The sequence below is a fragment of the Onychostoma macrolepis genome, chromosome 15 (assembly GCF_012432095.1).
Source record: "Onychostoma macrolepis isolate SWU-2019 chromosome 15, ASM1243209v1, whole genome shotgun sequence".
Taxonomy (NCBI): Eukaryota; Metazoa; Chordata; class Actinopteri; order Cypriniformes; family Cyprinidae; genus Onychostoma; species Onychostoma macrolepis.
In genome coordinates this window covers 25,148,165-25,436,522 of record NC_081169.1, presented here as the reverse complement: position 1 = coordinate 25,436,522, position 288,358 = coordinate 25,148,165, and the positions used below count along the sequence as shown (strand labels likewise).

Here is a 288,358-nt window from a genome sequence, read left to right as displayed (position 1 = left end):
CACAAATGTCCAGAATGAGGACGACTTCGATACTGTTGTGGATGAAATTACTTTTTAAAGTCCCATTAAATCAAAATTGGAGGTTTGGGGCAATGTCTGATAATGTTAAGATGCTCCTGTAGGTCCACTCGTATAAATTGACAAAAATAAAATGGACAGTCTTTCACTTCAGAAAATTAAACCAAAAATACCGATGCAACCTATCTGGTTTACAACTGACAATCCAAATGAAATCCATAAAGAAAGAAACTGGTGTTCATCAAACCATTTTGGTTATGGGCCGATAGACAGACACACAGATAGGCAGATATTAATAAATAATAAAATATAAATGAACAAACAAAAAATATGTAGTAGTCAATATTAATTCTACATGCTTGTTTCCTCTATTTTTATATTTAAACTGCAATGTAATGCAATGTTCACTTATGTAATACTCGCTGATAAAGTTTATCTTTAAAAAAAGTTATTAACTAATAATTGAATAACTAAATTAAACAATTAAATTAACCAATAATTAAATGTCATCTTTAGAAAAATCTAAATGTATATACATTTTTTATATTGCACATTATGCTGTGAATGCCTAAACTCACCTGTAGCAGAAATGTATTGACTACAGAGCTTTATTTTTTATTATTTGTTATTTTGAAATAAAATAAAATAAAAACAGCCATTTATCAGTAAAACAAATACAAGAAACTGGTAACAACTTAACAATAACCAGTTTCATGTAATTATTTTACTAATAAATGGCTAATATTCATTAACATTATTAATGCATTAGCTAACTTGAACTAAGAAATATTAATAAACACTGTAAAAAAAATCTATTGCCCATAGTTTGTCGGTTAATAAAAATACAAGTCTTCATTGTTTGCTCATTTAAGTTTGTTCAAAGTGCATAAACTTAACAGAATGATTAAAAAAATCTTTTAATCACGATTAATCGCATTCAAAATAAAAGTTTGTTTACATACTATATGTGTGTGTACCCTGTGTATTTATTATGTGTTCATTTCAATATTTACTTCATTTCTTTTTTATTAGAATTAAGATTAACAAATGCTGTAGAAGTAATTTTCGTTGTTCATGTTTACTAGTGTATAATGTTAACAAATTAAATCTTACTGTAATGTGTCACCCATGAAACAAATGTTTGGCTTATCAAAAACAGACAGATTTATATCAGTGCATACCCTACAAGTGTGCAATCCATTTGGTGACCTTTGCAGTATCATAATAAGTCAACTTTGATGGCAATCTGAGCCGGCTGTACAGGAGATCACATAGCTTGCCTAGCAGGGTGGTTAATGTAAAGATCAAGGCAACCAAACCCAATGAGCAGCAAACACACACACACACACACACACACACACGATCACACCCAGATTCACCTGTTTCCCACTGTTGCACTTCAGCGGATCATGGTCAGAGATCTCTTTACCCTATTTAGTTCACTCTATTCCCTGCTACACCTTCTGCCACTGCACATTAACATTTCATCAGGTAATTATATCCAGCAAACAGCCCAAAACATCACGTGCCATTACACTGTTAATGACAACACGGAGAGCGAGCGACAGAACGAGAAAACCAGAGAAAGGAAGTAATTTGACAACAATAAGAGCAATAACAATGAAGATAGAGAAGAATATGAAATTCCTCCAGCTTATCGTCTTCCTCAGGATGTGTATTCTGTCTCTTTGCCTTTCATATCTTTTTCCAGCCGTCTCTTATATTCCAGTTTTTCCAATGTTTGGAAGCGTTGTATAATTGACAATGTTAGTTCCCAAATCATGAAAGATTAATGTATGAAGGATGCATAATTAAGCAGTTTAATTCCAGGCTTTCCGAAGCATTACTCATTCTTTTCACTTTCATTCTCTCTCTCTTTCCATCCCTTTCCTCTTTTCAGCCCCACACCCCCTTTTTGCAGGATTGAAGATAATCAGAAGAGACAGGGGCCTTTCATCTGAGCAATGGAATGATCTGAGAAGGGAGTTGTCTAGTGGGCTAAAACAAATCATCTCAAGTGTATTTGAGAAGGAGGATTGTATGTGTGAGCATTAAAGTGTATGAAGGTAATTTAAGAAAAAAGTAAACAAAATCTCAAAATCGAACAAGCACGATGCGTTTCGCAAGCAACTGTACAGTAGTAGCCTGCTGAATCTATAACAGCACAATAGCAAAAGTGAAATACATACGTTGGTGTATTCTTAAAAAAAGGTTCCAAATGGTGCTTTTTGTGGTGATGCGATAGAAGGACCAGTTTGGGTTCACCAAAGAATATGAAGAAATGGCGCTTTTTTTTCTTAATGTGAAGAACAATGGTCTTAAGAACCTTGTTTCACTATAAAGAAACTTTAGTGCAATGGAAAGTCTCCATGGATGTTAAAGGTTCTTTGTGGAACCATCAGTGCATCAATGAAGAACCTTTATTTTTGAGTGTAAGGTGAACTGTGAAATTTTTGAGGTTAAAATAGGCCTACTTCTAACCTAGTTTAATATCCAAAAAGACAACCATGAATGTAGGTTGATTCCTGCATGGACTATTTGTTTTTTTAGACCATTTTTCTGCTTGTTTGAGAACCGCCAACCCCTTGACAAAACAATATTGGCTCAAAAGATGAAGCGAGTTTGAGGTAAGATTGCTTTTCAGATTTGCTATGCTAGAAGAGGAACATTTTATTTTTAAAAATCAACATTAAAAAAGCATTCATAATCCATTTACTTCTGTTACATGACATGTTTCCATATGAAATAGGACAAACATTATTCATGTAGAATTAATTTGATTGTGAAAAGTGGGCTTTCTGTTCTAGCACAGACACAAACTTCAATGTAAATTTGCTAAAACAACGCATAAATAGCTTTTATTTTCAGTCTAAAAGATGTTTTTAGAGGCGAAGCAAGATTTTATATTTTGATTAAGATTAAGCAGACAAATATTCTTCTTCTTGGAATAACATGGACTAATGAATAATGCATAATAAGACCAAAAATGTTTAATAATAGAGTAAAAAGGTCACTTTGTATTTTACGTTGACTTTTAATGTATGTCCGATGAATAAAAACATCTACCACTTCACTCTCTAAATCAGTCTTTGACTGTACTCCTGCATGAGAAACTCTTTGCACATCTTTGTACCGGTTGTAGTTTGTTTGAGGTTCACTTGCTTACCCAAAATGCTAAGTTGTGGTAAAACATTTTTAACAGTCGCCTCAGCAAAGCAAACTCGACTACACTCAGCATTCTGTCTCCTTGAACTGCTTTTCAGATCCAAACGCAAGACACACTCGTCTCTCAATTGCTACAGTAGAGAATTCTAAAGCTATGATGCAAAATAAAACCCTCAAAACACAACGCCTATCAAAAAACCTATTAGCATGAATAATTCACACATAACTAAAGGACACTGCATTTCAAAATAGAGTTCATAAGCAAAAAATCATTTCCATCCTCAGGGTTACAGAATTTATACTCCAACATTAATTTGGCATAATTCATGGGCACTATTATTTGTAAACAGCCAGGATGAGGCACAGCCTTTCCAAAGAACGCCTAAATGCAGAATATCCTACAAAGGACAAATTACATTACATTTGTCTGTAGGGTGCAGGTCGGAACAAGTCTAATGTTAATTCAGGAGCCTGGAGCTCACTCGCCCTCCCCATCTAGTGTGTCACACATACACACACACACACACCTCTCACGGGGACTGAATTGCTAAGGAGCTTTATATAACACCAGTTACCATTTAGATCCATGTTTTCATAATCTGATTAAACATATCCGCCACAGATGATTTTGGAAAAGTGTTTCATGGCGACCAGAATATAGGAGCGTTCAGAAAGTGTAAAACACTCCTAAACCCTGAAAGCTACAGTACAGCTACGAGTCCACATTAGCCTGACTAGCGTTCCTGCGGCTAAATTTGATGCTAGTAACAGCAATGTACATTGAAAATGCATATCCTGAATCCGCTGTAAGTCACTTTGGATAAAAGTGTCTGTTAATTACTATATGCACATGAAAACATGAAAAGGCACTGCTATGTTTTACATGAGGAAGCAAAGTAGGAACAAAAGAATACCTAGAAAAATGTCTTTGAAGAGTTTAGATTAAGTCATTTTCACAAGCTCACTAGCAGGGTACAAAACAACAAAATTTGTTAAGCAATCACCCTCCTGTCGGTTTCCCACAGCAGCGGTTCTGCTCTGGTTACAGATATTGCAATTTATAATAAAGTAGATTATTGCATTGTATGAAGAAAAACTGAGTGGTGAGTGTCGCACCCTGGTCCACAATGGTAATTCCTATTTTCTATAAATTTCTTTGATTTAATTTTAATATCGTTCTAACATTGAAATTAAAGTGACAACTTGTATCCTGTTTGCTACATTAAATAAAAATAATAATAAAAATAAATAAAAATTCTCAATTCTAATGAGAATTCCATACAAATCTGGCTGCTGACAATATTATTGTCAACCAGCTGAAAGATAACCACACGTTTGCACAAAACACCCAATAAGCTGCACAATTTGAGAGCAAGTTACATGCTGAAGTTTAATACTTAGGTTAAAGGTTTACAAAAAGCAAGCACTACTAATAAAAATAATAGCAATAATAATAATAATAATGAATTGAACTGCTCAAAAGCTGCACTGAACAAAACAAGCATTGTACAAGAGATGCCTTTGAGCTGTGCAACAACGACGTGGGTGTTTTTGGTTCTTTTTACACAATTTTGCATTTGGCATCTGGCTTTGGCATCAATGCATTTTAATACTTCACCTGGCAAAAAAAACCAAGTACACTCTGAACTCCCAAATTGGAGAACTGGAATACCGTGGGATGCAGACACTATGTCTGTATTGGGAATGAATGTGTCTTGCAATTCCTCTACCCTGGGAGAAGAAACACAGACATAGTGTTGCCACTGTGGCATAAGAAAAAGGTTTTCATCCAACAATAATTAGAACCCAAAGGAGAGAAATGAGAAACTGAGGTACTGAGAGAATGAAAGCACAAGGAAGCTTCTCTGGAAAGTAAATAACTTAAATAATAACTCAAAATATCTTAAAGATTATGATGTTTTCCAGTCTACAAATCTTCAATCAGCCTAGAAGACAGATTCAATCAGATGTGTCTTCTAATACTATTAATAACAATAATCCACCCTATCAAAGTGGAGATGACGGTCATGCCGACATCAAAAGAATCAAATGCATCTTAAACATGATTATCAGTGCAAGATATAAGCTCGGGAACACTCATAAAACTGTCATTTGGCCTACTTCCTGTTAGATAGTTTAGCATAGTCAATCATACCACACAACAATATTCTATGTAGGGACCTACTTGATTCAAATTAGGCTTTCCTTAAGGCAACTTTGCTAACATGTAATTAAGGTCAGCATTATGCACACTGAGACTGTTCCTCCACTAATTATCACCGTTGGATGTCACAAGCTTTCCCACATGCGCCCACGTCCATGAAAATCGCATGCTATACTATTAATCCCATCAGCTAACATGCCTTGACATCCTACTGATTTAAACTATGTTTTTTTTACATCTAAGAAGAAATCAGCATGCAAATAGGAGGCACGCTACGTGAAGAAGGTATTAATCTCTAATGTGAAAATTGTCTATTGTAGTTTCACCTCTTCTTAACAAGACAGTAAACATGTTACAAATTCTCAAGCAGCCCATCTAGATTGAGAACTTCTGAACTAAGCCTCCATAGAGGATGTCCCGTATGGCCTCTCTGTCTCCTGCAGGTGTATGCAACCACTGCAGCATCCACAATCCAGACTCTTCTGAAAGTGGGTCAACATGAATGCTGCAGGATGCAGGTTGCATATACATTCCTATGCGTGAGAACATATGACGCTTTTGGCATAAATATTAATAATAATAAGATGCTAAAACAGATTTTTCTTCTTCTTGGTGTGAAGGGCTAAATAGAGATTGGGTCTCTGTAATTTTTCTGTCCTCTAGCAATTAACTCTGTGATGGGGGAGGATTCCGGATTCTTGTAGAAAATGAGAGAGATAAGAGACCCAAGCCCCAGTGTCAGCTTTAGCTCCTCGGCCCCGATGCTGGCCGCAGGCTCGAGAAGATAGCAGAAGCTCTCTAAGTTTCTCCGAGCCTAGCTAGAGAAAGCACATGGTGAAGATCCACTGATAATACAAGCTGCCAATCACACGGCAAGGCAGGATGAAGATGTGGGAATCTTAAGAAACGAAAACCACGAGGGGGACACCGTGTGAAGGTTAGAGACAAGACTAGACAGATAGAAATTCAGAGTCAGGTGAAGCTAAGACAGACAAGGAGAATAAAAAATTCAAAGCTGAGCAACAGCAGATGCGTCTTTGGCTAGACTGAGAGGTTGTTTAGGAATTTCAAATTTGAGCTTTGAGCAGCTAGTTCAGTATATATTTTTAACGTCTGAATGTATTTAGTAGTGGTGCTTTCCAAAGCACTTATATTCGCCCAAACCCCAAACTTGCTCAAAACCCCAAATCCCATCTATCTACCTACCTACGGACAAGAAACTTGGTAAAGAGACTTGGGAATGTATATTTTGAATTAGGCAAGTAAGCATCCACCAACAACACCCTTGGAGAACACCTTGCCTGCATATCAATGCCCTGGAGACCATACAGAAGCATAATAGCATTGTAGCAGCAAATTCTGCACATTAAACACTAATTCAATCCATGCCAATCCTCAAAATCACATTTCACAAGTTCACACTTACATATAATAAACTGAGTAAAGGTTATGCGCATTTGGCGTGCTGTCCAGGGAGAGGGAGTATGATTCCCGAGCCCGGGGTACTCCCCCTGCCTGGGGAGAGGGGTCCGAGCTCGGCGTTTAGCCCGGACTCAGAGTAATGATGAATTGGCTGTGTTAATTATCTGTGTGTGCTCCTCCCGAAATTTGTTTATAAAACATCACTTCATTTATATTAGCCATACTTCACTGATGGTTCTTGGACACGTTTGCCTCTGTCCTTGCAATTCAATAAAAGTGAGGATTCGCTGCCCATGGCACACGTTTCAAACAGGGGCGCATTGATCTGTCTAAATCCTTTCCCAGCTCACCCCTCCTTACCACAACACTCCGTGAAGGATGATACCTTCAAACCACACACACACACAAAAAAAGATCTTCAGAAAACGGTTTTGTTCTTCAATAAAACAAGCGCTCGATTGGAACCAATCCAGGCTGACCCCTGAGAGACCAAGGAGAATTGTGATCTTTCTTTTTTTCATACCGAAAGGCAACTTGAGATAAACAGTGCACTTTCACTGGTGCACCTAACCAACATGGTCTGTTTTTTTCTCTCTGGAGCCCTCCGTAGCCAATTTCGCTGCAACAGGAGATAAAGCTAACCGGCAGCCTGCTCTAATCTGGAGTCTATGTGTTTCAGCTTCGTGCATAGCTGACGTGAAGAGAGCCTGTGGTTTCAAGGACTTGATAGATAAACCTGACTGTGAGATGAAGATCAAGAGCCATGATACCCAAGATATGATAGCAGAGGGGACAGGGACGCCATCCCCACCAAACCCACCCGTCTCCCCTCACCCTCTGCCCCGAGGGCGCTAGCAGGCTGTCACAGGAGAAGGCGGCAGTAAGGGCGCATGAATAGGCAAACACCAAAGAAGGTGAGAGAGGGAAAAGAAGCATTTTCTTCTTTCTGATTGAAGCAGTCCCATAGAGCTCCCCAGTGCAGACTAACACACATGCCGCTTCCTTTTTTTCTTGGCGCACTTAAACATGCACAGCATAGCTTTGAATTATTTACCACCAGGTATCCTTTCCTACAGCTCGGAGCTACTGCCAGGGCTTTTATGATGCACTTTTTTCTGGAAAAGGGGGTAGGGAAGAGAAAGAAACATGTCACTCTTCTTCTTGTTAGCACTGAACTCAGTACTCGTCTCCCACCATGTACGCCACGACTTTAATCATGCGCGTAACACCGCATGCTGTTTGATGAAATCATCTCCCTTCAACCTTTGACATGTGACTCCTGCATTGTTTGGCTAAATCAGTGGCTGGGGTACTGAGGGCTGGTTTTATGCCGCAATCAAATGGAAATGGCTGGCGCTACAGTAATGAGGTTGTCCGAATACAAATATCCAAATGTATAATGTTCGTTCTCGGCTCAAGTAACAAACCCAGGCTGCAACTATTCTGCAAGCCATCCTGCAGAGAGAGGCATATTAAAAGCTATATATCTGGATATTGCAGGGATATTAGAAGGCGGGTTGGCAGGAGATTATCTGGTTTATCGGTTAGCCTGCTTTATATCTGAAGAACATCACGAAGACGGATTTTATTACAGAAGGTGCCTCGCTAGACCGCAAACTATTACACAAGATCATGCTGACCAATTTGCTTTCACACTTCACCGAGTGCACGAGGTCTGGCTGCAAGCCGTTCATTTTCATCAGTGGATGCTCTAACCGCCAAGTTCCACCGATTCCAAGTTGGTTGACGTGTACCATCAATAACAAGGCGGTGTCAATGAGGCAAGACTAGACAAAGACATCACTTGTGATTGGTCCATATTTCATGAGATTCATTACCCAGGACGCTGCACAAATGCGCTAATTGCTTGTTGCCTTGTTACAAATTCACTTTGATAACGGAAAGATTATGTCTCTATTAATGAAGTGTTGTTCAGTGCATTATTCAGACTATGTATCCCTGCGATGAAACTTGGCCCCCTCTCAAAACACCCTGCTTGGTAATTGCCGTGCAAATGGGCACATCAGAGCTTTCTGCTTTGCACAACGCCTGTCAGTAGCTAGTTGTGCACAATCGAGACTTGGGCTGCCCATCAAAATGTGGCGAGGCCATTTCAGACCAGGTGCTCCTGAGTGGAGTTACACCTCTCCAGAGCTAGGCTTTATAAGAATTGACAGGCTCCTCTGGCTTTTCACGGCACCTCTGAGACCCTGATTTCCCGTGTAAGTGTGCGCAGCCAGCAGGTTCAGTGATTTTGCACAAACCATGCACAGGAAGGCGGGGTGCCCCCTCCTCATTTCCCGTTCATCAGTAGGTATTTACTATGAGCCAACTTTAGTGAGAGCTTGACTTCTCAAGATTGCTACTGCTGCAAAATGAAATGCAGGACAAATGTGTGCATTAACAGGTCCTGTTTACACCTAGTACTGTACTAACATTCGTCTGTAATTTTTCTTCTAGCTAAGCAAAACACGTTTTTATCAGGCAGATCCACTGGCCACCTGAGAACAAACTCCCCAGAAACAAGACCTATGCACTGTACCATTCAAACTTATAAATATTTAAAAAAAAAAAAAAAAAAAAGTATGAATATTTATAAAAATCCTCCTCTTTGAGAATGTTTCACTTTGTAGAGTAACTATATACACACAGGCTATTTTGGGTGAATTCACAGATTCTGGCCAATTTTTGTTTGTTTGTTTGTTTGGCATTTATGCTTTTATTGTAACAAGACAGTATTAGACAGAAAGCAAAGTGGGAGAGGGGGGATGGGATCAGGAAAGATCCGCGAGCTGGGACTCGAACTCGGGATGCCCGAAGCGCAATGGCGCTATATGTCGGCGCATTGCTCACGAGGATATTGGCGTAACAGTTTTGGGCTAATTTTTTGCAATTCTGTGCCAAAAAGTGGCCTGAATTTACCTGAACTCATACTACATGTTACAAATAAATACTTGAAGTAGGTTTGCTGTTGATGGAACAGGATGCAAGTTATTTATTATTGTCAAGTTATTTAGAGGCCATGCATCAATGTTATGTTTCTCAAGGGAAAGGCTTCATACTGTAACTTGGTTTGTCAAAACTTTTAACAAGAAAATAAAGTCCAGATCTCATGAAAACCAGACTATGGTATAATAATAATAAACAATAATAATAAACTAAAAATAATAATGCATTACCTCTGGAGGCTTCCATATGTTTGGAAACAAACTTGAACTTGTTCGATGAAGCCATCATTGTCTTGTGTATTAATTAGCTCTAAATATTTCTGTGCAATATTTCTCACAGCTTCAGCATATTGAAAATCAATGGGCATGTGGATAGACTCCAGATGAATGCTGTCCATTCAGTCAGCTCTAATTCAAGAAACAGATTTTTTATTTATTAATTTATTTATTTTTAGTCTGCATAATTGTTTATTCTGCACAACATCAGAAGGAACATCAGTCTCAGGTGATTTAACCACAAGTGCACAGTGCTAAATAAAGGTGTAATTGGGGTCCAATATGATAGGAATTCAGTTAATTAGAGAACATGCATGGCCATCTATCTTGACTGACCACTTATAATCGGATCACCTGACCCTGAGGTTGCATCTTATTGCATCATTAACTGTGAATACAATTTAATTAGGCCTTATTTTACCTGCAGAATCAACGTTTTTTACAGGTGATACTAAAGAGGTGTTCACAATGACAGTGATTTGCATCGACAAAGCGATCTGCAATTTTTCTTTTCAGTGAGAGATTTCTTATGACACGTGACAGACCAATGGTGATGCAACAGAGCTCAACTTTATGCAAATGAGCGGCGATGTGATACAGTGACTACCAATGACACAGCAGTGTGAATGTGAATACTAAAAGAAGAAAAAAGTTAAATATTACAGAATTGTCTTGCAGGACATGTTTAAGCAGTTCTAACTGTGCAAAACATTTCTTTTTATTTATATTTTTTTCTGGTAATTGGGTTTCTTGGCACATTTCTTTGTATCTCGAGAAAGAAGAAAAAGCCTCAGAAAAATCTCAGGATTGTTTGTTCATTAAAAAAAAATCTTCAACTTTTAAAAAGACTTTTAAAGTTTCTTTTGTTGAAACCATCATTTCATGTTTTACTAGACAGAACATTATGACACAAACCATCACCGCAACCATCAGATTCTGAGATTACACTTTAATTGAAATGCGGGATGCGTCGTTCCTCTGGGGTCAACCTGCCAAGAGGTGTTTTTATTTATTTTGCCTGCAGTTGTACACAGCTGTAACATCTTGAGGAAGAACTTGCAGAGTTGTATGTTCTTATCGAAGCAAGGACTTCACCGTACCAGATGTTTAAACAAGATTTCATCCTCAGCTCTATGGATTAGGAACCCAAAAGGCTCCTGCTGTCACATTTTATCTTTGTAGCATAGTTATGAAGCTGAGATGGAAGCCAGGCTCATACAAGTTTGACGTGTAATCTCACATCGCTGCCATAGGTAAAAATATATATATATATATATATATATATATATATATATATATATAAATAGCAACAGGGGTATGCGAAAAGCTCAAAGGGAACATACTGCAGTATTTTTGATCTTACTTACACAGATAACCACTGTCACATGACTGTGGTAAAAGTGCTCATTATTTCACAGGTAAATACTGTTTTAGTGTAATTAATGAAATAGTCAAAGGCTTAGTCACCTAGAATCTTTGTTTTTCTTAATGTTTGCTAAATATTGTAATTGAATGTCACTGGCAAGAAAGTCTAGTTTGCATTAATCAGCTCTTTTGCAAACGCTAAGTCAATTCAGTATATTCATATACTTTGTAGCAGTTAAATTTAATTCTAAAAATCTTCACTAATTTAACATTTCTGACATGACCCAATTATTCATATCCTGATTTTCTTGCCACCTCAACTTAATTTTGAATTTCTATTGTTGCATTCTTAATTTAAAAGTCAAATAATGGAACGGCTTAAACAAATAAAACTAAAAAGAAAAAGAGGAAAAAGTTTAAGACAGAAAGGCCAAAACAGACTTCCAATAAAGATCAACTTTTTTACAATGCAAACAGTCTAACAGCTAAAGCACGGCACTATGTCAGCAGGCTAATTCAAGCAATCAACAACCATAACATTGCTGTCATGTGCAGTACAATTCACTTTATATTGCATGCGAATTTTGTTGCATTTGCTTTTTTCCCCATTTATTTGACATGAGAACAGACATAAAAAATTATTTTCTACCACATTCTGCAAATCAAAGAACCAACAAATCAAAGACTTCCCTATCTTGTTAAATGTATTATTCATTTAAATTCTGTTTTGAATGCCTTTTTAATGAGGCATCAGATGCAGTTTGTAATTTGTACAAAGTACATTTTTGCACAGAACAAATACAAAAGTGACAATGAAGAACATCTGGATCTGATGGCATCTAACTGCATTTCTAAATAATGAAGGGGGAATAAAATGCATGACTTGCTGACCCTTTGCATTGATACATTATACATCATCTGGGAGTCAAATTGTTTTCCACAGCTCAAAGCACATGACAAAGACAAATGCATTTTCAAAGAGGACAATGCAACCGGTGCAGACCAGTACATGACAGATGGATGAAATATTGAGGAAACTTGTCTCATGCCAATAACGAATAAACAATCTACATTTTGAGAGATTCTGCATGAGAAAACAACTGCATCTCATTCAACAAACATTAGCTTACTATGAACAGCCTACTATATATAGCCTCAGTCTCAACGTATTTAATGATTTAGTTTATAATGTCACAGAGGAAAGCTGACCTGTGAAAACATGCTAGATTTAATTTCACACTCTCATTTGCAGTGTGGCTCAATAATCATTTAAATGCAGATCACATGAAAGCATATCACGCTGAAATTGCTTTGAGTGAACTAACCTGTGCTGTCTTTAAAAATGCTTCTGAGCGGAAAAGCACTAAAACAGCAACTCAGCGCCGCTTGAATTAATGAGGCTAACGTGTGGGAATATTTTCAGAGCGCTATCTGAAGACGTGTGCGTCCCGCAGATTGGGTGGGGTGTTTCGGGGGACCTGAGAGTTGTAATTGCCTCTGTCTGTGAGCCTCCAAAACTGCTGCTGACATTAGACACTGCTCATTTCAAAGAGCGCGTCAGATGCAATGCCTCCTTCAAACGGAAACCACTCCATTTCATCCACTTCGTTTGAAAACTCGCCACACGCAGGTGTCAGGAGTATACAGCTCTCGCTTAAAAAGGTTTCTAACCACAGAGCTGAGGGAACATTGACAACTGAGAGTTATAAACATAACTGGAAGCCATGTTATTAATTACTCTGTGAATTCAGTTTTTTTTTTCTTCTTTGATTCATGCAAGCAAATACCAGAACAAATATGCAAATACCATATGAGGCAGTGTTATGACAAGCATGTGTAACACTTGACATGTCTTGCTATAATGATTCTGCAATCTCACAATGCAAACACTCCCATCATCCTCTGACAACAATGCTGTAAACACTGCCATATGCTTCTCCTGTATACAGTACATTTTATGATGCTCAAAAATACACAAGTGACAATGTGCTGTCAGCTGACTATCACAAAACAGACATCAATAGGGTGACCAGGACCCCAATTCAAAGCAAAAGCTGGGCTGAAAGAGACCACAGGATGATACAAGACATATGAAACTAGCACAGTTGTGTAAGAAATCAGTTACAATGGTCAAGTATATAGTTTAACATCACCATCCAATCATATCTGAGTGCAGAATGCTGCCATTGGCCAATCAGAATCAAATATTCCAGAGTTTACTAACAAAATATAATGCTAATATTAAGTACTCCACTGGGGGTGAGTACAGTATACAATCTGAGAATTTGTAAAATACATAAATGGTCATATTATTATAAACTGATAGCATTATTGTAATATTATTATATTGGTCATGTAAGTTGAAAATAAAAGTAGTAAAAAAAAAAGAAAAAAGAAAAATAATTATTAAAGTTATCTGTTCCAGTTACAGTAGTCAACATTTGAAGTGGATCAAAAAAGTTCAAAGTTGTCCTAAGACAAGAACGGGTATCGTTTTGGTTTTAGGGCAACTTTGAGGAAAGGCTTTGATCCACTTCAAATGTTGACTACTGTAGTTTGATAATTAATGTGGCTTGATTGTTAATTATCAATATCAGATAATTACATCCAAAACGTACAGTAAAGTTTAGCAGTGTTGTTATTGACAAAAAAAACCAAACATTTTTGAATAAAAAAATAACACCAAAACAATATAGCTAAAAAATAATTACAAATATTAGATAAACGTTGACTTAGAAACATAGAAACAGAAATAAAACAAGTTAAAGTACTCAAAGTTCTGAAACATTTCAAACTAAACAGATTACTAAATAGATTTAAAAAAAGGACAAAAATGCATTATATATAATAGCATATAAACAATATTAATCACTACTGATTTTTCTGTAAGATAGTAAGACGGGCATTTCATCTCAGTACTGACAAATAGATAATGGTGTTTAAATGTTATCTATATCGTTCTCAATTTCTCAAATTTATCTATGCATGTAATGAGTCCTAAAAGCAATGACAAAGAATTTACTAAAGCAAAACTGTGCAAACAAAACCATGATCCAAGCTGAATCATTATGAACCAGAAAGAGTGCCTGCTGATAATACTAATAAAATAATATACATTATAAATATACATTATAAACAAAGAAACACTAACCATAAAAACACAATTTCCTTCACGCACAGGTGACACACAACAGGTGAAAAGCCCCTGACACCTGTGAACAAGAAACTTATTCTGGGTTAAACTGCTCCAGGTGAGGAAGGGAGAAAGAGAGCGTGCGAGGGGGGTATGATCTGTGACATTTAAGGTACTGTGAAGGTGAGCTGCTGTGGGCGCCCACTATGAGTGACAGGTGATAAATGCAACGGTCAGCCCGCAGCTCTGCCTCACACTCTAATCGTATGGAAACCTTTCATGCCATGTCCCACCTGCCACCAAAACCCCTCGCCTCCGTCTGCCCTGAAACCACCCTCCCCCTGTGATCTCTCGAAAATTACACTTTCACCTTTAATTACCCCATTTAACCGACAGAAAACAGGAAGTAAAGAAATATATAAATAAAAAGTACCATTTCAAGTAGCGTAAAACAAATATAGCCTACTCTCATTCACCTTCTGAAGTGCGTTTAAACAGATCCTGGGGCCACTTTTTGTGTTGTTCCTTTCTCCATTGGTCATTTGTATGTGTCCAAAGCACAAAAGGAAGTGCCGACAAACAAGACATCCATCACCTTGACAGACAAAACAAATTACACACTGAAGAGAACCTTAATGTGTCACCCAGGCTAATAGTGTCAAGGCCGGCTGCCGGTGAACCTGCACTCTCCCCTGCGTCCGTTCATCCGCTCGGGCTGCTTTTAGACATGAGGCTAACCACAAGACACCGCTGTGAGCACAGCAAGCTAAAGCACTTCAAGAAACACTGTTGTTACATCAACACGCTTTTTGTTTTTGTGAGGTTTTTTCTGAAGCGTTATATATTCAGACATTTCACTGAGTTTATGGAGGCTGTTTCTTCACAGCTTCAAAGCGAGATAATACTAAAGTGATGTCTTTCATCATTTCGCTGAGCTCAAGCTCAGTTTGATGATGACAGTCAGTGAACTTTATGCAATATGTGACCTGCTCCATCATTTTGAGCCGTTTGACCCAAAAAGGCATTGAGTTGCATGCACTGAATGAACAAGCAAAGTCTATCTAATGGTATAACTATTGTGATTCTACTCCAAATCGACATATGATCAAGATATAAACATCAACATGTATAATTGAATTCATTAATTTCAGATATTTTACTGTTTTTATGTACAGTATTACTGAAAATGGTGGCTGTCATAAAAAAAACTTGTTTCTCAAAAAAAATGGTCTCTAATGATTCTAAACAACTTTCTGAGAGAATCAGGACTTTTATTAAAATATATGTTTAATATAACATACAAGATAAAATTAAGATATCAGTAGTAAAAATGCAAGGAATTTCTAATATAATGCATATACTGAATAACATATATTATGATTTTAGTGATTTTTAGTATCTAACAAACTACGGGCATTCAGTGACTTTCTTTCTGAGGCTCATTCACAATTTTTTTAACATGTGATTTTTTTGAAACTTATGAAGTGTCCAGTAAATGGCACTAAAAATGCATTCAGATAAAGGTGAATTTGCAAACATTTCATTACAATGGTTGCTGTAAGTATTGCAGCAGTCCAGAAATGAAATGTCCGGTGAGTGGCATTAAAAAGTTAGTGCTCGGCCACATTTGAAAATAACATAGCACCTAGCAGACATGAGATAAAACGGATTATCCTGAGCAATCATGCTATTTTAGTTTGTTTCAACAAGTATTTGAGCGGTTTTATCATGACGTGTGTTTCCCTGGACTTACTGTATCAGGGGGGCTACTGAGCAAGTTTACCACATCAGAAAAGCCATACATATGGAGTTGGCTACTGCGACCAGTCATCATTTCATCTGAAAACTGCAATGAACTGTATTTATATATATTCACATTTATACATTAAACAAACCTTTTTGTTCCAAGCGACTTACAAAAGTAGATACATTTTTGGAGTTTTGCTAAAATATAATCAAAGAGATATGTTTTTCCAATAACCCAGGCTTGTATATTCTGCTCTATGATAGCCCTGCTGAAAAAAAACAATAGAACCCTGCCCAAAACACAATAGAAAACGTAATGGTTCTAATGGGAATTGTATTGGTTTTAATGGAAACTATAATGGTGTCTATTGGTATGTGATGGATTCTATTGGTGGCATGTTAAATCCTATTGGAAAAATGCCCAAAACACACTACAAAAATGAATTTTGTAATGGTTTTACTGGAATAAGCTAATGGTTTATAATGGTATTTTAATGGAAACCATTAGAATTTATGTGATGGTTTCTATTGGGCTTCTATTGTTTTTTCTTCACACAAAGACTTGGTTAAGTTCAGCATTTGGCTAAACAACCAAGTCTGCAGAGTGGATGGATGGATACAGAGGGTTTTCGTAAAGCCAATAAAAGTATAATTACATGCCTTCGGCGTTGGTGACAATGCGTGGCGCTGGTGACAGCCACCAGGGCTGCAAAAAGGCAGGAAGGATTACCGTCACCCAGCCTCTAGTCACCTCAGCGGGGGTCACCTTGAATGCAGCCTTACAATTTTACCAGTCATTAAACACCAAATCCAGTCTCCACGCACACCTTCCTCATCATCGCTCAAAACTGACAAGGCCGTCACATTAGAACTGCAGCATCTCCCTCTAGACGAGCGGAGACACGAGTTGAGGCGTCTTTGCGGCTAAGCTAAACTGTGTTTGACATAATAACGTTGTGTACTCAGACTGTACTCCCTGCCAAACAGATTAGGGCTCTGAGACTCAAAACAAGTCCTTGGAATTAGCATTTATTCAAATCGACTTGATGAAATTGACATTTCAAGTTCAGCGTCTTCATTGTCCCCTTGTTTTTTTTTCCATTTAGCCGGCTTGTACTCTCCACCACCAGTGTCTGGTGACATAGTCAAAGGTATGTGTTGACGTCGCTTGCTTAATATTCTACGTGTTCAATATCCGAAGCGCCGAGCCTTACATATTCAGCAATTGGGAGATATTTTTCAGGCCAGACAAAGCGCCCATGATAAATTGGACAATAAACACTCTAATCTAATATGGCAGACGTGCGCAGGAGGCTAATGGGCTGGTGAATATGAGCTTGGTGTACACAGGGACGCCTCCTGAAGCGGGCCAGCAAAGAATTAGCACAGCTCGCAGTTAGCACCATTACGCCCAGGCTTTTATTCCACAGAATTGGTGCCTTTTGTCACGAGTTTAGTTTTTTAAGTGGGCACAGAACGAACAGGAAATTGGTAACAGGAACTGATCTGCAGGCGGTATTGAACAGTCAAATCAGCACTGAGATCTAATAGCTATATATAGACCACTGCTTTGGACTATTTTTACAGGCAGATAATGAAAAACAAGGACCACGGATGAAGACAAAAAGTTGTCAAGCACAAGAAAAGAGATTTTTCTGAAGGATTCAGCCTTTACTGTGCCACATCAATGCCATTTACATCCCTAACGCCTGACGGCTGTTCAGAAGGTATTTCAAGCTCAAAGTATTTCAAGCATATCCGTAAACTTCTGAGACTGTTTTTAAGTTTGTCGAGATGTGCACTGACTTTAACAGCACAGTCTCCTGGAATATGAGTATCATGTGGGTGTTATTTAATATTCAACATCCTGGTTATACAATTTCTTAGGGCATTTTTTTTTCTTTATTTTTTTTTTACATGAAATTCATTAGCCTGGTGCAGCAGCTCCCCGGAGCGCTCAAAAGCTTTCAACAAAATACATTTTGATTACACAATGCCTAAAATAATCTCTTTAGAACCAGAAGCGAGTTTTCACCATCTTGCTTTTAGCTGGAAAAAAAGTTTTATGCCCTTCAACTCCATCTTTCTTTATTTGAGAACAATGAATTATGAAACGTGCCAATGAGAAATGCCCAAACAGAATAATACTTCATATACGTATTTTCTTCATTTTAGCCAAGTTAATTCAAGGCTGCAGCTTTGCATGAATTCAGTCCTAACTTGCCAAACTGCTGTAAAAATAAATTATAAATCTCCTTAAAAACAGTGTAAGATAATATAACCTATTAAATATTAATGATAATAAGTAATCTTCATCTATCAATGTGACCACTGATAGCCTGAAGTTATTTTATCATTATAGTCTATTAGTGCGTAAATTAAGGTCTTAAGGGTTAATGAAGAGTGAATACGTTTTGTTAATAATGCAGAAATATCATACAGCAGATAGGACGATCCCTGGGTCATGACATTGAGATAAAACAGGATTTATCTCCGTATTTTCTGCAAAAATGGGATCTTAACACAATAGGGTATGAAATGAACACCCACCATGTGCCAAATGAGAGTCAGGATAGAAAATAAAAAAAATGCTGGTTGCAGTATCATGGAAAATTTGTAATTAAATATGAAATAGTTGCAATGATAGTCTCGCTGATGCAAACGATGTGGTTAGCTGAAATCAAAGACACAGAAACTGCCTGCTACATAAAACATCTTACTTTTGCCTCTACAAAAAATGTACAGTCATAAGTGAACAAAAAATGTGGTGCCTAAAGATATTTTACTATAGAACTAGTTCAATTTGGACCTTGTCACACAAGCAACCCAAGAGGTACCTTTTCAAAATTCAAGATCTTTGTTGCATGTTTCCCAACAGTTTACGGGGATATAGAACAGCGACACTAGATTCCCATCTTCCAAGACTGCAACTCAGGGACACTGTCATACGTTAAGCCACTTAAACTTTCCTTTCTTGAAGAATGTACAAATTTAGTGTCACTTCCACTTTTGAAAGCTCAGCAGAGAGTGCTCTACTCCCACAAACCACAGGGAATCGTCCTTTAGCTGTCCTGTCCGCGCTACATTCCCAGCTTGATGCGTACTGATCTCTCCCAGTCCAATTTCTCTATTTATTCTGGGCCAGGACTGTTCAGCATTCCACAATTGCTTCCCAAATGTTATTGGATGAGACAGAGACACGAAGCATTTGGTTGAAGAACAGGCCTCGCCAGCTGCGATAACAATGTATAATTTAATCCGAGACTGTGTACCGACCCTCTATAGACCTTCAGCCACTCCTCCTAGAGTCTTTGCATTATTCAAGCTAATGGTGACCCTGAAATAGAAAAACAGCTTCTTATCTCTTAAAAGTTTTATAGCGCTGAGCTCTCAGAGAGTGGGAGGCAGGCACACGATGCAAAGATGGAGCATGAGGAACCGAGTAAGTGACATGTTTGCTCTAATGCAAACTGAAGGATGTTTTTGGCCTAGAGACCGTCAGCCTCCAGCGGAAGAATCCCATTGGATGAAAAAGTGAGATAATTCCTTGAGGGACCTTCTCGCTGGTCTCGGTCCAAGCTGAGCTGGTGATGTTTAAGTCTAATGACATGATTTGGGGATGTGACATCATTTGAGGAACAAGGAGGAGGGTCATCGGACACTGTTTATCCTGTAGGGGGGATTTAAACAGGATCATGGAGCAGCGATGAAGTTCTGAAGCCAAGTCTTAGACACATCAAAATAATGACAACTTCAACTGCTCTTGATAATAATGACAAGAGGCACTCAAAAATAATTCAAAGCAAAAATAAAACAAATATATTTAAAGAGGTCACGGGAAGGGTTTAAATAACTCTAAAGACAGCTGACATGCACCGCATAATCTTTTTAGGAGCAAAAAGTGAAACTAAAGCACTTGTTACCAAAAACAGCATCTCAGCCCTGCAATACCGCATAGAGAGAAATCACACTTTATTAGATGGCCAGCTTGACCATCTGTGGGTACATTGCAAAGTCCATTGGGTTCATTGTTATACTGTTCATAACTAAATATGTGTACTTGCATATACTTTTCTAAGTTAAGTATATATAAACATTCAATGCCAGTCAAAATGTTTGACTGATCACTCCTCAGCAAGCCACACAATTTAAGATATCATTCATGTCCACTGCACACCTTGTGCATAGTGAGTTGCACACCAAATTTTAATAAATAGTTATTTTGACTTGACTTAGCAAGCACCACTAATTAAAATAAATGAGTATGCGTGTCCAAACTTTTGATTGCTATAAACCCTTTTGGACTAATGTTAGTGTGTCTTTGACTCAAGAAAAAGCAAGAGAGAGAAAGAGAAGGAGAATGGAAATGAATAGAAGACAGGGGTGAGAGTGTCTTAGGCCGTAAAATCTACGTCCTCCCATCCATCAGCCTCTGCTGTCATCTCTGCAGCATAAAATCCCCCATAAAACACTGTTACTGTTGGGAACGCTCCCCACTGCAATTAGACAGCAGCTTCATTAGAGAGAGTGTGACGGAAATGGCAGCGTTCAGAGGAAGGGGCAGCGAGGGGCAGATGTGCTCTGATCATAGAGTCCAATCTGGACAAATATTTCTTCCCTTCTGTCCATCAAGACCCAAAATAGAATATAACATGGTGTTTTCAATGATGAAATACGTCCAGAATGAATAATAGCTATATGTGCCAGTTAAACTTCAGTCAGCAGATCAGATCTCACACAAACACACACTATGAAAATCTCCTTCATGTTAAATTGAACACTTGGCATCAATACTTGGTCAATGCTGGTGAATAAACAACTAAAAGTAGTGCAACATTCATCAGAAGCATGACAATAGCACTTGTAGCTTCTTGAGTAGCAAGCTAGATTTTCAGCAATTTGCTGTGTAGGATGACAAAATGCTACATGGCTATTTTATTGTCACTCTTTGTTGCTCATATATTTACAGTCAATAAGCAAACAAATGTATGTATGTATGTTGCTGCTTGCCAAAGCACCAAAGCTTCAAAATAACTTTGCCTGACTGTGGTGCATGCTCTAGATATGTTGGAGCCTAGGTGTTTACACTAGTAGTTTAGGTTTGAATCTGGCTAACGTGTCCCGATTCCATCCCACTCTCTTCACAATAATTTAATGCATTCTCCACCGTATCTAATAAAAAAAGCAGCAAAAGCCCCAAATACAAAAAGACTGAATACTTGGCAAAACTGTGATAAGCTGAAAATTGCACCCAAATCTGTCACCCAAAGCTTCCAAAAAAGAACACTGTTCATTTTAGTGATAAATTTCCCTTCTTTTGAGGTGTGTCTGCGTTGTGCATGTACATGTGAGCATATTAGCACCCCATAGACCACCACACTTCAGCTCCCCGGAGAGACATTATTACCAGTTATGAAAGCAGCGGTCTGGTTGGGGGCGCTCTGTCGAGATGTTGCGACATTGACAGTGAGGGGAGAGAATAATTGAATGTGCCATTGTTGCGCAGCACTCTGCAAGCGCTCTGCGCGGCAGACTGTTCAGAGGAACTGAGAAATTATTATTCTCCCATGCACAGTTGGTATCACTTGTCTCGCAGGCACATAATGGTGAGCGTTGAGACATCAGTGAAGCACAGGCCCGCGAGAGAGCCTGAAATCCATTTCCACACAAGCAGCAAGTTGTGAGAATTGTTAATTGCTTCTCCGATTCTAGCCGCTCTGAAAATCTGGCCATCCAGGACCCCAAGACTCCCAAGTCGGAAAGGATCACGAATTGGGATCCATAAGCGAGACATTGCTTTTCCTCATTAGTCTCCAGGCAGCAGTTGTGACTTGCATGAAGGTGCTCCTTGGTCACAAGCAGACGGAGGCCTGAAGGGAGAATTACACTTCTGAGCTTTGGGTTTATGTTCATTTTCATGGACTAGTTTCACCACGAAGTCAGACAGCCAAGTGCATTAGAATTCAGGTACACTTCTGAGGGTGTGTCTCAATGTCTACTCACAGTGGGCAGCCTACAGGTCCTCATGCGGCCCAGCGTTTACCGTATGGAGGGACTGCATTTCAGGGGTTCGGTGACCTGAACAATAGGAAAGGGAAAAAATATCTGGTGGAGAAGGCAGCGGTGGATATTTCCAGACTGAGTTTGAAGGGAATGCTGGGTTATGGTGTGAAACAGATGGAGGGTGACACTGAGTGGGTTCGGTTTGCCCTCTAAATGCCATGCCCCTCAGGTGGCCCAGGAGAATAAACCTCTATTAGGACGGAGAGATTGACTGGCACATTCAAATTTTGTGAGGGCATAGCTGCACAAGAGTGTGTGTTTATGTCAGGGAGAGAACGAGAGATAGCGCATGAGGTCTGACTTGGCCCCTGAGAATTCCCCACTATCAGGAAGTCCATGGTGACAGTCACATTTAAATACATGGGGAGACAACATGCTTGAATATCATTTCAGATAACCTGGGAGTCCGCGGAAGCAGAACAGAAAAGCACAGATTTTAAGTGCAAGAGTGCTAACTGGGGCCAGGGCTACAAGGTTCTCTCCATTCAGCCCTTTCAAAAGAACTAACAAAAAGTACAAATATTTCATATGCTGTACTCACACACAAAATGTAATGCACTATGACATATTGTAATAAAAAATGCCATTGCTGCAAAAAAATATAGAAATTCTGCCTTGATTTGGAGAGCCTCATTTAGTCTTAAAAATAATTAACTTTGAATTGATCTTAACTCTATGCTGTTTGGTGTCACACTTGTTTTAGTGTTGTTTTTAACTCAATTAATGCCTAAGTATTGTTTTGATAAGTTCCGAGGGGTGGGGGTGGGGGGGTAGTTATTTTTTAAATGTATAGCCTATATCATTGGGGTTTCTGAGACCCCAGAATCATACAGGAGGAAATGTAAGGGGGGATGCAGGGATAAATTAAGCTGAATTTGCTTGTTTTTTTTTCGGAAATACGTGACAAAATCAGAAAGGCAAAGCATAAATGAAATGAAAAATGTAAATAAACCTGCCAAAGCACTGGGCTACAATTATGCTGATGTAAAATTCACTTTAAACCAAACATTTAACTAAAATAGGATATTGCATCATTTAAAAAAAAAAAAAAAAGACAGCAACCACTGTTACCGGGCAAATACTCTCACACACAGAGCAAACTAGCACTAGGGATTGTTCTAAGCGCTCGTAATAACAGTACAGCAACAAATACTCATCCAAGCTAGGCTGATCTTATCATATCCACAAGTAAAATTACACCTTTTCAAGTGTGTCATGAAGAGGTAATTGGGCATGCGGTGTCATCTTTACAAACAGGAAAGCTGGAGCTGAATTCACACAGCTGTTCTGACCGTGCCCTAATTGCTCCATGGGAAGCCAATGCCCTCTATCTCACCAGAGGCCAAAGATTATAGGGATATCACATTTATTTACGTTCCCCTGAAACACAGATTATACTATTCAGAAAGTATAGGCTAATACTGTGTCTTGTTTTCCATTTCAAACAGAAAAGAGATAAAACTAGGGGGAGGGAGTTCAGTATACAGATGGCAACATGCTTTTCACTCAACGGAAGCTGTTCAAGGACAACATCCCTAATATTTACAAAACACAGACAGAGATCAGCCTCTTAATGTATTATCACTAATTAAAATGAAATTAAATGGCACTGCTTTTAATAAATGTATTCCGTTTTGGATTTTAAGGTCTTAGTAAAATAACGCTAAAACATTATTTTAGCATACACCCTCATGTCATTCTAAACAAGTAGGGCTTTTCTTCTGCAAAACATGCAAAAGAGTTATCTGCCCATTTCCATATTATAAAATGTAATTGTGACAATGGCTGTCATTTGCGAAAAAGCAGCATGGACATTCCGATAAATAACTCCAGTCATGTTTCAAGTCAAATGGGTTTGGAATGATGACAGACTTTGCGATTTTTGGAGGAACCTTCTCTTTAAAAATTGTCTAATTATGAAAGTGTAAACAGAAATCTGTCTGACCAACCCCTGAGTCAGATTTCCAAGCTTTCAAACAGATCACTCAACAAGACATGAGTCAGCTTTGAAGTCCATCTGACACCTGCTAAATCAGAAGAGCCAGAAGAATACACCCACCAGCTCCATCTCTGTGTGAAACAATCTAGGGTGGTGGTGGTGGTGGTGGTGAGGGGGGGGCAAGGCAGGCGTGCGTAGGAATGCAGACTGGAGTCAAGCATGCCAATTCAACAGGGGAGATGAGGAACAACCACTGCAGAGCAGTTATGGGGGAGACTCGCAGGACCGGCGACTCTTTGAAGACGAGAGTCTGTAGCGCTTGCGACACCCATGGGCTTCGGATGAGCAACAGCGAGTCTTCACCAGGAGCAGCCGCTAAGATTACCGCTCTCCCTTTAATCCCACAAAAGGGATTAGATGCTGCCTGAGAAGGGAGAGCAGTTCTCCCATAGAATGGGGGTCTGCTTTGAATTATTAACACTTCTCTCCAGCCTGGTAAAACAGGACTTTATAACACAATCACAGCACTGGAAACAAGGGTTATGGTTTAGCACAGCCACACACACACGGTTCCCCCCACACATGGTCATAAGGACTCCAAATCCTCAAGGGGTTTTCCTTCCCTCACCGTCTACTTCGACAGCTTTTTCGAGCCCAATAACCTCCTACAGAAGAGCGCAGAGGAAGTGAAATTCTATCAGTGTGGTAGGAAAGCTTTTAGCTGAGTAGCGTCTGCACACACAACGGAACATAGTGCTGAGGTGACAAGAGGAAAAAAACTTTATTGTGATGCATGATAGCAATGTCATCCATCAAGTTTCAGAGCACCTCAACTACAACTAGCCCAACAACGTAAACTCATGATCTGACATTTAATAATAAATTTGAACAATAAAATAAAGTTCTACACAAGGGTCTCCGGAGTGGACCTACAATGCTCCGATCGCTGCTGGACACTTTCAGATCAAATCCCTAAATAGCCGGACAAACAGTAAAGACTTGAGCGTACAACAAGCGCTGACTTCCTGAGGTGAAAGAGTCTGTCCGAAACTTACCCCCCTTGTTCCATCTGCCCTTATTCCTGCCCTGAAGGGACGGATGGGGAACGTCCAGGAAGACCAGCAGAAACAAAGTGAGTCTCACAGGAGAGAGGAGGAACATCTCCAGAGGTCTCGCGGGTCGAAGGTGAAGGTCCTTCACCTGCCCGTATTTATGCCCGCTGGAGCACAAGGGGCGCACAGAACCTGACTTGTATGTCCGGTCATCGGTCACAGTCCAGAAGCAAGCGTGAAGCGTGCGTGTGCCTCCACCACGCTGCCAAGAGCTCCCGAGCTCTGCCCGCCTAAGAGCGCACGTGTGAGAGTGAGACCCGCTTCTCAGTCAAGCTCCATCATACGCGATCGAGAGCCTTCATCATCCGAGAGTGAGAGAATGAGCGTGAGAGAAGCACAGCGCAGCTCAGTCTTCCCTCGAAACATGCGCACGGATGCATGCACACACACGCTCCCTCTCGCTACTGCCACCGCTGTCCAAAGCCGTCCGCTGTTTTCCCTGCAGTAGTGGATCTGTCCCAGTCCACAGTGAGAAATCTCCCACACGATCCTTCTTGTTTTCCCGCTTTGCACGCCAAAAAGCTCCACAGCGTGTGTTTGTCTATGTGGAGGAGTTTCCAGAGAGGGAAAGGAGGTGGGGAGGAAATAATAGCGTAACATGCACCGTGGGTCACAAGGGATGCGCCAGGAGAGAGGGAGAGCGAGGGCAGGACGGCAGAGAGATGCAATGTGGTGACAGCACTAATCCTGGAGCTCTGATCATAACAGACGTTGAGGCAGCGGAAGCCAGAGAGGCTCTTTAAAGACTAATAACACTCACGGCTTCAACTCTGAGAGAGAGAGAGCGAGAGAGAGAGAGAGAGCGAGTGCAAGAGAGACTCTTGGAGATAAGAGCAGGGGGAGAAGGAGTGATGTTGGACACTGCAATAGTCAGCAGGTTTGCCTAAACATGCTGGTTCTCGGCTTGGGGAAAGTTAGTAGCATTAAACGTCCTCAGGGGGCTCATGCAAATGAACATTGCCTGAAACTCTCGAACACACGCACACACTTGCAAACGCCACGCTAAAGACTGTTATTTTTGCCAGGCTGCTGTCAGAGGGCGATTGCACACTGGGCTTGGGGTTTTAGGGTGTGAGAGACATGCATGAGATTTATCATCATTTGGATTCATACAGAGCGCATAAATAACGTCTGTAGCGGCAGCAGTGCCATTAGTGACGACTCGGTTGACAGTAACAGCAAACAATGACATATGAAAACATTTCCTGTTATCTACACAAATAAGTCTCAATTTATGATGAGCACTAGATGACCTTCCTCTTTCAACCACTGCAGTGGAACTAGAAATCATTTGATGTCAATCAAAATGTCTTGAATTACATTCCAAGTACAATGCTAGGCTCTTTGCTACATGAATAGAAAAATGCATATTCTGATGGTACCCTTTCATCACAGTCAAATTTTACATAAAGAATAAATATGGCACTCAATCTTACTGCTTATCTCACACTTTCTTCATCCTGAAGAACATTTCTCATCATATCTGTTCAAGTATGAAGAAACTCTATGGCTAAGTGATTCACTGAGAGCCAAAAGAAGTTTCTCTTCAGCTGCTTATTTTTAAATGTCAGTGACTAGCCATTACCCATCCAAGTGCTTGAGGGACACAATAGTATGGTTGTACAAATAGACATGAACATTCATTTACTGATTACCAGAATAGCAGATATAAAATCTGCACACTTGGGTTGTGAATCAGTTCTTATTCAAAACCATTTATGTTCCATTTAAAAAAAAGAAGAAGAAGTAGTATTGGAACCAAACAATTTAAGACATTTCACTCTGTTAAAAAATCTTGAATGTCTCCATTATTTTGCCAGTGCAGATGTAATGACAGAACTGATAAAAACCTGACAGTGTTTTCCACACTTCAATTCAGCAGTCACTGTGCCGCTATTGAATCTACAGTGCCACAGAAAAAAAAAATGTTTAAGCAGAGTTGTGAGCTTGCTGTCTCAATTGAATGTGATGAGAGAGAGAGAGAGAGAGAGAGAGAGAGAGCGAGTGCAAGAGAGACTCTTGGAGATAAGAGCAGGGGAGAAGGAGTGATGTTGGACACTGCAATAGTCAGCAGGTTTGCCTAAACATGCTGGTTCTCGGCTTGGGGAAAGTTAGTAGCATTAAACGTCCTCAGGGGGCTCATGCAAATGAACATTGCCTGAAACTCTCGAACACACGCACACACTTGCAAAACGCTTACGCTAAAGACTGTTATTTTTGCCAGGCTGCTGTCAGAGGGCGATTGCACACTGGGCTTGGGGTTTTAGGGTGTGAGAGACATGCATGAGATTTATCATCATTTGGATTCATACAGAGCGCATAAATAACGTCTGTAGCGGCAGCAGTGCCATTAGTGACGACTCGGTTGACAGTAACAGCAAACAATGACATATGAAAACATTTCCTGTTATCTACACAAATAAGTCTCAATTTATGATGAGCACTAGATGACCTTCCTCTTTCAACCACTGCAGTGGAACTAGAAATCATTTGATGTCAATCAAAATGTCTTGAATTACATTCCAAGTACAATGCTAGGCTCTTTGCTACATGAATAGAAAAATGCATATTCTGATGGTACCCTTTCATCACAGTCAAATTTTACATAAAGAATAAATATGGCACTCAATCTTACTGCTTATCTCACACTTTCTTCATCCTGAAGAACATTTCTCATCATATCTGTTCAAGTATGAAGAAACTCTATGGCTAAGTGATTCACTGAGAGCCAAAAGAAGTTTCTCTTCAGCTGCTTATTTTTAAATGTCAGTGACTAGCCATTACCCATCCAAGTGCTTGAGGGACACAATAGTAAGGTTGTACAAATAGACATGAACATTCATTTACTGATTACCAGAATAGCAGATATAAAATCTGCACACTTGGGTTGTGAATCAGTTCTTATTCAAAACCATTTATGTTCCATTTAAAAAAAAAGAAGAAGTAGTATTGGAACCAAACAATTTAAGACATTTCACTCTGTTAAAAAATCTTGAATGTCTCCATTATTTTGCCAGTGCAGATGTAATGACAGAACTGATAAAAACCTGACAGTGTTTTCCACACTTCAATTCAGCAGTCACTGTGCCGCTATTGAATCTACAGTGCCACAGAAAAAAAAAAAAATGTTTAAGCAGAGTTGTGAGCTTGCTGTCTCAATTGAATGTGATGAGAGAGAGAGAAAGCCTGAGCACCATAAAATAATATAAAAACAATAATCAAACAACATTGCCTCTTTCTGTTGTATCATTCTTGCTTGTTGCAAACAACATTCACATAGCGCAACCTGTGCAGTCCAATTCGTGAATGAATGACTGTGACCTGATTCTTTTTTTAATAAGTCAGTCAAAATGACAAATCACCATGGAACACTAGAGATATTAGAATACTGCAATCAAAATCCAAACGTGACTACAAATTTAGTTTTCATTTACTTTCCCTAATTGTGAACATATAATCACATAATTCAAACATCACACTGTATATATGCAATACTTTTTTTTTTTCATCTTGCATCCAATATAGCCCTCTTGGATACTGGCTGATTAATAACACAGATGCACTTGCCAACTTCATGCATTATACAGACAGTGAGAGACTAACCAGCTTTTCATGTAATAAATTGAAGGGTGCAGATGTGCTTGCATTATATAAAATCAATTTGAGAGTGACTGTATTCTGCATATCATAATGCTAGCGTCATCACTTGTCAAAAAAAAAAAATATCTCGGTTTCAAATAAAGTTTGTTTAAAGCCAATATTACATTGCAAGCAAACAATCCATAGAAAAACTTAAAAACCCTAAAACACCACAATGCAAACATTTCAGAATACAGGTGAAACATGTGATGTTGTTGTGAACATTTTCAAATGGCAAATATATAATTTAAATGGTAAATATTATTTACTGAATGTGTTTACAAAATAGTACTTGCAGTACTTATCTTTATATAGCAGTAGATTTGCTTGGTTGCTTAAAAGTATTAGTACTAAAAGAATCATTAAGTGAATCATTAAGGAAGCATAACTATTAAGTGGAATCGTAACCAGATACATTAAACTCCTCACTCTTATCTCTAATACACACCATAATGCCCTGATTTATCCATTATTTTTAATTGGACATGGCTAATTGATACACTGAAATTACACAGAACCTTGAACAGTAGCTGCACCTTTAAATGTGCAATTGCATCCAATCTTCAAACACACTATCACACCTCAATTCACACAAAAGCATACGTTTCTTTTTTGGATCGTCATCTCTCTTGCAAAATTCGAAGCAACATGGCAGCCTAATTACAGCCTCGCTGAGTGAAAAAGAGCATCTGTTCCTAATGCAAACATGCTGTAAAACTGAAATGGAGAAAGATAAATCTGATCCTGAGAGAGACACGAAAACCACCTTAAATCAAGACAAACTGGGGCTGTAGGCAAACTTTTGTGGCAACTCGGCACAAGTTCAGCCGCCTCCACAGCAACACCTGAGCCAGTGACTGCATGCAAAACCAAAATACTTTCAATTCAAATGGTCCACTGTGAACCAATCATCAATAAATGAATTCAAAACCCTGGTATAAGGTTTGGTACATGCTTGGCATGCGCTTTTGTGTTACTACTGCAAAGCTGAAGGCCACTGAACAGCTGTACAGACTCTTCAATAGGGCTTCTCAGCACCGTGAGCCTTAGCAACACGCTAAAAACTGGAAAGATTATGTAAGGTGCATTTGTTCACATCATTGTGCTTTACTTCTTACCTCAGGACTGCCTGAGTGAACTATAAATTACTTTTTGTCATTTTTTATAATCAAATCACAAGCTATTGTTTTCAAAAGAATAATGTGTATGGTGACAAAACTAATGACGTAAAAAGCCAAGGCCTTGTGATGTGAGGACAAAGTCAATGCCATAGCCAATGAAAAGAGGAATATTCTTTCTCAGCAAGCTCTGTAATTTAAATAACAGCGATTGTCTGATAAATGAAGGCTAATTTGCATAAGCTGCTAATTATTACCTTACCAAAGCCCAAGATGGAAAATTACAATCTTAGGATGGGAAAATAGAAACGTTATCAATAAAAACTCTTGGCGCTCCAATACTTAGGAGCTCCTATGATGCTAATATAATGGGCATAAGCTCTGGTGTAACATTAACTCAAAGAACGGCGTAAATCTTGAGGCAGAATGCCAGTTAGCGCCAGTGTCGTCTTTGTCAAGCCTCCCCGGGAGCCTATTTGCTTAAAGTGTTTGTAGATGGGTCTGTTACGCAAATACATTTTACCTCTTTATTTCTGCATTCGAGAACAAAAGAGAAGGAGATGAGCCATTTGGAGGATGACGGATAGACTGAGGAAAAGTGGAAAGCATAGTGTTAGAACGTCAGGGGAAACACAGAGACGGGGCCCTTGGATCCATGTAGGGGTGAGCCTGACGGCTTATCGCCCCCAGACAAGAACCCCCTGGATAAACGCGGTCCGAACAGGAGCGGGGTGCAGCGCTGTGATAAGCAAGGAAGTTCGGTAAGGCAAAACACGAAAGGAAGGACAGCAAGAGGAAAAGATATAGAGAGAAATGGAGTGAATAAGCCTTGGGAAGACAGTGCCAACAGTGGCAGCAGTGCCAGGAATGCCTCACCAGCACAGCATGGCTAAACCTCTTAAAAAATTTACACATAGAAATTCGGCCAATGTAGGTTATCAAAAGTGCTTGTGTGTAGCAGCAGCGTTCGTTACTGCAAAATGCTGAAACATTAAAGAAAGACACATGACAAACTATACGGAGAGTCTAGTTCCAGCGAAGCCTGACTCTTGATGGCTCACTATGAAATGCGCTTCAGGCGCTGGAAGTAGCATGGAGAACAGTCAAAATATATCACCCGATGGCAATCTGGCTCTTTTGTAACTAGTTTCTCAGCTTGGGCAACTGCTTCACAAGATACTGGATAATCTATTTTCTTCTCTGTCTCAATAATCCAAACCCTGCACCCATTTCTCGCACAGCATAGTTTGCAAATCTGGACCCAATTTGGTTGTTTGTCTTTGTATGTATGACTGTTATGCAGCACTGAAATAATAATAATAATAATAATAATAATAATAATAATACTAATAATTATCTAGCATTGCTACCATCTGGCTCACGATTAACATTCCAATTAGAATTCGCTGCAATCAGAGCGGTGCAACTTCCAACGCAGGAAATAACTGCTGTGACAACGGCTATTATTAGAGTATCCCGGCTTATGAATTTTAATTCTACAAATGAACTGTCCGCATACGTCACTATAAAACAGGCAAGCAGAGCATCGGAAACAAAGTGGCTTTCCAAAGCAGCCGAGGGCTTATTGAAAAGTTGCATACGGCCAAACTGAAATTCAAACTATGACTTGTCCCCAGATGGGAACAATAGTGCTCATGCCTCACTGATTCGTTCAGTCTTAATGGATTTTGTAAATCAATATACACAATGGCTTTCATATACTGTCATAATAAAACTTTGGCCAATGTTGCTTTTTGTTATGAGGTAGAGCAATTATATGATTACATCTTATGGGATAAAAATTCACATAGGATATACCTTTTGAAAGTGAATGATCTAACTGGACAAATTACAATTAGAGATGTCAATCAATGAAAAAAGAAAAAAAAAAGATTGAAAAGATATGATATATGCCAATTAATCAACCAAATGAAATCTTTTAAGAAAAGCCTGCAAATGAAGATAATTTACAATATTCAATTAAATTGGCAGTCAAAATCATTGAATAGCATTGCAATAAGCACTTTTTGAAGCCAATAAATTATTTGTTTTAATTGCATATCAATAAACAGAAAACTGTCGCTGGTCTAATGATCGATTTCAGTTAAAAACATGAAGGTGAAGATTACGTTTTTTTTTTTTTTTAATAGTCGGATAATTAACATATAGATCAAGGGGCTTGATTAATTGCATCATTTTTAAAAAATATATATAAATTACACTAATTTAATGCATTAAATTGACAGGCATAATTTTAATCCATCTCTTCAATGTCCGACAGGTAGCACTGGCAAAAGTGTGTGTGCGAGACGGCGAGCAGCGATATTCCCCACCACCTGACACCCTAATGCCATAAACACACAAATCTTTGTCAACAGAGCTCGCTGTGACACCTGGTATCATCACAAAAACAATATCCTCAGTGTGTGTCGTCTTACAGGGGGAAAAAGAAATGCTGAATACCTGGAAGAGGACTGTAACCTACTAAAAAAGCTAGCACTGCATGGCTTCACCAGCTAGACTACATGAATAAGACATCAAATCCATGATAAAATACAGAATATAACTCTAGATCCCTGAATGGCATAGCTGGAAAAGAAATCTACACGCTGTCACATTGTTTACAAAACTGCAATATAATATATGTACACTGTACACAGCATACATCGCCAGGAAAAAGTGAAAAACAAACAATCATTAAAATTCATCCTGTTTGTCTTTTCCTTGAACTTCCAAAAACAATATAGTGGCCCCAAAAAAATATTCAGTGTCATACTTTAGACTTCATTATTTACCAAAATATGAAACCACAAACACGTATTTAAAGCAAAGTTTGTTAGGTTTTAAATGATAAAACAGTAGATATAATGTTTGCAGCATTTAAACACTTTATGGTTGCCATAAAATTGTAGATTGATTGACCAAATTGTCCAAATACACTTTAGGGTCACTGTTATTTCACAGTACATGAAATAACATTCAACTAGGTCCAGCTGTGGAAATAAACAGGAAAATAAGGCCACAATATAAAAGTATAAAATGACTTTGTTGATCAACTGGCCTGCAAGAGAAAGGAACAGAAAATATGCTCGTGATTTTTTTGGACTCATGGATGTTGATTGATGTTTGTGATGTTTCTTTTATCCTGGTGAATATGCTTCTTTTAGGTTTAATTTGGGTAAGCGGTGTCACAAAAAATATATTCCAATTCAGTTGCTGTATGGTTTGGCCTTTCCTGGAGGACTAGCTGTTTTCAGTACCAAACATTCAAACTTCCTACTTTATGTAGCACTTCAACCACCTGACTAGTCACATGACCCAACCAGGTTATCCTCTAGGCCATAGGTCACTAACAGGCGGACCGCGGTCCGGGTCCGGACCTAGAAGCCGTCCCATCTGGACCCGGACCTACATATCTAGCTTCTATTTCAACTGGCGCAGCTTTTGTAGTCTTTACGGTAGCGGACTCCGGTCCGAATCCGTGAAGGCTTTTGACATAATGAAATAAATACCAAACGCTAATTTCTAGTACATCAAATTTATATCTAGCAGATCAAGGTCAGCTCTAGAGCCGTTTGGGTGCAGTCGTGCGTGCAGTGATGAGAGCAGAGAGCTGCCCGCTGCGCGCAGACAGATGAAACTTTCAGTGGGTGAAAAGCAATGGCATTTTCAAAAATTAGGAAAGTTGACGGGTCCTTAAAAATCTTAAATGTTACAAGAAAGTCTTAATTATGATTTCAGGAGGTGTTAAATGTGGGGACTGAAAGACAAGAATTGCGCTATTCTTTGAATAAATATGAGCGCTGCACATTTCAAAGTCATCTGCTTCGCTGCTTTGTGGAGTCTGTCTGTTGGGCTTTGTGTACTGCCATTCCCAAAGCGCCACCTGCTGGAAGAGAATGATTTTCCATTTTCAATCAGCCCATACAGTCTGCTGTTGTCAAAGGCCAATGTGAAAATCAATTCATGTTTTTAAGCAAACACGCAGAGTTGTAAAAGTGAACTGATGGATCAACAAGAAGATGTGTTATAAAATGTAAACAATTAAGGCAGTAAAATATATTTATATGTTATTTAATTAATATAATACTTGATTGTTTTTGTGAAAACCTGCATCTGAACTGTAAATCGTGCTTTTTACAGTCATTTAATTTTTTATTTATTTTTTTGTGCAGGTCTTAAAAAAAAGGTCTTTAAAAGTCTTGAATTTAAGCTTAAATATCCTGCAGATACCCTGGCCTGGCAAAAACCATCAATTGTTTTTTATATATAATTGTTCGGACCTCGGCTGGTGGGGAGGGTTCATTACTGGACCTCAAGCCGTTTTAGTTGAAGACCCCTGCTCTAGGCCTACACAAGGACCAAAATGAAATAAAATGTTTAGTTTGTTAACTATTGCTAACTAATGTTAACATAACCTAATTGTTGCTTACATTATTTTATAACAGCATATAAGCAGACAAATGTATAGAATATGTAGTCGCTATATAATCATTCTTTTTTTCAAGACTTAAGAAATCATTTTGCATATCTATATCATTTCAAGGAATGGAAATCACAATAAAATCCTTGGCAGTGAGTACCTAAAACATAATTATAATTAAAATAATATTTGTACAACTCAGCTTCTGTGAATGATTTCCCTCTCATTGTAGAATCAATGACTTGCAACAACATTTTAAGAGTAAAAAAATTGTCAATACTGTGAAATATGAGAACACAGCACTGGCAAGAAATGTTATTTTCATTTTTTTTCCATCTGCCACATAATCCGCCAACCACATAAAACATCACGTTCCTCGATCATCTTCCAAACATCCTCCTTTTAAAAAGACTCCAAAAGCCACTTAGATTCAGCGCAACATTCCCTTCGGATCCATATGTGTGATTATGAACAAGAAAACAAGCGATTCAATTAAATGCTGCGGCACTTGTTAAAGACGCAGTTACACCACAGCGATAAATCCCACTGCCGTCAGAAGTTTGGGCTGCGCAGAAGAGCCGGGCGCTGGGAGTGGCAGGCGGGCCATTGGCGGCGTTCGAGAGGCAATAAGAATCAGAATGAGTTAGTGATAGCTGTCGTAAAAAATGGCAGGACCGTCTATTTACAACCGGCAGTAAAACTGCCGCTTGTGCGATTTATGCCTACACTTGGCCCGCAACGACCAGCCCCTTTTTTGCCAAGGGCACGCCAATACCCTCCACACTACATTCGAATTACGCAGATAGATGTCATATCTGACCACGAATTTGGGGAACGCAACATGAGCATGGAAAATTTGGCAGAAAAGTGGGCGGTAATGGTCAACCATTTTCTTCGCTACATGTGGAGCACGTACATACGGGCGTTTGCCTATTTTCCATCATTAATGCACGTGAATGTGTGTGTGTTGCCCATCCCCTCCACCTTCACACCCTTCAAACACTCCTTCCTGTCAGGATCGCACCACCCACGGTGAAGAGTTATTAACACCTTGGTCACACCTTCAGATAATGGCAGCAAATATGCTTTGAGTTATAAGGTACGTATTTCAGTCTTTCTGGCCCCTGTGTGTCTTCCCTCTCTCTGAGTTATGCTATTGATTTAAGATCTCAGATCCTGAGTTAAAGCCAGGATGAAGCTTCTGTGGCCTGGATGAGAGAGGAGGGAAAACTCATGGCAAAGATTGAAACTTATGAAGGTAATGTTAACAATTTGAACAAGCTAACCTTACGTGTCTCGTCCAGAACTGTTTATGGTTTTTTTGTCCATGGCATTTGCATATATGGTTTGAGTGATCTGAAACACATTTTTCCATTCTTTTTACAATATTTATGAAGTAGACATCATATTCAGAAGTATTATGGGCAGTATGGCAGTATTTGATTCGAATTCAGCCTCTAACAAACACATGAAAGACACTATAGTTCACGCTGCATCAGGAATATAGAATCTTTCCGTTTTAATTTACATTCAAAACATTTTTAGACCTTTTGAATGGATGTTATCTTTTGAACTATTTGCATGAAAATTAATGAAGGTTTTTACTGATTTTTCGTGATTTTACATGTGCATCGCTGTTTCAAAATAAGGGTAAGAATTTGCTTATTGACTCTGATGAGTACTCGTCACAAATTAATAAATGACGGTTGTGTTGAAAAATATACTGAAAATCAGTCACCAAATATGAAAATTAGAGGGTTTAAGCTTTCAAATTATATATAGTTTGTCAAAATTTCTTAGGTTTAGATTAAGATATTACTGTTATAAACTTGTGTCAGTGACCGAACTGGTTAAGGGTTAAGCAAGTATATATATATATATATATATATATATATATATATATATATATATATATATATATATATATACATATATATATATATATATATATACACACACACATACACATTTTTACAATGATATTAAACAATAATAATAATGATAATAATCTGTTTCTTATTATATTAACTATATTATTAATTTACAATTATATTTAACACATCTAAACAATAATTAATCATTTATAAGTAATAATTTAAACTTACTTTTACAAACCTTCTCTTCAAGGGAAAAAAAAAAAGAAAAGAAATTTAATGGGGTCTTGAAAAGACAGATGAGTCAGTGAGAGAGAAACCAGGATACAGAGAGAGAAAAAGCAAGAGATTCTCAGATTTCAATACTTTGAGATGTGATCATAGTCTCTGAGGACAATTAGGTCATGCATTACTTTAACTGTTAACTGCTTAATGTCTGTTATAAATAAGGATATTACCATCTATATGAACACTTAAAATGCTTAATTGCAAATAAATGAATCCATCTCACATTGACTGGATATCTGGTGTATGTACAGTCATGACTAAAAATATCGGCACCCTTGCAATTCTCTCAGAAAATTGTTGCAGTTGCAAATGTTTTGGTACTCACATGTTTATTTTTTTGTTTTTTGTTTGCATTGGAACAACACAAAAAAACAGAGAAGAAAAGTCAAATCTGATACAATTCCACACAGAACCCAAAAAATGCACTGGACAAAATTATTGGCACCCTTAACTTAACATTTGGTAGCACACCCTTTGGAAGACGTGAACTGGTGGAGACGCAGTTTTCTGACACTGGCCACTACGTTGCTCCCCAAAATTCTTTGGTAATCATCAGATATCATGATACAGTTCACACAGTCAAGGCGTCCAGTGCCAGAACCAGCAAAGTAACCCCAAAACATCTTTGAACCTCCACCATGTTTGACTGCTGGGACTGTGTTCTTTTCTTTGAAGGCCTCATTTATTTTTCTGTAAACAGTGCCATGATGTCCTTTACCAAAAAGCTCTACTTTTGTCTCATCTGTCCACAGTACGTTCTCCCAGAAGGATTGTCCTTCGTTGTAATTTTTCATTAATTTTGCTCGTCCGTCCACGTCCAGGGAGGTTAGCTACAGTGCCATGGGCTGTAAACCTCTTGATGATATTGCGCACAGTGGACACAGGAACATTAAGATCTCTGGAGATGGACTTGTAGCCTTGAGATTCTCCATGTTTTTCCACAATTCTTTCTCTCAAATCCACAGACAACTCTTTACACTTCTTTCTTTTCTCCATGCTCAGTGTGACACACAACACAAAGGTTAAGTCAACTTTTCTCCATTTTAACTGGTTGCAAGTGTGATTACTATATTGCCCACACCTGTTACTTGCCACAGGTGTGTCTAAATACAAATTACAGGAGCATCGCATGCTTGAAAAGCAATTATTTCTTACAATTTTGACAAGGCGCCAATCATTTTGTCCAGTCCATTTTTGAGTCCAAATTTTATCAAGTTTGACTTTTCTTCTCTGTTTTTTTGTGTTGTTGCAGTGCAAACAAAAACAATAAGCACGTGCATACCAAAACATTTGCAATCGGAACAATTTTCTGAGAGAAGTGTTGCATTTTTTTGACAGAATTGCAAGGGTGCCAATATTTTTAGCCATGACTGTATATGACTGTATATAATTTTCCACCTGGATCTTCTTTCCTATGTGTTTATGAATCGGCACGCCTGAACCACACAATCTGACAGCAATCAGAAACACCTTAAATTTAACACACTGGACCGGAACAGCCACCCTGCATATTGAACTTTATCTGCAAGGCTCCCTGAGGTAAATACTGCCATGCCACATGCCGTGTTCACACAAATGACATTTAACCGTGTTTTTCTTCTCCGTTAAATTGCAGCTCATCCAAAAGGTACACATTCAACAAATCAAACCTCTGCCATTTGAGTAACCTTAGGGCCTTTTGACCTCTTTTTGTGAAGGGTCAAGTGTCGACTGAACCCTGTAGCCGCCTCATTGTTTTTAAAGGTCAGAACCTTGTTTTGACCAAAATGAGTTTGGTGTTTCTATTTTTTTCCTATGCATATATGACCATAAATGGAGTCTGAGTAAAAAAAAATATTAAAGGTTTAACTGTGAATTGGCATTAATAGTTGAATACAAATCTCACAGCAATGGTGTCACCTACTTTATATACTTAAAAAGAAGTTCTCTTTGTCAACTCTAATTCTTTTCTACTTGGGATCTTTTAATTTTCCAGCTCGCAAATTCCATTTTTTTTTAACTACTGTTTTGCTCAGCAGTGCTACTAAAAACCTTTAATTTTTTGATTGCTGTCAGATCAGTGGGTTTGTGTCTTTTTTTAGTTAAATCTGTTCACAACGTTGCTTTTGAAGCTTTTCCTGGAATGAATAAATAAATAAATAAACAGTCAGTTGAGGCTGAATAGAGAGCCATGGATTTGTCATCGGTGCTCAAAGGGAATCAGACAGGTGATGATAAAAAATGCAAACACAGATCTAAGCTCTTGCTCTGTTTTGCTGCGCTATTACTGTGTGCGAGAGAAAATCTGGCATCCGTATCACTGAAAAATCATCGTTTACATCTGGGATAAGGCAGAGGACAGACACATCAACGTTATCACAGCCAAACCCAGACCCAGAGGGTTCAAATCAATGCTGTTAATGAGATACAGAGAGAAAAACAGTTAAAGTACAAGATAAGAGAAAGTTAAAGGCCTTCCGTGTTTGTATTCAGTCACAACTTTATCCATAAACGAAAGACTTTACAAAGGGAGGATGCTGAAGACTTGAATATCGCTGGGAACCGCATTAAACCTAAAAAAAGACGGGCTTCTCCACCTCATTTGGCTTGGAGGAGTTCACCTGTGCACAGAGCGCTAATTAATGCCCATGTCTGTGCTGAAGGTCGTCTGGTCCTCAGACAAACACACTCCACGCTCCATCTCACTGACTCAATTAACAGGCCTGTCTAACGACTTCCTGCGGTCCCTCCTCAACACTCCCCGTCTGTACCTCTCGTGCATTTTCCTTCTCTTTTCCAGTTTCTACCCTTCTCTCTCTCTCTCTCTCTGAAAACTCCATTACAACACACGGCGGTCTGCTAAATGACCGAGCTCACTCATTTCTAAACGAGCATGTAGAAAGCATATTTGTGGAGCATATTGGTAATGAAGTTTTGCAGCCGCTGGTTGCTGCGAGAGGAACCGCATGGTTCCAGGGTAATGAAACCTGAATTTAAGACACCGTAAGCGAGCTTGATGCCACATTAAATTAAAAATGAAGAGATGAAATGAGGTGAGCATGTTGTTTTCCCATTTAGCCTCTTCATGTTTCTTTCGAGTGGCTAAACACAAAAACAGTAAGAGTCCTGGTTTAATGAATGATCTTGATTTAGAGAAATTCATATCTCATGAGTTCTTACGTCAGCTGATTAAGAGACTTTAAAACATCATTAAGGATAAGAGATCCCAGTAAACCTTTTGCGTAAATGAAAAAAATGCATAATTTTGAAAGTGCATTCTCAGGTAGAGCCCTGCACAGGCCTAAAATTTAGGCCCTAGCCCGGCCCTGACCCGAGACACTCAGGCCTTAGCTCGGCCCGTGTCCGACAGCTCATCAGAGTCCGACCTGAGCCCGTCTTTTTCCCCCTTCTCCCAAAACAGCTTATACTACTGTTTCAGCTATTAAAATAGATGGCAAAGTGATTGTATTTCATTTAGTTATTTTATTAAGTTTATTTAGAAAAATGTTTGGAGCATTTTTTTATTCGTTAAATGTAAGTTTTTGTTTTTTAAAGTAACGACCAAGCGGCCAGCGGCAGACAGCGAGTTGATCATAGCCTATGTTTGATCAATTTAGCTTTCTCAAATCACAACTTCTCTAAAATTAAATCTATGATTGTAAAACAGCTCGACAATGTTAGTTTAAACGCTTGACCTAGATAAATGTGCACTCACGCATATCCAGTTGTTTGTGCGGAGAGTGGAGTTGGGACCCGACGGGCTGGCAGACCTCTATTCTCAGGACCTTTTGTTAAAATATTTTTTGCTTGGTTTTAAAGGGATAGTCCACCCAAAATGTACAATTCCACCATTAAACCTGTATGACTAACTGTTTGAAACCTGTATGACTTTCTTTTGTGGAACATAGAGGCTATTTTAATGTAGGCACCAAACAGTTTCGTTCCCATTGACTTAATTTTTATGAATGAAAAGACAGTGGAAGTCAATGGGAACAGAAACTGATTGCCAACATTCTTCTTTTGTGTTCCACAGAAGATAGAAATGCATAAAGGTGTTGAACAAAATAAGGGTGAATAAATGATGACAGAATTTTCATTTTTTGGTGACATACCCCTTTGGATTTTGGACACTCTATCGCTATCTATGGCTGAAACATAAAATTACAAGTTACTTGCAGATATTTTTATTATTATTATTTATTTATTTATTTTAAGTTAAGACTTTCAAAGCATTGGTCTCAATAGTGAAACATTAGCTCTTTTTAGGCATTAAAAGGCAACAAACATTTTAGTAATTTTTTTTTAGACACGCACACCTACAGTAAACGGCTGGTAAAAACAATAGGCAGTAAAATTTGCTTTGTAAAATTAGGAAGAAAAATAAATCTTTATAAATTTCAAACTTAATAATACCAGATTTGTCAGATACCCCGTTCCTTATATATATATATATATATACACATATACAGTGAGGAAAATTCAGCCTTTGTTTGCAATTACAGAGGTCAAACGTTTCCTGTAGTTTTTCACCAGGTTTGCACACACTGCAGGAGGGATTTTGGCCCACCTCCACACAGATCTTCTCTAGATCAGTCAGGTTTCTGGCCTGTCGCTGAGAAACACGGAGTTTGAGCTCCTCCAAAGATTCTCTATTGGGTTTAGGTCTGAGACTGGCTAGGCCACGCCAGAACCTTGATATGCTTCTTACAGAGCCACTCCTTGGTTATCCTGGCTGTGTGCTTCGGGTCATTGTCATGTTGGAAGACCCAGCCTCGACCCATCTTCAATGCTCTAACTGAGGGAAGGAGGTTGTTCCCCAAAATCTCGCAATACATGGCCCCGGTCATCCTCTCCTTAATACAGTGCAGTCGCCCTGTCCCATGTGCAGAAAAACACCCCCAAAGCATGATGCTACCACCCCATTCTTCACAGTAGGGATGGTGTTCTTGATGGTACTCATCATTCTTCTTCCTCCAAACACGTTTAGTGGAATTATGACCAAAAGTTATATTTTGGTCTCATCTGACCACATGACTTTCTCCCATGACTCCTCTGGATCATCCAAATGGTCATTGGCAAACTTAAGTCGGGCCTGGACATGTGCTGGTTTAAGCAGGGGAACCTTCCGTGCCATGCATGATTTCAAACCATGACGCCTTAGTGTATTACCAACAGTAACCTTGGAAACGGTGGTCCCAGCTCTTTTCAGGTCATTGACCAGCTCCTCCCGTGTAGTTCTGGGCTGATTTCTCACCTTTCTTAGGATCATTGAGACCCCACGAGGTGAGATCTTGCATGGAGCCCCAGTCCGAGGGAGATTGACAGTCATGTTTAGCTTCTTCCATTTTCTAATGATTGCTCCAACAGTGGACCTTTTTCACCAAGCTGCTTGGCAATTTCCCGTAGCCCTTTCCAGCCTTGTGGAGGTGTACAATTTTGTCTCTAGTGTCTTTGGACAGCTCTTTGGTCTTAGCCATGTTAGTAGTTGGATTCTTACTGATTGTATGGGGTGGACAGGTGTCTTTATGCAGCTAACGACCTCAAACAGGTGCATCTAATTTAGGATAATAAATGGAGTGGAGGTGGACATTTTAAAGGCAGACTAACAGGTCTTTGAGGGTCAGAATTCTAGCTGATAGACAGGTGTTCAAATACTTATTTGCAGCTGTATCATACAAATAAATAGTTAAAAATCATACATTGTGATTTCTGGATTTTTTTTAGATTATGTCTCTCACAGTGGACATGCACCTACGGTAACAATTTCAGACCCCTCCATGATTTCTAAGTGGGAGAACTTGCAAAATAGCAGGGTGTTCAAATACTTATTTTCCTCACTGTATATATATATATATATATATATATATCTTAACTATCTTTTCCTTATTAGATGCATAAACCTGCAGAAAAAATTTAATAAATTAAAAAAAATCTTCAGGATTAAGCTCATTATTACTGTCAGAAATAATGAGCTTAATCCCAAAAAAAAACCTTAGATCGTTTAAACAGTTGCTAAAAAATACCAAAAATACCATGGAAGTCAATGGGAACTAAAATATCTTCTTTTGTATTCAACAAAAGAAAGAATCTCATACAGGTTGGGAACAACTTGAGGGTAAGTAAATGATAACAGAATTTTCATCTTTGTGTGAACTATTCCGTCAAGTTTAATTTTCAGCGCAGCCATTGACTTTATCCACAACACCAGACAGCGCCATGCACTGGTGCCATTCTTGGTCCAACGTGCAGAAGCATCTTTACTAACCCAGTAATGCCAACCGCAGCCAATGTGCCCATGCAGTCTAGACCGGAAGACCATCTTTAAATTTATTCTTTGATACATCTCCATAAAAGTGTATCTGCAGATGAGTGCCAGTTTGGCATTCAATGAAGCCCCCGCTCCCTCCATTAGTACTATCAACTTCCTCGATTACACGAGGCCTCAGACTCACTCGGGTACCGCATGGGCTTCTGCGCTCTCCCTGGCAGCGTCTGGCATCCAGACAGGCTCTATCAACCCTGGCACTCGGGCCTGACACCTCAATAACCCTCTTGATCACAGCAAATCGAATAAGCATAATAAGGTAGTCAATAGGTAATTTATGGTCCCATAACTGGCTGGAAATATGGCTTCTCAGGGATAAGCAGCAGAGAGGCGGCACTCAGACTGGAGTCAGATGCTTCTTAATGAAATATTTCTCCTCTTTCTCTCTGCCTCGCTCTCAGAAAATAGGATCGCTTTTCATGTTAGGCAGTGAAATGCCTCTGGATGCTTCTGCCGGCATGACTCAATAAGTCATTTTTTTCTTTTTTTAAACCTCAAGTATAAAGAGTCTAAATTTGGCCTACTGTATACAAACAAGTTTTCAGTTTACATTTTTTTTAAAATAAAGGTAATAAAAGTAGTAAACTTAATATTTTACAGAAAATGAACCGGGAACATCAGAAATTGTGCACACATCAGTACTACAATGGCGTGTTTGCATAACAGTAAAAAAAAAAAATCACATGTAATATAGGCTATTTGGGTACCTTACATTGCAAGACAGCAACAACGGCAGATTAGTGCATGACAAATTATATAAATTATAAAGGCTAATTAATTGATATCACAAGCAAGATTGATGTTGTTCAGATGATCATTTGACCAACAGCATGATAAAAATGTTTTCAAACAAAGTCAAGAACTGACTGTTGCGTCTGAGCAAAACACACACGATAACGGTGCTTCATTCATGAGTGAATCAGTGATTTCAATGAATCTGTTTAATAACTGATTCAGTAACTCGCTAATAAATGTCACTTATTTCATTCCTGTATGAGTTGGTGTTTTTAACTGAATCGACTGACTGAAAGATTTACAGCCTAGCTCGTCAATAGTCATTAAAAAAAAAAAAAAAAAAAAAGGGCCTATTTTATATTTAAGCAAATCTGTTCACTGAATGATTCAATAAAGTGCACATGATGCCGGGGGGAGAAAATGGCTAATTGGGCCCAATTTGGACATTTTCACTTAGGGGTGTACTCACTTTTGTGGCCAGCGGTTTAGACATTAATGGCTGTGTGTTGAGTTGTTTTGAGGGGACAGCAAATTTACACTGTTATACAAGCTGTACACTCACTACTTTACATTGTAGCAAAGTGTCATTTCTTCAGTGTTGTCACATGAAAAGATATAATAAAATATTTACAAAAAGTGAGGGGTGTACTCAGTTCTGTGAGATACTGTATATATATATATATATATATATACACATACACATACACACACACACACACATTACATTCTACGTTAGATTCTTACTAGAATACTTTTCAAAAGTGCAAATACGACAATACATCAAACTAATTCCAAGTCCATCTACTTTTATAACTGCCGAGCTAGCATTTAGTTCCAAGAAGTAACAGGAATATGATTTCAGAAAAAAGTGTTATGGATTTTATATAAAAAAAAGAGGCACCCCAGCAATGTTGGGAACACTTGCCACGGGCAGAGAGTAATGCGCTGAATTTATGTGGCACATAAATCCATCAGGGAAAAAATACTTGAGTCCGAGTCAATGGTACAAGACCGGAGAACACCTTTTGAAATCCACTGGATAACAACTTCCCCAAAGCTCTCGGTGCAGGCTAACAGGGGTGAAAGGCTTCCATCACAAGGGCAGGGAGAAATGCTAGAGGAACCGCTTTTGACATCCACCTGATTTAAGAGTTGTGTAGTTTTTCTGAATTAATAAACTGCTCTGCACCTGAAAATAGGGAATCTCCCCAGTTAATAAATATGGCAAAAGCTAAAATAAATTCACAGCAGAGCACAATTTATTTCAGACCTAACCAAGGTGTGATGACAGCTCGGGGGTTTTGGGGACGTTCAGAAAGCCTGTATTTACGGGTGAGGTGAAGAACCATGGTAAAACATGCCACGGACAGTATTTGTCACCGGTCTCTTGCGTTTGGCTGAAAATGAATCCGTTGGAGATAACAAATGGCCTGTCGTACACCTCCAGCAGCCAGGGTGAGGCGCTTTCTTGCACACATATGTATGATCTATGTTCATTTTCTGATGAGTTCTGCTGCATTGCTCACTCCTGTTAACATCGTACCACGGTCAATAATCAACTCCTGTCGGGCCGTATTCCTCCCCGCTTTCGCCGTGCATTAAGTCTCCGGCTTCAGAGGAAAGGAAAGTTCACATGTTTGATAAAATACACATCTAAACCAGTCGACCAGTGGCATATTGCGTTGCATCGATCGGCCGTGATTGATTCTCCGAAGGGAATCTGACATGGATCAATTTTGCATTAAGAATTTATGTTCTTGAGTCGTAGCGAGAAGTCTTGATACAGAGATCCATTTATTAACAGAGATAATTGAACTATAGCAGTAAGTAACAAGGAAACGTATCTTAGCAGCGAGGCACCGAGACGAGACTCTCGAAGTCTGAAAAGCAGATGAGATGATAGCAAACCTCGCTAGACTTTTTCCCCAGAGGTCACGGGGTCAGGTCTGTTTGGATAATGACTGCGAAAGGGTGGACATGGGTCAAACTCCACCGGGTTAAAGGATCATTTTGATAAAGTAGCTTCTAACGACGCTTGCATGCGCAAACCTGAGCACTAAGAGAGATGGAGATGGATCAATACCACGTAAACTTCAAGGGAGAAGAAAGATGTGAAATTGGATGTGTAATGTATGTGCTGAATGACATTTTAACGCATGTGGACATGTATTGGATTAAAATAAATTGATTTATGGCTTCCTATGCATGATATAAGATGCATCATGTAAAATAATAACACGATAATCGCTTTCAGAATGTGATTATCCACATCAGGGGTTTTCAATCGGACCCCCAAACATGAGCATTCTTGTGCGAGGGACCCCCAATTCTAAAATTTATAAAGCATCTCTTTAGTTTTTCTAAAATATCATTTGGAAAATATGTAGTTTTTATTAATTTACATTGACTATTATTTTACTCATTATAATACTGTACTGTTATACTGTATTTATTTATTTGTTTATTTTACTTATTTACTATATTACTTTATTTGAACATTTATTAAATTATTTTAAAATTCTTTTTGACTATTTTAATCTTATATTTTTAAAACCTTTTACAAAAGTTTTTACGTCATACGTGTTTTCTCTAAACATTTATTTACTTGTTTATTTTAATCTAGCATGTTCTAACAAGTAATCAATTTTATTTATTTATTTATTTGTTTTGTTAATATATTTCTTGTTGGTTTGTTTTAATCCTATTTTGTTTGTTTGTTTGTTTTTATAATACTGTTTTTATTTTATTTTTTTGTTCATTTATTTTATTTAATCATTTATTTACTTATTTTAATCTATTTATAGAATTTTATTAGAAGTATTACAATGAACAAATAAACGAATAACATTTGTGTTCATTTTAATAATTTTATTAATCATAATTTATTTTATTTTTAAAACTAAAAGTTTTTAGTCTTATACTTTTTCTAAACTCATTTATTTACTTATTGTAATCATAATATTTTATCTATCATTTCTTTTTTATCTATCTATCTATCTATCTATCTATCTATCTATCACTTTTTCTCTAAACATTTCTACGCCCCCCTTCTAGTCCCTTGTGGCCCCAGTTTGAAAACCCCTCATCCATGTCATATATTAGCACACAACACTAAGGAAAACAGAACTCCATTCAGTAAGTTGCGGGAAACTGTAACAAGCACTGTAGAAGACAGCCTGTTATTGCTGACAGTACAGTTCTTCCAGTTGATATCTATCATAAAATATGGTGAACATTCCAGCCTTTGACCTCCAGTCTAGCCCCATTGACCCTGCTGTATCCTCTGGCTGCTGACGGGCAGAAAGACGTGGTCATAAGCTTTAAAAGTGCGGTGGGCTCACGTCCCATGGGTGCACGTATCTATACGGACAGCGGGAAATTTACTGAGGGCTATTCGGATCGTTACGATGAAGAAATGCTAGTGGCATCCATACTGACCCATTTGGAGAGGAACAGCCGTGGGTTGAGTGGCGGTAAGGCGTCTATTTGGAAGACTGACAGCCCAATCAAATCGGCGTTAATCACGTACGAACACCTCGTTAATCAGAAAAAATGTCAGGACTAACGACCGGACAACCATGGGCAAGAAAATGTACTTCCATTAATAATTTGGAGCATCTCCAGCGAGCGAGTTTAAAAGTTAAACAGTCACGGTTCTGCGGACATGGCTCAGAAGTTTCGGGGATTTTCCACTTGGTGCAGCAAGTTCGCAGGCCGTGTTTGAAGAACAAGAAGAATCTTCGCCTCAAAGATTGACTGAAACAGGGCCGATCTTGTTTCATGTGATTTGTGTGGTCATGAATAAAAGAATGAGTTTGCTTAAGCCCCCTTGAAGTTATGGGCGGTTTTACTATTTCATGCCTGTAAATCAGCCTGGAATATTTGTGTTGTTACAAGGCCTTCACAACAAATCCAAACAAATGCTATGGTAATACAGTAGAAAAGCAGATATAATTTCAATTCTTTATTTCATGTCCTAGGCTGATATTTGCAAATCAAATAGGTGCATATGCATGCGCACACACACGCAAAACCCACACAAATGCATGCATTAGCATCAGCATCCATACATTAATGCCTTCGCACATCACACATGCACATACACACAAGCACATAGCCATTTCTCTTATTTTCCACCCACACATGCACAACCTTGACATTGGTGTGTTGTTGAACACATCAGCAAAGTGTCATTCCCACACAAGCTTCCGGACATGCCAATCAAAGCTTAAAAGGTCACTTTACCACAATGTACACAGGTGTTACTCACAATGCCATGAACGGCATGCAGCTTTGTCTTCTTGAGAGCGAGTGATTTGCCTAGCCGTAACCATACGAGGACATTTAACATTTCAGCCCAGCTAGGTGGACTGATTACCCAGCAATGTATACATGGCCAAGAGAGATTGCCTGTGCAGAATAGAATGCTTAAAAAGGCTTTTCATTGGTGGGAAAAACAGGAGATTGGAATAGCTTGTTCTGCTATTGCATTATGGAGAGGAAGCTGTATACAACAGAAGACACCAAGTGAAAATTGGAGTAGATAAAAAGGACAGTTTGACTAGGGGTTTTCTTTTTCTTGTTTTGCAAAGGAAAAAAAAAAAAACTCTATTTGTTACATACATGTATATATTAGTGCTGTCAAACAATTAATCGCGATTAATCCTACCTGGTCTCATGGCATAAACGTACCTGGGGGCACTTTTTAGCGAGACGCGAAATACGTACCATTAAGTACATATCACTGCAGTTTCCAAAAGAAATGAACACTAGAGGCAGTAAAACTCAGACACCTTTTATTCCTTTTCACACAAATTTACAGTTTCGATTAATAAAGTGTAATTTTCGCACAATTACTTGAAGAATATCATGTTATGACTTCAAAACAATATTAATATGGTGGGAGATTTGAAAACTGATGCTTTTGAACGTTAGCATCGCACACATCCAGCTTCATATCTATGAGTTTTCATAGACGGTAGGTTTGTTCGGTAGCTCACAGAGACTTACTTGGGAGGTGAGGAGCTCCGGTTCGAATCCTGTGTAACTATGGTTCAACAAAACAGTTCAAATCTGCATAAGGAAGTTCAAATAGCATGGCTGCATCAATAAATGCGTTTTTATATCAGTTTTGCATTTGTCAACACTATCGGGTAGGTTTAGGGTTGGGTTTGGTGTAGGGCATATTTCCAACATGACAGAGCATTCATTTTTAGCGACGGTCCCCGGATATTTGAATTCTGAACCGCCACAATACGTACCTGAAGCAATGTAATAAAAACACAGCAATACGTACCTATATCAACGTAATAAAAACGTGCCAGGGTTTATATATTGAACCCGTGTTTTAGCGCCGCTCAGTGGACATTTCTCTTTGAAACTGTGGCGAAACGTGCAGTAAGGTACATAAAAATTGTCTCACTAAAAAGTGCCCCCAGGTACGTTTATGTCATGAGACCAGGTTGGCTTAATCACATCAAAAATAAAAGTTTTTGTTTACATAATTTATGTATGTGTACTGTGTATATTTATGATGTATATATAAATACACACACATGCATGTATATATTTCAGAAAAAAAAATTATATATTAAATATATTTATTTATAATATAAATTATATGAATATAAATATAGACATTTGAATATTTTCAAAATATATACTGTATGTGTGTATTTATATATAATAAATATACACAGAACACACACATATTATGCAAACAAAAACTTTTATTTTGGATGCAATTAATCGTTTGACAGCACTAGTATATATTTAAGAAACATATGTAATATATTTATATTTATATATACTATAGACAGACAGACAGACAGATAGACAGATAGATAGATAGATAGATAGATAGATAGATAGATAGATAGATAGATAGATAGATAGATAGATAGATAGATAGATAGATAGATAGATAATATTTTGCCAAAATTAAATATATTTTTTTAATATCCAAGAAAACGTAAGTTGTGGTTGTTTGTGTAAAACCCACTGCCATGATGCTTAGGCTTTGCGGGTGGTTGCTAGTACATTGCCCTATTTTCTCCTCTGAACAAGAAGGAATTTTTGATGTAAAACAAAAATGTAAACTGAAAATAATATCAGAAACTATTTTTAAATGAAAAACAGCTGTTTACATTTTCTGAAGAAAATATGGTTGCTGTAAGGTTACATAGTGTTTTAAACATATTGCTAAGTGGTTGCTAGGGTGCTCATATGCATCCAAGCTCAAATTTACCACACAAAGTGTTTTGCTTAGATTAGATTCCAATTTTCAAGTTGAGTTTCCCACAGTGAGGTGAAGGACAGCACGAGTAAAAGACACTGCAGGCGAAACAGCTGAGCACAAATTAAGAGTCTTCATTTAAGAGCTCATCAGCGGGTTGATGTGAATGCGGTGTGAAGGCTGACCGCTGCTGCTGGGCAATGCTAATGTTAGAGCCGACTCGGCCTCTAACCGTTCTCCGACGGACACTGGTGTTGATGTGCGAGCAGCTCCGTCGTCCAATAGGCGCAAGCGGCTCTCTATCAGAACCTAATCCTCCACACACAGCTGCTCCTGTGAGATTAACGCGCCGCGAAAACGCCATCACTCCCGGTTTCGCCCAGCCAGAATCATGGCTGAAATGAATAAATTAAAGGACGAGATTAATGTTTGTTTGTTGTTTTCTTCTATCCCCCTCTTTGCTGTTGGCAGACGTGCAAAAGCATTGCTTTTTTGTGAAGTGCTTTAGGCTCTCGCTGGCCCAGTATTGGAAGGGCATATGAAAATGTGGATTTCCCAGCGTGTTTGGAAAGGGCATGCTTCGATTTCAAAAGCGAGGAAGGGGGGAAATTCATTCCTTCAGCGGCATAAACGTGCGATGACAGGTTCCTCGCTCGCTTGTACCTTACCTCACTACTACGAGGCGCTAAGCGCAAACAGAGGCTAATCAATTCCCTATCATGCCCCATAGATCACTGTCCAATGCTGAAGACGTGGCCAGACTCTTTATAGACTTCGATGTGCCAACAGATTATTGCTCTTGTTGTACCTAAGGCTTTATTTCATGCCACTAGCAGTGAAAGTGGGGGGAACAAATTGTACACACACAGACAAAAAGGATTACCGCGGCGAGACTCAAGATGCTCGTCAAAGAAGGAGCAACGAGATCATGCTGACAGCAAAGGAAATTGTACATCTGATATGTGGAAGTCTGTGAATGTTGTAACCTTTTTGGTTAATTTATCATCTTATACCTTTTTCATGCTTTTCTCATTTTCTGAGAAGTGGTTCCTTCTCTGATGAGCACATCGGCGGCAAACGTTGCATGAAAGCTAATAAATGTTTTATGTACAGTACTCACAGTATGGCCATAATGCTGTTAATCTTAGCAGAGTTCATAAAGGGAACAAAAGAGACTATTAGGTTGTTTCTAAGAGGGCTGTAACCTCTGTCGGTCTTGTGCAGGGTTCCTCAAATCTTTCCCTGGAGGGCCAATCTGCTGCAGAGTTTAGCTCCAACCCTGATCAAACTCACCTACCTGTGAAGACTCTGATTAGCATGCTCAGGTGTGTTTGATTAGGGTTAGAGCTAAACTCTGCAGGAGTGGGCCAGATTTGAGGATGCCTGGTCTCATGAACAACCATCACAAATAAAAAACCAAACCAAAAAAAAACAAAAAACAGTCATAGATCATCCAGGTAACCACACATTTAAGAACCAAGGGTTCCCAAGCTTTTGAAGGGGGTTATTTTAACAATTTTTTTTGTTTGTTTTTTTTTTGTCTTGTGGACTATATGTAAACATCCTTTATGTAAAATATCTTACTCAGGACAGTACTAAATAAAAAATAACATGCATTTTGTATGATCTCTCTTATTTTGTTAAAATTATTCCCATTTTCACAGATTCTGCAAGGGGTTCCCAAACTTTCGTATATGCCACTGTACGTAGGTAGATAGATAGATAGATAGATAGATAGATAGATGATAGATAGATAGATAGATAGATAGATAGATAGATAGATAGATAGATAGATAAAATTAAAGTCATATGTCTAAATAAGTTGTTTAAAATTTTAAGTTAATATCCCAAAAGTTGAGGTTCTTGTGAGATTTTGTAGGCGTTATACCAAAAATGTATGTATGTGTATTACTTGTAATTAAAATAACTATATTTACATAAATAACTATATTTATAACATGTTTGTGTGCGTGTGTGTGCATTTTTGTGACAAATGAGGACATACATTTGTATAATGGCATGGGTATGACATAGGTATTACAAGGAGAAGGTGACTTATGAGGACATTGCCCCATGTCCCCATTTTTCAAAACGCTTATAAATCATACAGAGTGAGAAAGTAAAAATGCACAAAGTTTCCTGTAAGGGGTAGGGTTAGGTGTAGGGTTGGTATAGGGCAATAGCATATGCAGTTTGTACAATATAAAAACCATTAAGCCTATGGGATGTACTTGGGATGCACTTTTCATGTGTGTGTGTGTGTGTGTGTGTGTGTGTGTGTGTGTGTGTGTGTGTGTGTTTAACCAGAAACCTATCCATAATATTACATTATCATTCTTAAATAAATATCTGCATAAACAATGACATTTTTGCATGAAATATGTTTGTTACTGTGCTGATTCGCAACTTGATATAAATCGGTTCTGAAGCAAAACCAGCAGAGTTCCACTGAGTGTATATGGAAAACATGTCAGTTTGTACAGTTTCAATGAGGGTAAGGTAGCCAGAGACCGAAAACGTCGCTGAGAAAGCCAATACATTAGCACATTAGCGTTTACTGCTCAAGCAGTGTGACTGATTAATTATGTTTTTTCGGGGATCATTAATATTTCCAGTGCCGCATGAACTTTGTGTCCCTGTGGTGAATTCTCATGATAAATGACAAGGCCATATATTTGGTGTTCACATATCACCCCAAAACACAACTATTAATCACATCACAAGTTCACAAGCAGGCAGGTTTGATAAATTACTGCGACATGCAGTCATGAAATAAAATGAAAACAAACGGGGCAAAGGTATTAAAAACGCTAACAACATGCCTGTGGAAAGAGGCCAAAGTATTGCCACTGTAAAGCATGCTTTAAAGACCACAGTAGCCTGTACTTCGCTTGTCCGCGTACCACTCCATCGTGCGGACAGTGTGCATGGCGTCATTTTTGTATCAAAGTTTGCTGATGTCCGCATGCAGTCTGATTTATATGAAATGCATTTCATATAGATAAACATTACAATTTATAAATAAGCATTACACATGTTAAAGTCTTTTGGTCATTTGCAAAGTATTTATGTTTTACAAACTACTGCAGGACCAACAGCTGCCCCAAAAAAGTTTAAGAGTGGACCTCAAGGAAAAATTTATGATATGACTCCTTTAACCCTGCAGATTTTACGCGCTATAACCACAGATCAAGAAAGTCATAGATTGGCCTCAATATGTCAAACACTGAAATGAAAAGAGCCTTGTTAATACCTAATGACAGCTTTGGCTTGATATATTAATTTGAAAATGTCTCTCTCAAACTGCATTCATAACATAGCTTTCAATCTAATTTAGTTTTTCATTTTATTAGACTTACGGAAATGGGAGCATTAAGTCCAGGCGTTGATAGCACACTCTGATCAATTAAAGATCACAGAGCATGTCCGGTGAGGTCTGGAATTTCAAATCAGACACTTGGATGAAATTTTCTGGACTTTATCAGTGGTGCTAAAGCATCAGTATTAGGTTTGAATTTATGTATTATTAAATTTTAAACCTAAAATTAGTACAGTATGGCGCTAACAACACCAAGTTTAAGGGACTGATTCACAAATGGAATAAATAAACTGATTATATCATGAAATATTTTTACAGTGCGCATTAGGGTTGCCAGGTCCACTGTTTTCCCACGGAAACTGGGCTACTTTCAAAGTGTTGCTGTGGGTTGATTTTTTTTCCCCTGATGGTTAAAAATTTTGACTAAAATGCTTGTATTGAAATATTTGGTCCCACTTTATATTTGTCACGGGTCGGTTGAGGGATGAGGCGAGGACTCAAGTGCAGGAGAAAGTGGGTCTTTTAATAATAAAAAAAGAACAAAAACCACCCCGAAGGGGAAAAACAGGCAGGCAGGCAGGCAGAGACCACAGTACATGTACACGAACTCACACACGACATGAACCATCCGACATTAAACAACGACACAGCACAGGACTGCAGACACCAGGAGACTATATGGGGAGCCAAACGAGGAGGACACAGGTGAAGGAACTGAAACAATAATGAGATAACAAGGAGGGCGGGGTCAGACAATGGACAGGAGAGCACATGGCACAAACAACAAACAATAAGCCATGTGCTGACACACACAGTGACATCTGGTGGCCAACCGGGCACACCAGCAGGGCCGTGACACAACCCCCTTTAAGGAGGCGGATTCAGGCGCTCCACACACTAAAACAGAAACCAAAAATGTCTGGGAGGGAGGAGGGCCGGAGGCGGATCAGGGGAGAGATGGTGGGCCAGGCCCATGTAGCGGCAGAGGGGACCTGGGCACTGAGGCAGCGCCCGGCGGGATGGGGACCCAGGGCAGAACCAGCGGCCACCACAGCAGTGTGTGTGGAGGTGCCACCCTGAAACAGGCAGTGGCTGGCTCCGCTGCCGGGGCCTTGTGAGCGGGCGCCGCCGCCTCGGGAGGATCGTGAGAGGCCACCGCCGCCGGGAGCTCTGTGGCGGGCACCGCCTCGAGAGGAACGTGAGAGGCCACCGCCGCCGGGAACCTCGTGAGCGGGCACCGCCGCCTCGGAAAGGCCTGAGATGAGCCCGCCCCTCGGAGAAAAGCTCAGCGGACACCACCGCCGGGAGCTCTGTGGCGGGAACCACCGCCTCGGGAACCTCGTGGCGGGCACCGCCGCTCGGGACGATCGTGAGCGGCTACCGCCGCCTCGGGAACCTTGTGTGCGGACACCGCCGCCGGGGATCCTGTGAGGATCGTGAGCAGCCACCGCCGCCTCGGGAACCTTGTGTGCGGACACCGCCGCCTCGGGAACCCTGTGTGCGGACACCGCCGCCTCGGGAACCCTGTGTGCGGACACCGCCGCCTCGGGAACCCTGTGTGCGGACACCGCCGCCTCGGGAACCCTGTGTGCGGACACCGCCGCCTCGGGAACCCTGTGCGGACACCGCCGCCTCGGGAACCCTGTGTGCGGACACCGCCGCCTCGGGAACCCTGTGTGCGGACACCGCCGCCTCGGGAACCTGTGTGCGGACACCGCCGCCTCGGGAACCCTGTGTGCGGACACCGCCGCCTCGGGAACCCTGTGTGCGGACACCGCCGCCTCGGGACGATCGTGAACGGCTACCGCCGCTTCGGGACGATCGTGAGCGGCTACCGCCGCCTCGGGAACCTTGTGTGCGGACACCGCCGCTTCGGGGATCCTGTGAGGATCGTGAGCAGCCACCGCCGCTTCGGGGATCCTGTGAGGATCGTGAGCAGCCACCGCCGCCTCGGGAACCTTGTGTGCGGACACCGCCGCCTCGGGAACCTTGTGTGCGGACACCGCCGCTTCGGGATCCTGTGAGATCGTGAGCAGCCACCGCCGCCTCGGGAACCTTGTGTGCGGACACCGCCGCTTGGGGCGATCGTGTGCGGACACCGCCTCGGGAACCTTGTGCGGACACCGCCGCTTGGGGCGATCGTGTGCGGACACCGCCGCTTCGGGACGATCGTGTGCGGACACCGCCGCTTCGGGACGATCGTGTGCGGACACCGCCGCTTCGGGACGATCGTGTGCGGACACCGCCGCTTCGGGACGATCGTGTGCGGACACCGCCGCTTCGAGATCCTGTGAGATCGTGGCGGACACCGCCGCTTGGGGCGATCGTGTGCGGACACCGCCGCTTGGGACGATCGTGCGGACACCGCCGCCGGGACGATCGTGTGCGGACACCGCCGCCGGGGCGATCGTGTGCGGACACCGCCGCTTCGACGATCGTGTACGGACACCGCCGCTTGGGGCGATCGTGTGCGGACACCGCCGCTTGAGACGATCGTGTGCGGACACCGCCGCTTGAGGATCCTGTGAGATCGTGGCGGACACCGCCGCTTCGGGGCGATCGTGGCGGACACCGCCGCTTGAGATCCTGTGAGGATCGTGTGCGGCCACCGCCGCTTGGGGCGATCGTGGCGGGCACCGCCGCCTCGGGAGGATCGTGAGAGGCCACCGCCGCTTCGAGATCCTGTGAGGATCGTGAGCAGCCACCGCCGCCTCGGGAGGCGTGTGCGGACACCGCCGCCTCGGGAGGAACGTGTGTGGGTGCCGCCGCCTCGAGAGCCTTGTGAGCGGGTACCGCAGCCTCGGGAGGAACGTGTGCGCACACCGCCGCCTCGGGAGCCTCGTGAGCGGAAACCGCTGCCGGGAGCCTTGTGAGCGGGTACCGCAGCCTCGGGGCCTTGAGCCGACCACGCTGCTCGCATTGACATCAGTGGGGTTCCTGCATGCCGTATCAGCCGGGGCGCTCTGGGAGGCGGGCTGGAGGTACTGGGTGCGGCAGACGAGGCCTCTGACGCCTTTGATTGCCGCTGGGGGCGCTGCAGCTTCGTCGGCCGCCACTGGGGGCGCTGCGGCTTCTGCAGCTTTGTCAGCCACCACTGGAGGCGCTGCAGCTTCGGTGAGCACTGCCTGAGGCCCTCCAGCCACCCTAGCTGGGGAACGTGCCAGGAACTCCACAAATTCCCCAAACGTCAGGTGGTCCAGCCCCCTCATCCTCCACCATTTGAGGGGCTCCTCAAGGGCACTATTGAAAAGGTCCTTGAGGGCCGCATCATTGTATGCATCACCCTCTGCTGCACCACAGAACCTCAGGGCAAAATTCCTCACGTCAGTGTCCTGCTGACGGAGGGAGCTCAGGGCCTGGAACTGGAGGATGCGTTGGTAGAGGGGGCTGCTGACGTTAGAGGCTGGTGAATGGTGTGAGCCCATTCTCCGCTGAGTCCTCATTTTGGCTGTGTCGTTCTGTCACGGGTCGGTTGAGGGATGAGGCGAGGACTCAAGTGCAGGAGAAAGTGGGTCTTTTAATAATAAAAAAAGAACAAAAACCACCCCGAAGGGGAAAAACAGGCAGGCAGGCAGAGACCACAGTACATGTACACGAACTCACACACGACATGAACCATCCGACATTAAACAACGACACAGCACAGGACTGCAGACACCAGGAGACTATATGGGGAGCCAAACGAGGAGGACACAGGTGAAGGAACTGAAACAATAATGAGATAACAAGGAGGGCGGGGTCAGACAATGGACAGGAGAGCACATGGCACAAACAACAAACAATAAGCCATGTGCTGACACACACAGTGACATCTGGTGGCCAACCGGGGCACACCAGCAGGGCCGTGACAATATTAGGTGGCCTTAATTACTATGTACTTACATTTAAATTAATAATTTGGTACAATGCACTTATTGTGTACATACATGTTCTTACATTGTACTTATATTGTTTATAATACCTTAATGTAATTACATCTATAATTAATTTCTGTAATTGCATTTATAATTACACTGTTGACCCATCCCTTATACCTTAACCCACCCTTAAACCTACCCATACCACCAAACCTGTCCCTAACCTTACCCTTATCCCACCTTAATAGCTGCAAAAGTGTTTTGAAATACAATAAGTACATTGTACTTGTAGTTAAGGCCACCTAATATAAAGTGTGACCAAATATTTTATATTCCATCATTGACAAAACTGTGCCTGATGTTAAGTTTCATGAAGCAGGGCCGTGGGTAGGAAGCCTTTGAGCTGTGTTGATGATCACTACGGTATGGGAATTGTGTATTATGAGTTTTATTTTTTTTGTAATTGGGCTACTTTTGGACTATTTTTGACTGGCCATTGGGATAGTTTTGTTACACAGACCTGGCAACCCTGGTACACATATGTAAAAAAAAAAAACACTTTGGGCTTTTGAGAAAGGGCTTTTGTTGCCAACAAACACCCTAGCACCACATGAGAAACATCTCAAAACACTTTAGCAAAGACCGGTGAATTTACCAGCCAGAAAATATAAATGCAGTCTTGAGGTACATATCGCATCACCAGGAGTCCGTCGATACCGAACGCTAATGGTACTTGACACTCAGCACATTAACCCTGCGCGAACCGAATAGAGACGGTACATTACAGCACGCGAGTGCAGAACGCTCTCTAAATTAACTCTGAATTATAAAGAGAAAGAGATAGCGGAGAGGAGAGAGAATGACAGGAGAGAAGGACAGAGAAGGGCTGCCAGCGCCGCTTTAGACGGCGTTAGGAAACGCGGACTGACAGGTGGACCCGGGAGAATTGATCGGCCTGGATCCAGCTGTCAGAGGAAGAGCTCATCTGGCACAAGCCAAGTCAAACCACATGTCAAACAGTCAGACTGAGAGGAGGAAAGATACATATGTGCAAGCCTGTACAGCTGTGTCTCTCTCGCTCAACCTCTCTCTCTGTCTCACCTCTGGTTACTCTCCTTCTGTTTCACTGATTTGTTCATTTAAGCCTGCGCAAGCCAAAAGTGACGTGGCAGTGTGCAATGCCTTACTTCGCGAAACCATGCATGGTGCTTCAATTCCACTGGACGAATCCAGATGTAATTGGCTGAGCAGATGCATTTTTTCCCCCCAAATTAGCATTTCATGTTTTAGGAGCTTCCAAATACATTTGGCACTGGCAAAACATCTACTATAATAATAATAATAATAATAATAATTAAATAACAGTAACTCATAAGCCATACTATGTAACTGAAAGGATCATTATTATTTTTTTTTTTAGTGATATAAAATAATTTAGTTGTTGCTTGCAAAAAAATTACTCCATCAGAATACACAGCTATTTTTGAATGGCTATAAATGGAGAAAGGCTTTTTAGACAATAATTCAATTAATATTTGGATTAAATTAATAATTGAATTGAAATGAACTGAATTTAATTTAAAACTAAATCCTAAACCTTTACATGAAATTATAATTATTATTATTATTATATAATATAAAATAATTTTATAAAAATAATAATAATATGTTGTTAAAATAATAACATTTATTGTGTCAGAATGGACAAAACTGGACAATTATGGACAAAACTGGACAATTAACTAAAACTAAAGCTATTAAAATAATTTTTCAGTAAATGAAATAAGCTGAAATAAAATAAAAATGACACTGTATATGATGAAAAATAAAAATAATATTATATACAAATACTATTATACACACACACACATAAATAAAAAAATATATAATATAGAGTTCATTTGCAAAAACAATTCTCACAGAATTTAACAATTCTCAGAAATCATGTTTTTTTCATTGTGCATTACAATTAATCTCAATCAAACCGCAGTTGGGTTATTTTGACTAGGTTAAAAAATAACTACAAAAACAGTTAACTAACAATAAAACACAATAAAAACATGATAACATAATAAAAAACATGATTTTTGAACATTTTAAAAACAGAGTTATCTGTTGATATTATAATGTTAATATTAATATATTTTAATTTGTAAATAAACCCTTCATATATATATATATATATATATATATATATATATATATATATATATATATATAGAGATATATATATAAACTTTTATATAAATAATACTAAGATAACACTACTACCCTTACATATGTAGGGTAAATGTAAATTTGGCAAGCTGCAACTTCACCACTATCTAATACACACTGTATTTTCTATACACACTGCCACTTGTCATTTAATGAAAAAACAAATGGTGTTCAGAACCTTAAGTTATACACAGAGAGGCATGAAGGAAGCGCACATGGGCTACAGAGCTTCACGGCAGATAAAATGCATAAACAAGGCTTTACTCTCCTCTCTCTCTTTAATGAAAATAAAAAGCTGATGAGATGTGATAAATGATTTGTGTTGTTGATCTGGTGGATAAACTGTCACGCCAGGCTCTCTCCGGGGCTACTCTATCAGTCATGAAGGCAGGTATGGATTCGGTGCTGAGAGACTGAGAGAAAAGAAAGTAAAAAATGACACCAGTGCTGGAAGGAAGTCATTCACTATGATCCTGTGGATGGTTCTTAAATGCATGCATAAAAAACGCATCTCATAATCATCTTGCCATTCTCATGCCCGAATGTCAGTTTATTGGCTTTAATGCAAATTCATTCAGCTATGATAATAATTACACATGTGGTGCATCATCTTGCTTTTGATAGAGATCATCCATTAACTTAAAGGGTTGGCATTCGTGCCCCTGAGGTTCAGGCGATGCCCTCTAGTGGCTGCTGCAATTAATCAAGCATGCCAGCTTTCTCAGAGCCACACAAACGACAACAACTATTTCTGTATTATCAATAACCTACAAGATAACACGGCTAGAAAACAGTCTGTGTGACCACAGGGCATCGGGGAAAAGTGGGTCAGTAGTATTTCACAAAATATAATTAAGTGCTTATAAAAGAGAGAAGAGAAGATGGATTTTCTTTGTCCCTGAAGAAGTCAGCTGGCACAAAAAAGCCGTTTGCCTCTTTTTCTATCGATCGTGGGAGGTATTGATTTGTTGCTAAGCCTGGTGAGTTTGTTTAAGGTGGATCTACGGGGCGTTAGGTGAACTATCTGCCAGTGAAAAGCAAACAGACTTGATTATGGAAGGCCAGGACACTTTATGGAATGCAGAGTCCAGATATTGTTTGAAATCCTCTGTGAGTGAGCTTGAGAAGATCTTATGGACAAATATTCCTCCAGTGACTGCATAACAAATGGTTATTTCATAACGAAGATTCCATAAGGATTAAGTAATTCAAATTCAATTACTGAATTTAAGATTGACGATCATGTCATTCAGTAGAGCAAGAATAGAAACAGGAAAACTCGTAAGCAATGACGTTATTTTATTTTATTTCCCTTGAGGTCTGCTTATAATGTTAGAAATGTTAGTTTTTCCATAAAATATTTTCTTTTCTTTTAAGTCTACTTATAATATTAGTTACAAAGTTATTTTAGATTTTTTTTTTTAAATATATATTTTTCATAATAATGTTAACATTGTTTGTTTTTCCATAAACTATTTTATTTTATTTTCCATAAACCTTCCTTATTTTATTTATCATGTTTTTGAAGCCAAAATCTGCAGCAATATACTATAATTGTAAATCACTTCTGAAAAAGTTGCAAAAGAATTCCTATTGATATGACCCTTTTAATGAACCTATTTAGACTGCAGTTTCATTAATGATGATTGTTGTTGATGAAGGTGCTTTCCTCTATTTTAGACCCTATTTTCTTTGACATCAATATCGTTAAGAACTTAAAGGTGAAAAGATAACACTTTAATATGTTACATATGCATAGGCAACTATAGGTAAGCCATCTGTAGACCGGTTTCCTGGAAAAGCGTGAACGTTGATGGCAAACGTTATGATTAGAGCATCCCGACCAGCCCAATATAGTCACACTGACTCCAACTGCATTTTGGGGGGCAGGACTCAACTGATCCAAACAATGTCTGATGAGGAAACCCTCTTTTCCAGTTTCATACAGTATAGTGACTCAGATAGTACACGCTTCCCCTTTAAGTGATGATAACACCTTAAGAAGGTGTCATGTAACTCCACAAAGAAGCATGTGAAATAAAATCCATTTGATCTCAGTGGATTTTGATGCAATAGTAGACATGAGCTGAGAGAGAAGGATGACTCTGCTTTTCTCATCCGCTGATATCTCTGCCTCTTTATTTTCCTGTAGCGCTGACCCACCAGGGGGCTGCACGGGAGATGAGAGAGACGAAATTAAAGCTGCACTCATGCCAGGGGGCAAAGAAATGTGTGCTCAATAGCTCACCTGGACAAGTCCACAGAGAGGCCGACAGTTAACATGTGACCGAGACTGGTTTGATGTTACTTTCTAGTTTCTACGTCACTCGCTGTCTGTCTCGTTCCTAGCTGCAATATTCACAAGCACAGGTGCTGAGTTTCATTACATGAAATAATCTCATTCAGCCCATCACTGACAAAGCAGAGCAACATTTTGAGGCAGACAGCAGTTATAAGTAACCTATTCTGACTTTTTCTGATGGCAAAGCTGAATTTTTAGCATCATTTCTCCAGTCTTCAGAGTCATATGGTTCTTCAGAAATCACTGTAATATGTTGATTTGTTGCTCAAGAAACATTTCATAATATTATCAATGTTGAACAGCTGTGCTGCTTCATATTTTTGTGGAAACTGCCATTCAAAAGTTTGGAGTAAGTGCAAAAAAAATAAAAAATAAACAAATAAATAAATTGGGAGGGTCGATTTAATGGTAATTTTCCGCAATTTTACGGACAATTCAGTTAACCCTAAAACACAACACAATGAAATGCAAAATTCAAAATACAGGTAAAAATAATAAATAAATACAGAAAATTCCTTATGTGTATATATATATATATATATATATTCAACAAGGATGCATTAAATTGATCAAAAAGTGACAGCAAAATATGTTTTAATGTTACAAAAGACTTCCATTTGAAATGCTGTCCTTTTGGATTTTTTTATTTATTAATCAGTAATAATTAATAATCAATAATTAATCCTAAAAAAGTATCACAGTTTCCAAAAAATATTAAGCTGCAAAAACAAAACAAAAAACCCTACTTTATTCAAAACTTTGACTGGTAGTAGTAGTAATATTGCAATACAATATAAAATATAATATATTATAAATAATAATTTTTAATTTTGATCTATGATTTTAGTGCCCATCTGAAGTTTTCAATGACAAACTTGGATCCATGAACTGCAGTGGAGCTCATTAGCTGGTAGAATTAGCCATTATTCATTATCACACCAATCAAATTGTTCACAAATAAAAGGTTTGTTTTAAGTTCCTCTGAGAGAGCAAACCCGACATCATGACATTTTAGGCTAATCCGACTATAGTAAAGTCGCTTAGCCAAGATTTACTCTGTAAACTGTGTGGATTGCATTTTTGAGGAAAGATTGATTCGTTTTCAAAGCTGGATTTGCTTGGAAAAGGATACTGGCCAAGCATTAAGCTAATAATTACAATTACAATCTTGCTGTTAAATGTGTTGGCTTAAGCAGGTCCTTAACTGAGAATCAAAGGTTGATTAAGATGCTAATGCTAGCATCGATAGTGTGCTGCTCCACAGGTTCTGTTAATAGGTTCATCTCGTCACCCTTCAGCTGAGATTATTATTATGTGTTTTTTTTTTTTTTTCTGTTTGTCTGATGAGAAAGAGATACACTGTGCATAAGACTGCAGTCCACATTTAAGAGGATACTGAAAACCCCTGAGCTATAAAAGAGCAATCGTTGAGCAATAAAATTTGGAAATGAATGAACATGTTTATTATTTCATTAATTTTACATCAGTTAGATTTTTTAATGTTTTTAATTTTAATTTGCTTTAAACATTATTAACATTTAAGATCATTTTAAAATATGTTAAAACTGTTAATTTATTCATGTGACAGTAAAGCTGAAGTTTTCAGTGTCACGTGATCCTTCAGAAATCATTCTAATATGCTGATTTACTGCTCAAGAAACATTTCATATTATCATCATCAATGTAAATTTTTTTTATGAAAACCCTGACATGTTTTTACAATAAATAGAAATTTCAGTATTTACTTGATATGAAAATGTTTTGTTACAATGTAATAGACTTAACTATCACTTTTGATCAATTTAATGCATCCTTGCTAAATTAAAGTATTAATTTCTTCAAAAAATATAAAAAATTGTACTTTAAACAGCAGTACATTGTATATACATAGAAATTAATGTACATACAAACACATATATATTGGCTTTCATTGGACTTAAAGGGATAGTTCACCCAAAAATGAATATTCTGTCATCATTTACTCACCCTCAAGTAGTTCCAAACCTGTATGAGTTTCTTTGTTCTGCCGAACACAAAGGAAGATATTTTGAAGAAAGTTTGTAACCAGGCTGTTTTGGGGCACCATTGACTTCCATAGTAGGAAAAAATACTATGGAAGTCAATGGTGCTTAAACTCTGTTTCCCATTCTTCAGAATATCTTCCTTTGTGTTCGGCTGATGCATCCTCTGAGTTTGGGCTAAAATAATGACAATGAAAGCCACAGGTGAACTATCCCTTTAAGGCAGCAGCTGAAGCTCTCATATAAGTTTTGTCACTTCCAGATATCATTTCTGTTTTCAATAGAACCGAAAAATTACATGCCGCAGGCAACTTGTTGTATTGTGCCTGGTGTGTTTCAGACAGTCCATCCTGATGTTACTGCTAAAAAAAAAAAAAAATCAAGTTTTTCCACCACTCTGAGAGAGACAGCAAGAAGAAATGTTATGTACCATGGAAGTGAACTATGGTTACACAAATATGCCCACTTTAATGAGATTTTGGAGAAAGATGGATATTTGCTATCAAACAGCAGCTGGATACGCGACCTCTTGGTCAATACAGCTTCTCCCTGAGAAGGACAGTTGGAGTCATAATTAGCTAACTAATGAACAATGAAAATTACACACTCTTTACTTATTTATTAATTTTTTTTTTAACTCTTGTGGTCACGCGAGAGTCGAGGCATATCTGGAATGTCAAGACACCTGAGGAAAAACTTCAGTGAAGTAACTTTCACAGCACCTCTGGGTAATTTCACCAGAATGTGGAGAGCATAATGTCAGCCTCAGAAAGTCAGCGCAGTGAAGGAAAGTAATGAAGCGTTGTGTGATTGTTATAGTTTTAGCACATCCCAAACCTCTTACAGGCCTTTATCACCACACTGCAGCTCCTCACTGAAACACAGCTTCACAGCATATGGAGGCCTGTTATTATGATGGTCTCCCCAAAGTGTCTGTGAGGATGTGTGTGACGCTAAGCGAACAAAAATAGTCTGTCATGTGCGGATGTGTCCATGTGGTTGAAATTCTGTCCTTAAACCCACAGCCAGATCACTTGTATCAGGCCGTTACAGAGGGACAGTGGAGAGAAGGCCAATACCCGCACCACAAACCATGTCCAATAAGAAACAGGCTGGCTTCAACAGATACACACATACACACACTCGTTCATTGTCAGCACATTTGCTCCACTGTGTACGGCCCTGTGAAATGTCCAAGCTGCAATACAAGCCAATTAAAAAAGGCAGAGAACATGTCTGGACTCCACACGCAGCAGTTCTCAGAGATGAGGGACAGAGCAATCTGCTGTCACAACTACAACAGCAGAACTCTCTGTGGCCACAGTTACATCGAGGGCACATTCAGCAGATCTTCTGCTGTGGAGCTCCGCTCAGATAACACATACAACTCTCAATGCGGACAAAACATATTAATGCTGTGGCTTTTAATCTGATGGATGGAACGACAGAAAAGTAGATGGATGGAAACAATGGATGGATGGAACAATGCAACGATCAATAGACAGAACAACAGTAAAATGGAAGGATGGATGGATGATGGAACAATAGAATGATAGACAGAATGACAGACAGAACAACAGAAAAATGGATGGATGGAAAAACAATGATTGACAGACAGAACAACAGATAGATAGATAGATAGATAGATGGATGGATGGATGGATGGATGGATGGATGGATGGATGGATGGATGGATGGATGGATGGATGGATGGATGGATGGATGGATGGATGGATGGATGGATGGATGGATGGATGGATGGATGGATGGATGGATGGATGGATGGATGGATGGATGGATGGATGGATGGATGAAAGAAAGAAAGAAAGAAAGAAAGAAAGAAAGAAAGAAAGAAAGAAAGAAAGAAAGAAAGAAAGAAAGAAAGAAAGAAAGAAAGAAAGAAAGAAAGAAGGATGGATGGATGGATGGATGGATGGATGGATGGATGGATGGATGGATGGATGGATGGATGGATGGATGGATGGATGGATGGATGGATGGATGGATGGATGGATGGATGGATGGATGGATGGATGGATGGATGGATGGATGGATAGATAGATAGATAGATAGATAGATAGATAGATAGATAGATAGATAGATAGATAGATAAGAAAAATGGATGGATGATGGAACAATAGAATGATAGACAATGACAGACAGAACAACAGAAAAATGGATGGATGAATGGAAAAACAGAATGATTGATAGATAGACAAAACAACAGAAAATGGATGGAACAATAGATGGATAGAACGATAGATAGACAGACAGACAGAGCGATAGATAGATAGATAGATATTTAGATAGTCTATGATATTCTGGTCCCCTGATACATCGCCTCCTAACAAACATACAATAGATCAAATGTCAGTTTGTGTGTGTGTGTGTGTGTGTGTGTGTGCCAGTCATGTCTCTAAGGGCCTTTGCTCACATTCAGACTCGCAGCAAATGTTTACCCAGGTGAAGCCAGAAAACCCTCCATCTGGCAGAGCTGGGCTGTTAGCCGGTAGCCTACTGCTAACTGATGGACTTCTGCAGCCACACTTTCCCTCCCACTTACTGCATCAACCAATATGACACTTCTGCTGAGTACCGTGGTGTTAAAAGATAACGTGCCAACTGACTTATGCAAGGACACTGGATATATATATATATATATAAAATATATATTTTCCACAAAAATTTTTAATTGCAATAATATGTCATGATATTTTATATTACTGTTTAAAAATAATAATAATTATTATTTATTTATTTAAATAAATACAATCTTGAGCATGAGCATATATATATAGCTTAATAATTCTATAGAGCCTAATATATTTTAATATTAAAAAACAATTGTTTGGCTGGTTTATCCCTATTAAAACCCAATCCTGTTGGAAACTGTAAATAAAGGAGAGAATTATTTAAAGACAACCTCTATAACTGATGAAACGGCATCACTTAAATCCCTTGAATTATCTATGCTGCAAACAACAAAGCTGTGTGCTTGAAAACATATGGTCTGTCATTAAAATATATGGGATGGCGCTAACAGTTTGCCAATGTTTATTGCTGCCCGGTGGTGGCAGAAGTTATGTACTGTAACTTTAAAGAGTGCTGATAAACCCAATATCTCGCAGCAGAGCCATTTCTGTTTCAAGTGGGAGAGATTACAAGGCCGAAAGTCCATTTTAGTAACTAATGTTCGATTCCGACAGGGGAGGTGAGGCTGGAAATAGGCGGTTTCTGATATCTCGTCCCCGCCTCGACTTCATTATTCTGCCAGATACTTCATCACCACCTTCCTCTCCCCAAAAAGAAAATGATGATACTTTATCAAAACCTCCACGCACGCTAATAGGCTAATTTGTCTGTTTACGGCCTTCTGCAAACAAACATGTGCAGAACATTTGTATCCATAACCAAATACGTGTCTGTGATTTTACCTATCGATACGGCTTTCCTGACTGCGGCGGTAATTAAGGTGAGGGCACGCACTCATTACAGGCCACTGATGAGGGTGCGCGATGGTCGTTTATGGGCTCAGGTTGGCAAGACAGGCTGCGCGCCATGGGGGGTTGGACTCCGGATCTAATGACCTATGGAGGTGATGTGTTTTTTTTTTTTTTATATTTTTGCAGTCAGCATGGAAGGACAGCTCTCGACAGATGTGCGGTCCATTAGAGAAGCTTCACTTCCTCTCTCAATCTCTCCTGTCCTCCGTCTCCCTCCTCTCAAATGAAGCCTGTCTTCCAAGCTGTCTGAGGGAATGTCAAGGTAAACAAAATTATGCCAACAGTAAACATGTAAACATTCCGCTCTGAGTGGCATGACGGTTTCCGAGATGAGCTTGTGCCGTCCCATAATGCTTGTACTTTTTGGAAAGATAAGTGGAACAGAGCGCCTGTTTCTCAAAAACTCCTGTAAAATGACTCTGTTTTTGGCAATTTTAGCAGTGACAGGCAGCAACTCTCTTTTTCTGTTCAACAGAGCATTCCAGGGATGATGTATTTATGTAGGCAATTCTAGAAGTTAGTATCACCTTGGTTCTCTTGACAAAAACGCAACAGGATTTTTTCTTTGGCTTTGGGATTATTGCAGAAAATAAGCTCTGTGACATGATTCTTACTTGTTTTGTTCATCATGATAATCTTCAAAAATGAATTTGGAAGAATAAATACAATCACCTGAAGTAAAAAAAAAAAAAAAAAACAGAATGTAGGCTATAAACAAACTACTCAGAATTACAGAACGATAGAACGATAGATAGAACGATGGAATGATGGATGGATAGATGGATGGACCACAGACAGATAGATAGATAGATTCATTACACTAGCAATGTACAAGGGGGTATTACTGATGTATTTGATTTCGTAGAATAAAACGCAACATTATCTTGCACTTGCATTGATTTTTTTTTTAGACATTTAACCAAAAACCCCTTCAGAAAACCCATTGATTTCGGGCGAAGGAACATTAAGTACTAAAATGAGAATTCGTTTCTGAGTTTTAGCCTGCAAAAAATACATCGTCCCTGCAGGATTCTATAGTCGTCAATCTGTGAGTGACAACATTCGCAACAGCTTGCAAGCCGTGTGAAAATCCAGAAATACTGTTGTGAGGTGTCCACAAACATTTCAGCACAATAACAATCACAAATGTAGCTCAAATGATGACAAATAAGAAAATAACTACCCTGATAGCACCACACATTCATCCGCTCTACACCTGGCATCTAATCATCCGGTCAACACATGGCTCTACACCAGCTTGATATCTCAATTGTTGGAAAACACCTCCACATTTCTGATAAACCTTCTGCTCACATATTTTTTCTTTTTCTTTTTTTCTCTAATGTGTAATTGTGACTATTTCTACTGACATTAACAAGCAGAGGAAATTAATCTATTCATCAAGTAAAACTTAATGCATGCAGTTTCCATCTCATAATAAGATTAATAAGCAGTAGCAATTGCTTTAACACCATATATACAGGAAGAACAACATACCTTGAAAATCCATTTAAAACGCAGCATTGATATGTGTATATATTTAAATATTACATATTAATTTACTTGCATATTTTAGCATGTAAAGGTGTGAAATACCACGCAGCATTATTTCGGTGTTTGTTCAGTTAATGTAATTCCAATGAATCTACATGGAGATAATATTTAGCAGCTACTTTACAAGTTTGGTAAAGTACAGGTATCCAGAAACAAAAAATAATACATGATAACTACCAAACAGACACTCAATGTACTGAGCACATAAAGCTTTGAAATAAAGGGACAGATTACTCAAAAAAAATACAATTCTGTCATCATCTACTCACCCTTGGAAGCCTATTTCTACCACAGAATTAAAAATAAATAAAGGTAATTGTGACTTTTTTTCACAATTCTGACTTTTTTCCTACAATTCTGACTTTTTTCCTGCAATTCTGAAAAAAAAGACCATCCATCCATGAATGCTGTAGCGGAAACAGGCTTCTGTACCATCATGTTGTTGCAGACTTTGTGTGAAACTGGTTTGGAACAAAAATTATGACAATTTTCATGTTGGGGTGCAACTAGAGTTGCCACCTTCAGCGAGCCAAAATAAGGGACACCCATTCACGACCCCCAACCCCACCCACCACCCAAAAAAAAAAAAAAAAAAGGACACAAATAATCAGCGAGGAACTCATAGCTCTGCAGCTGTTACCTGGATGAGATTAATTTGAATTGTATTTAATTTTTTTATTAATTTGCTTAAATCTACATTAAATCTAAATAGTTTTAGTTTTTTAAAAACTTTTTAAAATGTCAAATTGTATATGGCATATATGCTTATTTATTATGTATATATTTATGATTAATATAAATGATAAATTAATAAATAGGGTCTAACATTAATTATAATCTATTAATTCTTCTGTCTAATAATGTCTAAAAATATAATAATTATGTCTATCTAGTTCTAACAGACTATCCAAATTTTAATAACACAATAGGGTTATGTCTTTAGAAGCACAGATGTGTCTGTCACGTTAAAGGTATGGTTCACCCAAAAATGAAAATTCTGTAATTTACCCAGGTTGTTCAAACCCTGCAAGTTCTTTCTTCTGTAGAACACAAAAGAAGATACTTTGAAGAATGTGGGTAACTAAACAGCTGCTGGTCCTCAGTAACTTCAAAAAATACTATCAGAGTCATTGGGGACCAGAAACTGTTTGGTTACCCACATACTTCAAAGTATCTTCTTTTGTGTTCTAGAGAAGAAAGGAATTATTACAGGTTTGGAACAGCTTGTGGGTGTGTAAACGATGACACAATTTTCATTTTTGGGTGAACTATCCCTTTAAGTCAGACAGTCCACCGCAAATGCTTCTCTGCAAACTGCGTGTTCATCATTAGTTACAGGACAGACGCATTGATAACTTTCCCGTTCAGCTCTACATGTTGAGAGTCTTGTGTTCAAAGGGCGTACGGGACGATTCCGTATTTTAAGGGACGGGTGGCAACCCTAGGTGCAACTCATTTCTGAGACTCACATTTTTGCTCAGTAACATAAAAATGGAATAGAAAAAAATGAAACTATCTCATCTAAAAGGACAAATCATCTGTCAGATGTTGAAGTATGCACATAAAACGTACAGTTTCCAAGTAGAAAAAAAAAGTCTTTCATTTTTTTCCAGTTACTTTCTCTCTTTCTCTTTGAGGCCCGCTGCCCCCAACTAGACAGCTCTGTTATTCTTGATGTTGTTTTCCCTCCTTTTCTTTTCTTTTGCCCTCTCTCGCTCTTTCTTCGCTAGTCTCCCGCTCCTATCATCTGTAAAAGACAGAAAAAATCCCTCCCATGCACCCCTCATCTCTCTCGTGTGCAACACGAGCGAGGATCAATGCATGTCAGTTAGGAGAGACAGTAGTGTGACACTGACACCCTCCCCTCCACATGACCTGTATTGGTTAACCTCTTGTTCCCCACGCTCTGGGTTCACAAAAACAGCCGAGGGTGCCTGTGAGCATGTGTATGCTCCATGTCATTTCTGACATGTTTCAAACAGACATATATATATATATATATATATATATATATATATATATATATATATATATATGTATATATACACACACACACACACACCTTGAAGTCAATCATTTCAAATTGGGCTTGTTACACACACAAATACATTTATTTTTCTTATATCCTGCAGAGTTCTGAAGCTGTGCAATTACTTCCAAAATAAGAACAAGGAAAGCCTCATTACATCATATCTAGGCATGCAACCATTTCCAGTTTCTTCACAGATCAACAACACACTCCACACTGCCTGAGATGAAGTTGACTACACACTCTGAACCTGGAACTCAAAGCTGGGAAAGGTTTGATCTCACTTTAGCTGTGAGAGTTTGACAAGCAGTCAACTTTAGTAAACAGCAGAGTTGTTTGGCCCCTGCTTTTGCTTTGTTGCTTACTGAAGCTTCAGGATGTGTGACAAGACCTTCTCTGTCTGCTGTTTCCATAACATATTAAAGTCAGTCTTCTTTTTCTTTCTGCACGACCTGCCCCAATCAATAGCTTGCTAAAAATGCTATTTCCATCTGCGAGTCGCTCAGAGGGACCCTTCGCCAGGCGGGGGAGGCCACATATCATTTCAGCTCTTGTACAGCAACTGATGAAAAATCGGAGGCAACTGTCAGCTGGTGATATTGACTACGAGTGAAAATGTGATCATTTTGTATTAACGCGCCCCCTCAGCACCCTGTTCTGTCAGCCTGGCTCTGGGAAATTAATGCCTTCATATTGCACTTAAGAAAAATATAGAGCCGCTGCTCATTTGCCACCTCCCGACAAAGAGGTGCATGCCACTCACAGCCTCATAATGACTTTCAAAGGGGGCACATGATCCCTGGAATTAGATTAAAGTCATTATTTAACAAGAAGGTCTTTTTCTTTGAGCTCGAATCTCGCTCCCCGCCCTTTTTGGCCTATTTATTACTAGTGGAGACATTGTTGTAATGAAGCGCAGGGTTTGGCATTTCAAATATCAATTTCTGCCAATTACACTTGCGGTGCTGAATAGGAACAGATAGGAGCAGAGACAGGGAGGGCTCTGGAAAAGATCTGACTAGTATCATATATAAGACATTGCTTAGCTCTGACAAGAATGAGGAAAGGAAAGTCTTTGGCCTCACAAAAGACAGACAAAGTTCAGATTTGCTACCAAAACACAATCGAATATTTATCAACATGACAATGATGGTTTGATTCTGTCATCATTTACTTACCCTCATGACATTCAGAAACTTTAGGTATTTATTTCTTCTGAGGGACACAAAATTAGATATTTTGAAAAATGTCTTAGTGTTTTTTGTTCATGAAATGAAAGACCTTGGGGGTCAGTGTTGCACACAGTTTTCGAACAGAAAGTGAGTAAATAATGACAGAATGTAATTTTTTTTTTGAGTGAACTATCATAATGAAACATTCATTCTTATGACAAGGTAATACCTACAACATTCTTACAAGGTGTTTGCTTAACTGAGAAACTAAATTGCATAACAAAATGGTGAGGTTTGATTAATATATATATATATATATATATATATATATATATATATATATATATATATATATATATATATAAATAAATAGTTCAATAGCCACAAGTATGAAAACAGTGTTTTGTGTCACTGACGTCAAACCTGACGCGACACATCTTGGCATGGCAAATTTAAATATGTGCAAATGTTAATGAAATTTCAGAGCAACAGCGGAGGGGAAGAATTAACACAATTAGAAATTAACAACACAATCTCATGAGAAAATGCAAGTATTTTACAAAATAGTGATTTTATATGGATTAGTACGTTGTGATTTGTGCGAAAACCAAAGTATCATCCATATACCATTATCATATATACAAGAAAACAAAGATAATGATTAAGTATAAATATTTGTTATAAATAACTGTTTTTATGTATTTCTTATATTTTTAATGTGCCAAATTTACACATCCTCATTTACTCTTTTTACTCAAATGAATACAAAAAAAGTTGCTGACTTACAGTAAGTGCAACTACTGAATCCAGCATAGCTCACTTGACAGGCAGATTTACAAAGCTGCTGACCGATCCTGACCACCATCACTTGCCCACAGTGTGACAGCATGTGGCACGTCCCATAATTACCGCCCGCAGTCAAGAGTCACAGAGCAAACCTACGCATCCCCAACCCACAACCCCAATCTTGGCAAGATTGAACGCTGCCCCTTCAAAAAATAACCTGTGGCGGCCGGTTATGAGGTGAGAATTTTTCCTTCCTGTTCCAAATTTAATAAATCCTCAACAAGCTTTCCACAATACCTCCACACTCTCTTAACTTGCCTACGGCTAAAGTCCACTCTTAGGCAATAAAACACAATCCTGAGAGGATGGCAACGGGACCACAAGAACAGGTGACACAAACTGGAATACTGTGTTTGTTTTCCACTGGGTCTGGCCTGCATAAAGCTCATAAAACAGTTGGCTTAATATACAACTGGAATGAATAATAAATGGACAGCTGACAATATCTGCAATAATGGTTTCATAAATGATGCACTTATGAAAAATAAATGGCCCGGTTCATTTCCTTCTGTCATTGCTTTTCATGTTTTGAAAGTTCTCTGAATAATCTGGAGCAAAAGCAACTTTGGCCAATGTTTATGCTGTTTTGTAATATCCGCAATGGTTTAGGGCATCCATTTAAAAAACAAAAATGATCGCTGGCTAAAAGTCCAGGTGGAGGAGTGAATACAAAAAGGACAGGTGTTAATACACATTTGCAACTCAACTAACAGAACACATTCTCAGAACGTTTGGCTAATGCTCTGGCAAGTTTCTCTCAAAGTTATGAGGACATTCTAACAATAGTGTTAGATTCATTCAGAGTTATCTGGTCTTTAATAATGTTCTCAAAAATGTTTTTTATACATTGTTCATGTAATGTTTTTTTTTTCCCCTGAAATATTTTAGCTGGATATTTGTCTAATGTTTTTCAAATGTTACTACTTGTTTCAGAATATTCAGAGAACATTCAAAAGTAAAGTTCCTATAATGTTTGCAAAATGATAGTATCAAGTCAAAATAGCTTATCAACAAGCCCTTAGACATCGCCCAAGTTCCTTCTTCAACAAAAGTCTATGAGATTATTACAAATGCTACTGGATGCGTTATGCGTTACCAAAGTTTAATATTTATGGTCTTGGTTTTTGTTCAAATATAATCCTAAGCACTGAGCGATTGCATTTCGCCTTTGCAAGCATCACAACAGCGAATGTGTATAACAGCATGCAATGCTCTTCTGGCATGAAAGCTTCAGTATGTTTTTGCGTGAGTGTGCGAAGGAGAGTTTATGTGCGAAGCCCCGAGAGCAACAGAGTAAATCAAGCTAAAGGCTATTTCACCCAGACCTTTTCAAAGGGTCATGAAGGCAACACAGCCATCAAGGCTCGGCTCGCGCTCACACTCAGCTCGCGGTCGTGCAACACAGATGTCACAGCGCACCTCCATTCTCAATTTTCTCTACACAGTCGACAGGTGAGAACGGCTCTCCAATCTGCTATAAATCAGCCGCTGGAGGTGAATTAAACTCAGCAGAGTCAGTGGAAAAAAGTCCAGTGGCTTTCAGACGTCAAGCTGGTAAGGTGTCTGGTAATCAAAAGTGATATCCCACTATAACGTTTCCAAGAGCGACAGCGCTGTAATGAACTCTGTTCAGCTGATGTTTAAGGCCTGATAATGTAAATAATCAGATGAGTTTGTAGTTTTAACATAAACCATATTGAAATATTGTATCATGGATACAATAAAACAATAGTCATTTCTAAGTATGGACACAAATATCAAATTCATGCAGAATGCCTATTATTAGGGGTGTCAACGTTAATGCATTAACGCATGCGACTAATCAAAAAATGTTAACGCGTTAATATTTTTTTTCGCGCAGATTAATCGTTTGATAAGGTTTGACCCCAACTTCTTCCCGTCATCGCAGCGCGGAAGGTTATCTGTCATTGTGTGATGAGCGTACAGCGAAGCAGTGTTGCCAGGGTAACGGCACAAGTGGGCTATTTTGAAAATACAGTCGCAGGAAAAATTACAGAGCCATGGGTTGCGTTTTTTTGGGCTACTTTTTTAATGTACCACAGCCTCCCAAAGTGTATATAGACAAATAAAAATTAAAATAGATCCTTTTACTAATATGTATTATACTTGGAATGTATCCCTGGCAACTTAAGAACGGAGAGGCGGTTGTAACATCACAAATAACATGAGTTTCAGCAGAGCACATGTTAAGGCTTTTACACAGCAGAAATAAACTTGACAACAGCCACTATGGATTATATAAGATAATAAACACACGATTACGATAGGATATGGTCTGTATGTGATTTTCTTGAAATGAATGTGTGCATCTGAAATGCTAATTTGTGCAGCGATATAAAAGGCTATAAATAGCATATTTTAACAACAGTAAACGACCAAATTCCACATGTGATCGCAAAAGGAAGTTATTACAAACACACGATGGTGGTTTGAAGTGTGTTCTGAGTAAAAGTGTATTAATCTCATAAATTGTCTTATATAGCTTGATGCTAATGTTAGCTCTAATGCAGCTGCAGAACAGGTCCAATTCGTCTTTATAATGCATTTTGTCATAATACTTCACGTAAGGTCGCAAGAAATGTTTTGTTGTATTTATTTAGAAATACTTTTAATAATAGTTGGGAAAATGTATACTGGGATTGAAGCGATGTGGCTTGGTAAACGTTTTATTGCCAGTATAAAGGCTGATAATGGCTGAATAAAAACAAAAGAATAATAAGGATTATGTCTTATACCTGGCGGAAGTGTGAAAGGTTCTGTTTCCTTAAACTAGTTTGTCATGCATTTCTTTTTCAACACATTTACAAGTAAATCCTAGTATTTTAAATTTGCGATTAATCATGAATAATCACAGTCCTTGACTGTGATTAACGTGATTACATTTTTTAAGCGATTGACAGCACTAATTTATATATATATATATATATATATATATATATATATATATATATATATATACTCATGCATTGCCAATAGGAAATGCCAAAGGTCAAACCCATGACCTTTGTTTTGCTAGCAGAATGCTATTTCACTTGCTTATTGCTTACTTCAATTACTATTTTTAATGAACACAGTGTGTACTGCACAGTATTCATTAAAGAGCAAGCTAGTGTTCTCCTCAGCCAGCAAGACTGTGTGTCTGCGTGAATGTTCACTCATAACAAAGTATGCTGAGTAGTGTTTTGGTCCAACGTTAAAGAAAGGCTAATTAAACAATCATTGTACGGTCGTCCCTTTGAGCCCTGCGTCTGCTGTCCCGCTGACTTTGTCACACCAGTCATCTTGGTCTCCACCACAAAGCAACTCTCCAGGCTCCGGATTCAGAGAGGCTTTACCCATAAACCCCTGCTCCTTCCCTCTGCCCATCTCCACAAAAGAAGAAAAAGCAGCAGACATCAAAGCAGGAAGCCTTGAGAGTGTTCGACTAAGAGAGCCAGCTTCACAGTAATTTACCGTTTGGCTTCACAGACACAGCGCGCTATCGGCTCTGATGGGGGGCTGCGGATTGTGAAATGCAGCCTCAAAGACAAAGACGTGTTAAAAGTAGATGAAAAATGTGTCGACCGTAAACTTGAAATGGATGCTGTATAGGCAGTTACTGGGGACAACTTTGAATGAGTCCTTGTCTGTGACTTCAGGTTATCGCAGGTTTAACATTGATCACATTTTTGGATATCCATTACAGAGGAGCATGATGGGAAATATCCATGACTAATTGTTTATTATTCACTTTTTTATTCTTAAAGCTTGAATGCCAGTCTAAAATAACACTTACGTATACTTACTATTCAAGTAATTATGAAATTATGAAAATGACTGAAAATGATTACCCTTTTTGTCCTCATTTTAAATTTTGTGTATACAGTAGCTACTACAGGATTTTGATTGGTGTGAAGTTATGGAATTAAGAAATAATGAGTTGACACAATTATAATGCTTTGATTAATCTGTGACTTTGCAAAGATGTTAAAACATCTGATAAAACCAACAGCTCCCCAACAAATGTGAAGCATGTGATGGCACAAAACCAATGCACATTGCTTCAGATGAGATATTATGCATCCTAACCAACACTGAAGTTATAGACAAAGAAGGTTTATTGTCATTTCAGTCCTACATGGTAGGAGAGGAAATTAAATACAGTGGCACCTGAAGCCATAGTGCATATAACACAAAAACAGAAGTACAGACAGCATAAAATGCAAACATTGAATAACAGAGTAGTTTTGCTTTGTACAAAGAAAGTAGCAATGTCTTGAGGGTGAGGTTACGTCCTAACAGCATGTGAACATGACCATCGCTCAGATTCCTACAAAAAATTTCCATTTGTGTCAATTGATCTGTTAGTCTTGAATACACCAAAAACCGTGCTATGGATGAAAACACCATCCTGGAGGACCAGAGACTGAGTATCAGTCATTGTCAGCCAAGCTTTCCTGCCCCTTAGCAGGAAATGCTTAGCTCACATGCTTAGCTGAGCGCACGATATCCAGAAACATTTGTCAACCAGCACCCTGTGACAGATGTATGTTTTACATGCCATCTCACCAAGCACCAGACAACAAATTTGGATGGCCAGTCCGACGGAAAAATAAACCAAGCCCCAGCGAAAGGTCCGCTCTAGGCACACGGGAGTGCAATTTAATGGAAGTTCGGGAGCAAATGGCCTGCGCTTTGCCACACCCTGTTATGTGCCAGCGGCAGCAGTGGTAGAAAGAGCCACAGAGATGGAGGGAGAAATGAGGAAAAGAGAGAGAACGAGAAAGATTGAAGCAGAGGGAGAGGTGTGGTGAAGGAACAGCTCACTCGTTCGCTCAGCTCAGGATGGATGTTTCCCATCATGCAGCTCAATCACCCACCCAATGATTCATTTCACAGACACTTGGGTAATTATAGGAGTCAGCTCCTCACCCCCGGGAGAGAGAGAGGGGGTACTGACAAAGTACAGAGGAAGTGGAAGAAACAGGAGGAACGAGAGAAAGGCAAGAGCCTGGATGAATGATAGCGGGATACGAAGTGACTAACTGAAGGAGTGAGGGAGAGATAGAGGAGTGTGAAGGAGAGGATGAAAGGACGCCGAGCGGCACAGATGTTCGTATGATGATGATGACAACATGTTGAAAGACGTGACCAATTCGGACGAACAATGATTAGGGATTTTTTTTTTAATAACGCTTCCGGATTACCTTGTTGTGGTCATTAGGATGATACAAAGCCATTTTCCAATCTCATTCACTTCTGCATGCTGTGAGAGTGAGTGTTAAATCCACATAAAAATAATTGCGGAGAGTGAAGGGAGGAAATTGACAGATTACGAAGGACAGATGAGGAAACACGAGACAAAAGAAAAGGAAAGGGAGGAATGAAAGGAAAGATGGGAGCGAGGAGTGTGTGTGACAGACGGCCAGAGTGGTATGATGGTGGGGCGGCGCTGTGTACACAACTGAGTCTATTTCAAGTGTAAAAGCTCCCCCTGCTGGTCAGACATACAATTGTTCCTCAAAGTGCTATGAATGTGCAGCTGTTGTCATTTTTTTTTTTTTTTTGTAAATATTATATACAATCAAATAGGCAGCATCAATATAAAACTCCATGTTGTGATGTGAACTGTTACTTAACATGTCGGCAACAACCCTGGTGACTAAATGGATTGAACGTGCAATTATGGGCATAGAGAGGGTGAGAGAGAATCTGAATCAGAGTGGAAGTTAGGGAAGGTTTCACCACTCCCACATACCCTGCAATTATCTCATGATGTTTACCGATATGAGTAGAAGAGTGGGTTCCTTATCGACTACGGCACGGAGAATAATTACTATGTTTTTTAAAACGTGCCGCAGGCCCGGCCGTGGCTTTGTGTGCAAACGCGGCTGAAGCGTAAAAAGTGGTCATTGATTTTGCTGTCAAACAGGCAAAATATTCATGTTGCGGGTGGTGTGGCGGGCTTGTTAAAACGTATCAGATAGAGGCGGCCGACTAATTCAGTTCAGTGGACTGTTTAGTCATTGATTGTACTGCCACAGAGAAAACAAGAAAGCCATTAAAACAGAGACGCCCATTCATTGGCCCTACGGAGAGAATAGCAGATTCACAATCCAGAAGCTCCATTTATATTACATTTACCAGCCACCATACATGAAAAGGTCAGCAGGGCCATTTTTCGTGCACTGCGCCACTGAAGACGGACTGTATGTACAACCTGCATAGAAAACTATATTCAGCACAATATAAAAGTGAATTTTTACAAAAATGCATCTACAAACGACTATGCATTTATATTTATGCATTTGGCAGACAGACAGTTCTGTAAAAAGTGGGATAGATAGATAGATCGATAGATAGATAGATAGATTGACTGATAGATATTTTGGGCACCTTCATGTCTGTCTGTCTGTCTGTTTCTCTCCTTTGCCCTCATGTTAAATACATCTATATTTTTACAACGCTGGGCACTTTCTGCATAAGCATAAAGCTTTGTTAGATATTTCCAAGGCCGCAGCGAGCAGGTGCAGGGCTATTGTGGCGCTCACAATTTATCGCCCGCTCCTGTGCCCAGAGAACACATTCAATAATGTGCCGGAAAGATTAATCCATCAAAACATATACACACAAACTCATGAACGACCACGCACACTCTATATAAGTGCGAGGCAATTTATGCACACAGCTAGCACAACACAGTAGTTCAGGCTGTAAAAAGACCCATTTTAGTCGTTGCAATTCATTTAATTAGTGCTTAAGATTTTCAAAATGAAAGCTCACCATTGTACATCAATGGCCATGGTTGACGCATGGCAGTGCTGCTCAAGGTCTGTGTAAAAATCAGCGAGTTTTCTGTTCAGGGGCCACAGCTGGCCACTGAACTAGGAGAGCGGTAAATTGAACTTAACTTAATCTCTAACTTTCGAGACACATTGCTCCCATGAGCATAGCTGGATTGAGCACTGGAGCAGATGCACCCAATACAATTGCATTTTAATCTGATCAACCAAACGATACAACTGCCTCCATTCCCAAGTAGCCAATAGAATGCGTCTGTCTGAGGCTATTAGTTTTTATTTGCTCAGGTTATTTAGCAGGACTGCACTGCTAAACAGTGCACTGTGCCCTATGATTGGGTTGCCAAGTAATAAGCAATATATTTACATATATATGGCTATATGTAGGTATAAACAGGGTAAGTGACGATCAAATTTTCCAAAACCGGGAGGAAACAGTGCCCTGGTGACTGGTGATGTGCTCAGACTTTTCAAGCAGAATAACCCAGAGTCCGGACTAAACAGACCGCATTAATAACACGTCATAAATTCTGCTGTGCATTCCCTGGGCCTCCTAAAGCTACAGGCAGACACTGATCGGTTGTTCTCACTGACGCCTACGAGAGCCTCGGATCACCCCGGGGCTTACGGCTGGGCAGAATGGCAAACAAGCTGGTAGATTTATGAGACCTGTGTACGTACTGATAGATGAGATAAAAATGCAAGCTTCAGGGCAGCACCGTAGCAAAACACCAAAGTGTGACAACAACAAAAACGAAAAAACAACAAAAACAAAGGTGCCTTTTTCCTTGGGTGTTTTTGAAGCGAAAGCCCAGGTGTGTTGAAGCTCAGTAGGAAGTGGCTCATAGTGCGACGCCTCTCTTCATTTTTCACCTGTTTCTCACTCCATTTATAATTGGCTGGCTGCTAGACATGCAGAGAGGGTCTTTTATTCATCACAAGAAAAAAGTGGCAAGATGAACATGAAGTGCAAATACGAGAAATGAATTATGCACTAAAGAAATAATACTTGTTTCAGTAAATATACAAATTTAACTTTAGCTGCTGCTCTGTACTTGTCTTTGTATAAAAGTATAATCCAAATGCTTAAATGTAAATTTTGTCCCCAAGATATTCCATAAATTATTAAATGATTAAATGATGCACAAGGTTAGATGATGCACTAAGGGGCCATTCACACAGAACGCGTTTTCCTATTCCAATGCGCTACTTTTCAATTGTTTTTCTATGTAAACATGCAATAGACGGACATGTATGACTGTCGTGCTCATGTCTCACGTCTTTTGCAGAGCACCGTGTTTTTAAGACGTCACGTCAAGTTAAAAGAATTTCAACTTTTACACATAGTGCCGCTCATCAATGTCAGTTCCAAAACCGTGGACCAATCAGAAGACCCCAGAGGCAGGTGTTGCGAGGTCTAGGTGTTTTAGACGCAAAAACGCATTCTGTGTGAAGACCCCCTAAAAGTTCTTCCCTTCATAAAGGCACTATTAAAAGTCAGAGGACATGATTTTTATTAAATCACCTTCATAACTGCCTTACTCACGTTCAGCTGCATCTACAACAGTCCTGGAGCTCTTCGGTACACAAACCTAAATGCATGAGGCACACCAGCGGTTGAGGTCCAGTGGTTTTGGTCTAGCACAAGGCTAAAGGCAGACACGGGAGGGTGGGGTATTGACAGGCCAAGCAGCAGGCAGACAGACATGATGTACAGCCCGGCATAATCAGTTCCCAGGCTCATTAATCTACAGCCACCGCTACTCTTGATGAGAGAGTGATGCATGGGGAAAACAGTTCCTCTCCAATGTCACCCTGAACGAGTCACGGCTTCCTGAGAGGAGAGATAGAATGGGCTCCTGGATCGGTGCTGTATGAATCAGAAGCAGAATCAGTTAGTGGAGTGGTAAATTAGCTTTTCAAGGTATAATAGTTTATTCAGATTTTGTGAAACAACAATATAGGTACATCACATATAAATGTATTTACAATAAAATGGACTTTCTTACTTGTGCATGCTGAGTTGATCCATGCAATCTTTTATGGTACATTACAGTGTGAAAGAAATTCATTTTACTTGATTGTCACCACTTTCATCCGTCTTGCCGCATGACCTGACAAAAAGCTAATTTATGATCATGAATCAAAGTGAAAGGTCAGATATTTGACGATAATAACAGCTACATCTCCTCTAATCTTGAGGAAGAGAGTTATTAGCCTGTAGGGTGCTCCAGAAGGCTGAACAGGGGGCGGGAGACGTTTCGCACACCGTCCCTGTGGAGTTCAGGCATCTCCAGGGTAGGACGGGGCAGCATTCAGACGCACACTCCAAAGGCCAAAGGTCGTACGGGTGCTTTTCTTCTGTAATTGTAACATCTCCCAGAGGGCGAGTCACATCAACAACGGCCTGCTCCATCATACTTTTGTGTGTTTATTTTCAGGAAAGGACGTGAGCTCCAATCGAAGCTCCCCTATTAAATTTAACCAGCACGTTTTGGGTCAAGAGGGAAGCCACTCTTTCATCAGGAGTAAAATTCCATTTGAAACTCACTCCATTTTGGTTTCAAAAAGCAATTGCATCTTCAACGAATGAGCCATCAAATTACAAGAAAGTGGGAAAATTGCATGGCCACAGGGGTGCAAGGCAAGATCCTCGAGAGCACAATTACAAAAATAATATTCTCTTGCAATGCGATGCGGAATTGTCTCCGTTGAAGTGAAAGGTGCACATTAACTATCAGCCATCTTGTTTTTTCAAGGTCATCAAAAGAAGTATTTTCCAACCAACAGATATTCCCTTTAAGTGAGCATACACTCCATTCTCTTCATTTATATGGAAATGGAGATCATCAGCATTCCTATTAAAGACAAGCCGGAAGAGCTGGGTGTGAGACACGAGAGGGAAGGAGTCAATGGGGCTTGCAGTGTGATGCAAAAGTCTGCTTGGCTGCTCTGCACAGGGCTATGAAAAGCAACCGCAAGCTTCAATAATGTTTCATGAGCCCAGGAAGTGACAAGTATGACATCGTACAAGATTTGCTGTCGGCTGTCATGTGCCACCTCTTCGGTTCAGTGACAACAAGGTCAACCCTATGGTGAAATGAGGGCGGACATCTTCAACGACTGGCCCAAACAGCAGCTCGTAAAACGTGGCCGTAAAGTCATTTGTGGCTGCACTGGGTTATGTTTCGTGCAGTATGTCTGCTTTATGAAGTCTGGCGATGACAGACAAGACCCGTTACACTCTGGACCATATATCATACAGGATATGGTAGCTTGAGCACAGAGGCAATTTCACAAGGAGCCGAATTTCAGTAGAAAAAGTGAAGTGAGAGGTGAAAAAAAAAAATAGAAGTCCAATCACCCCATTACAGTAGGGAAAAAAAACAATGAACCAGAACAATGAATGTTTTGTATGCATTCATCATAGAAGGCAGATGTTTACACACAAAGACCAAGAAAACCAAAAGTAAAAAGTGCTTTACACTGCTTTTTTAGGGTGATGTTTCTTTCTCAGTGCTTTTTCTAGGTTTGTGCTGTGTGTTTCTAGTTAAAAAGGTGTCAACAGCGCCACTTAGTGTTAAAAAAGAGAAACACACTGATTGTTATATATTTTTGTGATACAACACATTAAATTGCATGGCTTCTTTACTACTACTTAAAATCATTAACATTAATATGTGATCACTTTCAAAAAGTGTCAAGCTTTCATAGTCATTTTGATCGATTTTAACTTCCACATTCCTCATTTACTACAGTATTACAGAAGTAACTATACGTGTTGTTAGTGCTATTTTTTGAGGAAACCATACCATGGTAAACGTTGTAAACGTGTAAGTGCTGACCTAACGTTACCTGCTCGAAATAACAGTAGGCATATTAGCTGTCACAACATGCCTGACGAAAAATAATTCTTGCATTTACATCATAAAAATGATCGCTATTATCAGCCTAATCATATTTCACTAAACCAACAACATTTTAAACAATTATATTTTCCTATAAACCAACAGTGCATCATTTACCACTTCCCGTTAATCGTCGTCGTCGTTTTCTGAGGTAACTCAATTTTATGGGCGGAGCTTCCTATCTACAAATAGTCATCCCTAATAATAATAATAATAAATAACAAACATTTTCATATAATCATTTTCTGTCAAAATAATAGTTTCTACAGTTATTGTAACTATATATAAATACGCATGTGGTTATTTACTTTCCGCCAATGTCATCAAAATATTTAAAAATTAAGCATTAAAAAACAACGATTCTGAATGCTTCTTTCACAGTTTGAAAGACATGTAATTATTACTTTATTATGGCTTTACAGTAGTGAGAATAACTGTAATAAAGATCCCTGTGCCCTCTCTTTACTACTAATATGCAAAAGCAGTAGGCCTATGTTATATAAGTAGGATGTCCAGATACTGAGATTAAAGAATTCATAGCTGGACCACATACTGCATACGCTAAGCTTCTCAAATGTGCATCCAGTTGATGTCCAATAATGCCACATGATAAGCATTATTTTCATTCAAGCACACTACTGATTGGAATGTTGGCATGAAAATATATGCCAGTTTTTTTTTTCCATGGATTGCCACTAGAGGGCCTCAGTTACTTAGACTTCCTTCACTTCATGTAGCCTACATTTCATTCCTGAAAATTACTCATCTATTCACTAAATTAAACACAATAGAAAACAATTATGGGTGCATAGGTGTCTTTAAACTTATATATATATATATATATATATATATATATATATATATATATAAATGTATAGCTTATATACATACATACATACATTCATACATTTGTTGCACCATTTCATAAACAGAACTATGCACAAAATACAGTGAACGATTCACAATTAAGCATTAGATATTTTTAAGATTCACACTTTTAACTTAAATGCATGTTTTAATAGGTGCAAGAGCATGGAAATGACTGAAAGGCAAAGACACTATGAGGTGAATATTGAATGACACTCCAATGCCAGAGGAACAATTTTTCTTCATTGTCTCTTCCAGTCGTGTCTTGACACCTGCCTACCGAGAGTATGAAAAACACAGCAGCTAATAGAATCAATCTGGATGACAACCCATACTCTCTGATGCAGGAGCTTAAAAACATCGTCTGCCCTTTGCCAAGATGTACTTGTTCTCCAGGCCTTTCCAACCATTTATTCTCAGTAATTACCAAAACACAAACACTATTAGTATGGTAGCAGGCAGCGGCTCGTCACAGCTGGGCAGTGAGAGCTGACTGCTGTGGAGAGCTGTGCGTTTGAGGAAACTTCCACAGAGTATTTAAACACACTCTGCAAACATGAATGGTTGTTACTTTTGATAGAACTGAAAGCATAAATTATATTTTTAAAAATCATGCATAATTTGCTCACCATTAATAATTCATTATTTACCCATGTTTTTCCAAACTCATGTGCTGTAAATTTTTATGATGAACACAAAACTTTTAAAAAAAAAGTTTTAATAAGGTAAAGTAAATCCATCGTTAAAGCAGTCTGTACAGCGTATATACAACCAGATAGAGAGACAGACAGACTGTCTCTAGTTGTATACAGGTGCATCTCAATAAATTAGAATGTTGTGGACAAGTTAATTTATTTGTTCATTTATTTATACTTATTTCAGTAGTTCAACTCAAATTGTGAAACTCGTGTATTAAATAAATTCAATGCACACAGACTGAAGTAGTTTAAGTCTTTGGTTCTTTTAATTGTGATGATTTTGGCTCACATTTAACAAAAACCCACCAATTCACTATCTCAACAAATTAGAATATGGTGACATGCCAATCAGCTAATCAACTCAAAACACCTGCAAAGGTTTCCTGAGCCTTCAAAATGGTCTCTCAGACTAAGTTCACACTGCAGGCTAAAGTGGCCCAAATCCGACTTTTTGCCCAAATGTGACCCATATCTGATTTTCTTATGACAGTCTGAACAGCACAAATCCGATTTTTTTCAAATCAGGCCCAGGCCACTTTCATATGTGATCCTAAATTGGATACATATCCGATGTTTTGCAATGCGACTTATGTCTGAACGGCCATGTCGCATTTCATGTGATTTTTACTTAATTGAAATGCAACAGACGTCACAATTCTGCGCTGGAGGAAATCGTGCTCTCCTTCTTCTTAATATTCTTCTTCTTATCACTTTGTTATTTAGGCTCCGATTGCACATTAACTTAAAAAATGCTAAACACACACTAACACGAGCAGCATCCATTTTTATTTCCGCAAACACAGTGCGCTGCGTCTGACGTCACGTCTTCTTCTGCGCATGCGGGTCACTTCAGGGCCGTATACGGTTCACACATGAGACTGATGGCAGTCGTATTTAAATGACAATGTGAACAACAGCGCAAAAAAATCGGATTTCAGCAAAAAATCCGATCTGAGCATTAAGACCTGCAGTGTGAACTAAGCCTCAGTTTGGTTCACTAGGCTACACAATCATGGGGAAGACTGCTGATCTGACAGTTGTCCAGAAGGCAATCATTGACACCCTTCACAAGGAGGGTAAGCCACAAACATTCATTGCCAAAGAAGCTGGCTGTTCACAGAGTGCTGTATCCAAGCATGTTAACAGAAAGTTGAGTGTGGAAGAAAAAGATGCACAACCAACCGAGAGACCCGCAGCCTTATGAGGATTGTCAAGCAAAATCGATTCAAGAATTTGGGTGAACTTCACAAGGAATGGACTGAGGCTGGGGTCAAGGCATCAAGAGCCACCACACACAGACGTGTCGAGGAATTTGGCTACAGTTGTCACTTCCTCTTGTTAAGCCACTCCTGAACCACAGACAATGTCAGAGGCGTCTTACCTGGGCTAAGGAGAAGAACTGGACTGTTGCCCAGTGGTCCAAAGTCCTCTTTTCAGATGAGAGCAAGTTTGGTATTTCATTTGGAAACCAAGGTCCTAGAGTCTGGAGGAAGGGTGGAGAAGCTCATAGCCCAAGTTGCTTGAAGTCCAGTGTTAAGTTTCCACAGTCTGTGATGATTTGGGGTGCAATGTCATCTGCTGGTGTTGGTCCATTGTGTTTTTTGAAAACCAAAGTCACTGCACCCGTTTACCAAGAAATTTTAGAGCTCTTCATGCTTCCTTCTGCTGACCAGCTTTTTAAAGATGCTGATTTCATTTTCCAGCAGGATTTGGCACCTGCCCACACTGCCAAAAGCACCAAAAGTTGGTTCAATGACCATGTTGTTGGTGTGCTTGACTGGCCAGCAAACTCACCAGACCTGAACCCCATAGAGAATCTATGGGGTATTGTCAAAAGGAAAATGAGAAACAAGAGCCCAAAAAATGCAGATGAGCTGAAGGCCACTGTCAAAGAAACCTGGGCTTCCATACCACCTCAGCAGTGCCACAAACTGATCACCTCCATGCCACGCCGAATTGAGGCAGTAATTATAGCAAAAGAGCCCCTACCAAGTATTGAGTACATATACAGTAAATGAACATTTCCAACAATTCACTAAAAATGTTTTTTTTATTGGTCTTATGAAGCATTCTAATTTGTTGAGATAGTGAATTGGTGGGTTTTTGTTAAATGTGAGCCAAAATCATCACAATTAAAAGAACCAAAGACTTAAACTACTTCAGTCTGTGTGCATTGAATTTATTTAATACACGAGTTTCACAATTTGAATTGAATTACTGAAATAAATGAACTTTTCCACAACATTCTAATTTATTGAGATACACCTGTAAATTGTACAGACTGCTTTAATGATGGTTATATATATATATATATATATATATATATATATATATATATATATATATTCCAAATGGCAAAATAATATATAAAATTAAACAAAGCCTGCATAGCCTTGGTTCTTAAAGTCATGCATTGTCTCTTTGAGCTTCAATGACTGTCTGCTTGTATAATGTTGGGTATTGTGTGGGATTGAGCTGAATTAAATGGCTCATATTCCTACTACAGATGGCCAGTTATCTGAAAATCTCCAATCTGGGTTGATATGACTCACAGCCCGTGGGGAACGAAAGGGATCTAAGCCCAGAGAAAAACAAATAGCCATTTGTGATGATAAACAGACATTCTTCAAGCCTCTATCCCTTCTATTGTGAGAGAAAGATTTTTAAGTTGAGACGTATTGACATTGCAAAGCCATCAGTATAACAGACACATGGAGGCATGTCTGCGTCTGGCATTAATATCTCTAGAGCACTATACTTTACAAATTGACCCGCGCAGAACGACAAACGTGGGTCCGGAGTTTTTCACTCTGGATTGTTTTGAATTGCTATTGCTCAGCAGTTCCTCGCTCTGAAATCCATCAGCCTTCCATTTATCTCGGAAAAGATGGCACAGGCCACCGTCTAATGGCTGACTGTGAGCCATTTCAGTGATGAATTCTCAAAATCATCCAAAGATGAATAAAAGTCTGCTTGGAGGTTTTGCTTTGTGGCAGTAACAGCAATTTTTGACACATACCTCATGCCAATATAGAACAAAATGTTGTATGGTGGAAAAACGTAATGCATAAGAGGTACTCCAATTACTGTTCTTGAATAGATTTTGCAAGTGTTTGTGTTTTTTGATCACAGCCAAGTGCAGTTTAGCAATGGTACTTATTATTATAACTGCGCACAAATGCAATCAAAAACCTATTTTATAAATGCATTCTAAAATCGGTGGTGTTTGCCATGTTACATTGGACCCCACTGACTCAGAAATTTCTCAGAATATCTTCTTTTGTGTTGCACAGAGAAAAAAAACAAAAAAAAAAAACAAGGTCATGCAGGACAACATGAGGGTGAATAATGATATCAGAATATTCATTTTTCGTGAACTATCCCTTTAAAATTTTTATGCAGCAACCATTGTAAAAAGCTCTTATACCTTTTTATTTTGGGAGCTCAAAATATGACAATAAAATGTTCCATATTTTTTAAAACATCAATGCAGCCTTAAATCAGTCATTCTGAGTGATAGTTTCATACACATCCTTATTCCACTTTCCATGGCTCCTAGCAGCAACACTTTATGTCACGCTGATCCCAGATCTGTCAAAAAGTGCTGGAAATTAGGACATCCACACCACAAGAAAAAAGTCTGCTTCAGCAACCCTCATGCAAGTCATTTTTTGTTCCTACTAAAGCAATGTGGCAGGTTGATTCTTAAGAACTATTTTTAACTGCACTAAAACTCTAAGCTAGGATTGGGGAATCAAGAATATACCTGTCAAAATACTTTTATTTTTCTTCAAATATAAAGGCATTTAGCCCATTTTAAAAGCGTCGTTATAGAATATTACAGGAATAGTTTACTGAGAACGTACTCGCCCTCAGGCCATCCAAGATGTAGATGAGTTTGTTCGTCATTAGAACAGATTTGGAGTAATTTTACATAACTATCTCATTAATGGATCCTCTGCAGTGAATGGGTGCCATCCAAATGAGAGTCTGAACAGCTGATTAAAGCATCACATTAATCCACACGACTGGATTAGTGAATGTCTAGTGAAGCAAAAAGCTGCATGATTTGTAAGAAACAAATCCTTCTTTAAGGAAATTAAAAATTGAAACCATTGCTTCTGGTCAAAATAATCCATAATAATGCTTATTAACACAGTAATAACAATACAATACAATTACAGTTATGCTTCAATATAATAAAATAATTGATGGACTGGAGTTGTGTGGATTATTTTTGGACTATTGTGATGTTTTCATCAGCTGTTTGGACTCTCATTCTGACGGCACCCATTCACTGCAGAGGATCCACTGTAATGCTAAATATCATTTTTGGGTGAACTATCCCTTTAAGTCACAATTTTGAGTTTGAGATTATGAGACAGCTTTGAACGAGTTGTCTTGTGCTAAAGGTTATTGTGTCAGGCTCAAATTAGCAGACAGCTCACCTTGACAGGCAGTTGTATCGCAGACGTGAGGGTCTGGAGTAAAACCACAGGGGCTGATAAACAGATGGAACAGTGTCATGTGCACAGAGGTGCTGTCACCTCTACAGCTCCTCTGCATTCAAGCGTATTACAGTTCACTAACTCCTTTAACATGTCTGCTTACAGTGAAGAAATAGCATAGACTACTTGGAAATCGATAAAACCGTATTCAGCAAATTTTAGCGGAAATGAGACCCAAATGCAACGTTTAACAAGAGGTGGTCTTATGATGGAATATAACTATTATCGAAGCTCAACAAGAAAAAAAAAACAACCTCTATCACACAAATCATCATTTACTCACCCTTATATTGTTCCAAACCCACATGGAGTTAATAATAAATGTTCATGCTGCCTTACTGCCTTTTTTTTAATTTTTATAATAAAAGTGGATGGTGATCATGCTGTCAGGCTCCGAACACCATCACAACATCATAAAAGCATTGTAAAAGTCTTCTGAAGCCAATGGACATTGTAATTTATTTTATTATTCCCTTAAAATCTTGTTTGTCAGCTAAAAATACTAAAATAACACTCCCTGCCTCGTCAAGGTGTCCCTGTCCTGAGAAACTGCAGGTTTCAGATATGGCATTAGTTACTGCTAACAAAGCTGGCGGACAGCAGTGCCCTGATTCTGTTGGAGGTCCCTCTCTCTGGACCACTAGCTCATCCAGGCAGTAAAAGAAGGCTGACAGGGATACAGATGGTCTTGTATACATATATAAACAACAACTGGTTTATCAAGGTGTCGTAAATGCCAGAAGCAGCTGGCTACCGTATACCTGAGCACAAAGTGGAACAAAAAGAAAAAGAGATAGGAGAAGATGGAGAGAAAGAACGAGCGAAATTGTGTCCATGTGTTTGGGTGTGGGCATATACTGTATGGGTGTGTAGAGTTTGTGTGTGTGTGTGTGTGTGTGTGTGTGTGTGTGTGTGTGTGTGTGTGTGCATGATTCACCCAGGGACCTGGGGAGAGAATACATCTGGTAGGACAGCTGTTAGCGGTGTACGAGAGTATACTGATGGTGGTGAGGAATGATAAATCACACACTTTGCGGCACTGCAGACAGTGCACCGGCGTACCTGCGTGTGTAGGTACTCAGACACTGTCAAGAAATGCTAAATAATCAATGATGCCATTCAAACAACACAGCTACAACTGTCTAAACGTGTCCGACTACACAGTGACAACTGTATTAAACAAGTTTTTCACAAAATTAACATTTAAACAGCCAATATTTCATTTCAACATTAAATTATTCAGAAACCCTATATCCACCTTATTATTCAACTTGGAAGTAAGCCGTTTTCTGTGAATGTGCGAGAATTCTGGTTCGTTAGCCACGGCAGGGAATTAACAAGACGAATAACAAAGTGCGGTAAACAATAAAACTGTTTGTAGCCTACTACAAACCAGTGTGTTCATAATTAAGATAATACATTAAAATAATATGGTAAGACACACTGCAATATCAAGCAGAAAAACAACCTATTTTTAAACCTAAAAATAGCTGGAAGCTGACACTGGCCAGTCCCATGAAATTTATAAATGGCCGCATCTGCTATTACAGAAAAAATAAGGTGGTTAATATTGCTTGATCAGAACTATCATTACTACTAATATGGTTAGAGATTTAAACAAACAAATAAACCAACACTATTTGTGCTACAGACATGAATGATATCTAAAATACTAATATTAAATAATACTTTTCTACATTAAAACTTGTAGTTGTCCCTCAGAAATGATCAAATGAGTGAGAAACGTACAATATATACACTTTTTTATGCCACAGAACCACCATTTTTGGGTTTCCCAAATAACTTTCCCGTAGGCAGTTTGCAAAAGAACAATTTTTCCTTAGTGTGAAGAAAATGTAAAAATAAGTATTTTCCACTATAAAGATTGTTTTGTGTAAATGAAAGGTTCCATGGATGTTAAAGTTTGTTCATGAAACCATCAATGCCAATAGAAAAACTTTATTTTTTAAAGTTTAGGGACCAAATGTAACATGGGGGTAGAAACTCTTGACTTGGCAACCTCATAGAAACCTCACATAACATCCTAGAAATGCATTAAAACCTACTCAGATCTTATAGGCAATTCCCACAAAATGAGTTTTTGCTTTGAAAAACGCTAGACCTGCAAAGGTACAAAACAAAGGTACAAAACACAAGGTCTTGAGATGCGTTTTTTATTTTTTTTGTTGTTGTTTGTTTGTTTAAAATTTTAGAGCTCATACTGTGCTTGAGCCACTGAAAAAGACATGAGATGCAAGCTCAGCAGTTAAAGATCTCCGTCTAGTGCATATAAACAGAAAAACAATGGAATAATTGCACAGTGGAATGGAATTTTGTGTGATTCTGTGTAAACAGCCCACAGAAACTTAAAAGCAACAATCTGGCAAATTTTGCACTGGCGCCACATACAAACACACACAAAAAAATAACCATTAAGCAAAGTAAATCTAGTTATTCTTAGATTTGTTACCCAAGCTGAGAGACTGCTTTTTAGTGAGGATTAAACACTTAGCATGTGATTAGCTATAAGGATTAGCGTGTGTTTTAAAGGTCTCAGTCCAATTTAAACTTCAAAGATGCCTTAATCACTGGGGAAAATTGGTGAATTATCATGTTTGAAAAATGCTTTTCAAAAACAGCATGCAAACTTTAGTCTCACTTTAATGAGTATTTATTTTGTGTTTAATTAAATGATGTTATTCATTTGCTAAAATATCCATATTGTTGTTGGACGTTCTTTGATGTGGTTAGCCCGTGTCTTCATAAAACATATGAACCACTGAACTCACAGGGATGCATCTTTACATTTCTATAAAATAAAAGACAAAACATATACAGTATATACTGTATATTCGACTATAATACAAAGTTCAGTTGCCATTTGAGAGCTTTAAAGGGACAGTTCACCCAAAAACGAAAATTCTGTCATCTTTTACTTACCCTCCAATTGTTGCGAACCTGCAAAAAAGATATTTAGAAGAATGTTGACGGTAGCAATTGACTTGCATATTTTTCCCCCTACTGTAGAAATCAATGGCTACCATCAGCTGTTTGGTTACCATCGTTCTTCTAAATATTTTCTTTTGTGTTCAACAGAAGAAACAGAGGAATAAACTCATACAGGTTTGGAGTTTTGGGTGAACTATCCCTATAATTGTGCTTAAAAAAAACCTTGCTACACATTCAATAACATCCAACCATCATCTACAATATAGGAATGCACCCACTCTCCATTACATCAAAGTACGGTTCAGCCTCCTGTGCCTCCAGACAGCGGATCAAAAATCAAAACCCCGCACGTTATCCACGCAGGCGATCACATGCGGAAAGCATCTCTACTGACCTAAGATCAAACGCGAGGGGCGTTACATTCTCTCCTCCAGTAAAGAGCTGCAACCTGACACAGAGCCTCAGTGGAGCCAGAGAGCCCAGGTAACGAAGATGGATGTCCTATAATGCAGTTAGTCTGCGGGTACTGCGGATAAAGGAATCCAGTCAAAGCTGAACATCCCAACATGGAGCAGCTACAAATAGGAGATCTGCCTCAAACTTATTGCCCATGTCCTCAGAACTTATAAACAAAACTGGAAATATGGTTTTCTGGGATAATGGAGCAATAATTAGGTTTAGGAAGTCATTTCCAAAAAGCCAAAAATGTGATTTACTCTCCCTCCACCTATTTTGATGTAATTGAGTTTTATAGGGAAAGGTAAACTTCAGTGGAACTCAAGCAAAGCACAGAATATATAAGTTGTTCCTTGTAGCTCTGAGCTGCTGTTCCCACTTTTAGAAACTCTTTCAAAACACACTTTGCTCACTTTGTCCAACAACAATGTTTAGCAGTGAACATACCGACCAATACCACTTCCAATATCCACCTCATCTCAAAACACTATTCATTATATGAAATAACAGGGGTGGAAATAATATTCTGAACAAAATAATGAACTCTTTCCTCATTTTTTAATTTATTTATTTTAATTTCACAGCTAGCATTTTACGCAACTTAAACAATTTATACAATTTTGGTACACTTTTTGTCACAGTTTGACAAAATAAAGCCCCATTTTATATTTATATTTACACAGTCAATGTAAAATAAATAAATAAATTAATTAATTAATTAAATAAATAAAAAAGAAGATAAAAAATTGTATCACAGTTTCCACAAAAATACTGAGCAGCACAGCTGTTTTCAACATTGATAATAATAAGAAATGTGTCTTTTGGAATGATTTCTGAAGGAAAGACTGGAGTATGAATTCAAAATATATTAAAATAGAAAACGGTTTCTTTAAATTGTAAAGATATTTCACATTTTTCATCAAATAAATGAACATAAGAGACTTTCAAAAACATTTCTACCGACCTCAAACTTTTATGTGTATATTATTTTTACTCAATACATTTTGAAATTGCATGTTTATTTCACTCTTTATTTAGATATTACTATTTATTTAGGCTATTATTATTTTCATATTTTGCGGGTATAAAATATGTGAAAAGTAGAAAGAAAATGATAACCTGGTTTATTTTTATACCACTTTTCACAATTCAAAACTGTTTCAAAGCAGACTGAATCTTTAGACTGAATCCAAATCTTTACAGACTGATTTACTATATTGTGAAATACTATATAATGTTAAAACAGTTCAAAGTGACAAAGAAAAAATGTAAAACAGAGGGAAAAATCAACACCTGGGACAAAAGTTGTCACAGCAGAAACACCCAGCATGAAAAACAAAATTCTAGGAAAAATATTGCTTTTGAATAATTATGCTTTTCCAAGCCACTGAACTGAAAATCTCCATTCACTGCCATCACAGTTACACAGGCAAGATATTCAAGCTCATAAGAGAAGCAGAAAAGAAAACTGATTACACGGCGGACGAGTTCTTCTTCTATGAGTCGCCTCACACTAAAAATAAACCCTCAGCCACGCATCACAAACTACCAGCACAACCTGATGTCAGCTTTGTCAAATAATTCTGCCCAGTGAAGCTTCACTACATCCCAGAGGATTTGTTATGCGTTATGTTTGACTCGTTCTTCTTTTCGGTCTCACTCACTCATTCGTTCAAGCCCGTCTCTATCGCCCTCCTGCATATTTTACTTTGGCATATGCCACAGTTGAGTTCCATTAATCAGTCCCCATCGTATGAGGGCTGAATGTTAAACCCTCGCGCCGTTCCAACTCTCCGCCCCAACACAAAAAAACAGGCCCGGCATTAACCTTGTAGACGGAGGCGGCTCACGCATTCACGCCACTTGGCAATGAAGGGAAAAGGAGAACTTCTCAAATTGTTTCCAGCCCGAGCTGCATGAGTGAATGGCTGTGTGTGTGTATGTGTGGCCGTTCCCAGCTCTGCTATAAATAAGCCTGGCTGCTGGAGAGGTGGAAGTCTGCAGAGGAACTGACAGTAGAGGGCAACATGGCCTTGTCTCCCTGGGAGACGCCAATTAAAACTGGACCCGAACCCAAAGTGTGCAACCACACGGCAACTACTTGAGAGAATGAGAAATGAGTTTTGGCATGAAGCAGATTCGAAGTAACGGTGCTGTAAAATGTCAGGCAGTCATCTGAGGAGTTTCACTTTGGGGGGGTGGAAATCATCTGAGATAGCAGAAATCCCACTGCTGATGATCAGTTACAAATGACGCTCAGGAACCGCTAATACAGGCTCACAAGGAAGACTAATGCACTGCAGAAGAATATAGAATAAATTGCTTCAAATACATGTAAATACTGTATAAAGTTGCAGGAATTAATTGGATTTACATGGATTTCTGATTTTGAATCTGATTGATTGGACTTCAGGTTAGCCTTTGGAGAAGTAAAATTTCTGCCCTTGTGAAAAAGAGGTCTTGAATGTGCACCTGTAGTGTACTTCAGATCTTAAAAGTGCATTTTTAAGGCTACTTAAGTGAACTTAAAAAGAGACAGTCATAACCAGTGAGTTTTGGGGAAAGTTACTTTCAAAAGTAATGCATTACAATATTGCATTACTCCCTAAAAAAGTAAATAATTGAGTTGCTTTACATTTGGGCTGGGTTTGCTTGTTTGTTTTTACAATAAAACGTTCTATTTTTTTTTTTTTTTTTTGCAAATGTAAACATTTTTGACATTATTAGAGTGAATTTTTTAAAAGTGTAATTAAGTTTGTTAAGACACAGTCATGGCCAGTGTTGGTGGGTAACACATTACAGTACAAGTAACACAAGTTACGTAATCAGATTACTTTTCCAATAACTAATAAAGTAGTTTACAAGAGTTGCTTTTTCAAACAAGTAACGCAAGTTACTTTGTTTTCCAATTTATTCACTGACACCACTCCTGTTCCCATGTTGAGAGAAACTGGGAGTGAGGTGCAGACGAAGAGGCACTTTCTTCAGCCTGCGGCTTATTAATTTCACTTTTGGTGTGAAAGGGCCTTTACAGTTGCCAAAGATATAACTTTGGGGGTTTTTGTTATTAAAAAACAAAAAAGCAAGCCCAGCCCAGGTGAAACAAAGTCACATAATGCAATACTTTCCATAAAAAGTAACTAAGTAACGCAATTAGTTACTTTTTAATGATGTAACGCAATATTGTAATGATTACTTTTAAAAGTAGCTTTACCCAACACTGTTATATACCTTATCCTGTAACTGTATCACAAGAAACAAACTGACATACAACAAAATCTTGATAGCAATAAAAATTTTTTAAAAACATGAATTAGACATGCACAAGCCAAAAATCAAGGTTTTGCTTTTTTTAACCTATCCTTAACGGAAAAAACACAACTAATGCCCTTCACATGACCTTTATCTTAGTAGAAAAATCATCCTTATAAACTCAAGCATCATCACCCCACAACACAAAACATCAGTCATCTTAATCAATCTGGCCAAACGTTCACAAAAGCAGTAGCACACTCCAGCGACGTTCACATTGACATTTGGGCTTGAAAAGTTGGGGAACAAGCACCTGTGAATAAAAAATAAAAAATAAAATTCATTCTTACCTTGTCCTTGAGCACCCGCTGAGTCTGTGCACAAGATCCACAGGACACAGATAATGAGGAGGAGCGAAGGCCAAGCTAGGACGGCAGTACACCTCGCTCGGTCCGGGTTGGCGGCCATGACACCATTGGTTACTGTCAAACAGGAAATATACAAAGACTTTTGATAAGTACATAATTGTATATATATAAAATACATGCAGCAGTAAATAAACAAATAATAATAATTATTATTATTATTGATTAAATTAATAAAAATAAAATTAATGAATAAAAAATAAATAAATACAAATTATTATTATTATTATATAAATTAATTGGTAACACTTTACAATAAGGTGTCATTTATTAACATTAGTTAATGTATTAACTAACATGAACAAACAATGAACAATGCATTTATTACACTATTTATTCATCTTTGTTAATGTTAGTTAATGAAAATACAGTTGTTCATTGTTAGTTCATGTTAGTTCACAGTGCATTAACTAATGTTAACAAACACAACTTGTGATTTTAATAATGCATTAGTAAATGCTGAAATTAACATGAACTAAGATTAATAAATGCTGTAGAAGTATTGTTCATTCTTAGTTCGTGTTTACTAATGTTGTTAACTAATGTTAACTAATAAACCTTTAAAAAATAAACCAATTAATTAAAAAAAAAAACATTTAATAACATTCAGATGTCAAGTTCATATTTCAAGCACTACTGTAAATAAAAGAGAGCACAGTTCCTTTCTGTGTTGTAGGAACATTGTGTCAATTTATGAATGTAACCGAGGCTCATAACAGGATAATTTCCCATTTTTCTCAATATCTCAAAGGATATCTGAAAGTCAAGATGTGTTCTGATACTACAAAACATTATTTATTTAGTAAGACACATCCAATATGCGATTACTTCAATATCCAAGGACTAATTCCGAAAGCCACGCACTATTTATCAGAGGCGACGTTCCCGCCATGCAAGACGTAGCCAAGCTTTCTTTTTTAATTCACTGAGAGTAAGACGACTGCTATGAAATATAACTCATAGTCTGGAACGTCCCACTCATTAAACACAAAGCTTTTATGAACCAACAATTCATCATCAAATTTTAATGATATGTTTGTAGAGGCGCATTCAGGCCTAAATTTATGGAGTTACCATTACACTTAATGAAGTATTATGTCTTTATGATACCAATGACTAAAACATGCCCAGCTGACATGGAGTGCGGTATAAGTGAAAAACTGGCAGAAGTTGCAGCTCACAATTATTACTGAGTACAATATGAAATGGAGGTTACCACACACAATGTATGCGACATTCCTCATTGTCATCTGTGGCAGTTCATGCTTTACAGAATGCTTTACATCATAAACATGCTACAAATGATCGGAGTTAATGGAATGCAAATGAACAATGTACTCTAGGATAGTATGCATGCAACATACATTACTCATGTTCTAAAAAAATTAAAAAATGTTCATGCTTAATGTTTCTAACATGCCACAATGATTGCAGTTAATGCAATGCAAATGAAAGACATACTGTAGAATAGTATGCATGCAACATACATTGTTTGTTATGTTCTAAAAAAGAAGCAAAAAAGTGCAGTTCTTTTCTTTTATTGATTCCTGTGCTCCAGCTGTCTGATGTGTCTGTCAGTGATCAGATATTCTCTCTTTCACGGATACCTGTCTGGGTCAGTCAAACCAGTGGCCAGTGATGTATAATGCCTGACTTGGTTCACTTCGCCATCACTCACCCTTACAGTTCTCAACATGCTTGCCTTGTAGCAAAGGGTAAATAAAATCAATAAGCCTCCATTTCACATCGCAGCCATTTATTTCTCCATCAATAGCTCCTCTACTGGAATTAAAAGCACAGGCATTTGCATATACACAACTCAATCACCTTGTGACTGAGTGTTACTGAGAATGGAGAAAGAACAGTGAGTATTTTACAGAAAGCAGGCACCACTGACACAGTGCACATTTCAGTATAACACCATTAACATTGTCTAATTACAAAAAAGCGAAAGAAATTGTTAAAAAAAAGAAAGAAAAAGAAAACAAATAAATAAAAGATGATTTTATTAAAAAATTTTAAAGTCATTCAATTTTATGACACATTTATATCTTTTCTGAAGCTGGAAAGCTCCTGCCCTTAAAATGAAATAAATAAATAAATAACACATTACATTTTCTGACACTTTCTGTCCTTTCTCAAGCATGAAAGCTCTGGTCTTAAAATTTAATAACACAGACAGATGAGTGTTGTTGTTGTTGTTGTTGTTGTTCTCGTTGTTGTTCTTGTTGTTGTTCTTGTACTTCTTCTTCTTCTTATTATTATTATTATTATTCAATGTTCTAATACATTTTTAAAAGTAAATAAACAAATATTAGTTATTAATTTGACACTTTTCTGTACTTTTTGAAGCTTGAAAGCGAAAGATCTACTCTTACAGACAGATGATGCTGATTATGATAATAATAATAACAATAACAATAATAATAGCATTAGTAGTAGTAGTAGTAGTAGTAGTAGTAGTAGTATACATTTAATATATTATTTTAATATATTTCTTAATATTTTAAAAGTATTTTTATTTTAAATCTTAGTTATTAAATTTTATGACACTTCTGTTATTTTTAAAGTCTGAAAGATTTGCTCTAATAACTAAGACAGACAAACAGATGATGATGATTTAATATTTTTTAATTAATATTAATATTTTTTATATATTAATTTAAAATGTTAATAATCTCTGATTACTATTTTTTCCCCCTTTTATTTAATTCACTGTAATTGCATGAAAAATAAAGACCAGCATATAGTCTCAAACAATTCTAATTCTGTGTTCCCAAAGTCATGCAGGTTTGAAGTGTAAAAATGTTCATTTTTGCCTGAACTATCCCTTTAAAACTCTAACCTTGTACAGTCCATATCACAAGAACCATTCGGTTCAAACCTGCTTTTTCATTGACAAAAGTAGGCGCCACAAAGGAGACTAATTCCCCTGATCAATATCTACTTCCACGTTGGGCTACGGTTCAGCGTAGATGGTAGTGGTCAATGACTCTTGCTCAGAGGTCCGGGGGCAGTGCTGGACACAGGCCCGGGAGAGACAGATTGGTGTAGAGCGGGACGGCTACAGCCAGGCGCCTGGATTCCTGTCATCCTCTCCCCCCTCCTTCTGTCTGCTAGATCAACACGCGCCACGGCTCTCAAACACAACAACCTGTTTGAGATTAGCCATCAAATGGGCTGCTCTGCATAACGACAGCCTTACGAGCATCCGCAATTACATTGCTTTTATCTTGTCATGTCAGGATGCGTTTAAGTAGGCTGCTGTCTGTGGCGTCCACACTTCCATGGCCGATCCAACTGTATTCAGGACCACGGACAGCAGAGCTGAGAGCAGAGCTGTCCGTGGTTCTGAAAACAGTTGGATCGGTTCACGCTGTGGAGGTGTGGACGCCGCAGACGTGCTGTCCATCGTGCTGTCAGAATGTAATTACGTGGGAGTCTCAAAGTGCCAAGAGAGAAAAAAATAACACAGTCGAGGTCTCGGAGGGCAAGTGTGCCACCCTGGATTTCGGCAAACATTTCAGGCCTCTGCCAAAGAAGATCTTCAGTGGCAATGCTGACAAAAACCAATTACATTATCCTCTGCTGTAAGCTTGACATGCTGTGATCATTTATTATAATTTTGAAGATTTTCCCTAGCTTAAATTAGGGTGTGATTGCATTCGACACTGATGGAAATTCAATTCAAACTCATGTCTCTTGGTGAGTCAAGGAATTAAAATATATAGAGTACAGTTGTCTTAAAGATTAAAACTTTCAACTTTAAAAGATGCCTCAGTATACATTCATTTGTCATCACTAATATCTGGGACATTGAGTAAGCCCACATTTAAAGAGAGATGCATTAAAAAATAAGCTAATATTATATAAATAAACCTACATAATAAAATAAAATACTTTCATCACTAATATCTGGGATACTGAACAAGCCTACATTTAAAAAGAAATACATTAAAAAAAAAGATATTGTATAAATAAACCAACATAATAAAATAAAATTAATTCATCACTAAGATATGGAATGTGAGTAAGCCTACATTTAAAGAGATATACATTTATATATATATATATATATATATATATATATATATAGATAGATAGATAGATAGATAGATAGATATAGATAGATATAGATATAAACCAACATAATAAAGTAAACTGCATTCATCAATAATATCTGGGACATTGAATAAGCCCACATTTAAAACGAAAAATAAAATAAAATACATTCATCACTAATACCTGGGTCATTTGATTAAAATAATATATATATATTTTGAAAAAAAATTAAATAAGTTAATATTATATAAATAAACCTACAAAATAACACAATATGCATTCATCACATTTGGGATACTGAAAAAACAAAATTTAACTTTTATATATTACAAAAACAAGCTATAATGTTACAGTATATAAAAATAATATAATATAAAATTAAATTAAATATAAAATTATATAATATATAAATAAAATACAAGCAACAAATAAAATATAAAATAAAATAAAATACAAATAATATAAGGTATTTAAAAAAATAAAATAAAAAAAAATAAAATATTATGTTATTTTAAGCAAATTTGTCAAGAGGTATCCTTCCATTAACACAGACTTCACTATGAACCACTGCTGGTGAACAGGTGTTTTGTGTCATAGTTGTATTGACCAATCAGAAGCCAGAACTATCTGGTTTAATAATTCAGCAATATCAATATGTGTGACAATATCACAATATAAGTGAGCATTAGCATGAATGTGATTCTGTTCTAAAAACAAAACAAAACCAATACATATATAATTCATGTTTTAGGAAAAAAAAAAAAAAAAAAAAATCTGGCAAATTACTATTTTTTTTCCTCCACCAATGAAAAATTGTTCCAAATGAAGCCAAAAAAGAAAAAAAGAAGCACATGTGTCTCCAAGCAACTAACTGTTGTATAATAACATTTATAATTCTTGGCCCAAAGTGAGGGTTTTAGAAATAGTATAACTGAGAGTGGATTTGCATGAAGTCCAACAATGAAAGTTGACATGCTACCAAAACTAATAATCTGAACCCAGACGTTTTGACAGAAAACTGACAGATTATATACTCCATAAATGATATCGAATAGCACATTATATCCACTCTAAAGTGCACTCAACAGTAATGTAAGACTAATGTGAGGGCACTGTGACTGACTTCCATCAACATGCCATGTGACAACTACATTAACACACATGCACACGCACAGATGAACTTCCTCTCGCCTAGCTTACCTCTATCAGCGGGAACCTTCAAACAAAGGCTTGAAAACGCATTGCCAATGTATCTCCTGCGCACGAGGGAAGCTGCTCTTGGAATTGTCTGCGCACGGTTGGAATTCCTGCCCTCTCTCACACACAACTGGCAAAGCACTCTGCCTTCCTCCCAGGCTCATCCCATCTGCAAAGAGCGAGAGAGAGATGGAGCTCACAGGAGAGAGAGAGGAAAGTCAGCCAGGGAGATGGAGAAAGAGAGAGAGAGAGAGAGAGAGAGAGAGCGAGAGAGGGAGGAAAGGATGAGGCAAAAGAGAGTAAAAGAGGAGGAGAGAGATTGTTTCGATAATGCAGATTGTCATAAGAGAGCTGCATTCCTGGTAATCCAATAGAAGTGAAGTAAAAGCTTCTGTCATTTCAACAGACTTAATGAAAGCAATCTGATTAGGTGGCCCTGCATCTGCACAGCTTCCTTCAGACTCATTGTTTCGGATTTGTACCGGCCTGTCTCACTCTCAAATTAACTTGCCTTTAAATGTATTTAATGTTTGACTTGAATACTTACATGATTCCAACTTTGAACGGCTCGGTGGAGGAGAGCCATCCGACTGAAACGGCTATTCTTTGAGTGAAATCAAGCTCAAATCAACTCAACATCAAGGTCATGGGTTTGATTCCCTGGAAACACAAAAAGTGATCAAATGTACACTTGAAATGTGTTGAAAGTGGCTTTGGATATGTACATACATACATGCGTGCATACATAATGGCTCAAAAGTTTGGGGTCAGTCAATTTTTCATGTTTGAAAGAAGCCTTTTTGTGCTGACCAAGACTTCATTTGTGAGTTCAAAAATACAGTAAAAACAGGAATATTGTGAAATATTATTACAGTCTCTTCGGTTGGAGCTGACTGAAAAAATTAAATTTTAAAATTTTTGCGTCATTGGCGTGAGATGACACTTGGTGACTTTTGTCGCATAAGCTATGTGAACACACACACACACACACACACAATCATGGACATGATTTGGACACGATAAAGGGATGAGTCCCCTTGGGATAAAATTCCTGTTTTCAATTTGAATAGATTTTTTAAATGTATTCCTGTGATGCAAAGCTGAATTTTCAGTCTTCAGTGTTCAGAGTCACATGATCCTTCAAACCATTCTTGCTGATTTGGTGCTCATTTTTAGCATCAATGTTTAAAAATTGTTGTGGTGCATAATATTTTTGTACAAATCATGGTACATTTTTTTCCAGGATACTTTGATGAATAGAAATGTATTTAAAATACAAATATTTTGAAATATTATAAATGTCTTTATACTGTAACTTTTGATCAATTTAAATGCATCCTTACTAAGTAAAAGTATAAATTTCTTCTAAAAAAAACCTTACTGACCTGCATATGAAGTTCATAAAACCATTGTCACAAAATCTGTTTAAAACCTCCACCTACTTTGTGGCTGATATTCGTCTGTCACAAAAAGCAGCTGACCTGAAATATACGATTTTAGCAGATTTACTACAGTAATATTTAGTCACTGCAGTTGTTATCCACGCTAAGAGTTTTGTTGTTTAGAACTTTACACTATATGTCTTATATACAAAATATTTCGAAATTGTGTAATTAACATTTAACACTGGCTAAAATCTACCAAATAAATACAATCCACCACATTGTATTTTTGCCTGTTTCAGTACTTTCTGTACCCTTCCTCAAATTGCAGTGTTAATCAAAAACAAAGCAATTATCCCCCATTTAACAACAGCAACAAAACTCCTTAATCAATCTCTCAAACAGACCATGAAGAAACTAAAAGTCATGGTTTACACGTCTCATATCATATAAGCATAAATGCAGAAGCTGATGCATTTGTCATCATTACCTTCCAAGCAAGACTGATGGTAGAGCGAATCAAGTAAATGTAAACCAATTAAAAACAGCAGCAATTGCATTAAACCATTGTATCCTAAAAAGAAAACCACTGGAATTACTCTAGAAATGAACCATTAACTACTTGAAAAATCTCTGTAAAATCTCTTTTATAACTGCATGAAAACTGCAGAGTAGTCCTATAAATCTTATTTACTCGTAACGTTAAACCTAATATGATCGACAGTTAAGTAATAATTTGCGGATTATGGCAAGTGCATGTTTTTGATATTATCAGCAGATTTAAACATCAAGTGGATTGTCCAGCCGTCAGAGGCTGATGAATGACCACTCATTAGAATTGCAAAGGCGGAGCAGGCCAGCGCTGTCAGCTGCCGCAGCGGAGCGTGATTCCAGACGGGGTTTGACAGGGCCACCAGACTCCATCGGGGTAATTAATTTGCCACATTCTAAAGGACGTAGGGTGTACTTCTCGAAATTAGGCCGGTAAAAGAAGTGCCAAAGGGTCATGATCAATTGATTATCATGACGACTGAGATGGAGGCGACATGGCTGTTTAATGATTAATGCTTCTGTTTGTGTGGTTTCAGAGAAACCCTTCCCATGCTAATCAAGTCCAGATAAGTTTCAACTTCAATCGAGTTTGACAAGCTACAAGCAATGCTGTTGGCATGTACTGTGGAAGCAGATAATCTAATATGCTGTCTTGTACTACAGTAAACGGAAGATTTCATGGTACTGATCGTTTTTTAAGCATTAAAGGAGTAGTTGACTCAAAGATGAACATTTGCTGAATATCTACTCACCCTCAGGCCTTCAAAGATGTTTCTTCAAAAGAAATGTTTTGGAGTAATGTAACATTACATGACTGGCTCATCAGTGGATGCTCTGTGGTGAATGGGTGCCGTCAAAGTCCAAACAGTTGATAATAATCCACAAGATATCCACATGAATCCAGTTAACATCTTGTGAAGTGAAGAGCTGTGCGTTTGTGATAAACGAATCCATCATAAAGGCATTTTAACTTTAAACCATTGCTTCTGGCCAAAATACCAGTCCATAATCTGAGAAAGCAAAATTATGAATACAGGACTCATATTTTAGTGGGAAGCAATGGTGTAAAATAGTTACAAACCTGTATCTTTTCATTTCACAACGGATTTGTGTGGATTACTTATGGATTATTGTGAAGTTTGCATCAGCTGTTTGGACTCTCATTCTGATGGCACCCATTCACCGCAGAGGATCCTTTGGTGAACAACTGATGTAATAATACATTTCTCCACATCTGATCCAGCGAACAAACAAACCTATCTACATCATGGATGGCCTGAGGGTAAGTAAACATTCAGCACATTTTTGGGTGAACGTTTCCTTAGCGTTAACGTTATTAGAGTTCAACAGCTTATCAAGCCACAAAAGTCGTATTGTAAAGGCAGAACTTAAACTGTAATTATCCAAATGAAATGCAACAGTACTGTGTGCTAATGAGTGTTCTCCTCGGGGAGCATCTCTGTTATTGGTGCTGAGTGGGTGGTACAGGCTAATTCCCAGAACAAGATGAGACATCAGTAGACAAAAACAAGGCTTGTACAGAAGCACAAAATCACTAAACAGGTCTAGGAGGTGACAACCATATTGTTCCTTTCTGGATTCATCTCTCAAGCTGACATGAGAGAGCTGCTCACTATTTTGGTCTGACGTATTTCTCAAAAGAAGTTTACTGATTTGGGGTGCTCCACTAAGAACATGGAAAACCTTACGGTGAGTTTCAGATTTTTAGGTTTTGATTGCAAGGCATTAAATGCAATAAGTGCCAAAAGTAATGGGTGGTTTTAGGCACAATGCAAAGCGGAGGGACTAAAAGGCCACTACCTGGTAAAAATCATGGTAACTGATGGAACTGAGTGGGTTATTGCTGTTATAAAACCACAGCAAAATGGTAAAATATAACAATGTTTAAGTAAGTATATTTAAGTTTATGATTGCCAACCAACATCTTAGCTTGACACATTAATATAGAATGTGACTTTGAAATCAGCTCAGCCAATCAGAAATTTAGAGATTTAAACTGTCCATTTTAGAAATTCTATTATGCAACCGGTGAATTTAGTTTATAGGAATATATACACTACTGTTCAAAAATGCGAGGTCAGTAAGATTTTTTTATGTTTTTGAAAGAATTGTCTTGTGCTCACCATGCTTGCATTTATTTGGCCAGAAATTTCATTTATACACAGTACTGTTGTGAAATGCTATTAGAATTTAAAATATTTTAATATATTTAAAATATTTTCATATTTTTCTTCAGAAATCATTTTAATATGCTGATCTGGTGCTCAATAAGCATTTATTAATATCTATGGTGAAAACAGTTGCAGTACAGTATGTGTAAACTGTTTTTTGAAAACTGTTTGTTTATTTAAAATAGCAATATAAATATCTTTACTGCGACTTTTGATCAATTCATTCTTTCTGAATAAAAGTATTAATTTCTTTCAAAAAATAAAATAAAAATTAAATCTGACCCCAAACTTTTGAACAACAGCAGTGCAATTGTAAAAAGGTGTTCAGTGTCAATAAAATTGTATTATTTATTATTATTGTATTATACAGTATTGGACCAGAATTGTTTTCTGGTTTTCTTTTTGAGGTTATTTCACCCTCTAATGATGGTTTGGTAACGGTTAATACTATCTTCTGTGTCCTGTCTCTGTGAGCAGCCAGACAACTGGCGGGAGATTGTGAACAAAAAGCTTCACTTTCCACTGGAGCTGATCCCCGCCATCCAAGAGGGCAACACAGCCTGGGTGGACAGTCTCCTCTCCATTGGAGATGGGATCATCCGTCAGCTGGACGAGTCTGAGGATCGGTTATGGAGGGAAGCATTGAATCTCTCCATCCGACTGGGCAGTGAAGACATCATGACCTCCCTTCTGCTGGGCGTCAAGTTTGACTTCCGTCAGATCCACGAGGCTCTGCTGGTGGCCGTCGACACCAACCAGCCCAGGTTCGTCAAACACCTCCTGGACCGCCTGGATCTGGAGAAAGGCAACAAGATGGACGTTCGTTCTTTCAGCATGGCCATCTTTGACCACTCCATTGATGATTCTCAGTTCGCGCCAGGAGTGACACCACTAACTTTGGCCTGCCAGAAGGACCTGTATGAGATTGTAACTATGCTGACCCAGAGAGGTCATGATATTCCTCTGCCTCACTCCATCTCGTGCACGTGCCTGGAGTGCCGTAACAGCCGGCAATATGACTTGCTCAAATTCTCGCTGTCCCGTATAAATACATACAGAGGCATCGCCAGCCGCGCGTATCTGTCCATCACCTCAGAGGACGCCATGCTCAGCGCTTTCCACCTCAGCAGAGAACTGCGCAAACTCTCTAAGAAAGAACCAGAGTTTAAGGTGAGCTCGGGAAAAAAATCATTCATTTATAGAAAACATTGCAAAAAAAAAAAATTATTTGTTAAGTTAAGTGTCAATTGTCTGTTTTTGATGAACCATTAAGAATTGTCAGTGCTGGATAGTAACTGATTACATGTAATCTAGATTACATAATAAGATTCCAAAAGTACTTGAAATTAGATTATATTATGGTTTATTATATTTTATCAGATTAGTTACTTTTTATGGATTACATGATTACATATTCACACAATGGTAGTAAATTATTCAAATTTTATTGATTCGCCCCTATTTCTCTTTCTTTCTTTCCCTTTTAAATTTTCCTTTCTGAATGAATTTACCACTTATATAGAGTTTGGGAAACCCTGCTGTAATGTAATGTTTAATGCATTTTATGATGTTAATAACAAAGAAAGGAGTATATTTTTTTTCTCTTTGTTCTTTTTGTTGTTATTAATATGGTACTCAGTAATCCCATTCAAGTGTGATAAATGAATTAGGTCAAAAGTAATCAAAGTAATCAAAAATGAGTCTACATTACTTAATATGTGTAATCCAGATTATGTAACTAACCATTTTCGTCATGTAATTTTTAACCATCAATGGACTACAATTTGTAAGTAATCTACCCAGAACTGACAATATGCTGCTAATAACTGACTCATTGAATGTTTTTACATGCATGTCCTTGCACAGATTGTCAAATTATGCTTCATAATTTGACAATCTGGTTTTTCCTCTATAATCACCACGTTTTCCAATGAGTTCGGCCATCAAATATTATTATTATTGTTTTGGTATTGTCAGTATATCTATAATAAGCCATTTTCATAGTTAGCAGCATTTAGTAAACACACTTATTAATTGATTTTTAACATCTCTTTCTCAAACCCTTTATTGCTGTTTAGCCTCAGTACCTGACGTTGGAACTGCTGTGTCAGGAGTTCGCAGTGGAGCTTCTGGGAATGTGCCGGAACCAGAGCGAGGTCTCCACCATCCTCAACAGCGCTGAGGATGACAGCGAGGATGAAGAATTGGATGAACAGACGTTTGAGGAAGGTATCCCAAACCTCGCTCGTCTTCGACTGGCGGTCAACTACAATCAAAAACAGGTAGGCCTACTTTATTTTGGTAAAAAAATAAATAAAATAAATAAACACATACATACATACAGATATATATGGTAATAGGTAATTTCAATAAAATAAAAATGTCAAATGATTAAAAAAAATAAAATAAATAAATAAAAGGCTATATCTGGTTAATATACCCAGTGGAGTTCAGGACAGTGTTATTTTAGTATCACTGATACTTTAATATTGATTTTAGTACCATTTATCATTTTTTTTATCATTTATTGTTTTTATTTTTATATTTTACATTTACACTTTCATTTTCATTTTAGTTAAAGTTTTAGCTATTTTGTTTAGGTTTATTCATTTTTATTTATTATTATTGTTATTTTAAATATGTCTACCTAGTTTTAATTAATTTTCCTTTCAGTTTTAGTACATAAAGTTCTGAAAATAAGCAACGTTACCTTGGAAACTATCTGAAATAAAATGTTGAAGTTATTTTATCTTTTATTTGATTTCCGTTATGTTTATTTTATTTAACTTTTTTAGTAGTTTTTAGTTAACTATAATAACCCTGGCTGAGGTAACACTGCCCACACAGACTGATGGATTTGAGGAGAAACACAGGGCATGTGAGCACCATCTTTCAAAAGCGCGCAGTCGTTTGACCCCTGCGTTCATGCCGTATGGGATGTCTGATTGATTGACAGTTGGCTGGGAGGTCTGACTGTTTGTTTTTCTCGTCTAGTTTGTGACTCATCCCATCTGCCAGCAAGTGCTCTCCTCCATTTGGTGCGGTAGCCTGTCTGGTTGGAGGGGAAGTCGAACTGCTTGGAAACTGCTGGTGTCTTTGGGGATTTTCATTGCCATGCCATTTCTCTGCCTCGTTTACTGGATCGCCCCCAAGTCCAAGGTAAACTTGAGCCAGTGGTGATAACAGTCAAATAACATCATAATGGCCCATGGGCCCATGCAAGCAACCTTATTCAATACAGCTTAAAAGCATTTCAAATATGTATTAATTAATGTGGACAAAACCTACTTTGTTCTGCCAGCTGGGTAAACTGCTGAAGGTTCCCGTGATTAAGTTCCTGTTACACTCTGCATCATACATGTGGTTCCTCATCACCCTCTTGACAGAGTCGATTTTCATGGAGATCTTCCGCAGTGATTTTGCCTCCCGAAAGCAGAACATTCTCCATAACTCTCTCCATATGATATGGGTTGCTGGTAGGTCACGCTGCCAAATAAAAATCCATAGGAAAACCACTTAATAGGCATTTAAATCTCTTAGCCTAGACAATAATTGTCTTTGATTTATTTAGAGAGAGTAAATGTAATGATTATTGTCTAAAATAGAGTGTTTATCTTTCTGCATTGGTAGGTTTCTTCTGGTTTGAGTGTAAGGAAGTTTGGATTGAGGGTTTGAAGAGTTACTTCCTGGATATATGGAACATTCTGGATATGATGGTTCTGAGCATGTATCTGGCATCCTTCACAATGCGCATCCTCATCATGCTAAAGGGATATTTCCTCTGTCAGGACCCCAGCACTCAAGAGTTGTGCGACTATTTCACCAACACAGGTGACATCTCACATATAGGCTTTATTTAACCAGCATTTTTTTTCATTCTTTTAACTAGCCATCCATATATCATGCTTACTGAAAGTAATATAGATAGATAGATAGATAGATAGATAGATAGATAGATAGATAGACAGACAGACAGACAGACAGACAGACAGACAGACAGACAGATAGATAGATAGAATAATAATAATAGTTATTTGTATGTTTAATTAAACATTGTTATTAACAAATACAGTTGAAATGAATTAAAATACAACAACAATATTATCAACAAATACAGTTAAAATAATAGTAATATCATAATAATAATAGATTTATTACAATAAAATTATATAGCAATAATATTAACATTTATATATGTTATTTTATATATATATTTTATTATATTATATTTTTATAACAATAACATTATAATAATTTTATTGTATTATTGATGAAAATACAATTCAAATATTATTTTTAGAAATTAAATAATAACATTAATGAGAACAGCTATTATTATTATTATTACTAACAAATACAGTCAGGATAATAATAATAATAATAATAATAAAGATTTTATAATAAAATTATATAATAATACTACTACTAGTAGTAGTAATAATAATAATAATAACATTTGTATATTAACATTATAATTATTTGTTGTATTATTGATGAAAATACTATTAAATATTATTTTTCTGAATTAAATAACAGTAGTAATTATTTGTATTTTATTATTAATAATTACAAATAGTTAAATTATTAATAATATATATATATATATATATATATATATGTTTGTGTGTGTGTTTATATATAAATTTGTTATATATATATATATATATATATATATATATATATATATATATATATACATATGTTTGTGTGTGTGTGTGTGTGTGTGTGTGTGTGTGTGTGTGTGTGTGTTTATATATGTTTATAAATATACATTTTATGGAATTTTATAATTTTTTTTATTATTATTAATACATTTAAAAATGCAATCAAATATGATATAATAATTGTCTGAAATGTAATTTTTTTCACATGTAGCAGCTGTAGTAATAATAATTATTATGATTTTTACTACTTCTACCAATACATGAAACTTTTTTTGTCATATCTCAAATTATTATTATATAATTGTATCATATGTTTCTGAATAGTACGAGAGGACTGGAAACAGGAGGATCCTCAGTTGATTGCAGAGACTCTGTTCGCCGTGACCAGCATGCTGAGTTTCACACGTCTCGCCTACATTCTGCCGGCCCATGAATCCCTGGGAACCCTGCAGATATCCATGGGAAGAATGATCGATGACATGATGAGGTCAGATCTCGCTGTTTGATCTCTGCGATTGGACGTCCAGTAGCTATGAGAGGAGAACACCATTAAAATCACTTTCATCAAATGTTTTTCTTGCTCTACAGGTTCATGTTCATCCTTATGATCATCGGAACAGCATTTTTGTGCGGAATAAACAACATATACGTCCCATATGTTGTTTCTCCACATCTTGGCAGGTGATTAATAGCTTGTTTACATGTAATTACATGTGTTTGGTTGGTTTGAAATCACCCAGGAGATGCATCTTAAATCTGTTTTTCTGTTGTATTTATTTTAGATTTAATGAAACATTTAACTTCCTCTTCTGGACCATGTTTGGAATGGCAAACCAGGAATACGTAGACATGCCTGATTACGCTCTGGCTGAGTTTGTGGGAAGGATCTTCTACGGGATATTCACACTGCTCATCGTCATAGTCCTACTCAACATGCTTATTGCCATGATCTCCAATTCATTCCAGAGGATCGAGGTGCGAAGCTTAAAAGATCATTAGAAAAGAGTTAAGATAATATTAGAGAACATTTGTGGATCAGTGCGATGGAAGAATCTTCCGGTACCCAAAAATGAAATAATGATATTTCAAATAAATGCTATTCTTTTGGACTTTCTATTCATCAAAACAAATGAACAAATGAAAAAATGCGTTACATTTTGCAATTATTAAGTAGCACAACTGTTTTCAACATTGATAATAAGAAATGTTTTTGAGCAGCAAATAAGCATATTGGAATGATTTCTGAAGAATCATGTGACGCTGAAGACTAGAGTAATGATGCTGAAAATTCAGCATTGCATCACAGGAATAAATTACAGTTTTAAATATACTGAAATAGAAAACTTGTAATAATATTTCACAATATTACTGTTTTTACTGTATTTATGATCAAATAAATGAAGAGTTTATTTGCAAAAACAGATAACTTGTTTTTTATGTAATCATGTTTTTATTGCCTTCGTTAGCTGTTTTTTAAAGTTATTTTTTAACCTAGTCAAAATAACCCAACTGCAGTTTGATTGAGATGAATTGGAATGCACAATGAAAAAAAAAAACATGATTTTTGAAAATTGTTAAAAATTGAATTATCTATTTTTGCAAATGAACTCTTCGAATGCAGCCTTGGTGAGCATAAGATATGTATTTTAAAACCAATATCTTACCATCCCAACCCCAAACTTTTGAACGGCAATGTTTATGTATGTTCATACCGTCTCTTCCTCTCAGGATGACGCAGATGTCGAGTGGAAGTTTGCTCGCTCTAAACTCTACCTCAGTTACTTCAGGGAGGGTCTCACTATGCCAGTTCCCTTTAATATCATCCCATCTCCAAAGGCTCTCTTCTATATCTTGAGGTAAGAAAACCTGCTAAATGTTAGGTACAGTACAGTATCAAACCTCCATAATCTCTTATGCAGACTATGTGAATTCACATGTCTTACCACAGACTTTAGATCATTTAGAACCAGATGTAACCTTTCTGTTCCTCCCGGTCTTTTGTAGAAGAATCTGCCAAAAGATTTGCTGTTGCTGTAACAAGAAAGCCCCAGAATATCCTCCCATTGCATCTTTGGTGAGCATCTGAGGGGTTTCTATCTCTAGATCCTCCATTATTCCTGATTAAATTTGGCTGATGAGGTGTTTTTCATATTTTATTTTTTAGTCTAGCAATACCCTGAATAACAGCGGAGGTCAAGGTGAGGGCAGAGTGCCATACCGCCTGCAGGTGACCAAGGCTCTAGTGCACCGCTACATCGAAGCTGCACGCAGAGAGTTCGAAGAGAGCAAGCGTAAAGGTAGGTCATATTTTCGGCATCAAGTAATGATCCAAAAAGCTTACAGTATTTCAGTTATTAAAAAAAACAAAACATAGTAGTGACACATTTAGCATTAAAACTTATGTCGAACTACGTACCTAAAAATGAGCTGTGACCTTGAGGTCAAAGACCTGTGTGGGTAACCACAAGGTTGTAGGTTCAAACCCCAGAAGAGGTGACCTTTTAGCAAGACACTTCATCACAAGGTTCTCCAGAGGGACTGACCCTGTAATTAAAGAATATAATAAGTGTAATGCAAAATAAAATGGATAAAAGTGTCAGATAAATGAATTCTTACTTATGACAATTTTGGGATTCCACCTACCTTTTTAAGTAATGTATGAAACAGTAAGGATTTTGTAAATGTTGACACTCCAAACAGCAGTGTACTACATTGTCACATGATTTCAATAGATGCAGCTCAGTAAGTGACAAAAAGTTGGGGCTAGTATGATTTATTTATTTATATATTTTAAGAGATTAACGCTTTTATTCAGCAAGGATGTAATAAATTGATTAAAATGACAGAAATCCTTTTTAACATTATAAATGTCTTTATGATTTCAAATAATCACTGCTATTTTGTTAACATTAGTGGATGCATTAAAAATGACAATAAATGAACAATATTTTTTACAGTGTTTTTTTAGCCTTTGTTAATGCTAGTTAATTCATTTTAATAATGCATTAGTAAATGTTGAACTTATAAATCATTGTTAGTTCATGTTAACTGATGTAGTTAATGTGAACAAAGTACACCTCATATTAAATGTTTCTTGAGCAGCAAATCAGCATATTAGAATGATCATGTGACACTGAAGACTTTAGTGAAGCTGAAAATTCAGCTTTTAATCACAGAAATAATACATTTTAAAATATACCACAAATTGAAAACAGCTCATTTAAAACAATTTTACTGTTTTTACTGTATTTTTATCAAATAAATGCAGCTTTGGGGAGCATAAGAGACTTCTTACAATACAATAACCCCAAACTTTTGAATGCCAATTTATCTTAGAAATATAAGTGGTAAGTTGTGTGTAAAAAATGCCTCGAAACATCCAGTCTAATCAAAATAATGAGTGAAGATAGCTTAAGTGAGAAAACTATTTATTTATTTTTTTCTGGAAAATGTAGTTTGTTATCCAGGAATTTCATATTTACAGAAAAAAAAAGAAAAAAAAAAAGATTCGATTCACACTGCAGCAATAGTATGAGTAGTATGATAGTATGCCGTTCTGAACCTTGCATTGTTTTCGCTACTAACTGCTGTTGTTGTGATACTCAGATGTCGGGAACAGAATCACCGAGCTTAATAAAGTTGTCGGCCGACTGCACACCGAGATGCAGGAGTTCCACCAGAAGCTGCAGTGGCGGCACAAGAGCGAGCCGGACCAGGCCAACATCCTGGGCAAATACATCTTGGGCGCAAAGAACAATTTCCGTGACTTTGATAAGAACGAGGCCATGGGGTGCGAAAACACAGGTCTGCCTATCGGTAGGCATCCCACAGAGGAGGAGGAGGAGGAGCACGAGAAGGAAGGAGAGATCAAAGCAGGAGGGATAATCTCAGAGGAGGGGGAGGAGCCTGAGTCCGAGGGCCCTGTGGAGCCCGTCCCAGGAGAAGAGACTACTTTTGAGACTGCTAGCACTCCTGATGTGTGAGAAACAAACACTGCAGTGTCGCAGCATACAGCCATTCCCTGAAAAATACCTAGGTCACAAGTATCTAGATACATTCATAGCACTTTGAAATACTGATAAATACATTTTTACATACTATAGTTGATTAATGTCATTTGTATCATTCCAATGCCTCGTTGGACTGATAAATCCATTTAATGAGGTTTAGATGCCAAACAGACACACACACACTCATATATTTGCTGAGTGATCTGTTTACTTATGGATATTTTCACATGAACGTGAAAGATCATAACCTTAAATGAAAATTACCACAATAAAATAAATAAATCATTACTTATTTTCACAAAATTAAACATAAAAAAAAGAACATACTATTTTACTTAGAGTACAACAGTGTGTTATATTATTATTATCAATGACAAAAAAAAAAAAAAAAAAAAAACACTTTCCACAACTGTTACAATTTATTATTATTTAAATTTTTTATGTTTTGGAAAATAGTTCCACCAAGACTGTATTTTTGATCAAATAAATGCCGTAAAAGAGTAATATTGTGAAATATTATTACTACTTAAAATAGAACTCGGGCAACATCTCATTATTATTGACAACAGTTTAATATTTTTGTGCAAACCATTTCTCAGGATTCTTTGAAGAATAGAATAGAATAGAATAGAATAGAATAGAATAGAATTTGAAATCTTTTTCAAAGGTCTTTACTTTCAATTTCGATAATTTACAGTCAGTTTAAAAATTGTAATATTGTAATGTATCCTTGCTAAATAATTACTATTAACATTACTAATTAATGTTTAAACACATTAAACATTTTTCCCCCTCCTGTCAAACTCTTATTTGGCTCTAATCCAATGTTAATGGTTATAAAAAAAAATTTAAGAATAAAATAAAAAGTGATCAGTTCATCATAACTACTGTGCAAAGCAACATGGTAATGCAAAATAATAATAATAAAGCTAACATTTAGTTTGAATTTCTGGGATGGATGAAAACCATTTTTGAAAGCCTAAGCACCTCTTTTCATTTACATTTAAGACTTGCAAGCCCTATTTTGTACCATATTCCTGGAAAGTGCCAAATATCTCACACTCCTCTGGTGCCTTTTAAAGTCATAAACATCATCTAAAGTTCAGCAATTACACATAAAAGCCAGCCGGGGAGAAAGACAGCTCCGAGGCAATTTCTCAGGATGATTGATGACTTTAAAACTTGTTTCTTTAGCTATTACATTGATTGAACGGTGTGCCGAGTCCAACATATTCCCTGAACAATTTAGAAAAACTATTTAATAAAAGATCTTTACATTAGGTATATTGTAAGTTAGTCTGAGTGAAATGCATAAATCATGACGAGGCACCAGAATGGGGGTCTCACAGAAAGCATCACATTATCTGAATGTAAACGCAGTAAGATTACCGTCCCCTGATGATTGGACACTTGACACAGTGTGGTGCACTCCCTCTCTCTGAGGGTTAGTCAGTTTTTCGTGTTGTTTTAATTAAGCGTGAGCTGCGGTGTGTGTTCCCGGGGCCCCGGTGTGGCCGTGGGCACATCACAGCCTGCTGCACACCTGCTGTTTGCATCAGTCTGCGCAGAAGCCTGGGGATTCCTTGCACTCTTTCATTAGACACAGGCAGAGTGGCCCCGCTGGGACACCGTACATCCAAGAGGGGGAAAAATGAGTTTGCCTTGAGACACCAAAGTGGTACAGCCAGAACTCTCAGAGGAAATTACACGTCAGAAACAAGAAACCAACAAGTTCAACAGGAATTACATTTTAAAATATTACTTTATTCAGAACCATTTCTTTTACTTGTCATTTTTTTGGAAACGCTGATGATTTTAGTGATAAACATGAGGAAGAAAAATCTTAAAATGTACATTTTTAAAAAGTACTTGTAGAAAAAGGATAATTTATATGCAAGTCTGTTGTTTTTCTCTGAAAAGTTTCATTAAAAGCATAGTTCACCAAAAAAATTCTGTTATTATTTGCTCACCTTCAAGTTGTTCCAAAAGTTTCTTTCTTCTGTTGAGCAAAAAAGATGATACTTTGAAGAATGTTTGTAACAGCAGTTGACGGTAGCCATTGACTTCCATAGTGTTTTTTCCATACTATGGAAGTCAATGGCTACCAGCAACTGTTTGGTTACCAGCATGCTTTAAAATGTCTTCAACTCGTACAGGTTTGGAACAGCTTGAGGGTGAATAAATGACAGGATTTTCACCCGAATAGAAATTGAATGTACATCGCTGTATAGTTAAATGTCAGATTGTGCTTCAATTTCAAGTTAGACTGCATTTTGTTATTATACTGCATCTCTTAATGGCACAAAAATGAGGATTTAACAAGTGCTTCGCATGGAGGAAAACCATACAGAATATTGAGACTTGTTTACAAATAATAAAAGTTATCTAGCAGTTTTCTTTAGGATTCCTCCTCTTGGGTTTGGCTGGAAGCAGATGTTTGGGATCGAGATGTTTGGTGGAGTGGTGTTGTCCTCCATTTAATTAGTCCAAATACAAAAGACAGAGCTCCAACTGCAGCCGAAACTGTGGCAATGAGCTACAGGAACAGACGAAACATCGACTTGTGAAAATTACTCCCTCATCATTACACAATCTCAGAGACAAATCATTATGATGTTAACACAGTAACCACTGGAGCTTCCCCATGAGGCGATCATGCAATTATACACTATTAATCAAATTGAACAACAAGGAGTTCATCCCGGCTGTTTTTTTTCCCTTTTCTTTTTTGTGGTTGACTGACTGACTTGCTTTATAATTACATTAAATTGTCCAAGCTACAGTACGCTTTTGGTCCAGACAGCCAAAAATCATTATTTCTACTTTAAAGACAAAAATGCACAGACCTTCATCGCAGTATCCTGATGTAGTTGTAAAGATTGCAGGTGTGCGCTGAACAGTGCCAGTGTGCAGGGCAGGTAGGCATCAGTGCTATTGGTCTCTCTACATCTACGGAAAAGATGGAGAAATACACATGCTGTAATAGGTTGCTAGAACAGTACAACTGAGCCATCTGAAGTGGATAATGGCAGTCTGAATGTTTCATGATTGATGTGTTGCCGTACCTCTGGTACAAGGTGCTGAGAAGCGTCTGTCGGTCTGATAAGTGAAGGTGGAGCAAATTGAGCTCAGAAAGCACACTGAAAGGCAGAGACTCTCCGCTTTGGACAAGCAGGCCAAGATTATACCAACCCTGAGGAGACAGAAAACAAATCTCAAATGAATTCAGTGAAATGAAAAACAAACACACACAAAAAAGTAATAAAAGCAAAAAACAAAATTGAATAAATGAAAATCCTATTAGAACAAATAAATATTGTACATTAGAACAAATGAATAAACAAATATTGCTGTTAAAACAAAATAGCACTTGTAGAAAAATCACAAATAAAACAAAGACAAATATTTGTTGGAGCAAATAAAAACAAACAAATCTTTTAAAACAAACAAATAAATAGCTTGTTAGAAGAGAAAGTTTGTTGGAACAAACAAAACAAAGCGCTTCTCTGAACAAATAAACAATCATGTTTGTTAAAAGAATCAAATATCACTTAGAATAAACAAACAAACAAAAGCTAACAAACTAAGACAAACAAAGCTTGTTAGAATAACTAAATAAACAAACATACCTTGTATGAACAAAAAAAAAAAAAATGACAGCTTAATGTTTAATCTTTTTCAAAATAATGACTTGAAATCACTCATTTATTAAATAATTATGATTCCTGATCATTCAAGGTTAGACTTCAGTCCATTTGCTGATTGATACAGGTACCTGTGGTTCGTTCTTGAGAGCTGCTTGCTTGTACAGCTCTGCGGCATCAGAAATCTCTTTTCTGCCCAAAGCCTGTTCACCACAGAACAGATCTCCCATTCTGATCAAAGCTGAGGGGGAAACAAACATCCATCACCACATGCAGACACTCCAGCTTAAGCTATAGGGACCTTGAGAAAGAGCACATGTACTGATACACCGACGCAGGACATCGAGTCAAACCTCAGGTGCCCTTCACGACGAGCATTTCAGTTCAATATAAAGATATATGACTGCCACTCTGTATCCAACACTAAATGACATTCATTTTATATTCTACTGCAGCAGTTGTCAACCTTTTCAGATCTAATATAAATGAACAGACCCTAATATGAAAATTAAAGAAATAAAAATTTAACTAGAAAAATAAAAATAAACTTAAAAAAAATGTAAATAAAAATAAATGTAAAACAAAATTAAAGAAATAAAAATTTAACTAGAAAAATAAATAAATTAAAAAAATGTAAATTAAAATAAACATAAAACAAAATTAAAGAAATATATATTTTCCTCATTAAAATAATATAAAATGTAAAAAATTAAATTAAATGGATAAATATTTTCTCCCCATCAAATTCATTAAATATAAAAAAATAAAAATAAAACAACAACAACGCTTTCCAAAAAGTTCTTTACGCTTTATATTTGTTAGAAATGTCTTCATCAAATAGATATAAAACAAAGAGATATACAATACATGTTCACATCATTTTAATTCATATTTTAGTCTTAGATTTGTTAAAGTACCATAAGGAGCCGGATCTTGAGCCTGTATTGACATGTTATAATATCTTAACATGCACTGAGTCACCAGCGCTGGATCCAAAGAGCCCTACAATATAAAATATAAAACATCTGTCAAAGCCAATGGAGTGAATGTTCCATGCTCATCTGAATCTAAAGAAACTGTTTAGAATGGACTCACTGAGTTGAGTTCACACAGGTACGCCACATTAAACTGAGCTGCTTCAAATCCACTCTCTGCCGCACTCAGATAATAAATCAAAGACATGATCCTGCAACAATGAGAGAGAGAGAGAGAGAGAGAGAGAAAATAAACAATAGAAAGTGGCCTTTGCAACATCCTTTTCAAATGTAAATGAAATCTAAAAGGATATTCATGCTGTAATTTAATATTATGAGTATTATAGATTAATATCTGCATCTATAACTCTGTGGCCACTCAAACTGAAAGGTTTACCAGTCTCCTCTGAAATAGGCATTCAGTCCGTTCCTCAAGACTGTTCCCAGATATCCATTCTGTTCAGATGCCCATTTAACCCAACTAAAGTCCAAAGAGAAAGAGACAAATTCCTTTCCTATAAATGCAATAGCAAAACGTGATCTAGAAATAACTTTGTGCCACACAAAAAAACTGAATCTCTTTAACAACTAGGGGATTATGGGTAGCAGAGGCATCATGCCCATTCACATGGGCACATTCAGATTTTTCAGCCAAATTTGATAAGTTGCACGATGCTCATGAATGGTTGATAAAGCTTAGTTTTATATCTACAATAAACATATATTATTATTATTACATAATATTATTTTGAGTTACATACAGAACAGCTTCTGCCGGGCGTCTGACAACTCGGCCGCGAATCCCATGAATCCAAATATCAGCCAATTCAATGCCACCGTTTAAGTGTCCTCTCTGGGCTGACTTTAAATAGTACTTATATGCCTCAAACTGATGAAGAAGCAAAGTCATAGTTAAAGAAACACTTTATTTGATTAATTAGAGCTGTAAAAGCACATCAGCATGTGAGTGTTTACCTGGTCGACAGGCTGTCCAGGATAGAGGCCCTGAGAGTAGAAAACTCCCAGATTCATAGCAGCATCAGGGTGACCTTTGGCATCAGCTTCTTCCCACAGATGTACAGCCTTCTCGTAATCCTTCTCATACTGCTCGTAGTACCAGCCCAGAGCAGTGATAGCGGGAACAGACCCCTGCAGGATGTAAAAATCACTTACAGGTCATGGATTGAGTGGTATACACTCAATATGTCAGTAAAAACAATGAAACACATGAGCATCTATTACATTCAGTTACATAAATTAAAAGCATTTGCACTTGCATTCAATACTCAAATCATATTTATTAGTTACCTCATAACTATTAAAGCCAAAATACTCCAAGATATAACAATTAAGTACAAAACAATTATTGTGCAGATGCCATTTGAGTTTTTAATTAATATATGAATATACACACAAAGTGAAAACTAAATTCGGTACTTTCAATCTTTGAAAATTCCCAAATTTCCAAAACGAGGAACCCCATTTCTAAAATTTAAAAGGCAACTATATATATTTTACATATAAAGACCAATTTCTTTACTGTGAAAAAATAAATAAATAAAATATAATAATTATTATTATTATTATTTTTTTTTTTTTTTATAAATGTGCAAAACATTATTTGGAAAATATTTAGTTCCTCTTATGTTACATGTTTTTCTCTCACTGTAGTACTGTACTGTCAGAAGTATTTATTGTATGTGTGTGTATAATATATATAAATAATAAAAACAGCTAACTAACAAAACAAAAACATGATAATGTTTTTTGAAAATTATTTGTTTTGCAAATAAACTAATATATATAGTGCCGTCAAACGATTAATTGCATCCAAAATAAAAGTTTGTTTACAAAATATGTGTATACTTATGTATATATACACCTGAATGTGTTTGTATTTATATATTTATATTTAGTATTTTATATTTAGTATTTATAAATATATTTATGTATGATATAAAAATATAAATATATAAATGTATATTATATACACATGTAAATATTTTCAAAATATATACCATGTGTGTGTTTTTACATATACATAAATATACACAGTACACATACATACAGTATATCACTCTTTGTTATATTGCAGCCATTTGCTAAAATCATTTAAGTTCATTTTTTCCCTCATTAATGTACACACAGCACCCCATACTGACAGAAAAACACAGAATTGTTGACATTTTTGCAGATTTATTAAAAAAGAAAAACTGAAATGTCACATGGTCTTAAGTATTCAGGCCCTTTGCTGTGACACTCATATATTTAACTCAGGTGCTGTCCATTTCTTCTGATCATCCTTGAGATGGTTCTACACCTTCATTTGAGTCCAGCTGTGTTTGATTATACTGACTGGACTTGATTAGGAAAGCCACACACCTGTCTATATAAGACCTTACAGCTCACAGTGCATGTCAGAGCAAATGAGAATCATGAGGTCAAAGGAACTGCCTGAAGAGATCAGAGACAGAATTGTGGCAAGGCACAGATCTGGCCAAGGTTACAAAACAATTTCTGCTGCACTTAAGGTTCCTAAGAGCACAGTGGCCTCCATAATCCTTAAATGGAAGACATTTGGGACGACCAGAACCCTTCCTAGAGCTGGCCGTCCGGCCAAACTGAGCTATCGGGGGAGAAGAGCCTTGGTGAGAGAGGTAAAGAAGAACCCAAAGATCACTGTGGCTGAGCTCCAGAGATGCAGTCGGGAGATGGGAGAAAGTTGTAGAAAGTCAACCATCACTGCAGCCCTCCACCAGTCGGGGCTTTATGGCAGAGTGGCCCGACGGAAGCCTCTCCTCAGTGCAAGACACATGAAAGCCCGCATGGAGTTTGCTAAAAAACTCCTGAAGGACTCCAAGATGGTGAGAAATAAGATTCTCTGGTCTGATGAGACCAAGATAGAACTTTTTGGCCTTAATTCTAAGCGGTATGTGTGGAGAAAACCAGGCAATGCTCATCACCTGTCCAATACAGTCCCAACAGTGAAGCATGGTGGTGGCAGCATCATGCTGTGGGGGTGTTTTTCAGCTGCAGGGACAGGACGACTGGTTGCAATCGAGGGAAAGATGAATGCGGCCAAATACAGGGATATCCTGGACGAAAACCTTCTCCAGAGTGCTCAGGACCTCAGACTGGGCTGAAGGTTTACCTTCCAACAAGACAATGACCCTAAGCACACAGCTAAAATAACGAAGGAGTGGCTTCACAACAACTCCGTGGCTGTTCTTGAATGGCCCAGCCAGAGCCCTGACTTAAACCCAATTGAGCATCTCTGGAGAGACCTAAAAATGGCTGTCCACCAACGTTTACCATCCAACCTGACAGAACTGGAGAGGATCTGCAAGGAGGAATGGCAGAGGATCCCCAAATCCAGGTGTGGAAAACTTGTTGCATCTTTCCCAAAAAGACTCATGGCTGTTTTAGATCAAAAGGGTGCTTCTACTAAATACTGAGCAAAGGGTCTGAATACTTTTTTAATAGTTTTTCTTTTTTAATAAATCTGCAAAAATGTCAACAATTCTGTGTTTTTCTGTCAATATGGGGTGCTGTGTACATTAATGAGAAAAAAAAGAACTTAAATGATTTTAGCAAATGGCTGCAATATAATAAAGAGTGAAAAATTTAAGGGGGTCTGAATACTTTCCGTACCCACTGTATATAAAACATTTATATAACATTTTATTTATTTGAACATTTTTTCCTTAATTTTCCACAAACCCCCTAGCACCCCCTTTTTATTCTCAACATAGTACTGCATTGCCGAATGTTTTATGTATATATTTTAGTATTATTTACTCATTTAAAAATGTTCCGTAATTTTTCACAAACTCCCTAGCACCCCCTTCCAGTCCTCTTGCCCCAGTTTAAAAACCTCTGGTTTTAAACAAACTTTTACACAGCACCTAAAAAAATATACCTGTTCTATTGCTTTCTTCAGGAATGTCACGGCTCTCTGAACATCTTTTGGTACTCCCTGACCCTGTTAATACAAGAAAATGTGATCTTTAGAACATTTGATCTCCTCGAACCTCTCTTCAGCAACATTAATTTTAAATGCTTTGCAAGTCTGCCCTCTGCTGGCCAAATCAAATATTCTTTGAGTCATCACACAATGAAGCATAAGAATCAATGATCGAGGATTGCATTGAAGAGCAAAGACATGGAGGATCCTGACCGTAAGGAGCACAATGGCGTAGTCGTACATGGACACGGGGTCATGGAGTTTGGTTGCACCTCTCTCATAGTGTTTCACTGCTGTCTGAATATCTGGAGACACTCCTTGCTGACCCCAGAATAACATGCGCCCCATTGCTTGCTAAAGAAAAATTAAATAAACTACCATTTAAAAGTCTGGGGTCAGAAATATGAATCAGCACAACTGTTTTCAACATTAATACATATACGTAATAATTCCTAAGCTACAAAATCAGAATATTAGAATGATTTCTGAAGGTGCTGATGCTGAAAATTCAGCTTTGCGTCACAGCAATAAATTACATTTGAAAAAAATATTCAAATATTAAAGCTATTTTTAAACTGTAATAATTAGTACAGAGGAATAACATTAAAATGGAACTCTGTGCATTTTATTTTTATGCTGGATTTCTTTGAGTTTTAGTACCTCAGCTTCAGCCACTCCACTTCGCGCCTGCAGCTTCAGCCAGTAAAACAGATCATCGTTTTCATTGGTTTGGGCCTCCAGGGTCTCTTCATCATTTAAACGTATTAACTCAACAAAAGTCTACAGAGAAGACGAAATGTTATTTAGAAAGCTATTAAAATTGCTTTGCACAACACATTAAATTTAAGGGTTACATGTAAGAGTTTTTATGTGAATCTAATTTCATAATGACCTTCAAAGAGTCTTAAATTTGATGCCAAAGAAAAATAAATAAAATGCAGCTGTGAAGGAAACGAAGCACATTTACTCAGTCTGACTGAACAAAAAGACATTTTCAATGCTTTGCTGTGCCTCACAGCCTCATTTTTCTTTTTAAACTCTGTATTAAAACTGAAATTTAATTTATTCCCCATAATACAAGATGAAGTTTACAGAGCCCCTAAGGGGACATGGTGATGGAAAAAAATATGAAAAGGGAGGAAAAATGCTTTTGCATTCCCTCACAAAAGTATTACGTTCCCCAAGAAACTTTGTTTTCTAGCAATACATTTGCATTCTTGCTCAAAGCTATTCCCCTTTGAAATGTTGTATTCCCACACAAAACTATTGCGTTTTCACGCAAAACATTTGCGTTCTCAAAACGATGGTGTTCTCTTGCAAAACTACTGCATTCACAAAAATAAGGTGTGTTCTTTCACAAAAGTATTACATTCCCTTGAGAAACTTTGCAATCCCTAGCAAAACATTTGCGTGACGTTTTCGCTCTAAACTATTGCGTTCCCCCCAAGAAACATTGCATTCTTGCAAAAAAAACTACTGCCTTTTAAAAACTATGGTGTTTTCACAAAACGACTGTTCTCATAGAAATAGAAATATTGCATTCTCGCACGAAAAAAAAAAGAAAAGTGAATTCTCCAGCTAAAACTATTGTTTTTGCGCAAAAATATTGTTTTCATGAAAACTACGCTGTTCTCTTCCAAAACATTTCCGTTCTCAAAACTATGGTTTCTCATTTCCTTCACAAACGTTTTGTGAGTGAACAGTTTCTTGTGGGAATGCAAACGTTTAGCAAGCCGATGCAAATGTTTCTTGGAACACCACGAGTTTATAATTCATAATATAGAATTATAACTAAAGAAATACAATAGAAATAAAGAAATGAAATATAATTTTTCCTCCCATCTTTTTTTTTTTTAAACCATCTTCCATGATTTGAGAAATTTGAGGGTTGTTTTCAAAAAAGTCACTTAAAAAGTCTCATACTTGATGTGGGGAGGGATTCTTCTGATCCATGCTGGTTTGTCTTGCGATGTTAATGTAATAAGCATAGGAAAGGTCACGGTCAGGGGTCACCTCCAGGTCACCAACATGGTGCATGTGCCCTAAACGTAAGAGCGCCAACCTCCAGTCCTTCTGAGCTGCCAAAAGGGACAACAGCCAAGCCTGCAGTGCCACACATCAGGTTTCATGTTAAACTACTAATCCTCATTCACTTTATTCAGTGTTCACAAAGTTCAGATTACAATTAGACATGTAAAACTGATGCTTGAGGAACCTGAGTGCCACTTTACCCCAAACACACACACCTTGTACGGCTGTCTCCTGACTCCGAATCCACCGCTGTACAGCACAGAGGACAGATGTAGTGCTCTATTGTCTCCCAAGCAGCCAGACTGCAGCAGGAAAGGCATCATCCTGGTTATAACATCCAGACTGTGAGCTGTACTGATCTTACGGAGGACTAGAGCGTACACAATCCTGCCCACAGCTGATGCATTCACTCTGCCTACAAAACAGGTAACAATAAAAGCATATATACTGCATATAATCTTACTGACCCCAAACTTTTGAAGAGTAGAGAGTTTATGGATAAGTGTTCACATTATACACATTTTAAATACAATCTTACCATATTTCTGTGATAGTAGTTTGGTCAACTGTGCAACGTGGCGTCTGTAAGGATTTGTTTCGAAGAACATGCACTGCTCTGTTGAGTTGACGGTACTGTGATTCAGTAGCAACTCTGTGTATGTGTTCAAACAGCTGTCTGCATGTGAATATTGATGTGATGAAGCAAACAACTGTAGACAATGATAAAAACATTCTTTTTGATCTCTAGTGCCAGCTAGTGGACACCCGTGGTACTGACCTGATGGTCTCTGTACTGAGAGAGAGTGATCTGTTGCAGACAGAAAAAGCTCCGATTTGAAATTCTCACAAGACTGGAACCATCCGGTTATATTCACTTTTGATATTACAGAAGGAAGGTGAATCTCAGCCTGTGAAGATGTAAATATCACTATGCTTAGTTCAGGGGAACAGAATTTTGAGTATACTCAGTTTATATAGAGCAATGCCAAAATCATTGGTTTGATTCCCAGGGAATGCATGAACTGTTATAATTGTATATTTTGAATGCAATGTAAGTCACTTTCAAAAATAATTCACCATATGCATAAATATAAATATATAATATAAAAACCTAAAAATGCTTTTATATCCTACCTGGTCTGCTGGGAGCCCCTGTATACGATAGTATGTAGCCGGTCCATAATATCCTTCAATGCCTTGTGTGAATTTACCTCCACCAATCACAAAATATCCATGTGTGTCATCCAACATGACATTCTTGCCAAATCTGCCCAAAACACCAGACATTTCTTAATGCATCAGTTATGAAATTTAAGTTTTACTGCTTTAAATGAAGATTCTTACACATGCTCAGCTGTGCTAACAAATTTCTGCTGCCCTTCCATACATGCAATAGAAATTATGGCCTACAGGAGAGGGAAATATGAGAATAATGAGAATATTAAAATCACATTTGCCAACAGTATTAGCAAGGCTGTGTGTAAATATAATATTTTTCAGACATTTTGTTAAGGCCCACTTTAAAACCAAAGAAATACTTACAGAAATGCATTAGGAAATCTGTTTACATTTCAACATGTTCTGGTATAAATGTTACATTGTATTTGAAAAGAAAAAAAAAGAAAAAAAAAAAGCCATGGCTGTATGCCTTTACAGATGCATAAAATAAGATTTTATTTTTTTGCAACAATAATTATTAATAAAAAAAATAAATAAAAATTGTAAATGCACCTTTATTTATTTACTAACTTGTACTTTTCTCACGCAAAACCACATTATAAATCCATTGGAGCCTATGGGATGTCCCGTACAGCAAGATATTTTCACAGTAAGCTATTTCTGAAACAACTAATTTGAGAACCAAACCAGTGGCCTTTGTGCACCGAACTATCATGCAATAATAAGAGATCATTACACATGTATGCATCCATAAACTAGTCTCTCACCACACGTCCCAGAATCTCCAGGCTGATACGACACCACTGATGAAGAGGAACCTTAAAAGATGAAAGGAACGCTGAGGAGTGCCCGGCATCTCCATGCACCTGGACGTGAATCTTACCTGAACGAATCAGACAAAAGTACATTTTGTAACTGATCAAAAACAGAAACGAGTGGTTCTGAGTGGTTCACAGCCTTACCAGTGTCAGTGAGGAACATTGTAGGGGTGGCGTAATTATTTTCAGCATCAATGTGGAACAGAAGTCCACATAAATGGTTACTGCAAGGTTTCTCCACCAAAACCCAAAGTGAAACAGCAAACCTAAAAAGTCCAAACCACCAATCGTAAAGTTATTCTGTGAATTAAATGATAATCTTAAGCCTGGTTGACAAATAAGTAGAAATGCAGAAGCTCTCACCAGGGATAAAAGATGGATTTGATTCGCAGCCCTTCCAAAACTTCATTTCTGAATGGCTGGAGAGTTTTGATGATGCCATAACGTTCACCAGTAGAAGCAAAAATTGAGGAAAGAAGAGATGCCACCTCTTAAAAGAAAAGAGTGTGAAAAAAAGGGTTTACATGCACTCTTTATGATTAAACTTGCTAATATAAACACTAAAAAAGGGAATCATTGTGCCATTTATGTACCATTTTCCTCCAAGCACTGTGGCATGTCATCTCTTCCGACTCTCCTGAGCAAATCTGTGTCCCATTTGGCACAAAGCTGGTGTTGTTTGAAGGGTCGACTCAGTGGTGAGTGGATATCGAGGGGAACCGTCACACTGGTTCCAGGAAACCTACCAGGTCCGGTGGATTCATCCGGTCCGATCCAAGCACGCAGTAAACAGCTGAGAACCCAGTCAGAACCGCGTATTATCCAATCAGGTCGGTACACGAGCCAGTCAGGAAAACTCAAGGTCACCACTCGGGTTCTGGGATGTCCTGGGTCGCAGGACCAGTATTTGTGGAAAACGACTGAGGTAGATCCAGTATCGAAAGAAACCAGAACCTGAACATGCACTACCGAGGACTGAAAACAGCTGTACTTAACGCGTAAAGGACAGTTGGAGACGGGCGCGTCAGGTGCGTCAAGGAAAGCCACATTACCTGTGCTGGATCGGCTCAGACAGTCAGTTAAAGACATCTGGTTATAAACAAATAAACAACAGACACATTTAATTATGGATGTAAACTATAGGTCTACCTCTAATTTGCATCTGAAATGCGCTCGCTGTACTTACAGAAATAATGACATGTAAACACAAGCAGTAAAATCTCTTTGGCGGGTCTCCCATCATTCCTTTGCGAAACCCAACAACCACCAGAAGATTTGGATTAAATAAAACAACTTGTATCTGATTAAAATGAAGCTTTTTGCTGCGTTCATGGTGCACAGTCGCGCATATTGTTGCGTTATTTGGCTGGTTGCACCATATCCGCATCAAGGACCGTTGCAGTGCAGGATTTCATGTGATCAAACGCCAAAGCAGGTACCTGAGCTCGCCAACAGGCCCGGAATAACATCCTGTTTGAGCTGCAGTTGGAAGAGTTTAAGCAAACAGAACGGAGACGTTCCACCCTCTAACGCAAACTTAGCATAGCTCATGAATAATTACTCTCAGGTTAAGTGCTGTATAAGATTCTGGACAACCGCATTTTGCATTGGAATATAGTACGACTTTCCTACATGTGTAATATATTAGTAAGCACCCAATGCAGTACTAAAATTATGCTATAACTGTGCCCTGTGCAGATATGCCAAGGGATGTCTTGAATTTCATAATTAGCTCCGTTTCAAGATATTTTAAATTAGCCACACCCAAAAGAAGTTGAATTGGAATAACAGGAAGAGGCATTCTGGGTAATGAATTGTTTCCACCCTGTCCATCTATTCATATAAGTACATAAACAATGTACATATTTCCATATGGGACATTGCAAACAGATTCATCGATCTGTCTGAGATAGACAGACAAAGGTAGATAGATAAACCAGAAAAATAGAGAGAGTAGATATAATGATAGAACAACATATCGACAAAGATAGCTAGAGAACGCTAGCTACCTAGATAGATACATAAACAGAAAGACAGACCAGTAGATAGAATGAGAGACAGACAGACAGAAGGATAGAACAATATATCGACAGAATGATATCTAGAACAATGGATCAATATATCAAAAGAACGATAGAACAATTTATCAACAGAACGATAGCTAGTTAGCTAGATAGAACAACCGAACAATAGAACAAACGAACGATAGATAGAACATTAGATTGATTACCAGAAATGGAACATTAGAACAATATAATCGACATAATAGCTATAACTATAGATAGAACAAAACATATATCAATATGTCGACAAACATAGCTAGAGAACGCTAGCTACCTAGATAGATATAGATAAATAAAGACAGACCAGTAGATAGAATGAGAGACAGAACGATAGAACAATTTATTGACAGAACGATAGCTAGCTAGTTTGCTAGATAGATAGAACAAACATTAGATATGACAGATAGAATGATAGATAGATAGATAGATAGAAACGCCCAAATATTTTTGGGGCCATTGTATATATTACTTGGGGGAAAAAACAATACAGAATAATGTAAATGTCACTCGTTTTAAAACATTTTTTATTGCTTTCATGCAGGAGTGCCATAAAATTTGAAGACTACAGTTTTGAACATTACAGAAGATGCAAAATTATCATTTTTACTTTGTTTCTCCACCTCTTTCTATACAGAATAGGCATAAATAGCTCAAACAGAGAAGTGAACAGGAATATCTAAAGGGGAATAGAGTCTAAAACAGCTCCTGTCTTTCCCCTGTCCTTGTTTGAGAACATGCATCAAAACCATGAAGTGCAGTTTACTGGACCGGACTGATGCGCGCACACACTGACATACTCACTGACAAAAGAGCTTCTTCGTGCAAAAGAGGCACAGATGAAACAAATACATCTGCACAAGTTGTATATCTGTTAAAGAATGATTGGTTGATATACATTTGGATGTGGTTTTGTACCATCTTTCACAAAAGAAATGACAGATATTTCGTGCAGCGCTGCTTTGGTTTGCCACCAGGTTCGTGGATACGTTGGACCTTCAAAGCCTGTGGGTATAAACTAATAAAATGCATAGTGACATCCCTCACCAAGCCTTTTGATTCTTAACCCCCTCTCTTTTCAGAAAGTGTGCTTGTAATTTTCAGTGCTCGGGGATAAAAAGACATTTATCTTAGTGAACATGTAAACCACAAGAAGAACAGAGACTGGTCTCTAATTCCTCAGAAAATGCACAGTGGTAAAATCAGTCTGCCCGAACATCTGATCATTTAAAGGCAAATCACGTCATTATAACAGTAATTGCGTGTGGTCTAGCTTTAAAATGATAGAAAAGAGCACCTTAAATCAAGGATTTGACTTCTTGTGGGTCAAAATAATAATAATAATAATAATAATAATATGACCTAAATCAGCAGGAACAAAATATATCCAAGCTCTCTTTCAAACATGTCAGAAGTAAATGTATACACCCACCCTTCCACCACAATTTGGAAAATCTGCATCTTTATAGCAAACCTATTTAAGATGAGATCTCAGATCAGTGATCTAAAACAAAACCGAAATATAACCTTTGGGAGGTGGTTACATTTTCTGGATGGTGGCTTTAGTTTGGCACTTTGAATACAAGATGGCAAGACCTGCTGAAGCTGTAATTACTTTGTAATTTGAACAAAGTGAAGTGTGCATTCACCTTAACATTAAATTTTTTGTTGTTTTTAAAAAGAGATTGTTTTTTTTCTCGGGAACTTGGATTTTGGATGATGTCATTAGAAACAGTCAGCAGGGGCATGGTTAAAAGTAAATGCTTAAAAAAACATCAATGTGCATATTCATACACAGCCTTGTTTTTCTAAATGATTTGGAATGATCAACATTGATCAAATATTCTAATCGCATACTAGAAATCCCTGAAGCCTTGGAGATACGTTCAGTGTCATGGTTTGTGTAAACGTTTTAGTGCGTATTCCAGCATATTCTAAATGTTCTTTACAAAACCCGACACATCAACATTCAGAAATAGTGCAACATAATTGAGGGGAGTTTCACACTGATAGTTCAGCCCTTTTACAGTTTCTCTGACCATCGACAAACACTTAAATCGAAGAGTACCACTCAACGTTCAGCTGACAATTCATTTGAACTTGAAAGACAAAGGAGTGTGCTGATAGAAACGAAAGAACCAGGCTATTTCGCGTTTTAAGCAAAGGGGAGCAAGAACCAAGCAAACATCTAGGAGCATTCAAAGTTCAATCAAACAAAGGCGAAGACATGCAAACTGATACGGATTATACAAGGAAACAAAAGTCCATCAGAAGGAAGATTCTTTTGAAAGTCTGGCACTGTCTCCTGCTGAATAATGCATTACATTCCCCCCAAAAATGGTCCATCCCTTCCCCACTGGTGTATCGTTCCCACCCACCCCCAAAACCATGCTTGTTCCTAAGTGTTCCTCTGAAAAAGCAAACATTTCTATAAAGACCTCGGAAAGGTGTTTGGTTGTGCCGTAACCTCTGACCAGAAGGGGAAAAAACTAATCAAAACATTTATATCAACAATACGACAAAAAGAAAATTAAGGGAAAAACGGTTGTCCAGTTGTCTTATTTCTTCTGTTTTTTGAAGATCTTGAAGGTATGTTTCTTGCGACTGGCAGCAGAGTCAGTGTCTTCACCTGTGGAGCCACTATCCTCCTCTAGGGGGCTCTTTTTTGAGGAGATCTGGGGTATGCGGTTTCCAGCCTTCCCCCCAGTCAGTCCAGTGGGGGACGGCGTATCGGGTTCAGTGGAGTTTGGGCTTAAGGAGCGCGAGGATTCCGACATGGACATCACTGCCTGGGAGCAGAGGATCTCGCTCATACTGGCGGATTTCTCTATGCCATACACCTTCTTCATTAATATGGGACTATCAGAACCTCCATCGGGAGATGCGCCCCCATCATGAACTCTGTTGCCTCCGTTGTGTGCATGCGAGTGGGCTCCCTCTTCAGAGCGTGAATGGGGGCCATGCAGGAGTGAAGTGGGCTTCACAGGGAAGCCTTTGGAACTGTAGGACAGGCGTAGCTGCTCGCCAGTCTGGGATATACACAAGGAGGAATCAGAGTCGGAGCGATTCAAGTCCCTGTAAATGAAAATGTTGAAATTAGCATCAAGAAATGAGTGAGATATCAGACAAGTCCTAAATAACCAAGACAACTTGTTGGTTATATGTAAGGTAACATTGCATTTACTGCTACCTGAATTCACCAGTGAGTTGTTAAACCCCTAAGCAGGCAACATTTTCAACCTCAAAAGTTGTCTAAACTGAAGCACAACATGCCAAGGCTCAACTACCCAGTGCTAGAAAAGTGCAAGATAACAGAGCAGGAGTGTCCAAGTCTGCTCCTGCTTTCAGGCAGATGTACTGGTGCATGTTCTAGCTAAACTCTACAGGAAGGTGGTCCTCCAGGACCTGCTCCTGGAAGGCCACTGTCTTGCAGAGTTTAGTACCCATCTCCAATAAGCACGTGTGAACAAGCTAATCAAGGTCTTCAGCACTATTAGAAACTTCCAGACAGGTTGGGGTATGCTTGAGCTAATTAAGACTCTTCAAGTCCAAGTCCAAATCCAGTCCCAATTTAATTAAAGTTGAAACCAAAGTCTCTAGGACTGGAGTTGAAGAGCCCTGAGCTAGACACTGCCGGATGTTGGCCACCCCTGCACAACATGGTCATTTCAGGCATGCAGGTGTGAGAACTGGTTCAAAGTTAAGGGACAAACGGTGCAAGAACAGATTAAGCAACAAGATAGAACGTCACAGGAAGTTACACAGCCAAGTTGCAAGCTGCAGTGTCATTAACTGTAGTGAGTATAGCCAATTATAGCAACAAACCCCACAAGTAGCGGTTCACCAGAAAGTGTGAAATGTGTGGTAAAAGAGTCCTGTTAAATGTTTTGGACGAAGTCCCAGGGTCATGCCAGGTGAGAAGCACTAAAGAAGCACAACAGAATGAAGTGATACCCATGGCTGCCGCAACGGCGGGGGCGCTCTGGGCTGGCATCATAGGGGAGGTCTGGGATGGTGTCCATGGGCTGGAAATATGAAGAGTGATAGTGGGATGCATGAGGGGCAGTAGCGACGGAAGAGTGGGGAATGTGGGATGAGGCAGCGGAGTAGATAGCAGGATGAGACACTGCTGAGGAAAGAGGAGGCAGTCCCAGTGCATCAAACTGCCCAAACGATTGGCTGCGTGCCTGGCGTAGCGCTGTCCTAGACCTGGGCGAGTACAAGCTACCCTCCCCTTCATGCCCACCAAGTGTGAGACAACTCTCTACCAACCTCTGCGAACCCATGGCCAGCTGTGGGTCAATGTGCCGTTGCCGGAGTGACATCATACTGGGAGCTGTAGGGGCACAAAACAATAAGGTCACTCAGAGAAACAACTCAGAGCATGCAGACACTAAAATAACATTGGGTGACGAGTGGCAGGCTGGAGAAGAAGAAACAAGAAACTGTGAGTAAGGTGGATGCTAAGAAGGAAAAATGTATAGGTGAGTACAAACTCAATAGACACAATAGGGAAGTTGTGGACAAGTTTGGACCCTAAACCAACCAATTCATGCATTTTTTTATAGTTCATTTCTTGTTTCTACCCATCAGGAATGGGTTAGATCTCGACAAAAATTATGAAACATTACAAAGGCTATCTTTATACTTATACTTCATAATTAACTTAATTGTTTATGATAAGACCAGGAATGTGTGTTAGGGAAGTAAAAGGGTCTATTTTGATTTCAAACTAATTAAGATAATAGTATCATGTAAGGATTGACTTACAAGTCTAAAGTTTTCTTAGTGATATGTGATTAATTAGAAAACAAAACAGGCTAAGAGAGATCATGCATTTCAGAGTAAACCATTTCACAGCTGTGGACAAGAACAAGATTGAGAGGTGTGCACTGGGAGAGTTTCATGCTGCCCATATCTGGACAGAAAATCACTTTTAAAGAGTGGTTCAGGAGGAAGTGAGAGGAGTGGTTGGGGTGAAGGGCATGGTAGTTTAGCCCACCAGAGTACTTCCAAAATGACTGGCAATCCGAATTCAAAGACCAGAGATCACTTGCACGGCGGCCCATTAGCCACGCTGCATCTGGAGGGGGTAAGGGGCAGGGTAGGGGTGCAACTATTAATAACTGTATTACTAACAGTGCTACAAGAACAGACTTCTACAATTCCATTTTTTGGCAATGCTTTACTCAATTAAATAAAAAAAACTTGAGTTCTTATCTGAAAATATCTATGAATACTTCCTATTTGTTAGAACAGCACTTAGGCCACGTGTCCACCAAAGCGTTTTTTTTCCGGGAGTGCAGCGCTGCATTTCTTTTAAAATGGCAGGAGCGTGCCGAGCGTCTTTTTCGCAGTGTTCATCACTGTCACTTTTTAGTTAGCTAGCCAATCACAGTGGAGGATGGGCACGACAAATTCCACACTGACCAACTGCCACATCGTACTTGTATAACAGCGACAGATGACAACAAAAGCACAACAACAGAACAAAATCACTTAAAACCAGGCCCAGAGCAAGTATTGTTAACATTTTTTTCTTCATAAAACTATCTGCAAAATAAGATACTAGTTTCACAGATATTCCATATCATAGCAACCAAAGTGTCTCAACTGAAAAAATGCTGCGCCGCAGAAGTTCTCTCAAGCGTTCACAGCTGGACGTTTTCAGCCGAGCACCTTGCAGTAAAAACCCTTTTGGTGGACACAGGGCCTTAAGATATATTGTGGAAGAGAGATCAGCAATACAAATTTCAAAAATAATAAATTTTGCCCAATGAACACCAATTTTATTTCACGTTTTGCACCTGGAAAAACAACTATTTTCTCAGAGCTTGTTTGATAACATTATTTCATACATTCAGATGGAGTATTACAATCCACAACAACAACTTCAGACTAGTACTGGACCACTTAACTCGCATATGGGCCCGCTTCTTCTGACCTACTTTGTAACCCTCTATCGACTTTAACATAATAAAGTGAATAAATAAAAAAAAAAAAAAAAAAGTACAAAGAGTGCATAGTTGCCATTTCAAAAACATATGACAGCAATGCGTAGCGAAGATCTTGAAGTACTTTCCTCTGTGAAAAACAGACCTGTAGATGGAGGGAAAACACTCCAGCAGAAAGCATAGATAAGAAATGTGCAAACACGCTCAGTGCATATAACCATTTCTGACAGAACTTGCACACAGACAACATAAATAGCTCAAAACTAAGGATTTTTGGATTTGGTCAAAACACCACGAGGTCTTTGCTGGCCTTTGGCTGACTGGGGCTTATCCCTATCGCTGTCCAGCAAGTCCTTACATTGAAGTGTTCCTGGTGACACTATGTCCTCGTCCATGTCATCCATGTCGTCGGACATGAAGTGCTGGGGTGTGCCGCGGCCGCCCATGAAGCTGGGGTCCAGGTTGAGGGCAGAGGCCAGAGAGGGCAGGCCTGGGTTATTGACCAGCGTGAAGCCCGTTAAGAACTCAATCTGCTGCCAGCGATGAAGTCTCTCTCTCAGAGCTGCTGTTACCTCACCCAGAGCTTGCCTGGAGACAAAGATTACAGGCGATAGGTGTTAAGGATTATTTTTTCCAATTATTTATTCAAAGATGCAAAGAGGTAAGGTGGAAAAAGGTGAGATTATTGTGCATGCTCCACATGGAATTTCTTTTTAAAGATATTTTCTTTACATGCTCATTTATAGTTACTTTAAGGCAGGGTTCCTCAAATCTTTCCCTGGAGGGCCAATCTGCTGCAGAGTTTAGCTCAAACCCTGATCAAACTCACCTACCTGTGATTTTCTAATGATCTTGAAGACTCTGATTAGGGTTAGAGCTAAACTCTGCAGGAGTGGGCCAGATTTGAGGATGCCTGCTTTAAGGTATTTTTTTTTTTTTAAGATTATTTTGTATTACCTTGTGTGTCCAAAACTGTCATTTTTCACAAAATAAATAAATAGCATTTATTTTAACATTGTTGCAACATTCTACAAAAATCAAGATTTAATATATTTGGTCAAAATCCCATGCTATAAAAGATGAAGCAGGCTGTTTAAGACAATATTGGCTGATTAGATGGCAACGCTGACCTAAAATGCAAAATATTTGCCCTCTCTCTTCACCGTTCCCACATCTCAGACCTCAAATACATAAAATATTACCTTTTTAGACAGTTTTTGAAGTGAAGAGAAAAATAAAATACTATACTATACAAAACAACTAGGGGCCAGTTGCATAAACTTAGCCACCATGTTAAGACTGTGTCTTAAGAACTAGTTTGACCAACTAGCAGTTGCCAGTCTTACTTTTCCAATACAAATAAGACAAATCTACCTTTTCATAAAAATGAGACACTGCTCACAAAGTTATGACCAGTCTTGAAGAAAAAAGAAAGGCATTTTTGCATTTATTTTTTAAATTACAACTCAGACATTGAGGAATGTTTGCGTGACTTACTTGGCTGCCAGTATTTTGTGATCCACATCATCCAGTGAAGAACTATGTGCCACATGGAACGTCCCGAATAAAGTATTTCTCTTCTTCTTAATTTTTTCAGCCTAAACCATGTGACATTTTTTAAAGAAAATTATTATTATTATATAATTTATATTATATTACATTATTATATCATTATAAATCCATCTAGCGATATCTCACAAATCTATTAAAAGGTTTTCTTTCATCAAATGCGTTTTTAAAATCCTAGTCAAACCTTACATTACATACAAATCTATTTTCTGATATTAAAATATATGCTTAACTGAATCATTTTAAATTGAAACATTTTAAACATGCAACATTTCTAAAAACATTTTGAAGTCTGTTACCACATTCTAGGGTTGTACTACTACAAAGTTTCACTGTCATCAGTATTCTAAATGTTTTTACCATTGCTCCATTTTAGCTAAAGGAATGACTGCGACAAATGCTGCTCACCCCCTCTTTGGCCACCTGCAGTTGTCTCTCTGCGTTCTGTTTCTTAATGTTGTAGTACTGCACCTCCACCTCATGAGTGAGCTGCAGCCATTTCTGCAGGGCTTCAGGAGGAGACCAGCTGCTGCGAGACTCCAGTTCCTTCTCTGCCCTCTTCAGGGCCATACGCACCTGCAGGTGGCGCCAGAGAAAAATCAGATTAGAGTGCAAACCTCACAAGGCTGCTTTCAGATGGGAGCACTTTTTAAATCAGACAATTAAGAAATCGTTCTTATTAGCTCATAAAATAAAAAATAAAAATTATGCAACAGGACCTTGCCGTAAAATACTGCCCACATAGCAGCGTTATTTTAGTATCTCTGCTATACAATTAAAGTTTTTATTCAAATTTTGAATTCTGTTTTCGTTAAAGTTAATAATTTTGTCATAGGTTTTAGTATTTTTAATTTATTTATTATTATTTTTTTAATGTCTATATAGTTTTTTTTTTTTTTTTTTTTTTTTTTTCGGTTTTAGTCATTTTAGTACTACAAAAATGAGAAATATTGTCTTGGCAGCTAACTGAAGTTTTATTATTTTTTATTTCAGTTGTTGTTTATTCTATTTCAATTAACATTTTTTAATGGCTTTAGTTTGGTTAGCAATAAACATGCCACACTGAACCCTACAAAACCTGTAAATGCTGCAAATTAACAGCCCAAACGCGTGGATACTGAAATTGCAACAAAGTATTTAACCTTTCAACTTCTTCTATTTACCCCATAATTTGCATATGTGATTACGACAATTAGCTAATTTACATGACTCATGAATGACTCATTTGGCAAGCTAATGAGAATAAACAGCATAAATTTCACTGCCTGAAACATTTTTGCTACGACAAGATGCAAATTAATTAGCCACAGATAAAATTTGCACCCCAACCTAACCTCACTAAGATAAACACAGTTAATCAACTCCTCCATTACAGCGGTAAATAAACAGAGCTCATCCAATAAGGGACTCGGGGAGTGGGCTGAGGGGTCGGAGAGCCGAAAGACCCCTTTCTTACAGAACAGCGCTAATGAGCTTCAAACCCACAGAGATTTGTGCCGCCCTGTGACCCAGAATACCCACTTAGCACCAGGGTTTTAATAGGCCAACATGGGGAACCGATGCAAACACACAATTCAGATCTATTAATGCCACTTGTGGATTTCATACATATAGACACAAACTGAAACCTTATACTGTCACAGACGGAACCACTTGCTGTCCTTAACATATCAGAGCTTGTTATAATTCTCTTCAGCTTCTGCAAAGATTCTTCTCCAGATCTGAAGCGTTAAACAGCCCCTTATGCAACAGCACTGCAGTAATTGCTCAGTAAAGTAGGCCACCGCATGGTGATGCACTGGACACTGCACTGGGAAGATACTCAAACTTCATCAGTACAGGAAATCATTTTGTTGATAACCTTTCAGATCATCTTGCAAGCATTTCCACTTAATTCCAGACCATTATTTTAATTATATAAGAAAGCCTACCCAATCAGAATCAAGATAAGCACGGTATTACAGAACCTTCAAATTTGAGGTCTAGACTAGGGTTGTAACGGTATGAGATTTTCACGGTATGATAATCGTCTCAGAAAATATCACGGTTTCACGGTATATATTAAATCAGTAACAATGACTCGTTACTGATGATAGAGTGAATGATAGAGTGATGACAATGAGTGAACAAATCCTTTATTGCAACAACCTTGAAACCATTTTAATGAAAGTCTCCCTTGTGAATATTTTTTAAATAAAAAAAAAATAAAGCTATAAGCCTCATGTACATCTATAATCACACTAACATTTTAATTAATGTTTTAAAATGTTATCAAATTAAAATTTAACAACTTTATTTTTGGCAAAGTGCTGCACAACAGAGGTATAACTAAGTTGAAACATGGACAAACATGATATTCCTTAAAAATAATGTTTAAATTAATTATAAAGAATATTATTACTGTTGTTGTTATAAATTTTAAGTACATTGTACAATGCTAATATATTTCTGTCATGACTTCAAGTTAAATTGAACTTTTATTTTGACGGGTTGTAGCGGACCTTTGAGTTTCAGAGTGTATTTGACAATGGTTCGTCTCAAATAAAACTAGGAAATGTTTATTTAGGTTTTCTCTCAGAGCAGCTCTGCTGATGTTCATGTTTATATAGACGCTGAAAACACCATTAGTGCCATGCATGCATACTTCAGTATGTAGTAGCTCAAACGGCGCCACTCTTACATTCATTCATGCATTTAGCAGACGCTTTTATCCAAAGCGACTTACAGTGCATTCAGGCTATACATTTTGTTTTATCAGTCTTATCTTTTGATTTATCCATCCATCAGATTGCACGTTAACGTTTTACTGTAAATCCCATGCTCACGACTGCACTGGGATTCCCTCTGCATCATGGAAATTATACAGCCTTTTATCTTGTTATAAATGCGACATACCTTTATTTGCACGGAGGCATGGTGTCCGCGAATATGAGCGAACATGTTGGATGCATTGCCTGCTTTTGCAGCCACATTTTTTGCCAATTGGATCCGTCCTCAAGGACAATCCCGCGTTCGTGTTTTTTTTTTATATATATCCGAAGTATTCCCATACTGCAGATTTAAACTTTTTTTCGGCGGGGGATGGAGATTAGATATAATCTGTCTCTGCCATTTCCTCTACACGTGCGTGTAAGCAGCCACATGAATGCAGAGTGAAGCAGCCGAAATAAATTGCATATGTGCGGGTGAGTTTTTTTTTTCCTAATTTTTTTTTTTTAAAACCGTAGATATGCAATAGTTTACGGTATGATAACCGTGCACGTTCAAACCGCGATAGACCGTCATACCGGTATATCGTTACAACCATAGTCTAGACCAGTTAGACCCAAGTCTAACCACACTTGAACATCTAGCATATTTATTAGGTGACTTTTACCTGCTCCAGCTCCTCCTCTGCGTATTTCTGTCGGCTCAGCTCGTTCTCAGTTCCCTCTCGGAGCTCCTTCAGTCTCTGCGCTTCTTGTTTGGCAGCGTTGATCTCATCCCTCATCTTCTGCTCCAGGTTTACCTTCTCCACCTCCACTGAACGATGCTCCTCCTGAGCGATCTGTAGCCTGTGTATAGAAAACCACACAAAATAAGTCACAGAACACTAGTGTTACATCCTACCAGTACAAAATAAAGTCATAAAAATGTGCATTTTTATATGCAAGATGCATTCCTGCAGATCAAACAGCAAAACATGTCATGGGTTTGACTCCCAGTGAACGCATGAACTAACAAATGCATTCCTTGAATGTCACTTTGGATAAAAGTGCTTGCCAAGTGCAAAAGTGTAGATGCAGTTACACAGTAATACACTTTATTCAGTAGAAAATCTTTTTCTTCTATACAAAAAAATTCAATTTGAAATTGTTCTTTTGAACTTTCCATTTATTAAAGGGAAAAAACAAACAAACAAAAAACTATCAGTCGCACAAACTCAATGGTTTTAAACAATGATAATTCATGTGCACCAAATCAGCATATTAGAATGATTTCTGAATGACACTGATGACTGGAGAAATCAGGTTCAGTCTTAAACTATGCAACTAAGAGCCATTTTATTCAAAACCAGTAGACTGTGAAAAAAACTCAGTGTTTCCCCTGCCATTATATTAGACTTGATTTTTAAAATGGAATCTACCTGAATAAATTATGTAAAATCTCCTAAATTAATCTATGTATAATGAATTGAATAGAATTAGTGAAATGTGCTCATTTATTTTAAGTTGATTCTCAAAAGTCTGTGATTTTGAGTGAGGCCTGTTTGCATTTGATTTTGAGTTATTTTGTACATTTAAAAGACTGTATACAGCCAATCAGCTCAAGTAGGAAAATACTTGAGCAATACTGGAAAATACTGCACTAGCACTAGCAAAACTACTGCTCATTGAACAAGGCTTAATGCCTTATAGGAGTAGTATCCATAACCATAAGCGCTACTCTTCTGCACAATGGTAACGATTGCGAAAACAGAGGAAAACACATCTCTTGGTTTTATTAGCAAAAAGTCCTCAATATTTTCTATACAACACTGAACCACAATTTCTTTAATGAAATATACACACCTTTTTTAATTAACACCTTATTTATTTTTTTAATTAAAACTACAAGACCCATGATTAATTTTTTTTACAATGATTCACGGCAACCCGTCAAAATAAAAGTTCGGTTTAACTTGAAGGCACTGCGGCAGAAATATATTACTATTGTTCAGTAGAATGTACGTAATAGGCTGCTACTACTAAAATTATTAAAACCTTATTTTTAAAGTCGGCATGAAATGGAAGTAGCGACTGTCTTTTTTCTCTACTGTGACATCTATCCGAGTGAAACAACATCTGAAATGAGAGGGCGGGACTTGATTTCATTTTGTTGCTAACAAAATGGAGGCAGATCTGACGCCAGTTTGCAGTTAGTTGTGGGGGGTTTTCTCTTCAACGGATTCACCGCCGACACCCTAGCATGAATAATTTTTTTTAATTTATTTACTAAGGATGACGGCAATGAGGACGATCAATGGTACAAAACAAATCTCAGAGAGAGAGAGACTGCCTGAATGACTGAGCGCGTCCTCCAAGTCATATTCATAAAAAAAAAAAAAAAAAAGGTTTGCGATGTAATGTTGTGGTAATATCCTTTCAACTTTTAAGAGTAGTGTACTCCCCCCACCCCATTGGCTCGCGTCAGCACTGGTCAAAGCATTTATTTCTATAAAGTGAAGCATCAGCTTCAGCTTTCCCCCTGTCGTTTATCCCAGCGTTTACCCCTTACGTCACTAGCTCTGCCCTTGCACCATCACTCGCGACCGGAAGAAAAGATGAGTCGTTTTGAGGGGGAGGGGAGGTTAACATTTTTGATTAAAGATTACAAAGGCACATGAATTAAAAAAATAAAATAAAATAATGAAGCGCACGGATAAATTATTTATAATAAACACTACAGTATTCCATTAAAAAAAAAAAAGTATTTTCAAATTTTTGGTAATAATGTTTTATGCCTAAAAAAAAAATGTAAATGCATAACAGAATTTCTGAGCAAAAAAAAAAAAATAAAATCATAAGGCTGTTGTAAGAATAAAATTAAATTGTTTTTATGCTTTAGACATATTAGACATGCAAAAACAGAATTTGGTAACAAAACATAAGCTTGGAAGAAATAAAACATTTCATAGGGTCCTAAACATGTAATTTTTGTAAAATTTTCATAAATTGATGTTAAATTGTTTAAGTTCCATGATTAATTAGATATGCTTTTTGATTAATAAAATTTAAAATTACCCATTAAAAAGGTAGTCCAGATAAAAAAATAAAAAATAATAAAAACCGAATCCCAATAGCTGATATTTATACTAACATGTACACTGGGGTTCAAAAGCATCTGAAACCACACTGAAAATCTGTTTGTATGTTTTCTTATTATTTATTTAGTTTGATTTTGAAAAACAAATAAATAGATAATTTAAATAATAATAATCATAATAATAATAATAATAATAATAATAATAATGAGTTCAGAAAAACATCCATGTGCATAAATAAAAAAAAAAAAAAAAAAAAAAAAAAACTCAGTTCAGAGAAAAATACCTGAAAACAGAATGTGCATAATTCTGTAAAAAGTAGTAACTGATAACATAAAACATTGTTATTTAGTTAATTGGCTTGGCTTATATACTGGTCTTTTACAAACTGCAAATACTCATTTTGGTAATAAGTTCTTGGAAAAATTGTTTTGACAAGCTTTTATAATAAATAAAAAAAAAAAAACAGGTCATGTCAGGTCATCATAAAAAAAATCCATTATAAACCGTCCATTATCAGGATAAAAGCTCTAAAGATTAAGAAGCCACAGTCATAACATAATCCTTGCTGTTTGCCTGGGTTTATTATGTCTGTGCGCACACATATATACACACATACATATATATATATATATATATATATATATATATACACACACACATACACATACATATATATACACACACATACACACATATATATATATATATACATACACATACATTATATATATATATATATGCATGCATATATATGCAGGCATAGTCACAAAGTTTACACATACAACTGCAGGACGTTCAGTCAGCCAAAAACTGCATTCACAGGAAACTTTGATTGCAAAACTAGGGTGCGGCTTTAAAAAGAAAAAAGATGATGATGTCAGAGCAGAAAAGACGAGCGAAATCAACACTGACAACTCTAGGCTTCCCTGAGCTACGACAGGATTAACGATTTTTCCTGGCGACAGCGAGAGGAACCGCGGGGCCCCTGATTTACTCGGTCGCGTCTATATAAAACCTCAGATCAATCTTCCCTTGTCTGGGGGCTTACCTTGAGGCATTTCCAATGGCAAAATTTCAGGGGACACTGGACTGCCTCATAAGACACAATATAAATTGCTCCTGAATTATAAGTAACATAATTCTTCACAGAGAATTAAACTTTTAAAATGAAGCTTAAATCAGATTGACTAGTTTGTATACGTCACCCGTTTGAACTCATGGTAGGTCTGTTTTGAAAACTTTATTTTTAAAAATCAATTCCTCTATGGAGAAAATGAATGGGATTTTGAAATGAACACAGTTGAACTATGGCTTATGCAGTGTCACTGATATCCAGAAGATGGCACACCGAAGGCTTCGGAGGCCTGATGGAAAGAGAAACAGGTGGACTGGGGGAGAAGTGGTCATTGAGTGAAGGACTAGTGTAAGGTGATCTGAGCCTCCAGCCAAGACCGAAAATCTTCAGCACTCAGTCCTGACCTCGGTCATTCACCATACTCTAAATCAAGTAATCGTGCCTCAGTGTTACAAGCCAACAACAGATATCTAGGCAAGACAAGTCTTCTCATTTACAATCTCAAATGCTTTATGATCATGTATTTAGGAAGCTTTAAAGTTTTAGTTCTAAAGTTGCTTGAGCTCAAACGATAATTGTGTGTTTTACTCACAAATTCAAAACAAAACACTCTTTTGTGCTGGTGAAAGTACAGTTATGAAAACAAAAGACGCTACACACAATAGACTATATGCATGCAATGATTAATTCAACTCTTCTTTTATTCCTCTCCCACAAACATGCATGCAAGCTTAGATAAACACGGTTCATTGTCAAGAACATTCTCTCACATCTGATTTTATGAGGGTCAAATAAGCATGTCAGAGTTATGGGAGAGTATAAGGATGGTTTCTAAGAATGAGAGTCATGTGAGCTTGCCTCAAATACACTAGAGAGAGAATTAAAATGAAATTCTCAATACCATTTAAAAAATTTTTTAAAAATGCCGTAATGTCAAGTAATAAACTTTAAAAGTAATTTGTCCCAGAGTGCCAGTTACAGTGAAGACAGCTGTAAAAGTACTTTTCTATTAAACTCTTTTCAAAGCTAAAATGAAAGCCAAAAAAAAAGAAATTTGTATTCATTTATAAAAAAATAAAATAAGAGAAATAAATTTATTAAACAAGGGTGCATTAAATTGATCAAAAATGACAGTGAAGACATAACATTACAAAAGATTTATATTTTAAATAAATGCAGTTCTTCCAAACTTTCTATTCAAAGAATCCTTTATAAAAAAAAAAAAAAAAAAAATCATGGTTATTATTATAACTGTAAATAATAAGAACCATTTGAGACTGAAAACCATAATGCTAAAAATCGGCTTTGCAATCCCAGGATTTATATTTATTAGGGGTGGCACGGTACATGTATTCGTCCCGAACCGTCACGGTACGGGCGTCTCGGTTCGGTTCATGAGGCCTTACGACGAATACAGGCAATTCACCCCCAATCCAGAAGGGGGCGCCCGCAGTAATGCAACGCTGTTTGATAACCGCCAGCAGAAGAACAGCGAATGCCATGAGTTGCGCACTTGAAAACAAAGCCCCCAGACCGTGACCATGTGTTGATTCTGAACGCGTCTCTGACATAGACTGACAAGGGAGTATACTTTAAAGGCTTGCGCACTCAACTGTTTGCGAAATGGAGCTTTGTGCTCGTGTATCCTACCTCTCTCATTCGGCACAAATCCAAATATTCCATAGTATTTCCATATTTGCGATGTAAAGTATCTGAATGCTAAGCTATTATTTATTATGTAAATTATAGGCTTTGTACTTCAGTCGCATTCCAACGGTGACACAGAGGCGCGTGCTGATGTTTGGCTCACTGTATTTTATTTTGATAAAGTACCAACTGAGCTGTCAAGTTAGCAATGCTGGAACTGGTGTGTGTGTGTGTGTGTATATGTGTGCTCTCCGGCGCAATCACTTCAACTGTTTCCTTATACCAGCAGAATCAACTTTAAACACTTATTGTCTTATTAATAATCACTGTATAAAGGTCTGCTTTTATTTGTGTACACACACACACACACAATGAAAACAAAACAGATTTTATATATATAACATGTAATAATATTTAGTATTTTCACATCTAGATGGGAAAAATTGTAATTTGCACTACTGTCTGTTCAAAATAAATGAAAAGAAACTGAGCATAGTAGATTTCTTTTTTTCCCCTGTTGTACCGAAATTGTATCGAACAGTGACCCCGAACCGAGGTACGTACCGAACCGTGACATCTGTGTACCATGCCACCCCTAATATTTATATATATTTTAAAAACAAATCAAACAGAAAACAGTTTAAATTGTAATAGCCTTGGTGATGTCTTCCAGAAACATTCAAAAATCTTAAATATTTCAAAGGTTTGACTGTTAGTGTATGCATGTATAATGTATTACATAATATATCAGTAGTAATAGTAAATAAAATACTATATTCTGTTTTCACATTTTCATATTTTTATTGATTTGAGAGCAGTATGTGTATAATTTTAAATTTGCGAATTCCTTTGACTGGTAATGTAATCACCTAAGCATCCTACCAATACCACCGCAACAACCCAGAATGACCTAGCAACCTCGTGGCGGCACACTAAAGCGACTGAAAATCAATGCCACCCACCCACAACATCCTTCCGCAAATGTAAAATTCTACTTCACAACATGCAATTCCAATCAAACTGAATTGTAAATTGCCATGCAGAAGGGGCAGTTTACATTACACCTCATTTCTGACTCAAAGAGTGACTGGACCGGGATCACGTGTGTGGTAATTTGGAAGAGGTTTGTCTGGTGTGAAATGCATCAACACACCTACACAGGAAACTGCTGCAAAGCCTGACTCAACACGCCTTGATAAGCCTTCACAATACTTCTCAAATGGAGAAAAAAAATGCCTACATACAAATGGTCACTGCAGCTTGTTTAAAGGGCAAACTGACATTTCGTTTCATCTCGAAATGTTCCTAAAACAAGCCTACATCAAATTAAATGTACATTTTGGGAAACGACAGCCCACAAGGACCTGTGTTCATGTATGACATAACTGGCCGAGGCATTCATTTTATTTTTATCCTTGAGATAAAAGCTGAGATGATTCGAAGTATCTGGGGTTAATCACCTCCCTCCGGGGCAACCGAAGCACTGTAGGCCTCTCACCCACCAATCACCGGAGACGTAACCCGGTGACTCGGCCGGCACTCGCTCCCGTGCCTTTCTCTCAAAAGGTGACAGACTACAAGTCTGCATGAGGACTTCTATAGGAAGCTAGCGAATGACTGTTGGAATTGAGCATGAGCGTTATCTGCATTCTCACATTCCTAAAGATTTTCAGCATGTGTGTAATAGTTTGCAAACACCGCCGTCTGACGTATTCAACACTTGCTGGTAAATGTTCTCAGTGAGCAATGAGAGATGTAACGGGGTCCTTTTCCGGTTTGAAAACATAAATTGTGCACAGCTGTAAAGTCTTTCAGAAAAAAAAAAAAAAAAAGAATAATGAATAATAAACTGCATAATGCCATGTTAAGATAAATTGAATATTTGTATGTATGTTGGGAAAACAAAATGGTAACGAGGTTAACATGTTTGGTTTAATTTGACATTACAAGTACCACAAGGTACTATTTTATCAAATATGCAGTTTTCAAAATCGTGAAGTCCCCATAGCATTAGGACAGAACTTCAAGTATTTTAAATTAAGACAGAATGACAGAAAGAAAGACAGATAGACAGACAGATAGATATCTTCCTCATTTTCAAGCCATTCCTCTTTCTCTTATACATATGTTCTCCACTGCAGTTTATTCCCAGGTGGCTCCACATCCTGTTCCCTCAGAAGGGAATCCAGGCTCACTAAACACTGTAAAAACAGTATTTTGAGATATCAAAGCATACAGGAATTCATTTAGATAGTTACGGTAAATCATACGCAATGCCATTCTCACTTTATGAACTCCTGTGCGTAAAAACATTATATGTCAGTGGTTTCTTCCACTATAATCAGTTAGTTAGTGCGTAATGTTTGTGCATAAACAATATCTGCAAAGTTACGATGCTGAAAGTTCAATGCAAATGAAGACATCGCCTTTTAAAATTATGGCAGTTTAATGCCTACAAAAACGGCTTGTAGGGACTACAACAAGCTACTTCCCTGTAGATAAACCCTGCCCCGGGAACATCCAACAAAGGGGGCGAGGCCATGTTGCGCTGCTTTAGAGAAGAGGAAGAGCTAGGCGTCAGAACTAGGGGTGCAAGAAAAAACCTAATCATATATGAATCGTGATTCGGTTTTCTAACGATTCTAATGGATTCACAAGTTTTAAAATCAATGTTCTAAAGCAGCGGTTCTTAAAGGGTTAGTTCACCCAAAAATGAAAATTTGCCTGTTTTACTCACCCTCAAAGCATCCTAGGTGTATATGACTTTCTTCTTTCTGAATTATATTAAAAATTGTCATTGCCCTCCAAAGCCTTACAATGGGATAAGCGGGCGCTTTTTGTCAACAATTCAGAAGACGTGAAAAAGTGCGCGCAGCCATAATAACATGCCTCACATGGCTCTGGGGGGAGGGGGGTTGAATAAAGGCCTCCTGTAGTGAATCCATGCATTTTGTAAGATAAATATCCATATTACAAACATAAACACTTTTTTCTCACTTCCGCTGACTGTCATACGCGGTAGGTGTTCCGGCGGATGACGTAGGACGTCGGCGTTGCGTGATTAGTGACGAATGTAGAGAGAGAACAAAACGCCGGAGACTGGTTTTCCTTTGCTAAAATAAGGAAACTTTGTTTCCTTTGCTCCTGCATATTCTCAGAGGTGCGCACACGACGCCAACGTCCTACATCATCCGCCAGAATGGCTTCCGCGTACTTCTTTCTCTCTCTCGCTCTCGCATTCAGATCGTCAGCTCCTTCAATAAACTGTGTTCCAATTATACACAATGTGTATAGACAGACAGATCTTTTTCACATATCTATGAGAAGCGTTAAACATGGACGCGCATGCGGTTGCCGTGCTGTATTAAAGCTTTAATCAGGATAAAACCGCATATTAAAAGCTAAAATAAGCAGTAGCATTTACAAATAACAGCGTATCTAAAAGTATGAGACAGCAACAAAAAAACAAACAAAAAACAAAAACATACCACTAAGAGCCATGCTCTTGCACAGGTTCCGCACGATCCTCTTCACTAATATCCTCCGTCTCTCAAACGGGCTCAAATTGATAAGCAATAATAACCGTAGTGCATGCTCTGAGATGAGGGGCGTGACGTTTCTGAACGCACACTAGGCGGTTTAGTGAATCACAATACACTGGGCAAGCTAACCAATCTGAGCCCATCGCGTATTTCTAAGGGAGGGGCTTCATAAAACCAGGAAATCATTGGAGTGAATTAAAAACAGCGCAGACTGTGCCTCCTTACACGTGTGTCAAGTGCTTTGAGTTTCTTACACTTGTCCAAGAATCTAAAAATAGAGAGAGCGGAACAGGTTCTCACTTCTGCTGTAGGTCGTGAAGGCTCTGCTCCGCCCGGTGGAGGCTCTCCAGGTCTTTTATCATCTTCTTCATGTGGTCTTTAGAGTGCCGGTTCTGGATGTAAGCGAACCAGCAGCCTCCCATTCCGATGACTATTGACACCACCAGCATGAAGTCCTTCAGATGGTTATGTCTGTTCACTGTGAGAGACAGAAACCATACATCAGACAAGTATAGTCCTTTAGTAAACACAGTGAATAAGACAGAAATGAACTCATTATTTGCAATATTTCTAATAAGACAAACAATAAATCAGTGAGCAACGTCTCTGGGTAAAACAGCCCTTTTATTAATAGATTGAACAGTTTTTGAATTGATACTTTTCAGTACTGAATGAAACAAAGGACACCTTCAACAGCTTTCGCATGAGAAGTGTGTCGATGATGCTTTAAAATGCTGCATATGTAGGCAGCTCAAAAGGTTTTGGAACAGATCTCATGACCCATTTAAGAGTGCAAAGCTGAGGTGTAGGTTGTAGTAGTAGAAGTCAATCTGCATTCTGCACAATGAGGCAAGAACATCGAAATTCAGTTTGCAAACCGATGCATGCAATACACAAGCTTTCTCTGCAAGCTGTCCAAATGCTTCCCACAAAGCTGTTTAATGCATGGCATTAAAAGCTTTTTTCTTGCAAATATTGTACTGGAACACAGAGTAAGCTGCAGTGCATTCATCACGTAAAGGTTAAAGCATTCACTTACATTTACTGTAGGGATACATGGGCTTCTGCGGTTACAGTGCTGCAATACTTACCACTGCTGTGCCATTGGGCAAGACAGTTAACCTAACAATAGCCCCGGGGACAGCACACAGCCCTGACCCTGGATGACTCAATTTCTTACTCTACCTTTACATAAGCATTATTAAATATAAATGTCTGCATTGAGAGATGGAAAAAAAACAAAACAAAAAAAAACACTTCTCAACTCCTCATCCTCTAGGGATCACGACCGGTTGTCTCGCATGAAAAATAGTTGGTCTGCATCAGCTTGATAGCTTTGATAACCAAAAACTAACACACTAAAACACTTTTTGCAGAGCTTTTGCCTTTGATTATAAAGGATATACACTACCAGCCAAAGGTTTACACCATTTTTGAAAGACTGCAATTATTTAATAAAAAATACAGTAAAATCTGTAATATCATCTGCAATAACAATTTCTATTGTAATGCATTTTAAAAGGTAATTTATTTCTGTAATGAATAAATTAAAATATAATGACTATGACAATATTAGCATATTAGAATGATTTCTGAAGGATCATGTGACACTGAAGACTGGTGCAATGGCATCTGAAAATTCTGCTCTGCATTACAGAAATAAATTTTAAAATATATTAAAATAATAGGAATAAATTATATTTTACAATTGGTGAACAGGCTATTAGTTTTGCTTTAAAATCTTTGCTGAGCATAAAAAAAAAAAAAACTTAATTCTTCCACACTTTTGAATGGTAGTGTAGAATAATAGGAAATGCAAAGGAAGGCTGAACTTAAACCTGCATGACCCACATGAGAACCACAGCTCAATGTGTCTGAAACATCTGCACTAACAGCTGCTCTATGGCTGTAACATTAAAAACAAATCTCTAAAGCAGAAGGCAGTGATGGGACGCTCTCTGGAGACAAATTATTCAAATGTTTTTGTTAAACGTTGAGGCGTAGGCTTTTAAAGCCTGTCAACTGTGTCAGCGATTTTAACAAAAACGGGGGATATGAGAGTCGTGTTTTTGATGATAGTACTGTCCTGAAGTACGGACAGCTGTAATCGGTGTCTAAAGCTCGGTAGGGTGGTGTTGAGCCGTCACATGCAGGCTGCACCATCTCCCTGGTTTTCTGGAGCCGGACCTCTTCAGAGTCAACTTGAACAATGAGATCTGCCAAATACAGACCATCAGTCTATGACTCCATGTTAAGATCACTGTGACAAATCACTGACGGTCTCAATGAGGGCTGACAGCAGATGTTTTTATAATAGGAAGCACAGTAGGGAATGTCAAACGCAAATGTCTAAAATTAAGGTTGCAATAAAAACAATTTTCCATTGTCGCTCTAATAGAAGGACAGAGGTATTAAAAGTAATAAAACTTATATGATGCAATGATCAATAGAAATTCATCTGCTGAAAATACACAGTAGTGTTCAAAGGTTTGGGGTTGGTAAGTTTATTTTTTATTTTTCTGAAATATATTTGTTTTGCTTAGTACAATTGTGAAATGTTAAAAAAAAAAAAGTTTTTCTATTTTAATACTTTTTTTTTTAACTGATGCCAAGCTGAATTTTCATCATTTCATTATTCAATAACTATCATTATTCAGTCTTCAGTGTCACATGATCCTTCAGAAATTTTAATATGCTAATTTGTCGCTCAAGAAACATTTATCAAAATTCTTATTGCTTGTTGCTGATAAATGCTCAATATTAAAATGTACACAGGTTTTTTCTAAATAACAAAAATCAGTCGTTTAAAAGGTGAATTTAAGCATCAGAATATAAATGCACAGTATGAAAAAAAATTATTTTGCAACCTGCTAAAGACAAAATTTAACAGTGTTAATATATTAGTGTTTTAAAGATTTACTTTGAGTGTCAGATTAATCCAAGTTTAAAATAATAAAAAAATTTAAAAATCTAAATTTTAATTTAAAACTATTATCAGCCAATAAAGTAACAATTTATCATGCATCCAAAGTTATTTTCTGAATTTAATAGCTTCACACTGTGAGTGCTGTTGTAAAGTATGTCTACATAGTACAACAGACTATAATTTTAAAAGCACAAGGTAGCTCTTTTATACAAAAAGAAGGAAATATATACACACCACATAAAAACAGAACACCTGCACACTGTTCACAACATCTCTGACAGGATGACCCAGCTTTTTTGGGCCAATTCTCTGTCAAGGAGCTATAAATTCAAAATAAATATTTATAAACAATGCCAATAACAGAAAGGAAGTCATGTCACCTAGCTAATAAAAACTAGTGCTTTGGCAAGATCTGGAACAGCATTCTGAACGAGACATTTAGCGTTGTGCTAAATCACGTTCATGAAATGTCAAACACTCTCATTCTAGCACTAAAACAACTTTGTTCCTGCTCATAACAAAAGGCATGTAAATCACATGGTTATGTCAGCCCTGGTGTATTCTGGGGTGTGGTTACTGTACAATCTGTGACATACAAACCAAGCTGATGTATGGTCAGCAAACAGAAAAGAGCGCATGCTGGCACAGACTGAACCCGTTTTCAGGTCAAGGTAGATTCTTTAGATAACATTCCCAGGAATGTAACAGACTGTGTAAGAATGTGCTCCTGGGAACAAGCATTTGTGCAAAAACAAAAGGCGTCAATTAAACAAAAGAAAGGGAATGCATCAAAAATGGTCTCTCTTTTACAAATACCTGTAAACCTGCCGAACCAGTACAGCAGCATTCTGGAGGGCTAGACACGACGGGCCGCATCTGTTTTAGTGCGCCAAAGACGTGTGCTCAGAATACAGAGTGATCGTCTACACCCTCCCTATACAGCTCCTCAAGCTTTCCCAATCGGCCTACAGCAGATGACTACGAGCCTCGCTAGACCTGTGGATGCTGGCTAATTGGTCTCAAGGAACATTCAAAAAAAAAAAAAAAAAAAGGAACACTGCGGAAAAATAAAATGAAAGAAATTGCATTGATCAATATGGCGAAATATGGCAATGGGTTCATCTGGTCTTTTTGTCTAGAAGTAGCTTAAAAATGCTATTGTTAGCCTGTTTTTGGTCTCTATAATACACTATTGTTCAAATATATTGTTTAGTTTTATTCAGCATTAAATTGACCAAAAGTTACAGTTGCTGTCCTTTTGAACTTTCTAATTACCAAAGAATCCTGACAAAATGTAACCGTTTCCATAAAAATATTAAGCACCGATTATAATAATATGTTTCTTGAGTAGCATATCAGCATATTAGAATAATTTCTGAAGGATCATGTGACACTGAAGACTGGAGTAATGATGCTGAAAACTCACGCACCATAGGAAAAAGCAATATTTTTTTATCAAATAAATGCAACCTTGGTGAGACTTCTTTCATTAAAAAAAAAAAAAAGTCAAACTTTTGAACAGTGTAGCTACTCACTCTCTGACTAATACTGTAAAAAAAAACAACAACTATTTGATCTTCCTGCATACGAAGGCTTTAAACAGTGATGCATCCTAAATGCCAAAGCCATGTTGGATGACAGAGTTTTCCAGATAAATGCCAGTCCAAACTAACAGTTGGCTGTTTCTCAGATACCAAACACCACGTTTGCTTTTCTACCGCCCCTCCCACATACAGAACAGCAATTGCTGGCAGTTCACTAAAAGACATCTGAAGCCCAAGTAGATAAGCAGGTTCCTCTGAGCTTATTTGCATGTTTTAGTGGGCTATAAATCATCTGAAGCTGGCTCACGTTTGAACATGTTTAAAGGTAAAGTCAGATTAGAGTGAAACAATCACAACTAAGCAGACACAAGGTACAGATTGCTAAAAACATTTCTAGAATATGACAGATACATGACAGATTTAGGTTAGTTGAAAGTTTGCGATTTATGGCTTTGGTTCAATTTATGATGCTCTACCAGAGGAAAATCTTACTCACTCATTGGAGCTCCAAACAGAACGGTATCCAGAGCCTTGAGCTGTAGTTTCTGAAAGTGACTCCGGTCCAGAATCTTCAGGACGGTCTGTGTCAAAGTAACGTTCTTTACCGCCAATCTAGAAAAGAGAAAAATAAATAAATGAATACAAAAGTGGAGCAGAAGTGTTCTGAATAAGAGGCCAGAAATGGCAAAAATGCGTTTCAGAACTAAATAAGAAACATTTGACCATAATAAATAGGTTTTAAATCGAGGAATGATGCTCACGGCGGTCAAGTTTTGAGTGTCAAGTAATTCCTGTCTTACCGAAAATAGAATAAATGCTCAGTTAGGATAAGTGTCAAGTGTTTCCCATCACACTTAGACAAAACTAATTTAACCAGCATGTCAGAAGTTAAGAGCAGTCTCAAACATATTCAACACATCCTGCTCTTTTCTTTAAAGCTGCTGTGTTTATTTTTTTCACTACTAGCATCACCATTTTTGGGGAAAAGAAACCAATTTACAAATGGCTTAGCATGAATTCCAGTTGTCTGGGCATATTAAACTGGGATAGAATGTGTTTTATAAATGTTATATTTACTTACACACTACCATTCAAAAGTTAAGGGTCAGTAATTTCTTTTAAGAAATTAATACTTTTATTAAAGCAAGGATACATTAAACTGTACAAAAAGTGACAGCAAAAGACAATGTACCAACATTTCTATTTCAAATGCTGTTCTGAATTTTCTATTCATCAATGAACACTGAAAAAAAAATGCATTGCAAAATAAAAATATTAAGCAGCACAACGGTTTTCAAAACTGATAATAATAATCAGCTTATTAAAATTATTTCTAAAGGATAACGTGTGACACTGAAGACTGGAGTAATGATGCTGAAAATTCAGCTTTATCATCACAGGAATAAATTACATTTTAAAAATATTAAAATAGAAAATGTTATCTTGAACTATAATCACATTATTACCGTTTATTTGATCAAAACGCAGCCTTGGTTTGCATAAAAGACTTTTTTAACAGTAGTGTGCATATGCGTATACACAATTATAAACAATGCACTATTAAAATAATTTGTATTATATATACACAATATTATAAAAATTATACTTTTACAATTACAGCTTTAACGACCACTCTACCCGTTAATTGGTCCTTTACTCACCGGGGCATGGATGTGCCATTGAAATTCATCTTCCGGAAGGCTTCTTCATATTGTGACAGCTCGACGTAGTCAATAAGCCACTCCACAACCTTATCCACTGTCCAGTTGTACACTGGGGAAGAGAAACACAAAGCTAAAATTAGGCCAAATTCATGAACATCATCACGTATCAGAATTCATTTAATCAAAACAAGCTGATAAATGCTGTGTAGAACGTGTGACCAAAAGTGGGTGGTTTTGACTTAAAACGAGTCTCCTAATGGAGTTTTTAATTTAGTAAGAATCGTGACCGTTTTTAAAAAACAAATCGTTACATCAGAGGTCTGCAGGGAATAGAGCGTGAAAGAGAAAAAGGGTCAATATCTGATTCTGAAGAAGTTTCTCTTTCATGCTGAATTTATCGCTTTTAATCAATTGATGAATGATCCTAATCATGCGGTGCGTGTTTTTTTTTTTTTTAGCCTTGACTGTACAATACGAGCCTGGTGAGATCTTGGGTAGAAGCCAAATCTTTCATGTCAGACTGAACATACATATATACACACACACACACACACACACACACACACATACACATATCTTAGAACAAACTTACTTGAACTGGGGTTTATGAAAAAACTACACGAGTCTAATAAAAGCTAATAATTAATAAAATTAACAAAAAATAAAAACGAATAATCCATAAAAAAATCAAATCTAATGTAAAAATAGGAAACATCAAAATAAAACGCTTACTAAAAAGATTAAATATTATTTGTTTTCATATTTGTAATTATAACGTTTACCCACGTCACATGACTTTTTGGGACACTGCTAGGGTTATCTGCTGTGTCACATTCTGACAAAAACACGCAAAGAAGTTTGCCAGAGGCCAAGATTCATTGCAGTTAATCAGCCATCAATAGCAATGACATACTAAGCGATCAAAACTGCCCATGATATTACAATGAAAAGGGAAAAGTCCAAAAATAAAGCATACAGAGCAGATTGATAGCTGGCATAAAAACCATCCAGCATAGAAATCACATTTTAATGGAGTAAAAATATTACACTGGCATAAATAACAGAGATATTCACTGTCACACCACATTTGAAAAAAAAAAAAAAAAGCAGACAGTGCCAGCTCTCAATGAAAGCACTGTAAGAGTATATCTCTCTCGCCTGACCCTGGCACAAAACTCTGCTGTGTGTGTGTGTGTGTGTGTGTGTGTGTGTGTGTGTGTGGGCTCGGCTGGGACAGATTGGCTTTCATAGCCTTGGCTCTTCAGCTGCACTTTGAGGAAGAGCTGCAATGCAGGATAAAACAGACCACAGAGAAATAAAAAGAGAGAGAGAGAAAACGAGGACCAGAGGAAACACAGAGAGAACGCCTGAACCCTAGACAGACATTGGGGAGGGTTTATAGTTACGATCCAAGAATTTAAATGTGCACAACCAGAACACATGCATGACGCATCACGCAATCCCATAATACAATGTGCTTAACTTGACTTTTCATTTCCAGATGAAGGAAGTGCAAGTAGCAAGTGTGAATTCATTCATTCATAGGGATGTGGCAAACTATATATTTTTTTAAACGGCTACATTAGCAACATATCAGCACTAAGTGCAACCCTTAAATAGGATAACTAACAGGGTTAACATATAAATAGGTTCAATTATAACCTGCAATACCTTTCAAAAGTTTAGGGTTGGTATGATTTTTAAATGTTTTTAAAATAAGTCTTGATTGCATTTATTTGATCAAAAACACAGTAAAACATTAAACATTAAAATAACAGTTCATATATTTTAAAATATCATTTATTTCTGTGATGGTAAAGCTGAATTTATAGCATCATTACGCCAGTCTTTAGTGCAGGGGTGCAAACTCGTCAGGGGTGAAAAAGGTGACACCTTTATATGATTAAAAGATGTTTGAGCGACAACTCAACAAGGACTGTTGTTAAGATACATGAACTTAATCAGGGCAAATAAACCACTGTAAATATTTATTTCAGCACTCGAATTATTGAAGCAGCTGACGGGCTAAACGCGAGGTGTTTCTGCGTCTTGAAATAGGCTGTTACAGTCATGTCAGATACATGTATGAGTTGAACGCACATGAACGCCACCACAAAGTCGTTATTATGAGTGGGAAACTTGAAATTTTCTTTAAGCCCCGAGTTTCCGATTTGGCGGCGTGTCCGTGAAAAAACGTGTCGGATGCAATGGACGCAGCCAAAGACTATATGCAGTGTCGGTAAAGTTGTTGAAATGAATAAAATGAAAACTATATAAGTTACATAGCCTACACACAATATTATTATATAATTATAATAGAATATATAATTATTCAGTTTACATCACCTTCATAAATGAAATAAAACGGAAAAAAGAAAAAAAACACACTGATGCACATTCTTCATTCGGTCATAAGTTGCTTGCCGTTAGCTTGTTCCTACACGTTTTACGTAGCCTCTGGAAATATGGATAGCTTGCCTGCAGCGTCTAAAAGTTATGCTTCAGGAGTGAGATTGGTTGGTTGAGGGAAAGGACATTAAGGTAAGCCAATCAGAGGCAGAGTAGGGCGGGTCCATTCCTTTGCCAACAGGGGAAAAAACGCTACAGGTGACGTGACACAGATGACGCGCAGATACGACCCCCCATTAATTTTTTTTTTTCTTTACAGATCTACACGATTCACGTGAATAACCTATTTCAAGGTGAAAACGGCAAATTTTGCCGAAAGGTGACAAGTTTGCACCCCTGTTAGTGTCACACGATCCTTCAGAAACCATTCTAAAATGCTGATTTGCTGCTCAAAAAACATTTCTTATTATCAATGTTGAAAACAGATGTGCTGCTTAATATTTCTGTGGAAACCAAGATACTTTTATCAAGAATAAATAACAGTATTTATTTCATATAATTATTTTCAATAACCTTTTATTGTACTAAATTATCACAGCATCAGTTATAATGGGATAATCAATGATGCAGTCACTATGTTACTAGCTTCCTATGTAGACAATAAAGATAATATAGATACATGATTAACTAGATGAATAACTAGTATTTTCTGTTACTTTGCATAGTTTTGTTCATGATTTGAGGATGAGGTCAAACAAACTATTTTGTTGTTATGGGCGTCTTCACTAAACAAAAACTTGATAGGTAAATTTATTGTGATGTCCTGACTTAACACTAACATATGGTTACTTACTAATTCAGCATTATTTAATGTATTTATTTATTTATTTTCTTTCTTTCAGACACAAACCTGCGACACATTCCGGTCCAGTAGATACACTGCAGCAAGCTTTTATTCCTTTTAGCATTTTACCAAGGCCTCATTCACAGCTGTACATTTATGAGCAGGACACACATGTTGAGTGTTCTGGAGCAGATCTGGAGTTTATCTGAATTTGGAGGAGGTGTTGAAAACCATTGAAAACTGGCTTCCTAAGTGTTCACACTCCTGCTGCTAAGAGGCCCATTTATGCTAGCACTTAACACATGCCCTACAAAAAGCACCATGCACCAGCATTATGATTGTACCATGTTACATTGAGATATACACATTATTATTATTATTGTTGTTGTTATTACTAAAAATAAAGACATATTTGTTGTAATATTTCACTGAAAAAAAAAAAAGTGTAACATTATTTATAAATAGTGTTCATATTTTACAGACATACTGTAAAATAAGATAAACATTATGGCAGTGATAGTTTTTCATATTCCTTTACCATTGTATTAATGTAAAAGTAATGCAAGTAATGTAAAAGAAAACCATTTTGTTATTAATGATACATATGCCATGTCAAAACCATGTGGTATCACAGAATGAATTTAAATAATTAAAAAAAATAATTCCTCAGCATTTCATTCAGCTGTACAGTTCGAGGCACATTGTGCAATCAACTGAAAAAACTAGACATAAAAAAAACAAAATCTGACTCAAAGTCAGCAAAAACCTAAGAATATGAGCCTGCATTAGCAAAGGTCAACCGATGTGCAGTTTCTCATGAAAAGGTACAACATACTCCCAATTACATGTGAGAAAAGCATGACGAGCAGTTTTTGCGCTAATGGCTCATTATGAAACGGTCACACTCACCTTCCGAACTCTTCCAGGCGTTCCACAGGTCTTCCACGCTTATGAGCTGGTCGTCACCGTGGAAACTATTGTGCTTTGCTTTGGGGTCATGGTAGTTGAGGTCCTCTCTTAAAAACTGTCGGATAACAGGGAACAAAATTAAATCTATTCCAATTAGAAGCTCAAGGATGCCAGTGCATTCACAAGGAAGTGAAACCTTTGAATATGATTGCAATATTCTCCACTAGCATTCTTTATGTTCCCTTCATAAAGAGTTTGAGAGCAGAGATTTATTTATTTTTATATTTCCTTTACAAAGACCTTGAGATGTGTCGAATAATTTGTTTGTGTACAACAGCACAAGCAGACACTTAATGCAGCCCTTAGAAGTACTACAGTGGTACCATGGTATACTGAAGATATCAGATATTTAAAAAAAAATACAAAAAATTAAAAACGAAAATTTCAAATGTAAAATCCCATAAATTAAACAAAATGTAAATACATACAATTATAAAAAAAGAACGAAATTATATAAAACAATATACAAATAAAACGCAAAAAAAAAATATATATAAATACATAAACAGATATCATTAAAAATAATATTCTAAAATATTAAAATAAAACATAAATATATATTTTTTCTCTAATGGATAACAGAAGCCTTTACAGCCATGTAGAAACTTAGATCTTAACCCAGCTATGACAAGCAATACTCCATTTTGTTGGTCGCTTGGTTTCCAAGCCAGATAGTCCTGCCCACATCGAAAACTCACTGGACCCGAAAATGACTTTGTTTGACCATCGTGAGCAAATGACCAGAACAATTCAATGACAATAAACTGTTTACTCTACAGAACATTTAACAGCCAACTCATGTCACTGGACAGGGTCTATCTTACATGTAGACAACATGATATTTTAAGACATTCCGGGTCTATTAACGCCGCTGACTGTTCTGAACATATAGAGAGCAAAGGCTCTGTTTGCTCAGACACAGCAGATGGCAAAAATGATTACACAACATAATGCAACAGAAGGTTAAAGCGCAGATCATGGGATATTTAAGACGGTAAAGAGCTTCAAACTGTGGTTAAACTGCAACCACTGTGGGAGATTTGTCATAAACGTGTAAATATTTAGATAAAGACCAACCACACCTGCTTTCTTGAAATCAAATTTGTTGTTTTAACACTATTCAAAATGGCTTTTGACTGACATTTCAAAACGTGTAGAGATGCTTGGCTTTTCCCCCACAGCGGAAAAAATTTAAATCCACAATTTCACTGGAAAAGATGTCACCAAGCCATTAAAAAAAGAAAATGAGTCATGGTTTTCAAACACAGGCCAAGACATTCTTCAACATGCCCACTCAAAGACAAGTGTCAAGCAAGATGAGCAAGACTGCTGTGTAGCTAGAAACCTACACTGAACATAGCGCAACCATTTCTAACGGTTCATTTTTGCAATTGTAAACTCAACTCTATGCCATCAAACCGTCATTTTGAGATTTTGGAAAAACGGCTGTCAGAAGAATACCAGGATGCTGTATCCATTCTGTGGGATTTGCCTTGATGCTGCTTCGAGAAGGCTGGATGCAGCAGGACAGCACGCCTACACAGCATATCGCTCGACTGAAAGGATGCCAGGAAGGGGCAGGCCCTGCGTATGCTTCCAAAACGACACCCAACAACAAACACGATGACCGGCTTTCCTCGGGCAAATGGCCACCGGTTCCAAAGCAGCATCAGAGATTTTGGATATCATTCATAAAAGAGAGATGGTACAAAAGGCAAATGTGAGAGTTTATTGCTTGGGAACATATTGCTGAAAGAATGAACAGGCCTAGCCTGTCGGGACTGGAGTCTTTCATTGCAGTTTTGAGTGGGTTAGTGTTGTTCAGTGTTAGCTAGTGGGCTAATTCACATTGGTAGCTGCTAGGCTAACTCAATGTGGGTGAAAGAGAAAAACAGATTACAGAATAATGAAACAATGCATGTTCAGTGAAAAACATTATATGGGATCAATTCTAACTTAATCCATTTTTTTTTTTTGGAACAGTATATAATATATATACAAATATGTTCACATTTGAAAAAAAGAAGAAATATTCGCTTTTCATTCAGAGGCCCAAACTGAGCAAAATATGTAAATTGGCTCAGAATGCAGATGCTAATTATGACCAAAAATTTTATTATGATAACCGTATAGCAGACTAGTTACATAAATTGCATATCAGTGTGTTTTAGTAAGATTGTATTTAAATGCTTAGATTTATGATCAAAGCTATGCAGTTTTTATTTTGGGAGGCAAAATATAAATGCAATGCAAATATGATGATGATTGAGAGATGAAAAAAAGAAATATTCATCAAAAGCCTGATGCATCATATTGGATATGTAAATTTGAACTTGATACTTAAGATTTGAACGATGAAAGGTTATCCATCTTATTTTTCAATGTGAAAAGAAGCTATTTCCTGTAAACGTGCAAGACTCGTGATTCATTAGCCACTAAAGGTAAATAGTTCAAAGAAAACCAAATGTAGGTAAACAGTGAAATGTGCACTATAAAGCAGCATGATTATGATAAAGAGTTCAAATAATATTATAAATACTGTTTTTGTAGAACTAAAAATAACAGCTAATACATTCAAGTTAAAAATGGCTATGCACATGTTAAAAATAAGCTGGATATTTGGCTAAAGACATCTAACAACAACCACTGCATCTTTATAAACTAATTGACAAGTTGGTTGTTGGATGACTAGTATCATAACTATCTTGAATTATCCTTACTCCTGACTAGTAGTAAAACCAATGCCTCAAATTCGTTCCTGGAGATGCAAGTAGTGATAACTGTTGAGAAAACGAGCAACAAATATCCCATTTCACAAGACTAGTCAACATGTCATATCCTTGAGTGGTAGAATGCTGACTTATGCATTACCTCATAACCAGTAGGGCAAAAGTCTTTAAGATGACAGTCAAAAACACGTGACAAATGACATGCAAAAGTGTAGATTTTGACTAGTTTATCCCTCATAATCAGTGGATTTATTTAGTGACAGCTCAAGCTGATCCTAGATGAGAACTCTGTGTAAGACAACTACACAAGGGTCTGAACTAGTGGTTATGACCTCTGCAGACCACCTGACTCAGAATAGCACAGCGAGATGGCTTCTGGTTTCCTGCAGAAATGTTTCCTGCATCTTGCAGCCCAAAGTGCTAAATAAGACCAACCATGACGTGCATTGCTGCACTACGTCACACAGACTGACAATTCATCGTGTACTAATGCTTTAACAAGCCAATATCACTGGAAAGTGATTAGCCAAATCTTATTTTTTACAGCCATCCTTACAGAAGGTTAAAAGGATGCAGTCAACTTGAGCACTATAATCTTGAACTGCTAATAAGGCTGCGACTGTTTGTTGCGTAAGAGAAAAATCCCATTCCTTTTCCCCATACATACAAGACGCCAAATTCCCAGTAAAGAATTACATAATCCATTATACAATAAAATAAAATGATTACCCTATAAACAATATTTATTATTAGCGTTTATCATTATTATTATTTAATATGAATATAAATAAAATGTCTATGTAAATATATAGTAGTACATTATAAAATATTATAAGAGTATAACGCAACAAATTTAATAAAATAACTTAAAGTACAGTCTTGCACCTTTTTTCATAGGTTTATACATATAATTGTTTTTATTTTATTTCATGTAGATGGATTATACATCTTTTTATGCTTTAAATCAAAGTTTGTAATTTTTTGAATAACTTCAGAGCTAGCTGTATTTGTTCATGAATTTTTGGAGAAAATAAATTTGAAAAATACTTCTAAAACCACGGCAGTCACTGCAGTACCCCATAGTGTAAATGAACAGACAGCTTGTAAAATGAAAAACATAAATTAAACCTAATATTACAAGGGGCAACAAGCATCAGGCTACCTATTAGCCTGCTGCAGATTATTCATTCACCATCATGCTGACTTGAACTTTAACGCTATGAGAAAAATTAAATCAGCTGCTTAACCACCCACAGTGTGAGGTTAGAAGAGAACAAAGGTCAATCAACTGCCTACTTAACCAAAAGTTAGCCATGTAAAGGCAGCTTTAAAAGTAATTCACTGACCCCATCGGTTTCTGAAACGTCCACATTGCCATTGGCATCGTCGTCCATTTGCTTGTGAATGCTGCAGATGGCCTCAAAACTGAGGATGGCAATCTCATCCTGACAGAGCAGCTTGTCAATGCGGCAAAACTCTGAAGAAAAGAGACAGACATAGTTAGTGAGATACTTAAACAAGCCACGGCTGCAAACTAGTGGAATTCCTGGATCTTTGTAAACTTTAAACAAAACATAATTTGCCTTTCCTCTGATACGACTTTCATTTCCCTATGTCGTCACTAAATCCATACAGGCTATTGGATAATGTTAACCACTGGCTATAGTCATTGTTTTAGTGGACAACTGATATGGATTTTTTTATTTTTTGTGATTTATTAAAAAATTTATTTTTATTTTTTTAATAATAGACACGCAAATGCTGTAATACATCTTTCTTACATCATTTACATTCTTCAACCGTTCTGTCAGATATCGGTATGAAAAAAAAAAAAAAAAAACTTTTTTTTAGTGTTGTCAAAACAGAAGTCTAGCTTCTAAAACTTATTGGCCAAACATAAAAAATTGATGGTGATACTTTAAAAAAAATGCAGAATATGGGTTGGTACATATGAGCCTTGGCGATTTACTGGTCAAACATTAATTGTTTTATTATTAGGTCTAGGTCCATTCTCTTATCAAACATCCACTTTTACAGTTCTCAATGGATAAAATAAAGCTTTGTCATACTTTTTCTAGGTTAGTATCCTGCTTCACACATTAATACATCAAATTATAGAAATTGAGTTGCAAAAGGCAAATCACGATTACTAAGTTCTAAGTACTCATTTAGCAGGTGCTTTTATCTCTTATGTTACGTTCCATGTCATAACGGTGAAAGGTCCTTCTGGGTTTCAAACCTGCAACCTTTTGGTAACCAGCTAAGATCTTGAACCATTACGCCATCCAACAGTACTAGAAGCTTTACTGGTTTTTAACTGAGAACTAGCACATTCGACAGGACCACAAACAATAAAAATAGCGCCTCTTTGGAAATAAAGGTGGATAAAAACCCAATATGGCTTGTTGCCTCAGCAATAGTTAATTTAACTGTCGGGGGCCACAAAACACTCTTTAATGAGAACATTGCATGCTAATGAAGACTGTCTGTGTTTAAAATGATAGCACCGGATCCAATTTCAGAATTCAGAGGTGCTTCTAAACAGTCTTCTCCAAATCCCACTGTGTCCATGGAGGTTTCCAAGTCCAACTATGAGGGGGGCTGAAAATAGACCGGCTGTGGTATTAATTAAAACTAGCAAACAACTATTTTTAGGCTGCAAATCTGTACAGCTGTTGTGTTACCACACTCAAGGTTCTGAGGGCCAGGAAAGCTCTGGTTTGTGCCGAGAGAACCTGCAGTATAGTTTGTGTGAATGCTCACAAGTGGGAACTTTATCAGATCAGAGATCCCCCTTTTTGGGGGATGACATTTATTTGAAATAGAAATTGTCTGTAACATTATAAATGCCTTTACTGTCACTTTTGACCAATTTAATGTGTTTTTACTGAATAAAGGCACACTTTTCAACAGTTTTCTCCCTTAGATATCAAAGCTGTTGGAAGATTAACATTAATTCATAGATTAACATTTTCTTGTAATTTTGTCATTATGGTTAGAGGGGGGGAGAAACCCCAAACTTCCTCTAACGCTTGAATGAATTCGATAAAGGCCAAAGTTGCCACACTTCCCATGTGCCTTTTAATCTAAGCACTGGGAAAGCCAGGAAGCCAGGAAACTCCATTATCTAAGACTAATTTCAGTACTCAGCTCTTTATACTGTCTATATAAGTGACTTGGCCTGGTATTTTAATGCTGTCAAACACACTTGTGCCTGATGCAAAGAATAAGTTATCTTAAACACAGAAATATCATAAGCATTGTTAAACACCTGTACATGATTCTAAAGCCACAGCTTCTGAAGTTTAATGCAATGAGCCCAACCTGCTCAGAAATAATGTAACACCAATTGCATATAATGTGTACACTGTACAGCATGATCATTTGCTTTGCAAACTTCCTACCCTTATAAAATATTTACATTAACCAGCTTCAGATGCAAAATAACAACAACCACCTATGGTATTACTTCCCACAATTGGAGAGAGAACAATGTTATGTTTAGATTGAGAATAGCATGCTACTTTATCTTTGCAGTGTGTAGAGTATGCAAATTCTCTGCATGCACAAGATACCCATGCAGGTTATCTGCTACATTTACAAAAACTTGCAGTATATACACTCGACTTGACCTTTCATTTCCAGTGTGATGAATGAAGTGGAAGTACTGCAATTTCCAATGTTTTTAAATCACTACAGTACAATAAAAGTACAACACTCATACAGACATATGCATTAAAGATGCAAAATAACTGTGTAACTACTAATAATGCTAAGCATAGCAGATTACCGTTTGAAATACTAGACCTGGATCGATTTGCAAATTTACTGGCAACTCTCTAAAGGTCAATTCAGTGCAGAATTTAGAGTGAAAAATGGTGGACACATACAGTACAGCTCGTTCAACCAGTAGCCGAATGGTGTATTATCATTTAATGACTGGGCTCTATTCCAGTTCAACAAAAGCTTAGAAACACACTCTGGACTTTAGGCAGTTTTCCCAAAGGGCTCTTAAGTCATTACACTGCAATCAAAATCAGATGGTTTGATTCACTAACATAACACGGAAAAGCAAGACCACCAGAAGGCCACTGTAAAAGACAACTTTTACACCATTGAGGCAGAACGTGATTGATGACAGGAAAATATAACTTCAGCGTCACCCAGTTCACATGTAACAATACTACCCATGTAAACTGCATTAAGAAAATTGTCCACTTAACATTTGTTGCGATGCATGTTAATTTTTGCCGCGAACAATGTGCGGTCACTTTAATTCAGTGCATGTAGAACAGCAAAAATAGACTCCGTGAGGAAACGATTGCTGCGTGAATGCTGCAGACGCACCACTGGAGAGCACTGCCGGACTGCAACTGCGTGCAGTGTGAACGCTCTGATCCATTAACATGGGCGAGGAAAAAATACGCACCATGGACGGAGTATGTGTGAACCTGGCATTGTGTCTGTATGCCTGGTCTATTCTGTTCTCACGCACCATTTAGGCGCTGCATTCTGATTGGTTTGGATAGCATACTGCGGGAGGTCCGGGGCGCAGAAAGAATCATGCTACAAAGCGATTTAGAAATCGTGCACACTCAAATCATGATTTTATGACGATTTCGATTAACAGCCCTATAGTGTACCATATATTTTAAGTATAATTTTTAAGTAAAATATAAATACATTTTTCTTAAATTGTTTTTTTAAGGCTGAGTGTAATATAGATATATTTTCACATTATTGCATTACTTTCAAGGCCTGGAAATCATTTTTTCCCCCATTTTAGAGAAGACTTTTAAAATAAACGTCATGCCAAAATCAGAACTCATCCAAATTACAACACAAGGTTTTTTGTTTTTTTTCCTTCCCCCCACTCTTGACTAAAACTGGTTTGTTTTGTAGAGCAGGCATCTGGGCAAGAAGCAACAGATCCTTTAACTAGCAACGTCTCTAAAAGTCAACTCAGATGAACTCTAAGGAGAAGACACCCTTTATATGGGCCTAAGGCACATTACAGAAGCAACTGTACACACTTTGATGCTCTAGGCACCTTTATTTGACACGCTGGCACAGAACAGCCCAAGTGAGGACAGCGCTTAATAGAGAATGCATTCCCTTCCTATTCTCAGCCGGGCCGCATTTAGACCCCCATACAATTTCTATATAAGACTACAGTACTGGGACAGGGGGCTGAAAAGCACAGAGCACTTTGAAGTGCATCTTGTTTGTTAAAAAGGCCGTCAACTCTCATCTATGACGACACAACTACTTTTTCGCCCATGTAAAATAATAATTCAAACAGTTCAAACTCACCTGAGACACCGCTGTCCGATGGTAAGGGGTCTGGGCTTACATGATTGGATTTGTCCGCTTGAGATTCCAACAAGAAGCTTATACATAAAACCCAGAAAGTCGCCAATCTGCTGAGCTCCATAGTGGGACAGCTGTTATGGGATACGAGCGAGAAAGATCATGTCAGCAAAGCAACAATCCAACCCTGCATGTCAAGTCATGTATTAAACTAATCCCAAAATGAAATAGGGAAGAACATTGGCAAACGGAACACACTTATGCTGCATCCGAATATGCCTGCTTCCGCACTTTCTAGTAAATGAAAAATAACGCGTGAAAAGAGCAGCACGTCCAAACTTCATTCATACTACAGAACATACTTTTTTATCTGCAAGTAAAGTTTCAAAGTAAGTTTCAAACTAAACATAGCACCTATTAGACAGTATGTGATTTTGGACACTGCTTTAATGTCTTTAATTATGACACTTATTCTGCAAATGCTCAGTAGAGTTCTCTTTTTGCCTGAAAAAAAAGGTAATAGATAAAAGTTCCTATTTTGAAGTATTAAAGTTTTGTTTATGCTCAGTATTTTTCTTCTACTATATAAGTTCATGGTGCGTCTGAGCTTTCCTATTTTATCTCTATAATACATAATACAAGTATTTAAAAGTATACTAATATATTTTAATATATTAATAACGTAGGCCTCACTTACACTTTTGCTTTAAATGCATTGTTTCTAAGGTAAAAAAAAAAAAAAAGTTTAAAAACAAAATTCAGTAAGCAGAGATATTTAAGATACAGTGGGTTAATAATTTAAATTTTTTGAACACTTTGCAGACATTCACTTCCTGTAATTAACCTAAAAATTATTATTATTACTATGTTTTAATTAATTATAAATTATTTTGACACTGAAATATTAGATAGAAAAAATTACCCTTCTGTAAATTCAAATTTCAGTAAGTTTACCGTCATTAAAAAAAAAAAAAAAAAAAATAGTACAATGTTTTTATTTGTGGTCAATTTGACCCCCAGTAAAATGTATTGTTGAAAAACACAATAAATTAAAAATAAGTAAATGCATAATTAAACAATATAGACCACAACAAAAAATTTACAAACTGTTTTATAGCCTTCAAGTTTATTTCCATAAATCCAATGCAAGGTGTTTATTTGTTTATTTCACGATGACGTGATGAATGCTATCAAGTTACTCCACTACTCACCTGTCAACTAGTTAACATTTTTCAGGTGGAAACTATTTAGTCCAGTCCTTCGCTTAATTAAACTCACCATTTAAAAGGTTTACAGTCTGAAAGGTTTAGCTTCACAGTACCATATGAAGGGCAGTATAGACTTTATAAAATGATAATTTTAATAATTAACCTACCGTATTATATATCCAGATATGGTTCAGGAGCAGATCGTAATTAGTAATAGTTGTTTCACCCACATTCGCTTAACAAAATCAGCCATAAATAGCTGATTCACAATCAACGACACTGTATTTAATCTTTATATTCATGCGGTTGAATGCGCAGTTGGCTTTATAGCGCGGCACGAGGCCACTGGTTCCCACATTCCCCTCTTCCTAAACACCCAAATCCATCTCTAAAACGATCCGTGATGTAAAACACCGCGAAACTAAATGTTAACCCGTTTAAAACGAGCTGCGTTACCTCGGATCCTCGTGTAGACCGTCTCAGTGTTTGAGGTTCGTCTTCAGCTGCTCCCTCCTCCCATCAGACTCCATGGAGGCTTTGTATTGAAGCACTCCAAAAATACACGACCACACGGTTCTGTCCGGTTTTCCGTGCCGCCGATGAGAGAATGCTGCAGGTGGACGGTGGTTCAGTCGTCCTCTGTCAGAGACAGACGCAAACAGAGGCCAAAAGAGCTGCGCTTCCTCCTCGATTCACGCCGGGCTCACAGTCTGCGGCGCGACGCATGCGCAGTCACACACTACGCCTGATCGCTATCTAACAGCCTTCGTTATAACAAGCACACACATGCTGCTTAGTTCATGGTGTCTACTTTACACTGACAACATTTATTTATTTATTTATTTTTGGTATATTTAATTGATTATATATTCTAGCATGTTTATTAATGATTATTTATTACGTTTACCACAGTGGAGGGTGTTTTACATATTTTTAATAGTTATTAATATTAGTGCTGTCAAACGATTAATCGCAATTAATCGCATCCAAAATAAACGTTTTTGTTTACATAATATATGTGTGTGTACTGTGTATATTTATTATGTAGCTACATAGTATATATATATATATATATATATATATATATATATATAATTATTTTTCTACATTTATGCACTTAACAGGCACTTTTATCCAAAGCGACTTACATTACATATCAATTATACATTTTATCAGTTCATGCATTACCTGGGAATCAAACCATGACCTTAATGTTGCTAGCAGCATGCTCTGATGTTTGAGCTGCAATCTAAAAGATAGAAAATCATTTACTAACCTTAATATGTAATCTACTTCCTTACTTCCTTAATTGGGTTTTTTTTTTTTTTTTACACAGATTTCTGCATAAATCTGCAGAATTCCCACAAATTTAGTGCAGAAATTATGAAAAAGGTCTCAGAATCTGACTGGGCCATAAAACACTCTTGCCCAACCACTTCACTCTGCCTAATCACCAGCAATAAATATCAATAATTATACAACTTTTAGTTGTGCATAGAAGGACGCAAGGAAGTGGCCCTTTGACTGGTGCAAAAAAAAAAAAGAGCATTCACTGTTTGGTTGGACACCCACATATGCTATGAGGGTGTTTCTTTTTCCACTCACCCCGTCATGTGAAGGGACTGCAGAGTGTGCTTGTGTCTGTGAAAAGATTGCACTGCCTCCCAGTGGCCTCAAGATGACACTGCAAAATGTCACTAATGGATGTTAACATTTCAGTTTCAGTTTGAAGCGTCCCACGCTCTTTTGGATCATGCACGGCGAGTTTAAACGAATAGTTCACCCAAAAATGAAAACCTGCTGAAAATGTACAACACTCAGGCCATCCAAGATGTAGATGAGTTTGTTTCTTCATGGGAATAAATCTATCATTAAGGCGTTTAAGCTTTAAACCATTGCATCTGGCCAAAACACCAGCCCATAATCCATAATCACGTTTCCTCTAGTAAAAAGTCCATCCACTCTTGTCCTCTCGCATCAAAATCCACCAAAATATCTGTTTAGAACTGTTTTTGCTTGTAAACTGTGCCTTGATCCATGCACACTTCTTTCCCGATTGATACAATATGACTTCTTCACTAGAGAAAGCAATATTATGGATATAGAAGACCTGTATTTTATCTGGAAGCAACAGTTTGAACTTAAAAAAAAACATCTTGCTGATGGATTTGTTTATTATAAACATGCAGCTTTTTGCTTCATGAGATGTTAACTGATAGACTGGAGTCGTACTTGTGGATTATTGTGATGTTTTTATCAGCTGTTCTGACTCTCATTATGACGGCACCCATTCACTGCAGAGGATATATACATATCAAATGTGTCTATATGTCAAATGTCTTTCTTTTTGACATGCACCCCATTAAGTTATGGTCACTTTGCCTTTTTGTGTCACTGACTTCCTCTCTAGGCTGTGCTCACTTCCTCCTTCAGTCCCCTGTGTCACTGTATTTAGGGACAGCTTTATTCATACCACTATTGACAATTTCCTGGACGCTCTATTGTATCATGCCCGGTGAGTTTATCTCTTATTTGCACTTGATCCTCTGTCCCAAACTCTCTGTCCTATTAGCTTTTATTCTAGGCCAGATTTAATTTGCATTTCTGATAATATGTAAACTGATAAGAATTCAGTGATGTCATTAGAGCAGTTAAATCCTTTTTTTATTATTTTTTTTATTTTGCTATAGTCAAATGGAGCTCTGTTGTGGTTTATGTATCTGACCAAATAACAATATAAGCTAATATATAATGGTATTTTACATTGTCTATGTATTAAATATGATAAAGAAAGAAATAAAACCTTTACTTTTCTACTAAATATATAGTGCAATTTACAGTATGTGAAGCCTGTATAGTGTTGGTAGCATTTGGATATACAAGAACACAGAAAATATTGTATTTATTAGATAATAAATGGGGGAAAAAAATTCAAGATCAGAGGGTTTGATGGAGAAAAGTATCAGCTGAAGTACTGTATGTGAGATGCATGTTGATTTGATGACTGTGGCAAGTCTGATTTGTAGTTTATTCTGACAGCCCACTTAGAAGGAAAGAGACTGTCTGTAAAGTGACCGTCAATGTGCCATTCAGTCAAAATCCAATTTTAGTCATTCTAAAACATATATTCTGATTCCTGGAAAACGCATTGTAGTCGTTTTAAGATTTTTACACAAATACTTTCCAGCACAATTGGATAAGTGAATGGACTGTCGGCGGTTCGTGACCCCTAAAACAGTAAGCTGTAGGGAAAAAAAGGAACTTTTTTTTTTGTCAGCAAAGTCATGTTAGACCTCTATACCTATAAATAATCTACTGATTTCACAGATAATTGTATAATTAGATTGCATGTATGTATTTTTTTTTCATACATATTTGGCCTTCAACAGATAAATCAACATTGCAAATGAGTCAACAGCCTCTTCGTTTGGTTATTTTCAAACTGAGGAGAATGCACATCATATATTTTCACATATATTGCAAGATTATTTCATTATTGCAGAGTTTCAGATGATGTTAGCAGGCACCCATGTGAGATGAATTACTTCCCTACAAGCTCAGTGCAACTGTTCTTCTCAGAAAGATATAAATAAAGGTCACTGACAGCACTAATGTTTTGTGGGCGTTAAGGGCGGTCATTTTTAGCATGTGAACGTGATAATCTGACATGAACATGACTTATATGTCTTCTAGCATGACTATGTTCATTTATATTGTTTAACCAGTGTCAGAATGACTGTTTTTTTCTTCTTCTAATATTAATGAATCAAGTTTGATATATTCAGCTTTTTGCATGTCGTTTTGATTTTCTGATTTATTTTTTTTTTCTGCTTAGGAAACATTACTTATTATTATCAATGTTGAAAACAGTTGTGCTGCTTCATATTTTTGTGGAAACTGTGAGACACTGCCATTCAAAAGATATAAGATAAAAGAAAAAAAGATGAGAAATGTATGCTTTTATTGAGCAACGACTGGTTTACTGTTTTTTTTCTAGGCTTGATTGTGTTCATGGGATGCAGTCTAACATGTGTTCATGCTTCGTTTTTTTTAAAAACACATTATTTTTCATATAATTTACCTTTATTCCACACCGCTCTGTCCCTTCTCTGACAAACGCCTGATTATTTCCTGTTTTTATGAAGCCCCTCCCTCAGAAATAGTGATGGGCTCTGATTGGTTAGCTGGCTTAGTGTGTTGTGATTCACTAAACCGCCGAGTGTGTGTCTAAATGTCCCGCCCCTCAGCTCAGCGGGATGTGCTCCGGTTGTATTGTAAACAATGGCGTCGTCTATATTGCTTATCAATTTGAGCCCGATTGAGACGCAGAGGATATTAGTGAAGAGGATCGCGCAGAACCTGTGCAAGCACGGCTCTTAATGGTATGTTTGTTTGTTTGTTGTCTCATACTTTTAGATATGCTGTTATGCTACTGCTTATGTTAGCTTTTAATATACGGTTTTATTCTGATTAAAGCTTTAATACAGCATGGCAACCGCACACGCCTCCATATATAACGCTTTTCATTGCTATGTGAAAATGTATAATTGGAACAGTTTGTTGGAGCTGATCTGACGATCTGATTGAGAGAGAGAGAGAGAGAGAGAGAGATGCAGAGCAGGGTGACGCGATGGAGGAACAGGATTAAGAACGGCTGTTTTAGAACATTAATTTTGAAACTTGTGAATCCATTAGAATCATCAGAAGACAGAATCGCAATTCATATATGAATAGATTTTCACGTGCACCCCTAGTTTTCTCTTCCTCTTCTCTAAAGCAGCGTAGCATGGCCTCGCCCCCTTCCTTACATGTTCCCGAGGGCGGGGTTTATCTGGGTCAGTGACGTATCAGACCCAGGAAGTAGTTTGTTGTAGTCCCTTACCAGCCGTTTTTGTAGGCATTAAACTTCCAGAATTTTAAAAGACATATCTTTGTTTGCATTGAACTTTCAGCGCTGCAACTTTGCAGATATTGTTTATGCTCAAACAGCAACATTACACACTAACTAATGTTAAAAAAGTGAAATTGCAATCAACCACCCCTTTAATATTCATCAAAAAATCCAGAAAAAAATGTATCACAGTTTCCACAAAAATCTTTTAAAAAATAAATATTAAGCAGCAAAAGCCGTTTTCAACATTGTTAATGATAAGAACCATTATTAATAATTGAGCCCCAATAATAATTGAGCAGCAAATTAGCATATTAGAATGATTTCTGAAGGATCATGTGACACTGAAGACTTGAGTAATGATGCTGAAAATTCAGCTTTGCTTCACAGGAATAAATTACATTTCAACAATGTATGTTAAAAAAAAAAAAAAAGTATTTTAAATTGTAATAATATTTCACAATTTTTACTATATTTTTTGATAAAATAAATGCAGTCTTGATGAGCAGAAGAGACTTCTTAAAAAAAACAAAAAAACTATTTCACATTTTTGATAGAATATAGTTTCTGCTAAATGGATTTAGTTTCTGCATATGCAAGTCATAGACAACATTTGGTCTTTGTTTATCTTTCAGTTATTGGAAGCTGAAGGGAGAACAACAATGCAGAACATCAAGTGTGTCGTGGTTGGAGACGGTGCGGTTGGGAAGACCTGCCTCCTGATTTCCTTCACCACCAACGCCTTTCCTAAAGAATACATTCCCACTGTGTTTGACAACTACAGTGCACAGCTGGCTGTAGGCACTAAAGTCATCAGTCTGAATCTGTGGGACACCGCGGGACAGGAGGAGTACGACCGTCTACGGACCCTCTCCTACCCCCAGACCAACGTCTTCATCATCTGCTTCTGCATTGCCAGCCCCTCGTCCTACGAGAACGTCAAGCTAAAGTGGTACCCCGAGGTGTCAGAACACTGCCCTAATGTGCCCATCCTGCTGGTGGGGACTAAAAAGGATCTGAGAGATGATGCAGAGGTGCTGGAGAAGCTTAAGGAGAAGAACCAGTTGGTGGTGTCCCAGCAGCAGGGGACGGCGCTGGCCCGACAAATCCAGGCCAGCAAGTACATGGAGTGTTCAGCGCTCAACCAGGACGGGGTGAAGGAAGTGTTTACAGAAGCTGTTCTCGCTTTCCTGAACCCCAAATCAAAAGCCCGCAAGAAATCATGCGTGCTACTTTAAATCGGATGGGACCTGAACATATGTATTTTTATGGGGTATTTGTTTTACCACATGTACATATGAACAAAAATCACACTTAATAAAAAGTACAAATGTCTTTACGTTATACAACAAAATATCATACCAAGTGGTATTTATTTCAAGGAGAAATAAAAGAATAAATGATATTAGGTTTCAAATAATAAAACAATAGAAATATACTGTAAATGCTCAAAATAATTGATTGATTTGGTTGGGCAAACTTAAACAAATTAGATCAAACAAACAACCTTTTAAGTGTAAAGAACTTTCTCTTTTGTGAGCGCACAAAACGGACACATTTTAAGTCATCTGAATTTTTTCACTGTTCTGAATTGAATGAACTCGTTTCTTTTCATTTAGAGGAACTTGAATTTAACTGAAACTGGGCTGGGGATTTCTATTTCCCAGCACGCTTTGCCATGGCACTCAAAGGAAGAGTACAAGCTAAAATTAAGTGTTAGATTTTGGAATGGGAGATTTAGTAGTGTTTAATGTTTTGTTCTGCTAATTTAGAAGAGTTTCTGTTTATGATATGTTGAGCATAAGAAGGTATTCTGTATGTTAAATGTTCTGTATTGCATTACTTATTAAGCTATTGCTATGCTAATCAAAGTCTTGTGTTACTTAGCATGTTAGCATTTAGCTAGTTATCGTTTAAATTTCCACTACTAATATATTTAAATTGAGATTACATGATCATTTTAGTTGAAGTGTAATCAAAATGTATGAGTTACAGTACACTGGAAAAAAATAAGAAGTTAAATTTACTTCATTTTTATTTTGCAAGTTTTTGCACGAATATTTTTTAAGTAAAATTTAAATACGGAATTAAGTAAAATCTACTTAACTAAGTTATCTAAAATAAAGTAAGAAAATAAGTACATTCAACGTGGCCAGGTAGAGTTTGATGCGTAATTCCAAGTAATTCCAAGTAAAATATACTTAAGTTCAAACTTTAAATTCTACAAGCTTAAATTGAGTACTAATATTGAATTTACTCTTTTATTTAAATTCTTGCCTGAACTAAATTATTTAATGTAGAAACTACATTTGTTTTTCTGTAGTATTTACTTCACCACAAAATCATTTTTATCAGTATAGTGTACTCAATTATTTCAAGATAAGAACAATTAATATATATATATAAATAACAATCTGAGAGCTCTTCTTAAACTTTAAATGTCTTAAATTAAAAATGTTGATGTAATTATATCACATTTTTTGAGTTCCGTTAACTTATTTGGGTTTAAAGTGTATGCAAAATAAAGACAAAAAGTACAGTATTTTGGGTGTCAAACCTTTTGGAACATGTTTATAATTGATGTGATCAACACTGTAAAAAAATATTTTCAAAGTTGTAACCAAAAGAAATATTGTTGGAGTATATTTTACGATAAAATAGAGTTTTTTTTACTTGAAAATTTCTACTTGAAAAAGTTACTTGCAGGTTCTTTGTAATAATTTGTGAAATTTCTACACTAAATTTCTGGTTCTAGTAATTTTGTTTTCATTATTAAATATATATACTGTATACATTCAAAATTTGAAATTTTGAAAGAAAGAAAGAAAAAACAAAATCATATATTTTGTATATGGTAATAACTGTAGAATGAACAAATTTAAAGACAAGAAAACAAATGCTATTTTAAAGATAAAAATAAAGATAAATATAAGTTACAAAAATCTTACATGCTTTAAGTTTCAAATCACTTGAAGGGTCTAATTTTTGAATGTTCCCCACTTCTTCTTACTTAATAAGTGTATTTAATTGTGTTTTTCTTATATGTAAATATAACCAAGAAATGTAAGTAAAGCTATATCACTGATCCAAACTATATTAAGCAGATTGTGTCAGTAGAAAGTTTAATTTACGATTATCTAAATATTCTGCAAATATGAAGCATAAGGAGAATGTGACTTTGTGTGCAAAGCAAGCTTGGTTTCATTATAATGTTCATTTTCATATTTAATCGTGAGACTTACTTGGAACCTCATTTCAGCATTTAGAATTTAATATCATTTACTGTTAAACCCACTTGTGTGTGAATAAGTTCACACAAACCACTGTCACAGTATAAAAGCTTTTCTATAAAATGCTGACTTTGTACTTTCCTGGACACATTAATAAAAAGGAGGAACAGTTTATGCAAATCTGTGCTTTACACACTTACCTCACGATTACAAAACATGAAACTCATTAGTTTCAGGTTCATTTTTTTTTGGGAGATGAGTTTGTGGCTGCTTATGAAGCAGTTTTCATTTACTTTCTTTTGTGTAGATTTTCAAGTCTCTTGTTAGTGAGAGCAGAAGAAACGAGAAACATTCACTTCCCTCTAAATCCTCAGCTATTTCTGGCACAGTTTGCAGCAGTCTTGCTTTTGTTGTATGTCTGGAGAGAAAAGAGAACGGAACAACAGAATCAGTCGCTTTTTAGCTGTAAAATAAAATAAAATAAAATAGGGGCTACAAATAGGATTGCAAATAGAAGAAAAAACTGTCAAGCTCTAGAAAAAAATATTACTGTGAGTGAGACATTAGACCAGATCTGATCCTTCATCGCAGAGTTACATGGTGTTGCATTTGCCTGAGTGTGATTTGAAAGTAAAATGAAGTAGACTCACATGAGACTGCTACGGTTTTATTCTCAGGCAAACACTGCTGTTCATTCACTTAAATCCTGACCACAAGCCAGTGAATTTGACAGTGAAATCAGTGTTATGGCCTCTGGCAAACACAAAACAACACGCTCGTCTTTGTTTGGACCTTGTGCTGGCTTTCATTATGTTTTAACATTTTCTTTCCCATTAATATAATTATACAAATAGGAATTTCAATTTCCAAATACATCCAGTTTGCAAATCCATTTACAAATACATCAATTTATTTGATCATGCAAAATACATATTCTTCCTTTTCACACAATCACATGAAAATGAGATCATCTTCAGTCTGATGTGGTAACATATGACAGTTTGTACAGTGGAAGTATGTGCTAATACTGCCACCCTGTGGTCAAAGACTGAAGGCACCTCATTTAAACCTGCTATAAATGATAAAGAGCTGCTGGTTTTATTCAGGCCTGGCCCTCACTTTGATTTGCAATCAAAATAATGGTGAAATTAGTAAACCGCTGTGAGAAATGAAATATTTTAATAATCTATTATGTATTTGTTTGTTTATTTTATTGATTTTAATTTTTTTTTTTACAGCAAAAACATAAGTCATTTCATAATAAAATTTTGCAACACTTATTTTCCTGTTTATTTCTGTGCAGCTGCTTTGAAACAATCTATTTTATATAAATAGCTATATAGATAAATAAATACATTTAGTTAATTGATAAAGAAAATCTATTTTTGACAGCATCCTCATTATATATATATATATATATATATATATGGCCTAATATATATTAATATATAGTCATATGTATTAAATGTATTAATTGATTATGAACTATTTAACATTTAGGATTTTTTTTTTTTTTTTACTAATAAATAATGTTAAATAATAATAAATACATGTGTACTCAATGGCAGCAAAAAGTGGATATATATTGTTTAACATATATAATACTATGTCAAATACAGTGAGGCACAGAGGCTGGATTACACATGTGCTCTGTTTGGAGGATTAAAGGGTTTAGTGTCTGTGTTTTATTGACTTTCATACAGCAGCTGTCATCTGGAGTTGAAAGACTAGACCTTCAATGAATCGAATATCTATTCACCTGTCACTTTACGCCCGATAGCAGAGCTTCAATGAAGTGAACTGCGAGATGTCTGCCAAGAATGTGCAATATTTTGCCTTTTTTGCCATCTGCTTGATGTTTGTACCAGGTAATGCTTTCTTCTTTCTTACATATCAATCTGCCACTTTGCTGTTGTTAGTTTCTGTTCACATTTGTTTAATCTTTTCCAGATTTTTAGCTAGTAATAGGACTTAAACCATTTTTAAATTCTAAGTAAATTCATATTACACAGTCTAATGTTTAGTCAAAAGTATAACTTACAGTATGAAGTGAAATTGCATTATTTGCAACTTATCCAATGTATAGATTTCTAGCTGCTGCTGATTTTTATATATACATTTCTGTGTATTGACATCACATTGTCAGCCCAACATGATAATCCTTTCTGTAAATCTCGTTTAAAGCTTTACTGACATGACAAAGCAGTTCCAAACATCTGGCAAAGTCCAGATCTGCGTCTATATCAACTATTTAAATAATCATTTTCCTCTCACATATGAGGTACCATCTAACCCTATAGTGAGACACCATGCTCTGGCTACTGGGGCATGTTGTCACAAACTGTCAGTGTGTTTCATGAACTGTATCTTTTTTGTGGCCAATAACAATGGGGATATTTAATAGTGGTATATTGACCAACTGCTTAATGGTTGATATACTCAATCTCTTGTGTTGTATAGCTTCAGATGAATAATCTCGCAGGAAATCTCATCCCTTCCATTTCTCCTGATTAAGCCATCTGTCATGTGGACATGTGTTATCAGTCAACCAGGTGCTGTCATGTGGCTCTGATCTACTGCTGTCCAGTAACACAGAGCTTCATCAAAAAAAAAAAAAAAAAAATGTACTTAAACTGAAAGGTTATAATTTGGTTTACCTTAGGATGAATCTTGCCTTGCCTTTGCTTTGCAGTATTCCTCCATTTGTAAGTTATCATCTGTTAAATGAAAAAAATGCAGTCAATCACCACATCACATTTTTAAATGATCTTTAAAGAACTATCTTATGCTCATCAAGGCTGCATTTATTTTATAAAAATACAGTAAAATCATTAATATTGTGAAAAAATATTACAATTTAGAATAACAGTTTTATATTTGAATACACATTAAAAATGATTTATTCCTGTGATGGTAAAGCTGAATTGTCAGCATTATTACTCCAGTATTCAGTATCACATGATCCTTCAGAAAACATCATACTCTGATGATTTGCTGCTCAAGAAACTTTTATTATAATTATTATCAGTGTTGAAAACAATTGTGCTGTTGCTTATTTATTTATTTGACTGATTGATTGACTGACTGATGAAAAGAAATGTCCAAAGAACAGAATTTATTTGAAATAGAATAGAATACTAGGAATACACTGTATTTACTGTTTCAATAAATTTACATCCTTGCTGAATAAAAGTATTTAGCTTCACCATCAGAGAAATAAATGATGTTTTAAAATATTCAAACAGAAACAGTTCTTTCTTTCTTTCTTTTTTCAGTTTGCTGGGGGGCCAACGGGATCTACGCCCAGAAACTGCTCAATGATTTATTTAGAAACTACACAAGTGCGCTGAGGCCAGTGGAGGACACAGAAGACATCCTGAACGTCACACTACAGATCACCCTCTCCCAAATCATTGGCATGGTAATCTGCCAGATAATGCACAAAACCACAGCCTACCGGAAAATGAGCTCAAATGAGGACACTGTAGAGACAATGTTGTCGTTCTGTTGGATAACAAACACAGATAAATGTGCAAGCATAATGAATTCTGTGCCAAAAGTTATTCAGTAAGGAAAGGAATTATAATTTCAAAAATAATGACTAAAGTAATGCACTTGGCAAAAAAAAAAAAAAAAAGTTATGTCCTGTAAATATTGCAATAATTAAATAAATAAATAATAAAATAAAAATTAGTAGCTCTTTTGTTGAGTTGAAGAAGCTAACTAGTTTATTAAATCAAGTGACGAAGTGAAGATTTTGAATGTTGTTGTCTGCCATTCAAATGAGATCCCTCTGTAAACTGTCCAAACAAAAGCTTAAGAGAAATGTATTTGCTCATATATTGAACCACATAAAACATTTATCCCGGTTTCACAGACAAGACTGAAGCCTAGTCCTAGACTAAAATGCAAGTCTAAGCTGATTCAACTGAAATGAACTTGCACTGACTGATCTTAAAATATATCAGTGCCTTTGTTTTGTCTCAAAAAGCACACCCAGTAATTTTTTTTTTCTAAGCACATTTATAAAAATTACTTAAATGTCCTAACTGAACTATGGCCTAATCCTGGCTTAGTATAAGCCCTGTCTGTGAAACCGGGCCTTAATTTTCTTTAAGGCAAGTAATATAAATTGCTGAAACTGTGTACACTTCTGTTACAGGATGAGCGTAACCAGATTCTGACGTCGTATCTGTGGATACGGCAGGTGTGGATTGACAAGTATCTCACCTGGAATAAGGATAACTATGACGGGCTTGATACCATCCGTGTACCTGGTAGTTATGTATGGAGGCCCGATATAGTCCTATATAACAGGTAGGGCAGATTAGTATTTATTGGTATTGGCATAGTCTTTTTTTTTTATTTGCTCTTCCTTTTTTTCCCCACATGGAGGCACAAGGTCAATGCTTAATAAAGGCATTTATGATTGAGTGTTCAGAGAAACATATGTTCCTGATTTTATGGCTCAAAATAATATTAGGCAATTCATTTATTTTAAATTGTAAAAAAAAAAAAAAAACATCAAATGGAGCAAACATTAATATTTAATGTGCTCCTGCACTGAATTTAGAGATACTGAGCACCTCTTACTGTTATGTATTAGTCAATATTGTATCAGTTTTGGCCTCAAACAGACTTGTCTATGTTAGTCTTTTATCATGACACTTATTTCAAATAAATCCACCCCAACAACATGTAAGAATTAAACTGTGAATAGTTTTTGTCATGTCAGTTATGTATATCACTGAAAATCCATCAAAGGAATAGTTCACTCAAAAATGAAAATACTGTCAGTATTTACTCATCAACAAACCCAAATTTCAGTCATTTTTCACTGAATTGTTAACTGTTATGATCAGATCAGGAAGGCATTGAGTTAAATTCAATTAGACAAATTAATGAATTAATCATTCAGACCAGTTCAGTGACTTGAATCAAAAGATTCGTTGAGCAAATATGTTAATCTTGTGGCTTCAGATTCTTTATTGACAACTATTCTTTGACACTTTCTTAGGGGAACCTAACATTGGCTATAAAAATCCACACACTCCTGTTAAAATTGCAGCTTTGAGATGTAATAATGAATCCAAGTAAAATCATGTTAGATGTTCTTTGGGGGAAAAAAACTGCAGGCCTTCATTAAAAATCTGAAGATGAAGGCATGCATAATGACCTCAAACACAAACTGAAGTTAATGGAATGGCTTCAGAACAAATTCCAGACTTAAATTCAATCAAAAAATCTGTGAAATGATTTGAAGAGGGCTGTATACATAAGATCGCCCTAAAATATGATCAGTCTGAAGCTGCTTTCCAGGGAAGAGTGAACAAAATGACAAATCAAGACGGACTAAGTTGATAGACTCTTATTCAAAAAGACTGACTGTTGACACAAAATGTGTTTTAGTTGAGATATGTACACTTGCTCAAGCAGGTCAAATTAAAGCTTTTAATTTGTTTGTTAATTGAGTATGGATCTTTTTACTTGGATTACTTAAATTATCTTAAAAATCTGAAATTTTTACAGGGGTGTAGACTTTTTATACCCACCGTAAAATGACCCAAATTGCTCTATTATTTGTGACCCTGGACCACAAAACCAGTCTTAAGTCGCTGGGGTATATTTGTAGCAATAGCCAAAAATACATTGTATGGGTCAAAATTATACATTTTTCTTTTATGCCAAAAATCATTAGGATATTAAGTAAAGATCATGTTCCATGAAGAAATTTTTGATTAGTAATATGCATTCCTAAGAACTTCATTTGGACAACTTTAAAGGCGATTTTCTCAATATTTAGATTTTTTTGCACCCTCAGATTCCAGATCTTCAAATAGTTGTATCTCAGTCAAATATCATCCGATCCTAACAAACCATACATCAATGGAAAGCTTATTTATTCAGCTTTCAGGTGATGTATAAATCTCAATTTCTAAAATTGACACTTAAGACTGGTTTTGTCATCCAGGGTCACATTTACTGTAGAATATTCTTACTCTTGTAGCGCTGATGATCACTTCACCAGCACTATGGACACCAACGTCGTGATCCGTCATGATGGTCAGATCATGTGGGATGCTCCAGCCATCACCAAAAGCTCCTGTAAAGTTGACGTCTCGTTCTTCCCCTTTGACGCCCAGCAGTGCCGTCTGACATACGGGTCATGGACCTACAACGGCAACCAGCTTGACATATTGAACGCCATGGAGAGTGCAGATCTCGCAGACTTGGTGGACAACGTGGAATGGGAGGTGCTGGGAATGCCAGCCAAGAAAAACATCATTCTGTACGGCTGCTGTGCAGACCCTTATCCGGATGTGACGTATACTCTGAAACTGAAGAGAAGGGCCTCGTTTTATGTGTTCAACTTGCTCATTCCGTGTGTGATGATCTCTTTCTTGGCTCCGCTGGGTTTCTATCTACCTGCAGACTCTGGGGAGAAGGTGTCACTGGGAGTCACCGTGATGCTGGCGCTCACCGTGTTTCAGCTGCTGGTGGCTGAGATCATGCCTCCTTCAGAGAATGTACCTCTTATAGGTGAATCATAACTGCTAAGTTTTGCTACAAAGTTTTAATATAAAGGCATAAACAGTGAGCATATGCTATGTAAAATTCAGCCTGGGCATTTTAGGTCTTTTTCTAAATATTTAGCTTTGTGTCACTTATGTGGTTCTTAGTAGTAAATATTTCTTAGTAAGTAGTTTATACATATTTAAGTATTTATGGCCCCTATACATAGGCTATGTGTTTCTTAATTTCTGTTAGTAGGTCCTTCTATTGCTAACTATTTTTAGCTTGACTGTGTTTACACTTTGGGGTAGCTTTCACACGAGCTAGGCAAGTTTCGGTAACTCTTCCAACATCAGTACTAGCACTGAGAGAAACTTTTTTTCAGAACCAGTTTCATTTTGTAAACAGCGGAAACGAACGAACTTCGGTTCCGTTAAATGTTTTCACACACTCATTAGTCAGAATACCGTGCTAAACTATTCTGACTGACCGTTTTTACCGGCAATACTTACTTAATGACGCCGCGACACCGCTATTTAGCTACTCTACAAAGTAAAATAAACAAATACCGAGTGATCCGAATCTGTACGACTCTTATGAGCAGGTCCTTTTAGTGAATCAAGTTCACAGAGTTCAACCAGTGTAGTCCGATTCTCGAATGAATGACTCTGACTCGGTTCTTTTTAGCGAATCCAAAGAATACAGCTCAAGAACTCTAGTCCGATTCCCGAGCGAATGACTCTGAATCGGTTCTCTTTGGTGAATCAAAAATGTGACCCTGGACCACAAAACCAGTCATTAGGGTCAATTTTTCGAAATCGACATTTAAACATCGTCCGAGAGCTGAATAAACAAGCTTTCCATTGATGTATGTTTTGTTCGGATAGGACAATAATTGGCCGAGATACAATTCGAATATCTTCTGAGGGTGCAAAAAAAATCTAAATATCGAAACAATTGCCTTTAAAGTTGTCCAAATGAAGTCCTTAGCAATGCATATTACTAATAAAAAATATGTTTTAATATATTTATGGTAGGAAGTTTACAAAACTTCTATCTTCATGGAACATGATCTTTACTTAATATTCTAATGATTTTGGCATAAAATAAAAATTGATCATTTTGACCCATACAATGTATTTTTGGATATTGCTTCAAATATACCCGTGGCTCCTTATGACTGGTTTTGTGGTCCAGGGTCACAAATAATAGTGCGACCAAAGGTGCACATTATGTGTTTTGCCAGTAAATATTAAATGGATGAAATACAATACACTCCTTTTTGGTTAATATCAGTGATGGGAATAACGGCGCTATAAATAAACGGCGTTACTAACGGCGTTATTTTTTCAGTAACTAGTAATCAAACGAATTACTGTTACAACGCCGTTACCGTTACTGACAATAAAATGCGGCGTTACTATAATTTATTATAATATTATTCTCATTTAATTTTTCCGTTTATCTGAATGGACGCACAGTGTAGCTGTATTTGACTTACCGTAAACTCTAGTAGGCGCACGGCTCGCCGTCGCTTTTTTCACACGCGCAAAGAAAGATACAGAGCGAGATTTCATAACATGCAGAATTGACGCGCTACATGTAAACGATATTCTTTGTTGTATTTTCCTGTCAAAATAACGGAGTTCCTTTTGGAATTCTTCAGCTTTTATGTAATCATTTTATTCTAATTACTAAAGTTCTATCATCATATAATGCAAAATTATCATAATATCATATTATAATGCTTAACTGACTGATGCTAAGTGTCAGATATTAAAAAAAAAAAAAAAACTGTACCGTTTTACAAACATAAGCTTTATATATATAATTGCTTGATAATATTTACAATAATATATTGAATTTGATAGGTGTCTCTCACATTGTCCTACAGAAATATTAAAATAGATTAGTGTACAATGTTTTATAATAATAATTTATTCTATTTAGTGTCCATTTCATTCATTTAATATCAGGGGCACCCAAGTTATTTGACATATTTGAACTTTTTTATTTTTATTTTTTAAAGTAACGCAATAGTTACTTTCCCTGGTAATTAGTTACTTTTATAATGATGTAACTCAGTTACTAACTCAGTTACTATTTGTGAGAAGTAACTAGTAACTATAACTAATTACTTTTTTAAAGTAACGTGCCCAACACTGGTTAATATATAATGGCAAGTAATGGCTTCTAAAAAGACTGCAAAAACGTCAATAAACATTCTGTGTAAACGTACCTTTGCCACAAATCATTTTAAATTAATTTATTTTTTAAATAATCTCATCATTTGGCAATAGAATTGATTTTTCTTGTTGAATATGTATTAATGCATTCAACATTAATTGATAATCTGTCATTCTGAACTTGTCATATATCATTATTTACTGGCAATATCATTGACACTAAACATTTCTAAACTTTCTCTTACGTTCTACAGGAAAGTATTACATAGCCACGATGACCATGATCACTGCATCCACTGCCCTCACCATCTTTATTATGAACATACATCACTGTGGCCCCGAGGCCAAACCTGTCCCAAACTGGGCCAAGAAATTCATCCTGCAGTATCTGGCCAGGATTTGCTTTGTCTACGAAGTTGGAGAGAACTGCATGACCGCACAGCCAGAGAGACCAGACCCTCAACCACCCAAACCACCTGACTCCAACTGCAACATGAACGGCCAAGCTGGGAAAGATGATTTTGTGTTCAAATTTGAGAGAGGTCAGGATGCCATGTCTTCAAAGCTTCCAGAAGACACAGAAGACATGTCTCAGATCATGAGCCCGGCGTGCTCACTGGGAAAACACCCCACCTGTCGCTATGGCATGTGGAAGGAGGGAGCGTTCATGAGCATGGATTGTGGCGATGGGGCGGAAGAGGCAGGAAAAGCCACAGGAAGAGGAGAAGATGGATGCAGAGATCATGATGGCGGGCTCAAAGTGCAGTGCAAGTGTGAGCAGCAGCATCTCATGAGGAATATCGAGTATGTTGCAAACTGTTACCGAGATCAGAGAGCGACTGCAAGAAGAACGGGAGAATGGAAAAAGGTCGCCAAGGTTCTGGACCGATTCTTCATGTGGCTGTTTTTTATTATGGTTTTCTTCATGAGCCTGCTCATAATGGGGAAAGCCATATGACATTAAATAAAGATATAACCGAAAGGACATAACTGATTAAAGGACGGCAACCAGTTGGTCATTATGGCAAACAAACCCAGACAGAGTGATCAGGAGAGGTTTATTTTGCAATAACAATCAGTTAAATATACATTATCCCACTTACTGTAAAATAAATGGACAAAATATATGTATCATTTTATTATGTGAGAAAAGAAGAGACTATGAAGTGACACGAGACATTAGAGGCCAATATGCAAAATACTTGAGCACATAAAACAGTGATTGACCAATTAGAATCAAGTATTCCAAAGAGCTGTTTAATATACATAACTTCTGATATAGCTATTTAGCCTGCATGCTTAGTGATTGAACAATTGGAATCTTTTTTTTTCTGTGTTTACAGACATAAATAATTGTGAGTAAATGTATATTATAGACTAAGCAAACACTGTCTTCTGCTCTGGACAACATGCCTGAAACAGAAGCATTAAAAGACTGATGACAGATGTTGTGGTGCTTTGTTGTTTTTTTTTTTGTTTTTTTTCTCCATGTCTCCCGGAGCTTAATCTTCATTTTATCCTTTGCACTCTCAGCTGAAGTCAGTCATTACAGAGCAAGCAATGGATCTCTTATCATGTCTGTGAATATCAATAGGCCCTCCATTTTAAGAGATAATAAAGTCAAGTTTTTGCAAAGTAGAGAACATTTTACCCACTATCACATTTAACTTGATACATTTCCATAAGACCAATTTTCATTATTTATATCTCTTAAAAACCCCATCCTGGTACAAATAATACATTTGTATCAAACTGCAGCCAATTTATTATTGTTTGTATTATTCTACAGAAATAAATTCATATGCATGCTTGTCATGCATAACAATTCCCCATTTGTCAATAAAATGGATGTATCTTGCACATCTTGCTATAACTTTTAAGTTTTCTTTATTGGCATGATAAATTTTATATATGTACTGCCAACACTGTAAAAAGTGAAAGTTGACTTAACTTAAAAAAAATTGAGGAAACCCGTTGCCTTAAAATTATTAAGTACATAATAAAAAAAAAAAAAGTTAAGTGAACTTGACAATTCAATTAACTTTTTTTTAAATTATCATTTACTTAAAAATTTTAAGGCAACGGGTTTCCTCAATTTTTTTAAGTTAAGTCAACTTGTCACTTTTTACAGTGAAAGCACTTGCATGCAAATACAAATAGAACAAGAATATATTGTAATTTTAACATACATAGTATGAATATAAATACTCATGCAATGTTCTTTTTCTGTGCAGATTTGTGGCATACATGTTTAAAATGCAGATAATTTCAAGTTACGTAATCCTTTCTATGTCGACTTTAAATATTCTGTGTAAAGGTATATATTCATTGCAATATTTTTTTATTGATTTACATCAATTTAAAAACCCATATTCAATATAAAATGATGAATGATGTTGAAACTGCTATGTTCCACACCCTCCACTATCACTACTTCATCATGAAACATTTGTAATTATACACCATGTGATGTTTTATTAACAAATTTCGGGAGGAGCACGCGCAGATAATTAACACAGCCAATTCATCATCAGCAATCACGCCATCTATCCAATCAGCTCGAGAGAGAACCTCTATAAATAATCAAAGCAGTCTTACCTCCATCAGTTCTAGTCTTTCAGCATCCCTCCACCACCCCGACTCCTCACCTTCAGCCTGTTCCTACCCCAGCACGGGGGGGGGACGCTCTGGGTCCGGGCTAAATGCAGAGCTCGGACCCCTCTCCCCGTACGGGGGGAGTACCCTGGGCTCGGGGGTAAGTACCGAGCTCGGAGCCCTCTCCCTGGACAGCATGCCAAATACGCATAACCTTTACTCAGTTTATTATATGCAAGTGTGAACTCGTGAAACAGTACATGCGGAGATTTTGCACTTTCAGACATGTGCTAAGTAATACACAAAAACTGTGCACAGATACATTCTTATTATTTTAATCTTCATGGTCTCTTTTCTCCATGTTTCATCTCATGTTTTATACAAGGCCAAAAAAAAAAAAAAAAAAAGGACGGGAGCATCACCTTCAATCCACCAGAGGTTATTGCAGTTCCAGGATTATGTGCTCTCATTTCATATACCTTCATCAATCCAGATGAAACAAAACTTTTTACTAACTTTCAGTGGCGTGCATGTAATGAAATTGGGTGTAAACAAACAAAAAAAAAAAAAAAAAACATTTTTTAACAAAAATAAAGAAAATGATAATGGACGGATTAAGATGCTTGATCCTGATCTGGGTACAAACAACTGCAGCTTTATCATAAAAGATATAAAACCAGAAGCTCAAGGAGAACATGCATTCAGACTGGATCCATCTGGTTTACAATCAACCTGATTTAAACCCAAAGTTAAATTCAGTATTCAAGATAATGACTGTTTATGTTTAGCAATGTATAAAAAGGTCCTGCTTTTTTATGTGCTACTGAAATGAGCTCATGTTTGGGTTTAATACTGCTGTTTCTTAGCTCATGTTCGCAATGCAAAAATACAGTCATATCCTTCTTTTTGGTGAAGTAATGGACACTTTAGTGAAAGTGGTCTATTAATGACATATGTAGAATTTCAAGAAAGGCCGAGACAAAATTAATTATTATAAATCCAGATCTCAAAAATGAATAAATGAATGTTATTTAAATTCTCTGTTGTTTCAATCCTTATGTTCAGATGGTTTCATAATAGGAAAAAAAATGAACTTGGTTGCAAGGGATAGTTTTCTGAATACAAACACTTTACCATAATTGTGTCATGCAAGGTACATTTCTATGAGAAATGCAGTGTGCATTTACGGTTCTGTAAATGACTCATATAACAATTTAGAAATACAAATATCTACCTCTAATGTAGGATAGATACGTGTACAGTATTTCTAAATTTTAGAAATACCTTTTCCTTTTAAATTTAGAAATACTGTACACATATCTATCCTACAGTAGAGGTAGATATTTGTATTTCTAAATTGTTGCAATCTGACATGTTTGGCTCCTTTCCCTGGTCCTGAAACTTAACATGAAATAACATGGTAGATTAAGACAAGAGGGGAAAGCATCACTGATCTAAAGGACAACATCACTCTAAAACTAAAAATTTAGTTTTTTTTTTTTTTTTTTTAAGTGCAAAGAACAAAATTAAATGAACAAAATGAACAAAAAATAAATGAATAAATTAAATGAACAAAATGTGTAAATAAAGCTCTGTAAAAACTGTACTTGCATTCATACAACTCTATGTTCTAAGTGTGTCCCATTAGTTACTCAGAAGTTCTGTGCACATGTGGTCCTCACACCCACTTGAACCAAATAAAGGAAACACGTCATGTAAGTAGACAAAGAGACGAATGCAAAGACTACAAAGTGTGGCCATTGGGACCAGCCCAAATGCAATGTGTGATCTGTTCACAAACCACTTTATACTCGATTTACGCCTGTATTAGAGCTAGTCACTTAAGACCAGAAAATGAAATGCATATTAATACTAGATGGAAAGGCTTAAAAAGCGAATCAGTTCCTTTGCCTCTTTAAAAAAAATAATAAAAAAATAAATCTTAGACATTTTTTCTTCTCTTTGTGCTCTCTGTATTTATGGCCAAAGATGCTTTCTTTCTTTTGTCCTGCTATCCCGTTCCCCTGTTATCCTGTTTATTATACTGATTTTTAAAATACACAAAAGTCCCAGCTGCATGCTGGTGCAAACTCAATTTTGAAGGCATTTTAAAGAGGAAGTACATGATAAGAGGAAGTATGCATTTTGTACATTGTTACTTGTATGCTTCTTCTTCTAACACTTCTGAGAACATTGTGAAGGGGTTGAAAAGTAAGAAGCTCTCTCTTTAGTGCCATATCCATATGTTCTAGAGTAGGCAATGTCTAGTTTGTTTAAAAATGCTAAATGCTGAAGTAATGTTGTTTTTTTTCTGTGCAGATTTGTGGAACACATTTAAAATGCAGATCATCTTATGTTGTACAATCCTCTTTAGTTTGATATTAAATATGTTGTGTACAGGTATAAATCTTATATTGCGATTTTATAATATTTTACATTTAACTTCAAATATTTATTTTAAATATGTAAAAAAAATAAATAAATAAAAAGGATCTGCTTGTTTTATTCAAGGTCAAGAAAACGAAGACTGGAACATCACCTTTGACCCACCAGAAGTTACTGCAGTTTCAGGAGTATGTGCTCTCATTTCATGCACCTTCACTTACCCAAATACAGCAGAACCTATTAATTATGTTAAGTGGTTTGCGTGTAAAAACGGTCAATGTAAGGATGAAATCTTCAAGGCAAAAGCGAGTACAAATACTGAAAACAAATTGGGAGAGAATGAGAGTAAAAAAGGACAGATTGAGATGCTTGAACCTGATCTGACCAAAAACAACTGCAGCATCATCATGAAAGACATAAAGGCAGAAGATCAAATGGAATATTCATTCAGAGTGGAGGGGTCACATTCACAGAGAAACACATATAAACCCACACTCAAAATCATCATTCAAGGTAATTACTTGGGTTTAGCACAGTTTAAAATACCCTGCTTTTTTCTCTAGTTTGATGTTCTCTTTCAGTTTCTCTATTGTTTCAAAAATATGTTCATCTCACACTGATTTCATAGTAAAAATTAAAAAAAATTTACATAAAGATACTTTAACAGATGGGTGTGTTGTTAGCCACACTAGCTATTCTTTTAATCTCAATACAATATGCATATAATTTGTATCTGAATCTGTACTCAAAAAAAAAAAAAGAAAAAAGTAATTTAGACTGTGGTAAATGTTGGAAATGTCTAACATTTGTTGTGTACCTCTATTTGCAGACAAGCCTAAAATGAACATTCCTCTTCTCAGTGAAGGAGAGGAGGCCAATCTGACATGTTCAGCTCCTTTTCCTTGTCCTGAAGCTCCTCCTGAAATAACATGGTGGATCAGGACAAGAGGGGGACACATCACTGATCTAAAGGACAACATCACTCTGACCACCTCCAAAAGCCTTTACCTCTCGACTTTGACCTTAACTCTGACCTCTGACCTGCACAATGCCACTGCACGATGACGTGAGCTACGGAAGCAAAAACATCAGTACAAGAAGGACCCTTGAAGTCATGTGTGAGTTTACAAATCTACATTTTAACTACTACAACTGCCCCTAGAATATTACATAAAACAAAAATTCAGAAATACAACAAAATGTTCAGTTCAGAAGAGCACAGCTATTACTGTTGAGAACAAGCTTCTTTCATCTACTATTTGGATGTTCTGTGATGATTAAAAGTAGAATTCAAAAATTCAAAAAGTGAATGTGCTGTCAAAACTAATACAGTTTCTCATTTTCAGATGTAAAGACTCTTGAAATTCTGGGTAATGGCAAAGTGCAGGAAGGTGACACTCTCAGCCTGAGCTGCACTGTTGAGAGTCACCCACCGTCATCTGACCCTGTATGGAGTTTCAGCGGAACCACAGATACATTCATGAACCAAACGTCTGCTGAATCTTTAACGATAACCAATGTGACACAGGAGCATGCTGGGGTTTACATCTGTATGAGGACATATAGGAACAAGACACTGAATACATACTTCACTATCAGTGTCATTCGTAAGTAGAACCAGATTCCATTGATAACCTAACAATGTCACAGTCTTACAACATTATAAATTACAAAATGAAAATGTGCAAATGTGTTGGCAACAGCTGAAATATTGAATCGCGACAAACAGATCCTGAAAACGTTTAGGAAATTCAAAATCTCAATATATTTCTTTAGTAATTATAATATCAAACATTCATCACAGGCTAGGTGTTGCAAAAGTATTGACAATGAATTGATGATACAACTGTTTTTAGACATTCTGTAAAGTATCTAAAGATCAAAAAGTAGAACTAAAAATATCCATCACTTACATACTGAATCCTTAAGCAATCAAATCAGTTTTACAGTTGATGCTTTGATGAACAGCCTCACAGAATTATAAAACCAGGTTCATCACATTCTAGGTGAGAAAAATAAAACCTTCAGTTCTGGAGGTGAAAACATGCTGAAGCCACTGAATATCACCATAGAAACTACAGGTAATACTGAGTTGTTTTGAACTGTAAACATGTACCAAAAAACATATGTGTTTATTTCAGTAGATTTAGGGTGAGGGTTAAATTTAGGATTAGGACTATAGGATTGGGGATTGAACAATATTCTGAAAGTAGTATTTTCTTCTGATTTTACATTCAAGACAAAGCAGCTTTTCAACTGCATGTGGACATCAAAATGATAACAGCATGCCTGACGGGAATATCCATTTCAGCAGTCATCTTCTCTGTGGTTTTGTGCTGCCAAGAGTCTTGGAAAAGGTATCACCACATCCATAACTGAAAAGCTCAAATGTGCAACACATTCAACAAAATGCATACCTATCATATACTGTTCAAATGAAGGTGTTCTGCATGCTTTGTTTGATTGGGTTTCTGGTTGATGAGAAAGCATGTGAATACTGCTGTCCACAAACACAGATGATCGTTATTCTAATCTCTGGCGTTCAGTATAATTTACTTTGCTTTGATCCTGTCTTTTTGCCTACATATCTTTTTCAGCAAGGACAAGACACATGAAGAGGTGGCCACAAACACATACACTAAAGTTGTACTGGAGGTTTTTCCAGGAGAATATGTAAGAACATACTGTATGAAAGAGTGAATTTAATCATTTTAATTTAAGGAACTCCTTATAAGGTTTTTTTAATTGTTTAATTTTATTCTTTTATTTTTTTTAATTATGTTGGATTTTGATTATCCTGAAATTCTAAAATATTCTATTTTACCCGTATTGACCCGAATATAAGACGATGTTTTTTTCTTGGAAATACATCTGAAAAAACGCGTTCGTCTTATATTCGGGGTCTAGACTTTGACATGTCAGTAATACACCCACAAGAATAGGTGGCGCCAAAAACGCATAAAACGAGTGTGCCATGAAATATGTAATATGTTGTGACTGTCACGTTAGTCTGATGGGAACAAACTTCCTCTGTAAGTGATTTTAAAACATAAGACAGTACCCAGATTTGAAGACTACAATAAGATTTCACTTCTACTGTTAATAAAATTGAAAATTGAGATGGATAGCTTAAATGTTATATAATTCAGATGGGCTACCTGTTATTTCAATGGTATATCAAAAAGTGTATATTTTCAATGTCATTGTTGGTACATTTTACCAGTATTTACCATACTTTCAAAACAAAAATTAAAATAGGAAAAATATGCAATATGAAAATAATTTAAGAAAAAATGTTTTACAGAGAGAGAGAGAAAAAAAACAAAACAAGATTTGGTTTTCAAAAAGCCTTTTTCCAAAAGGTACATCTGGAAAAAGGGGGGTCGTCTTATAATCAGGGTCGTCTTATATTCGGGACAATACGGTATTTTAAGTCACTTCTTCACAGATCTAGAAACTTAATTCCATACTATTGATAATTCTATTCTATTGTTCAGATTTTTTTTAATACAAATAAACAGTGTGAATTACTTCAAAGTGTTCAAATTTCATTCTTTCTGTGTTTTAGAGGATGTTAGTAGGACTAAAGTGAATTTTATACCACTCAGGTGTACAGTATATGATACATACAGATGAGAAGCTGTGTTGAACACAGAATTGTATTTATTTATTTATAAATACAAGTAATACTTTAGGTACATTAGGTATAAGATTAAGAATGAATGTGTGCATATTGTGAATTAATTAAATAAACGTGGTTACTTGACTTTTCTGGAAGCCTTTAGTAAAATAAAGCTATTTTTCAGAGTTCAAATGTATTACTCACCATTTTTCTTTGTTCTTCATTCACTTAAATCCCTTAAAATTGTTTAATGAAAAGAACCATTATATTTCGTTTGATGCCCATGACCAGCACGTTTAGGTAAATGGGCGGAGCTTCATTTCGGTCCTTGATGCATTTAGGATGGATGCCGTTTTCACTACAAAGGGCCTGTCCCAATCATAGATAAGTATATACATATCTGTGGTCCCAACACCCACACTAGTGGTCATGGCAACTCGAGAGCATGTACATGTAACAGGAAGTAAGTGCTCAAGACTGCCCCAGGTCTGAAAAATGGCAAAGCTCAGTGCCGTCAACACACACTAAATCCACACGTGCCCTGAAATCACAAGATTTTGAGGAAAACTTTACAGCGTAAATTAACTTAATTACATATTGCATATAATTTGTGTAAAACATAAAGTCTTTAACAATTTTTGGGACAGATATGAGTGTGTGTATTTTATAAAACATTTGCAGCTGCTTTTTATCACTTAAATAAAAGCACCACATTTAAACTGTGTCATAGGGACTAGAGCAGATATTTAGAAGTTTCTTTGTTTTTTTTTTTAAGTGCAAAGAATTAAATGAACAAAATGTGTAAATAACGCTCTGTAAAAGCTTTACTTGCTTTTATACCACTCTATGTTGTGAGTGTGTCCCATTAGTTACTCAGAAGTTCTGTGCACATGTGGTCCTCACACCCACTTGAACCAAATAAAGGAAATACGTCATGTAAGTAGACAAAGAGACGAATGCAAAGACTACAAAGTGTGGCCATTGGGACCAGCCCAAATGCAATGTGTGATCTGTTCACAAACCACTTTATACTCGATTTACGCCTGTATTAGAGCTAGTCACTTAAGACCAGAATTACCAGAAATGCATATTAATACTAGATGGAAAGGCTTAAAAAGCGAATCAGTTCCTTTGCCTCTTTAAAAAAAATAATAAAAAAATAAATCTTAGACATTTTTTCTTCTCTTTGTGCTCTCTGTATTTATGGCCAAAGATGCTTTCTTTCTTTTGTCCTGCTATCCCGTTCCCCTGTTATCCTGTTTATTATACTGATTTTTAAAATACACAAAAGTCCCAGCTGCATGCTGGTGCAAACTCAATTTTGAAGGCATTTTAAAGAGGAAGTACATGATAAGAGGAAGTATGCATTTTGTACATTGTTACTTGTATGCTTCTTCTTCTAACACTTCTGAGAACATTGTGAAGGGGTTGAAAAGTAAGAAGCTCTCTTTAGTGCCATATCCATATGTTCTAGAGTAGGCAATGTCTAGTTTGTTTAAAAATGCTAAATGCTGAAGTAATGTTGTTTTTTCTGTGCAGATTTGTGGAACACATTTAAAATGCAGATCATCTTATGTTGTACAATCCTCTTTAGTTTGATATTAAATATGTTGTGTACAGGTATAAATCTTATATTGCGATTTTATAATATTTTACATTTAACTTCAAATATTTATTTTAAATATGTAAAAAATAAATAAATAAAAGGATCTGCTTGTTTTATTCAAGGTCAAGAAAACGAAGACTGGAACATCACCTTTGACCCACCAGAAGTTACTGCAGTTTCAGGAGTATGTGCTCTCATTTCATGCACCTTCACTTACCCAAATACAGCAGAACCTATTAATTATGTTAAGTGGTTTGCGTGTAAAAACGGTCAATGTAAGAATGAAGTCTTCAAGGCAAAAGTGAGTACAAATACTGAAAACAAATTGGGAGAGAATGAGAGTAAAAAGGACAGATTGAGATGCTTGAACCTGATCTGACCAAAAACAACTGCAGCATCATCATGAAAGACATAAAGGCAGAAGATCAAATGGAATATTCATTCAGAGTGGAGGGGTCACATTCACAGAGAAACACATATAAACCCACACTCAAAATCATCATTCAAGGTAATTACTTGGGTTTAGCACAGTTTAAAATACCCTGCTTTTTTCTCTAGTTTGATGTTCTCTTTCAGTTTCTCTATTGTTTCAAAAATATGTTCATCTCACACTGATTTCATAGTAAAAATAAAAAAAAATTTACATAAAGATACTTTAACAGATGGGTGTGTTGTTAGCCACACTAGCTATTCTTTTAATCTCAATACAATATGCATATAATTTGTATCTGAATCTGTACTCAAAAAAAAAAAAAAGAAAAAAGTAATTTAGACTGTGGTAAATGTTGGAAATGTCTAACATTTGTTGTGTACCTCTATTTGCAGACGAGCCTAAAATGAACATTCCTCTTCTCAGTGAAGGAGAGGAGGCCAATCTGACATGTTCAGCTCCTTTTCCTTGTCCTGAAGCTCCTCCTGAAATAACATGGTGGATCTGGACAAGAGGGGGACACATCACTGATCTAAAGGACAACATCACTCTGACCACCTCCAAAAGCCTTTACCTCTCGACTTTGACCTTAACTCTGACCTCTGACCTGCACAATGCCACTGCACGATGTGACGTGAGCTACGGAAGCAAAAACATCAGTACAAGAAGGACCCTTGAAGTCATGTGTGAGTTTACAAATCTACATTTTAACTACTACAACTGCCCCTAGAATATTACATAAAACAAAAATTCAGAAATACAACAAAATGTTCAGTTCAGAAGAGCACAGCTATTACTGTTGAGAACAAGCTTCTTTCATCTACTATTTGGATGTTCTGTGATGATTAAAAAGTAGAATTCAAAAAATTCAAAAAAGTGAATGTGCTGTCAAAACTAATACAGTTTCTCATTTTCAGATGTAAAGACTCTTGAAATTCTGGGTAATGGCAAAGTGCAGGAAGGTGACACTCTCAGCCTGAGCTGCACTGTTGAGAGTCACCCACCGTCATCTGACCCTGTATGGAGTTTCAGCGGAACCACAGATACATTCATGAACCAAACGTCTGCTGAATCTTTAACGATAACCAATGTGACACAGGAGCATGCTGGGGTTTACATCTGTATGAGGACATATAGGAACAAGACACTGAATACATACTTCACTATCAGTGTCATTCGTAAGTAGAACCAGATTCCATTGATAACCTAACAATGTCACAGTCTTACAACATTATAAATTACAAAATGAAAATGTATCAACAACTGTTGAAATACTGAATTGCAACACATAGATCCTTCAAACATCAGAAGTTCATTGCATGTTTGCAGGAGACATCACTAAAGTCAAAATATGTCTTTACTAATTATAATATCAAATTCATCACATGCCAGGTGATACAAATGAATCGAAAGTGAACGAGTCCGTCGGTTCTGGAAGTGAAAACATGCCACAGAATGACACCAGAAATATTACAGGTAGTACTGAACATTTACATACTACAGAAACTGCATGTTTATTTCAGGGTGATTATGATTTCGTCAATTAGGACATTTTTCTTGTTTGACATTGTTGCGGAACAACGCTGCTCTCAACCAATCAGATTTAGAGTGATGGTTAAATTTAGGATTAGGGCTGGGATTGAGGACTGAACAATATTCTTATTAAACTATAATTTTTCTCAGATTTTAGAGGCAATTTATGGTTAGATATTGGATTAAATGTTGTTCCAGGACAAACAGAAGATTCCAGGAACATGTCTTGGCCAAATCTAATACTCCCAGCTCTGAACAATAGGTATTTTCTTTATATACGTTTATAGATATTACTAACAATTCTGTTTAAATTCAAGGTGTAAAAGAATTCTTTAAGAATTTGGACATCTCAAAGATACTCACATTCGTGGCGGGAATGGCATGTTCAGCGTTCATCTTCTCAGTGGTTTTGTGTTGTTGGGTGTCTTGCCTCAGGTAGGCCTATCATTTACTTCCTTCTCCTAAAAGGTGCCAAAAAGTTCATCAAACCACATTTGTCCTAATAATTTATAGCGTTTATTTGTCTGCTTCATCAGCTGAAAATCTTTTTCTCAACAGAGGCAAAAAACACAAAGTGCCAACTGCAAATCCGGACACCGAAGTCAATTTGGAGGCAAGACAAAACCAATATCCATGATTGAATATGAACATAGGAACCAATACGGTGTATATAGTATAATATTCACATTTTGTAAAACTATCACTTTTAGTTTCAACAGACTCTCATATGAAAACATCATAGACCATTGTGTCATAATGTCACTCTGGAGGATTGCATTACTTTACCCATCTTTTATTAAACAAAAATTGTGTCTTGTTTACTCCACCTAATGTCGTTCGAAATATCCTTGATTTTTTGTTTCTCAAAAGCAAGAGCCATTAAAAAATAGTTGATATAACTCTATATTATATGACATGTTGCATCAATGATGGGGCTCACAATTATGTGTATAATAGTAATTTAATAATATTAACTTAAAGTAAAACTTATGTGAATGACGCAAAACACAGAATATCCAAATATTGCACAGATTTTGACAGAACCTTCTAATGACTCCCCTGCCATAAATGAATGTCAAAAGAATAAAGATATGTTTTGTATGTATCAGATGGTGCAGACAGATGTAGCTCAGACTGGAAGCAATGAGGAAACACCTCTTCATGTACAGCTTAATGGTGGGAACCCACACATGGCTGGACTGACAGACAGGGCAGAGGAGGAGGGGGCAGTCGGGATGGATGCAAAAGAGGTCGATTATGCCAGCATCGACTACTCCCTTTTAAAGGACAGAATGCCTGAGGAGGGAGAGAAAGAACCTACAGACACAGACTACGCTGAGATCAAGAGGGACAAGAGAGGAGATGGGAAGGAAAGGGAAGTCCTTCAGGATGGAGATGATCAGATTGAAACACAAGACCAGATGGAGGGAGAGGAGGAAATTTATTCTAACTCACTGGAGTTGAAAAGTTAAGGAACTACACCCAACAATATTACAATTTGTAAGATCATTTTTAAAGCCTATGTTAAGTTCAGATGCTTAAGAAGTGTAGAATATATTATTTTTGAGCTTTTATGTGTCTAGCATTAATAGTTGAAATTTCATTAGATTATTCTCGAACATGTGTTTATTTTTTTTAAACTGTTTGAAAACATTATTTTTTTTGTTTGTATTAAGGTCCTTGCACACCGAGTCCGAAATTTTCATATGCGTTTTGTCATTTTATTTTATTTTTTCGTAGGCTATTCGTCATCCTTTCCTATCAAAACGCTTGCTATGGATGCCAAAACACAGAAAATTTAACCTGATCTGATTTTTTTTAGTTTTTTTATGACGGATGAAATTTTCGGAGGCAATGTGTAAACGTAATTGACACGTGAGGTCGTATTTATTTTTTTACGTGTGAAAATTTCAGACTCGGTGTGCAATGACCTTTTTATTGTATTTAAGGAAGTTTCCAAACTTTCTGAAACTGTTGCAAATTAATTTGAGTAAATTAAATAAAGTTTCTGATAGTTACCTTCAGCTTCATTGCTTTTATTGGTACAAAAGTGTCAAATTCATAAATAATTCAGCATTTAATTTGTTTATTGTTATTTGTCAGCATACAGTATAGGGCTTTGGTGATTTGGCAATCAAGGATAGTTTCTGATTCTTCTTTCAAATGACACTTGACCTAAAGTGACATCTGCAGTTTTTGCAACTGACATCTTGCAAAGCAATGCTGTGTTGCAATAATTTCACAGAGTCACACATAGGTCATAACGCTTCATCTACAAAACAAATATAACTAACTGTGAAGACGCAAGCAACACGAACAGCATGAATAAAGTCAGCAAGACCTGAAACAGTAAATGTTTAATTCACATATGCTGCGATGCATGTTGGCAACCCGCAAACTTTTAACATATTGACAGCATTGTACTATATGACATTGTATGTTCAGACTTACTCCATTTAAGGGAATACTGTTGGTCTAACACTGAAAAGTAATTCAAATACTTGAGATCTGTCTAAAAGGTGATTCCTCAAGAACTGTAAATCCCGTGCTCGTTGCTCCTCTGGGATGACGTGTGTATGAGCAGGATTAGGTCTTGGATAACAGGATTAGAATGTTCCACACACTACAGGGAATTTTTAAATAGCCTGTGAGAGTGTCAGTGTCTCAGTTGTCTTGTGTGGTTTGATATTTTCAACCATTTTTCTGTGGTCCACCACACTTGCTGTCATCCTGAATGATCTGAAAGAAGGTACGTGGTAGGATGGATGTAGTGAAAACCACATCAAAGTTCTTATTTTATCTTCTCGTTGTTACGTTACTCCTACTTACAGTAACAAATTAAGGTTCGTTGTTACTATTTATGGAAAGAAATGTGTAAGTAACTTATTCTCACCTTCAGTTTGCTAGTAGTATTGTGCTTGACATGCTGGTTTTGAAATTCAAAATATATTTCTTGCTCTAAACATGTATTTGACTGCCCAGTATATAACGTTTAAATGCAACTATCATGACCCTGGATAAATACTGCTCTACTTGTATAGTTAGATTTTATATGTATGTCTGTCTGTTGTAAAATGTGAAAATACATGAAATAAAATAGTAAAATATTTTATAATATATATAATTCATATTTAATTATTTGCATAATAAAAATTGGGATGTTTTATGATTTGAAATATAATTAAAATTAATTAATTAATTAATTTGATACTTTATTCATTATTTCAAAAAAAAAGTTAAAATATAAGTAAAATATTATTTGTGAAAAAAGTCTTTTATGTCTCTAATATTTATTTGATCAAATATATATAGTAAAACAGTGTAATATTATTACAATTAAAATTAACTATTTTCTATTTGAAAAATATTCTATTCTATTTATTTCTGTGATGCAGTGCTGAGTTTTCAGCAGTGTCCATCACATGATCCTTCAGAAATTATTCTAATATGGCTGATTTGCTACTTAAGAAACGTTTCTTATTATTATCAATGTTGAAAATGGTGATACATGTTTTGTCTTCAGGATTTTTGATTAATATAAAGTTCAAAAGAACAGCATTTATCTACAAATGGAAATTTTTGTAACATTATAAATGTCTTTACTGTCACTTTTGATCAATTTAATGCATCTTTGCTGAATGAAAGTATAAATTCTTACAGGTACCAATACTGCTTTCAAACACTTTAAAATATGTGTATTTGTATTTGTAGATTAGTTATCATCTACCAAACATGGCTGATGTGTTGAAGAGTCTTAACCTGCTGGAAACTCTAAAGGAATCCATAGAGAAGAACAACATTTCAGATATAAAAGATGCATTGGAGGACATGCTGATAAGCAGAATCAACATTGCAATCATTGGGGACAGAAATACAGAAAAAGCCACTTTCATCAACTCCCTTCGAGGTCTGAGCCAAGAAGATGAAGGAGCAGCCCGCTCTCCATCATCTGCTGCCCCAGAGGAACTAGCCGTATTCCCCAACCCCAAGCATCCTGACTTTCGCCTCTGGGATCTGCCATCCATTTCTAGCGATACATCTTTTGAGGCTGAAGATTATGTAGAGCGATTCAAAGTTACGAGATACAACTCTATCATTATTGCATTCACAGAGAAACCTAATGTTAACAGTGTGGCGTTGTGGAGGGAAGTTAGGTCGCTGCAGAAAGAGACAGTTTACTTCGTCTTACTATCATCCATGAAGGATACAGAGAAAACACTGGAGGCGAAGAAGACGGTAAGCTTAGAGGTGCTCAAGACAGAAGGTGTTCCTCTGCCAAAGGTGTTTCTGGTACAACCTTCAGCTTTGGAGAAACTGGACTTTCTAAAGTTTTTAGAGGTCATGCGAGGTGACCTTCCAGAGATCAGAGCACATGCTCTTCTTCTAGCACTTCCTACATTCTCCAACTCCCTGGTCACTCAGAAGAAAGATGCTTTCAAGGCACTGGTGTGGGCTGCCGCCTCATTATCAGGAGGCGTTTCTGCCATTCCCGTACCTTTGGTGGCCTCCATGGTGGATGCTACTGTGGGTGTACGGATTATAACCAAGGCTCAGATCTCGCTTTGCTTGGACGACGAGTCTCTTGAGCGTCTGGCGAGGCAGAGGGGTCTCAACCCAGCCAGGCTGAAGGCCCTGCGGACCTGCGCTCTCTCTGTGGAGGTCAGCAAGAGTGAAGTTAAAAGACGACTCGCGGAAGCCGAGAAAGAAACCAGCACTGCAACCACCAGACTTGTGGAACTCGCCATGCCGAGACACGCCAGATCCGTCAGCCGATCTTTCACCGTTATGCTGCAGGCGCTCAACACTGCTATTGACGATATGGGTGCTGATGCTGAGAAAGTGGTTGCTATGGTAACAGGAGAGGGACAGTAGATTGAGCAGTACTTAACATATAAACTTAAATCATGATCTTTACAATCCATTTGGACTGATACCTAAATGGACTATATAGCATTTAAACTATCAGCAATATATTCATTTAAAAATAATAACACTCTTCATTTTCATTATTCAGTTGATTAATATCCCTTTAAAATTAGATTTCAGTGCAGTTCATTTTTAATGGTATATCATAAATGCTCATCAGGGATGCAAATTCATGTGCCCCCCCTTTTTTTTTTTTTTTCTTTTTCAGCTTCAAATGTGGATTTACAGTCGATTTTAGCAAGACTTTCTTTTAGGCCACATTATTGTTTTTATGGAACCCATTCAGTATGACCATACAATAATAATAATAATAATAATAACAATAATGATTATTATTATTATTATTACATAATTTTATTTCATTATTAAAATTGATTAAACCAGTAAAAAAAAAAAAATATATATATATATATATATATATATATATATATATATATATATATATATATATATATAATAATACTATCGTACCGTGCAATAAAAATTATCATCAGATTTACACAAATAACATATTTTGGATTCAAAATGTCTATTATTGCCAAAAGGTGACACGTTTGCAACTTTGTATGTGCATTAAAAGTCTGTATAGAGTTGATTTATCATAAGAATGTTGTTTAGATGTACTTAAGGGCAATGGTACACTTTTGCTATTTTTTAAAAAAACAATTAAAGATCAGTTCTGTTTCCTTTTCTTGTTCTCTTTCAATGTCTTACATGGTCATGACCACATTCATTTAGCCTTTCATTTCCTTGACACACTGCACATCTTTTTACAAAGTAGTCAAAAGTTCAATTCAGTGTGCAACACCACATGCTTACAGTAAGCATACAGGAAATACAAAGACAAAGGTCGCAATACATTTGTATGTGCTTCTTCCCTTCAGTTTAACCACAAACTAACCACTGACTACAAAAAGGCAAGAATTAAGATCACATTAGTTCTAGCAAGAATGTTATTTTTCAGAGCTTTATCATCACAATACTGATTTGAATCTAATCTGCCATAATCTTTCTGCACTCTATTTCTGTGTTCTGCACTTGTGGTGACTACTGATAAAAATAGAAATAAGCGTGACCCCTCATGGTTGTACCTAGTAATTGTTTCACTTTGGAAGCTTTTTTTTTTTTAACTTCGACAACTTGGTTGAATAAAGTAAGTTCAATAATTCCAAAACCCCCATCATTAATATTATTTCTTAGGACCTCATTTTTGATTTTCTTGATTTTTAAATATAATATTATATAATAATTTATCCAGTGAGACAAATTATGATTTAGGATAATCCATGAACTAATAAGATGCAACTCTCCCGCCAGCCAAGAATCAAATTTCTTTGTTATCATACCCCTAAATGAATTTAAATTAATTTCTATACGGACTGCTTTTGAATTTAAGGATATTTTACCCACAAATAACTAAATGCACCTAAGCTGAATCCCACAATTTACAAATGAAATGATCACTAATAGTATCGAAGGTTTTTGGAAGTCTAAAAACAAAATAAGAGAAGGATCCAAAACCAAATCATGACAGTCAATTAAATCCAGAACTAATATTACACTGGATGTGTGACAAACCTCATAAACCCAGACTGGCACTCAGTCAAATCATCAAGGCCATATTTTTCTAGAAAATGATATAGAAGGTAACAAAATATTCTTCATAACGTTTTATATAACTCTCAAGTCAACCCATCACTCCCTGGAAATGTATTATTTAATATATTAACACATTCTTTAAGTTCTTCAAATGACTTTTTTTCTTTTTTTTAAATTTTTTTAAACACATCAGATTGAAATTATTACTAATGGTTCTTATTGAAGAATTTATTATTATTATTATTATTATTTTATTTTATTTTATTTATTTTTTTTCAAAGTTCCTCATTCTTTGCCAGATATCCTAATTGCATAGATATGGATCTTTCAGTTGCATGTTATTTTTACAGTATGTGTACAGTGTACTTGCCTAAGAAACTATCAGATGTTGTTTGTGTTCTTTGGGGAAGTCATTGTTTTTGCACTCTCTCCCAACACAAGCAAATCATAAATGATAACGGGCCTCACTGGACAGGACACTGGCTTGCCTAATCTGTGAACTACATCCTCCACCTCACTCATTTGTTTCCACAAGTTCAGACACCACTCCTTAGCAGGTTTCCGTCACTTTGATCTTAAAGTTTTTAGTTTCTGTTTCTGGAACTCCATATAGTTGTAGACACCACCTTTGATTGTAGTGCTCTTCTTCAACTATTCTGCTTTGCGAATGAGCTTTAGCGCTCGCCTGTTCTGCAACTTCGGCTGTTTATTCAGCTTTGCACTTCTATAAGTCCACAATGTCTGCATGAAAATGTGGGATGATTCCATCTCTTCGCTGGTGTTTGAATATGTTTTGATCATCAATTTTTTTTTTTTTTCAATGTCTGTCTTGTTGTGTGCTATGATGATGATCTCTTGAAGCTTTTTAATGCGAGATCACCTTTGGAGTTCTTTGATGCTGGACTATTAGTGTGTGACCATATATAAAGCCACATTATCAACAAACAGTGTTAATTATCTTAAAAATACAGCGTTCTTTCTATTTCCTTAAAAGTAGAAATCTTAGAAATAATACGTAGGCCTACATTCAATGTGGTTTGGTCATTCAGTAAATTGTTAGATTACAGTATCCTCTTATTCATGGTAATAAACACATTGGGGGTTGCTAGAGGCTATTTACACAAAGTGAAAATAGCAGTATTCTTTAGTGATATGTTATTTACACAGTGCAAATAGCTTTAGATTCTATTTATTCTATGTTAAAATAAAATAAAAAAATGGCGAAAAACATTATTAGAGAAAAACATTACTTATTGCAAAAATAGTGGTAATTATCTGCACTTCTGCATTGTAATACATTATAAAATAGTATGCAATAACTTATTGAGTGTAATTTTTTTATTTTATTTCTAATTATTAAATGGATGCCACCTTATTGGGACAAAAGCCCTCCCTACACCTACCCTAACCCTACCCGATACTATAACTTTTTGATTATTTCCTTCATTTTTATTAAAAAATAAATGCTTTTCTGATGTGATTTGAAATTTAAAAAGGGAGAAAAAAAGTTCGCCAAAAGGCAGATTCGAACCCTGGTCGATCGTGTCAAAAGAAGTGCAACACAAACTGTACCATCTGCACCACTAAATCTGACAATTAACGACCGTCTTTTGCAAATTTGACTATCCCAATCATACATTTGTGGGTGGAGTTCATGTAAATGTAAAATTTTTTTTTTTTTAATATTCCCAACAATTAAACAGTTGCCCACAGAAAAAAACAGGGGGTGCTGCAGCACCCTCACTTCCCGCGCCCCTGGATCAGCAAAGGTCCTCGAGCCTCTGTTCGAGTCAGAATAATGTAGAGGTCCTGAACTTTGTATTTGGCGGCAGGCTTCGCTCTGAAGGGTTCAGATTCTGAGCTATCCACAGGCAAACCTCACTGAGGTTTGAACCCCCCTGAAGCCTAAGCAATTGCCAGATATTTTATATGCAATAGTTGTATATTCCAAGTAGAGTAATACAACTGGCAACTATGGCAACTGGCGACTATGGCAAGTGTGAGTACGGATGAACTTATACATCTTATTAATTGTAGTGAGAGGAGTTACAATCAGCTGAGCATCAGCTGATGCTGCAGTCACGCCGTGGTCTGCCTGAACTACGCTTGAGCTCCATTTGTCGCTCAAACTAGATTTAAAAACCTGAAAAACACGAGGGTGAGCAAATGATTCATTTTCATTTTTTGATTATAGTTTTGATAATTATGGAAGCTTATTTCTGCTATGGAATAGTATAAATTAAAAAGATAATTGCAAAAAAAAAGGTAACTGTAATTGCTTCTTGATTTCTGAGTTTACGATATATTTCACAAATCTGTCTTTTATTCTTACAATTCTGAGTTGCAAGATATAAACTCAGAATTCTGAGAAGAAAAGTCTGAATTATGCCACATACACTTGCAGTAGTGGTAAAAAAAAAAAAAAAAAAGTCAAACTCTGTTACAGAATAACAGGAATTAAACAATTGTGACTTTTTAAGTCACAGTTCTGACTTTATCTCACAGTTAGAACATTTATTTATCAGAAATTGTGCTTTTCTTTTCAGAACTGTGAGTTTTATATCTCACAATTCTGACTTCTTTTCTCAGAACCTGAAATTGCAAGATTTCAATATATTTCTTTGCTGGAAAAAATTTAAAGGTTCTGGATCACCTGTTCTCACTCTATATTCTTTTCAGAGAATCATTGTGAGGTGCACATTGAACAATCAGAGCTGAAGAATCCACTCAAAGAGTCACTGTTCGCTGTTCTACATCTGGGATTTTTATCCTGAGTGGCTCGTCCATACATCAGAACAAAAGCAAGAATGGACATCCTCCTTGTCAAATGATTTATAGAGACTGAAGTGGGAAAAGAAGGCAGAAAGGTCACCAAATTGAAGCTCAAAGCGACATGGAAGGACGACAACAGGACTCTGTCTTGTCGCCCAGGGAAGAGTGAGGATAGCTGGCAGATCAAGAACATCACACTGTCTGTGGAACGTGAGTGTGTACATCATGTGTTTATGAACAAACACTGTATATTTAGTGTACACAGTCACTGACTGAGCATTATTCACTCCAGCTGTCCACTTCATCTCTTTTTCTTATCTAGATGCACCTAAAGAGACCAAAGCAACAGTGAGGTCTGAGGATGTAAAGGAGGGAGATTCTGTCACTCTCTCCTGCACCAGCAGAGGTCGCCCTGATGTCAGCTTCACATGGTTCAAAAAAAAAAAAAAGAATTAAAAATAGAAAACTCTCAACAAATGTCTGACTTGAAACTAATTAAAGTGAAACCAGAAGACAGTGGAGAATATTACTGTGAAGCTAAAAACAAGCTTGGAAAAGAGGAATCAAATATCATTATAATCGATGTGAAATGTAAGTTTTGTATTTTATGTAAACAGATGAAGAAAAAACAACCAGAATAAATCATCTGCTCAAATAATTTTTAATGTTACTCTAATAATTCATTCTTGTAATCATGCATTTCCTGTGCCTTCAGATGGTCCAAAAGAGGTCACAGTGGAACAGTGGCGTGCACAAGGGGGGGGGGCAGGGGGGCTCGAGCCCTGCCCCTTTGAGGTCCGACGGTAAAGTGCCCTTGCGGTCCGGTGCCCCTAGTCTGCGATTTCTGCCGAGGGTAGGGGTGTTCGATATGACGAGTTTTGATTGTGGACTATAAAAATGTCTCCACGATCTGCTTTTTTGAAGAAATATCGTAGTATCGTACTTCAGCGCGCATTCTACCAGCTGCAGTTCTGGCGCCGCCGTCTCTATATACTGTACAAGGCCACATACATTCACATCAGTGTTAACTCAGCGGTAGATTTACTCTCACGGGACACCGCACTTAATCGCAGTCTCCAAAAGTACATTATCTGCATCTGCTTCAAAGACTTACTGGTTAAACAATTCATTTGTGTGCTGTTCTGAGGAGCGCCTTTTCTGAGCACATACACCCAAAGCGCGTGCTCTAAAAAGCCCGTCAAACAGCGCTTGATTACTGAACTAAGTTATGTTTTGTGCTAATACTGTCAAAACACACGATGTTTATGTATAGACTCAGTTGGTTGTGTCTAAAATGAAAGTAAACAGCTGAGAGAAATGGATGCGTGTCTGTAGATGCGTGCAGGTCTTAAAGGGACAGTACTAAACATGCTGCCGACTGTCATTAAAGGGATAGTTCACCCTAAAATTGTAATTCTGTCATTATTTACTCACTCACATGTTGTCCCAAACCTGTATTAATTTCTTTCTTGTGCTGAACACAAAAGAAGATATTTTGAAGAATGTGGATAACCAAACAGTTGCTGGTTCACATTGACTTTAACAGTAGAAAAAAATACTATGGAAGTCACTGTAGACCAGCAACTGTTTGGCTTTTCACCTTCTTCAAAATAGCATTTATTTTCAGCAGAAGAAACTCATTCAGGTTTAAAACAACTTTTGAGTGATTAAATGAAGGTATAAAAATAAAACACTAGCCTATTTTAATTTTGGGGTGAATTATTCCTTTAATGTTAATAAAACACCAAACACAAAGAGAAAAATCACTCACTACTCTTGTCTGAAAAACTTTAATACAGTTGCTTTAATAGGAATCAATCTATACAGGGTTTTATTTTTATATTTGTTCATTCAATTTCTTGAATGCTCCTGCTAAATACACCTATTGTAGACTACCTGAAAATAAAACACTGTTTATTTTATTTGTATATTATGTGTATTTGTAATGTGTATCTTTGCGCTCATTTTTTAATAACAAAAATACAATAATGACAACAATTTTTATAGTTTTTATCGCCTAAATATCCGCCATACTTTTTTATATTTTGTTACCTTGAAAGGCTTTGTCTTTATAGTAGGGAAATTAGTTTGGCTGTACTGCTCAAACAACTTGCAAAATAGAAAATCCAACATGACAAAGAATTGTGATAATATTGTGAATCGTAATATTTCTAAAAAAAAATCATGATATTTTTGCCATATCGTGTCTGATAACTGGATATTCTGGAGTTTTGGAAGAGACCATTTTCCTTTCTAGATTTTTTCTTGAAACTTTCCCAAACAACATTGTGGTGATGTAGGTGCTGTTTGATATATATATATATTTTTTTTTTTTTTGATGCTTTCTGACCTTGAGACTCAACTATTTTCTGCAATTCTCCAGCTGTGGTCCTTGGAGAGTCTTTGGCCACTCAAACTCTCCTTCTCACCGTGCATTAAGACAATATAGACATGTCCTCTTCCGGTCAGATTCATAACATTTTCTGTTGATTGTAAAATTTTAATTATTGCCCTGATGGTGAAAATAGGAATTTTAATGCTTTTCTAACAGACACTTTCTAATTTGTGAAGTTCAGTAGGCCTAATCTTTTGCTGCACACCAGAAATATATACTTTGATTTTTCTCATTGTGATGGATGATTAAGGGAATTTGGCCTTGTGTTCCCTCATATTTATATTCCTGTGAAACAGGAAGTCATGGCTGGATAATTTCATGCTCCTAGTCACCATGGTGTAATAAAAAAAGAATGCTAATATGAATGGGAATATACTTCAGAGATATTTTAATCATAAGAATTTGTACCATTGTGACCACTGTGTATTAGAGAAAAACATTTATTTCATAATGTGATTTCCCCACTTTTTAACTTAAACTATAGGTAATATATTTTTTTGGAATGAAAGATCAAATGGATAAACAATGCAGACTTATTTTCACAGTCTTCTTTGATCGTATTTACCAAGGGTATGAATAATTCTGAGCACAACTGTAAATGATAGCCTGTAAACATGTTACCTAGCAAAATTTGTCTGGCCCATCTCTGGGCCACAACCTTGCTTAGCTTCTGGCCCAGTTCTGGCTGGGTCCCCGGCCCGAAACTGGCACACACACTGAAAACCGACTCAAACAATTTCCTCTGGCCCAGATGCGGCCCACGCCCTGTAAAATGACTCTTATTTATTGACGTGGCCCAGATCTGGCCCGCATACTGTAGAGTGAATTCTATTACTTTATGTGGCCCAGGTCTGGCCCAGACACTTTAAGCCAGATCTGGCTGAGATTCGGCTTGGTCCCCGGGCCGAATGTGGCCCAGAAACTGCTAAATGTAATTCAGCAGTGAAACACAAATACAACCATTTAAAAACATTAAAAAGGCTTTAATTATAAAATTAACAAATACTTTAATATAAATATATATGAACAAATGCTCTACAGTATAAACATTCACACTTTTTAAACCACAAAGTAACAACTAAATTAAATTTACTGTATATTTTATATATGAAGAGTTCATTTGCAGAAACAGATAACTTCGTTTTAACAATTTTAAAAATCATGTTTTTCATTGTGCATTCCAATTAATCTCAGTCAAACTGCATTCAGGTTATTTTGATTAGGCAAAGAATAACTAATAAATACTAGCTAACTAACACAAAACAAAAACACGATAACAAAAAACGTGATTTTTAAAAATATTTAAAAACTGAGTTATCCGTTTTTGCAAATAAACTCTTCATATATAAAACATTATGTGTCATAATTCAGTTCAGTTCTTATCAAATGGTGTCAGTGCAGTCAAGTCAATAATATTGCTGAATATTAGGTGTCTTCAACCAAGCAAGACAAAAGGCAACAGTGACAAGGAACCCAAACAAGACCCGGCGCAGTCAGGAAACAGTCTCGTCCGGCCAAACGAATGAATGTGGTGCGATTATTCCAGGCTGCATCACAAGTCAGATTGTGGATTGATATCATTCAGAATATTTCATCCAACTTCTTCTGCATGAAGTAATATCACGCTAGCAGGTGAAGCTGGTAAAAAGGGTCTGTGCAGAGGGCTTGTCTGATTCTCGTAGTCTTTGCTGAGGATCTGTGCTGGGGCCATCAATGAGGTCTTCACAGAGGATCTGTCATCCAGCTGACACGGTCTCCGCTGACAGTCAGGGATGTGTTGTGGTCGTTCCTGGGTGCAGGTCCACCGTCTGGTCTGGATGCGGCTGGATCAGCTGATTACTGTAACCTAGGGATAAGGGTGAGACAGTATATAAGCAACTAATATAAGCAATGATGTCATTCTTCTTACAAATTAACAAGTACATTAGATATTATAGGAAGTGTTGCTGCTTACCCTAATTGGTGCAGCATAAAGATCCTTTAAGAGATTTGAATTATAGAAATGTTATTGTGTGTCATGTGTATGGAAGGTTAAAGAGATGGGTCTTTTAAACTCACAGAGTGTGTCTGCCTCCTGAAGTCCACCCTTTTGATCAGCTGGAGCCACCTCTTCAGTCCCCTTGACCTCTATTTCAGCAGCATTGGCTTGAAAGTTTTTTCCAAATATGTATAAATATATATTGTAAGGTAATTATTTAATCTTAAGCATTACAGTTTTTTACAATCATTAGAACCAGACCCAGAATTCGCACCTTATAAGTTTGATGAATGTTCATGCAGCAGCTCAGAATTTCTGTAAAAAAAATAAAGAAAATAAAATGTCAGATTACATAAAAATTTAATCTGAACACTATATATAAATTAGTTTGCTCATAATAATCCCCACCACAGTAAACTAAGTATGATTTTAATCACATCACACGGCATATCTATGCTTCAAAAGTTTTCATTCACTCTAAAAACTGAACCTGCTTAAGTGCAGCAGACAGATTAGGCCTCTATTGAAGAACAAAAGATGATGCACTTACATTTTACAGCTCTCTCTTACGTGTCTATAGTGTTTTTCTCTGTCAGAGCTTCCTACACGGCAGTGTTACCACAAAATAAATATTATTATTAAATTCAGATTGCACATATTGAATTATCTTAGCAGGTGTAATGCTACAACAGCGTGCTCAGTTTGATTCACAAACAAATGACTCATTTGAATGGTTAAGTGAATCGAATCAGAGAGTCACTCGTATAGATGTTTATGGCGCCACCAGCGCAGTCCGACTCCTATGATTCAATAGCAATCACTCGTTGAAAAAGACGAATCGAATGAATTCTAGCAAACAAAATAGAATTTAACTCATTAAAATTTAATTACCTAACATTATCGTGCATTGGATATAGCTCATCGGTTTTTCATATTAAAAAATTACATATTGTTTTCCTAAAGAGACCGCGCCTGACAGTTAGGCCTAACGTTACTCATCAACACTCAATCCCGGACCGAACGGTTTTTCTGACGCTATTATCATCGCAAACCTAACAGAAACCATCTAAAACCTATACTCTTCGTGGCATTTAAACATCAAACAACACTAGATTGATAATTAAATAAATTAAATAACTTAACTTACCAGTTTGCAGCTGAAGATAATTCCTCTTGAGAACTGTGCCCGCCGAAATCTCCTCAGGATTAACCGCCAAATCTTTCTCTCAGGCAGCTTTCATTCTAGCAGCGGCCGCCGGAGACAAAACCAACTCGGGCCGATGGTAAATACACACAACTACACCGAGTGCGGACTTGCCGCACGTACAACAGCTTTCAGCCGAGATCGGCCCAGAGAGAAAAAGCAGTCTGTCAGCCAGAAGTGTTTTGTAGAGTCGGCGCGGCTCTGGCCCATTACCTTCTTACCGACGTCGTGACTGAGCCGACAGTGCCGCATTTCAGCCAGAATCGGCCCGAGTGTGCTTGCTATCTGTGACTTGCCTTAGCCGATTAATTCTAAAAGTTAATATTTTATATACTGTTATAGGCTAATAATAATAATAATAATAAACAGCTAGTGAATGCAAAGCACAAGTTAACACGTTTACAAAGTAATAAGCAGCGTTTCTAGAATATAACGTTTACGTTTCATTCACTATTACAATCAAATAATACATCAAGTCACATGTTTCCAAAGTATTTCTACAAGCAAATAACGGCGAAAACAAGGTGGAAATAACGTAAAGTTTTTAAATTAATCAAATGAGATATCAGCTAGTCTCTGAAGAAAATGTACCATGTTTTTACTATAGTAAATAGTTTAATGATAGCGTTTGTAATTAAACCACAGTAGCCAGAAATTTAGGCTAGTTGTCTCAATGAAATGTACTTGAACATCACAAACCATAAAATGTCATTATACTATAATATTCATTTTCATAACAAGTAAACACAGGTCACAAGTTAACACGGGCACATTTCCTTGATCTATCCAGCTACATAATGTCACGCCAAAAGTAAAATCCTATTTGAATCCAAAAATCCGCAATTGAATCAGTACTGTTCTGTAGCTCAGTGCCTTTGTTACTGGCGTCTCCCAACGTGACCGCTTTTAGCGCGCGTGTTCGAAACCCCTGCCAAACAGACATTTTTTTTCTTTTTTTCTGTAATTCAGCCGCTACGGGCGATCATACCATTAATTTGTAATCATTACAAGAATACCAAAAATCGTGTAATGAGCAAGTGTGCGTTTATTAGACAGTTTAATATCACGTCAGTTTGAGCTTTCAGAATCGGCGAATCTGCTGCGGTCGTCCCATCACATCTGGAGCGGAGACCTGAACCAGGAAGTTGGTCACCAGATAACACGGAAACCAGTTAAACCGTAACACTGGTCAAATATTGCAGCACAAATGTTGTTAACATCTTTAATATGTGAATGCTGGCAAATGACCATGGCATAAACGGGATAATCAACGGCTAGCTGTGCATTAAACGATTTGAATGCACTCCGCTGCGCGTCGGGTGGTTCTTCGCCTCCAAGTCGTGCATTCAAATCGTTTAATGCACCGTTGATTGTCCTTTACATATTTTCTAATTAATTTCATAATTCCCCCAAAACAATTTGAATTATGTCATCATCATCTAAGACTTTCGTTCATCTTCGAAAGAAAAGCGGAGATATTTTAATGAAATCTGAGAGATTTATGTTCCTCCGATGAAAAGATTCATCAAAGATGTTCACGTTTCAAAAAGTTCATCGCAAAAAAACATCGCCAAAGTAATCCATATGCGAGCTCATTATCATACGAACCAATCAGAGTCGTTCAATGGCTCTGGAACCAATCAGGTTTAGTCTGTGTTGTTTGAATTTAAACACAAATAAACTTGTTTTTTTTTTGTTTGTTTTTTTCTCATTTCAGATATGATGTTGAAATCCTTGTGGGAATTTCAGAAATGTATATTAGAAAATAAAGGCGTCAAGCTTGAACAAGTTTATAAACACCTAGCTTATTACAATCAATGTATCATGTAATGAACAACAGCCTAATCAACCAAAGTAGCATAACCCATATTAAACAACATATTTTAAATACTGCAATGGTTAATAATATTTGACAAAGGTTTGTACATTGTAAATGTAAAAAATGTTTTTCAAAATATTGTACTTTTCCAAATATTAAAATTATAAATACATAAATATTTAAAATATAACCATGTGTAGGCCTACTGCAATATAAAGTACTTCAAAAATCTACTAAACGTGTAATCAGTTTGTTATGTACTTACACAAAGTACACATAAAATATATTTTAAGTAAGAGTAACATAAGTGTGTTTTTTGTAAATACACTAAAACGTCACTAAAAGTATGCTTGAGTGGAACTTCAGGGCAGCATTATTGATCTCAAAGAGGGAGACAAACTGACATTTAAGTGTTCGTTGAAGGAAAGTAACCCACCAGCCAAGCAGTTTTCATGGTACAATAACAACCAGGTGCTACAACAAACCAGTGAGACATTAACCATCATTAATGTGACAGCAGATGATAGAGGATCTTACCATTGCAAGGCCAGTAATGATATTGAAACAGCAGAGTCAAATACAAAATGCTTATGTTCTTGATGAAATATATTTTAAATATAAATATAAAATCAATCTCTAACATAAGTGTTACCTTGAAGTTGTGATGCATCTCTTGTTTTAGTATTGCTCATTTTGGAAATTTCTGCAAAATGATGTAAATATTAATGATCAAAAAGCATGTTAGAGGCTAAGTCCCTTCACATAAATTAATTATAATTACATATTTCTACCAAAATCTGCAAGGATATTTTATTATATTATACTGGGTGTGACAGTACTCTTCTAAATTTACACTTTTCTTGTTTCTCACAGATTCACCAAGAAACATCAAAATAGATGTTTATACAACTTCTGTAAAAGTGGGCACTCCACTGACTGATGCTGACCCTCTGCCACACATGTACACATGGAAGCACACAGCTGAGACGTGATGAGATTCTGGGAGATCAGCTTGCTTTATATCAGCTTTAAAGTATTTAGACGGAGAAATAGTTTGTCAAAATAGTGTCATTCTCCCCTGGCCAGACAAAATCAGCAGTTTAAATCTAGGCTAAAGCAGAGTCAGATTGTACAAAGGACTCATCTGGTTCCTGTGGTCTTGTCCCGATGGCCGTCTAGGAGACAGGGTCTTCACTGGGGATCCGTTCAGGGCTGTAGAGGTCATCTCTAGGTGCTGATCCACCATCTGATATGGATACGGACTGGATCCGGGTGGCTGCAGTGACCATCTGATCTGGATACAGTCTGGATCTGGGTGGCTACAGTGACCTCGGAATAAGAAAGAAACAGACTAATATTAGCGTAGATGCCATTCTTCCTACGATGTAACAAGTACATCAGGTGTTTTGGGAAGTGTTCCCGGTTCCGGTTGACCTAATTAATGCAGTCTAACAATCCTTTAATGGATTTGAATTATAGAAATGCGATAGTGTATTATGTGTAAGCCAGGATAAAGAGATGGGTCTTTAATCTAGATTTAAACCGACAGAGTGTGTCTGCCTCCCGAACAGTGTTAGGTAGATTGTTCCATAGTTTGGGCACTAAATAGGAAAATGATCTCCTGCCCGCAGTTGATTTTGATATTCTAGGTATTATCAAATGGCCAGAGTTTTGAGATCACAGCGGACGTGAAGGACTATAATGCAATAAGAGCTCACTCAAATACTAAGGTGCCAAACCATTCAGGACCTTATAGGTAATTAGCAAGATCTTAAAATGTATACGATGTTTAATAGGGAGCCAGTACAGTGTTGATAAAACCGGGCTAATGTGGTCATACTTCCTGGTTCTAGTAATTGGCGAACAATATATAGAGGGCTTCAGAAGAGGGGTAGTCCAATACCATGAGCAATAGTCTAGGCGAGGTACAAACAGAGTCCGAATGGCAAGACAAGGGTTAATCCAAGATACACAGGAAGGCATCAGGAAACAGGAAACAAGGCAACATGAAAAGACTAGACTAACTAGAACTGCAGACTAGACTCAGTAAAGCAGCTATCACTCAGTGAGAGATAAACGCAGAACAATACTAGAGACTAAACAGAAACACAGAAAGGCTCAATAAGGCAGCCAGTGGCGGCGCTAGGGCGGGGCTTGACGGGGCTATAGCCCCATCAGAAACTTGCTTAGCCCCGGTTAAACAGGTTGTTTTTGAAAATCTGTGCATGAAATAAAGCTGCTCTGAATTTTCATTGATGACTGCAGTGTTAATAATAATAATTATAGGCATATAATTCATTGTGTAAATTAATAGACCTGTTTTATTAAAAAAAAAAAAAAAAAATTTTTAAAACATTTTCAATGAGGAGTAAGCAAATAGCCTATTTTGTTATCCTCGCAGCGCAACATGCTGTGATGCGCTATGAAATTATCGCGGGGCAATAATTTAATGTTATTTAATAATAAAAGTAATCTAATAATAATAGGCCTAATAAGAGGAGGAATGTAACAGGCCTACATTAATTGGAAATGCTAAATCCTCTTAATATTGCCAATTTTGATGCTTTTGACAATATATCTGGCTATCTACACATGCATGATACGATGCAAATCAGCACGGGGAGGTTATCACCCGCAATGTGTGCCCCTGTGGAAATAGTTTTATGAACTGTCGGCACTATCTATTGTAAATGGTTAGAATTTACCATGCTTTCCTAACAGTTGGAATTGAGTGACTGACACTTGATGGTCAGAAACAAAATACTAAATATGTGTAAAAATAAAATAAAAATAAAGATAACTTAAATAAATAAATAAATAAAAGAAAACAATGAAAAAATAAAAAAAATCCCAACTTTCTTTCTTTTCTATATTCATTCATAAATTATGTTACTTTGTAAGTGTCATATTTGGCAGTTGGCATTAGAAGTTAATACTAATAACAGTGGCATATGAGAAGTTTAATACCACAGGAAAAAAAGTTAAATATGCCTCTTTCGAAGCTGCTGTATATAAAAAACTGATAGCTAAAGTTAGGCGTTCATTACTTTCTCTCAATTTAATTAGTTTTTTTAGCACCCCCTCTGAACTGTTAAGCCCCCCCCCTTAGCACCCCCAACAAAAAAATCCTGGAGCCGCCACTGAAGGCAGCTAACACTAGGAGAGTGCTAAGCGCTACACTGTAAAAAATAAAAAGTTGAGCCAACTTAAAATTAAGGCAACAAACTTCAGCAGATTTTTGAGTTTTCTCAACTTGTTGTTTTAAGTTCATACAACAAAAATTTGAGAATCTCCCACAAAAACAAGTTGAGCAAACTCAAAAATCTGCTGAAGCTGGTAAAAAATGTTTTTTTTAAGTTCGCTCAACTTTTTTTTTTTTTTTACAGTGTAGAACAATACTCAGCGATCTGAGCAGGAATTGAGTGCATGCTATATGGTGTGTGTAATAGCTTTCAGGTGAGCGTGTGATTGGTACAGCTCTGTGCAATCAGTGCAATGGAACATGGGAAATGTAGTCCAGGGTGATGTGTAACAGACTGTGTGGTGTGAAAGTCAGTGTAATTGGAGGACGACCTCTGGTGGCTAGCGGATGGAAGTCAATGAACCAGATTCATGACACATGGAATCTTTCAAATGCAGAAAAGGTTCTTTATAATCAAAAAAGTTTCTTTAGATTTTTAAAATGTTCTTCAGAACTGTTCACTGAAAGGTTCTTTGGGGAACCAAAAATGGTTCTTCTAATGGTTCTATCTACAACCTGGTCTCATAAAAATACGTACCTAGAAATTATGTGCAGAACGTGTCCCCAGGAAGTGGCACATCTGGTCACCCAACTATATACACCAACACATTTTAACCATTAATAGTGTGGTAAAATAAAATTCAGGAGACCCCCTTTAGGACCCCCATAATGTAAGATCGTCACTTGCCGCTTGTGCAAAAGGCGATAGAGAGAGTGTAAGAGCGCTGTCGTGCTAGCCAGCATGGGGACTTTTATTATGAAACGCGCGTATCGCGGATAGCCGGAAGAGACGCTGTTCATTACTCGGAGTTCGGCAGACTGCCTCCACCACTGCACGCGATCGGGTTTTCTGCCTAAACTAGTGTTGGAGACGTGCATCGTCATTAACATCAGCCACAGTTGAATGTATTTTGTGTTGTGTGCGTCCTATAAGAGTGAGTACATATAAACCTGCAACGTTAACTGATTGATGCTTGGCTTTATTAGTGATGACGCAGTTATTAGCAGTTCAATGCTGTGTGATAATTCTATTATCTACATGCTATTCTTGTAACACATCTGTTGATTTACACTGTTCGGAGTTATAATGTTTATAATGCTATAAGTCATTTGGATAGTTAATAATAGCAGAAGCACTGGTATACTAAGTGTTTATACATTATTATGTTACTGTAAGAGGGGAGCAGCCTATAGTTGTGTATGCATAATAATACTTGTAATGGTGGTTTTATTAGAATATTGCTCTTTGTTTCTGGCAGGAGAAACCACACCTTCCACCACAATCATACATCTCGTGCTTCTACTGATATGTACCCAGCCCTCTCAAGAAGACAAGATCTGTGAAAGACAGTACTTAAGTTCTCCCTCTAACTGGCTCACACCTCCTATCATTCTCAGCGACCCGTGTATGCTTATTAGCAGCGGTCCCAGAGCCCATACTGAAACGAGAGTATTCATTCCTCTGGATGTTTCCAAGGAGGCCTCCTTGTCTCTATCACATACACCACCCACTGCAGTCTTCAAGTCTATCTGTCCACATCCTGTTAGTAGAAACTGACTGATGTGGATGTAAAGGCTAACTCCCCTCTCTGATTTGATTATAGCGCATCTGTGAAAATAAACCAGTTCAAACTGCTACTTCCCTCTGTGGTGTTCTGACCGACACACCTGGTTCACTGCGATTCGAGCTAGCCCTAACAGTATAAGGTAGCCTTCGCTACACCGCTGCACATCTACAAGCAAACGCAGCGGTGTTTCATTAAGAATAAATTATGAATTATCTGTAGCACCTGATACCTGTAGCACCTTCCCTCCTGTAAATTGCATTTTTTATTTTTTTTTTAATTATTGTGCTTTTAATTTTGCAGGATCATCATCAAGACAAGATTTGATCAACAAAGTGAAGCAGATCCTTTCTACCTTTTCCAATTAATCCCATCCGAGACTACTTCTACCGTACAGTATGTTACTACAGAACTGTCAGCACAAACAGGTACCTGTTTTTTTTTATTCACTCTGGTTCTATTTTCAAATGCAATATAGTTTCCAACCAAAACATATTTAGTCATATTTTCAGATGATATAAAATCACAAAGGACCTATCACCACACTAAATGATCGCAAAAGCACAGCTAAGATCTTAAGGATCCATTACTGCTACGGACCTGGGCCCGTATTCTTAAAGATTCTAAGAATCCTCTCAGAGAGCTCCTAATTTAGCTTAAAAATTTCTAACTAGGAGTCTTGGCTTAAAAGTGATTCAGGACCAATCTGAGAGCAACTCTGAATGAGGAAAAGACAAAAACTTTTATCTCAGTGAGGAGGCGGGGCTGACCCTGTTGCTAGGTATGACACAGTTTTTTGAAGACTGTGATTGGTTGGTTGTCCAAGAAGGAAATAAAAGAGTGCTTTTACGAGTAGGGTTTATTATACAGTAAGCCTTTACTTTGAAATTACAGGCGTAATTTTTCCTGTTTTGTTGAATTCTCTCTCTCTCTCTCTCTCTCTCTCTCTCACACACACACACACACACACACACACACACACACATTATATATGTATATATATTCTTTATTTTTTATTTACCATGCTCTCATAATTAACGTATTTTATAGGAAATGAACAGTGACACAATAAGGTTCAGAAAGTGCTGTAATTGTTTGATCTCTTTGCTTATAGAAGGTTAGTGACAGACCCAGATCATCACTGCTGCATAGTTGCATTTTTCCAGTTGCCAAATATGTTAATGTAGTGATTACTTCCATTTCTGGCATTACTATGACATTTCTGCGTGATGTCGGAGATGTTAGCATGTCTCTAATAAGATCAGTCTAATGCACAATCTAATGTGTAGTGTTTTATTAACTCACTGCCATGCACTGTGTGTGTTACAAGTACCGGCTGGTATCGTGTAAACGGCTTATATGCTCTCGCTCTGAAACAGGAGAAATAAGTGAGAAGAGGCAAAGTCTGCGTCCGTTTCTCATCTCGCTCAGCAGAAAGAGAGCCAAGAGGATTTATTACACAATCACAATTAAAATCCTACTTGGTTATAAACACACAATGTTTTCTCATGAAATAGACAGTTTCAAAAATAAAATACAATTTGTCTTTTTTTTATCTTTCAGCAATTACTGAGATATAAACTGTGTATGATCAAATAAATCACAATGACAATCACCACTGTTATCTTGTAAGTTGTCTCTTTTCAACTTAATATAAAACATAGTTTATGTTTTCGCTTGCATATAGTTCTTAAATGCATTTTCCGTTTTCAACTAGCATCATTTTCTACTCTTACACAATGCATGAGCTGACAGACTTCTAACATGTTTTTATACCACTTTTAGAATATAAAACGTTTGGTTTTAACACTAGCTTTTCACATATTACACAATATCATACATTTCAAAACTATTTAACTTTACAAAAATGTTCAAAAAACTAGAAATAAAACTGTTCCACGTGACCTTGGTAGTAATAGATGACGTCACCGGGCGCGAACATACAACTGTTGTTATATATACATATATCCACATTTTCATAAAACAGCCTTCTCACACGAACCTTGAAACATTCAGCGACATATAAACAGTTATTCAGTTATTTAACTTAATTTACTAGTCTACCAACCTGAAACAGGAGAAATAAGTGAGAAGAGGCAAAGTCTGCGTCCGTTTCTCATCTCGCTCAGCAGAAAGAGAAAGACCGCAAAACGGGACAAACTGACGTAGCGCCCCGAAAGCACAATACGCGCCACACTGCCCCCTGCTGACGAACTCCACAATTACTCCTGCCCGCTATATAAAATATATTAGTGCAAATGAATGGTAGACACAGGTTAATTACCCCTGAACAAAATTAAGAACAAACATTTCTTTATAAAATTACAAAAACTACCACAAATGTGATAACAATTTAATAGGGCATCACACGCTCCCTGACAAAAAAAATGGCTCCTGACATTTCCAAAAATCTTTGTCAAAACCGTTAAACCCTTTTAACTCTTAACTTTGATCCTCAAATCTCTATTCAATGAACAAGCATAGTAGGTGGACTGTATGTGGCTGGAATTTGGTAAGAATATGGTAAGTATGGTGTCTGAGGGTAATGGAGTGGATACGGATATGGCATACAATAAGGCGGTATGTATGGAAAGAGTGAGAGTGCAGGTGTAGTGTGATGAGACGCTTCTATGACAGGTACATAAGGTGCTGGGTAAACAGTCATTGAGTTAACTGTGGCGTGTGCCTGAACTGACGGTTCACCTAATGACTCATATGTGAGGAAATGGCGTGGCCTTCTCTCACGAGCGGACCTTCTAATGTCTGACTGAGTGTTTTCTACAGGAGGGGTCAAAGGTTGAGCTTCTGAGTCAGAGTCTTGGTGTTCATTGTTTTCTTCTTCTTCTACATGTTCAGTGCATAAAGGTAAGTTTTCATCACTGTTATGTCTTGTCTCAGTAGGGTTTGGTAAGTGTTCAGGTACCGTATGACACTCTCTTCTTACAGGTGTTGGTTCTGACCCCTGAATCACTGGATACTGGGTGAGTTGCTCCTGGTAGATAACAGGTCTTTCCTCTGTCCTTACAATTGGCCTCCTTAACCAGTATCTCGAGCCAGAATCATCATCTGAATCATTTTCACTATCCTCACTCGTGTCTGCTTGTCTTTGAGTGTCTGTCATTCTCTCTTGGTTTTGTCTGTTATGTGTTTTCTTCTCAGGGATAGGTCTGATGTCAGATGGAGTAACATCGACAGGCAAGTCGTTCACCAGCAACAGGAGATTACGGTGCAGTGTCCTGCTTTTCTGTTTGTTTCCAGTGTCAGGGCAGACAACGTACACTGGGTTCTCACCAAGTTGACGTTCGACTATGTATATAGTCTTCTCCCAGTACGCCCTTAGTTTTCCTGGTCCTCCACGTTCACCAAGGTTCCGGACCAGAACTCTGTCCCCTGGTTGCAGTACCACCCTCTTGTCTTCTTGTCATACATCACTTTTCCCTTGCACTGGACTTTTACTATTCTCGCTAGCAATGCGGTAGGCTTCTGTCATCTTTTCGGCCCATTTCTCTGCAAATCCTCTAGGTGAGTATGGTTCCCTTTCTCCAACCAACCCAAACAGCAAGTCAACTGGGAGATGTGGGTGACGGCCGTAGAGGCGGAAAAACGGTGCGTAGCCGGTGGATTCATGTCTGGTGCAATTGTATGCGTGTATAACATGCGGAAGGTGGTCCTTCCACCGCAATTTCTCACTATCAGTCAATGTTCTTAACATCTGGAGGATGGTGCGGTTCAACCGCTCAGCTGGGTTGCCTTGTGGGTGGTAGGGCGACGTCCGTGAGTGGCCAACCCCTGCCAACCGCTGTAATGATTGGAATAGCTTGTTCTCGAATTCACGACCCTGGTCATGATGAAGTTTGGATGGATATCCCAACCGGGGTATGAAATCATTGAAGATGCGCTCAGCAGCTGTTTTCCCGCTCTTGTTCTTCGTGGGATATGCCTGAGCAAATCTAGTGAAATGGTCAATCACTACTAGGATATACTCATATCCTCCACAACTGGTTTCCAGATGCAAGTAATCAATACACACAAGCTCTAAAGGGAAATTAGATGTGATGCTGCCCATAGGAGCTCGAGTGTGTGTTGTGGGTTTCTTAGATCTGATACAGGGACATTTTCGGGTGACATAGTCTTCAATTTCTTTCGCCATAAAGGGCCAGTAAAACCTTTCCCGAGCAAGATGGAGTACTCTTTCTGTGCCTACATGACCCATCTCATTGTGTAGGTACTTCAGAGCTATTGACCTGTGTTTCAGAGGGAGGACTAACTGTTTGTGCTGGTTTGTCCTTCTGTAAAGGAGGCCGTCTTCAAGGTGCAACTTACTCCACTCATGCAGCAGCTTTCGGGTGGCTCCACTAACAGTTTGGCGTATGTCGTCCGTCAGTTTTTTGTTTGACTCCTTTAACTCAATAATCTTGCCTATTGCTTGATCCTCTCTCTGGGCTTTAACAAGATCATCATGGCTGATAGTCGGCAGGTGACAATGAGGTTGCGGAGGAGGATCCGGGGAACGCATGTTAAGTGCTGCAACCCAGGCCACATCCTTCCGTTCTGCTGCCTGACTCCCATCCCATGTAGCACGTACTGCCTCGTTCGAGAGCTCCTCTGTACAAACCACCTCATATTTCCCCATGTCCAACGGGAGCCGAGACAGTGTGTCTGCATCTCCATTTGATTTTCCAGGCCTATATCTGATGTCGAACCGGAAGTCTGAGAGTTCTCCCACCCACCGATGACCAACAGCGTTGAGTTTTGCTGTACTCATGATATAGGTCAGGGGGTTGTTGTCCGTGTACACAGTGAAATGGGGAGCGTAGTACAGGTAGTCCCGGAACTTTTCACACACAGCCCATTTCAGTGCGAGGAACTCCAGTTTTCCACTGTGCAGGTGATAATTACGTTCAGCCGGTGTCAACGTTCTCGAGCCATAGCCAATGACTCTCAGTTTTCCATTCTGGCGCTGATAGAGGACAGCCCCCAGGCCCTGGTCTGAGGCGTCTGTATGCAGCGTGAATGGTAGGTTGAAGTCAGGGTAGGCTAAAACAGGTGGAGTTACAAGGAGATCTACCAGTTGTTCTAAAGCTTCCTGATGTTGAGGAGTCCAGTCAACAGGCTCTCGGGAAGGCAGCTGTGGGCGTTTGGTTGTTTTACCCCGTTTTGGAATCTGTGCTTTCCCTGGCTTGATTTGGAGCAACTCATAGATTGGCTTGGCGATCCTGGAAAAATCCTGGATGTAGGAGCGATAATATCCTAAGAAACCTGTCAGTTTCCTTACATCACCAACTGTCTGTGGTGTCTTGCTTGTCAAGGTTTTGACTGCCTCAAAGTCCCTTGGGTCTATCTTGACACCATCAGCTGACACAAGGCGCCCGACGTACCTGACTTCTTGTCTGAACAATTCACATTTTTCAGGCCTCAGTTTTACTCCGTGCTGTTGGAGAGCCTGGAGCACTTTACGGAGAGCCTCCACATGCTCATCGAATGTTCTGGCATAACAGAGCACGTCATCCAGATATGGGATGCAGCATTCATCCCTGAGTGTGCCTAGCACCTCCTCCATGCTCCGCTGGAATGCTGCTGGTGCGTTCGAGAGTCCAAATGGGATACGGACCCATTCGTAGAGCCCCCACGGGGTGATGAAGGCAGTCAGGTGACGTGAACCCTCGGCGATGAAACCCTGATGGTAAGCTTTTCCTTGGTCGAGAATACTAAACCAGGTATAGCCCCCCAGTGTATCGGTCAGGTCTTGTATTCTGGGCAGCGGATGTCGATCAGGTACAGTCTTTTTGTTCAGGAGGCGATAATCAATACAAAGACGTAGGCTGCCATCTTTCTTCCTAACACAGACAACTGGGGCGGCATATGGGGATTTGGACCTAACTATCCAGCCTTTCATCAGCAACTCCTGCACATATTCCTTTACCTCTTTAAACAGTGGCTTCGGTACTGCGGAGTATGCCCTCTGCACAGGAATTTCATCTGTGAGGGTGATCGACATTTGTAGGCTTGGTAAACATCCAATATCATTTCTGTCACGTGCGAAAGCTCCGGCTTCTTCACACAGCATTTTGTTGACTTTTTCCCTTTGTGTCTCATCAAGGTGACTGAGGTCGATAGAAGGTTGCCATGACGATGGACGGGCGTCCACAGGTGTTGATACAGCACTGTTAACAGTCACTGTGGGCTTGGGTGTTTCAGGTGAGTCTGTGGTGATCACTTTTTCAACACAGTGGATGCTACCAAGTGCTGTCTTTCTCGGCAGAGTTACTGTATGTTTAGTGTTGTTACCCACAGGTACAGTTACATAGGGTTTTCTTGGATTTTGTACCTTCAACAGGCCTTCACCCACATCCAGATCTGTCAACTGCACATTGTTGTCATCAGGCTCAAATAGAAAGACTGTGTCAGATGTACTCATGTGAGGAGGAAGTTGGCACTTGACCCAGGCTACCTGACCTGCTGGGATAACAATGTCCTGTCTGCCTGTCCGTAGGTGCCCGTACTGCACAGAGGGTTTGCTAGCTTGGATGAAGTTCACCATTAGCTCTGCTTTCTCTGCTGGTATACACAAGGCATTACAGAGTAAGACGACTAGAGTTGAAACCAGCTTTTCAGGTTGTTCTTGTATCATCTCTTCCAGCACGTTGAAACCTAACAGTGGTCTTTCCAGAGCAAGACTGCTGACAAGAAAAGGCACAGTGATTGACAGATTAGGGTCTTCATTCCCCATCAAATTGACTGTAAGGGCAACCCAACCATCAAACGGAGAACGTCACCGTTCACCGCATACACTCTTAACTCGTCTTCTTCACCAATTATTTCACTGAGTGGTCTAACAGGAGTGTCAGGTAAGTATCTACTCTTCCAGTCTCTATCGATCATGCTTACTTGAGCACCAGTGTCTAACAGGGCACTGACTGCTAGTCCGTTTAGGTTACAATGGGTGAGAGCTCTCCTTCCAATGAGTTTGGCTAGGCGTTCCCTTTGCTGTGAGGTGAGTCTTGAGTGAACGGATTGGTTGTCTTGTTTGGTTGTTTCTGTTTCTTTTCCGTGATTTTATCTTTTGTGTGAGTGTTTGAGTCTTTTGTCAGTCTTTCATTTTCAGGTTGATCAGTATGACAAGTGTCAGGTTGGGACGGTCGCTGAAACCCGGTCACTGTTTGTCCCTCGGCAGAGACCGGTTCCAGTTTCCCTGACGTGTTGGTCTCTTTAGACAACCCACTGCCCGGTGGCCTTCTTCACCACAGTGAAAACAATGAGGACAGTCAGGACGATTTTGTTCCACACACTTGTCACAGCCATACTGTTTCTCTCTCCTGCGGTCTCCTCTACCTTTCCCATTGTAGCTGAACTGTCCCGTCGCCGGTGTCTGCATTGATTGTCTCATGAGCTCAACCACACCTGTAAGCTGTTCAAGTTTTTCTGTTAACTGCTGGATCACATCTGTTTCCGGCACCTTATCCCTTACACTAGAACCCTGGGCAGCGCTGACTTCAGACTGAGCACTATGCACATTTGTTAGCCTTTGGCGGGTGGCTGGACCTAGCCTTCGCTGCCTTTCACTTTCATCGCACATTATTTTCTTCATCTGTTTCAGGATTGCCTCATCCGATACTCCGGTGTCCCCAAGCAATGACTTCAGCTCTCTGTGGACATCATCATGTTTATGACCTAGGCCCTGATACACGGTATGAAGAAACACATCCTGCACTGTGCTTGCACTGTACTTAACACCTGTGTCAGCATGTCTTGAAGCTAGCATGATCTTCTGTTTAAGTCCAATGACTCTGTATAGGAACTGTTGGGGTGTCTCACTGTCTTTTTGTTTGGTGCACATGAGTTCCTGGAACAGCTCGGTGTTGCTTTGCTCACCCAGGTGGGAATGAAGAAAGGCTTTCAGTTCTTCTACAGTCAGATCATCCTTATTCATCAACATGTCTTTAAAAGTTCCTGGCTTGATGACTTTGAGGACAGCTCTTACAACCTCTGCATCACTGAACTGCTCCTTTAAACCGTCTCCCATCTGTCGACAGACACTGTTGTAGCTGAGATCTGACCCCTGGTCCCCAATCTGACCCCCTTGAATCTTCAATTCTCTGCGATGGAGGTACGACAACTCTCTTAAAGAGAGCAACTTGCCATGTGTTAGTGGTGTTGAGTTTTCACTTAAACCTCTGGTGTCTGTTACATTACTACTCTGTGAGGTGAGTCCTATCTTTACAGATGACCGGGGTACAGACTGTGGAGTGTGTATATTTGCACTGCATAATCTGCCTACTTAGCTCCTCATAACTAGTAAGTATTTTCTGCAGCTCTGTGTCATGTGTGTCACTAGCCGTGGAGGGTGTCACGTGGGTTGCACTAGCAATCCCAAAATCAGTAGCATCACTTTCATCAGTTGGGTCAACATTATCATTAGCATGACTTACATCCCCACTGCCCAATACATCAACTGCTACTGCAACTTGTAAAGTACGATCCTGAATAACTGTGTCGATTACCTCCCTTAAGTTTAATAGATGTGCCAGCCCAGAATCCTCTAACACTAGTAAAGGCCCACTGGACATGAAACTGCAAATGTACTCAAAACAAACCTCCTCATCTGTAGAATTGACGCGAGACTCATCCGTTCCTGGCACTGCACCCACTGACTTGGCAATCTGGAACAGTTCATCTACGGAAAGAGTGAGCAGAGTCTTTTTGATGTCCCACACCAACCTTTTCCTCTCACTATCCGCCATAACTGCTTCCCAATTCCACGCACTTGGGCACCAAAGTCCAGGATTACAATTCACGCTGTTCTTGACGAGTGGTGATTTCAGCACTGCACAGTCATCATTCGTTGTTCATTACCGGTAACCTCTTCATTAGTAGACTGGATTGATGTTATTTGGAGATTTCTTTCACTGGCTGCAGCTCGCTGGTTGCATCAGGTCACTTTTGGTCCGAGGTTGCAGTATCACTGGATCAGCTTCCGCCACCAGGTGGGAGTGATCCCGGACGAGCCCCAATAAACTGTTACAAGTACCGGCTGGTATCGTGTAAACGGCTTATATGCTCTCGCTCTGAAACAGGAGAAATAAGTGAGAAGAGGCAAAGTCTGCGTCCGTTTCTCATCTCGCTCAGCAGAAAGAGAGCCAAGAGGATTTATTACACAATCACAATTAAAATCCTACTTGGTTATAAACACACAATGTTTTCTCATGAAATAGACAGTTTCAAAAATAAAATACAATTTGTCTTTTTATCTTTCAGCAATTACTGAGATATAAACTGTGTATGATCAAATAAATCACAATGACAATCACCACTGTTATCTTGTAAGTTGTCTCTTTTCAACTTAATATAAAACATAGTTTATGTTTTCGCTTGCATATAGTTCTTAAATGCATTTTCCGTTTTCAACTAGCATCATTTTCTACTCTTACACAATGCATGAGCTGACAGACTTCTAACATGTTTTTATACCACTTTTAGAATATAAAACGTTTGGTTTTAACACTAGCTTTTCACATATTACACAATATCATACATTTCAAAACTATTTAACTTTACAAAATGTTCAAAAACTAGAAATAAAACTCTGTTCCACGTGACCTTGGTAGTAATAGATGACGTCACCGGGCGCGAACATACAACTGTTGTTATATATACATATATCCACATTTTCATAAAACAGCCTTCTCACACGAACCTTGAAACATTCAGCGACATATAAACATACTATATTTCAGTTATTTAACTTAATTTACTAGTCTACCAACCTGAAACAGGAGAAATAAGTGAGAAGAGGCAAAGTCTGCGTCCGTTTCTCATCTCGCTCAGCAGAAAGAGAAAGACCGCAAAACAGGACAAACTGACGTAGCGCCCCGAAAGCACAATACGCGCCACACTGCCCCCTGCTGACGAACTCCACAATTACTCCTGCCCGCTATATAAAATATATTAGTGCAAATGAATGGTAGACACAGGTTAATTACCCCTGAACAAAATTAAGAACAAACATTTCTTTATAAAATTACAAAAACTACCACAAATGTGATAACAATTTAATAGGGCATCACATGTGCAACACATTTCTTTTCCCTCTTCATGTTTCTTCCATTTTCTCCACTGCTAAAGAAACTCTTAAGATACTTAAAAGTCCTCGTCTGTACTCCTAACAATTTTGGACCTTAAGACCTTAATTTTGGACCTTTTAAGACCACTTTTAAGGGTTAAGATGCTTTCTGAGACGTGACGAGGATCTTTTCTTTCATTTTAAGAGGAAACACCCACATTTCTAAGAATTTTCTTAGAATATTTTTACTAGGAGCAACTCTTAGCATTAAGATTTTTCATGAATACAGGCCCAGATCGCTTCGAATTTCTTACATTTAGCAGTAAATACCCCAATATAAATAAATACCCCAGTGCACTCGTGATCATCATCATCTTATTCCGGCTCCTGTATGTTTTTTCTGTATTTTGTAACTTTAATAATATAAAACATAATTTGTTAGAATATACATATAGTATTCCCTGTGATTGCTTCACATGTACTGTAGATGATTTCATTCCTAAAATCGGAATGCTAATTAAATCTTGACTTTCATAATAAATTAAATATTACTTATAATCAACTTTGATCACATGCTGCTTTCATGATGCTGTTCTGTGTGTTTTTATGAAGTTTGTCAGATACAGTATACACTGTGTGCACATCACATCACATCCTCTTGTACCACTGTTTGAAGAATTTATCTTACAGAATCTGGCAGTAAGTTTTAGGAGCTGACTTTCATAGGTTTCACATTATATTATCGACTCTGAAAATATGTAAATGTGACTAGAAACCGGAAATGTAAAGCACCGTTCTAATCGGGGGAGACTTCCGCGTTCAGAAAAAGGTCTATTTGCTTAGTTCTTTGAAAAGTACTGCTGGCAGCATCTTTTTTCACTGCTGTTGATTTTAAATATATGATTATATTTGTTTATAAAAAGTATACTAGAAATACTTTGGTAATAAATATATGCTTAATTACACTTTTAAGGAATATGCTAAACACAAGCACACTATTACTATATTTCTAAAAAGTACAGTAGAAATACTATGTTAATAAATATATTCTTAGTTACACTTTTAAGGAATATACTAAACACAAGCATACTTTTAGTGACGTTTTAGTGTATTTACAAAAAACACACTTATGTTACTCTTACTTAAAATATATTTTGTGTACACTTTGTAAGTACATAACAAATTGATTACACGTTTAGTAGATTTTTAATGTACTTTATATTGCAGTAGGCCTACACATGGTTATATTTTAAATATTTATGTATTTATAATTTTAATATTTGGAAAAGTACAATATTTTGAAAAACATTTACATTTAATGTACAAACCTTTGTCAAATAGTATTAACCATTGCAGTATTTAAAATATGTTGTTTAATATGGGTTATGCTACTTTGGTTGATTAGGCTGTTGTTCATTACATGATACATTGATTGTAATAAGCTAGGTGTTTATAAACTTGTTCAAGCTTGACGCCTTTATTTTCTAATATACATTTCTGAAATTCCCACAAGGATTTCAACATCATATCTGAAATGAGAAAAAAACAAACAAAAAAAACAAGTTTATTTGTGTTTAAATTCAAACAACACAGCCCAGATAGCAAAATTTGTCTGGCCCATCTCTGGGCCACAACCTTGCTTAGCTTCTGGCCCAGTTCTGGCTGGGTCCCCGGCCCGAAACTGGCACACACACTGAAAACCGACTCAAACAATTTCCTCTGGCCCAGATGCGGCCCACGCCCTGTAAAATGACTCTTATTTATTGACGTGGCCCAGATCTGGCCCGCATACTGTAGAGTGACTTCTATTACTTTATGTGGCCCAGGTCTGGCCCAGACACTTTAAGCCAGATCTGGCTGAGATTCGGCTTGGTCCCCGGGCCGAATGTGGCCCAGAAACTGCTAAATGTAATTCAGCAGTGAAACACAAATACAACCATTTAAAAACATTAAAAAGGCTTTAATTATAAAATTAACAAATACTTTAATATAAATATATATGAACAAATGCTCTACAGTATAAACATTCACACTTTTTAAACCACAAAGTAACAACTAAATTAAATTTACTGTATATTTTATATATGAAGAGTTCATTTGCAGAAACAGATAACTTCGTTTTTAACAATTTTTAAAAATCATGTTTTTTCATTGTGCATTCCAATTAATCTCAGTCAAACTGCATTCAGGTTATTTTGATTAGGCAAAGAATAACTAATAAATACTAGCTAACTAACACAAAACAAAAACACGATAACAAAAAACGTGATTTTTAAAAATATTTAAAAACTGAGTTATCCGTTTTTGCAAATAAACTCTTCATATATAAAACATTATGTGTCATAATTCAGTTCAGTTCTTATCAAATGGCGTCAGTGCAGTCAAGTCAGTAATATTGCTGAATATTAGGTGTCTTCAACCAAGCAAGACAAAAGGCAACAGTGACAAGGAACCCAAACAAGACCCGGCTCAGTCAGGAAACGGTCTCGTCCGGCCAAACGAGTGAATGTGGTGCGATTATTCCAGGCTGCATCACAAGTCAGATTGTGGATTGATATCATTCAGAATATTTCATCCAACTTCTTCTGCATGAAGTAATATCACGCTAGCAGGTGAAGCTGGTAAAAAGGGTCTGTGCAGAGGGCTTGTCTGATTCTCGTAGTCTTTGCTGAGGATCTGTGCTGGGGCCATCAATGAGGTCTTCACAGAGGATCTGTCATCCAGCTGACACGGTCTCCGCTGACAGTCAGGGATGTGTTGTGGTCGTTCCTGGGTGCAGGTCCACCGTCTGGTCTGGATGCGGCTGGATCAGCTGATTACTGTAACCTAGGGATAAGGGTGAGACAGTATATAAGCAACTAATATAAGCAATGATGTCATTCTTCTTACAAATTAACAAGTACATTAGATATTATAGGAAGTGTTGCTGCTTACCCTAATTGGTGCAGCATAAAGATCCTTTAAGAGATTTGAATTATAGAAATGTTATTGTGTGTCATGTGTATGGAAGGTTAAAGAGATAGGTCTTTTAAACTCACAGAGTGTGTCTGCCTCCTGAAGTCCACCCTTTTGATCAGCTGGAGCCACCTCTTCAGTCCCCTTGACCTCTATTTCAGCAGCATTGGCTTGAAAGTTTTTTCCAAATTGCAGCCTTGAAATATGTATAAATATAGGTAATTATTTAATCTTAAGCATTACAGTTTTTTACAATCATTAGAACCAGACCCAGAATTCGCACCTTATAAGTTTGATGAATGTTCATGCAGCAGCTCAGAATTTCTGCCCCCCCAGATCAGAGCCAGTCGATTTTGTCAGAAAAAAAAAACAGGACAAAACCGGATATGCACACTGTTAATTCACCTTTGCACTTCTGTAAGTCCAAAAATTCTGCACAAAAAGGTGGAATGATTTCATCTCTTCACTGGTGTTTGAATATGGTTTGATCATTTCTTCAACGTCTGTCTTGTTGAATGCTGTTATGAAGCTTTTTAATGAGAGATCACTTTTGAATTTCTTTGATGCTGGACTATTTATTGGTGTCTGACCGTATATAAAGCCACATTATCAACAAACAGTGTTTAATTATTTTAAAAAATTCTTTCTATTTCCTTAAAAAGTAGAAATCATCTTAGAAATAATATTTAGGCCAAAGCTGAACACAGAACTGTAAGATGTGGTTTGGTCATGCAGTAAATTGTTAGATTACAGTATATCCTCTTATTCATGGTCATAAACACATCCTGAAAGACTCTCCTGTTTACTTTTTTTCCTGCTGCAGCATTAGTCTGCTGATAGCAGCATTTAGACACCTCCATTAGAGGGGGTTTCATTTTCTGAATAGTTTTGACAGAACTAACCACTGCCACAGGAAGTGAGCTTCACGCTTAGATGACATAAATAAGATCTCTTTATCTCTACCAAGAATGTGTGATTTTTGATTTATGTCTTTAAGTTTTTATGTCTGTAAGTTTAACTATGCAAATATAACAAGATAGAAATACACATGGGTGAAGTTCTCCTTTTGTTTCTTGGTTTGAATGTTTATAAGACACCCATTGAGAACAATGGATTCAATTTTAAGGTAAAACATTTTTACCTCTTTATTTTTATTGTGGTACAAAAACTGTTGGTTGTTGTCAGATTACTAACATAATGAGTTAAAATATAAAGCTCCTGCATGACAAGCATTGTGTTTCTTCAAATAAAACTTGTTCGACATGACTGTGTGATTATAGCATGGAAATGTTGTTTGCGAAACATTTATGGTGTTATCAGCAAGTTCTAATGAAATATTTACTGTTTAAGGAATAAAGTAGTAGTCAATTATTACAGTAATAAATAATTTGATGGGGCAGTAGGCCTGATTCGTTTACTACTGTAATTGCAAATTGAATTAAATAAGGTAACAAATTAAATTACAACTAATTAAAAAAAAAAAAAACAATTATAAGTAATTAACAAATTGCATTTTTTCCAAAATTACATTTTTGGCATGCAAGGATGAACCAAAAAAAAAAAAAAAAAAAAAGAAAAGAAAAGGAAGAAGAAACAGACTGATTCATTAACAGCTGTGACTACAAAAATAGGCCTATTTCATGCCTGAATAAAAAAACAGAACAAATTAATGATGGATCATGTGTGACCATCCCCTGCGCTTACAAAAAACAAAGGAGGAAACATATACACTATTGTGGTTTAAATATCCGGAATTTGATAAAGAATCACAAAAGTTTACCAGGACTATTGTATCCAGTAACACAGGAAAACATCCCCAGTCTCCAGGTTACTGGAATACATCATTGCTGCAACATAGATAAACATTCTCACAGACCCCTAAAGGGGGACACACCCCTCAGCAGCAGAACACAATTCTACAACATCACAAGAAAACCAAAAAGACTGGATAAAATGTGATTTAAGAACTGCAAAATACAGACAGTGGGAAGATTGAGATTTATTGGTTCAGATACAAGGTACATAATTAAAGCTATCAGTCTCACGGTTACATGTATGATTTATTGAATATTATTTATTTGATGTTTTCTTAAAGGCTGTTTTCGTATAAAAATCTGTCATAATTTGCTCACCCTTGTGTCTTTCTTTCTGAAACTGAATGTGACCAAGGGCTCGAGACATTTAAAACAGCAAGTAATAATATTTCATATGACTTGACACTATATTTCAGTCTTCATGAAGATGCCACTGGTTCTCGTGTGTCTCATCAAAGCAGATTATAAATGATTAATGCACACAAACCTATTGTGTAATTATTGTGCATGAGTCCTTGATTGTAGTCGTGGTTTAAAGTAATATATATGAAAATATAAAGGTTCTGCATCATCTGTTCTCACTCCATATTCTTCTCCTGATTCCAGACAATCCTTGTAAGGTGCACATTGGAACCATCAGAGTTGAAAAATACACTCCAAGAATCAGAAGAATTGACTGTTTGCTGTTCCACATCTGGTTTCTATGATTGTTATCCTGCAGAAAAATCTGTATATCTATCTCCTGCCAGGTGCGACTCTGGAGCACGGGAGCCAAAATTACTTTCATGTTTTTACAACTGATTTAAAGATTTCTTTGTTTTTGTTCTGGTAGTACAGTATTTAAAGGAAAGTTGCAAATCAGTCATTGCGATTCTGTAGCCAGATCAGCCCGTAGTGTGAAGTGTATTTCATATGCTCCATACTATGTATCTTCCTGAAGTCAGGTAAACATTTTACTCTTAGATTCATGTTGTTATGAATTTTCTTATTTATTTATTTTTTTTTAATTATGCAATTGGCATGACACGTTTTTACCTGACTAATAATAAATTGTCATATTTGATTTATTCTGATCTCTTCTGAAATCATTTTTCAAGTAGATTAATGTGTAGTGGTACTTCCGCAAATCTGCGTTCAGGACAAATCATACCAAAGCACCAATGGATGAATCATGGGGAACACCATGAGTGACTTTGGATTTCTGACTGTCACTGGCTTAACACGGTGTAGCTCTCGTGGTTATAGGAAAAAATACACTTTTTGTTATGAGTATGCAGGCGCAGCTCACTTAAAGGTATTATAACCACTGGGGGTGCTTTGCTGCTGCAGGAATTGGAAATCTTGACTATATTAAGGACATCATGGATTCTTTGAAGTATCAGGCCATTTTGGCAAAGAACGTGATGCCTTCGGTGCAGAGACTGAAGCTTGATGATCAATGGACTTTCCTGCAGGACAATCCCAAAGTATACATCCAAATCTACTTAAGCTTGATTCAGGGATCAGTTATAAAATGTTCTTCAGTGGCCTGTTGGTGGATATGAAGAAAGCAGTGGCAAAGCGAAAACCAAAGATTATCAGTGATCTGAAGGAACAGGCCAAGATTGCAGTAGAAAGGTGACAAAAGGATTTTGACCAAGGCTCAGATCTCACTTTGCCTGGACGACGAAGTCTCTTGAGCATCTGGTGAGGCAGCGGGGTCTTGACCCAGCCAGGCTGAAGGCCCTGCGGACCTGCGCTCTCTCTGTGGAGGTCTGTAAGAGTGAAATTAAAAGACAACTCGCAGAAGCTGAGAAAGACACCAGCACTGCAACCTCCAGACTTGTGGAACTAGCACAATCTGTTTCCCTTTCTTATCATCTTTCAATGTCTTACAGGTGCTGGTCATATAATTAGAATATCATCAAAAAGTTGATTTATTTCACTAATTCCATTCAAAAAGTGAAACTTGTATATTATATTCATTCATTACACACAGACTGATATATTTCAAATGTTTATTTCTTTTAATTTTGATGATTAGAGCTTACAGCTCATGAAAGTCAAAAATCAGTATCTCAAAATATTAGAATATTTACATTTGAGTTTGAATAAATGACCATCCCTACAGTATAAATTATGGGTATCTCTTGTTCTTTGAAACCACAATAATGGGGAAGACTGCTGACTTGGCAATGATCCAGAAGACGAACATTGACACCCTCCACAAAGAGGGTAAGTCACAGAAGGTCATTACTGAAAGGTGTGGCTGTTTACAGAGTGCTGTATCAAAGCATATTAAATGCAAAGTTGACTGGAAGGAAGAATTTGGGTAGGAAAAGGTGCACAAGCAACAGGGATGACTGCAAGCTTGAGAATACTGTCAAGCAAAGCCGATTCAAACACTTGTGAGAGCTTCACAAGGAGAGAACTGAAGCTGGAGTCAGTGCATCAAGAGTCACCACACTCAGACGTCTTCAGGAAAAGGGCTACCAAGCCACTTCTGAACCAGAGACAACGTCAGAAGCATCTTAACTGGGCTGATGAGAAAAAGAACTGGACTGTTGCTCAGTGGTCCAAAGTCCTCTTTTCAGATGAAAGTAAATTTTACATTTCATTTGGAAATCAAGGTCCCGGAGTCTGAAGGAAGAGTGGAGAGGCACAGAATCCATGTTGCTTGAAGTCCAGTGTGAAGTTTCCACAGTCAGTGATGATTTGGGCTGCCATGTCATCTGCTGGTGTTGGTCCACTGTGTTTTCTGAAGTCCACAGTCAACGCAGCCATCTACCAGGAAATTTTAGAGCACTTCATGCTTCCTTCTGTTGACAAGCTTTATGGAGATGCTGATTTCATTTTCCAGCAGGACTTGGCACCTGCCCACACTGCCAAAGGTACCAAAAGCTGGTTCAATGACCATAGTGTTACTGTGCTTGATTGGCCAGCAAACTCGCCTGACCTGAACCCCATAGAGAATCTGTGGGGTATTGTCAAGAGGAAGATGAGAGACACCAGACCCAACAATGCAGATGAGCTGAAGGCCACTATCAGAGCAACCTGGGCTCTCATAACACCTGAGCAGTGCCACAGACTGATCGACTCCATGCCACGCCGCATTGCTGCAGTAATTCAGGCAAAAGGAGCCCCAACTAATTATTGAGTGCTGTACATGCTCATACTTTTCATTTTCATACTTTTCAGTTGGCCAAGATTTCTAAAAATCCTTTCTTTGTATTGGTCTTAAGTAATATTCTAATATTTTGAGATACTGATTTTTGACTTTCATGAGCTGTAAGCTCTAATCATCAAAATTAAAAGAAATAAACATTTGAAATATATCAGTCTGTGTGTAATGAATGCATATAATATACAAGTTTCACTTTTTGAATGGAATTAGTGAAATAAATCAACTTTTTGATGATATTCTAATTATATGACCAGCACCTGTACATGGTCATGACCACATGGATTTCATTTAGCCTTTCATTTTCCATACTGCACAGCTTTTTACAAAGCAGTGAAAAGTTAAATTCAGTGTGCAACACCAAACCCATGGGATTTACAGTAAGCATACAGGAAATACAAAGACATAGACCACAGTACATTTGTAAGTGTTTTTTTCGCTTTGGTTTCAGCCACAATCCAACCACTGACATGTACAAAAGGCAAGAATTAGTTTGCTTTAGTTCTAGCAAGAATAAATAATTTTCAGAGCCTTGTCATCACAATACAGATATGAATCTAATCTTCTTAAATTACAGTTTATTAAAGTCTAAAAACAAAAAACAAATCAAATCATCAAGGCCAAATTTAAGTAATTTTGCTTGAACAGATGCCAAAATAAGCAGTTAAAAAAAGTTTTATATAACTCTGAAGTCATCCCATCACTCCCTAGAGATTTATTATTTAATTTATCATGAGCTGAGTTCATTGTGCTATAAAAACATCCTATAAGTTTCAGAACTCAAAACTTTCTTATTAGCCTAAAATCAGCTTATATTCTACAAAACGACAGGTTGTAGACTGTGCCACTTTATGACGTAATGTGGCTAAACATCGCCTCTGCAGAAGAAGATCAATGCCTGCTTCTACATCACTGCCTGTTTAGCCCTGCCCACCGATTCGCACATTTCACATTTTGTAGGTCTCTCATATTTGACACACCCATTTCAGGTCTTGCTTTCTCTGCTGATGAGCTGATGAGTTGACTCAGGTGTGATAGATGAGGGAGACACAGAAAATGTGCAGTGTTGGGGGTGCTCACAGGACTGGTTTGAAAACCACTGCTGTAGAGGGAGAACACAAGGACGCAAGATCACTTAAGAATGCATATTGAAAAAAGGCAAAGTAGGTCTATGCAGAAACCAAGTGATAAAGATGGCTCCAAAGACAAGACGCTATAAAGTGCCAAGTTGAAAAAATAACCTCATGAAAAAATAACCATGGTGTTACATAAGTATTAAAATGTATTATTATTAGGGGCCAATCACCGAAATAGGGTTGTCAAAGAATACCAAAATTTGGTATCAGCATACGATATCAGCATTTCCTGCTAGCATTTGAGAGCTGTTGAGCAGATTCTGGCCATTGTGTCCACTCGCTCAACAGATATGTCTGTGATTGGCTACAATGATCATCGCTTCACGCTCTTCCCCGTCACTTATACAGATGCACATGAGAGTGTTTGAAAGCTGTGTCTGTTAGTGGATTTGTCTATGAGCAGATATATTAAGGATCCACTGATAGACAGATGTGATAGTCACATTTTTTTAATTTCAGTACCGACTGGTACTTTTGACAACCCTACACAGGAGATATGTTATCTTCTTCTTATTATTATTTTTCTTCTTCTTCTTCCGCTCTGGAAATCAATGGCAGCCCATAGAACCGCTTGCAGGAAAGTTATGAAATTTGGTACACTGATAGAGGACAGACTCAACATTAACCACAGCAAATTTGGTGCCTGGCTCAGATCATCTTCAGACCATGCTGGCAAAAACATTTTTCACTTCTTTTGCCAGTAGCTCAAAATTAAATTGTGCACATTCCGAACCATTTTGCCAGCACGGGTCACATTGACATATTGCTATACGAAACTTGGTGTGTGTCTTCGGCACCATGCCCTGAAGGTACTCAAAAAGTTTAAAGCTGTACAGTGCCAAGAAAAACACAGGGTGCGTCTCAATTAGCTCCCTAGTTCAGTATTCAGGGCACTGATCAGGGAGTCAGCCATTTTAACGGCTGTCTCAATCACAAAATCTTTACAGTGCACTGGAACGTTCATATTTAACATATCCAACCCCCATTTCTCTCTCTCCGTCTCTCTCTCTCTCTCTATGCGTGTATATATAATGGAGATCAAAATTAGAGAACAACCTACAGTTTCCTAGATTTCAAGGTTAGTGCTTAATCCTATTTGAAGTTATCCTAAATAGTTTTTTTTTTTTATTATTATTATTTCTTAAATTAATTGTATTCTGCAGCACAGTATAAAAAAACCTAAATGAGATATTGAAAATAACTCTAATCAAAATTAGAGAACACTAACAGATGCCTGCAAATTATTGGTGTTAATCTGGCACCTGGTGCTAATTTACCTTATTTATATGACAAACCCTATTTGACTGACAGCATTCCTCTAATTGAGAGATTGCAAGATTGTTGGCTGCTCTAAAGGTGACTGAAATCTTCAACTGCAGGTTGTCTAAATTACCCTGTTGAAAAACAAAACATCATATGCTGGTTAGATGTGTTTTGAAGCACCTGCTAGTTTGAGCTGGTTTAACCCTTTCAGCCACTGCAAGAAAAGTCGGTCATTCCAAATCTGTGATTTCTTGAATTTTCCAGCTTTACAATGACACTAATTCATTCAAGTCCCGTAAAAAGGCTGGCCGTCCACATAAGACAAATACACTAGAAGACAGGATAATGCGAAGACTTTTGGTCACCATCAAACTGAGGAAAAACTGAACCTTGAGTGCATAAAGAAGTCAGTGAAAGGCAGAACATCCTTCAGCAACACGTGGTATCTTCCCTGCAATTTGGATTTTCTCCAAAGTGTTGTTTGCATTCTTTGAGGAAATCCTTGTTTTTGCACTCTCTCCCAACACAAGCAAATCAAATGATAACGGGCCTCACTGGACAGGACACTGGTTTGCCTAATCTGTGAGCTACAGTCTCCATCACACTCATTTGTTTCCACAAGTTCAGACATCACTCCTTAGCAGGTTTCCGTCACTTTGACCTTAAAGTTTTTAGTTTCTGTTTCTGGAACTCCGTTCAGTTGTAGAAACGACCTTTGATTGAAGCACTCTTCTTCAACTATTCTGCTTTGCGAATGAGCTTTAGCGCTCGCCTGTTCTGAAACTTCGGCTGTTAATTCAGCTTTGCACTTCTGTAAGTCCACAATATCTGCACAAAAAGGTGGGATGATTTCATCTCTTCGCTGGTGTTTGAATATGTTTTGATCATTTTTTTTTTCAATGTCTCTCTTGTTGTGTGCTATGATGATGATCTCTTGAAGCTTTTTAATGCGAGATCACCTTTGGATTTCTTTGATGCTGGACTATTAGTGTGTGACCATATACACTATATTGCCAAAAGTATTGGGTCACCCCCTTCTAATGAACAGGTTTGACTAAATCAATCATTTCTTTTTGAACCTTGCCTTATACACAGAGGCATTGTCATGTTAGAATAGAAAACGGTCCTGTCCAAACTGTGGCTTTAAAATTAGAAGCACACAATTCTCTAGAATATCATTATATGCGTAAACAAAGATTTGTACTCATGGAAATTACTAAAGTGGTCAAACCTGTTCATTAGAAGGGGGTGACCCAATACTTTTGGCAATATAGTGTATAAAGCCACATTATCAACAAACAAGTGTTTAATTATTTTAAAAATACAGCGTTCTTTAAATTTCCTTAAAAGTAGAAATCATCTCAGAAATAATATGTAGGCCTACTTTCAATGTGGTTTGGTCATTCAGTAAATTGTTAGATTACAGTATATCCTCTTATTCACGGTCATAAACACATCCTGAAAGACTCTCCTCTTTACTTTTTCCTGCTGCAGCATTAGTCTGCTGATAGCAGCATTTAGACACCTCCATTAGAGGGGGTTTCATTTTCTGAATAGTTTTGAGTTTTGACAGAACTAACCACTGCCACAGGAAGTGAGCTTCACGCTTCGATAGCAGAATTAACATATCTCTTTATCTCTACCAGGAATGTGTGCTTTTTGCCTATTTCTTTTATGTCTGTAAGTTTAACTATGCAAATATGACGAGTTAGAAATACACATTGGTGAAGTTCTCCTTTTGTTTCTCGGTTTGAACGTTTTTAAGACACCCATTGAGAACAACGGATTCGATTTGAAGGTAAGAGATTTTTTACTTTCTTTCTTTTTTTACTGTGGTAAAAACACATTTGGTAGTTGTCAGATTACTAACATAATCAGTTAAAATGTAAAGTCCATGCCTGACAAGCACTGTGCTTCTTCAAACAAAACATTTTTGGCATGGGAATGTCGTTATAGTGTGAAAATGTTGTTTGAGAAATATTAACGTGTCATCAGCAAGTTCTAATTTGTAAGACTGTAACCGTTTAAGGAAAATATAGGTGTCAGTTATTACAGCAATAAATGATTTAGCTTGATGGGGCAGTAGGTCTGATTTGTTCACAACTGTAATTGCAGTTTGAATAAAATTCTGTAACAAATTAAATGTAAAAAATATTAATTTTATTTTTTATTTAAAACACTCTCTCTCTCTCACACACACACACACACACACACACACAGAGATAAAAAACAATTAGAAGTAATTACCAAATTGCATGTTGCCAAAATGACACTTTTGGCATGCAATGATGAACAAAAAAAAAAAAAAAGGAAGGAGAAACAGATTGACTCATTAACAGCTGTGACTACAAAAATACTCATATTCACCCACACACATCAACAAGCAGCAGAAGTGCAGTCAGAGTTTATTCTGAAGAAACTGGAGCTCAGCAGAATAATATAACTGTCTTTATTTTGTTAGCAGCAGACAGAATGATGGTTCCTGAAGGGATTTCTCTACTTCTGTTTGGTGTGTATTGTCTGGATTATATACTGAATGCTGATTTCTGTAAATGATTGTGCTAATTTATCGATATACATAAAAGTATCACTGATGTTGTTTTTCCTGCAGTTCTTCTTGCCGGCTCCAGCACTGGCTCAAATGAAGAGCTAATAAAAGTGCCTGAAAAAACAGTAACAGCATATGAAGGGTCATCTGTGACCATCCCCTGTTCTTACAAAAAATTAAAGGAAAAACAATATACACTGCTGTGGTTTAAAGATCCAATTTATAGCAAAGAAAAGGTGTTTGACGGGACTATTGTATACAGTAGCACAAAAGAACGTCCCCAGTCTCCGGATTACTCCAACAGAGTGATATACATCACTAATGCAACATCACAAGGAAACAAACAAGAGTATTGGATAAAATGTGATTTAAGAATCACCAATCTGCAAAAGACAGACAGTGGAAACTACAGCTTTAGATTTGTTTCAGACACAAGGTTCATGAGTAAAGCTCTGTCTCTCAAAGTTGAAGGTGAGCAAGAATTTATTGAATGGGATTCATTTGATGCTGTGATAAAGGCTTCTTATAAAAAGTCTGTCATCATCAGGAAAGGTCCACGAGCCACGACTCGAACTCATGATGCCCAAAGCGCAACGGGGCTGTATGTTGGCACACTGCCCACGAGGCCACTAGCGGTGACCATGCTGCTGTTTTTTAAACTGAATGTGACCAGGGGCTCCAAAAATTACACTTAGCAAATAATAAAATACTTCCTATGACCCGACACTATATTTCACGTCTTTATGAAGATGCCACTGGTTCTCGTGTGTCTCATAATCAATCACAATTCTCCAAATATGAATAAACATGTATTTTAATCACACAAATAAAACAGAGTAGATCATCGTTGAGAATATTCAGAAAAATATTCTGCAAAAGTCCTTGATTTTTGTCCTTTTGGAACTTTTTGTATGTTTTATGTTAACATGAGGGTGGGGTGATTAATTTTCATTTTTTGATTATAGTTTTGATAATTATTGAACCTTATTTCTGCTATGGAATAGTAAAATTAAAAAGGTAATTGCAACTTTTTATCTCACAATTCTGACTTTTTTCTTGATTTCTTGAGTTTATATTTCACAAGAGAGTTGCAAGATATAAACTCAGAATTACAAGATATAAACTGAGAAGAATCTGAGAAGAAAAGACTGAACTATGTGATATAAACTTGCAATAGTGGGGAAAAAAGTCCAATTTTGTCACAGACTAACAGGAATTAAACAATTGTGACTTTTGTCTCACAGTTACAACATTTATAGTTTAAAAGTTTATTTATCAGAAATTGTGCTTTTCTTTTCAGAACTGTGAGTTTATATCTCACAATTCTGACTTTCACAGAACTTGGCATTGTAATATTTCAATATATTTCTTTGTTGGAGAAAATGTAAAGGTTCTGGATCACCTGTTCTCACTTTATATTCTTTTCAGAGAATCATTGTAAGGTGCACATTGAACAATCAGAGCTGAAGAATCCACTCAAAGAGTCAGAAGAGTTCACTGTTCGCTGTTCTACATCTGATTCCTGCAATTATCCTGAGTGGCTCGTCCATACATCAGAACAAAAGCAAGAATGGACATCCTCCTTGTCAAATGATCCGATTATAGAGACTGAAGAGGCAAAAGAAGGCAGAAAGGTCACCCAATTACAGCTCAAAGCGACATGGAAGGACGACAACAGGACTCTGTCTTGTCGCCCAGGGAAGAGTGAGGATAGCTGGCAGATCAAGAACATCACACTGTCTGTGGAACGTGAGTGTGTACATCATGTGTTTATGAACAAACACTGTATATTTAGTGTACACAGTCACTGACTGAGCATTATTCACTCCAGCTGTCCACTTCATCTCTTTTTCTTATCTAGATGCACCTAAAGAGACCAAAGCAACAGTGAGCTCTGAGGATGTAAAGGAGGGAGATTCTGTCACTCTCTCCTGCACCAGCAGAGGTCGCCCTGATGTCAGCTTCACATGGTTCAAAAAAACAATAAAAATAGAAAACTCTCAACAAATGTCTGACTTGAAACTAATTAAAGTGAAACCAGAAGACAGTGGAGAATATTACTGTGAAGCTAAAAACAAGCATGGAGCAGAGAAATCAAATATCATTACAATCGATGTGAAATGTAAGTTTTGTATTTTATGTAAACAGATGAAGAAAAACCAACCAGAATAAATCATCTGCGTAAATAATTTTTAAATGTTACTCTAATAATTCTTTCTTGTAATCATGCATTTCCTGTGCCTTCAGATGGTCCAAAAGAGGTCACAGTGGAACCTCAGGGCAGCATTATTGATCTCAATGAGGGAGACAAACTGACACTTAAGTGTTCGGTGAAGACAAGTAACCCACCAGCCAAGCAGTTTTCATGGTACAATAACAACCAGGTGCAACAACAAACTAGTGAGACATTAACCATCATTAAAGTGACAGCAGATGATAGAGGATCTTACCATTGCAAGGCCAGTAATGATATTAAAACAGCACAGTCAAATAACATTACAGTATCTGTAAAGTGTAAGTATTGCTATTTTCATTTTACTAATAACATACTTATGTTCTTGATGAAATATCTGTTAAATATAAAATCAATCTCTAAACTAACATAAGTGTTACCTTGAAGTTGTGATGCATCTCTTGTTTTAGTATTGCTCATTTTGGAATTTTCTGCAAAATGATGTAAATATTAATGATCAAAAAGCATGTTAGAGGCTAAGTCCCTTCACATAAATTAATTACAATTACATATTTCTACCTACCAAAATCTGCAAGAGTATTTTATTATATTATACTGGGTGTGACAGTACTCTTCTAAATTTACACTTTTCTTGTTTCTCACAGATTCACCAAGAAACATCAAAATAGAGGGCACAACCTCTGTAAAAGTGGGCACTCCACTGACTTTGACATGCTCGGCTGATGCTGACCCTCTGCCACACATGTACACATGGAAGCACACACCTGGACTGTCTTCTTTCCCGTTATCAATGAAAACTGGACAGTTAAACATTAAGAACATGACCGTTCAACATGCAGGGCAGTACTCATGTGATGTTAACAACACTATTGGTACAAGATCACACACCATTAAAGTTGATGTGCTTTGTAAGTCTGTTGTGCTCTAAAATACATATCTTAACTAATCAAAGTCAATTATTTCACAAATTTCCAAATCATTTGATCAATTTTTCTTTTGAACTCTGCAGATCCTCCATCTAATCTCAGTTTGATCATGAAGAGGGAAGTGAGAGAGTTTGAAGTGATCTCCATTATCTGCACGGTTCAAAGCTTCCCTGAGTCAAACCTCACAATGACAGGACCTCTAGGTGATCTGAGACATATTCAGAACAATCGAGGGAACAGCACAGCATCTGCAAACATGCTGACTGTCTACTTGAATGTCACAGATTCAGATGCAGGAATGTACTCGTGCAATGCAAAAAATAAAGAGGGAAAAGAAGATATTAAACCAGAGCTAAATGTGTTGTGTAAGTAATAATCACATTTTTTATTTATTTTAAAAGATGTTTCAAGGACTTTTGACGGACATGAGAAGCTTTGATTTTATTTGAAAGTGACCAAACTGATTAATAGGACTTTGAGCATTGATTCGTTGAAATAATTTGGATTTCATCATCATATATCATTTGTATATAGATGTACCCAAAAATGTGACTGTAAGTATTAAAGGAGAACAAAAATTTGGGTGTGAACTGACCCTTACATGTGAGGCTCGTGCCAATCCTGCTCCATCCTCTTATGAGTGGAAGAAACGCACCAATGGAGAGTTAAATAATGTTAAACAGAAACCTGAACAGAGACTACGCTTTCATTCTCTGGAAATCTCTGACTCTGGTCAGTACGTCTGTATTGCTCATAATGCCATTGGAAAAACAGAATCTCCTTCTGTAAATATCAAGGTGAAATGTGAGTACTCTTTTCTACTAGTTATTTGACACACTTCAGCTTTTAGAGGCAAAAATACTTCTTCATTTTTTAGAATTTGACTTTTCTGACAGATATAAGATTGTCAAATGTTTCTGATTAGTTTAGGTAGTCTAAGGAATGACTTTGTCATGAGATTGGTTAATATTACACCGTCCAAATGTGTTGTCGGCCATGACTTTCAATTACAGTATAGCAATAAATCATATAATCATATAATCAGTGCGTTCCATCTACCTATTGTTATGAATATTCACGTCCGTTTGCCTGTTTTGTATAGATGCTCCAAATATAAATATTGTCCATAACAAGACTCAGGGAAATAATGAGATTCCAGTCTATCTGACCTGCAGTGCAGATGCGTATCCTCCTGCCACTGACTACAAATGGTATAGAGAGGACGACAACACAACCGTACTGTTACATCACCAGAACTTCACTGTTCAGCCTCAGAACCCAGGAAAGTATTACTGTACAGCAGCCAATGAAATCGGAAAATCACGATCCGAACACATCAAGTTATTCATCAACAGTGAGTATGAAATAACACAAAAAAATAACTCATTTATCAAATTATCTGCATTTAGTTATTCTAGAATTCTTCTGCAAGACTGTAGACGTGGCCCTCGTTCTACAGATTTTATTTACCTAATATTTACCTAAAATTTAATGATATCTTTTAGGGTGTGGGATAATTTTCTGCATATCATTCCGTGAAACCTTAATGAAACCTTTATGAAACCATAAAAATACCATTATGTTTGAAGATATTTAGGAAAAATGCTAAGTTCACATACTTGTTTCTCTGAAAAACAATGCTACAGCCATTTATTCTACTTTAAAATATGTAATTCCGCCACCCTGCCAATTAAACACTCCGGGTTGCCAGTTGGTGGAAAACACAGCATATTGTGGACACGGAAGCCAGCAAACGAACTGGATCAGAGATTCTACCCGACCTAATATGCCTCGTCATCCATCTAAAAATCTGTACTGTATGACGAGAGACATGTTAAAACACTGATAAATCAACTCATCAAATTACAGTGTAACAAGGGTAAAATGCACATTGTAAATGCATGATTTAAGCCCAATTCTTCAGCATTTTGTAGTTCTTTAAGTGGCTAACTGGGTTAATTCATAAATTTGGGTTACATTAAGTCAGGCAGGGTTGAGTTTTAAAAACAATGTCATGACCTCTTCCCAAACCACTTTTGATTTAGATAACTCTCTTACGGTGTTCTACCAGATCATCTTACCCATCATTCTCCTGCTGATTCTCATTGTTATAGCCATCTTTCTGATACGCAGGTGAATTCCTCTTTCTTTTTATAGATGTTATTTAAGTAAAAAATATAACTAAATTAGCTTATATCATTTATTAGTTTTTCTGCATATTAGTAGTCCTATTAGTTGTTGAGTTTGAGGTTGTCAGTTATTCCAATTGTTGTGCTTGTTATTTTACAGGACTATCATCAAGGCAAGATCAGATCAGCAGAGTGGAGCAGATTATCCATTGTGCTTTTTTCCAGTATTCCTGTCACGCTCTTCCACACTGACAAACTTACTATTATTGGTTATTTTACTTCTGTTTGTTTCACAACTGGGCTGCTTACAGTATAATATCGAAATCACCTTAATATGCATTTTTTTTTTAAATTAAATATATATGTTTGCTTAATAAGAGATCAATTCTGTTTTGTTTGGATTATTTAAACACAGAGATCACGTAATAATACCCAGGAGGATCTGTCAGTGGAGAGCATTCCTGATCCAGGTTATGGAAGGGTTAATCAATCACATCCTACACCCAATTCCCAAGATCCTACGCGAGCACAGGACCTTAATCTGAGGTAATAGCAGCAGAACTGATGGAGACATCCCCTTTTTGCAATGAAATTAATTCATTTTTTATTCACTTAAGGCCAAAATCTGATATCCACACGGTGTATTCTGCTATTAAACTGCCACAAATTAAACAGGTGAGAGAATGTTGTTCTTTTATTGAAACACCAGTATCACAATCAACTGACGTTTTATGCTTAGCAAGTTTTTTTTTTTTTTTTTGTTACAGACAAGACAGTCCCCAAAACAACAAAAAACTGGATATATGGACAATGGTGCAGCTACATCTACCCTAAACTATGTCACTATTGATTTCAAGGGGCAAAATGAGCCAGAAAAAAGGTAACGCAGATTAGGAATATTAAAGTCAGAAGTTAAACATAAATTATAACTTTTATTATGAAATCAGAAAAAAACATAAAAAATACAAAAAAACATAATTTCAGTGCTCAATTAAATATATGACAGATGCACTAATGATGCTTTTAAATGTATGATTGTGATTTTAGAGTACCTGAAGGATCAGCAGTCTACGCTATGTTGTCAAAAAATAAGCAGACAACGGTAAGACTTCAGAATATATCAGAATATTAAAAGTTACAACGTGTAGTTTGTGGCCCTCTAGCGGTTGAAAAATAAAACTGCATCCGCCTTGCGGAAGAATATTGTTTTGGTTCTGCTTCTCCTCTGCACGGATGAATGTGGTTCACAGTGCCGGTCCGGATATGAACTATGATCCGCACAGTAGGCTAAGTGTTATGAAACTCATGCGCGCTCCATGTGTGGTTATTAAATATTGTTATGGTCAGAGGCGTCATGCCCATTCAAAGTGAGGGAGCACGTGCCCCCTCAGATTTCTGAACCAAGAAAAAATAGCCGAATAATATTTTCTACATTTGATACAATCACACCAGCGTGATTAAATCGTTCAGTGCTCATATCATCAGCTGCTAAATTCAAATTTGCATTCCCTGGCTGGCGCTGAGCCAGAGACAGAGGCGTTTTTATAGCGCTGCTCATTATAACCAATCACACAGGATTCTGTTGAGCTTATGCATGCAAGGACCAGTCAGAGGCGTTCAGATGAGTCATCGCTAAAATGCCTGCGTTTTCTTCACTCGCTCGCTGACTGAATACCTCTTTCTGGCGAATTCTCTCGTCAGAAACAACAAAGTGCAAATGTGTGTAGGGATCTGTAAGATATTAATTTCATAGTGTAAACAGCAGTGATTTTAATAGGAGTTTCTGAGAGTGCTTGAACTAGACTCAGTGAAATTATACTTTGATAATGTAAATGTCCTCTGCTCTCTTTCTGTACAATGAAAGTGTTATTAGTAGCCTAACTTGCAATGTTTTTATTCACATTCAGTGTTAAATTCACATGAAATATAAAGTCAGTCGTATTAAAAATATGTCATGGCATGACACCCATAAACAGACAGGTTTTTATGCATAGTTAATAGATTACATTATTAGGTTACTTTGACCATCGCCCATATAGTGCACTAGATCAACATGATCTATAAAGGTGAGAATCAAGATGATATAGTTAATGCCTTTGGGAATGTTTAGAATAAAAAATAAAAAATAAATAAAACATAAGTGCTGTTGGCTGCTGTGTGTCACATGATGACACATGATGATAAAAATAGATTACATAATTATATTCTATTCAGAATAGTATTCTGTTACCATATGCCTACAAAACAAACACTCAAAAGGTGTTCACAATAAGGATAAATCAGAAATTGTATGGAGCACTTTTTATTCAACTGTATATTGAGAACATTTTATTATTTCTTCCTCCTCCTAGAATTCCCAGTCGGAAAATCCAGATTATGAGAATGTTTCTTCTGCATGTGTGCCAAAACTTCCATTCACAAATATGGACTGGGATTCTGATACCAGTGAAGAAGATGAAGTGAATTACTCCACTGTGTCTTCTGCTGCCAAGCCTGCTGTTAAAGAACCCAAACATAACCAGAAGAGCCGCCTTAGCAGTTCAAGCTCTGATGATGAGGACAGAACTGAATATTCAGCCATTAAAACGTAAACACAAGGAGTTTCCAATTTAAGTATTGTATCCTTAATCTGTATTATAGTTATAGTATTAGTCTATAATATTATTTGAAAGTGAAAATATTATATAAATTATGATTCTATAAGTGTGCCTTCTACGCCTTCACTTTTTATTTTTGCAGTGCATTAATATAATATTGATAAATATAATTAATAATGTTTTAAAAATGCTATTTTATTATGTATCAATGTACCGTTTCACTACATTGTGTGAAATGCAACAATATAGCTTTGTAATTTCATTAAACATTTGTATTTGCCACTGCTGAACTGCCAAGCTGAGAACATTTGACTGATTCCATAAAACTGTGAATTAAAAAAAAAAAGAAAAAAAAGTCTCCTGGGCTCAGTGACTTAAAGAAGGAATTACACCACATGTATGTTATAATATGAGAAGCAAATAATTGTTCACAAATAAAATATTTGAAATATGAAACTTTAATTGGACACAATAATATAATTGAATCATATTTAATAGTCATCTACAAAAGCAATAGAGAAATTTTTAACTATCAGCATAATTTACATATGTGACCCTGGACCACAAAACCAAAGGGTTAATTTTTTGAAATTGAGATTTATACATCATCTGAAAGTTGAATAAATAAGCTTTAGGACAACATTTGGCCAATATACAACTGTTTGAAAATCTGGATCTGAGGGTGCAAAAAAAATCAAAATATTGAGAAAATCGCCTTTAAATTCGTCCAAATGAAGTCCATAGCAATGCATATTACTAATCAAAAAGTTTTTATATGTACAGTAGGAAATTTACAAAATATTTTCATGGAACATGATCTTTATTTAATATCCTAATGATTTTTAGCATAAAATAAAAAATTCTAATTTTGACCCATACAATGTATTTTGGCTATTGCTAATATAGCTGTGCAACTTAAGACTGGCTTTGTGGCCCAGGGTTATTCAGAGTGATGCTTCAGAGCAGTTGTTTGCTCAACCAACCTGCCGAAAGGATTTGATATTCCAAAGATAAATGCATATATTATAAAAGTATGTAAAGTATTATATTGGAAGGCATAATATCTTGATGCTACATAATAAGCATGGCAAATATTTTATTATTAATGAAGTCTGACATTGTTGATCTTCTTAAAAATGCTATAGTGAAACCCATTTTGGTTTTGGCATGTAGCTTTTTCATCAGACATTTCCATAGATGTTGCCTTCATCCATGTTGATGTAATCAGCTTCATAATCATAATCCTTATGGAATATTCCAAGAAAGTACAAAGGCAGACATCAGTAATTTTAGTAAGAATTTGTCAAAGAATCTATTTCCAGAGTGTAACACAGTAATATCAGAAATAAACAATATACTCACTGAGTGGGATTTTGGATCACTGAGGTGCATGGGGGAAAATACACATTCTTGTTGTTATTTCATTTAAATATATTTTGTTACTTTTGAAAAATGTAAAAGACTGAACATCCACTTATTAGAGACTTATATGTGGTTCAAAGTTGCTGTACCTCTTTGGTGATGGCATTCGAGGTTTGGAGAAAGCCTTTTTTCCTGACTCTGTACTTGCATCTTTTGACCTGAGAACAGATGTTATGTGTAAGAAAAAGAAGCTCATGCTATAAGTTTTAATAATGCCTTTAACCTTTTGTTTCATTTCGACTTTATTTCCTGTGATTTGACCTCAAGTTTAATGTGTTTTATTGCTGACAGCTCCAACATCTTTTAAATAACTTTTTAATGAAGTTACAGATAATTAAATATCATAAAATCAAGCATCAAAGACAGCACGTGCATAAAAATAATATTGCAATTAGATAAGCATTGCTTTCTTTATACCATCCAATGAACTTCTACACAGCCAAATATGGTAAGTGGTTTGACAACTAGTATTAGACATCATCTACTCAGAATATCTTCTTTGTTGAAGTGTAAAGCTATAAATGGATAAATTCACGGAAATAGATAGAAAGAGACAAGTCTTTGAATATGTACTTATTTCATTTACAACAAATTTATCAAAATCAGCTGTATTTTAATCCATGTACAATTAAGTTCAATTTGGGAACACCTGGCTTAAAGAAACATAAAGCTAAAGTTACCTTTGTCGCTTCTTGTGTATGATGACTACAGCAAGGATACAAGCCAGAAGGAACACAAGTGAGGGTGTCAGGATGTAAAGACCAATGGTTTTGAGTCCAGTGAGCACTGGGTCTGCTTCATGATGGAAAGTGGGTAAAAAATAATCATTATTTTTAGCACACAACTGATTTTAAAACTGATATGATAACTAATCTAAAAGGTAAGGTAATGGTGTAAGAATGATCTACAGAAAAAAAAAACTGTAAAAAAAATTTTCTGGATTGGATTCACAAGATTTGGAGCGCAAATAAGTCAGTATAAAACCATATAAATGATGATATATGGGTGGGACAAAATGCTAATAAATTACTCACTTTGCACATTTAAGACAACAGATGTCGTGATGTCTCTTCCAGGAAATTTAGCAGTACATATCAATTTCTTCCCATGGTCTTCTTTTGCACCCAGAAAGATTATGTTGGAATAGGTGATCTGATCTAAACCAGAAAGTGTTTTGTTCCACTCTGTGACCTGCATGTTCTCATAGTTCCATGTGATGTTTGGATTCTCATTCTGGCAGGAATGGTAGATGCTACAAGTGAAGTTCTTTGTGACGCCCTCTGTGACATCTGCCAGTTCAGGCTCAATCGATATGTTATGATGAACACCTGAAATTGAACTGAAATCTTGTAATGGGTCCAACTGTAGCATTTTAACTGAACTAACAGCTAATATCACACAAAGCAGTTCATGTTTGTGTTTACTCACATTTGGCATTTTTATCTTTTGTACCTGTTACTGTTATGTCACCATAATGTGTTACTGAACACTCAATAGTCGAATGTTCTGTCTTCACGACACCTGTGCATGTTAGAGTGTTTTTCCACAGGCCGTCTTTAATATGCTCATTGTGTATTTGATCAGATCCTTCTATACCGTTCAGAGTGATGTTTGGTTCGCTGTATGGACACGTGTGGAAAGTTGAACATTCTACTGTGATGGCGTCACCTGTCCTTTCACCTCCAAAAATTTTGATGCTGGGCAGCTGTGGACTTGCTACAAATAGCAGAAATGTCACAATTAGGCAACACACTCTCACAACTAGATCATGATTTAAAGAAAGAAAAAAGTATTTACATACCTTGGACAAGGATTGTAGAGGTGACATCATAAAATCTGTAGGTGCGATACCCAACGTTTTCAGGGTCAATCCATGCATATAATTTTTCTCCATGGTGGGACGGTTCCAGGTTTTTGATCAGCAGACTGCAATCCCAACTTGAGTTTCCATATAAATCAGTTTTCCCTCTGAACTTGCCAATGACATCATCTGGATACCTTGGATCATACACTAAAGGATAACCTTTAGAGACGTACTGATACCACACAACTCTACGTGGGTCTTTGGGTGGGTATGATGTGTAGCTGAAAGAACATGGTATGACCAGACAGGAACCTTTGAGGCCGTGAATGTCTTTTGGCATTCTCACTTCCCATCCAAAAGCATCATACAGCAGAACACCTGTGAGACAACAGTTGGAGTCATTACATGTTTATTTAGACTGGAAATTTTAGCCTTTCATTTGTCCCATATTGTTTTCTGTTAGTATTGCACACTATAATATATGGTGACGCATTGCTGCCACACACATATTATTTTTTCCACTCAATTATGTCGTAATAACGAGAAAAGATGTCGTTTTAATGAGATAATTATATCGTTTTTACGACATATCTCATTTTTTACGAGAAAAGATGTAATTTTAACAAGATAATCATGTCGTTTTAACGACATAACATCTCGTTTTTACGAGAAAAGATGTTGTTAAAACGAAAAAAGCTGTCATTAAAATGACATATATTGCTATTACGACATAATTGAGTGGAAAAAATTATGTGTGTGTGGCAGCAATGCGTCACCGTAATGATACACTATTGAATTTGAAAGAATATTGAAAGAACTGGGGCAAGGGGCAGTCGTGGCCTAATGGTTAGAGAGTCAGACTTGTAACCCAAAGGTTGCGAGTTCAAGTTTTGGGTCCAGCAGGAATTGTAGATGGGGGGAGTGAATGTACAGCGCTCTCTTCCACCTTCAATACCACAACTGAGGTGCCCTTGGTACCCCATAAATGGCTGCTCACTGCTCCGTGTGTGTTCACTGCTGTGTGTGTACACTTAGGATGGGTTAAATGCAGAGCACAAATTCCGAGTATGGGTAACCATACTTGGTCACACGTCATGTGATGTCACGTCACTTTCATATTGTCCAAGAAAAAAAAAAGCAACATATATTTAAATAGAGTCTAGATTTAAATGACATTCAATGATGTGACAGAGTTTGTTTTTAGTCACAGTACTTTTCAATTATACAGCATTTGTTTGTCTGTCTAGTCTTTATTGGCAGGTGATCTGGATGTTGTAGTTTTTACTGAGCCTCCATCTTGATCTGTAGTCCTTTACCACCCCCAACTTGAGGCGACATAACATTTCTACCCTTGACAACTCACCCTCGAAATGCCATAGAGACACACAATTTACACTGTAAAGGCTAATGCTTCTGCACAATGGCTTATGGGTTTCACTTTTTTTTTTCTCTCAAAATGTTGATTAAACTGAGAATATTAGTGTCTGTTTCATAGCTTCATATTATTTTATCTCAGAATAAAACATATGACCGATATCTTGTGAGTGTAAGGCAGATGGTAGGCTTTTATTTGACTGCTGTGAATAAAGTTATGTAGCCTATTATTTCGATACGATTTTGATATTTCATAATTGAGTAGCCTAATGTGAAAATTTCTGTTAAACTACATTAATAAATATATACAAACATGCCTAAAAGAGGACAACAGACAATGTACCTTGGAAAAGTAAATGAAGCAGAAACGGTGCTTTCATGTTCCTGGGTTAATACATAAACAAAAACCAAAGTTAAATGTCAATAATGGATGAACTTCCAGCCTAACAATTTATCACTTATATTGTAGTTTTCACAATAATGCCTTCAATAATAATAATTTAATAATACATTTTTTTTCTCCCTTCAGTCTTCTTCTAAAGCACTTGAACGTAACAATTTTCTTTTTCATTCCTACCTTCTCAGTAGTCAGGAATGATAAGAACCTTCTTCCAAGAAGAGCAAAATATTTTATTTTTCAGAAAAGTGTTCTCCACACCCACCAGGATGAAAAATATTTCATTGATCTTGTCAGAGCTCATCACATCAAGGCGCTTGTGATGTGACAACGCAGTCAAAAATAGTATTTCCTGACACAAACATCACAATCTGAGACTCTGACAAGAGAAGGTTAAGAAGTGGTACATTTAAAAACAATGTACAAAACGCCAGACTGAACTTAACGTGTAACACAGCTAGTTATTAAATCTGAACTTGTTAGGATTATGCATTTTCTTTTCACAATTATTTTTACAAAGATGTTTATTTCTCACAACATTTGGTTTAATCACTGTCTTAATTCAGTAGCAATATACTTTCAAATGTAAATGACAAACAAATTTGCATTAATATATACAACAGCACAATTTACTGTTTGCTAGTACTGCATATTCTACAGATTTGCTGGTTTCTGGGGTAAAATGTACTTACAGTTTGAATTAATTTCTTTAGTTGACTTTTGACCTCTGGTGATTCATGAAGACATTAACTGGATATTTAAGTGAATGAGAGGATGTGCAAATTAAGTTTTATGTTAATTGCATTTTATGTTAATATCTATGATCATAGTCAATTAAAAATGTATTGGAAATTTTGGGAAGAAAACTATTTTGACGATCCATTGGGAAGTGTGGTGAATGTGACTGAAACATGTTGTGTTTCTTCTCTGGCAAATTCATTAAATATCCTAAAGCCTGTGCAAGCATGCAGTGCTGGTTGCTTTAGAGTCTCTGACTGCAACGGGAAGTTAGCAGCTATTAAAAGATACTGACACCTAACACATAGCCTTTGGTCTAGTAATGCCTAGAACAAATGCAGATTAGTTATGCGTGATGTAAAGCACGTGTTGCTTATAGAGATTATTATATAAATAATAAAATGCTAGAATGGATGTCATTTTCGGATGAATTTTTAATGCCATTTTTATTTCTACTAATGTGCTCTATGCTGCAAGCGTAGATAAATGGCAGAGTAGAGCAGAGATAACAACATTAATAAAATCAATACATGCTACAGACTGAAAAACATTCCCTGACAATATTTCTGATAGTATACAATCTTCTGTATTTATTTTGAGCATTAAAGAAAAACACGATGATCCTCGTTTTGTTCATCAGATATTTCCATACACATTGAGATCATCCACGTGGCCATAATCAGCCTCATAATCATAAACCCTTAATGTAATATTTCAAGAGAAAATAGAAACACAGAGGTCAGTGAATAACTTAGCATTTGAAACCACAGAATCTGAATAGGCCTATGTTTTCCACATTTTAATAAAGTAATGGTAGAAATAAATAATAAACCCATTGAGTAGGATTTTGGTTTGCTGAGGTGCATGGTGGAAAAAACAAAACAAAACATAGTTATCTGTTGTTTAATCTGTGAATATAGAGCAGTTATCAGTGAGTGGTGAATACGTAACCCCTCCGGGTTCTACTCCTCTCACTTGCTCCGAGTGGAAATTGTACAGGCGTTTCTGGCATGGAAGTTGGGCGTGCTAACAAAGCTGCTAAAGACTGCAGCCTTGAGCGTCAGTCACTAGTGCACCTCTTGAGATCAGGGGAGTAAGGTTTAACCGCACAGCTGACCTCCGGTACTCTAGAATGTGTGATGCTGTGAATTTTATGAAAGATTTGTCAAATAATTTCACCCAAACACTGCAGTTATGTAAAAATAATGGCCTGACACAACCACAGCGGCTCAACCAATGAGTGTGGAGAGTAACATTAAAAGGTAAAAAATGAATTTAATGTAATTTAATTAGAAAATGTATGGAAACAATGAATGAAAACATAACGACATAAACAATATTCTTTTAAAGAATAAAATACTTAAGAATAAAATGACTTGCATTCTGCTCTCAGATTTGCATTCGTGGGTGATTGGGGTCTACAAAAAAAAAAAAAAGAATAAAATGATCAAATCGGATGAATTTATTATTTAATTATAAAGCATAGGGAACAAACACAAAAAGGTAAATATTCATGTAAGGTCCACGAATTTGGTCCAAGGACGGTATCCAATCATGGATGAAGATTTCCTGCATGTTCGGTCTTTTCAGCGCGCAAAGTTATTAATTTTAGGTTAACTTCAAATCTGACTCCATTTTATTAACTAATCTGACTCCATTTTATTATGACCTCGAATTTAGATTTAAATGCCAATTGATTATTTGTTCATTTCTAATTATTATTATTATTATTATGACATTTGATTATTCGAGTTAACTCTTTACCATTATTGTACTCGTTCATTCAGGTGCTCATGTGGCTCAAAGATATCGCTTCAGCTGTTAGCGTATCTTACGGTCACATTCTCATCAGTCTTGGTTATTAGACAGAGGTAATTGGCTAATACTTTAGATGGCCGCTCCTATGCTTGCTCATTCTAAAAGTACCTTTAATTAGCCCCCATAGATTTGTACACACTTGAATAAAGCAACATTATTTGTAGTCAGAGGTCACGACCACTACTACAGATATAAGCCGACCAACATTACTTTCCCTGATAGTAGCTTTAGTATGGTGATGCCATGGTTTCCCCATTAGCTAGAATAATATTACAATAAACAGAGGTTAGGCCCACCCTATCTAGGTTGGTCGAACAACATTCAGTTCCAGTGGCGTGCACAAGGGGGGGTGTTGAGTGTATCAATAAAAGCAAATGCACTCAGTGTTACCTTCTTTATTCACCACCATGTACTACACTCGTTCCTTTTTCTTCTCCACCTTAACTCATACTAGAGCTCCCTCTAGAGGCTTACTCAGAACACCACATATCCCTCTCTCTTAAGAACAAACATGCTATAGGGACAAAGTCTCAGTGCAATTAGTTAACAGTTAAGATACAGGTTACTGTTGATTTTTTTTCCTCTTTGCAAACATTCAATCCCAACATTATGATTCGCAAACAAACCCTTATTGAACACATATTGGTACAGTAATACAATTTCCCAACACTTGGTATAAGCATCACCTACTCAACCACAATATTAACAGAACAACAAGAACATTCTTTTCCATATACTGTATAGACACATATTGTGTGCGAATAATGCATTAAACACATTTTACATTACATAATCCTGAGTCCATGCAGGTGCACGCCTGCTCCGAACAGGTCGTGTAACTACTGCAGGTTGTTCACCCCCTACAGGATCAGTATTCCCAGAGTCAAACGATGGCAGTTCACTGAACTCGTCTGCTCTGCACGGAGCAAGTGCAGATGCCAGGTGGGATGCATTCCAGCATCGTCCATCTGACAGCTTATATGTGTATAGTCCTTTCTTACCCACAACCTTCAGGGGTTTTCCAAATTTAGACTGGGTCTTTGGCACAATTCGGGTTTCTTTACACGGACATACGATCCACACTGAAATGAAACATGCTTTGCGCTGCGTTTTCTGTCACTGTACCGTTTAGTTTTTCCTGTTTCTCTTTCACGTGTGAGGCAAGCTGATGAGGTGTAAGTGCTCTGCCTGCAGGTGGCAAGCAAAGACCAAACGTTAAGTTTGGTCAACATGGCTCTCCCATGCAAAAGTTCAGTTGGTGTGCACTGTGTTGTGGCATGAGGCGTTGCACGGTATGCCTGCAGAAAGTCTTTGGTGAACTCCTTCCACCCTCTTCCTTCCAGTGAAGCAGTTTGTAAACTATCCTTTAAGCTGCGATTGAAACGTTCGACTTCCCCATTTGCTCTTGGGTAATACACAGATGATGTCCTGTGTATGATTCCTCTGTTTTGCAAGAACAGTCTGAAGTCGTGTGAAGTGAACTGTACTCCATTATCAGAAATCAGCTCTTTCGGGTTCCCTTCCTGCTAAACACTGTAGAAAGGAACCGTCACGGCATGAGTGGTAGGATGTGAGACAAATGCTATCTCGGGCCACTTACTGTAATAGTCCACCAGAGTGATCACAAAACGACAATCAGCAGGTGCTGCATCAAAAGGTCCCATGATGTCTATGGCCACTTTCTCCCAGGCGTCAGTAGGGTAAGGCACAGGTTGGAGCGGTGTGGTATGTGTGACAGCAGATTTGTCATGTAACTGACAAGTGACACAAGCTTTAACAGCTGTTTCTACTTGTTTGTCCATACCAGGCCACCAGTAGAGCTCTCTCAGCCTCCTTTTGGTCCTCACAATGCCCTGGTGTGTATCATGTGCGAGTGCGATGAACTTGGGCTGGAGACATTCTGGAACCAGGAGGCGTGTGGTTCCACGCACCATGCAACCGTCCTGGAGTGAAAGTTCATGCCGCACTTGAAAATACGGCTTTAACGCATGATCCAGTGCCTTTGCACACTTTGGCCATTTTGAGACGAGCAGTCTGCGTAGCTCAGCTTGGATAGGACAAGAATCACATGCCACTTTGAACTCAGAGCTGGTTATTGCCGTGAGGGTAGATGTGAGAGCTACGACTTCCAAATCGTGTTCCAGACTAGGCTCAGTACTAGGGAGTGGTAAACGAGATAGACAGTCTGCAGTCACGTTCTCATGCCCCGGCTTGTACTGAATATCATAGGTAAAAGCCATCAGCCTAGCTGACCATCTTGCTATGCGCATACCTGCTCTGCCTTGACCCTTAGATGACAAAAGGGTGGTCAGCGGGCTGTGATCTGTCCGCAGTGTGAAGTGTCGTCCCCACAAGTAGGTCCTCCATCGCTCTGTGGCCCAAACACATGCTAGTGCCTCTTTTTCTACTGTGGAGTACTTCCGTTCTGCTGCGGTAAGAGTGCGTGAGGCAAAAGCCACTGTTCTCTCCATGTTGTCTGCGTGTATCTGGGTAAGAACACCTCCTATTCCGTAGTCTGAGGCATCTGTGGTGACTATAGTAGGCAGTTCTGGATTGAAAAGCGCAAGGGCAGCACTATTCACAATTAGCCCTTTAACTGCCTCAAAGCTCTCCTGAGCCTCAGGTGACCAAACGAATGGAGTAGAGCCTCGTAAGCACACGCAATGGCTCCACCACTGTAGCGTAATTTGGTATGAATTTAGAATACCATGATGTGAGACCCAGAAACGAATGAAGACTAACCTCATCAACAGGAGGTGGTGCATCGGACACTGCAGAAATATGGGAAGCATCAGGCTGTAATCCCTTTTCTGACAGTGTGTGACCCAGAAATGACAGTTCTGCTTTTCTGAAGTGGCACTTTGTCATGTTCAGTTTGAGGCCTGCTTTATCGATTCGCTGCAGCACAGCTTGCAGATTTTCGTCATGTTCCTTGAACGTTGCTCCTGCGACCATGATATCATCCAAGTAACAATGAGCTCCAGACTGACCTTTAAGGATTTCAGACATCATCCTCTGGAAGCAGCTTGGAGCTGAGGCCAGTCCATATGGAACCCTTTTGAAACGAAATAATCCATCATGCGTGATAAACCGGTAATGTCTCGGCTGTCCTCATGCAACGTTACTTGGTGATACGCACTTTGGAGGTCTAATGTGGAAAACACTGTTGCTCCACACAAGTTCGCAAACATCTCCTCCATATGGGGAAGAGGAAAGCTGTCCACTACCACTGCCTTGTTAGGCTCACGCAAGTCGACGCAGAGCCTAATCCCCCCATCTTTTTTTCTAGTGACAACTATTGGGGAGACCCACTCAGATGCATCCACAGGCTCGATTACATCCTGTTGCACAAGCTTCTGTAATTCCTTGGACACCTCGTTGCGAATTGAGAAAGGTAACCTCCTCAGTTTCTGCTGCACTGGCTGAACACCTGGCCGAACATGAACACGATGTACAAATCCTCTTGCACATCCCAGGCTGTTTTCCGACTTTGCATCTATAGATGAGACAGGATGCGTGCACTGGTCTGTACTGACCTGACCATCACAAATCTGTAAACACAGTCCAGTAAAGAGGTCTCTGCCCAGCACAGCTGATCCCTTTTGTACAATGTATAAGTCTGTGGTAGTGCAATGGCCTCCATACGAGATGCTGGCTGGCAGGCATCCTTTCACTTCAATTGCATCGCCCCCAAAACTAACTAGACTGAGTTTCGGTGGTGAAAGGGGTGCTTGACTGAAAGATCCAGTGTAAATGGACATTGGCAATATGGACACTGCTGAACCCGTGTCCACCATTAACTGAATGTCCTGTGTTTGTCCTGTGCTTGCACATATCTGTACTGTACACATTATTTTTCCACAGTCACGAACAGAATGTTCAATATTTAACACAGTCACTTCAGGTACCGTAATTTCACTCACCCGTTTGTTTCCACGACAAATCTTTGCAAAATGTCCTGTTTTGTTACAATTCCTGCACACTGCATCCTTAGCAGGGCATCCGGGAAAATTAGCTGCGTGCTGCTCAGATCCGCAGCGGTAACAAGTGCGTGCACGGGTAAATTTTGGAGGTCCACGCGAGGCATTGACTTTACTTTTGCTCCGTCGGAACCGGTTATGTTGTTGAACTGCTTGTACTGAGTTGTCGGATGACGGGACCATAGCTTTAGCCTCCGCTGTAGCAGTTTCAATTTGCCGGGCGACAGTCACGGCTTTCTTAAGGTCGAGTGGCACTTCCAGCAGCAGCCGTTCTCTGATGCGAGATGAATTAGTCTTTTCGACCAGCTGATCGCGTATCATCTCGTCCTCCATCGTGCCAAATTCACAGGTGGCAGCCAGTTCACGTAATGCAGCGACATACTGATCTGTGGTCTCGCCCGCGCGTTGGCTCCGTTGGCGGAAGCGGTAACGTTCAGCAACCACATTAACTTTAGGGACAAAAAAATCCCGTATTGCACTCAAAGCAGAAGCATACGTATCGTCTCCCTGATCACTCACGTTCAGGGTGTAGAACAATCTTTGACCCTCGGCTCCGAGGCAGTGTATCAGAAGAGCACGCTTCCTAGCATTAGGCAGCTCCTCGCCCACGGCCAGCAAGAAATTGTCGAAAGTTTTGATCCACCCTGTGAATGGAATCGGTGGTTCACCCGGTGTTTGCAGGAACGGGGCAGGTTGGCTGAGACTCAAAGCCATCCTCGTCGCCAATATGTTGAGTGTATCAATAAAAGCAAATGCACTCAGTGTTACCTTCTTTATTCACCACCATGTACTACACTCGTTCCTTTTTCTTCTCCACCTTAACTCATACTAGAGCTCCCTCTAGAGGCTTACTCAGAACACCGCAGGGGGGCAGGGGGGCTCGAGCCCCTTTGAGGTCCGACGGTAAAGTGTTTTGATTGTGGACTATAAAAATGTCTCCACGATCTGCTTTTTTGAAGAAATATCGTAGTATCATACTTCAGCGCGCATTCTACCAGCTGCAGTTCTGGCGCCGCCGTCTCTATATACTGTACAAGGCCACATACATTCACATCAGTGTTAACTCAGCGGTAGATTTACTCTCACGGGACACCGCACTTAATCGCAGTCTCCAAAAGTACATTATCTGCATCTGCTTCAAAGACTTACTGGTTAAACAATTCATTTGTGTGCTGTTCTGAGGAGCGCCTTTTCTGAGCACATACACCCAAAGCGCGTGCTCTAAAAAGCCCGTCAAACAGCGCTTGATTACTGAACTAAGTTATGTTTTGTGCTAATACTGTCAAAACACACGATGTTTATGTATAGACTCAGTTGGTTGTGTCTAAAATGAAAGTAAACAGCTGAGAGAAATGGATGCGTGTCTGTAGATGCGTGCAGGTCTTAAAGGGACAGTACTAAACATGCTGCCGACTGTCATTAAAGGGATAGTTCACCCTAAAATTGTAATTCTGTCATTATTTACTCACTCACATGTTGTCCCAAACCTGTATTAATTTCTTTCTTGTGCTGAACACAAAATAAGGTATTTTGAAGAATGTGGATAACCAAACAGTTGCTGGTTCACATTGACTTTAACAGTAGAAAAAAATACTATGGAAGTCACTGTAGACCAGCAACTGTTTGGCTTTTCACCTTCTTCAAAATAGCATTTATTTTCAGCAGAAGAAACTCATTCAGGTTTAAAACAACTTTTGAGTGATTAAATGAAGGTATAAAAATAAAACACTAGCCTATTTTAATTTTGGGGTGAATTATTCCTTTAATGTTAATAAAACACCAAACACAAAGAGAAAAATCACTCACTACTCTTGTCTGAAAAACTTTAATACAGTTGCTTTAATAGGAATCAATCTATACAGGGTTTTATTTTTATATTTGTTCATTCAATTTCTTGAATGCTCCTGCTAAATACACCTATTGTAGACTACCTGAAAATAAAACACTGTTTATTTTATTTGTGTGTATTTGTAATGTGTATCTTTGCGCTCATTTTTTAATAACAAAAATACAATAATGACAACAATTTTTATAGTTTTTATCGCCTAAATATCCGCCATACTTTTTTATATTTTGTTACCTTGAAAGGCTTTGTCTTTATAGTAGGGAAATTAGTTTGGCTGTACTGCTCAAACAACTTGCAAAATAGAAAATCCAACATGACAAAGAATTGTGATAATATTGTGAATCGTAATATTTCTAAAAAAAAATCATGATATTTTTGCCATATCGGTGGATCCCTTTAGCGTCATGTTTTAACTTGCAGGGATTCCCATAGACTTCTGACCGGAACCGGCGGCGTTGACATTTGAGTGCAGGAAAGCAGACCGCAGTGTGTACGGGACTCGAGACTATGATAAATAGGAATAAAAAAGAAAAGGCTGCAATAAATTAGTTATGGCACGGCGAGTCGATTGGCGTCCCCCAGGTCATATTTAACTGATTTTTTTATTTTAAAAACCACTCGTTGCCTGATATCAAAGTGCGTCTGTGAAACAGCGTTCAGCGGTGACTTTAACAACGCTCCAGCGAGCAACAGCAGTAGTGTATTCCTCGGTAATGCTGGTAAATTCCTTGTTGATGATGATAAACGTATTTAATGTGGTGTGATTATGTTTGGTTAATCAGTGATTAATAAGCGCAATGCGATGCAATCAACCTATTATTTATTTATCTATTTATTTGTTTGTTTGTTTGTTTGATTATTTATTATTTCTATTTATTTATTAATAAGTCAATCAATCAGTGATGCTGACGTCATTGTAAGGCGCGATCCCAAGGTCCACTGCGATTTCCCGCTCGGTAAGTAGAACAGTTAATTAATACAGATGGGAACAATCCTTAAATTTAGGGTACAAAAACTGTATAATCAGGTCAAGAAGTTGTGTTTAGAACCTTAAGAATTGCAAGGTAGCAGTTTCGTGATGCAGTAAATGACAGCAGATATTATAAAAATATAACGTGCTGCACCAAATGTGTAGTCGGCTAACGTTAGCTAATTAGATTCAAGCTTGTTTATTTTATTTTTTTCACATATAATCATGCAGGATAATATAGGAGATTGTATGATTTGTAATTATGATGTGTGTTCAGTTACCCATATTACAGTAAGTTAGCTCGATCACAACACTTTAGCCATTTATAAATGTTCAGATGAAGAACAGTGTTGCCAGATTGGTGTGTTTTCCAGTAATTGATCAAAATCCACACAAAATTATATAGTAAACACACAAATCTTACCAATACTAAACTATACAAATTAATTCATAACTACAACAATAACATTTGCTCATCAAATGGCATAATAAAGCAAATTAAGTGTTCTCTCATTTTCCATGTCTGTCATTTGCCTTAAAGAAATAAAAGAGTACAACAGAAATATCAAAATGCCACCTGTCCAAGCCCATTTTATCCACGTAGTACAACTCAAAACTGCCCAATCTGCCAACACTGACGAAGAAAATACTGGTAAAAATGTAAGGAGTTCAATATTTTTTTTTTCCTCTCTTATCAGGTCCTTCAAATTTGCCAGCTTCCAACATTCTCCTTTATTTTAACCTCCCTCCACACACACACACACACACACACAAACCAAAGGCACTTTTAAGAGCCACGTCTGTCTTGTTAACCTGTACTTGTCTCTCTGTAGCTCGCTCTATCTCTCTCTCTATTTACATTGTTCTATCTGTCCATCTTTCTGTTTCTCTCAATAGGTCCTACAAAAACTCTATTTTAACACATTGTCTGTCTGTTTTTTTTTTTTTTTTGTGTATATTTCTTCTTTATATTTCTTGTCAAGTTATGATGAGGCCCAAATTCCGGCCCGGCCCATCTTGCCAGACTCCTAATCAGGCAAGCAGGAAAAGTTGTTATGTCTGCTTTGGAAGTCTGTCCACTAAACAAAAAATAAATGACAAAGTGGTGTCACTGGATAGCCAGTGGGGGCAATCTGTCAAGAAAAGCAGAAATGTTGGGCGCATAATTAGTTCTGCCCGTATTGCAGTTAGTAAAATGCAAATTTTTCATAAGTGTTATTTGAAGTGTAACTGAAAGCCCATGTTTGTCACATAGTAAATATCATAGACTGTTAGCAGTATGATGTGGCCTTTATAAACTTAGTCTTATGTCATACAAGGAAGACTCTTTGTCTTTAAATTGTGCTAAAGTGAAACAATAAGTTGTGTTCTCTGTCAAATAATGAGTCAGTCATGTTGGCAATGGTAGAAACTGAAAGAGTACCTCTGGCCTTATCTGAAATTGAACTTTGATCGTATTAAAAAAAAAAAAAAAGATTAAATTTAAAGTCCATTAAATGACCTTAAAATAAAATTGCTTTATACAGTACTAATGTATCTAATAATTCAGTGGGTTTAACTAATGTGTAGTAACGGCTTTTGTTCATTTCAGGTGCAGAAACTTGAGGCAGTGGGTTACAAGCCCATTTTATTTATTGGAAAACAAAATAAAAAGGCTTCAAATAAGTGGGATGCAGACATAATTACCCATCTGCACCCCACTCCTCTCACAATAAATTTTTTGGAGAAGATGCGAAGGGCTTATGAATTTATCTTGACTAAGGGTAAGAGCAAGATTTGTGTTCAGAAATTATTATTTAAAATACATGTATTTGTCTTTGTTAATATAATACAGATTTGAAATGAATGTAAACTTGTATTAAAGCAACCTCCACAGCACAGCAGCTGGACAGTGACATCCCCACAGCAGAGCAGCACAACAGCCCCGTCAGGAGCAGCGCAGTGGTTCCATTCTCACAAAGGAGGCCGAGACTGTATTTATACTCAACCTTGTTTCTCTGTCTTCCCCACACTCTCCAACTTCTCTCTCTCCTCCATCTTCTACTACTTTTACAGCTGTTCTTCCTCCACAGTCTTCTCCACCTCCACCTCCACTGCCATGCTCTAAGTCTTTGCAACAGAGGAAGAAAAGGACAAAAACCTCAATCTGTTCACCAGCACCTTCTGCCACCTCTGTCTCTCCTCCATCTCTTATCCCCACAGATCTCTCCCTTCCACAGTCTTGTCCTCCACCTGCTGCCTCTTCCATCTTCCAGTCCTTGAGTCAGGAGGGGCCAAATGTGAAGAAGAAAAGAAAAGGTACGTTTTGTTTTGCCGTGGTATACCTTAATACACACTATTAATATAATTTGCTCTCAGACAAAGTTGACTTTAGGCAAATTAAATTTATTCGGGTTATCAGGTCATTGGTAGCCATAGCCAATACACAGTGATTTGTGCTTTAGTTATTTAGCTGTGTTTAAGTGGACAGTGTCCAAGGGCTGAGGTTAATGTCAATCACTGACTTAAAGGTGCAGTAGGAGATCTTGGAAAATGCTAACTTTAGCCTGATAGCACTGAAAGCGAGCGTACCACCCTCCCTGCAAATTGCTGTCCAAAGCCATGCCCCCTGAACACATGAACGTACACAGATCAGACGATCAGAGACAACATTACTACAATACATCACATGTCATTAACCGGTGAGAAAACTTCATAGTAAAAGTACTACAATACCAGGAAGGAAGGTCAGGGTCTTGGGTCTACGCCTTCCACAGATTATATAAATACATATTAAATACATTTAGACCACTTAACTTAATGATTGCTATCGGGATGTGAAGAGACTTTCAACCAGCATAACAATAAATATTTCTGAAGACAATCACCTATTGCACCTTTAAGCTAGGAGGGCTTTTGGAGACCCAGCCCAGTACATTTAGCTTGATCCACAAAAAGCAGGGACAAAGTCACTTGGACACAAGTGGACAGGACCACAGATCACCTCACAAGTGAAATGACAACTATTAACTTGAGATTCAACTACAAAGCATGACACTCATTGCTTAAACTTTCCTTGTTTTTGATCATTAAGTTTGCCGAAAATGTAGTAGACAGAAGATCTTCCTGTTTGATAAAATAACAAAATGTGTAGTCGGCTAACGTTAGCTAATTAAATTCAAGCTTGTTTATTTTTTTCACATATAATTATGCAGGATAATATAGGAGATTGTATGATTTGTAATTATGATGTGTGTTCAGTTACCCATATTACAGTAAGTTAGCTTGATCACAACACTTTAGCCATTTATAAATGTTCAGATGAAGAACAGTGTTGGTGTGTTTTCCAGTAATTGATCAAAATCCACACAAAATTATATAGTAAACACACAACCCAGGTGAAAAAGACGTATTATTAAATGTATTAAAAATATACTTGAAATTCAAGTAGTATGTTTATAATACATTTGTATTCCCAACATGCTTATTTGAAGTGCATTACAAATATATTGAATTGCATTTTAATATATTTCTAAAAAGTATACTAGAAGTACTTTATATATGCTTAGTTATACTTCTAAAAAATATGCTAAACACAAGCATATTTTTTATGTATTTTAAAAAAGTATACTAGAAATACGCTGGTAATAAATATATGCTTAATTACACTTTTAAGGAATATGCTAAACACAAGCACACTATAACTATATTTCTAAAAAGTATAGTAGAAATACTATGTTAATAAATATATTCTTAGTTACACTTTTAAGGAATATACTAAACACAAGCATACTTTTAGTGATGTTTTAGTGTATTTACAGAAAACATAGGCTACGTTACCCTTACTTAAAGTATATTTTATGTGTACTTTGTGTAAGAACATAAAATGCTTACACTTTTAGTAGGTTTTTAATGTACTTTATATTGCAGTAGGCCTACACATGGTTATATTTTATCTCGCGTTATTTCCTTATCACTTCTCGCCTGGGTTTTGTTGTGAAACGTAGTTTGCGGATCAGACAGAGTTGTCGGTGATTCTTCCTATTGTGAAATCGTGCAATGTGAAAGCCCCTGTCGCCGATCCATCGGGCAGTGTGAACACAACAGCGACTGAATGCTACCCCAGATAGTCACGCAGTGTGAAAACAACAGCGACCCGACGAGTTTGAAAATCGTGCAGTGTGAACTCGGCATAAGAATTCACAACATTTTTTTACAATAGTGCTCTCATTATAACGTTATGTATATGACAGTTATTAATGTTCTGCATTTCTGTTTTGAGCTGCGCGCGCTGAATGACCGGTAGAATTAATCATTTGATAGAAGGTTTTTAATCAATGGGATTTAACTCATTTATCTCATATAAAATATGCTTCATTATTTATACTTGTGGACGCGTTTTTGACGCAACAACGTGCAAAAACACGGGAACTAAACTCTAAAAATTCACAGCGATTTATTATAATAGTGTTCTCATTATAATGTTATGTGTATATGACAGTTCCAGTCATAGTTATTACTATTCTGCGTAGTTGTTTGTCCTGCTCGCCTTGCGCACTGAAGAGATAATCACTGTTCAATAAAGCACTTTACTGCAGCGACTCAATCAAATGCATCTCATACGAGATAAATAATATATACACGATATATATATATATATATATATATATATATATATATTAGTGGTGGGTCGTTATCGGCGTTAACGTGCTGCGTTAACGTGAGACTCTTATCGGGCGATAAAAAAAATATCGCCGTTAATCTATTCTCAAAGTTGGGTTGGGAGCTGGGTCTATACTACGCAAGCTATGATGACTTTCACCTCGATATTTTAGCACGGATGTATACCTTGCCGAATTGCACTGTAGGGGGCGAGAACGAGTCTTCGAACCTGTGTGTATGCGTGCTAACATGGATGCAGCTATGAAACCGCGGGGTTTGCTTCAGGGAAAATTTATTTTTAAGAAGCTTCCCAATGGAAATCGGCACGTCATTTCTATCTCTGTGTTACATGGTCGCGCTCTCTGTATCGCGCGCACAGCGGAGTTCCGCCCCGGTGCGCACGCACAACCTGATATTGCCAAGTGCAACGTGTTCCTGGGTCAACATCTTTGTTGACCCTGGAACAACATTGTGATTAACCAATCAGATTTCAAGAACCAGTTTATAATTTTTGTGAAGTTTAGGATTATAATCAGTGTTTGCTTGTACATCAGTGTAATTCATCTATCAGTTCCTCAGATTTTAGGGATTACTCATGGGTAAGGTTAGGTTTAGGTGTAGGAATATGGTTAAGATTATATTTTTGGATTCAAATGTTGTTCCAGGGTCAACAAAATATGTTGACCCAGGAACACGTTGCACTTGGCAATATCAGGTTTGGCGGTGCGGCACACACACAAACGTAAGCGCACACACAAGTGAGCACACTCGCACTCCTATTTGTAAATATTAAGCCGCAAAACGTCTATTTAAATATGACTTCTGTGTGTCTCTGTGTTAATGTATGGCACAGACGCGCGGGTTTGTTCACTACTCATACAGAAGACCGCGTGACGCTTGCGGCGATATTAACGTCTGTCGTCTCACTAAATGAGGACATAAATACATGAACAACATCTCCAGAACTGCTCTGAGAGTCACTTCATGAGCATTCGAGCGTTTCATTTGAGAAAAACTATCCTCACGGCAACCCGTCAAAATAAAAGTTCGGTTTCACTTGAAGACATTGGGCAGAATGTAATAGGCTACTACTACTAAAACTATTAAAACCTTATTTTTAAGGAATAATCATACATTGTCTTCAATGTTATTATCAATATTAAATTCTTGATGACTGCTAGTTGTTTACTACTAGTAGTGAACTTATTCTGATCTACTTGGCAGAATTCAAATGAGCCATTTTAATCTAGATTAATCTAGATTAATTCCAAGATTACAGTGAGATTAATCTAGATTAAAAAAATTAATCTATGCCCACCACTAATATATATTTTATATATATATATATATATATATATATATATACTTGTATCCTACCTGATCGAAAAAAATCCAGTCTTTCACTCTGCGTCAGTTTGAGTCTTGTTAAAGTTTTAAATCCTTGCCTCCAAGATGCTCCTCTGTCGGTCACGGATTATGGAAAGTGAAACTTAAATCTATAGGGGTGGTTGGATTTATTCACACACGTTAAAATATTTATTTAAAGCTTTTTTTTTTGTTTTTTTGTTTTTTTCAGATTCTTATTTACAGCATTATCATAATAGGCTATATATTAACTTATTGGGAGAAAACCGGTAGTTCTATGTGAAATCAGACATTGAGCACCCCATATAGCCAAAATGGTATGATCATAACACCCCGCGAATATTCGACTGTAAGATTGGGAGTCGAATCAGGCTCCTCGAATCGAAGCATCGAATCGTCGACTATTCGGGGTCACCCCTAGTACACTTTAATGTATTAAAGTGTTGTTTTTAAATATTCCATACTATTTTAACAGAGTGTTTTCTGCAAGAGCTCCAGCACTCACTGAGCGATATCTCAGATGATGAGGCATCACCTCTTGGAACCTCAAGAGATCCTCTCCCAGCTTCCTCGAGCTGGAGCACACGACAAAGTCTCTTCTCAGAGAGGTGGAGGGCAGAGAGACCCCGTCTGGTGAACACCGCTACGGCACAAGAAAATGTGGCAACACGCATCTGCCAACAGTGTGGGAGCAATCCAGCTGCTGTCCGGTGTTGTGACTGTCGACCACGACCCTTCTACTGTGCTGAATGTGATGTCAGCATGCACACCAGACTTGTTCTCCATAACCGAGATGCCATGACTCCTAGGTTCTACCAGCCACTGCCTCCAACAACTTTTGTCATAGATAAGGCTCTTTCCCATTGTGCTAAGTTCTGGTTTGTGAGTGTACAACACACATTTCATTCTGAGAATCGTTAGGCCTCATAAGCTTTACTATTTAAATAATGCCTTTTTGTCTCGTATTGTTTGATATTGAATTGAAGCTTTTTGAGCATCTCTTCTATACTTTTTCAACAATGTACTTCATTACCATTGAACCATTACACTGTTATATTACTCAGTCAATACAAATGATCTTAATTCACATGTTTGATCTTTTTCAGTACGGCTTGTACCTGTGGAGATTCCTGACAAAATTTGTGGTTGTTCATCAGAGTCATTGAGGGTCAGCCCAGGGAAGACTGTTGCTGTGATCACAATGAATGGTAAGGGTGTGAAGATAAAAATCTATACATGCTCTACTCCCATAAGTTTGGCACAGGTCTGTATGTAAAATCTACATATGACTTCTGAGTAATGTTTAAAACGTATACAAAGTAATGTAAGAATTGTTTAAAGAATCCAAACCCTGATTAATCACATAAGGTTTACGTTAAAGTGGATGTTTTTTTTATTTTTCCAGGACGATATGATCTAAGCATGCATGAGTTGAGTTGTGAGGCATGCCAAGCCACTTGGGCTGCTGGAGTGGTCGACCTAAATCAAAGTGACTACTGGCCCGCGACCCTTCACTTTGCCACAATTTATGCCGCAGATGTCTTTTTCTCATTTGAAGAAATGAAGATGGCAGCACCAGGACTGTAAGAATGCTGGATCAGCGAACTGTCCGCTTTGGTCGTGTGTGTATTGAATTTATTTATCCTACAGTATTGTTAATCTCTTTGTATTGTGGGATGAAACGTAATATGTTTTAATGCTAATGTATTTGTTGTACATTATTAGCTGTTGGTTTCCTTAATTTTAATAGACTGGCAAGATCTCCACAGACAGTTTTCAGAAAAGTTTTTTTGAGTGGGAGGCTGTGCGATATGAGGTGGACAAAATCTGCAAGGAAGAGCCCTTCATCTGTACTGCGTGCACCCCAGATATGCTGGCGGTTTCAGTAGATGGAAACCGCAAGCATTACCGTTTTAAGAATGCAGCTAGGTATTTCAAATTGTGTATAATATCACACTGTTGAAACAATATTTATAAGAAAAAATATATCTTTAATGTGCACCAAGTAAAATTAGATTACAAGGTATCATAAACTTTTGTGTACCTGTTCTGTATTTTTTATTAGTATTATTTTTAATAGATCTGAAGAACAGGCCATCTTTGAAGACGTCTTTATAGCTAAGGATGAAGATGTGACAAGATTTGTGGACTACATTCACAAGACATCCAAACATGTAAAATCGCAGACGATTAGACTATATACAGGACTACACTTACCTCTTACTGAAGAGTTTGTTTAGGAGAGTCTTATTTTCATCAGCCATTTTCCATATTATAGGTCAGTGGAAGAGGTGTTTGTGGAGGGGAGTGGTCAGCAGCCAGAGAGACCTCCCAAAGATCAGCAAGCAAGGCAGACGAGGAGGGATTGGAGCTTGCGGTGTGTCGACACGGAGTGCTGCTCTGTGCTTTAAATATGTACAGGGGTGAAATTTTTGCCTATCCCCTGTACCTGCAAGAAAAGCTGGCCAGTAGGCAAATCACTTTTTTTTTGTATGGATGTGACCTGCAAATATTGGCCCTACCTCCAAATAGTTGCAAAAAGCTGCCCAGAGCTCCAGCACCTTCTTAACATGAAGCCCTTCCTTTCAGTCTTCCATGCCAAAGCCCATGATTTTAAATGCGAGGTAGGTGAACTTTGCTTTGTGATTATCAAAACTGAACATCTGCAAATGAATGTCAAAACTTTCTCAGCATTATTTTTTTCTTTTTTTTCTTTTTTTTATTCCTAATCAGGTGAAATGGAGTGGGGCATATCAGGATGGGGCTGGTTGCACTGAGGTGGAACAGTGCAATGCTTTCCTGTCTAGGATTGCGGTGACCACAAAACACATGTCCAAACCAGGTAAAATGACCACATACTGCACTAGTTACATTATTAAATAATAAGTAGGGGGAATATGGTAACATGATATTCTCTGTGTTTGCAGGACGCACAGACATGCTGACTCTCATGGCCATGCGCTGGAATCAGCAAAAGTTCAACAATTTGGCCACAGCACTGACCCGCCGTTATCAGAAGGTAATAACAGTAGAATTTGTTTTAGATGTTCATTAATGTATGTTATTAGTGTTTGAAGCTGTGCAGTGAACAGTTGGTTCTTGTTTTTGTGCTATCTGTGATTGCTTGTCATTGCAGACCACAAAAGCTCTGCAAAGCCAGGTGCAAAACCTAGAGTCTGTGAAAGTCGAATTGGCAGTGACAGAGAGCCAACTGGAAGACTGGCTCAATGATGTAAAGGAGTGGGCAGACGGTGAGGAAATGACTAGTTTGTGTGTGTGTGTGTGTGTGTGTGTGTATATATATATACATAATTGTTATTGTAATTTTTCCCACACATTTCTTCTCAGCAACAACAACCACAAATGATGTTGATGCCTTGGCTAGCAGAATTGAGGTGCTGGTGGCGAGTATCAAGAGACGTTCCCAGCGACTCTATAAAGATACAGATGGCAACAAAGGTCATGCCAGGATCCGCCGCAAGGTCAGGGAGGAGAAGGGGATCCTGACATCAGTTGTAGAGAAATACAACAGAATGGTTCCAAACACTGAAACTCTGTGCTTGGAAACCATTTTGTCTGGTGAGACAGCTTGGCCATGGCAGCTTCCACACAGTGGTATGTACACTAGTCTTCTGACAATTCTTATACATACTGACACATTACCCACAATGCCTCAAATGTCAATCTGCAACCCCATATGATTTTAAAGATTCTTTGAAGGTTGATGTATGTTTTTCTCATGCATTCCAGACTCTGTCGATCTAAGGACAAAGATAAAGGCATTCGACATCATCATGTCATTAAGGAGACTTCAGGAGGAGCAGAAGATTTTTGTTGCAGAGATGGACAACCATTGGAAATATCTTTCAACTCGTGCTGGTACCCTCAGAGAACTGTCCTGCTTGTTTGCCAGTGAGACACTGAAAAGTATGTATTTGTAATATATGGCACAAACTTAAGCATAGGGTTGCCCCTGACCAAAGATTTTCCTGAAAAATGAACTCACAAAAGACTCAGTTCCAGGGCTGAGAAAGAATGTTATAAGTTCTTTGAGCCATCATAACTGTTAGAATATTTTGATTTCAATAGTAAGATTCAGATTTTTACTAAATGCCATATTCCTATAACTACATAGAGGACATGTCCTGTCTAATCATTAAAGTAAAAAGCCTAGTAATGAAAACACATTTTATTGTATCATAAGTGGATGTAGCTGTACGAGCCATCATTACACTTTGCCCAAATCTCTATCCAATTGGTAGCTGAAAGTTGGCAATCTTGCTTGGAGTTGTCCTTATAAACTCTTTCAGTGTTCCAATTTTGAATTTCCTGCCCCACGTATGTAATTACTATGTAACAGGGACATATTAAATACAAATTAATCCAACTATGACTTTTCTGAAAGACTAACATTTTTGTGTTAGTATTAGGGGGCAGCCCTATTAAACATACACAACAATGATGACTTTATAAAGTTTCTAAGGGAGGCTTAATGTTATTTTGTTATTTCATTCTTCTTTTAAGATTCGCAATGTGGCCTAAGTGAAGAGGGTTTGAAAGGTCTGCAGAGCATCATCCACAGAAAGCAACGTAAAATCAGAGAAATGAGGGTGCAAGCAAGAGACTGTTACCTGCAAGTTTTGTCTGGAGCAGAGAACAACCTCTTAAACAAACTGTCAGCTGATGACTATGACAGTGACTTCGAAATTTCTGATGACGAACTGTAATCCACAAGACTGTGACACCTTTTTTTTTCTTGACAGTGACCTTGACCTTAACCCTGAATCTAAAGCATGTAATAAAATCTGCTGTTGATCACATTATAAATATAACCAAAGTGTAGTGTCTGTCTTTTTTCACTTACATAGAAATGAATGCATGCATGCCTCTACAACCAGTCAGTGCTGGAAATTCAGTGCTTTATTGTAAGGCTAAGTACTGTACTAAAGTATAGATTTGAGGTACTTGTCCTCTACGTAGATGATTTGTTTCTTCTCATGCCACTGTGTAGTTGTGCTAGGCTACAGTTCAAAGAAGAAGAAAAAAAAACTTTTTACTGAACTTGCAGCTCATGAAGAGATTGTAAAATATGGCATTTTGGTATAAATAAAACTACTCAGTAATAATTAGTCGATTTGTTGATTTATAAGTTGATCATTTTGTTCAAGTTTTTTTTTTAATTTTTCACATTATACAGACCCCCCCCCCGTAAAGAGAAAATAAAAAGCATGAAGTAAAGGTATAATAAAGGTTCCCTTTCTTTTACATTGCCATGTTGTGTGCTTCCATCTCCTCCACAAAAGTTAGAGAAGGCTTCCAGATCTTATAAAATGTCCCAATAGACCCTCTGATTGTTTGTCTGATTTTCTATAACTTAAGATGACCCATGACTTCTCTGATCCAGTGGCTGTGTCGGTGGAATAGGGTCCTTCCATTTAAACAACATCAGTCTCCTAGCCAAAAGAGAGCCGAAGGCCAACATGTTCATTTCTCTTGTGTTGAGAAGGGTGTTTTCAGATGCCACACCAAACAATGCAAGAAATGGGGATGGTTAAGTTGATCATTTTAATGGAAAAAAATGTCATATTTCCAGCTTAGAAAATTGTAAGATTTGCATTTTTTTAGTTGCTTAATAGCTATGTATTTTTTTTTTTTTTATAATTTTGAGGTTTCAACTGTTCACAGTATTTGTGATATATTTTTGGGTAATGTGTAATTTCTCACTATTTTCATAATTTTTACAAACCAAACAATCAGTTGAGTGATAGAGAAAATAATTAGCAGATTAACTCATTTTGACAATGATCATTAGATACAGTTGTCTACAAAATAGTTCAAAATGAGCTCCACCTCAACCAACAACAAGACTAAATAACCATGAGTAATAATAATCAAACGAAATATGATGCACAGGGGGAAAAAATCATTTTTGGTCTTCAGCCCTGGGTTGAGGAAAAACAACTGTGGCCACATGCCTGTGTCCTAGTGTAGGGTGCTGTATAACAATTGAAACCTGTTTGGAGACATGGAATAAGCAGCTTATGACAGGGAGACAAGCATGACAAAAAAACAACAAAAAAATCATGATGAAGAATCATTATTTCCCAACACTACATACAAGTTCACCCATTGCCATTTTGCTAAAGGAAAATGAATGATATATAAAGAAATAATATGTTGCCTAGACATGTTACTTTTAGCTTTTTTTTGTGTACATTTTTACTGTATTTCTGTATTCTGTTTTCAGAGTCTCACAGCACCATCAAAACCTAACATACGCATGTTGTAAATACAGAAAGGGGCAGAAATCAATAAAAATGTTCAGGCATAAATGTGACAACAGTTTGTTGTCCATGACAAAGATAGTACATCTGTATAGATTTTATTGCCCTTTCACCCCCAGGGGACCAGAAGTGCCCCCTGGAAGAGGAAAAAACGGCACATTTCAAATGGCTGTAACTCAAAGTCCAATGAGCATATCAAAGGGAAAAACAGCAGGACAACTACTTATCCTATGTTTAATAAATAATGTTGGACACAGTTTTCTCACATTTACAGAAAGTTTGTAAAAAAGTGTTTTAAAAAGTGTTCTTAGTAAAATACCAAATTTCGAACTGGCTCTCAAATATATCGTAAAGATTTGTACAATGAACATATTTAGATATCCCTTTGTTAATTAAATATAGTATTTACTTAATTTAATTACTAAAATGTTATTAAACTACGTTACCCATAAGCCTTTGTCACTCTGTCGATGGGACATGGCACTGTAAATTGTAGTTCCCTACTTGCGCTGTAGGGTTAGGGTTAAGATTTCGGTAAATGGGCCATTTCTTGCAACATAGCAATCCGTCATTGTTCAATGACAGTATTACTGAAGTCATAATGTCAATAAAACATAGTTTGCAACACGAAGCACATTGTATTTTTGCCTAAAAGTTAGTCCAGCCACATCGTGTCAAAACGTCACACTTACTTGTCCAAATATGGTCATTACGGAATCTTCCGGCTGAAGGTGGGTTATACCAGAAGGTTAGTTAAATATTTGTTTCTTCTCATGCCACTGTGTAGTTGTGCTAGGCTACAGTTCAAAGAAGAAGAAAAACTTTTACTGAACTTGCAGCTCATGAAGAGATTGTAAAATATGGCATTTTGGTATAAATAAAACTACTCAGTAATAATTAGTCGATTTGTTGATTTATAAGTTGATCATTTTAATGGAAAAAATGTCATATTTCCAGCTTAGAAAATTGTAAGATTTGCATTTTTTAGTTGCTTAATAGCTATGTATTTTTTTTTTTTATAATTTTGAGGTTTCAACTGTTCACAGTATTTGTGATATATTTTTGGGTAATGTGTAATTTCTCACTATTTTCATAATTTTTACAAACCAAACAATCAGTTGAGTGATAGAGAAAATAATTAGCAGATTAACTCATTTTGACAATGATCATTAGATACAGTTGTCTACAAAATAGTTCAAAATGAGCTCCACCTCAACCAACAACAAGACTAAATAACCATGAGTAATAATAATCAAACGAAATATGATGCACAGGGGAAAAATCATTTTGGTCTTCAGCCCTGGGTTGAGGAAAACAACTGTGGCCACATGCCTGTGTCCTAGTGTAGGGTGCTGTATAACAATTGAAACCTGTTTGGAGACATGGAATAAGCAGCTTATGACAGGGAGACAAGCATGACAAAAACAACAAAAAATCATGATGAAGAATCATTATTTCCCAACACTACATACAAGTTCACCCATTGCCATTTTGCTAAAGGAAAATGAATGATATATAAAGAAATAATATGTTGCCTAGACATGTTACTTTTAGCTTTTTGTGTACATTTTACTGTATTTCTGTATTCTGTTTTCAGAGTCTCACAGCACCATCAAAACCTAACATACGCATGTTGTAAATACAGAAAGGGCAGAAATCAATAAAAATGTTCAGGCATAAATGTGACAACAGTTTGTTGTCCATGACAAAGATAGTACATCTGTATAGATTTTATTGCCCTTTCACCCCCAGGGGACCAGAAGTGCCCCCTGGAAGAGGAAAAAACGGCACATTTCAAATGGCTGTAACTCAAAGTCCAATGAGCATATCAAAGGGAAAAACAGCAGGACAACTACTTATCCTATGTTTAATAAATAATGTTGGACACAGTTTTCTCACATTTACAGAAAGTTTGTAAAAAGTGTTTTAAAAAGTGTTCTTAGTAAAATACCAAATTTCGAACTGGCTCTCAAATATATCGTAAAGATTTGTACAATGAACATATTTAGATATCCCTTTGTTAATTAAATATAGTATTTACTTAATTTAATTACTAAAATGTTATTAAACTACGTTACCCATAAGCCTTTGTCACTCTGTCGATGGGACATGGCACTGTAAATTGTAGTTCCCTACTTGCGCTGTAGGGTTAGGGTTAAGATTTCGGTAAATGGGCCATTTCTTGCAACATAGCAATCCGTCATTGTTCAATGACAGTATTACTGAAGTCATAATGTCAATAAAACATAGTTTGCAACACGAAGCACATTGTATTTTTGCCTAAAAGTTAGTCCAGCCACATCGTGTCAAAACGTCACACTTACTTGTCCAAATATGGTCATTACGGAATCTTCCGGCTGAAGGTGGGTTATACCAGAAGGTTAGTTAAATATTTGTTTCTTCTCATGCCACTGTGTAGTTGTGCTAGGCTACAGTTCAAAGAAGAAGAAAAACTTTTACTGAACTTGCAGCTCATGAAGAGATTGTAAAATATGGCATTTTGGTATAAATAAAACTACTCAGTAATAATTAGTCGATTTGTTGATTTATAAGTTGATCATTTTAATGGAAAAAATGTCATATTTCCAGCTTAGAAAATTGTAAGATTTGCATTTTTTAGTTGCTTAATAGCTATGTATTTTTTTTTTTTATAATTTTGAGGTTTCAACTGTTCACAGTATTTGTGATATATTTTTGGGTAATGTGTAATTTCTCACTATTTTCATAATTTTTACAAACCAAACAATCAGTTGAGTGATAGAGAAAATAATTAGCAGATTAACTCATTTTGACAATGATCATTAGATACAGTTGTCTACAAAATAGTTCAAAATGAGCTCCACCTCAACCAACAACAAGACTAAATAACCATGAGTAATAATAATCAAACGAAATATGATGCACAGGGGAAAAATCATTTTGGTCTTCAGCCCTGGGTTGAGGAAAACAACTGTGGCCACATGCCTGTGTCCTAGTGTAGGGTGCTGTATAACAATTGAAACCTGTTTGGAGACATGGAATAAGCAGCTTATGACAGGGAGACAAGCATGACAAAAACAACAAAAAATCATGATGAAGAATCATTATTTCCCAACACTACATACAAGTTCACCCATTGCCATTTTGCTAAAGGAAAATGAATGATATATAAAGAAATAATATGTTGCCTAGACATGTTACTTTTAGCTTTTTGTGTACATTTTACTGTATTTCTGTATTCTGTTTTCAGAGTCTCACAGCACCATCAAAACCTAACATACGCATGTTGTAAATACAGAAAGGGCAGAAATCAATAAAAATGTTCAGGCATAAATGTGACAACAGTTTGTTGTCCATGACAAAGATAGTACATCTGTATAGATTTTATTGCCCTTTCACCCCCAGGGGACCAGAAGTGCCCCCTGGAAGAGGAAAAACGGCACATTTCAAATGGCTGTAACTCAAAGTCCAATGAGCATATCAAAGGGAAAAACAGCAGGACAACTACTTATCCTATGTTTAATAAATAATGTTGGACACAGTTTTCTCACATTTACAGAAAGTTTGTAAAAAAGTGTTTTAAAAAGTGTTCTTAGTAAAATACCAAATTTCGAACTGGCTCTCAAATATATCGTAAAGATTTGTACAATGAACATATTTAGATATCCCTTTGTTAATTAAATATAGTATTTACTTAATTTAATTACTAAAATGTTATTAAACTACGTTACCCATAAGCCTTTGTCACTCTGTCGATGGGACATGGCACTGTAAATTGTAGTTCCCTACTTGCGCTGTAGGGTTAGGGTTAAGATTTCGGTAAATGGGCCATTTCTTGCAACATAGCAATCCGTCATTGTTCAATGACAGTATTACTGAAGTCATAATGTCAATAAAACATAGTTTGCAACACGAAGCACATTGTATTTTTGCCTAAAAGTTAGTCCAGCCACATCGTGTCAAAACGTCACACTTACTTGTCCAAATATGGTCATTACGGAATCTTCCGGCTGAAGGTGGGTTATACCAGAAGGTTAGTTAAATATTTGTTTCTTCTCACTAAAAATAAAAATATATTTTTATAGTTATAGATTCCTATCTGGGGCTAACCTGGCTAATCTTTTTTTTTTTTCAAAGCAAGGGCCTAATGATTTCCATGCTATGAACCGGAGGGTAACTAACTGTGACAGCTGTGTACAGCATAAGAAATAAAAATAATCTATTTCAAAATGTTTAATTTCTGCGTGTATATATATACATATACAATATATATACATATACAATATATATACATATACAATATATATACATATACAATATATATACATATACAATATATATACATATATACGAATATATAATCCTTTCCCAAAATGTATCAATATGTAAAACGTAGAAAAAAGACAAATGTAGACAGATGTAGTACAGTATCCTCTCTCACCTAGATACTTGATATTAAAGACATAAAAATAGCAGTTCATTATAAAATTTTACGCAAATAAAAGCAATCAGTTTTAGTGAAATATAAAAATGTAAATAATCATTCTTAATACATTTATTGTATTTTAGACAAAATGGAAACAAATATGCAACAATAAATATATTGTTATTATGTTCATTTTATGGTATTTATTAATGTTTGGCATAACAGACAGACAGTTCATGTAAACTTACCTATAAACAGATGCAAACAGGTAAAAGGGGTAAAAAGGTGAGAACCGGGGGCATGCTCCACAAGGAATTTTTTTTTAAAGATATTTGTTTTACATGCTCATATGTAGATACTTCCAGGTATTTTTATAAATATTTTTATTACATTACATGTCCAAACTGTAATTTTACACCAAAAAAACAAACAAACATATTTTTGCAACAGTTTACAAAAATCAAGATTGAATATATTTGGTCAAAATCCCATGTTATAAAATAGGAAGTGCTATGCAGGTTACTTAAGACAATATTGGATGATTAGACCTAAAATGCAAAATGTTTGCCTTCTCTCTCTTCACCGTTTCCACATCTCAAACCTCAATTACATAAAATATTACCCTTTTTAGACAGTTTAGTAAAGAGTAAAGAAAATATTATACAAAACTTGCTAGCAGTTGCCAAGTGGTTATCAGCCTTACTTTTCCAAAACAAATAAGACCAGTCTAACTTTTCATAACTGAATATTAAAATATAATAAAAACACTTTCTCATTGGATCACTTTCTCATTTTGCTCTCAAAAAAATTAATTGTCACCTACAGTTTGCATCTATGCAATACTAAAATTGCACTGCAAAAATCTTATCTTTGCGCATGTCATTATAACAAACAGCATGTTTGTAGCATGCCCTCTCCATGCTACCCTACCTGGCTGTTACGCAGTTCATGACAAATGCAAAAGGTGTTTAAAATGACAACTTTTAAAAAAAAATACTAAAAGAGTGTATGCACTGTGCAAAAACTTTAATGAAGAACAGCAAGCAAAACAACAACAACACACTCAGAACTGAAGTGTGCTTGACGAGTCCAGGCGCTCAGGGTGAGGAGACTGTCATGGTGAAAGATGGCTGGGATTTGGAGACACTGGCAAAAAATGCTGGAACTCGCTGGCAGGCTCCCATGTGTCATCCCAAGTTTAGCCACTGTAAGTATCATAAGCGAAACATATCATTAGAACACAGAACAAAAATAAAGATCATTGTTGGGTTTAATTTAGAGAGTTCACTGACATTTATTAAAAAACATTATTGGATTAGCTGGAAAGGGGCTATGACTTGCAGAATAAGTTGCAGAATACTGAATAAGTTTTAAAATTTCAGCATGTTTTCATGTTGCATTCCAAGCAGATCTGTCAGTTCTACAGACTCGGGGATAAAGATAGTGACTGCATCTTGCTCCCACTGCCATTCATTATTGTTCGCCCCTTCTTCATATTTAATACTGCTCTTCTCTTTCTCATTGCCCTAATCTTCCTCATGCATTTTACCACTAATGTCACTGTTCTATAGTCTTCATTGCAAGACACTACTGGAAACAATTATTGGTGCAAAACCTCAAAAAAATAAGATGCAAGTTTATTAATTTGTGTCTTGATGGATGTATTGTTACATCATCTAGTACAATTGAGACCACAGATCTCATTTGACTGCAATCGGTCCATTGAAAATCATATGTAGAACAGCATTTTCCATCTTAGAAATATTGCTTTTTTTAATGTTTCAGATGCTTAAAAATTATTTTATGCCTTCATGATTCACTACTAATGCATTATTGGGTAAATGTCCTGCTCAATAAATAAGCTTCAGCTAGTTGTGTATGTAGTATTTGAGTACTTAATTAAAACCAAAAATATGGTCACATCAGCCCCATTTTATTGTCAATACACTGGCTGCCTGTCAACTATTTTTTAAATTGTATTAATTACTTAGAAAGCACTGAATTGTCCAGCTCCCATAATCCATTGTGTCCACTTCAATCACCAAATTTTGGGCTCTAACTAAGAACTAGATATCTAAATCCACACAAGGAGGTAGATCATTCTCCTTTTTCTATCAAAAATAATGGTATATTCTTTCAAGAAATTCAGTCACACTCTCTGAGTTTCAGTCCAGACTACTGACCATCACCCTTTCTCTTGCCACAGACATCAATAACAGAAACTTCTATGCTACTTGCAAGACACCATTTTAACTTTGCCAACATCATGTTGGTCACGGAATAGACTACTCAGCATTATAATGGAATGAAAGTGTTAATAAAACACGACTTACCACACAGTGCAAGGCAACCAGTGGTAAGTCAATTCTGCTTTTCCTACACACACACACACACACACACACACACTGTAATTATTATTTGAGCTGTTTAAGCAATTACTGGATAGGGCATAACATAGTTTATTATCTTTAAAGGCCAGAATCAGTCACCAAGACAAGCAAGTAGCCTAATAAAAGACATTTTACCTCATTTATTCTTTCCCCGGTTATTTTATCAAACAGGAAGATCTTCTGTCTACTACATTTTCGGCAAACTTAATGATCAAAAACAAGGAAAGTTTAAGCAATGAGTGTCATGCTTTGTAGTTGAATCTCAAGTTAATAGTTGTCATTTCACTTGTGAGGTGATCTGTGGTCCTGTCCACTTGTGTCCAAGTGACTTTGTCCCTGCTTTTTGTGGATCAAGCTAAATGTACTGGGCTGGGTCTCCAAAAGCCCTCCTAGCTTAAAGGTGCAATAGGTGATTGTCTTCAGAAATATTTATTGTTATGCTGGTTGAAAGTCTCTTCACATCCCGATAGCAATCATTAAGTTAAGTGGTCTAAATGTATTTAATATGTATTTATATAATCTGTGGAAGGCGTAGGCCCAAGAAATGTATGTCCAATCAAACCGCTTGTTCCAAGCGTTTCTATTGGCTTTCCTACCTGCCTGTCAACATGTATTTGCATACCTCTGCACACCCGGTTTGCACAGACAGGATACGTCATCAGCGCGTTCACGTACGCTACGCAAACAGAGCGAGAATGGCAAGCAAACAACCTGACCTTCCTTCCTGGTATTGTAGTACTTTTACTATGAAGTTTTCTCACCGGTTAATGACATGTGATGTATTGTAGTAATGTTGTCTCTGATCGTCTGATCTGTGTACGTTCATGTGTTCAGGGGGCATGGCTTTGGACAGCGATTTGCAGGGAGGGTGGTACGCTCGCTTTCAGTGCTATCAGGCTAAAGTTAGCATTTTCCAAGATCTCCTACTGCACCTTTAAGTCAGTGATTGACATTAACCTCAGCCCTTGGACACTGTCCACTTAAACACAGCTAAATAACTAAAGCACAAATCACTGTGTATTGGCTATGGCTACCAATGACCTGATAACCCGAATAAATTTAATTTGCCTAAAGTCAACTTTGTCTGAGAGCAAATTATATTAATAGTGTGTATTAAGGTATACCACGGCAAAACAAAACGTACCTTTTCTTTTCTTCTTCACATTTGGCCCCTCCTGACTCAAGGACTGGAAGATGGAAGAGGCAGCAGGTGGAGGACAAGACTGTGGAAGGGAGAGATCTGTGGGGATAAGAGATGGAGGAGAGACAGAGGTGGCAGAAGGTGCTGGTGAACAGATTGAGGTTTTTGTCCTTTTCTTCCTCTGTTGCAAAGACTTAGAGCAATTATGCGCCCAACATTTCTGCTTTTCTTGACAGATTGCCCCCACTGGCTATCCAGTGACACCACTTTGTCATTTATTTTTTGTTTAGTGGACAGACTTCCAAAGCAGACATAACAACTTTTCCTGCTTGCCTGATTAGGAGTCTGGCAAGATGGGCAGGGCCGGAATTTGGGCCTCATCATAACTTGACAAGAAATATAAAGAAGAAATATACAAAAAAAAAAAAAAAAAAAAACAGACAGACAATGTGTTAAAATAGAGTTTTTGTAGGACCTATTGAGAGAAACAGAAAGATGGACAGATAGAACAATGTAAATAGAGAGAGAGATAGAGCGAGCTACAGAGAGACGAGTACAGGTTAACAAGACAGACGTGGCTCTTAAAAGTGCCTTTGGTTTGTGTGTGTGTGTGTGTGTGTGTGTGTGTGTGTGTGGAGGGAGGTTAAAATAAAGGAGAATGTTGGAAGCTGGCAAATTTGAAGGACCTGATAAGAGAGGAAAAAAAAATATTGAACTCCTTACATTTTTACCAGTATTTTCTTCGTCAGTGTTGGCAGATTGGGCAGTTTTGAGTTGTACTACGTGGATAAAATGGGCTTGGACAGGTGGCATTTTGATATTTCTGTTGTACTCTTTTATTTCTTTAAGGCAAATGACAGACATGGAAAATGAGAGAACACTTAATTTGCTTTATTATGCCATTTGATGAGCAAATGTTATTGTTGTAGTTATGAATTAATTTGTATAGTTTATTATTGGTAAGATTTGTGTGTTTACTATATAATTTTGTGTGGATTTTGATCAATTACTGGAAAACACACCAATCTGGCAACACTGTTCTTCATCTGAACATTTATAAATGGCTAAAGTGTTGTGATCGAGCTAACTTACTGTAATATGGGTAACTGAACACACATCATAATTACAAATCATACAATCTCCTATATTATCCTGCATGATTATATGTGAAAAAATAAACAAGCTTGAATTTAATTAGCTAACGTTAGCCGACTACACATTTGGTGCAGCACGTTATATTTTATAATATCTGCTGTCATTTACTGCATCATGAAACTGCTACCTTGCAATTCTTAAGGTTCTAAACACAACTTCTTGATCTGATTATACAGTTTTGTACCGTAAATTTAAGGATTGTTCCCATCTGTATTAATTAACTGTTCTACTTACCGAGCGGAAATCGCAGTGGACCTTGGGATCGCGCCTTGCAATGACGTCAGCATCACTGATTGATTGACTTATTAATAAATAAATAGAAATAATAAATAATAAATCAATCAATCAAACAAACAAACAAACAAATACATAAATAAATAAATAAATAAATAAATAAATAAATAATAGGTTGATTGCATCGCATTGCGCTGATTAATCACTGATTAACCAAACATAATCACACCACATTAAATACGTTTATCATCATCAACAAGGAATTTACCAGCATTACCGAGGAATTGTTAAAGTCACCGCTGAACGCTGTTTCGAGTGGTTTTAAAATAAAAAATCAGTTAAATCTGATCTGTGTACGTTCATGTGTTCAGGGGCATGGCTTTGGTCACATCAGCCCCATTTTATTGTCAATACACTGGCTGCCTGTCAACTATTTTTTAAATTGTATTAATTACTTAGAAAGCACTGAATTGTCCAGCTCCCATAATCCATTGTGTCCACTTCAATCACCAAATTTTGGGCTCTAACTAAGAACTAGATATCTAAATCCACACAAGGAGGTAGATCATTCTCCTTTTTCTATCAAAAATAATGGTATATTCTTTCAAGAAATTCAGTCACACTCTCTGAGTTTCAGTCCAGACTACTGACCATCACCCTTTCTCTTGCCACAGACATCAATAACAGAAACTTCTATGCTACTTGCAAGACACCATTTTAACTTTGCCAACATCATGTTGGTCACGGAATAGACTACTCAGCATTATAATGGAATGAAAGTGTTAATAAAACACGACTTACCACACAGTGCAAGGCAACCAGTGGTAAGTCAATTCTGCTTTTCCCTACACACACACACACACACACACACACTGTAATTATTATTTGAGCTGTTTAAGCAATTACTGGATAGGGCATAACATAGTTTATTATCTTTAAAGGCCAGAATCAGTCACCAAGACAAGCAAGTAGCCTAATAAAAGACATTTTACCTCATTTATTCTTTCCCCGGTTATTTTATCAAACAGGAAGATCTTCTGTCTACTACATTTTCGGCAAACTTAATGATCAAAAACAAGGAAAGTTTAAGCAATGAGTGTCATGCTTTGTAGTTGAATCTCAAGTTAATAGTTGTCATTTCACTTGTGAGGTGATCTGTGGTCCTGTCCACTTGTGTCCAAGTGACTTTGTCCCTGCTTTTTGTGGATCAAGCTAAATGTACTGGGCTGGGTCTCCAAAAGCCCTCCTAGCTTAAAGGTGCAATAGGTGATTGTCTTCAGAAATATTTATTGTTATGCTGGTTGAAAGTCTCTTCACATCCCGATAGCAATCATTAAGTTAAGTGGTCTAAATGTATTTAATATGTATTTATATAATCTGTGGAAGGCGTAGGCCCAAGAAATGTATGTCCAATCAAACCGCTTGTTCCAAGCGTTTCTATTGGCTTTCCTACCTGCCTGTCAACATGTATTTGCATACCTCTGCACACCGGTTTGCGCAGACAGGATACGTCATCAGCGCGTTCACGTACGCTACGCAAACAGAGCGAGAATGGCAAGCAAACAACCTGACCTTCCTTCCTGGTATTGTAGTACTTTTACTATGAAGTTTTCTCACGGTTAATGACATGTGATGTATTGTAGTAATGTTGTCTCTGATCGTCTGATCTGTATGCGTTCATGTGTTCAGGGGCATGGCTTTGGACAGCGATTTGCAGGAGGGTGGTACGCCGCTTTCAGTGCTATCAGGCTAAAGTTAGCATTTTCCAAGATCTCCTACTGCACCTTTAAGTCAGTGATTGACATTAACCTCAGCCCTTGGACACTGTCCACTTAAACACAGCTAAATAACTAAAGCACAAATCACTGTGTATTGGCTATGGCTACCAATGACCTGATGACCCGAATAAATTTAATTTGCCTAAAGTCAACTTTGTCTGAGAGCAAATTATATTAATAGTGTGTATTAAGGTATACCACGGCAAAACAAAACGTACCTTTTCTTTTCTTCTTCACATTTGGCCCCTCCTGACTCAAGGACTGGAAGATGGAAGAGGCAGCAGGTGGAAGACAAGACTGTGGAAGGGAGAGATCTGTGGGGATAAGAGATGGAGGAGAGACAGAGGTGGCAGAAGGTGCTGGTGAACAGATTGAGGTTTTGTCCTTTTCTTCCTCTGTTGCAAAGACTTAGAGCAATTATGCGCCCAACATTTCTGCTTTTCTTGACAGATTGCCCCCACTGGCTATCCAGTGACACCACTTTGTCATTTATTTTTTGTTTAGTGGACAGACTTCCAAAGCAGACATAACAACTTTTCCTGCTTGCCTGATTAGGAGTCTGGCAAGATGGGCCGGGCCGGAATTTGGGCCTCATCATAACTTGACAAGAAATATAAAGAAGAAATATACAAAAAAAAAAAAAAAAAACAGACAGACAATGTGTTAAAATATAGTTTTTGTAGGACCTATTGAGAGAGACAGAAAGATGGACAGATAGAACAATGTAAATAGAGAGAGAGATAGAGCGAGCTACAGAGAGACAAGTACAGGTTAACAAGACAGACGTGGCTCTTAAAAGTGCCTTTGGTTTGTGTGTGTGTGTGTGTGTGTGTGTGTGTGTGGAGGGAGG

The 288,358-nt window shown here is 37.4% G+C and overlaps 10 protein-coding genes and 2 long non-coding RNA genes across 39 annotated transcripts in view; 7 read left to right on the top strand and 5 right to left on the bottom strand.

Moving 5' to 3' along the window:
- robo2 (roundabout, axon guidance receptor, homolog 2 (Drosophila)) overlaps nt 1-102,047 on the bottom strand; it is a 415,989-nt gene extending 313,942 nt beyond the window's left edge. For all 9 annotated transcript variants that reach the window (XM_058745019.1, XM_058745027.1, XM_058745024.1 and 6 more), the window contains exons 1-2: nt 101,913-102,047; nt 96,576-96,707 (exon numbers count right to left, since the gene is read on the bottom strand). In XM_058745019.1, coding sequence (XP_058601002.1) covers nt 96,576-96,693 — 118 coding nt within the window. In that variant the 5' untranslated portion in view covers nt 96,694-96,707; nt 101,913-102,047. The remainder of the gene's footprint in view (nt 1-96,575; nt 96,708-101,912) is intronic.
- Nucleotides 102,048-105,538: 3,491 nt separating this feature from the next.
- trpc2a (transient receptor potential cation channel subfamily C member 2a) lies at nt 105,539-114,682 on the top strand. Its single transcript, XM_058799429.1, has 13 exons — nt 105,539-105,553; nt 106,513-107,205; nt 108,114-108,317; nt 109,030-109,194; nt 109,337-109,511; nt 109,666-109,866; nt 111,024-111,186; nt 111,288-111,380; nt 111,482-111,674; nt 112,428-112,555; nt 112,704-112,773; nt 112,864-112,996; nt 114,306-114,682. The coding sequence occupies exons 1-13, from the start codon at nt 105,539-105,541 to the stop codon at nt 114,680-114,682; spliced, it is 2,610 nt and encodes an 869-aa protein (XP_058655412.1).
- Nucleotides 114,683-116,452: 1,770 nt separating this feature from the next.
- si:dkey-24p1.6 (protein sel-1 homolog 3) lies at nt 116,453-129,054 on the bottom strand. Of its 2 annotated transcripts, XM_058744671.1 has the most exons (24): nt 128,759-129,054; nt 128,506-128,564; nt 127,913-128,408; nt 127,683-127,809; nt 127,464-127,585; nt 127,269-127,384; nt 126,667-126,728; nt 126,457-126,589; nt 126,101-126,230; nt 125,861-125,998; nt 125,538-125,737; nt 125,215-125,394; nt 123,952-124,071; nt 123,505-123,645; nt 123,247-123,309; nt 120,303-120,476; nt 120,089-120,216; nt 119,725-119,808; nt 119,449-119,539; nt 119,271-119,355; nt 118,485-118,594; nt 117,775-117,902; nt 117,556-117,658; nt 116,453-117,245 (listed from the first exon to the last, which is right to left on the bottom strand). In XM_058744671.1, the coding sequence occupies exons 1-24, from the start codon at nt 128,868-128,870 to the stop codon at nt 117,108-117,110; spliced, it is 3,240 nt and encodes a 1,079-aa protein (XP_058600654.1). In that variant the 5' UTR covers nt 128,871-129,054; the 3' UTR covers nt 116,453-117,107. The 2 variants fall into 2 exon arrangements, with proteins under 2 accessions (XP_058600654.1, XP_058600653.1); XM_058744670.1 differs by having other exon boundaries at nt 128,506-129,050.
- Nucleotides 129,055-129,889: 835 nt separating this feature from the next.
- stim1a (stromal interaction molecule 1a) lies at nt 129,890-169,269 on the bottom strand. Of its 4 annotated transcripts, none has more exons than XM_058744352.1 (14): nt 168,951-169,269; nt 167,290-167,420; nt 163,323-163,453; nt 159,188-159,302; nt 155,083-155,194; nt 153,918-154,033; nt 149,252-149,429; nt 140,279-140,456; nt 137,311-137,478; nt 136,831-136,931; nt 135,692-135,921; nt 134,382-134,462; nt 133,334-133,715; nt 129,890-132,454 (listed from the first exon to the last, which is right to left on the bottom strand). In XM_058744352.1, exons 2-14 carry the CDS (start codon nt 167,408-167,410, stop codon nt 131,938-131,940), a joined length of 2,430 nt encoding a protein of 809 aa, XP_058600335.1. In that variant the 5' UTR covers nt 167,411-167,420; nt 168,951-169,269; the 3' UTR covers nt 129,890-131,937. The 4 variants fall into 4 exon arrangements, with proteins under 4 accessions (XP_058600335.1, XP_058600338.1, XP_058600337.1 ...); XM_058744355.1 differs by having other exon boundaries at nt 133,652-133,715; nt 168,951-169,267; XM_058744354.1 differs by lacking the exon at nt 134,382-134,462 and having other exon boundaries at nt 168,951-169,268.
- A 1,364-nt stretch (nt 169,270-170,633) lies between these two features.
- On the top strand, nt 170,634-177,022 carry rhoga (ras homolog family member Ga). 2 transcript variants are annotated; one of them, XM_058745043.1, is made up of 3 exons: nt 170,968-171,009; nt 172,742-172,876; nt 174,021-177,022. In XM_058745043.1, the coding sequence occupies exons 2-3, from the start codon at nt 172,874-172,876 to the stop codon at nt 174,621-174,623; spliced, it is 606 nt and encodes a 201-aa protein (XP_058601026.1). In that variant the 5' UTR covers nt 170,968-171,009; nt 172,742-172,873; the 3' UTR covers nt 174,624-177,022. The 2 variants fall into 2 exon arrangements, with proteins under 2 accessions (XP_058601027.1, XP_058601026.1); XM_058745044.1 differs by lacking the exon at nt 172,742-172,876 and having other exon boundaries at nt 170,634-171,009; nt 174,021-177,021.
- Nucleotides 177,023-178,251: 1,229 nt separating this feature from the next.
- chrna10a (cholinergic receptor, nicotinic, alpha 10a) lies at nt 178,252-186,800 on the top strand. The gene is made up of 5 exons (XM_058745045.1): nt 178,252-178,483; nt 179,891-180,036; nt 180,778-180,932; nt 182,623-183,155; nt 185,569-186,800. Exons 1-5 carry the CDS (start codon nt 178,423-178,425, stop codon nt 186,270-186,272), a joined length of 1,599 nt encoding a protein of 532 aa, XP_058601028.1. The 5' UTR covers nt 178,252-178,422; the 3' UTR covers nt 186,273-186,800.
- On the bottom strand, nt 182,819-183,714 carry LOC131520645 (uncharacterized). Its single transcript, XR_009266104.1, has 3 exons — nt 183,641-183,714; nt 183,042-183,179; nt 182,819-182,953 (listed from the first exon to the last, which is right to left on the bottom strand). It is a non-coding gene; the product is annotated as an uncharacterized LOC131520645 (long non-coding RNA).
- Nucleotides 186,801-190,103: 3,303 nt separating the features above from the next.
- si:dkey-24p1.7 (sialic acid-binding Ig-like lectin 16) lies at nt 190,104-200,629 on the top strand. Its single transcript, XM_058799136.1, is given in 11 exon segments — nt 190,104-190,120; nt 190,229-190,309; nt 190,421-190,807; nt 191,124-191,355; nt 191,357-191,412; nt 191,641-191,892; nt 196,870-197,130; nt 197,345-197,428; nt 197,803-197,920; nt 198,044-198,098; nt 198,595-200,629. Coding segments are annotated over 10 exon segments (1,869 nt in total). The 5' UTR covers nt 190,104-190,120; nt 190,229-190,248; the 3' UTR covers nt 198,958-200,629.
- A 168-nt stretch (nt 200,630-200,797) lies between these two features.
- On the top strand, nt 200,798-202,786 carry irgq2 (immunity-related GTPase family, q2). The gene has a single exon (XM_058745164.1). It carries the CDS (start codon nt 201,218-201,220, stop codon nt 202,355-202,357), a length of 1,140 nt encoding a protein of 379 aa, XP_058601147.1. The 5' UTR covers nt 200,798-201,217; the 3' UTR covers nt 202,358-202,786.
- A 15,403-nt stretch (nt 202,787-218,189) lies between these two features.
- On the top strand, nt 218,190-250,109 carry si:dkey-24p1.1 (uncharacterized protein LOC556718 homolog). Of its 7 annotated transcripts, none has more exons than XM_058799753.1 (20): nt 218,190-218,354; nt 218,679-219,126; nt 219,288-219,412; nt 241,138-241,170; nt 241,837-241,881; nt 241,984-242,391; nt 243,349-243,669; nt 243,782-244,042; nt 244,168-244,434; nt 244,759-245,022; nt 245,124-245,405; nt 245,575-245,844; nt 246,143-246,394; nt 247,086-247,173; nt 247,330-247,438; nt 247,585-247,715; nt 247,787-247,844; nt 247,937-248,049; nt 248,217-248,271; nt 249,521-250,109. In XM_058799753.1, the coding sequence occupies exons 5-20, from the start codon at nt 241,845-241,847 to the stop codon at nt 249,758-249,760; spliced, it is 3,156 nt and encodes a 1,051-aa protein (XP_058655736.1). In that variant the 5' UTR covers nt 218,190-218,354; nt 218,679-219,126; nt 219,288-219,412; nt 241,138-241,170; nt 241,837-241,844; the 3' UTR covers nt 249,761-250,109. The 7 variants fall into 7 exon arrangements, with proteins under 7 accessions (XP_058655736.1, XP_058655735.1, XP_058655740.1 ...); XM_058799752.1 differs by having other exon boundaries at nt 241,834-241,881; XM_058799757.1 differs by lacking the exon at nt 241,984-242,391 and having other exon boundaries at nt 218,191-218,354.
- Nucleotides 250,110-263,616: 13,507 nt separating this feature from the next.
- On the top strand, nt 263,617-275,194 carry LOC131554108 (uncharacterized). Of its 9 annotated transcripts, XM_058799212.1 has the most exons (17): nt 263,617-263,855; nt 264,034-264,101; nt 264,814-265,878; nt 265,980-266,088; nt 266,188-266,413; nt 270,597-271,003; nt 271,228-271,329; nt 271,527-271,743; nt 271,872-272,050; nt 272,202-272,295; nt 272,400-272,745; nt 272,855-272,963; nt 273,049-273,140; nt 273,258-273,372; nt 273,470-273,736; nt 273,872-274,048; nt 274,646-275,194. In XM_058799212.1, the coding sequence occupies exons 11-17, from the start codon at nt 272,614-272,616 to the stop codon at nt 274,846-274,848; spliced, it is 1,095 nt and encodes a 364-aa protein (XP_058655195.1). In that variant the 5' UTR covers nt 263,617-263,855; nt 264,034-264,101; nt 264,814-265,878; nt 265,980-266,088; nt 266,188-266,413; nt 270,597-271,003; nt 271,228-271,329; nt 271,527-271,743; nt 271,872-272,050; nt 272,202-272,295; nt 272,400-272,613; the 3' UTR covers nt 274,849-275,194. The 9 variants fall into 9 exon arrangements, with proteins under 9 accessions (XP_058655195.1, XP_058655190.1, XP_058655189.1 ...); XM_058799207.1 differs by having other exon boundaries at nt 265,980-266,413; nt 271,527-271,704; XM_058799206.1 differs by having other exon boundaries at nt 265,980-266,413.
- A 5,877-nt stretch (nt 275,195-281,071) lies between these two features.
- LOC131554111 (uncharacterized) overlaps nt 281,072-288,358 on the bottom strand; it is an 8,103-nt gene continuing 816 nt past the window's right edge. The window contains exons 2-4 of the long non-coding RNA XR_009274337.1: nt 287,727-288,358; nt 286,532-286,790; nt 281,072-282,015 (exon numbers count right to left, since the gene is read on the bottom strand). The exon at nt 287,727-288,358 is cut by the window's right edge and continues 43 nt beyond it. This is a non-coding gene — a long non-coding RNA (uncharacterized LOC131554111). The remainder of the gene's footprint in view (nt 282,016-286,531; nt 286,791-287,726) is intronic.

Bases quoted from the DNA above. Each gene is read 5' to 3' on its own strand.
- trpc2a (XM_058799429.1), top strand. The intron at 111,675-112,427 runs GTGCGAAGCTTA...TCTTCCTCTCAG, and splicing joins ATTCATTCCAGAGGATCGAG to GATGACGCAGATGTCGAGTG. The intron at 112,556-112,703 runs GTAAGAAAACCT...GGTCTTTTGTAG, and splicing joins GCTCTCTTCTATATCTTGAG to AAGAATCTGCCAAAAGATTT.
- si:dkey-24p1.6 (XM_058744670.1), bottom strand. From the start codon at position 128,706: ATGCGGATATGGTGCAACCAGCCAAATAACGCAACAATATGCGCGACT. The intron at 124,072-125,214 runs GTATGAGACTTT...TCTTCTCTGTAG, and splicing joins AGAATCCCTCCCCACATCAA to ACTTTTGTTGAGTTAATACG. The intron at 117,246-117,555 runs GTCTGTGCATTT...CTGTTCCTGTAG, and splicing joins ATCAGGATACTGCGATGAAG to CTCATTGCCACAGTTTCGGC.
- si:dkey-24p1.1 (XM_058799753.1), top strand. From the start codon at position 241,845: ATGATGGTTCCTGAAGGGATTTCTCTACTTCTGTTTG. The intron at 244,435-244,758 runs GTAAGTATTGCT...TGTTTCTCACAG, and splicing joins CATTACAGTATCTGTAAAGT to ATTCACCAAGAAACATCAAA. The intron at 247,716-247,786 runs GTAATAGCAGCA...TATTCACTTAAG, and splicing joins GCACAGGACCTTAATCTGAG to GCCAAAATCTGATATCCACA.
- stim1a (XM_058744352.1), bottom strand. From the start codon at position 167,410: ATGGAGCTCAGCAGATTGGCGACTTTCTGGGTTTTATGTATAAGCTTC. The intron at 140,457-149,251 runs GTGAGAACCTGT...TTCTATACACAG, and splicing joins CTTCACGACCTACAGCAGAA to GCTACAGATCGCTCAGGAGG. The intron at 133,716-134,381 runs GTGGGCTAAACT...GTGCCCCTACAG, and splicing joins GTCATTTTGGAAGTACTCTG to CTCCCAGTATGATGTCACTC.
- chrna10a (XM_058745045.1), top strand. From the start codon at position 178,423: ATGTCTGCCAAGAATGTGCAATATTTTGCCTTTTTTGCCATCTGCTTG. The intron at 180,037-180,777 runs GTAATCTGCCAG...CTTCTGTTACAG, and splicing joins TCTCCCAAATCATTGGCATG to GATGAGCGTAACCAGATTCT. The intron at 183,156-185,568 runs GTGAATCATAAC...TACGTTCTACAG, and splicing joins AGAGAATGTACCTCTTATAG to GAAAGTATTACATAGCCACG.
- irgq2 (XM_058745164.1), top strand. From the start codon at position 201,218: ATGGCTGATGTGTTGAAGAGTCTTAACCTGCTGGAAACTCTAAAGGAA.
- LOC131554108 (XM_058799212.1), top strand. From the start codon at position 272,614: ATGGATGTGACCTGCAAATATTGGCCCTACCTCCAAATAGTTGCAAAA. The intron at 273,373-273,469 runs GTGAGGAAATGA...ATTTCTTCTCAG, and splicing joins TGTAAAGGAGTGGGCAGACG to CAACAACAACCACAAATGAT. The intron at 273,737-273,871 runs GTATGTACACTA...CATGCATTCCAG, and splicing joins ATGGCAGCTTCCACACAGTG to ACTCTGTCGATCTAAGGACA.